The sequence below is a fragment of the Thamnophis elegans genome, chromosome 2 (genome assembly GCF_009769535.1).
Source record: "Thamnophis elegans isolate rThaEle1 chromosome 2, rThaEle1.pri, whole genome shotgun sequence".
Lineage (NCBI taxonomy): Eukaryota > Metazoa > Chordata > Lepidosauria > Squamata > Colubridae > Thamnophis > Thamnophis elegans.
In genome coordinates, this window is record NC_045542.1 from 6,573,449 (window position 1) to 6,803,182 (window position 229,734).

At 43.6% G+C, this 229,734-nt stretch overlaps 2 protein-coding genes across 5 annotated transcripts; one reads left to right on the top strand and one right to left on the bottom strand.

The window, feature by feature from the left end:
- Window positions 1–22,461: 22,461 nt before the first annotated feature.
- On the top strand, window positions 22,462–44,858 carry LOC116504057 (dynamin-1-like protein). Of its 2 annotated transcripts, XM_032210882.1 has the most exons (18): window positions 22,462–22,539; window positions 22,719–22,862; window positions 24,263–24,413; window positions 25,985–26,031; window positions 29,471–29,542; window positions 29,639–29,725; window positions 31,129–31,291; window positions 32,312–32,432; window positions 32,594–32,725; window positions 36,275–36,481; window positions 36,584–36,704; window positions 38,613–38,768; window positions 39,976–40,065; window positions 41,225–41,323; window positions 41,414–41,557; window positions 42,107–42,216; window positions 43,047–43,206; window positions 43,978–44,858. In XM_032210882.1, exons 1-18 carry the CDS (start codon window positions 22,480–22,482, stop codon window positions 44,032–44,034), a joined length of 2,121 nt encoding a protein of 706 aa, XP_032066773.1. In that variant the 5' UTR covers window positions 22,462–22,479; the 3' UTR covers window positions 44,035–44,858. The 2 variants fall into 2 exon arrangements, with proteins under 2 accessions (XP_032066773.1, XP_032066774.1); XM_032210883.1 differs by lacking the exons at window positions 22,462–22,539; window positions 25,985–26,031 and having other exon boundaries at window positions 22,774–22,862; window positions 24,268–24,413.
- A 4,802-nt stretch (window positions 44,859–49,660) lies between these two features.
- On the bottom strand, window positions 49,661–165,750 carry IQSEC2 (IQ motif and Sec7 domain ArfGEF 2). Of its 3 annotated transcripts, none has more exons than XM_032210055.1 (14): window positions 165,542–165,750; window positions 79,910–80,192; window positions 76,312–76,710; window positions 70,919–71,799; window positions 67,498–67,659; window positions 64,778–64,900; window positions 59,959–60,125; window positions 57,240–57,379; window positions 57,000–57,125; window positions 55,694–55,793; window positions 54,681–54,842; window positions 53,970–54,143; window positions 52,452–52,501; window positions 49,661–52,090 (listed from the first exon to the last, which is right to left on the bottom strand). In XM_032210055.1, the coding sequence occupies exons 1-14, from the start codon at window positions 165,553–165,555 to the stop codon at window positions 51,035–51,037; spliced, it is 3,837 nt and encodes a 1,278-aa protein (XP_032065946.1). In that variant the 5' UTR covers window positions 165,556–165,750; the 3' UTR covers window positions 49,661–51,034. The 3 variants fall into 3 exon arrangements, 2 of the variants coding, with proteins under 2 accessions (XP_032065946.1, XP_032065947.1); XR_004254721.1 differs by having other exon boundaries at window positions 52,071–52,090; window positions 53,161–54,143; XM_032210056.1 differs by lacking the exon at window positions 49,661–52,090 and having other exon boundaries at window positions 52,410–53,255.
- Window positions 165,751–229,734: the final 63,984 nt, after the last annotated feature.

Below are 229,734 nucleotides of genomic sequence, written 5' to 3' on the forward strand. Positions count from 1 at the left end.
GCCTTTTCAAACACACACACACACACACACACACACACACAGAGCTAGATAAAGGTATATAAGCCCAGCTTCACTGATTACAAGTTTGAAAAGGCAACGTGGCTCCACCTGCAATCAAAGGCTCGGATTGGAAGACAGCAGGGGAATGGGGGGGGGTATGGCAGAGGAGCCATATATGGAAAATATATCCAATCCAACTTCTGTGTTTGTGTTTGTTTGAGAGTGACTAAGTGAGTGAGAGAGGGATTCAACTTCTCTGTGTGCGTGTGTCTGTTTGAGAGAGGGGGAAGGGAGGGAGAGAGGGAGGAAGGAGGGGGAGGGAGAAGAAAAAGAATGAAGGAAAATTTATTTCGCAAAGGAGAAACACAAATGCTGTTGCTTTAAATCGGAACTGAGCATGCCTGGCTGTGGAATTCTGGGAGTTGAAATCCAGAAGTCTAAAAATAATTGTGTCAGTGCCTCACCAGCCATAAACCTCACTGCACGTCACTGATTTTAACCTGATATTGTACTAGCAGGAAACATTCAAAGTTAATAATAAACCTAAAGCAATCAACCAATCAACCAGATTACATTTAGATGACTGAAATCTTCTCTTTTCTAAAATGATATTTTCATTGCTCTGACCAGGATTGTCCTTTTTGATAGGAAATTAGATAAATAGGGCAGATTTGGCAACTGATCTCCTACAAATAAAATCTGATAACAAGTCAATATCCCTGGACAAATTGTAGATTAAGTTTGGATTGGAGGCAGGTAGCAAAGCAAGGGAGGTGGGGAAAATGGGAATGATGATGTTATTGTTTGTCCTTGATACTCTGACCTTTTGCAAAACTGCATCTGAAGGGACTGAGCCAGAGCTAGAGACAGAGCAATAGCAATAGCAATAGCAATAGCAATAGCAGTTAGACTTATATACCGCTTCATAGGGCTTTCAGCCCTCTCTAAGCGGTTTACAGAGTCAGCATATCGCCCCCACAGTCTGGGTCCTCATTTCACCCACCTCGGAAGGATGGAAGGCTGAGTCAACCTTGAGCCGGTGAGATTTGAACCGCCGAACTGCAGATAACAGTCAGCTGAAGTGGCTGCAGTACTGCACCCTAACCACTGCGCCACCTCGGCTGAGATGGCAGGGCTTCCTCAGAATAACTCTTCTAGACCAAATGGCCACCCTAGGCCAACTGTTCTATGTTCCCAAAGTGGTCAGCCAAAAGAGAACAACAAACAATGTGGACTCCTATTATAAAGTAATAAGGTTCCACCACAAATGCGCGAATGAAAAAAGCCCGCCTGACTAAACCACGGTGACAAAACCGCACCGACAAAACCGCACGACGAATGAGCGACGAATGAGCCCTGAAGCGCGCCGACAACAGCGCGCCGACAGAAGCGCGCTGTAACCTAACCCTAAACCTAACCCTAAACCTAACCCTAACCCTAACCCTAAACCTAACCCTAAACCTGACCCTAAACCTTACCTTAACTTAAATCGCGCTTCTGTCAGCGCGCTGTTGTTGGCGCACTGTTGTCGATGCGCTTTTGACATCGCGGTTTTAGCGCCGCGGTTTTGTCGGCGCGCTTATGACGTTCGCGCTTTTGTCGGGTCACGCAGTAATAATACTGTAGATTGAATCAAATCTCTGCTATGGTTATATAGACCAGCATACAGTTGAAACTCGAAAAATTAGAATATCGTGCAAAAGTTCATTTATTTCAGTAATGCAACTTAAAAGGTGAAACTAATATATGAGATAAGACTCATTGCATAAGAGATAGACTACATTACATGCAAAGCAAGGTAGTTCAAGCCGTGATTTGTCATAATTGTGATGATTATGGCGTACAGCTCACGAAAACCCCAAATCCACCATCTCAGAAAATTAGAATATTACATGCAATCAATAAAACAAGGATTGTACATAGAACAATATCGGACCTCTGAAAAGTATAGGCATGCATAGGTACTCAGTCCTTGGTTTGGGCCCCTTTTGCAGCAATTACTGCCTCAATGCGGCGTGGCGTGGAAGCTATCAGCCTGTGGCACTGCTGAGGTGTTATGAAAGAACAGGATGCTTCAATAGCGGCCTTCAGCTCTTCTGCATTGTTTGGTCTCATGTCTCTCATCTTTCTCTTGGCAATGCCCCATAGATTCTCTATGGGGTTCAGGTCAGGCGATTTTGCTGGCCAATCAAGCACAGTAATCCCACAGTTATTGAACCAGGTTTTGGTGTTTTTGGCAGTGTGGGCAGGTGCCAAGTCCTGCTGGAAAATGAAGTCAGCATCCCCATAAAGCTCGTCAGTGGAAGGAAGCATGAAGTGCTCCAAAATCTCCTGGTAGACGGCTGAGTTGACCCTGGACTTAATGAAGCACAGTGGACCAACACCAGCAGATGACATGACTCCCCAAATCAACACAGACTGTGGAAACTTCACACTGGACTTCAAGCATCTTGCAGTGTGTGCCTCTCCATCCTTCCTCCATACTCTGGGTCCTTGGTTTCCAAATGAGATGCAAAAGTTGCTCTCATCAGAAAAGAAGGCTTTGGACTACTGAGCAACAGACCAGGTCTGTTTTTCTTTAGCCCAGGTAAGACGCTTCTGATGTTGTTTGTTGTTCAGGAGCGGCTTGACAAGAGGAATACGACATTTGAAGCCCATGTCCAGGATCCGTCGGTGTGTGGTGGCTCTTGATGCACTGACTCCAGCCTCAGTCCACTCCTTGTGAAAGTCCCCAACACTTTTGAATGGCCTTTTCCTGACAATCCTCTCCAGGCTGCGGTCATCCCTGCTGCTTGTGCACCTTTTTCTTCCACACTTTCCCCTTCCACATAACTTTCGATTAACGTGCTTTGATACAGCACTTTGGGAACATCCAACTTCTTTCGCAATTACCTTTCGAGGCTTTCCCTCCTTATGGAGGGTGTCAATGATGGTTTTCTGCACAACTGTCAGATCAGCAGTCTTTCCCGTGATTGTGATTCCTACTGAACCAGACTGAGAGACCATTTAAAGGCTCAGGTACCCTTTGCAGGTGTTATGGCTTAATTAGCTGATTAGAGTGGGATACTTTGAACCTAGAATATTGCACCTTTTCACAATATTCTAATTTTCTGTGTAAACCAATTGATTCCTGATTTTAAAACAAAAATGGTCACAAAGGTAAAATAACAGGTAAACCCATAGTATCTTTTTCCAGTCACTTGCAAAATCATTTCCTTATGCCTTCAAGCACTTTCACTGAGAGTAAAGATTTTGGATGTTTGTTCAAGGTTTTCCTGCTGCCCTCCCCAGTTTTTGTTCTCCTTGACAAAGTCTAATATTTCTTATCTCCTAATATTTGATTTCCACATAATGGGACTAATGTTAACAACAATTTAAGTCAGGTTTATTGCAGTGCATAGATTAAGTCCAGCCTGGTTTGAGGGAAAAGAGACCAAAACTGGGAGAGGTTGGTATCTCATTCAATTGCTGTGTCCTCATAAAAATTATGATCCACAATTATTCCTTGTTCATACATAATTCGCCTTATAATATTGTATATATTAATATTAGTATTCAGACATTCTTATAAGTTCACTTGAATTGGAAAAAAAAAACCATTTGCCTAGGATCACAGAATCAAATAATTAGAAGAAGCTATGAGGTGATTGAATCCAGCCAAAACAGGATACAATACTCTAGATTCATGTGGCACGACAAAACCGCGGTCCACTAAAGCGCGCCCGATTAAAGCGCGTACCTGACGTCATCAGCAGCGCGACAAATACGACTGCGGAGAAAAAAGGGCGCTTTAAAAAGTGCTTTTAAAGCAAGCCGATTCACGTTAAGGTAAGGGTTAGGTTTAGGGTTAGGGTTAGGGTTAGGTTAAGGGTTAGGGTTAGGTTTAGGGTTAGGTTAAGGGTTAGCGTTAGGTTTAGCGTTAGGTTAAGGGTTAAGTTTAGGGTTAAGTTTAGGGTTAGGTTTAGGGTTAGGTTAAGGGTTAGGTTTAGGGTTAGGTTTAGGGTTAGGTTTCGGGGGGGTTAGGTTTAGGTTTACGCGTTAATTTTAGCTTTACCGCTCACAGCGTGCTTTTTTCGTCGCGCTGTGATGACGTCAGGTACGCGGTTTCGTCGAGCGCGCTTTAGTCGACCGCGGTTTTGTGGTGGAACCTAGATTCATTCAGACAGAAAACAGAGAAATTATGTCCGGTTATTCTATTCAGGCAATTAAAAATTGCGTCTGGGGCCACTTTGCAATCAACTATCCTTTCCCCAACTCTCAAATACTATTACAAAGCCAAGTGTCTCCTCCCCCAGTTTATATGTGCATTTGATTTTGGTAAATAACTCTGCAGTAGCTTCTATTAAAATTCAGTTACTTCCAGCCCATTTCTCCAACCAATCATGATGTTTCTATTTATGTCTTGTAGGACATTGGCTATTCCATCCAACTTTATCTGAAAATTTGATAAGTTTTCTCTTCCTTTCCTTCACCCAAATAATTAACATTAATAATTAACAATTTTCCCCTTAGTTCTAGATTGCTTTTCTCCTTGATTAGTTTCCATCCATTGCTTCTTGTCTTGCCTCCTGGTGCTTTGAAAATAAGTTGACCCCTCATCTTTGTGGCAACCCCTCAGATATTGGAACGCTGCTATCTTGTCACCCCTAGTCCTTCTTTTCACTATAAACATATCTAATTCCTCTAACTGTTCTTCATATGTTTTAGCCTCCGTCCCCCTAATGATCTTTGTTACTCTTCTCTGCACTCTTTCTAAAGTCTCAACATCATTTTTATATTGTGGTGACCATAACTGGATACAGTATTCCAAGTGTGATCTTATTAATGTTTTATAAAGTGCTACTAATACTTCATTAGTATTCACTCACGCTCTCGTCACCTCAAGACTAGACTACTGTAATGCGCTCTACATGGGGCTGACCCTGAAAAGCGTTCAGAGACTACAACTGGTCCAGAACGCAGCCGCACGAGCGATATTGGGTGTACCAAGATACACCCACGTTACACCTATCCTCCGCGAGCTGCACTGGCTTCCTATTGGTCTCCGAATGCGATTCAGGGTGCTGGTTATTACCTTTAAAGCCCTACATGGCTTAGGACCTGGATGCCTGCGAGACCGCCTACTGCCGCATACCTCCCAACGGCCGGTAATATCGTACAGGGCGGGCCTCCTTCAGGTGCCGTCAGCCAGGCAATGTCGGCTGGCGGCTCCTCAGAGGAGGGCCTTCTCTGTAGCCACTCCGACCCTATGGAACGAACTACCCCAAGAGATCCGGACCCTCCCCACTCTCATGGCCTTCCGAAAAGCTGTCAAAACCTGGCTATTCCGACAGGCCTGGGGCTGTTGACCTCATTACTGAGGTCCAGCCCCGATCAGATTGGGTGCATGGTGATTTTTAAACTGTTGTCTTTGTCTTTTTTAATTCTTTATTTATTTATTTTTTGATAATTCACTTCTGTAAGCCGCCCGGAGTCCTCCGGGATTGGGCGGCCTACAAATCCATTAAATACAATACAATACAATACAATACATATTATCTTGATTCTATACCTCTGTTAATGCAGTGTTAAGTTTGCATTGCCTTTTTGCCTACTACCAAAAAATTAATAAAAGTGCTGGAGAGTAAAAGACTCAGGAGTGACCTTTGCAGAACCTCACTTGAAATCTCTCTCTGATTTTGTAAGAACCAGAGATAAATAAATTTCAGTACTATGTACTAAAGTACTGTGGCAGCTATGAATCTACATGTCTTGCTATTCAGTTCACAACAATCTTTAGTCAATGTTCTCAGTTATAACTATCCTTCTCCATTCCTTTCTCACTTGTTTGTTCTAGTGTTATATCATCCATAGCTGTGGTCAATAGATTTTTCATTTTTTCACCTAAAAGTTTACAAACTCCTTCCTTCAAACTCCTTGTGCCATTTCTGGATTTTCAAGTCTTCAGATTTTCCCATAAGGTTTCTTGATATGTCAGATAGTGGAAGATATGAGTTTATTACAGGAAAAACCAGAAAATCAGATTTTTTTCCCCCTTGAATACGTGAAACCGTAAAAGGAATGATGGAAGATACAGTGCTCCAAATGGAAGAACACAGCATACTACTGAAGTCGGGCAGTAAATATCTGATTTGTAGTGGCATTTTTGTAATAAAAATGCATCTGTTCCTTCCAAACTCTATTCTTAAATGAAAAAAAAAAGTCAATTATTTTAGCTTTGCCGATCTTGGAGACATCACTTCATATATTCTTAACTTAAATAACATCCTTCCAAGACACAACTAGCCTGCCTCTCTCTGCCTTAATTAAAACTCAACTTCTTTCGGCAAATTCAGGAACTGACAAAAAGGAGGCTGACCAGTTGGTCACAAAGGCACAAACATAGACAGAATACACTGCAAACTCAATCATAAAGATTGCATCCATGATATTAAACCTGAGTACAAATTCCCCATTAACTTAGAAACAAAGCTTAAAGTGCATAAAAGGATTTATTAAAATGCAGAGAAATATTAGGTAGTACATATGTTTGTGCTTGTGAATGTGCCATCTAAATAATCCTTTTTTAATCCAATTTAAGCAAAATACAATGATTTGTAATGACATCACATACGAATTGCAGTCAAAAAACAGGGTCGTTGCATTCATCTAGGTAGTATTCAGCTTCTTTATGTGGTATCTTGTCCAAAGCTTTCTGTTCACTTAGAGCACTTTTAATCATAGCATATAAAGTGCATAACGAAGCCCAAATTATTCAAGAGGTACAAACTGTACAGAATTGAAATGAGCCTGTAACCTTAGAGTTAAAAACTTATGATTATAAAATAATTGATTATCCTTTATTTTTTTATTGTTTTCCTTTTTTCTTCCTTTCACTTCTCTTTGATTTCTCTTTCTTTCCATTTACTTATTTTATATTAGTTTGTATTAGTTTTTGTTTTATATATAATCATGTGTGTGTGTAGGTGTATATAAATCTGCTACAGCCCGCCCTGAGAGTCAACAATTATATCTGCCTTACCTGAAGACAAACTTGGTCTACCAAATGATTCAAATTTCAGTAGATTTTCTAACTGGAAAAAAAAAAACAGGCATAGAACAAAAAAAACAAGCAGCTGCAATGAATAAATCTGTGAAACAACCCCCCCTCCCCGCCCCTCTGATTCAAATAGTGTCACATGGCCCTCAATATCCATTACTCGATCCATACCTGGAAGTGTTTTAACAAAAATTCAGTTCCCCACCTGTAATTTAGTCTTTATAGAGTTTTGATCATAAAATAATAAACCATATTTTCTAAATTTATTTCCAAAGCAAATCTATCACTACTATTAAATAATGCACTATGCAATTTGTACATTGACTATTTATAATTCTCAGAATGTTCATCATTATATACAGTAGTTGCCTTTGTTAATGTGCTGGTTACTAAATCCCCTCAATATTTAATTTCGAACGATATCCATTTCTTTAAATATATGATGTGCACAAGACTGCTATTCTTCTGTTGACTTGGATTAGTTTCCTGTCCACAGTCCCTTTTGAATGTTTTTGGTTCAATCATATTGGTAGCTTTCTTTCACAGAGAGAATGGCTAAGCCATAGTGCTATACTAGAAACATTTTATTTTAAACCCATTAGAGAAAGAAAAGAAAACCGTAACAAAAAATAAATAAATGATTGATTAGACTGATGTCCCGTGATGTGTATGTTTCTGGATGTCTGCTACCTTCATTACCCTTCCTGATTCCTCTCTCATTCTTGTGAGGATTCTCCTGATCAAAGCAATTCTGCGCCACCTCACAGCACCCAGTTTCAGAGCTGCCTACTCAGAAATGACGATGGGAGACTGTGGCTACGCTGGGTGGGGCAATTCATGCCAGAAATGGAACCTCCTGTTTGCTCCTTGGCAACTATGGTTCCTTGGCAACTATGGTTCCTTGTCAACTGTGATAAGATGAATGGGTAAACCTTCATTGATATCTGTTGCGGTACTGGATGTTGGAAGTTCCCTAGTAGTGGTCTCTAAAGGTGGCAAAGGCTTCGATGGCAATATACTTGTTTGTGTGACAAAAATTGGTTGAGCTGTGAAAGGCAGCTGTTTGGTGAAAGATTTCCCACGGGTTTCATACCCGACAGCTGTAGGTGTTACAGGCTGTGACTCTCTAGTGTTCCAGAAGGGCTGTTTCGTTCTGGACATTTCAAAACTTTCTTCGGTTGTAGAAGAGATTACAGATTGAGACTGGGGTGCTTCTGTGGATATCGCAGATAAAAGCTTGCTAAGTTTGGAAGAGGTTTTAGACGATACTTTTGTAATCGTTGTAGAGGTCCTTTGGGTGACCAACATTGTTACAGGTGATGCCTGTTCAGTTCTGGCTTCTACATTCTCAGTTTGGGGGAGGACCTGCCTTGATGATGTCGATGTTTTGTTATCGTGGGATTCTGTAAGAGGTACATCATTGGCCGCTGGCAGTGATACGGTTATTTGAGAAATTGGGGCTGCTGTTGATACTTGCTGAGTTGCTGACGGCGTCTTGTTCATTGTTTCGGATATGATCGATACACCTGAAGTACCCGGAGATAATTCTTGCTGAAGAGGATTTTCTAGGGATCCCTCCTGCCTTAGCCATTTTAGGTGGGTTAAAAGCTTGGCAGCCAAAATAGGACCAGAACAGTTGTGCAAACTTTGGCTCACAATGCCCATCACTTCCCAATTTGATGTACCTGGGTCATTGCACACCACTGGAGTACCTACAGGCACCTACAGGAGAAGAAGAAAGAAGGCATGAAAATCAACTAGGCAACAAAAAGAGACTAAAATACTGGGTGATTTTTTTGCTGGTGAATTGGCTATGCAGTTGAAATTTTTAATCACCGACACTGTTATAAAGGGCTGGGTTCAGCCAACACAACCAGACTTCTGACACATCCAATGAGTTTTAAAAATAGATTTTCTTGGTTAGCAAATCCAAATTATTCCAGCAACACTAAACACTAAAAGCACAGAAACTATTCTGAAACAGATCGAAAAGGCTTTACCCCTGCTTTGAAACGGTAGCGTTCAGGTTTTAATTATGTAGTTAAATAAGACAGCCTTGGAAGGGTCATTATTTCAATGGCCTTCATAGCCATGAGTTCAGAGGTGGGTTCCTACCAGTTCGCACCTATTCGGTAGAACCGGTTCGTCAAATCTACCGAACCGGTTAGAAGAGATTCCACCAGTGGACCCGGAAAGCAGGCCACACCTACAGAAGCGGTTCCAAAACATTTTGAAACCCACCACTGGTCCTTGGATATGATTATTATACACTATCATGCTCCTATTTATAAAACTCAGTGCCTCTGTGAAAGGGAAGGATGACTACTGCGTTTGTGGTACAATCAGAACATTGCGTGTGTTGAAGTTGTTTTAACGCAAACCAAAGATGCCTTTTAAAAAACAAGTTTACATCCTATTCTTATGCATGCCAGTGCTGTGTGTGAGGTAATTGAAGGTGGTTCTGACAAGTGTCCGTCGGCATCTTCATATCCGGTCACATGGGCGGCAAGCCACTCCCATCCAGTCACATGGGTGGCAAGCCACTCCCACAAAGGAGGCCACACCCACAGAGTAGGTTCGAACAATTTTTGAAACCCACCACTGGTCCTTGGATATGATTATTCTACACTATCATGCTCCTATTTATAAAACTCAGGGCCTCTGTGAAAGGGAAGGATGACTACTGCGTTTGTGGTGCAATCAGAACATTGCGTGTGTTGAAGTTGTTTTAATGCAAACCAAAGATGCCTTTTAAAAAAACAAGTTTGCATCATATTCTTATGCATGCCAGTGCTGTGTGAGAGGTAATTTAAGGTGGTTCTGACAAGTGTCGGCGGCATCTTCATATCCGGTCACATGGGTGGCAAGCCACTCCCATCCGGTCACATGGGCGGCAAGCCACTCCCACAAAGGAGGCCACACCCACAGAGTAGGTTCGAACAATTTTTGAAACCCACCACTGCATGAGTTAAAATGGTCAAGGAAAGCATAGTAAAAAAATTTCTTCATCCATAGATTTGACCCCGAATCCATTTATATAGATTACCTTGCAATCTGCATCCATAGGAGGTATTTTTCTTTCAACGCACAAGTTCCGTTGATTTGTAGATCCAGGCCAGTGTTTAGAACACTCTAAGACACTCAGACTCTCCACAGAGGTGATCTTTACCAACAACTTTGTGGTTTCTATAGAAAGGGAGAAAAGATCCTCAGCTACGTGAACTGTTATGCTATGTCAAGGTTTCCTGCAGTGCTTCTTTTCTCTTAATATGTTCATGACGGTTCCACCACAAAACCGCGGACGACAAAATCGCGCTCGACGAAAGCGCGTACGTGACATCATCACAGCGCGACGAAAACATCGCGCTGTGATCGATAAATGTCAAAATAAAGCGAAAACCTTACCCTAACCCCCCCAAACCTAACCCTAAACCTAACCCTAAACCTAACCCTAAATCTAACCCTAAACCTAACCCTTAACCTAACGCTAAACCTAATGCTAACCCTTAACCTAACGCTAAACGTAACCCTAACGCTCTAAACCTAACCCTAACCCTTAACCTAACCCTTACCTTTATGTGAATCGGCTTGCTTTAATTTTATTTTTATTTCAATTTTTAATTTTTTTCGTCACGCTGTGATGACGTCAAATGCGCGCTTTCGTCGAGCGCGCTTTTGTGGACCGCGGTTTTGACGGGTCACGTTTCATGACTATATATGTGCAATATTATACTTTAAATATTGGTACTCTTTATTATTTTTTTAAATTATCCAATTCTAAGAAAGCTGCTTATCCTTTTTTCTGGTTTTTGCCCCATATTTTCAAATACTTCCAAAGCAGCAAGAATAAACAATTCCCTAAAAATAATATCGATTGCATGTCAAATACTAGGTGCCATGCTTATCCAATAATTCTTTACAGTTGTGCCAAATGCACCAGTGACGTGCACTCAGGGGAGGCAGGGCAGGCAGAGCCTCACCACTGTCATCATGAAAAGAAAAAAAAATGTAAGAAAAAGGCAAGAGCTGAGGTCAGGCTGAGCTAGTTGCTCCCAGAGTCACCATGGATGACTCTGCTTAACTGTTTAAAAAATCCTCTAGAAAAGCGCCCTCTACAGGAGGAGGCAGGAGAACGACGTGCCTCATCTAGTCTGACTTTAGGCGTTTTATGATCACTCGAGCAGAGTTAAGCAAGGGTTAAAAGCTGAAAAATTCCTGACGTAGGTGAGGCACGTCATTCTCCTATCTCTTTAAATCGGAACTGAGCATGCCTGGCTGTGGAATTCTGGGAGTTGAAGTCCACAAGTCTAAAACAATTTGTGTCAGTGCCTCGCCAGCCATAAACCTCACCGCACGTGACTGAAATGCACTAAATTCTACCTTTAGTTAGCTGGTTTTTTTTAAATCTGTACTTGTAGCATTGATCCCAATACATTTTTCTGATATCCCAAAACCCAAATGGAAGGCTCCCAAACTCACCATTAGTACTTTGTTCCAAAATCATGCATTCCTCTGTTTTGTCATAAGGTTTTTGTTCTTTGGGGATACAAGCTGGCCACATGTCTTGCCTTCTCAAATCAGCTGGCTGGCCAAGTAAGATGAGTCCCATGTCATTATTGGGTGCTGTATTCCAAGAACTGAAGCCCCGATGTAGCAGAAATTGGCTCACTGTATTGGTGGAGAAACGCCCATGTGATCCAGTCAACTCTACTTGGCTCGGATTCCTACAAGACATACATAGCATGAACTAATCAAGGGAGATGATCCTGGTGGCAGGACTTCCCCATAACCTGGAAGTTGCTTGGTATTATATTTCTCCATATGCCAATCATTCCTAGAAGGAAAACTTGTTCCAATTTCTTCCATTACTCACATCATTAGGAAGCAGTTGGCTGCCGTCAAGATCCACCAACTGCTCAGGATAATTCCTTGGCATCTCCTGCCATTGCCATAGATGTTCACAAGCCATGGTACTTCTGAGCTGTTACTATGTTCATCTTTGTCTGATTTGATTTGCAAATGCTGAAGATCACAAACTGTAGGAGACCAGTAGGATATTTTAGAAAACCCTAATCTATACATTTTATCTGTGCAATATAACATACACCTCAGTGTTGGTAAGCTGTAGTTCTGGTCACATTAGTGAATAATCTCTTCATTAGTGAAGAGATTATTCACTCACCAATATCCAAGACAATTAAAGGAATAAATAACAAAGCTTCATATAATTCTTTAACAAAATGTAAGAAAATCAAAATAAGCAATCGGTGAAGAACTTTTGGAGGTTAGCGATTTTGAACAAATAACCATTACATTTTTATTTATATAGATATTATATAGATATTAATAGAGGTGGATAAGAATAAAAAAAGAAGCTGAAAAGAAAACTTGCAATAATTGGGGGGAGGGGGTTTCAAGAAATGGTAGGCATCAAATGAAGATGAATTGCTTGGATTTTAGTTGAAACATCTGACTGGTCTACATTTATTCCTTGCTAAGCAATTAACATGCTGCAAGGAGGTGAGATTGAAGAATGGTTAACATCTGGCAAAACCTTCCTATAATGAAAGATCCAGCAAAAAGGATAGCATCAGACAAACTACAGGCCAATTATCTGCTTACCAACAACTTTCAAGTCCTTAACTGATGTTGTCCCTGTTGGAGTTCAACAGCACCTAGTTGAAAACAAGTTCTTTCCACCTGACTAGAAAGGAAGCCACTCAAATAGCGGAGGAACAAAACATCAACTCCTAATTGACAAGATGATTCTGGAAAACTGCAAGAGAAGGAAGACCAACTTGAACGTAGTGAGGATTAATAACAGATGTCAGTAGAAATATCAGAGGTTTTGTGCAAAGATCAGTGGCACGATGGAAGACATTGATGAATGGTGGTAGACTGGGAGATGTTAATATCAAAAGAGGAAACTTTCAAGGAGATTTGCTATCACCTCTACTATTTGTCATTGCACCGATTCCTCTGTCAATCACCCCGAATAATCACTACAAATACATGATCATTCTTGAAATTGACAATATCAAGCACACTGAAGTCAAGAAGAAGATTAGAAGTGAATACATCAAAAGAATGAAGATCTTAAGGTCCAAGCTCAGTGGAGAAAATCGTGGCACGACAAAACCGCGCTCCACTAAACCGCACCCGATTAAACCGCATCGCTGACGTCATCAGCAGGGTGACAACAGCGACCACGGAGAAAAAAGGGCACTTTAAATAGTGCTTTGAAAGCAAGCCGATTCACGTTAAGGTAAGGGTTAGGTTTAGGGTTAGGTTTAGGGTTAGGTTTAGGGTTAGGTTAAGGGTTAGGTTAAGCGTTAGGGTTAGGGTTAGGGTTAGGTTTAGGGTTAGGTTAAGCGTTAGGGTTAGGTTTAGGGTTAGGTTAAGGGTTAGCGTTAGGTTTAGCGTTAGGTTAAGGGTTAGGTTTAGGGTTAGGTTTAGGATTAGGTTTAGGGGGGTTAGGTTTAGGTTTAGGGGTTAATTTTAGCTTTCGCGTTCGCAGCGTGCTTTTTTCGTCGCACTGTGATGACGTCAGCTATGCGGTTTCGTCGAGCGCGCTTTAGTCGAACGCAGTTTTGTGGTGGAACCGAGAAAATACCATCAAGGCAGAGCCAGACAATTCCAGTCATTACATTCATAGCTGTAATAGTGGACTGGGCTCAAGCAGAACGAAAAGCTGTGGATAAGACCAAAAAATAATGACAATGAATCATGCTCTTCATCCCCCCCTCCCCCGAGTGATGTTGACAGACTCTACTTACCAAGGAAAACAGGTGGGATGTTTCAAGTACAGGAGTTGATTGAAGAGGAAAAAAGAGGGCATTGGAAAAATATTTGAAAAACAGTGAAGAAAATGTACTGAAGCTGGTATACCAGTGTTTCTCAACCTTGTCAACTTGAAGATGTCTGGACTTCAACTCCCAGAATTCCCCAGCCAGCTGGCTGGGGAATTCTGGGAATTGAAGTCCAGACATCTTCAAGTTGACAAGGTTGAGAAACACTGTGGTATACCATGAAGACTTACTGAGTACTTAAGTGTTAGGTGTTTTGGTTTATTTAAGATGGTTAGTTTACTTTTTCAGACATAAGTCTATTGAAAAACTACCTACATCAACCGATAGCTTCACTATCAGTACCAAACTAACAACCCAACCTCCTATAAGAGAAACTGTCTCCAATGCACAAACACATTGCAGCAACACTGAACATCAGAAAATAGAATCAGAACATCTATACAAGGTTTTCCAACAAAATGGATACCCACGCAACTTTATGAAAACGTCTCAGTCTACCATAGCTCAATTAATACGAGCTGTGAAAAAGATAACAGTATCATATATCAAAAAATATCTCAGAAACTACCATGAGACCATTATAACCACATGGCATTGCTGTAGCACACAAACTAACTAAAGCTCTCCAAAGCGTCCTAAGTAAACTAAAAGACACAGCAGCCTCAGAAGAAGAAAAAAACAGGAGTTATCTATAACATAGAGGGTAAGGACTGTAACACCTACTGTGTAGGACAAACAAGCAGAAGACTAGCAGAACACCTCCTTGAACACCACCTAGTAGTCAAGACATGATGAAAACTTCTTAATTTCACAACCCATGGATAGACTCAACCATAGTTTCAACTGGGAAACTGTAAGCAACCTAGATCCATCCATCCCAAAACATCAGAGAATTCTTGGGGGCCTGGCACGCAGAGAAATCAGCCATCAACAGGCACAGAGATCAACAACATTTACATACCCCTCAAGAGTCAGTCAAAAAACCCAAAAGGAAACGGAAAAAACCAAACACCTTCTCACCAGCAATCAACACCCATATGAGCCGAGAATAACCCCAAGATTAATATCTAGACCAGGGGTGTCAATCTCGATTTAATTGAGAACCACATCAGAATTGTGTTTGACCTCGGGGGATTGTGGTCATGTGGCCAGCTTGATGTTACTCATCAAGGCTCCGTTTTCTGCAGTGAAAGTCCCTTGCAGCCCTCTGACAGCGAAAACAGAGTGGGGAGGGGGGCATGCGCAGCCTGTCCGGCAGAGGTGGGTTCCTACCAGTTCGCACCTATTCGGTAGAACCGGTTCGTCAAATCTACCGAACCGGTTAGAAGAGGTTCCACCAGTGGACCCGGAAAGCAGGCCACACCTACAGAAGAGGTTCCAAAATTTTTGGAAACCCACCACTGGTCCTTGGATATGATTATTCTACACTATCAGGCTCCTATTTATAAAACTCAGTGTCTCTGTGAAAGGTAAGGATGACTACTGCGTTTGTGGTGCAATCAGAACATTGTGTGTGTTGAAGTTGTTTTAACGCAAACCAAACATGCCTTTTGAAAAACAAGTTTACATCATATTCTTATGCATGCCAGTGCTGTGTGTGAGGCAATTTAAGGTGGTTCTGAGAAGTGTCGTCGGCATCTTCATATCCGGTCACATGGGTAGCAAGCCACTCCCATCCGGTCACATGGGTGGCAAGCCACCCCCACAAAGGAGGCCACACCCACAAAGTAGGTTCGAACAATTTTTGAAACCCACCACTGCTGTCCGGCTTTGTTTTTGGTCACGACTACCTCTTGCAGCCCATTGCGAGTGAAAACAGAGCTTGGGGAGGCGGCCCGCAGCCTGCCCGGGCTCCTTTTCACTGACAGAGGGACCACGGGCCAGTCCATCATTGTTTTCAGGGAGGGCCTGTGGGCCAGATGTACCTCACAGGCCTTGAGTTTGACACCCCTGACCTAGACCAATGATCAAGAAGTAAACAATACCCCAATCAAGGAATACCAACACAAACACGTCTACACTAAGCAACAACCTAATCAAGGAACACTAAGAACACTCTCACCAATACAGACAAGGCAGTTATGAACTGAGTCCTTGACATATGACAACAATTGAATCCAAAATTTCTGTTGCTAAGCAAAGCACTAGCTAAACAAATTGTATCCCATTTTATGACCTTTTTTGTCACATTTCTTAAGTAATCACTGCAGTTAATAAGCAAATCATGCATTCATAAAGCGAATCTGGCTTTTCCCATTGACTTTGCTCTAGTTCAGTGTTTCTCAACCTTGTCAACTTGAAGATGTCTGGACTTCAACTCCCAGAATTCCCCAGCCAGCAAATTCTGGGAGTTGAAGTACAGACATCTTCAAGTTGACAACGTTGAGAAACGCTGCTCTAGTTCCTAGAGAGGGGAGGGCTCATGATTTAATCAGGGCATCGGTCTTGGAGGCTGGCTGGGAAGATTACAAATGGTGATCATATGACCTGGGGCAGTGTAACTGTCATAAATGCATGCAAGTTGCTAAGCACCCAAATGTTGATTGCGTGACCATGGGAATGCTGCAACAGTCATAAGTGTGAAAAATGATCATGTCACTTTTTCAATGCTCTTGTAACTTTGAACACCCACCAAACAAATGGTTGTAAGTCAAAGATTTCCTGTAGAATACAAAAATAAGAGCAAACCCCACTTCCTTTTCAAACAGACAAGCACCTGCCACATGACATCTGAGTCTTAACAATTGTTGATAAGACAGACAAAAGAACCATCGTGGCAAAATAAAGCAGAGATAGGATCACTAATAATAGACCCCTTTGGGTGTAATCCCAAAAGATCTGGAGCACCATTTGAACACCATTGGCATTAATAAAATCACTGTGATCAATTGCCAAAGGCAGCTTAACATAGAACAGCTTACATCCTACAATGATATCTTTTAACACCATGAAACAATATCTGCCTATCCTAGATCCTTGGGAAGCACTTGATAGGTGGATAAAAATGCCAAATCCAGTCTAAATATCAGACTGACTATGCAATCATTTCATTTATTATATTTATATGCTGCCCTTTTCCCCCGAAGGGGACTCAATGAACCATTATAATAAATCTAATAAATTATAAATATCTCACAGGGTGACTCATTATTACCTAATTTAGTAGTCTCACTTTCAGTGATTTTGAAGAAATATTGAATACCAAACAGCAAATAATAATAATAATAGTAATCTAACAAACTCTCTCATTTGTTTTATATGAATGATCAGAAGCTTCAATTTGATTAGAAAATCAAATTGAAATCTAGTAATTGACAAACATTAATTATTTTAAACACAGATATAGCAATGCAATTTGACCTAGGGAAATGTGTTGTTGTAATAATAAATTGGGGTAAAATCACAAACAATAACGGAATTGAAATGTTGAATGCCCAAATTAGGATAAAGCCTACAGTATCTGGGCATCTTACAGTTGGATAGTATCAAGCATGGAGAAATTAAAATGTGATCACTGAAGAATAGATCCAAAGAGTGAGGTATTGTTTGGCTAAACCTGGACTATACCTATGATATGATACACTGCTGCAAATATTAAGTGGACTCAAGCTGAACTGGACCAAAAAAACAAGAAAACGGATGACTATTCACTATGCATTACATCCTATGATGATAGTAATAAATTATACCTCTCCCACAGAAACAGGGGTAAAGGTTTACTTCAAGTCAAATAAATAGCCAGAGATGGAAAGCATCCCTGGCTTATTACATAAGACAACCAAAAACAAGCATTGATGCAATTTAAATTTTTTTGAATGTGCAGGAAACAAAATATGAATATCAAAATAATGTAATTAAAACAAGAACAGAATGCTGGCAAGGAAAAGCAATATATGCTCAATTTTTACAAAAGAGTGAGGAGAAAGTAGATAAAGCTAATACCTAGCAATGGCATGGGCTTACAAGTGGAATATTAAAAAAAGAAACTGAAGGCTTTATTTTACCTGCTCAAAAGCAAGCTATTCAAACTAATGCAAACAAGGCCAAAATTGAAATATCATCAAATGATTCAAAGTGCAGATTGTGCACAGAGGTAAGAAACAGGAGATCATATACCGTATATACTCGAGTATAGGCCGACCCGAATATAAGCCGAGGCACCTAATTTTACCACAAAAACCTGGAAAAGTTATTGACTCGAGTATAAGCCTAGGATGGGAAATGCAGCAGCTACCGGTAAATTTCAAAAATAAAAATAGATACCAATAATGTTTTTGAATATTTATTTCCTCCCCTGGAGTGGGGAGGAATTGGGGATTTTGCAGTATCCTACCCCTGGAGTGGGGAGGATTTGGGGGATTTCATAGTATCCTTCCCCTGGAGTGGGGAGGAAATGTAGATTTCATAGTATCCTTCCCCTGGAGTGGGGAGGATTTGGGGGATTTCATAGTATCCTTCCCCTGGCAGGCTAGGAAATGGAATGAACGAGGGGGCAGGCAGGGGAGGGAAACGAAACGAATAAGTGGCCAGGCAGGCTAGGAAACGGAATGAATGAGCGGGCGGGCGGGCAGGCGAGGAAACAGTCCAGCGGATGGAGCAGAAGCAGCCCCGGGGCTCCGCTGCCGCACCCCGCATTTTTCTGGACGGGGTCTCGCAGGAAGGAATCCCCTCCTCCTCCAACAGGCAACAGCACTGCCGGATCCAGTTGTAGACTCGAGTATAAGCCGAGCCGGCTTTTTTCAGCCCAAAAAGTGGGCTGAAAAACTCGGCTTATACTCGAGTATATACGGTACTTAACTCATGCAAGAAGTTTGCACAAACTGATTATAAACAACAGAGTCACCAAAATGATTAGCTGGAACATCTGTAAAAAATATCATGTGCCAGTACTGTTCTAAAAAATCATGGGAAGATTGAGTTTAAAAGTAGTAATAAACGAGCAGGTATAAATATTGTGGAATTTCTGAACACTGATAATACAGATTTAACTGTTAAAAAAGAAGAAAGTCTGGATACTTGGTATGGCAATAATAGATAATAGAATTAAACACAAAGAATTAGAAAGGATCAGAAAATATCAAGATCTGAACATCAAAATTGAAACATCGTGGCATAATTTACAATGTTGAGTATATAATAATATAGTTCAAATTTCTAAATAATATATTGTTTCTTGAGTCTTCCAAGTTAAATATATCACTTGTTAAAAAAATATGAATATTGAGGTGGCATAGACCTCTCAGTCCTCCCAAAGAGGGAACATGACTCAAGTTTACTACATTGGCATGTTGTTGCTTACAGTGGGAAGAGGAAGACAGAAGTAGCTGGAAGATAACATACAGGCTGAATAGATGCCCCATCTTGATTTCTGTAGCTAAGGCTACTGCGAGAGAATCTGGGACATCTAGGATGGAACTTTTGAGCTCACAAAAGGCTAATTTGTGACCTCAGCTACATAAAGCTCTAATGTCATGGAAAAAAAGTCTCTAGTATTACCAACTCTTCTGGTAATCATTAGTCCTAAACTATCATAGTTGGTGTCTCATATTCACACTCTTAAATGCAGTGGATATGACACCATATATGATGAATTATTTCCTTATTGAAAGCAAGGATTTTTTTTTAAAATGCAGGCAGTGTAATACACATTCTCCCCAACACCGTTTGCACCATTTGAAAGTGCAAATCACTGATTTTCTTTTTTTCCCAGCACCTGTTCAGATATGGCCAACTTTCCAATTATAAACATGGGGGGGAAAGGCACCCCTACCACCATTTGAATTAGAAAGGGGCTCACATATGCTGGACCATAACCGTTGTAGTTAAACCGTGACTTTTCAAATAAACATTAGATGGATGCATCTTAGCATGCTAGGCCATTAATCCTAGATATGACGTCACACCTATCCTCCGCGAGCTGCACTGGCTACCCATTAGTCTCCGAATCCGCTTCAAGGTGCTGGTCGCTACCTATAAAGCCCTACATGGCATCGGACCTGGGTACCTGAGAGACCGCCTCCTGCCAATTACCTCCCATAGATCGATCAGATCTCACAGATTAGGTCTCCTCCGGATTCCATCCTCCAGCCAATGTCGTCTGGCGACCCCCCGGGGAGAGCCTTCTCTGTTGCAGCTCCAGCCCTCTGGAACGACCTCACCGTGGAGATCCGGACCCTTACTACCCTCCTGGCCTTCCGCAAAGCCACCAAGTCCTGGCTGCTCCAGCAGGCCGGGGGGCTTGTGAAACACCCAGCCCCACGGAAATTGTGAATGTTGCGTCTTTTTTTTAAAGTGTTGTCTTGTCTATTTATCCCCTTTCCCTTGTCTGTTGTGAGCCGCCCGGAGTCCTCCGGGAGTGGGCGGCATACAAGACAAATAAAATGAAATGAAATGAATGATATCAAGTCACAGTGATGGAATTTAAACAATCTGCTAAAATAGCAATAGCAAATATACTGCTTCATAGTGCTTTACATTGCACCCCCTCTAAGTAGTTTACAGTCAGCATATTGCCCCTGTTGCAGAAAATGACAGGCTTTAGACTTCTCAGGATACAGGAAAAGTTTATTTGGCAGCCAGGTTCAGAAAGCCAGCCCATGGCTTAGCATTGCAAGTTCTGAACAACCTTCATTATTGAAGCACGCGTTCTTATACATTCTCAAAGGCAGCGTAACACGGAAACACTTAATTCATTTCTTAGTGGTTACCTTGAAGAGAAAACCTTATAAGGAGATGGGGTCTTACTTCTCCTTCTGTTATGGAGTATGTGTCATTAACAAACTTTAATTGAACCTTGGACTTTTGACATAGGTTTTGACATAGGGGCAGCAGCTTAGAACATCTTGTGGTTAGGCACTGGCTTCCTGTTCTTCTGTAAGCTGTAACCTGCAACTCTGCCTATGTGGCTTTAATATAGAAGTAAAGGGGCTCTGAGAGGCTGTCCAGCCTGACCCAGTAGGTTTCACACTTAATGTCCAAATCTAACTTTACGTCCTACTTTACCCCCAACAATCTGGGTCCTCATTTTACTGACCTCTAACTGAAGGATAGAAGGCTGAGTCAACCTTGGGCCCTTGAGAATCAAAAATAAACCAAACAGGTTATGTTTATAAATGTATAAAATCATATAACTTTATATGACTTTGTGCAATGATTAAACTTGCCCGGATCTTCAAAATCTTCATTGTTTTACTATAGTGGAATTTTGGTTCCACTGGAATTTGGTTTCATTGTTAATCCATATTGAAGTAGGGTATATTGGAGCAAATATTAGTGCCATACCAAAAAACGTGGGCAAGAAAAGCTAAAGGACTTGTCCATTTTGTCACCAGGAGTCAATAAAAACTCGAATGGACAAAAAAAAGGAATGCAGATTTCAGGCTTCCTTTTGTATCTAATTTACAAGTCTTCCCGGAGGCAGAGCTGCGAGATGCGTTGGACTACGATCCCCATAATTCCTAACCAGCACCCACCAATATATTAGTCTCTAGCCCAACGAAAGTAATCAAATAAGTTTTTTTTATTAGGAATTATGTCGGTGAAATACAAAAAAGAAATCCAGTATTTAATACTACATATAATTAACAGCGGCAAGGATTGCCTTTGCCCAGAAATGGAAAAACAAATTAATCCCAAGCGAAGATGAAATAATAAGAAAGATTATGGACTGTGTCAAAATGGATAAACTAACTCAGTGTTTCTCAACCTTGGTAACTTGAAGATGTCCGGACTTCAACTCCCAGAATTCCCCAGCCAGCATTCGCATTCGCTGGCTGGGGAATTCTGGGAGTTGAAGTCCGGACATCTTCAAGTTGCCAAGGTTGAGAAACACTGAACTAAACTAACTAAAGAAATCCAGGGAAAGGAAGAATCAGAATTCTACCAGATATGGGATAAATGGTATAGGTGGATGGAGGAAAGAAACAAGAATCAATGAAGGAATATAACAAAACTCAAAAAATAGTAGTTATGAGTAAAATAAGAGGGTTAAGAATGGCGAAATCCAAATGAAATACAATAGAAGGGGAAATAATATAAGGTGAGCGGTATCGATTGATGATTGCTATTATAAAGAACAGGACGTTCCTGTTCGCACTGTATTGTATAAATGTGGTGCACGTCTAATTTGTGTGTGTGTGTATTTTACATGTTTGCAGTTTGTTAATAAAAATCTTTATTAAAAAAGAAAGTAATCAAATAAAAACAATCATTTTTCAGTGTTTTAATTTAAAAAATACAAGGGGGGCGACGAACAAAACAGAGGCTGCTGGAAGCCGCCATCAGTTTAACGGCCGTTCCGAGAAGGTTTTTTCGCTAGTCGCCATTTTACCCCCCCAAAAAAGGAATCTTGGCTGTTGCTATGGTTTCGGTTGCTAAGACCTTCCTATCTCTTGCAACTTTCTCTCTATGGTCGTGTATTTGAAAAGCTTTCAAAGACGGGGGAGCCTGATTTGCTCCCGATTTGGCCCAATGAAAATATAAACCTCGCCCTGGGGGGGAAAGAAAAAATATGTTTATTCTCCAATAGAGCTGAAGGCTTACGTGATGGACAGACGGAAAAACCTATAGAAATCCAGGAGGCCGGAGACCTGGAGCAACACAGCTTAGGGAAGGAGGCGGGGAAATCGGGGGATGTTTCCTGATGGCGGCGTGAATGGAGCTGCATCCGGATTCGGAGTTAATAGCCCGGAGGTGAGTTATCGGATGCTCGGTTCCGTTATTGGGGCTGAATTATCGGGGAAACGGCTCAGGCCTTTACTCGGAGAAGTGGGCCGGCGTGCTCTTTGGAGGGGAGGGGAGAAAACAAGGCTCCATGGTGGCAGGGGGCTTCCCCTTTGCCTTCTGGCTAACCGTCCTCTATTACTTTCCAGGGAATAAGAGCCCCCTTTGCACGAGCTGCGGCCGTCGTCGTTATGGAGACTCTCATCCCTGTGATCAATAAGCTGCAGGAGATTTTCAACACGGTGGGAGCCGAAATCATACAGCTGCCCCAAATCGTGGTAGTTGGCTCTCAGGTGAGGTCCTGCCTCTATTTAGGCTTACTCCAAGCCCGGCTTGTATTAGCAATACCGCTTAGATTTATATGTACCACTTTACAGCCCCTCTCTAAGTGGTTTACAGAGTCAGCCTATTTGCCCCCAACAATCTGGGTTCCTCATTTTACCCACCTCGGAAGGATGGAAGGCTGAGTCAACCTCGGTCAGGATTGAACTGCTGGCAGTGGGCAGAATTAGCCTGGAATACCACATTCGAACCACTGTGCCACCAGAAAGGAGAATGAGAAAGGGAATTGAGAAAAGGGGAGGGGAAAGAAGGAAGGAAGGCCAATAGCACTTAGATTTATATACTGCTTCACAATGCTTTACAGCCCTCTCTAAGTGGTTTACAGAGTCAGCCTATTGCCCCCAACAATCTGGGTCCTCATTTTACCCATCTCGGAAGGATGGAAGGATGAGTCAACCTTCAGCCTGGTGAGATTCAAACTGCCAAATTGCTGGCAGTCAGCAGAAGTATCCTGCAGTATTAGCAATACCGCTTAGATTTATATACCACTTTACAGCCCTCTCTAAGCGGTTTACAGAGTCAGCCTATTTTCCCCAACAATCTGGGTCCTCATTTTACCCACCTGGGAAGGATGGAAGGCTGAGTCAACCTTGAGCCTGGTGAGATTCGAACTGCCAAATTGCTGGCAGCCAGCAGCCAGCAGAAGTATCCTGCAGTATTAGCAATACCACTTAGATTTATATACCACTTTATAGCCCTCTCTAAGCGGTTTACAGAGTCAGTCTATTTTCCCCAACAATCTGGGTCCTCATTTTACCCACCTGGGAAGGATGGAAGGCTGAGTCAACCTTGAGCCTGGTGAGATTCGAACTGCCAAATTGCTGGCAGCCGGCAGTCAGCAGAAGTATCCTGCAGTATTAGCAATACCACTTAGATTTATATACCACTTTACAGCCCTCTCTAAGTGGTTTACAGAGTCAGCCTATTACCCCCAATAATCTGGGTCCTCTTTTTACCCACCTTGGAAGGATGGGAAGCTGAGTCAACCTTGAGCCTGGTGAGATTCGAACTGCCAAATTGCCGGCAGTCAGCAGAAGTATCCTGCAGTACTGCACTCTAACCACTGCACCACATCGGCTCTTAGTAGGACAAATGTTGGTTAAACCAGCGAGTAAAACTTTTTGTCAGCTAAGCAAATTTCAATTTAAAGGTAAAGTGGAAGCTGAAAATATCACCTGCCCTATTAACAGGCAAGTTTGAGAGGATCTTAAGAGAATGAATTTGTGAGTAAACAAGGAGGTAAATCGAAATGAGATGCTGTAACCATGTTAGTAATATGTTCTTCTAAACTTTTACACAGGTAAGAAACTACCTTTTCTGTTTCTACCTGTAATGCTATTTATTTCCACAGAGTAGTGGGAAGAGCTCAGTGCTAGAGAGCATTGTCGGTCGGGATTTCTTGCCGCGTGGCTCTGGAATTGTCACACGGCGGCCCCTGGTCTTGCAGCTGGTCCATGTGCCAACCCTGGCGGAGAGGAGGCAGAAAGGAGGTGGAGAAAATGGTAAGGGAAAAGTTACTTCTCTTAGTGACAAAGTAAAACAGAGATGTGAGCATCAGAATGTTACCTCTGATCCAGAAATGGAATATGATTACCTAGAAGGGCTGGCTTCCAATACTTAAGAGTGTGTAAATCACATCATTGGTTGACTGAAAAGATTGACCACCAGAACCAGAGGTTCTGTCTTCCCAGCTTTCGTGCTAGGGCCCATCTTCATGGAACTTCTCTGTAGTAGTTATAGCATCTTCTCCTGCTAGAGAGAAGTTTCCTGAAGATGGACTCCAGCACGAGTCTAAAAACTCAGAAGAAGAAACCTCGGGTCCCAGTAACCGACCCAGATTGGATCCTGCAACATTATCCTGGGACAGGTATATTCACTTTCATTTGTGAAAAAGGTTGAGTTAGAATGAGTTAACTTTGTCATCTCAAGAGCTATATTGGCTGGAAAGTCCCGCATAGTATTGCAGAGTACTGAATGAGTATTTGTGTGTCTGGAATGTGCCTGATCTCATCGTGCTGCTGCTATGATTTATACCTGCATTAGGCTTTGCAGTGCAAGTACAGAATCGTGACATTTACATGCCCTGGGTGTGCCTATATCAGTGTTTCTCAACCTTGGCAACTTGAAGATGTCCGGACTTCAACTCCCAGAATTCCCCAGCCAGCATTCGCTGGCTGGGGAATTCTGGGAGTTGAAGTCCGGACATCTTCAAGTTGCCAAGGTTGAGAAACACTGGCCTATATCCTTGTTTTGGTGTTACTGCAATTTGCTGCAGATGTTGCTGAATGACATCAGTGGACAGGCCTAAGTCATTCCTCTTCCCATATCCTTTTCTTCAGAGGAATGAGGCCGATATAAAGATTCTCCATCCCCAGTGAACATTAGTAATCCCAAACAGTCCCTATGCATGATGACAAACAAGAATTGAGCAGGAAGCAACTTGTAGAAATTATTTCATTGGGTTCAGGCTAAAAGGCTGGTGCCGCCTGATTCTGACTATACCACCTAAATTCATTGTCTGGGAATAATGGGCGAAGTGTTGTTGCCTCATATGGAAAGAGTACGTTTGGTAAAAATGTAAGTTTTTGCATCAATAGCAATAGCAGTTCGACTTATATACCGCTTCATAGGGCTTTCAGCCCTCTCTAAGCGGTTTACAGAGTCAGCACATCGCCCCCACAGTCTGGGTCCTCATTTCACCCACCTCGGAAGGATGGAAGGCTGAGTCAACCCTGAGCCGGTGAGATTAGAACCGCTGAACTGCAGATAACAGTCAGCTGAAGTGGCCTGCAGTACTGCACCCTAACCACTGCGCCACCTCGGCTCTGATCAGTGAGCTGTCGTTTTTTCCCACTGGTTCAACTGCACTAGTTATTTTATCTGACATTTGTGACGGAAGCAAATTCAAACGGCAACAGACAGCATAGGAAAATGGTTACAAGCGTCAAGAGTACAGCTAGGGAGACGCAAGTTCAGATCCTCGCTTAGTCACAAAGTAAACTTGACAAAGTAAAAATGGTGCCGGAAAGATTCTCATCAGTCTTTTATTTTATTTTGTTTTTTTCGTTTGCAGTTGCCCAGACAGAGGAATGGGCCACTTTCCTGCACTGCAAGCACAAGGTAATGAGTGGGTGAGGTAAATGTGAGCCAAGGTGGCGCAGTGGTTAAATGCAGCACTGCAGGCTGACTGCTAGATCAGCAGTTCAGCGGTTCAAATCTCACCGGCTCAGGGTTGACTCAGCCTTCCATCCTTTCCGAGGTGGGTAAAATGAGGACCCGGATTGTTGTTGGGGGCAATATGCTGACTCTGTAAACTGCTTAGAGAGGGCTGAAAGCCCTATGAAGCGGTATATAAGTCTACTGTTATTGCTATTATATTATTGCTATTTATGGTTAGAGTCAGTCCAGGCCATTTGGCAAATTAGGTGGCTGCCTAATAAGGCAAAAAAAGCCTCACTTTAATAGCAATAGCAGTTAGACTTATATACCGCTTCATAGGGCTTTCGGCCCTCTCTAAGCGGTTTACAGAGTCAGCATATCGCCCCCACAGTCTGGGTCCTCATTTCACCCACCTCGGAAGGATGGAAGGCTGAGTCAACCTTGAGCCGGTGAGATTTGAACCGCTGAACTGCAGATAACAGTCAGCTGTAGTGGCCTGCAGTACTGCACCCTAACCACTGCGCCACCTCGGCTCTTAAGGGAACACAGTGACACGTCTTGGGGGGGGAGGTGTGAATAATGGTGTTTGAGACAATTGCTTATCTGTAGCTTGAGGAATCTTAATTGATAGTTCATATGTGCAAATTCATCACGTGTGTCTTAGCATGATGTGTGAACTTAAAATCATTTACTTGTTTTCTTTTTTATTTAAAAGCCTGCAGTTACTGTTATGGGAAAAAGGCTATTGTGGACTTTTTCCCTATATTTCTCCTGTTACTCATGTCCATTCATGGTTTCTAACCATGGATTTTAGGACCCAAAGGTCCTAAATTTTAGGACCCTACCTGGATCGGGAGGCCCTTCAGACAGTCACTCACGCCCTTGTGACCTCAAGACTGGATTATTGTAATGCGCTCTACGTGGGGCTGCCCTTGAAGAGTGTTCGAAGACTCCAATTAGTCCAGAATGCAGCCGCGCGAGCGATTGTGGGGGCACCAAGGTACACCCACGTTACACCTATCCTCCGCGAGCTGCACTGGCTACCTATTAGTCTCCGAATCCGCTTCAAGGTGCTGGTCGCTACCTATAAAGCCCTACATGGCATCGGACCTGGGTACCTGAGAGACCGCCTCCTGCCGATTACCTCTCTCAGACCAATTAGATCGCACAGGTTGGGTCTCCTCCGGATTCCATCTGCCAGCCAATGTCGGCTGGCAACTCCCCGGGGGAGAGCCTTCTCTGTTGCAGCTCCGGCCCTCTGGAATGAGCTCCCTGTTGAGATCCGGACCCTTACTACCCTCCCGGCCTTCCGCAAAGCCACCAAGTCCTGGCTGTTCCAGCAGGCTGGGGGGAGCTGAGAAGCATCTACCTCCATAGAAATTGTGAATGTTGTTTTGTTTTTAATATGTTGTCTTTGTCTCGTTCCCCCCTTTCCCTTGTCTTTTGTGAGCCGCCCGGAGTCCTCCGGGAGTGGGCGGCATACAAGACAAATAAATAAATAAATAAATAAATAAATAAATAAATAAATAAATAAATAAATAAAAGAGGACAAGGACATGTAAGGTTATACTTAGTGATATCACAGTCAGTGATGTTCTCTTAATTCTCTTATATTTTGTCTTATTTTGTACAAAATATTAAGAAAATATCCCAACAGTGGATGCCAGGCAGAAGGAGAGCCCCAAAAGGGGGAGAGAAAAGAGATATTCATTCCAGTCTTTCGCTAAGAATTTATAACGTCAAAAAACTTAATATGTTGGAGAAATGAACTGAAGATAGAGATAATAATACTACGGGCAAATAGAAAGTTCTTCACTTATGAAAGAAAACCAAATCCATAGATGTAGGAGATGATAATGATATTTATGAAAAGGTTCTTACAAAAAAAAACCATTGCTTGGAAACAGAACGTGAGTCAACAGTGTGATGTGGGCTGCTGCAATAGACAAATGCATCTTTTGGATGAATCAACGAGTAATTTCTAAATTACTGGAAATAATGCTTCTCAATTCTGCAGTGGTCAGCTCTTCACCTATTGCATCCAGTGCTGGGCACTATACTTTCAGAAGGTTTCAAAGAAAATGATTGCAGACTAGGTCTGGGATGACCGGGAACTAGAAAATAAATTCTATGGCTGGAGATTCCTCAAAATAATACATTTAAATGATAAGAAGGCAGGTTCTGGTTGAATGTTTTAAAAGAAATATCTCAACCAATTATTTCCCCTTATGTTGAGTGTGTTCAAGTTGTGGCCGAGTACCAATCTGTCTAGCGGGGGATGGTCTTGATAGCCTGACTACCCTCTTCCAATTCTCTGGTACTGAAGAGAGCAGTCAGAAAAGAATTCTGGAAATGAAATCCAATTGTTATCTTTGGATATTTTTTTCTTTTTCATAGAGCTTTCTTTTGACTGCATCACTTAACTTACTCCTGGAGGGGAAAAAGTCTCTTCATATCTTTTTTTTTTTTAAAAAGATGTAAATAAATACATAAAGCATGCAGATACGGATTTATTATCTTCCAGATCTTACAAACCGTGTCATACTGTGCTTAGTGCTCACTTAAGCAAGTTGACTTATTTGGCATGTTGTAACTTATTCCAAAGCTGCTTATGATGTTCATTATAAAGCCATTATTTTCAACAATGTGTGTTAGCGTTCCAAGTATCATGTAGAATTAAATCAGAGTCCAAGGCAAAACGATCCTTAAAGTTCCAATTTAATAAAGCAGACATCTTAGCACATCTGTGTTAATCCCAATTCTGGAAATTACATCACAATCCCACCCAGTTAAAAGTTCATGAACTTGTCCCCACACCCACAATCCATCACATGGTCCAATCTTCTTCCACGCTGGCGTCTCCACCCAGCTGCTTCCGGTCAGGTGTAAAAGTGCGGAGACAAAAGATGACCTTGGTCTTCTAGGAAAGAATGACAACAATACATTCCACAATCCTACTTCTGTCTATTCCCCCCTCCCATCAACTATACTAATGAAACAGCATAATGAAATAAGAGAAAGTGTGGCAGGCCAAAATTCTAAAAGGAATATAATTGCAGGCCTGAGAATGTGTTTATAGGGTGAAAGCACTTTCAAGCCCCCACATCTATTCTGCAGCTGCTGATTGTTGTTTTTGCCAGAAAGTTTGGGCCGTTTTGGCTTTTGCTTTGTATTCAGAGTTATAACATGATGTATCATATTTAAAATGTTTGAGGTGGAGTACTGGAGTGCTCTATTTTTTGGAGGGGGGGGATTCTCCTCTTCCACTGTCTGTTCCCTGCTCCAGTTCTGCCACAAGCAGGCAAGATGGGGAAGAGGATCAATAAGAGAGCAAGTGTCCTTGCACACTCTCCTGCAGCTTGTGATGTTAGAAGCCTTTCTGCTTGTTCTCTTTTCTCAGACTTTTATGGATTTCAATGAGATTCGGCAAGAAATTGAGATTGAAACCGAGCGGATGACGGGGACCAATAAGGTACCAACTCTCTGAGTTCTTCTCTCGTGGTGTGGAGAGTCCATTGGTCCAAATGCCTTTTTTGTGGCTTTCTCTAATACCTTTTCTTGCTTCCAGGGAATCAGTCCAGAAGCCTTGTACCTGAAGATCTATTCACCTCATGTGCTTAACCTGACCCTGGTAGATCTTCCAGGAATCACCAAGGTGAGACCCTTAGAAATGGTGCTGTCTGTCGCCTGTATCTTAAGAGAGACCTAGACGTTATTATTAGTAGGCTTTCGAAAAACCTTTAAAGGCAAAACTTCTTCAGCAATACCTGGCACCAATGTGTACCAAGTGATGGATGGTCTCCTTTCTCCCATCGACCACTTTTTCCTTAGAACCACTCCTTCTAACCATTTAGTCACCTTGGACCAGAAGAAAAGCTGAGTTACAGTGAAGGTGAGCAGAAGATAAAAAGAGTGTAAATGAACAACAGGTGTAGGATTGACTGTTCTTAGCATACCACTATATTAGATTCAGGAAAAAAGTTTCAGTTGAAGGCCTGACCTTTTCACAGGAAAACTCCCCCAAATCCTGTGGCTACAATCGGAAGGTTGTGTGGTTTGGGATAAAGTCTCTCTTACAGGCTGGCATTTTGCGCTTGAGATGACATTAGCCCCCTTTGAATGGGTGATAGAAACAATATTGGCAGCTTTGTTTTAACTAGCACCAGCTTCAATGGAAAGGCGTGTTTACTCAAGGCAGTTTCAGTAGTTGGCATAAATCTGGCCCTGTTCTGGAGCAAAAGAATCCCCTTTTTCTCATTTGCTTATTAGGCATACTAAAAGCCCAAGTGATTGTCTTCAAGTTTCTGCACCTCACCGGTGTACATTTAGGCTTAAAATAAATACGTATTATTTTTCAGTTGAATTCTGCAGGCTACATAAAATAGATCAACATATATGGGATGCTCTTGTTTAATTTGTTTTGCTTATGCTGAGCATGGAGAAGGAGTGAAGAGGTACAAACACCTCTCAGCCTTTTACAATTTGAACACTCCTCGACCTCACATATCTAAATTTACTGTTGCTGCTAAATGAATTCTAAAGCATGTTCTTTTAGTTCCTAGATTGTAGGATAACGTTCTGCAGCCATGAGGACTAGAAACATGTTCTTCCTTTCAGTCCAAATCAATGTTCCTGGATTAGAGAATATGGTCTTCACTGAAGATAATACAGTTAGGAATTGGAAGGGCATATTTCTTAAATACGTGCATCCGGTTTTTTAGGCTGCAGATATGTGAATTCAGGAGTTCTTTTGCATCTCAAACATAGTTCTGTTTTTCTTCCTAGAGTGAGTGATATGAATCAAGAGTCCTTGCTCCCTCTTCTCTGTTCCTCTCTTGGGTGGAAACAGAGCAGTAAACAAGAGTGCTTAGTATGGTGTGATGCAGTTTGTATTGCATTATTAGCCTTCTCAATTCAGAGTAATTGAGTAAGTAAACATAAGGAAGTTTCCTAAGATTGCCCTTTTCTAGTTGCATAGTTTTTTACATTTTGCTGCATGATACTTTAGGCCTCGGGTGACTTATACATCTCTCAAACCCAGTCTTTGCAATATAACAGGTGCCTATTGGAGATCAGCCTCCTGATATTGAGAATCAAGTCCGAGATATGATCTTATCCTACATCTCCAACCCAAACTGCTTAATCCTGGCTGTCACTGCTGCCAATACTGACATGGCTACATCAGAAGCACTCAAACTAGCACGGGATGTTGACCCTGATGGTATGGCTATATTTGTACTTCAGGAGAAGAAATCAGGAAATTAGGATCCTAATAGTCCATATAGCAATAGCAATAGCAGTTAGACTTATATATCGCTTCATAGGACTTTCAGCCCTCTCTAAGCGGTTTACAGAGTCAGCATATCGCCCCCACAGTCTAGGTCCTCATTTCACCCACCTCGGAAGGATGGAAGGCTGAGTCAACCTTGAACCGGTGAGATTAGAACCGCTGAACTGCAGATAGCAGTCAGCTGAAGTGGCCTGCAGTACTGCACCCTAACCACTGCGCCACCTCGGCTCTATGGAGAACCATGGGATGTTATAAAACAGTCCTCTCTTTTTGAAGCTCAGGGAGTCTGATTTAGTAATGCCAGCAGAACATAACATTTATTTTCTCTCTGAATGTTAAGATCCGTTCTTAAATGATGGCTGATCAACAAGAAGGGGAATAAAGCAGATGGGTGACAGAGTGAGCCGAGGAAGCACTTTTCTCCCCTTGTTTATTCCCATTCTGCAAGATCCAACACAATGGACTTGTCCCAGGTTGCATTGGCCAGATAAGGCCACCTGAGTGGCCTAGGAAGCCTGCCTCTCTTTTGTAACAGCCGCCCTGTGGAACACCATGCCTGAAGGCTTCTAATGCTCAGCCTTTTTGGACTTGAAAACCTGGCTTTTTTCCCAGGTTGTGGGATAGAATGGGGAAAACAGGAGCTGGTTCCACCTGGATTAGATTATATCGGTATATTTATAGTGTGTGCTTATTCCTCCTATTGTGATAATCTTGTAGTTTTCTTGGTTTAAAGTACTACAGTTTTGTTTTTAATTTGTACATCAGCCAGAATCTCTCATGAGTTGGGCAATCTTAGCAATTTAAATTATAAATGCATAAATTTGAATGAATGCAAAAGATATGCAGTCTTGGGAGGAGCACACAGGGAATAAAGGGACAGCCTCTGTCATCACCACCACCACCACCCTTTCCCCTTCTGATATCACTAACTGGAGAAGGATTTCTCTGCAGGTCGAAGGACGCTGGCTGTGGTCACCAAGCTAGATCTGATGGATGCTGGGACTGATGCCCTGGATGTACTGATGGGCCGGGTTATTCCTGTCAAGCTAGGCATCATTGGAGTGGTCAACAGGTCAGTGGTGATGCATGCAGGGAACCTAGAGGGGGGCTTCTATTCTAGATGGAGAGGTTGCAAAACTTCTTCCTTGCCAGAGCAGATTGTTGCTTGTGGGTGAATCCCTCAGGGGAAGATTTTGTTAATTTTCTAGGTGGTATTTTTGCTTCCTGTGCTAGGAGCCAACATGATATCAACAGTAACAAGAGCATCAGTGAGTCTCTGCAGGATGAGCAAGGATTCATGCAGAAGAAATACCCTTCACTTGCCAATCGCAATGGCACACGTTATTTGGCCAAAACTCTCAACAGGTGAGAAGGGACTGGGGTTGGTTCGTAATTCATGATTTAATAAATTTATATGCCGCCCAATCCCGTAGGACTCCAGGCATCTTACAAATACAAAGATAAAAGAAAAATAAAAAATAGGGGAAAGATGAGAACAAAATTAAAAGGAACACACCATACACTCGACTTAGCTAGGGGCTGGACCTCCTTCATGGGTCAACAGCCCCAGGCCTGCCGGAACAGCCAGGTTTTGGTGGATTTTCGGAAGGCCGAGAGAGTGGTAAGGGTCCGGATCTCTGCAGGTAGATTGTTCCACAAGGCTGGAGCAGCTACAGAAAAGGCTCTCCCCCGAGGGGCCGCCAGCCGGCATTGTCCAGTCGACGGCACCCGGAGGAAGCCCAGCCTGTGAGTTCTTATCAGCCGTTGGGAGATATGCGGCAGGAGGCGGTCTCGCAGATATCCAGGTCCAAGGCCATGTAGGGCTTTAAAGTAATAACCAGCACCTTGAAGCGCGTCCGGAGACAAATAGGGAGCCAGTGCAGCTCACGGAGGACAGGTGTAACATGGGTGTATCTAGGTACACCCGATATCGCTTGCGCGGCTGCATTCTGGACCAACTGTAGTCGCCGAACACTCTTCAAGGGCAGCCCCATGTAGAGCGGTTAGGGATTGACCAGGAAACCCCAGGTACAATGGGACCCACTGCTTTAGGATGCTTATCCTCTGAGTAGAAAAGAACCACTTCTGTCCTTTACTCTGAAGATGAGAGCCTTAGTGGATTAGACTAGGTCATTTCTGTTCCCTCAGCAACTGAGCAGCAGCGGCATCATTCCTGATTAGACTTCCTAGCAATTGGTACCAAGAGGTTGGTGGCCTGTGACAGTTGTAAGATCTAATCGTCATGATCTAGAGGGCTAAAAGCTTTTTAAAAAAATCTTTTTAAGGTTTTTTTTTAGGGAGGAACACATAGACAGCAACAGCCCTGTGTCTCCGAGACTGACATATTCATTGGGCATAGGATCCGGTGCCCATGAAAATGTTTAGCCCTGCACATGCCAACTTTAAAACAAAATCTCAAGTGTGGAATCCTTAGTGCTCTCTGAGCATGGTTGTTTGCTTGTAGATGTTTTGTTACCCAACTAAGTAACATCAGTGTGAGGGTGTGTTGGGTTTGCTCCCTGTTTATACACAGTATAATGATATATATATATATATATATATATATATATATATATATATATATATATATATATGTGTGTGTGTGTGTGTGTGTGTGTGTGTGTGTGTGTGTGTGTGTGTGTCTCTCTCTCTCTCTCTCTCTCTCTCTCTCTCTCTCTCTCTCTCTCTCTCGTTATTTGGGTTTTCTCCCGCGTAAAATTGGAGGTGTCTTGGTGACATTTCAACGAAGTCTCATTCGTCATCTTCAGGCTTCATGTGCACATATATATAAAAACACATATATATAAAACACACACACACACACCACACCACACACACACACACACACACACACACACACACACACACACACATATATATATATATATATATATATATATATATATATATATATATATATATATATAATTATACTGTGTATAAACAGGGAGCAAACCCAACACACCCTCACACTGATGTTACCTAGTTGGGTAACAAAACATCTACAAGCAAACAACCATGCTCAGAGAGCACTAAGGATTACACACACACACATATATATATATATATATGTTTTTTTATTTGTGCTGATAAATAAATAAAGGGAGACTAGTATAGATCTATTTCAAGCTATTTCGCTCTCATCAGCTAGCCATACCCTTACTGGGATTTGAACCTGGGCTATTTTACATACTAGGCAGACTTCTTAGCCATTAGGCCACAGGCTCTTATCCGTTATCAGCGAAGCCAGGGTGAAAGGTATCTATTAGATTTTTTACAACCCCTGGTAAGCCCCAATTATGGGAGGAAGCTAACTGCTTCCATCATCTGTCTATCGGCTCGTCACAAGAGTCCATCACGACAGAAAAAAATCTATATATATAACTATATATATATAACTATATATATATAACTATATATAACTATAACTATATATAACTATATATAACTATATATAACTATATATAACTATATATAACTATATATAACTATATATAACTATATATAACTATATATAACTATATATAACTATATATAACTATATATAACTATATATATATATATGCCACATTTATATGCCGCCCAATCCCGAAGGACTCCGGGCGGCTTACAAAAATAAAGAGGAAAAAAAAACACATAACGAAACACATAACGAAAGAAACAGTTTAAAACAGCAACACCTCATATATTCATTCTAATCGGGGCTGGACCTCAACAATGCGGTCAACAGCCCCAGGCCTGCTGGAACAGCCAAGTTTTTACAGCTTTCCTGAAGGCCATGAGAGTGGGTATGGTCCGGATCCCTGGGGGTAGCTGATTCCAAAGAGTCAGAGCAGCCACAGAAAAGGGTCTCCTCCGAGGACCCGCCAGCCGACACTGTCTGGCTGACGGCATCTGAAGGAGGCCCAATCTGTGGGATCTTACTGGCCGCTGGGAGGTATGTGGCAGTAGGCGGTCTCGAAGGTATATACGGTATATGTACACCAGTGTTTATATTTACATCAGTGTTGGTGGAAATGTACTTTTCTCCTTGGCAATTTCTTGATTAGGGTATTGTTTTCTGCTTGATTGGTTGTCTGGTGGTAACTCCTGCTTATCTGGGTGAGAAAACCACACTGCTATCCACATGGGTAAGGCAAGCTACCACATAGAAACAGGGAGCAAACCACATAATCATCAGCATTGATGATGATGACTAGTTGGGTAACGAGAGGTCTGCAAGCAAATAACCAAGCTCATAGAGCACCAAGGACTCTGCAGTTCAACCCTGAGCTACATTTACGCTTAAAGTTAAAACTTCAACTAGCATTAAAATCACAAAGTGGGAGCTAGGAATTGTAAGAGGTATTCTAGGCAGAAATTCTGGGTATTCGTTTGAAGCCAGGAATTGTGCCCGAGCTCCTCCTTATCTTGCCACAGCATTTGTGCATGAAAGGAGAACCCCGCAGAAGTCTTTTCAACCTGAATTGAAACTTTCCAGAATACCATCCTTCCTGTTCCTAAAATCATGAAACCGCTCAGCAGGAGAATACAAGTACAGCATAACAAATAGAAAGTCGGAATTGACTCAGGCACCCCTCTCCCCCCCAATTAAATCTTGTTTAGCTAGGAAGATTTGGCTCAAATGAGTCTTCTTTCGGTCCCCAGAATGTTGGCCCGTTTTACCTAGTACTGTCCTCTCCAACACTTTCTGTTGGTCATTTGGAATCCTTCCTGAGAGTAGGATGCTTTCCTTAAAACAGTGTTTCTCAACCTTGGCTACTTGAAGATGTCTGGACTTCAACTCCCAGAATTCCCCAGCCAGCGAATGCTGGCTGGGGGATTCTGGGAGTTGAAGTCCAGACATCTTCAAGTGGCCAAGGTTGAGAAACACTGCCTTAAAAGCCCAGGCTGACGCCCTTCCACCTTTCCCAGGCTGCTGATGCACCATATCCGCGACTGCCTGCCTGAACTGAAGACGCGAGTGAATGTGCTCACAGCTCAGTACCAATCGGTGCTACAGAGCTATGGGCAGCCCATCGAAGACAAGAATGCCACTTTGCTTCAGATCATCACCAAGTTTGCCACCGAGTATTGCAACACTATTGAGGGTACAGCACGCAACATTGAGACCTCCGAGTTGTGAGTGAAGCCTTCTAGTGAACGATGTGGCAATGGAGCTGGATGTGGGATAAACAAGCTGGCAGTGGGATGCTGGGGCTGATCTGCTTCTCTGCTGGGCAGGTGCGGTGGTGCCCGGATGTGCTACATTTTCCACGAAACCTTTGGACGCACTCTGGAGTCCATTGATCCGCTGGCCGGACTCACGATGCTGGATATTTTGACAGCCATTAGAAATGCCACAGTAAGTTCATATGATCCTCCAATGCAAGGCTGCCTTATCCATTATCTTTTGCTTTCATCCCATGTTCTCTTTTTCCAGTTGTACAAGTATATCGCACAAGGAAAGATTATAGTGTTGGGAATTCACCTAAAATTTTGCTGCTCCTATAATTTTAGAAGCGGGATGGATACAAGGCCAAGCTTCCTTCCACTGCCAACTACAGTAATGAGTAATGAGATCTTGGCTTGAAGCATTGTAAGAATTAAGAGTGATTGCCTATCCTGCAGAAAGCCTGACATTCAGTTGCAGTTGCTGCAGGCAAACGGTTCATTCATGAGGCCAGAAGGACAAAATATTCCCAAAGTTTACATGCTTTGATAGATTCCTGTGGCTATTAGCATTTGTAGTTCCCAAGCAAATACCCAAGCTATTAAAACAAGTGAGCCAATAGGAGGATGGATCTTGTCTCCTGCTTCAGCTGAGGAGCTGAGGTGGCGCAGTGGTTAAATGCAGCACTGCAGGCTACTTCAGCTGACTGCAGTTCGGCTGTTCAAATTTCACCGGCTCAGGGTTGACTCAGCCTTCCATCCTTCCGAGGTGGGTAAAATGAGGACCCAGATTGTTGTTGGGGGCAATATGCTGACTCTGTAAACCGCTTAGAGAGGGCTGAAAGCCCTATGAAGCAGTATATAAATCTAACTGCTATTGCTATAACTGCTATTGCTATTCAATAACAATAGAGGACTGGTAGAGGATTAACAGAGTTGGAAGGAACCTTAGGGGTCTTTTAGTCCAAATTTCTGTTCAAGCAAGAAGCTATATGCCATTCTGGACAAATGGCTGTCCAATCACTTAAGAAGTTCCAGTGATGGAGCACCCACAACTTCTGGAGGTAAGCCACCCCACTAGCAAATTGTTCTGCCAGGAAATTGTTCCTTATTTCTAGGTTGGTTCATCATCCAGTTTCATGCGTCATCCAGTTTTTTAATGCTAGATGTTTTGGAATACCAGAAGGAGGAGGGTAGGGGGAGTGAGTCTGTCTGCCCCACCTTAGAAGGAGGACAGAAGAAGACAACCACTCTATGCTTTCTTGGCATATTTAATTTCCCAAGATGTCCAGTTCTATATTAAGTCCCTTTTTTGCTTCTACATTGAGTGTCAAGAGCTAGCCTTTCTCACGCAAGTCATCTTCTGTACTTTTGGTACAGTATCAATTTATTCTCCTGAAACCACTGTGCTGTCTAAATTATAGAAACCATCACTGCTTAAAGGTCATTTTGTTGACTGGGCAATGCTAAACTTCGGCCCTGTCACATTGAGGCAGGAACAAAATGCACGCGAAAGTTAGCAACACTGGAAGTGTGTATTTGAAGTTACACCGAGTTTGGGGACACAGAGCTACTTAGAACTTCAACTGACCCTCGAGTCCTTCCAGCATGGGATTTTTTTCCTGCCACCAGTTTTTGAAGATGCTTCTCTAGTAGCAGTCCAATAAGTATCAAGTTCGCCGCTTTATTCCTACTTTGAGGACTAGTTATTATTATTATTTTTTTTTTTTTTAAGAAAAAAGTTTCTTAACGCAGATCTTCTGAAAGTAAAAAAAGAAAAAAAAAACCCTCACCAGGTAGAACGCTTTCGCTTCGTCTTTTCCTTCGGGAGCCGTCTCCGACTATGCCAGCCTGGGGGCTGTCTGTTTGTCTTCGGTTGGAAGCACTACCCTTGGGTCAATCAGGGACTTTGCGGTGTCCCTGTGACACCCTGTGATTGGCTTCCCTGTCACCGTCTCTTCGGGACGGTTTAGGTCCTACCGGACCATCCAAGGACAAAAGTTTCATCGGCAGGCTCGGACTGTCGGGTCCGCGCGATGTGTCGTCGCGACGTTGGCTCCTCCCTCCAACCATTGAAGATGCTTCTCCATCTCTCTGGCAGGGTCCCCGCCCAGCTCTTTTTGTTCCCGAGGTCTCTTTTGAGTTGCTGGTGAAACGGCAAATCAAGCGACTGGAGGAACCAAGCCTTCGCTGCGTGGAGCTCGTGCACGAGGAGTTGCAGCGCATCATCCAACACTGTTCCACCTACAACACACAGGTACCGTCTCGCTGGGCCTATGATACACCAAGCCTCCATCCCCAGAAAAAGGAAAGGGCTCTCGAGTGGGTTCTGGACCAACATTCCCATGCATGTGAACTCCCAAGGGGGCTGGTTTTTATTTATTTATTTTTTATTTATTTATTTGTCTTGTATGCCGCCCACTCCCGGAGGACTCCGGGCGGCTCACAAAAGACAAGGGAAAGGGGGGAACGAGACAAAGACAACATATTAAAAACAAAACCAACATTCACAATTTCTGTGGAGGTAGATGCTTCTCAGCTCCCCCCAGCCTGCTGGAACAGCCAGGACTTGGTGGCTTTGCGGAAGGCCGGGAGGGTAGTAAGGGTCCGGATCTCAACAGGGAGCTCATTACAGAGGGCCGGAGCTGCAACAGAGAAGGCCCTCCCCCGGGGAGTCACCAGCCGACATTGGCTGGCAGATGGAATCCGGAGGTTGTCATCTTTCCAAATGCCCAACTATTAACAGATGTTTTAAGATAGTATCCTTCAGTGAGGAAAAGTTCCAATATACAAATGATCCTTAACTTAGGACCACAGTTGTACCCAAAGTTTTTGTTGCTAAGTGAGACAGTTGTTAAGGGAGTTTTGTCCCACTTTACAACCTTGACACAATTGATAAGTGAATTACTGCGGTTATTAAGTTTTTGGTTGAGCCCAGCTTCCCCTTTGACTTTGCTTGTCGAAAGGTGGTCTCACCTGACCCCAGGACACTGCAACCATCCTAAATACGAGTCAGTTTCCAGGCATCTGAATCACGATCACATGGCCATGGGGATGCTGTCGTGGTTGTAAGTGTGAAAAATGCTGGTGACATTTTTCTGTGTTGTTGTAACTTCAAATGGCCATTAAGCAAATGGTTGTAAATTGAGGACTACCATATTCAGTTGGTCTTACAAGTTAAGTAGGAAAACATGTTAACGTAAATAGATAAATGAAAATTTCCATCAGAGTTGTGTGTGTATGTATGTATATCACGATCAAAGACAAGACAAATAAAATAAAATAAATAAATATATGTATATACAAACTTACATTTCACACACACACACACACACACACACACACACACATACATACAGACGGGGGGGCAATGACAGAGACACAGACAGAGACAAACGGGGAGGGGGGTTCTCCAAGGAATTTTTTTTATACGTATGCAAAACAATAACGAAACAAATCTTTAGGAGTTGCTGCGTTTCCCCAAGTTGCACGAGGCCATTGTGGAGGTGGTGACAGGAGTCCTTCGCCGGAGGCTGCCCATCACCAATGAGATGGTAACAGCGCCTTTTTTTTTTTTGCTATGAATAAAAGTATGAAATGGTCCTTGCTGCTGCTCTGCACATTTCTTCCAGAGGTTTTGAAGCTGGTGGGGGCATATCTGGAATTGAATTGAATTGAATTTATTGCATTTATATGCCGCCCTTTTCCCCGAAGGGGACTCAGGGCGGCTCACAGTCCAAGTCAGGGAAGGGGGTACAAATAAGGGATAAAAAAGATGAACAGAACAATACACAATTTAAAAGCACACAACAACCATACCATTCGAGGGGGGGGGGCAAAAGCTCTTTAGCCCCAGGCCTGTTGGAACAGCCAGGTTTTAAGGGCTGGAGGGTGGTGAGGGTTCGAATCTCCACGGGGAGCTCGTTCTGGAGGATCGGAGCAGCCACAGAGAAGGCTCTCCTCCAGGTAGTCGCCAGTCGGCATTGGCCGGCGGATGGAATTCGGAGGAGGCCTAATCTGTGGGATCTGATCGGTCTATTGGAGGAAATTGGCAATTTAGAGTATGTAGGATAGACAGACAGACAGACATCAGCTGTGGTGGTAGACATGACCAGTCTGAAACCACAACACAGCAAAGTAATAAAGTTGCACATTATTGCTGCCTCTACCTATTTCCTACTATGAGCCCAGATTGTTTTCTAACATTTCAGCTGATGTCTGGGGAGCTGAGTGTACTACCAAATGACATATTTGAGCCAAGGTGGCGCAATGGTTAGGGTGCAGTACTGCAGGCCACTTCAGCTGACTGTTAACTGCAGTTCGGCTGTTCAAATCTCACCGGCTCAGGGTTGACTCAGCTTTCCATCCTTCCGAGGTGGGTAAAATGAGGACCCAGACTGTGGGGGCGATATGCTGACTCTGTAAACCGCTTAGAGAGGGCTGAAAGCCGTATGAAGCGGTATATAAGTCTAACTGCTATTGCTATATTGGGTTATTCCCCGCTGGGAATAGGGCGGCATATAAATAAAACGAAACCTAAATAAATAAAATGAAACCTTATTTCTATTTTTATGAACTATTCTGGGCTCCTTATGAGGCCTTGGAAATACACATGGTACTTAAGGCTGATGTTTTGTTTCAGAGATCTTGGGCACTACTGATCTTGGATTATTGAGCCCAGATACCCTAGGCCTAATAATGCCTCTCTCCTAGGTGCATAACCTGGTTGCCATTGAGCTGGCCTACATCAATACCAAGCACCCTGACTTTATAGACACAGCACTGGTCTCTGCCTCAGTGAGCAGTTCCAAGGTAAACATTTCACGGATGCCCTTTCCCCCGTCCTTAATGTCTACCCTTTGTCTTAACTTGCAGCTTATTCTGGCATTTCTTCCAATCTAGAGTGACACTGCCATAGATGGAACCTGGCGATGGAAAAGCGAGAAAGCAGACGAATCTGGCATTGATGATAGGCCTAAAGGATCCTCCCACTCTTTGGTTTATTCTAGCCCCAGCCGATCCCATGAAGTCAACCTACTGGACACGGTCAGCTGGGATAAACCTGGGAGGAATGGGGCGGGAGAAAGCAGGTGGGCTGGCTAGAGCTTAAGCTACTTTTAGGAGCAAAGAATGTTGCTAGGAGTTGCAATGCAGAAGCATGAGGATGAATTGGAAGAATTGCATTAGAGCAGTGGTTCCCAAACTTGGCAACTTTAAGACTCTGCTGGCTGGAGAATTCTGGGAGTTGAAGTCCACAAGTCTTAAAGTTGCCAAGTTTGGGAACCACTGCATTAGAGGTACATGATCTTGCCTTTAGGTCATTGCTTTTTGCCCCTATAACGTAGACAACTTTGGTTTCTGGCAGGATGGGTTACTGCAAAAGGGGTACATCAGAATAACAGAATTGGAAGAGGGACCTTGGAGGTCTTCTAGTCCAACCCCCTGTTCAAGAGGAGACCATATACCATGTTGTGGAATAGATATTTATTATCATCTCAGCCAAGGGTGTAGAATCTTGAGTAGCTGCTCTCTCAGCTAAACGGCTGTTGCATTTGGTGAACACTGCTCATGGCCATTTCCTCCGCCTGTCCTTAGCCCATGCCAGCAACCCGGAAGTTAAGCCAGCGTGAACAACGAGACTGTGAGGTAATCCGGAGGCTTATTAAGTCCTACTTCCTCATTGTGCGCAAAAGCATCCAGGATAGGTAAGTGGGTTAACAGGAAAATTACAGTAAGCATTAGTGACAGCTGTGGCATCTGGATTTAGTTATTCCTTCAGAAATGGATATTCTGCTAGTGGGGGTTTGAGAATAGCAATAGCAGTTAGACTTATATACCGCTTCATAGGGCTTTCAGCCCTCTCTAAGCGGTTTACAGAGTCAGCATATTGCCCCCAACAACAATCCGGGTCCTCATTTCACCCACCTCGGAAGGATGGAAGGCTGAGTCAACCTTGAGCCTGGTGGGATTTGAACAGCCGAACTGCAGAACTGCAGTCAGCTGAAGTAGCCTGCAGTGCTGCATTTAACCACTGCGCCACCTCGGCTCTTAATAAGCAGTGACTAACCTAACAAATACGAACAAGTTGATTTTATGCAATTCCTTATAGAAAAGTTAAGACTTTAGCCATTTTTGAATGAGAGGACAGCCTTTCTTCCTCAATCCAACCCCTTAAAGGTTGTTTGGGGATTTGGGAAACTGCTGTCCCCAAACTTCTTGGTCAGATTCTGACAAATTTTCTGCAATGCCAGACATTTTAACATGTTTGGTTTCTTGTTGCTATAATCAGAATACTTTATCTTCTGCGAGCACATCAATTTCCACATGTAGTTCAAAGAATTTTGAATAACAAAGCATACCTTGAGAATACTACAGATGGAGATTATCTAAGCCAAAAGTGCTATATTAATCTATTTCTGCTAGCAATAGGAAAGATGAAATTATACTTAAAACAATAACCGTCAATAAAAAAATTGGGGGCTTTTCTTTTTAAGAACCTGTGTCCAAATCAATTTATCTGCTTTTCATCCTGTAGTGTACCCAAAACTGTGATGCACTTCCTTGTGAACTACGTCAAGGACCATCTCCAGAGTGAACTTGTGGGCCAGCTGTATAAGTCCCAGCTTCTAGACACACTCCTAACAGAGTCCGAGGACATGGCTCAGCAGCGTAACGAGGCTGCCAATATGCTCAAGGTGATGGGAGGGCAGGGTTGGTAGAGGTCAGCTCTGGTTCAACGATGGCCAAAGAGAAACCTGCTTCTGGCTCACCTGGAGCAGAACCAGTTTGCTGCTTTAAATCCTCCCTCAAACTGGAAGCAGCAAAAATTCTTTCCCTAGAGGCTGAAAATGGCCGTGTTCCAATCTTTTAAAAGCCTTAAGTGCTTTCTCCACCTTGGCTCCCTCGTGTGTTACCTAGCTTCAGTTCTGAGACAAGGGGTGTTAAGGTTGGGAAAGGCTGGCCAAGATCCCAGGATCTGTTCCAAGTTTTTTTTTCAAATCAGTGACAAACCACCCACTTTTCAGATAGCTAGTGGACAAGTATTTTAGCTTTGTGCATATAGTGCATTAATTTTCAGTCTCACGCTAACAGTGGTGGGTTGCAGGTGGTACACCCCGGTACGCGCGTACTGGTGCCTGCCGGAAGCAGCAGCCACCGTACCAGAATGGTGCTTTGGAGGGCCCGCCCGCCCTCTTTCCTTACCTGTATTTGAAGGAAATGGGCCATCTGTGTATGTGCAGCGTACAGCACCTGCACAATGCTCTGCCGAGCAGCTGGAGCGTCGCAAGCAGTGGGTGTGCATGCATGCGCAGTGCGTGTCCCCGTGGTGCATGCCTGGCTCCCGTTGCAGCATACCTGTTGCAACGGGAACCGAAACCCACCTCTGCACACTAATGAATCTATTCCTTTCCCTATGCTGGTTAGTTGTCGTGTCTGAATCCTCAGCCAGGTCTTCTCTTTCGTAGGCATTACAGAAAGCCAGCCAAACAATATCAGAGATCCGAGAGACTCAACTCTGGTGAGATGCATCCAAAGCTTCGGAAGATTCCATGTTGCAAGAACGTTACTCACCCAGAACCGTGCACGTGTTCAGCTCTTGACTCCCATCTGAATCTTTTACCGTTTCCCAAATGGGGAAGAAATTGTGTCCTCAGTGATCAGGGTCTAGTTTAGAACAAGAGTACGTCCCTATTTTAACTGTGTTGAAGTGTCCGTGGTGCACGGATTGCATATTGGAGCCGGCATATGGTGGCTCTCCCTTGCTACCTCATCCGTCTTCCATATTTTTCCAGTTTCGCTAGATTCACCGGTATTAAATTCCTGTTTTGATCGTCAAGCTTGCAGCAGTGAGTACTTGCTGAGTTTGGCCAGTCTTTATTTATGCAGATTTAATATCGCTCTAAATTCTATGTATTTCCTGAACATGGTGCATTTGGTACATGTAATGAAATGAAACCCCTTGTCTGTGTTTGCTTAACTGTTAGGAACACACTGCTCTGTGTTTGGCCTTGTAAATTGCCTTTTATTCTCGTAACTGCTGTACAGCTGAAAAGAGGAGCCTCTTGATGGATTAAAAATGCCTGCGTAACCTTGAATAAGTGAAGTGCTGCCTGCCACTTGGCTAGAGGGATTCATCTACTCTGGCCCAAACAAGGAGCTGATAATGCTGGATCTCACACTGGACTGTGCTTTCACAACACATTTTACCCAGGAGTCATGTGCAATAGTGTCACGTGGGAGCCTTCACCTGTTCCTGGAGGCGTGAGGGGTAGGGGTGGAAATCTGAGCCAAGCAGGGACCAGGGTTGACCTGCAAATTTTCATGAAATAAACTCTGGAAGATTGTATACAGTTGGTGTGTTGTTTTCTTTAAAGGGAATAATTATAAGTTCCTATTAGGGTGCCATCCAAAAATACAAAGTGCTTATGCTGGGCTTGAATTCTACATCGCGGAAGAAGGGACTAGAGAGCAAAAGGATTTGAATCTCTTACAAAATGGATTTTTTAAATACTGTTGTAGGAGGAATAGAAATCAAAACATGTATCTGGGGAATCTAAATCAATTTGATTGACGTGGGTTGAGTTTTCCTTACACAAGCTGTCCAGGGATAAGTCATAACTAAAGGAGAATATTTGTAGCTCGAGGTTGAAACGAGGAGTGATAACCTGATGGTCTGGCTCATACATCATGCAAAATGTCTTTTCAACATTCAGCAGTTAGTTCAAATTAGTGTGCAAAAATTCTGTGGCACGTGGGGGCTGGGGTTGCTGCTTTACGTGGTGTGGTGACACGTGCTTTTTCTTTGTTATCCCTTGAGCTTAAAAGGATGCTTAACTGACACGAGTTACACAAGCAAGTCCCCCCCCCCAATATTTTTCTGCTAGTTGGATGGATGAGTGGAAACTTGTTTACAGCACCTTCTGTAAACAGGTGGCTTGGCACTTTTGCCCTGCTGGATGGCAGCCATTTCTGCTTGTAGGTGTACCTTCATTCCCAAAAGATAGGACTGGGCTTAGAAAAGCTGCTGTCAGGCCTGCAATTATATTCCTTTTAGACTTTTGGCCTGCCACACTTTCTCATTTCATTATGCTGTTTCATTAGTATAGTTGATGGGATGGGGGAATAGACAGGAGTAGGATTGTGGAATGTATTGTTGACATTCTTTACTAGAAGCCAAGGTCATCTTTTGTCTCCGTACTTTTACACCTGACCAGAAGCAGCTGGGTGGAGATGCCAGCGTGGAAGAAGAAGATTGGATCATGTGATGGATTGTGGGTGTGGGGACAAGATCATGAACTTTTAACTGGGTGGAATTCTGATGAAATTTCCACATTTGGGATTCCACAGCAATGTGCTAATCTGCTTTATTAAATTGGAACTTTAAGGATCGTTTTGCCTTGGACTCTGATTTAATTCTACATGATACTTGGAACGCTGACAGCTGCACATGAAAGAATTGTTGTGAGGGGGATCCATTGATAGGCGCTGCTCCCCTAACAGCCTGACTGGGTGCAGCTTATAGGTTAGGTGGAAAACGCTACTAAAAACAAGCTCACATCTCGCATCCTGAAGGCTGGGAGGTCTGTTGAATCAAGCTTCATACACACTGTCAACTTGCTACATGAAAAAACTACCTTGTTTCAACAGTTCAGAAAGAACCTGGTTTCTGTGGTAGAATCTGAGCTCTTTTCAATACCAAATCCCTCTACAACTTCATCATCATATATTGTGAAAGAATTCCAAATCCCATCTGCCCGTATTCATCAATTATAGGCATGTACTGTAGGAATGCATACTAATACCCCAGGTTACCAAATGTTAATCATGATTTTGACAGATAATCAATGTTTCATCTAGTGCATGATACTTCCTTCTATTTGTACATACGTTCAAATTCGGGGTTGTGTATCTCTTAATAGAAGCCTTGAAAACCATCATTAGGGCTGATAACTTCCCAGAGGCTGCAGTTTAAATACTTCTGTGATAAATGGTAGATAAAATTAAAGCTTATTTGTAATTGAGCAAAGTACCCTTACTGTCTAATTGATCCAGTCCATAGCTACTCATCCAAGCAATATGATCCCTTTAATTCAATCAGGAATCTTATCCCATTTGATATCTGAATCCCAATTCACAGGAACAGAGTTTTGTGTATTGATGTTCACACAAAGGAAGAATATATACAGCTGTAACTCTTCTAATGGATTTTATAGGCACACTAATGTGTGGCAAAGGAGGAACAATATAAAGTGAACCAGATTTCATAGAAATTGGTTTCAAATTAAAAGCTGGGCAAATAACACACGAGACAACCCAATTTTTTTCACACAGCAATGACATTTGATCAATTTATGAAGCATCAAATATACATTTTCATATATACAAAGTGGAACTGACTGGGCGGTGGGGAGAAGGAAAGGAAACAAAAAATACAGTCAATCTGAGAGAAAGGGGCAGAGGGGAAGCCCCATGCTATAGAAAATACATGGGCTGGAGACCACCCCCGCCCCCCTCATAAAGGCTGGTATTTATAATATATATTATATACATGGAAATCTGTACAGCAACAAACCCGACACAGGAAGTGCAGTGCAGGGCGAGGACAAAGTGCATGCTCGGGGGTGGGGCACAGGGTGGGAAGACCTGACGTGGGGGTGTGATGTGGGGGAGAGGAGGAACCCAGGACTTTGCAAGGTGGCACACGCAGGTGCCACCCGCGAGATTCCTGGCTTCCCTTCTCAAGGCTGTGGAGCATAACTGGTTGGCAGAGGGCAATGAAGCCTAGCGCTTCAAACTGTGGGAATCGAGAAACCCGTAAGCCTCCCGAGACCCTCTACCATTAGCTCCTCTTCTTATTAGTCTTCCCCCTTTTCCTCAAAAGAGTGAGAGAAATCTCACCTCTCACTCTGCTGGCTCCACTTAAGATTTCTGTAAGTTGAGCAGGGCGCTTTGAGCAGTGCCTATAAAAGCCACAACAAGCCATTGCGCCAAGCTTCTCCCTGACATTCTCTGCATCACTGGCTGAGCAATAATCTTCCTACCTCTGACTGGGGAAGATGGCAGTGGTAATTCAGAGAATCAAGAGCGCAGCGGGTGCGGCCGGCTGGATGAAATACTTTTTTTTAGCTTGGGCAACCTCTGAGGCTAACCTAACTTTCTGCAGCCAGTAGAGGTAACTTTCAGAGGTGGCTAGTCTGCATTTCGAATGGGTCACTGCTCTACTTTCCTTTTCTAAGCTAGGGGAAAAAAAATAAGTGTGCTTCTTCTTATTATTAGAAATTTGGGGAGCACCTCTCTGCATTTCATTAAAATAATTTCTTCCATCCAAAATCCATAGCATCTCCTTAAAAATATAAAAACAGGCACTGTTAATTCAGGCATTACTTTCTGAAATGATATTGTTTAATCCAGCCTTTTCTCTCTGTCCAAAGCTAAAGCAAGAAGACTTAAGGAGGAGGCCCACCTCTAACTACTAGGCAAGGTAGGCGAGTGGCAGGACAACGTAGCACCTCGAGGGAAGGAAGAAGCTGAGGTCTGGATGTGCCCCATAAGCTTGATTTGGGACAGCGGAAACTGGATGCCATCTTTTTCTGGAAACACAGCGGATGCACAGGGATTAAAGTGCATCTAATTTCCCAAAGGAACTAATTGGGAGAGAATCCTACTCTACCTCCCCATTAGCAGGAGTTAATGCACTGACTGGATGAAAAAAAAAAAACAATTTAGGAGAGAAGAGAGTAGTTTACACTCCACTCTCCAATTCAATTAGGGACGGGTTCATAAAGCCCAAAAATATATAGACGTCTGTATCTTTTAAAAATAGATTCAGTGCAAACCCCAGAGCAGGGGTGAGGAGAAGAAGGGAGTTAAAAATAGCCCTTTATGAATAAGAACCGAGAGGGCAGGACACTTGTCCCTTCCCATGTCCCAAACTTTTCCATACTTTGGAAGGCGCATACTGAGGTGGCGCAGTGGTTAAATGCAGCACTGCAGGCTACTTCAGCTGACTGCAGTTCTGCAGTTCGGCTGTTCAAATCTCACCGGCTGAAGGTTGACTCAGCCTTCCATCCTTCCGAGGTGGGTAAAATGAGGACCCGGATTGTTGTTGGGGGCAATATGCTGACTCTGTAAACCGCTTAGAGAGGGCTGAAAGCCCTATGAAGCGGTATATAAGTCTACTGCTATTGCTATTGCGATTGTCTCTTCCCCACAGATCCTTCACATCTCCCATCCGAGTGTCTCTTTCCTTTCTCTGCTTGAAACAGCAGAAACTCACAAACTACAAAGACCGCCTCTCTTCATCCACTCCCCAAAAGAGCAGAGGGCTCATCCGCTCCACATGCTGCAGGTGACTGACAGACGTTATCTTTCTCTCTATAGAGCAAATCAACAGGTAAGACAGCTTTCAAGAGGTTGAGCCTATATTCTAAAACAGTGGTCTCCAACCTTGGCGATGTTTAAGACCTGTGGACTTCAACTCCCAGAGTTCCTCAGCCAGCAAAGCTGGCTGAGGAACTCTGGGAGTTGAAGTCCACAAGTCTTAAACGTTGCCAAGGTTGGAGACCACTGTTCTAAAACACAAAGCAGTTGTCTAGAAATTGGTGACACTACGAGGGCAAATTGAGGGAAGACCGCATTGAAAGTTTCTGGGGCACCAAAACACCGAACCATCTTTGAGGAGCAACCTGCGGAAGGGGCATGCTGATACCCACAGTGCTGAAGGAATGAGTAGGTAGGTGTAGATATTTTTTCCCCCAGATGTAACAAAGCATCTGCCTGAGGTTTTCGGTGGTAATGAAACCATCCCCCTTGATAGAGACAGGAAGGCACACTCCCATCAGCACTAATATCAAAGTGAGAAGTTACTCAGCAACAACAGTCGCTTAACACCACAGCCAAGTGTACGAAAGTGGGTTTTAAATAAAACTGCTTATATTGTCAAGTCATGGCAATAAAGAACATTTTGGATGAAAAGGGGCAGCATGAGCTTTTCCTTGCTTGTTGTATTCTACGAGAAGTGGCTACTTTCCCCCAAATAAACACAGATCATTGGGGAAAATGGAGGCTTACGAGCAGTGGTGGGTTTCAAAAAAATGTTGGAACCTCTTCTGTAGGTGTGGCCTGCTTTCCGGGTCCACTGGTGGAACCTCTTCTAACCGGTTCGGTAGATTTGACGAACCGGTTCTACCGAATAGGTGCGAACTGGTAGGAACCCACTTCTGCTTACGAGGAGTTGCAAGGAAAAATGACAGAAGGGCCAAACTCCTGGTCCCTGCTGTAATTCTTCTGCACACACAAATTCTGTGCCACTTGGCAGAATTTGGCAATGAACAAAACATTTTGTGTTAGCCCCAAAACTTCATCTATGGTCTCTAAAACTCTGTTCCATTTTCTGCATTTACAGGTCTGTTTGCCATGAGGAAAAGTGATTTCAGGGTCCACAGGGGACCATTAAAAAGTGGGTTAATCAGACTGAAAACACATTCTTTTGGGGTAAATCAGAAAGAAATGAGATTCTTCTTCAGTCATTCTTCTGAGTAAAAATTACCACTAGAAAGTAGGATTCATAAATGCCATTTGCAGTTTAAACATGATACACAGAAGGCAGCCACAGGGACTATTTGCTACCTGCTAAAAAAATTTAAATAGGTTTTTTGTTTTTTTAATCAGCAAATTCTGGGGCCAATGAGAGAGAGAGTCTGGGCAGAAGAAAATGCAAAGTCCTTTGTACAGCTTCCTCTGCACATTAAAACCACCACATTGGGCATAATTGCATGGGAGACTAGCAGGTATCCCACACACAGCAGATAGTATGATTACCTCTGCCCATTTATGACAATGGGAGCATCTATCAAAATCATATGACTTATTTATTCCTTCCTTCCTTCCTTCCTTCCTTCCGTCCTTCCCTTCCTTCCTTCCTTCTTTTCCTTCCTTCCTTCCTTCCTTCCTTCCTTCCTTCCTTCCTTCCTTCCCCATCACGAAGTGATTCTGCTAGAAAAGAATTTGCTGCCCGCAAAACACACAAATGTTACTAAAAGTTGGGATAATAAAATTTTACCTGTTTGGCCATATTCCTAAGACAACCCAAGCAGACCCTTGCTTCCCCCAATACTGCAGCTTATACTTCTGCCATCCGCGATCACCACAAAACTACCATGCTGTCCACAGATGCTCAGAAAAAGATGGTAGGAGCGGGGACAGATGCCCCACGAGGAAGGGAAAAGAGGCAGAGCTCCCCAAAGCAAAGCCCATGTGAAGCTGTACCCCCCTCCGGCCACGCACGGCGTTGCAGCTCCAGGTTTTCTTCCTTTCCAAGGGATGCCCTCTCTCAGTTCTGATCCTAGGAAAAAGAGGGATGGGATGTGGAGTGGGGAGGAGGAAAGGGAATGGCCATAAAATCTAGACACCCTCCTGACCTCCGTCCTTCCCCATCACTTCAGCTGGAACAGAGGAGGCCCCAAGCTCTGCTATTTATACATTGATAGATCTGCTATCAGTTCCATTGTGGGGGGCAGCTATTCACACAACGGTGCTGATTCTGTTGACCGGCTTCGGCTTGGGATTTGGGGGCCCTTGAGCGGGCATGGGTGGAGGACCCCCCGGGTGCATGGGCATGTGCTGGGCCAGAGGGGACGTCGGAGCAGCCGGAGAGTGGGGGCTGAGAGGCGTATGGGGCGATGGAGGGGGAAGAGGCGGGTAAGAAGGATGCGGAGGAATGGGAGAATGAGGCGGGGGCATTGGGGGTTGGCTGTGGTGTGGCGGAGGATGGCCATGATGCCCGGGATATGGCCCCATGCCGGAGGGTGGCGGAGGCCGCTGTAGGAGCTGCGCGGGATGATGGCTGAAAATAAAGTGCTTTGGGGCCTGCGGCCTATGCAGCGTGTGCTGCCCACTGAGCCCCGGCTGATGCAGCTGCTGGGGGTACGTGTGGGCCAGGGCGTGCTGCGGGGCAGGGCTGTAGAGGGGCAGCGGCGAGATGGGCTGGCGCCCATGAGGGAAGGGAGGGTGCTGGGAAGCAGCCGCCGCCGCCATTTGGAAGCGCTTCTGCGGCCCGGGCCGACCGAGAGTGTAGTGGTGGTGGGGTTGCGGGGTAGGGAAAGCGGGCACTGCCTGCTTCTGAGGGGGAGCTGATAGAGGAGGCTGCTGGGAATGGTGGTAGCGCTGAATCTGAGGTGGCAGAGGGTTGGAGGGCAGGGCCAGAGGTGGGGGTGGGGGTGCTGGTTGCTGAGGGGGAGGGGGCTGCTGCGGGTAGGGGGGAGGGGGCTGGGCAGAGGGGCTATGGCAGTACTGGGCGTGGAGCGCCTGCAGCTTAGTCTGGTTGCCATCAGGGAGGGAGGGGTGGCTGTGATGCGGGTGGTGCTGGGGCAGATGATGGTGAGATGAAGAAGCCGAAGAGGAGGATGCCGAGGCCTGGCTGAGGGGTGTCTGGAAAGGGCCCTTCCCACGCTTGCTGCCAAACAGGGAGCCCAGGAAGGAGGACGAATTCGAGGGGGGCCGAGGCTGGGGCTTGTATTCCTCTGGAGGAGGTGGTGGTGGCGCCCTCTGATGGGGATGTGGGCTGCTAATGATAGACCCCTGGAGGACACAAGGGATGAGGGTGGAAAGGCAGAAGAAAGAGGAAGAGAAGGGGGAGAGAGAGACGGGGCATTAAACAACCGGTGTCTATAATAAGCCTAAGGCCAACAGTTCTGGACTTCCCTAGATTTGCTCAGGGAAGCTTGGCTCAAATTAAAAGTAAAAAAAAAAAGTTCTGGGACAGGAAGTCAAGGCTCCCAAGGGAAGGGAAGGACTCACATGCTCCCTGCGCAGGTGGACAGAAAGGAAGAGGCAGAAGATGCAAGGCAGAAAGCGGGAGGAGGACAGAGGGAGCCCACCTGCATCCCTCTCCTCCCTCCTCCAAAACCATCCTGGACTGGTTTTCCTCTAGCCCACTTACTTCAATTGTGCTGTCCAAGGATCCCACGCTGTTACGGCGGCCGCGCTTGCCTGCAACAGAGCAGGGATTAGCGAGACCTGAACTTCACCCTTCCCCGTCGCGCCAACCCTCCAATTTTGAAGGAAAGGGGAAGAAAGTCTCCCCCACCATCCCATCCCATCCCACCAAAGCAGAGCAGCAGAGCAAAGGCAGAGTTAGCAGAAGAAAAGAGGGAAACAGAGTGTCTTGCGCTTGTTCACCTCCTTTTCGTACAGAGCAGGCCTCTTCCACTGCAGTAAAACTACTTGGGTTGGGATACGCAAATATCGTGCACCCATCACCCCCGAACCTCCGCACTCCTCGTGAGACTCAAAGAGTGCAACCACATTTCTTCCTCGCTCAAAGTTTGGAAGAGAGAAAGAGATCCATCCATCCATCGGTTCACCAGCTATTTGATAAATTCTTAACATTCCAAAATCCTGGGGATTTCTTATTCCTGATTCCTTATTCCAGTTTTATGGAAGAGAATTAAATGGTGGAAACCTTTTTCCAGGCATAAAGGATGTTTTTTTTTTTTTTTTTAAACCAGGAGAGGGAGCCACAACAATTATGTTTTGGGGATAAACTGATTTCTGGGATGGGATTAAGTTAAAGTTTGAATGGAGCTGGTTTTTTTTTTTTTTAAGAGAGCTGTGACAGAGCCAGTTTTAACAAATTCAAGTGCTAAAACCTTTTCCTTGGCTGCCTTGCTCCAGCTTAAAGGTGGTGATGGGTGCTCCATCTTGCAAAACTCCCCTCATGCAAAATCTTCCTGCAAGTAGAAACCTAGGAAGCCAAGGGAGAAAGGTTCAGTCTGAATTTCTCCCTATTTTTTTCTTTTTTTTACTTGCAGGGATTTCTCTTGTTCATAAAGAGAGCATCTGAAGTAAACAACAAGGCGGCCAATCAACAGCCAGGATCCCACCAAAGCCCACAGCTGCTACCAAAACCTGGTGGCACAAATAACACACCATTTTGAGGTAGCGTATGTATATTCATAGTTAGCTACAAAAGAGGCTTTTTTATAGTGTTAAAACATTAAGAACACCTTTAAATCCCTCTCTGCCAATCCCGGAAAAAAATCAAAAAAAGAAATCTCAAGTCTGTTGATTTAGCTAAGAGCCATAGATCTGCTCACTGTGGCCCTTGGCTTCCCCAAAACAGTTGTCCGCACTCAATCTAAAACCTGAAGGAAGACAGTCTAGGAATTGTCCCGGAAGGTTCTGACAAATGCACATATGGGCTCAAATTCTGGAACCCAGAACCTGGATACCAGAAGGGCCAACTAAGCATTTCCACCTGCATTTCTAGAGAGGCCTCCAAGGACACTGATGATGTCATCTGCTACATTCATTCCGTGGAATCTGGTGATAGGTTCTCCTCAGCATAAATGGAGAAATTCTGGCTCTTTCCTGGTCTTCATCCCAGCCCTGAGCCTCCCACGGTCTCTTCTCCGAGAGCCATAGGGAGAACCTAGAGTCCTGAACCCTTGTCCCTCACCAGCATCAGAGAGGTCACGCAGGGAACTGTTGAGGGCACTTCTCTTCAGGCCCTCTCCCATCGTATAGGCGTCTTCTAGGCTGCTCCGGGTCAGGGTCCCGTTCACGGTGTCCTTGGGCCCGGAAGCGGGAGAGGCGTTGGGGCGCATTACTCCTTTCTGCTTCTCAAGCTCCGCTGTGATGGAAGAATAAGACAGAAGCAGACGGGTTATTTAGCAATAGCAGTAGCAGTTAGACTTATATACCGCTTCATGGGGCTTTCAGCCCTCTCTAAGCGGTTTACAGAGTCAGCATATCGCCCCCACAATCCGGGTCCTCATTTTACCCACCTCGGAAGAATGGAAGGCTGAGTCAACCTTGAGCCGGTGAGATTTGAACAGCTGAACTGCAGAACTGCAGTCAGCTGAAGTAGCCTGCAGTGCTGCACTTAACCACTGCGCCACCTCGGCTCTATTGCAGTTCCTAGGATAGTGCCTCAGTCTTGAATGACAGAACGGCCCCCTTTCTGATTAACAGTGATGCAGTCCAAAGACTACAGTAGAGAAGTACCATGAATATTTGTGAAATATCGTCCCACATGGAAGGGCAGTGACTTCTTCTTATAGGAAGCCTATGCAATATTCCCACCTCACTTCTAAGCTTTCAAGCACGTTCCCATTTTCAATGGTATCCCTGGCAATAACAATCTGGGCCACCGCAGTTCCTCACTCACATTCCACACGGTATTTCTCCATCTCTTGCACTTCGGCGATGGATTCCCGCAGATCACTTGTGAAACGCAGTCGATCCTGCAGGCTGGGGGCATTGAAGATGATCAGGACTTTTCGTTCCCCACCGGGGACAGCTGAGAGTAGTTTAATCCCATACTGGTAATCTGGTTGGAAGAAAGTTCAGATGCTGGGTGACGATGAGCCCATTGCAAGGCAAGGACGGCAATCACGAAATGGGGCCAGAGGGATGGGTTATTCCTGAAGGCCAGCCCAAGAATGAAGGATAGAAGGATAATTAAGCAAAGAATTATCCTTCCATCAAGATTAAGATTTAGTTTATTTGTATGCCGCCCTTCTCCGGGAGGGACTCAGGGCGGCGAACAACTCAAAAAGGGGGAAAGGGGACATAAACACAATACATGTAATTAAAATACACAAGAATCATACAGTCATACAAGTCGGGAGGGTAGGGGAACTCATCAACCCCAGGCCTGCCGGCACAGCCAGGTTTTGACGGCTTTCCGGAAGACCTGGAGAGAGGTGAGGGTCCGAATCTCCGCGGGGAGTTCATTCCAAAGGGCCGGAGCTGCTACAGAGAAGGCCCTCCCCCGGGTGGTAGCCAGGTGGCATTGGCTGGTGGACGGAACCCGGAGGAGGCCGACCCTGTGTGATCTGACGGGTCAAAGAACAAAGGCTCTCCAGAATCTGGCTCACAGCTGGGAAGATAAACCCAGTGCCTCCCCCAGCTGGAGAATTTCAGGCTAGTTTGGGTGACATTCTCTGGAAAGCCCAGGGCAAGAAATTCTGGGTAGGTAGGGGATCCAATGAATCTGTTGTTGCTGTAGTAGGCACTGAAGGGCTAACAGGTCTTCTTTAAAGGGGACTTTAAGGATCATGACGGGGAGAAGGAGGAGGATTATAATTGGAGCAGATAGTAATGTATCATGGGAGTCTGAGCCCCATCGAGAGATGACTAGAAGGCCTCTCTGCTGGGAATTCAGGCAGGGACACTCACAGGAATTCTGAAAGAGCTGTAGCTGCATCTCAACAAGTGGGAAGCTCTGGCGGAAACTGTAAGTCACAAGGATCTTCTTCTTCTGGAAAATCTTTGTCACCTAAACATCATTGGCCACAAAGGGTTGAGGAGGGGGAAAAGAGGATCAATAGGTAGGAAAGAGAACCATGAGTCAACCACCACGCTTCATTTTCGAATCTAGGGCACATTGAAAAAATAACATGTACAGCATATACATTTATGTAATACTAAAGTACAATGGAATCTCCTTTCATGTGGCTGGGCACAATTGACTCCAGCAACTTTTTTTTTTAAGTGTCACATTAGTCAGTCCAGTATTTCCATCTCACATTAGTCATAAACTATACAAAATGAGGATCTAATTCATCACACATTTTTACAGGAAAATGGGATGTTGCTCCATGGTGGAAGCTCTCGTTGATATCTCTCTCAGACACAGCCTTGAAATTCTAGCTTTTAAATTACTTTTTTAAAAAAATAATAATTTCACAACACTATAGCAATAGCAGTTAGACTAATATACCGCTTCATAGGGCTTTCAGCCCTCTCTAAGCGGTTTTACAGAGTCAGCATATCGCCCCCACAGTCTGGGTCCTCTCTTCTTTATAAGAGTTATAACTACAATTATAATAGCAATAGCAATAGCAGTTAGACTTATATACCGCTTCATATGGCTTTCAGCCCTCTCTAAGCGGTTTTACAGAGTCAGCATATCGCCCCCACAGTCTGGGTCCTCATTTCACCCACCTCGGAAGGATGGAAGGCTGAGTCAACCTTGAGCCGGTGAGATTAGAACTGCTGAACTGCAGATAACAGTCAGCTGAAGTGGCCTGCAGTACTGCACCCTAACCACTGCGCCACCTTGGCTCTTAATGATGGTACTACCAATCAAAGGGGTGTGATTTTTTTTTAAAGTTTCATTTATATATTTATTTTTTTCTCCTCAAAGGGTCCCTTTCCTTCCCAGGACGCAGTTTTACCAGAAAGCCTATTTCCATTCATGCTAATCCATCAATCTATCTCCAGCATTGAAATACTCTCCGTAGCTCCCCTGTGACGTTGGCTCAACTCGGAAGGCAAAACAGAAAAAGAGACCCAGGATGTGGCAAGCCAGCAAATTGGCCCTACTTGATAGAAACAGAGCCTTTTCTAGGCCCCTTTGCTTCTCGACAATGCCCATCTTCTTCCAAGACTTTCATCACCTGGGCTTTTCAGAGGCTTTGCATGAGAAGATGGAAACATTCCCAACTCTCTCTCTCTCCCCAAAGAAGCTGAGTTCTCTCACCACTAAGAGGTCATTGAAGAGGAAGACTTCCCTCTGGTGCAGGCCAAGCCTCTGGGGCCGGTTGGGGTCGGGGACCTCATACAGCTGACAACAGCACACCAGGCGCCTATGGGGCAGAGAGAGAACCTGGTGGGATAGAGAGGAAGAACATGCTGGGAGCAGATCTGGAAAATAAGTGATTGGGAAGGCTCTCTTTGCAAACCACAGTCAACCACCCCCTTGAAGACAGCTTCCACTCACCGGCTTTTTGCCCACAATCATGCGCTCAACGGCCTGGACCTGAGAAACGTGATCATCGTTGGTGCGCAGTTCTCGACTCTGAATCCGCTGGTAAATCCCTACTAAGAGGTCACGGGGGATGTCCTCCCCATTATCAACCCCTGGCAAAGAAACCAAGAGGGGGAGTCAACAGAGAACAAACAGGCCAAATTTAGTCTGACTAATACAGTGGTGGGATTCAGCCAGTTCGCACCTATTCGGGAGAACCAGTTGTTAACTTTCTAAATAGTTCAGAGAACCGATTGTTGGAAGAAATCTCCTTTTGTTTTTTCCCACTTTACAGGGCTAATCCTGTAGGAAGGAAACATTCTGGTGTTGTTTGTAGCCTCATCTTTATTGCCCTGCTTACAGAAACTGCCTCTCCGGTTAACCCTTATGACATTGTAACAGCTAAGGCGAAGCGCCCATCGATCTGAGTGACGTTGAGTTGGCCACGCCCACCCAGTCACATGACCACCGAGCCCCACCTACCCAGATGGTCATTAGGGCAGAGAACTGATTATTAAATTATTTGAATCCCACCACTGGACTAATAATACCGTAACAACACATATAGTATGTTTTAGGCCTTGTAAGCCAGTCACAGCCTTATGCCTCAGCCTAACTTAAAAAAATGAGTTTTGCAATAAATTCATTCAGATTCCTGGCAAGAGTTATCTCACAGGTTCTGGGCAGCATATCACTAGGGAGGGAGCGGGGGGGGGGGGAGGGAAGGGGAGCAACAATTGCCATGAAGAAAATGAAAATGAGGGACCAGTGCAATAAGTGTCGGTTTTACATCATTTACCTCAACCCTACCCAGTGCAGAGGTGGGTTCCTACCAGTTCGCACCTATTCGGTAGAACCGGTTCATCAAATCTACCGAACCGGTTAGACCAGTGGACCCGGAAAGCAGGCCACACCTACAGAAGCGGTTCCAAAAATTTTTGAAACCCACCATTGGTCCTTGGATAGGATTATTCTACACTATCATGCTCCTATTTAGAAAACTCAGTGCCTCTGTGAAAGGTAAGGATGACTACTGCGTTTGTGGTGCAATCAGGACATTGCGTGTGTTGAAGTTGTTTTAACGCAAACCAAAGATGCCTTTTCAAAAACAAGTTTATATCATATTCTTATGCATGCCAGTGCTGTGTGTGAGGTGATTTAAGGTGGTTCTGACAAGTGTCGTCGGCATCTTCATATCCGGTCACATGGGCGGCAAGCCACTCCCATCCGGTCACATGGGTGGCAAGACACTCCCACAAAGGAGGCCACACCCACAGAGTAGGTTCGAACAATTTTTGAAACCCACCACTGGCCACCAGTGGCACCTTAGATTGACAAAAAAGATGTTCTCTCACCACACAAAAACTGTTCAGATAAATCCACATATCATTTTCAAAGCCTACAACAGCTCTGACAAGCTAGTATAATTCCCATATTGGGAACTGTGAGAATATATACTCCATCAAAGAGCCTAAGATAAATTTCAGGAATTACACCCAAGGCCCCTATTGACTATTGATTCTTTCTTTGCTTTCTTTGTTCTATATCTAGTTGCAGGTTTTTTTGTCATTTTTTTTCACCAGTTCCTTCTCCTATTCTTCAGCCACTGCCACATCCACTATCTATTCTTTTTTGTCTTTCTTATCAACGTTAAGTCTGGGGTGTTATGGGGCAGGGGCCTATCTGTTTGAATTCTAAAGTCCCAGAGTACTTTAGCTTCTTCATTTTCTATTATTTTCACTATTTTATGGTTTTTGCTTGCAGGCAAAGTGGTATTCCTTGGAGACATTCCAATGCACCACTGCTGCTACCTTCTCATGCTGTTGTTTATAGCCAGTCTGTGTGCTCTTCTTGCAGCAGTTAACTCTTCAACATCATTGGCATTGACAAAATCACCATCAGTCAATTGCAAGAGACAGCTTCTCTCGGAATAGCTTACATCCGTTTACACCAGTGGTTCCCAAACTTGGCAACTTGTGGACTTGTGGACTTCAACTCCCACAGAACTAGTTTATAGTTTATAGTTTAATAAACTTTGTATGCTGCCCACTCCCTTGGGACTCTGGGTGGCTCACAGCAAGACAAAAGAAACATTTACAATTTAAAATAAAAATACAAATATTAAAATTCCACATCATCCATTCCATCTAAGCGGGGCTGGATATCCATCAACAGCCCCAGGCCTGCCGGAAAAACCAGGTCTTGACGGCTTTACGGAAGGCCGGGAGAGTGGTAAGAGTCTGGATCTCTACGGGAAGATTGTTCCACAGGGCTGGCGCAGCAACAGAGAAGTTGACGGCACCCGGAAGAGGCCCAACATGTGCGATCTTGTTGGTCGTTGGGAGGTAAGTGGCAGGAGGCGGTCTCTCAGGTAGCCAGGTCCTAAACCATGTAGGGCTATAAAAGTAACGACTAGCACCTTGAAGCGTGTTCGGAGACCAATAGGGAGCCAGTGCAGCTCGCGGAGGATGGGTGTAACATGGGTGTATCTAGATACACCCCATATCGCTCACGCGGCTGCATTCTGGACCAACTGTAGTCTTCGAACACTCTTCAGGGGCAGCTACATATAAATAGTGCCTGAAGAGAGCAGAGAATGACATATATACCACGTAGGAATTGAAAGAAAAACAAAGAAGCAACAGCGCCAAAGATGTTGGGAGTTCCAGAAAAAAAGAGGATTCTTGCTTACCTCGTAGGTTTTTGATGAAGTCATCCAGCTTCATCTTCCTCTCTGCTTTGACGCTGGGGCTGTACATGTCCGTGTTGAGAAGGATGATGGCAAAAGCCAAGATGAAGATGGTGTCAGGGTTCCGAAACTGGCGCACCAATGGGGCATTGCATACACAGTAGCGCTGGCTGGAAGAAACAGGGTTGAGGTTACGACAAAGAGCCGAGGTGGCGCAGTGGTTAGGGTGCAGTACTGCAGGCCACTTCAGCTGACTGTTATCTGCAGTTCAGCGGTTCAAATCTCACCAGCTCAGGGTTGACTCAGCCTTCCATCCTTCCGAGGGGGGTGAAATGAGGACCCAGACTGTGGGGCGATATGCTGACTCTGTAAACCGCTTAGAGAGGGCTGAAAGCCCTATGAAGCGGTATATAAGTCTAACTGCTATTGCTATATTGCTATAAAGGGGCAAACAATTCAGAAGGAAACAAATAACACACTTCTCAGTTCTCATGAACTGTACATTGGGCTCAAGACATATAACCAGCATGAAAAAAAAATTATTGGTGAGATACTAGCTGAACCTCTAAATCAGGGGTAGTCAACCTTTTTATACCTACCGCCCACTTTTGTATCTCTTGTTAGTAGTAAAATTTTCTAACCGCCCACCCAGTTCCACCGTAATGGTGATTTATAAAGTAGGGGAGTCAATTAAATTTAAAAAAAGAAAGTGCTTCAGTATCAGACAAAACCCCTACCGCCCCCCATGAAAGCTGGAACGCCCACAAGTGGGCGGTAGGGACCAGGTTGACCACCACTGCTGTAAATAAATCTTTTAGCCATCAATTTGCAGGTAATATATAAAGATATGGGCATATTAACCTATTTATCAGTTTTACCATACAAAATCCATCTCTGTAATGTTAATTGGCTGAAAGTTTAGATCATGAATCTTTGGATTAATCTGATTAATACAGCCTTACGAACTGATTCATGCATCGTTGTATTCAAATATCAATTGGTAATTTATTTATTAAATGTATATGCCACCCATCTCACATTTCGGGGAAACTCTGAGTGGCTTATTCCTGGATTAATCTAAGTCTTTGTTTAGTTGACAGACTTGGTTAATATTCAGAATACATTATGTCAATATTGAAGCCATGGATCTCCCTCCGAACAGCAGGAGTAAATGAAAAAATGAGTATTTTTGTATCTATAAACTAAAAAGTCTTTTTTTTTTCTGGACTCACTTGGACCAAAATGCAGGACATCAATGGAAGGAAATATTTTACTGAGGAAAATTCTAAATTATTTTCCCCATTTTACAATAAATAAAATGTTGAACTCCCCACTAATAGCCTTATACATCAGTTCCAATTCCATATAATGCATTTTTATACTCTTCCCGTTGTATAAGGAGGCACTTTAAAAAGAAGGCTAAAAATGAACAGGAACAAAAATATAACAAATGAAACTGTATCTTATTCAGTCTTTAAATTGCCTGAGATTTTCCTTAATGAATTAAATAACTGTTTGCTTTGATAATTTGATAAATTATCTTTGATAATTTGCCTATTTATGTTTTAGAGAATTCCACAATGCTTATGCAAGCAAAACAAAATCAAACTATATCATATCATGCTATAGGAAAAAACATTCCTAATGTCCAATAAAACGATTCCTTCTAGCCGATTTGATGGATGGGTGAAGTCATACCTCCAAATATGGATATTTATCAGGCTTACTCTTCAATTGGGACAGTATTGCCCTAATTAAGTATTTAAGTATTTAATAAATTTATAGGCCGCCCAACGGGCAGCTAATGAAACTACTATAAACTCTGCAGCGATACTTCTTTTGAGATACGGTTTGTGAATTCAGATATCATACCAAACCATATCTTTCTCTTAATTATGAATTAGAATTATAATGGTTTAGAATTATAATGTCTGAACAATGTATATGTATTTATATTTATGTGTCTCGTACTAGCAATAGCAATAGCAGTTAGACTTATATACCGCTTCATAGGGCTTTCAGCCTTCTCTAAGCGGTTTACAGAGTCAGCATATCGCCCCCACAGTCCGGGTCCTCATTTCACCCACCTCGGAAGGATGGAAGGCTGAGTCAACCTTGAGCCGGTGAGATTAGAACTGCTGAACTGCAGATAACAGTCAGCTGAAGTGGCCTGCAGTACTGCACCCTAACCACTGCGCCACCTCGGCTCTTCTATGTATAGAATCATAATCACCTTTTAGTTTAAAGTCTTCAATGGCCAACCTTGAAGCATTTAAAGATTGTTCTTCCGCGTATAATTGTTCCCTCCTACCTATTTTAATCTCAGAGTTCCAATGATGAAACATCAGATGCCAGGTAAACCATGCAACCATTAGTTAGAAATGAATACTGACTATCGATGAGATCAAGGAAAATGGAGATTACTAACAATAGATCTGTAACAGATTGTACTTTTACATCTGCAGCAAAGCTCAGTTTGATTTAACTTAACCAGGAATTCCAGAGTCACTCCAAAACCTGACTTCATATTTTCCACTGAAGGAGGAAATCCTAGTAATATTAAAAATTTAGGCTAGATCAGTGTTTCTCAACCTTGGCAACTTGAAGATGTCCGGACTTCAACTCCCAGAATTCCCCAGCCAGCATCGCTGGCTGGGGAATTCTAGGAGTTGAAGTCCGGACATCTTCAAGTTGCCCAGGTTGAGAAACACTGGGCTAGATTTTGTGAAGGTGTTTCACTAACTACGAACGCAAGGCAATTAAGACAAATGAGGAGGGAGGGACTGGTCCATAGATAGGAAGCTCACCTTGGCAAGGCTATTAGCAGTATTTAGGGAGTTAAGCTCCATTTCTGAACATTCTTCCCCATGTGAACTACACCTCTTTACTCTGGCTGTCTCTCTTGATCTCTGCTTCTTAAAGTGAGTTTTCCAGTCCTGCAATTATTTCATAAAAGTGCAGCTGGTGGTAGCAAAAGAATTAAAGCATGCTATGGTGTTCTTAAAAGACTACCCTTTGCACCTTAAGCCTGACAAATTACTTCACTTGTTCAAGATGAATGGCTGGAACTCTTACCACACACTGGCCTGTGGTGCATTGTCTTTCTCTACAATGGAAAAAAGACTGCATTTTCTTTTAATGCGTGCATCTTTTCAGTGTGGGAGAGGATGGCTTTGTCAGGCTTATACATTCCCATTCCCATTCAGCCAAGGTGGCACAGTGGTTAGAGTGCTGTACTGCAGCCACTTCAGCTGACTGTTATGTGCAGTTCGGCGGTTCAAATCTCACCGGCTCAGGGTTGACTCAGCCTTCCATCCTTCCGAGGTGGGTAAAATGAGGACCCAGACTGTGGGGGCGATATGCTGACTCTGTAAACCGCTTAGAGAGGGCTGAAAGCCCTATGAAGCGGTATATAAGTCTAACTGCTATTGCTATTCTACTCTGGTAAATGGACTGAGTGGATGAGACTTATGCCAGTGGACACAGGTAGGCAGGCAGATTAGACACACTGCAATACGTTTTATACACTGCACACCTAGGAGACTTGCTCCAATGTTTTACTGCCTCCAAAACCTATGCACAAGAATCAATACGCAAATATTCCCTTTGATTAGCAAACCATCATCTTTAGCCAGCCTGATATTGCAGAGAACCAATTAGCAGAATATACCAACAGGCTAGTATAACCTCAACAGGAAATCCTACAGGAATCATAGTTGAAGAACGAAATTTCATCCAAGGTATTGGAATTAAAACTTCCACTAGTCATATCCAGCATAGCAATAGCAATAGCAGTTAGACTTATATGCCGCTTCATAGGGCTTTCAGCCCTCTCTAAGCGGTTTACAGAGTCAGCATATTGCCCCCAACAACAATCCGGGTCCTCATTTTACCCACCTCAGAAGGATGGAAGGCTGAGTCAACCCTGAGCCGATGAGATTTGAACAGCCGAACTGCAGAACTGCAGTCAGCTGAAATAGCCTGCAGTACTGCACTCTAACCACTGCGCCACCTTGGCTCAGCATCATGAATGTTTGCTAGGTAGGACAAATAACCAAACATACATGCTGATATTATGCAAGTAATATAAATTAGGTAGTAGCATCAGATGTTGGGACACATAATCATGGCATTTACGTGATGCTACCCTCACGTGTGCTATCTTGAGGATATGTTTTGTTTCAGGCGCTGCTGTCCACCATGGAAGTGGGTAATACAAGTTCACAGGGATTCTGGGAAAGAGCTATATGTTTCTTATTGCCTGTTGTCTGTTTTCTAAAATAGTCTCTCCTCCCATACTTCCAAATGCTATAAAGGAAACTATGGGGAAATAGGTTTCCACCACAAAATTGCGGTTGACTAAAGCGCGCTCGACAAAACCGCATACCTGACGTCATCACAGCGCGACGAAAAAAGCATGCTGTGAGCGGTAAAGCTAAAATTAACGCGTAAACCTAAACCTAACCCCCCCAAACCTAACCCTAAACCTAACCCTTAACCTAACCCTAAACCTAACCGTTAATGTAACGCTAACCCTAACCCTAACGCTTAACCTAACCCTAAACCTAACCCTAACGCTTAACCTAACCCTAAACCTAACCCTAAAGCTTAACCTAACCCTAACCCTTAACCTAACCCTAAACCTAACCCTTACCTTAACGTGAATCGGCTTGCTTTAAAAGCGCTTTTTAAAGCGCCCTTTTTTCTCCGCGGTCGTTGTTGTCGCGCTGCTGATAACGTCAGCGACGCGCTTTAATCGGGCGCGCTTTAGTGGACCGCAGTTTTGTCGTGCCACGGGGAAATAGTTCCACCTTCAACGTACCTGAAGGCCTCGATGAGACGTTCCACTTTCTGGGCCTCCCCTTGCACCCGAATGTGTGACTGGAACTTTCTCAGGGCATCATCCAGGTCCATGCTGGAGAAGTCCATCTCATCTACAACACAACTACGAAAGCAGAGAAAACACAGGGAAGGAAAAGAGACATATTGGTTCAGTATGAATAAGGTGGAGCACCAGGAGACTGTCAGCTCATATCCCGCCTAAGACACAAATGACCTTGAGTTAGTCACTCTCTCAGCCTTAGGAAGGAGGCAATGAAACACCACTTCCAAAAAACACCTTGCCAAGAAAACTGTAGGGGCTTGTCCAGGCGGTGTCTACAATTCATTCATTTCATTCATTTATTATATTTATATGCTGCCCTTTTCCCCCGAAGGGGACTCAGGGCGGCTAACAAATCAAATCTGGGAAGGGGGGGTACAGACCAAAAAATAAAAAAACAAACATGACAATACATAATTTAAAACACACAACAGTCATACCATTCGAGACGGGGGGCAACAGCTCTTTAGCCCCAGGCCTGTCGGAACAGCCAGGTTTTAAGGGCTTTGCGGAAGGCCTGGAGGGTGGTGAGGGTTCGAATCTCCACGGGGAGTTCGTTCCAGAGGGTCGGAGCAGCCACAGAGAAGGCTCTCCTCCGGGTAGTCGCCAGTCGACACTGGCCGGCGGATGGAATTCGGAGGAGGCCTAATCTGTGGGATCTAATCGGTCTAGTGGAGGTAATTGGTGATTTGAATGATTTGAAGGCACACACAAACACAAATGTATAATAAGAATACTCCTTTCTCTGTCCATCTTCATTTCCAAGCAGTTTCAGTTTTATTAAACTTGTATGCCGCTCTATTCCCAAAGGGACTCAGGGCAGCTAACAAACCGATAGGGAAAGGGGGCAATACAAAAAGACAAACAAGACAACAACAAAATACAAAAAAACAGATTAAAAAACTCCTCAACAGTCACAACAAATTCGAGTGGGACTGGGAACTCATCAGCCCCAGGCCTGCCGGAACAGCCAGGTCTTGACGGCTTTGCGGAAAGCCTGAAGGGTGGTGAGGGCCCGAATCTCCACGGGGAGATTCCAAGCCCGTATACTTCCTTTAAAACGCTCACATAAACAGCAAGGCCTAATTTGGAGGAACTCTCAGAAAATCCTTCACAATTTTTAAGAGCGGATGTACGAAAGAAAATAGCGGATCACGTTATTTAAGTATTTTTTCTCAGCACAAAATGCATTACATCCCAAATTAGTAGCTGAGCCTTTTAGAAAGAGAAATCCCGCAATGCCCCCCCAAGCAAGATCACTTGTCTGTACAGTAGGAATTCAGACTTCTTTGATGATGTTTGAATGGTTGCTTTCTTGTAAAATTTGTTCATTTCTCTCTTCAAAACAGACATCTTCTAAAAATATCTAAGAATCAGTAATATGTCTTTCTTTTCTAAAGGTCAGTTTTTAATCTAATCTAAAGTCATGTTCTACAAATGTTCTCTCGTCTTCAATAGTGCAACGTATTTTATTTATATAGTATTTCTTCTAAATATTCAAAAGACAGGACATGGCTGGATTTTAGCTGTAATTTGGCTGACAAATAAGTCAAAAAGTTTGTTCATTCATAAAGCTAAACCAGTATCCATGGCTAAAAAGCCACAATCACATACTGTGCAAAGCTAAGATGAAAGAAACCGTGTCTTGATTTAATCCAATGTATTAACCCATGTATCTCCTCAGTATTTTTCACAAACCTGTAACATGAATTACTACTATGAACTCCATACTATATGGTGGGTGAAGCTGAACAAACACTGGAGCTTCTCTAAGGTAAGATCTGAATTAGAAGGTTACTCTCTAGTAATTCATCTTTTTAATCCATGAATTCCCAGGTCTGGGCTCCCACTCAATCCTGGAGGTCACTGAATGGCTTTCGGTCACCTTGGGGAGCTGTTTTGTGGAGATAAAAATAAGGCGAGAATCCCAAATAAACCACCATGGACTCCTAGCGGAAAGTTACAACATAAATCCAATGAACAGAGCATATAAATAATAGAACATAAGTCCACTCTTTGCATTCTCCTATAAACATTAAAAAGAAGCAAGTTATAGCTTTACATAAGGCTTAGGGATAGGGTTAGAGGTGGGTTCCTACCAGTTCGCACCTATTCGGTAGAACCGGTTCGTCAAATCTACCGAACCAGTTAGAAGAGGTTCCACCAGTGGACCCGGAAAGCAGGCCACACCTACAGAAGAGGTTCCAAAAATTTTTGAAATCCACCACTGGTCCTTGGATGTGATTATTCTACACTGTCATGCTCATATTTATAAAACTCAGGGCCTCTGTGAAAGGTAAGGATGACTACTGCGTTTGTGGTACAATCAGAACATTGCGTGTGTTGAAGTTGTTTTAACGCAAACCAAAGATGCCTTTTAAAAAACAAGTTTACATCCTATTCTTATGCATGCCAGTGCTGTGGGTGAGGTAATTTAAGGTGGTTCTGACAAGTGTCGTTCGGCATCTTCATATCTGGTCACATGGGCGACAAGCCACTCCCATCCAGTCACATGGGCGGCAAGCCACTCCCACAAAGGAGGCCACACCCACAGAGTAGGTTCGAACAATTTTTGAAACCCACCACTGGCTTAGGGATAGGGTGGACTGCAAAAGGCAAAATTATGACAATGGGAAGGAAAAATGTATAGATCTCCTTACTCGAGTACATCTCGGTTGAATTGTTTCTGCCGGTTGCCAAGAAATTCTCCAATCATCTGCCGGCTTAGCCCCTTCCGCTCCAGGATAAACCGGGCCACGCCCACTGGCGTATCCGACAAGAAGCCTCTCTCGATTAAATACTGGATCCCCTTTTCTGGTTTCCTGCCAATGGGATGAGAAGAAACCTGTATTCATGCTTGCTTGAAATCGTTTTTGTCTCCCTCTTTTATTAGACAAGAAAACACTGACTCTTTTCCAAATAAGGTTCTGTTTCCAAAAAAGCACTCTATCTTTGTCTCTTCTGTACATTAAAATTCTAGATATTCATTATGAAAGTGTCCTGAATGCCCAACCTGATACAGCTTGTGTCATTTTTCACAAAAGAAAGCTAATGGAAGTGCCCTTAGTTATGCAACGTTTAGTTATATTTATTGCAGTTTGCTAAACATTGTAGAGAGTTAATGGGTTTGCATTCATTTTCATCCCTTCCCTGAATTCCATCAGTCACATTATCGGATCCAAGGCTGAACTAGATTTAATATGTGATAATGTAGAATCAGATATTCCTCCTTTAAAGCAGCAACAAAGCAGAAAGGCCCACCAAGCTGATATATGAGGTTTGATTGCCATAATTGGCCACAGATTGATGAGCCTCAGGTGTGCTTACTTACACAAGGTATAACTAAGAGCTGAGGAGAAGGTGCAGATGAGCTGAGAATAAGTCATACCATTTACACCTACTGCCTTCCAGATGCTGCTGCTAGCCAGGTGGTTGGAGAATATGGGATCTAAAATCCAGAATATATGGAGGTCACCAAGTTGCCTCCACTGACTTGGGCCAAAGAGAAGAATGTTAATATTCCAAATAAATGGACTGTTCAAATAGCTAGATCAGTGTTTCTCAACCTTGGCGACTTTAAATCCTGTAGACTTCAACTCCCAGAATCCCCCAGCCAGCATAGCTGGCTGGGGAATTCTGGGAGTTGAAGTCCACAGGACTTAAAGTCGCCAAGGTTGAGAAACACTGAGCTAGATAGATAGGGTGATGATATTTTTTTTTAGTATAATTAATGATGTCACTTGAGAAAGTAGGGCCATTCTTCAAAAAAAAAAAACCTTTTCCACTTGGGGTGAGAGATTGCTTTTCTAAAGATTTAAATAGTAAGGAAGGAAAGACTAGAAGTATTTTTGCCATATTTTTGCCACTGAATATTCACAGTGTGATCCTATAGAAAAGGAGAGGGGAGGCTTGGGAAAAATGGAATTTTTGGGGGGTGGGTGGGCAAGTTGTTCATGCTTGCTTTAGCAAAAACGTTGATCTGATATCTGGAATCCTCAATAACTTGGCTGATGAGGACCACTGAAGGGGGCAGAAATATTCAACATCTTTTTAAAGTCTATTCTTCCGGAAGTGAATTCTGCCTCCTACACCTAGCTCCTTTTCAGCCACAAGGTGTCAGGCAACACCCTTTTCATTCTCTGTTTCTCCAAAACAATGCTTGAGGTTGTTTTAAAAGAGGGGATTGGGGGGGGGGCAGGGGCAGGCAAGGAATTTCTGGATCCACAAGAAAATAAGTGGAAAGCAGTCAAGCGTCACCAAGCCGTATCTTATCAGATTCTTTATCTGATTGCCCAGAACGCAATATTTTAAGGGACAAAAATGAGGCATTGAATTAAAGGTGTCCTAGGGATTGCACGTCCAACTCAATGCTGTTAAACCTTCCAACTCCAAAACAGAGAACATAATTCTCTGAGCTGAAAGAGGTAGCAACAGGAGGCAGTGAGCTTAAGATTTGTGCTCATGATTGCGGGTTTTAGAGCAGAGAACTTCCCCAAAGAGTGTTGTCCACATCTATTAATCTGCGTATAAGTCTTGGGGAGGTTTGGTTTTCCTGCCTTTGGTACCAAACGGCCCTATCATGGACCAGACTACTTCCTCAATTTGCCAGATTGAAGGAGGCGCACACAGAAATAAATGCTCAAGGATCGCCTCCAGGAGGAAGGGCGCAGAGATCTCCTACCCTGGCACATTGCCCCAGGCTTCAACGTGAGTCATGATCCCAGCTGGTTAATATGATGTGACGGCTGCTTCCCAGCCCCCCACAAGAGCCTGCTTCCTGCCATGCTGTCTGGCTCAGGAGCAATTAAAGCTCTAAGAACCAGAGGAAGCTAGAAACCGAAGCCTTCCGCCATCTCTTTTGCTTTGACCTAAAGACCTGATAGACACCATAGGGAGCAACGGCCCAAATTGAGAGGTTGGAAAAAAGCCAAGTCAAAGGGGCACAGAAAGGTATTAGGTGAGATCTCCACCTTCAGACTGGCAATGATCCTGTCCTTTAAAAAAAATAAAACTCTCCCATCATCATTTATTTCACACCATCAGGCTGGAAAAAATTCACTTGCTTAAGTTGGGTATATCGGGCACAGGGGCACAACCCGTGTTATTTATTTTTATTAAGGTAGCAAAAGGCAGCAGTAGAAATGGGTAAAGAGGAGCTATATACTCTATTTAGGATTAAGATCTCATGTCTCAAACTTTGGGGACGAGAGAAGCTAACTCACAACTATGTTAGAAGGAAAGGGAATCAGATTTTGGGAACCCAGAATTTCAATTAAAATTAAAATCCAGTGGCTAAAATAACCCTCCTTCAGACTGTCTACTGGGTGACTCTAGGAAACCCTTCAGAAACAGAAGGCTGCATGTGTGAAGAATAAAAATTCTTGCCCAACATATACTGTGGGCACCGTGTTTTCAAGGACTGTCATAAAATATGCCAATTTTACCAGCAGACGTTATTCTATAATATGACCTGTTTATTTCTTGTAGGCCGTATTTCATCCAGAAGATGCCCAGACCACTAAAATCTGCTCTTTGTGCGCTACTCAAACACTCCATTGGTGATCCAGACTGTAGAAAGTACAGATTCTTCCCCATATTGCCTATATTTTGGAGAGCGGTTTGGAAGTTACAATAGGCGGAAGGACCTCGGTCAAATGGCCTTTCTCCAAAGAGAATGCCATAGCGATTCTATAAGGCAGTTGGACATGGGGATATATCCAATGCATCCTTGGAGATAAAGACTGGGTTTGCATCAGGGAGATCCAAATTCAAGTCTTCCCTTGACCCTTGAGCTCACTGGCCACAGGAGATGAAATTAGCCATATATGCAGCATGTCGTTTGGAGCCCTCAGAGAAAAGATGAGAGATATAAGTAGAAAAAAAAAAGGGAAAAAACATTCAAAGCTGACCCAGCACCTCTGTTCTCAAGTCAAGAAATCACTCACAATCACCCACGCTCCCATGCTAAATCCAACTGGATCAGGCCTGTAAAGCCAGGCCAGCCCTGGATCCTAACCCAGCCTTCTGCTGAACATGCTTAATCCAGTTCCCCCCATGGCGCTCTGACAACACTAGTCATACTTGTTGAAAAGGTTGAGGCCGATGCGGTACTGGCGGCGCTGCACCACGTCGTTGTTGAAGGCAGGAGAATCCCAGCTGTGCCGCGTCTCCCGCTGGTAGGTCTGCTTGCAGGGGCCCCCAACGGTCGTGGCGGTGGCTGGGGCAGGTGGAGGTGGGTCGCGCAGGCTGTCCCGTGAGGAGGATCCTGAGCTGCAGTTGATGGTCTCGTTGGAGTTGGTGGTGCTGTTGAGGCTGTCGTTGTCGCCATCGGAGTTGTCCGGCGGAGGAGGTGGAGGCAGGCGACTTGGGGCCTGAGGGGGTGGGATGGGCAAAGGTGGAGGAGGCTGGCTTTTCTCAGGGTGATAATGACGGTGTGGGTGTGGGGAGCGTGCAGGCCCTCCAGGATGTTTGAGGGTGCCATGGGGGCTGCAGCCATCTTGCTCATACATGAGCCCCCGATTGACTGAACCCCGATCAGAACGGTCGCTCAGATCCACTGAGCTGTCACTGGGAGGCTCAATTGTGAGCAAGGGCAAGTGAGCGCCCCGAAGGCGGTAGTCCCGGCATTCCAGGCAAGGTGTGCTGCGCCGGCTCCCGCCCCCATTCTCCCGGCTGTCCTCCCGCTGGGGCGCCCCCCAGTACTCCGGCCGTGGGGGTGGTGGGAGGGGCACTCCCGGAGCAGGCTCTGGGGGCTCAGTGCTGGGGGGGCACTCCAGAGAGAGGGGTGACGTGGGAGCGCCTTCGTCCAGATAGAGTGTGACATCACTGAATGAAGTGGCAGCACTGTCACCCTGCTGCTCCTTGGATTCACTTTTTTCCAAAGTGGGGCCAACAGGTCCTCCCTCCTGGCCAAGTGGGTGGCAGTTTAAGGCTTCATCAATCGATTCCGCCAAAGACTTCACCTGTGGAGAAGCAGAGAAGGAGATCAGCCAGGGCAGATTCTCTTTGACACTATAGTGCTGCAGGGGAATGACTTAGGAGACAGGAGGAAGAGCCACAGACTGGACAACAGTCAGATAAGACACAGCTGAGTTTGCAGAAGACATGTGGACATAGCAAACATCTCAGAAGGCACCCCCCCCCCTAATTTCTTTTGACTAAGAAAGAAAGGGAGGTGGGGTGGGGAGGAATCAGTGGTGGGATTCAAATAATTTAACAACCGGTTCTCTGCCCTAATGACCAGCAGGGTAGGTGGGGCTTGGTGGTCATGTGACTGGGTAGGCGTGGCCAACTCAACATCACTCAGGTCGATGGGCGCTTTGTCTTAGCTGTTACAAAGGAATAAGGGTTAACCAGAGAGGCAGTTTCTGTAAGCAGGTCAACAAAGATTAGGCTAGAAACAACACCAGAATGTTTCCTTCCTGCCTTCCTTACAGGATTAGCCTTGGAGAGTGGAAAAAAACAAAATGAGATTTCTTCCAACAACCGGTTCTCCGAACTGCTTAGAAAGTTACCAACCAGTTCTCCCGAATAGGTGCGAACCGGCTGAATCTCACCACTGGGAGGAATGTACTTTCAGATTTGCAAGATTCTGTTAAAGATAGAACTAACACTTTGAGGTGCGCTTCTTAACCGGACTACAAGGGCTCAATGCATATTGTGAGAAAGAAACAGGGGGAAACAACCCTCTGCTAATTAAATCAATCCTGCACCTTATTTTAATTAATGAACTCCCGTTTGAATGATCTTTTATGGAACATATGGTGCTGCAACAGTGAGAAGATAAAGTAAGTTATCAAATCCGAAAAGCAGAATTGTTATAGTATCAAGCTCATTATAGTATCGATGCACCAAATTGAAATCTGTGAACACCAGTGATCCAAAGGATGATTTCTAGGCAAGATGTTTTATTCACACTAAGCTCCTTCAGCACTGCTGTAAAATTGTTTTTCTTCCATTAACTGGAAAAACAAAAACGAAAAAGGATTCCATACAAGGTTTTCTTATAACCTATCCTATTTACAAGGATGCCTTATGACATTTCCTTCTATGCTATTTGGTGGGGGAGTCATCTGCAGTGTAATATCTACTAGTGCTGCTGCTTTAGATGATTACTGTATTTTTCAGAGTATAAGACGCACCCTTTTTCCTCAAAAAAGAGGCTGAAAATCTGGGTGCATCTTATACATTGAATACAGCATTTTTTTGCCTCCCGAAGCCCCGTGCCCTTCTCCAAAATGGCCATGCATACCCTTTATGGAGGCTTTCAGAGAGCTCCTGGGGGCTGGGGAGGGCAGAAACTAGCAGAAATGGGCCGTTTTTGCCCCCCCAGCCCCCAGCAGCACTCTATAAGCCTCCATAAGGCTATGCATATAATTTTTTTGACAGAAAACGGGCCGTTTTTTGCTCGTTTTTGCCCACCCCCACCCCACCCCCAGGAGCACTCTGCAAGCCCCTCCCCCAAGGCTATTCATGCCTTTTATTTTGAAAAAAAACGGGCCCGTTTTCGCGAAAAACGGGCAGTTTTGGGGAGGTTTGCAGAGTGCAAACACTTTTTTTTCCCGTTCTGAAAGCTCTTTAGTTAGAGTGATTGCTGAGAATTACATTGATCAAGTGCTGTGCCAACAGAAACAAGTCTTAGGTGCTGCAGGTTGTCAGCGATTTCCTTCTCCAGCACATGGATAAATACACTTGGAAAATCTACCTACCTACCTACCTACTCTCTCTCTCCCTACCTACCTACTGTATTTCTCTCTCTCTCTCCCTATCTACCTACCTACTCTCTCTCCCTACCTACCTACTGTATTTCTCTCTCTCTCCCTCTCTCTCTCCCCCTCTACCTACCTACCTACCTACCTACCTACTCTCTCTCCCTACCTACCTACTGTATTTCTCTCCCTCTCCCTCTATCTATCTACCTACCTACTCTCTCTCCCTACCTACCTACTGTATTTCTCTCTCTCCCTCTCTCTCTCCCCCTCTATCTACCTACCTACTCTCTCTCTCCCTACCTACCTACCGTATTTCTCTCTCTCTCCCTCGCTTTGTCTCTCTCTCTCTCTCTTTCCCTCTATCTACCTACCTACTTTTTTTAAAATTTGCCTCTTCAAAACCTTGGTGCGTCTTATACTCTGAAAAATACAGTAAGTCTGTGAAACTCAATGGCAACCCATGAGAAAGAAGCTAATGTGGAGCCCTTTTAAGTTTCATTACATAATAAGATGAAGTGAGAATGGAAATATTTTCCATTCAGATATTCAGAAACATAAAGGGCACCTTTGAATTTACCTGATCTTACTTATTTGGTACACAGTATTACAGGCTTGAGAACAGTCTATGACTTGGAGTGAGTAGAGACTGTTTCCAGATCAGTAGGTTACCATAAAGTAGTGGTTATGCATTATATGAGAAGTCCCTTTTGCAGGAGAAACATCAGGCCCCATCATCATCTCTTTGTTGTCTTGTCAGAAATGTTGTCTATCGTATTACTTATTTGCCAAGGCTAAAGATTAATGCTTTTTAAATGAGGCTCAAGAGGCTGTTTTCTGTACCAAGGAATCCTTAGACGCACTTGCACAGATATTAGCCCTACTTCGTCTGGGCTGCAAAATCCAGACAACCCCTGGATATAAGTCTTCCTTCCCGTTTAAAGTTTATCTGGGTTTCTGCAACCCAAAAATGGTACAAAAAGCCCTGGGCAGAGCATGAAGAGGTTCTAAGAGGTTCTAACATGGTGAAACCACAAAAACAAACACTAACGGTAATAAAAAAGAGCCGAAGTGGCGCAGTGGTTAAATGCAGCACTGCAGGCTACTTCAGCTGACTGCAGTTCTGCAGTTCGGCTGTTCAAATCTCACCGGCTCAAGGTTGACTCAGCCTTCCATCCTTCCGAGGTGGGTGAAATGAGGACCCGGACTGTGGGGGCAATATGCTGACTCTGTAAACCGCTTAGAGAGGGCTGAAAGCCCTATGAAGCGGTATATAAGTCTAACTGCTATTGCTATTGCTATAAAAGGAACTCAGATTATTAACTGTTCTGTAAACATAATTTTAATAATACCAAAGTGTGTTAATTGTTTGATGCTGACTTGGTTGGTTATCCCTGTACTTTTGCATGCCACAAGAGAAATACGGCGTGGAGTATCTACTGTGTATAAATTAGTTGTGATTTCTAGGAGGAGTCAGTAAAATAGGATTTCAGAGTAGAGGTGAAATTCCAACGAGGGATTTGCTAAGTCATGACCCATTTTTCGTAGCTTGTCTCTGTGTATACTAAACAATTATTCCTGCTGCTAATAAGAGCTAAGCATTATGATTGTAACATTTCAACCAACAAACCAGGGAGCCTTGGCATTGTGCTCATTAGTTTTCCAACTTTTTTTTTCATTTTTTTTTCTTTGAAAAAGGCTTACAAAGTAAACAAAAAACAACAACCCACTACAACTAAAAACTCAAGTAATATCAAGGCAAAAAAATCAAGCATGCTTCATCTTACAATGCAATCCCAAATGGGATTATCTTTTCTAAAACGGCTCATCCTGATTAGGGACAGAAGATTTGTGAGGACACAAGCTTCCCTTCGCTTGCCCTGTAGGGTTATAAGGAAATGAATTCTTGCTGCTTTGCCTGGGGGGGGGGAGGGGGGTGAAGTGGAGTTGCAAAAACAAATTGTATTGTATTGTATTGTATTTATTAGATTTATAGGCCGCCCAATCCCGGAGGACTCCGGGCGGCTTACAAAGAAGAAAAAAAGAAAAGCAAAATAAAACATAGTTAAAAAATTCCCAACACGCATACATTCAATCGGGGCTGGACCTTAACAATAAGGTCAACAGCTCCAGGCCTGCCGGAAAAGCCAGGTTTTAACAGCTTTTCTGAAGGCCATGAGAGTGGGTAAGGTCCGGACCTCTGGGGGTAGCTGATTCCACAGGGTCAGAGCAGCCACAGAGAAGGATCTCCTCCGGGGGCCCGCCAGCCGACATTGCCCGGCTGACGGCATCCTAAGGGAGGCCCACTCTGTGGGATCATATCGGCCGTTGGGAGTTATGTGGCAGTAGGCGGTCTTGCAAATACGCTGCTCCTGAGCCATGTAGGGCTTTAAAGGGAATGACCCATGAAAATATTGGCTTCTGCCAGCTTCAACTGACCCTACTTTGAAGTGGAAACCTGGACTATGATGAAATCCTCTGCCTCTCTTCTACGTAGATGAAAAAAAAAGACTAGATGCAGCATAAGGAGAAGGTTCTTCCAGCTAGAAATGAGACCCACAGGCAGGAGGTCCCCCGTCTATGCATTGACTTTGCTCGGGGGGCAGCAGAAGATACTTTGATACGGTAGCAGAGAAACAATGAGGTTTTGGGAAGGGTTGAGAAGCATCAGAGGATATAATCAAGATGGAGAACACATTTGGGCAAAGATGATTTCTTTCAGCATTTCAAGGAAAGCTACCTAGAAATGTGCAGTTTGGGCCTTACCTGCTTGGAGAAGGAATCCTCCAGCTCCGTGATGTCATTGCAGAAGCCTCCAGAAGAGGAATGCAGGGAGCTGCCATCCAAGCCGGTCCGGCATGAGCCGCTGTAGGGAAGGCCGTGATCCAGGAGGTGAGGTCGAGCAGTAACCATGGAGCCCTCATCCAGAGAGGCAGGTTTACCTTCAAAGTAAGGGGCATTCTGGGCCTTGTCATATTCCTCAAACGAATATTGCATCCGCATGTTGGACAGGATGATGCGCCGCGACATACGGCTCTCCGACGCCGAACTTCTTAGGCGCTCAAACTTTTTGTTCATGCGGTATTGGCGGAAGGCGGTTTGAATTGTACGAGCTGCCCGCCGGCTCAAGAAATAGCCCCCATACTTCCGCTCCAGCATCTCCACCTGCGATGGGTATCAAGAGAGAGGAGGGATTTGGAAAAGACAAGAGGGTGATGAGTAAGGAGAATAGGAAAATCGAAACATGAAGCTAAGAACAAGCCAATCACCCCCCCCCCCCAAAAAAAATAAACAGTGGGTTCTGAGCTAGATATCTCACTGGGTTTTCTCAGAGGAAAAGGAACCACAGGATATTGTCAATTTCTTCCCAAGAAATACATGAAGCAAGCTCAAACTGAAGCAGCCTATTTTCAGGGCCGGATTTTCCTGTGACCCGTCAAAACCGCGCTCGACTAAGCCGCGCCCGATTAAACCGCGTCGCTGACGTCATCAACAGGGTGACAACAGCCAGTGCGGAGAAAGAAGGGCGCTTTAAATAGCGCTTTGAAAGCAAGCCGATTCAACTTAAGGTAAGGGTTAGGTTTAGGGTTAGCTTTAGGGTTAGGGTTAGGTTTAGGTTTAGGGTTAGGTTAAGGGTTAGGTTTAGGGTTAGGTTAAGGGTTAGGTTTAGGGTTAGGCTTAGGATTAGGTGGGTTAGGTTTAGGTTTAGGGGTTAATTTTAGGTTTAGCGTTTACAGCGTGCTTCTGTCTCCGCGCTGTTGTCGCCCTGTTGATGACGTCAGCTATGCGGTTTCGTCGAGCGCGGTTTAGTCAAACACGGTTTTGTGGTGGAACCGGATTTTCCTATAGGCTAACTAGGCTTCAGCCTAGGGCCTCAAGATCAAGAGGGGCCTACATTCAAATTGTTAGTAAAATTAAAATTACACTATTCTAAAAACAGTGAACACTAAAACACTGAACCGAAAATAAGGAGAAATTCTACGCATATGACTAAGAAACAAACATAAAAATGTATTGGTTAAGATCATTCCAGCGTCGCGGCAGTTGGGGAGCCCGCCCACGTTCCCGGCACCGGCGGTCGGGGGAGAGGCGCGGGCGCTCCCAGTAGCCGCCCCGTCGACGTGGAGCCCACCAGCGGCCAGGCAGGTGAGGGCGAGGGGGCCGAGCCGGGCAGCTGAGTGCAGCAGGGGAGGCGGCTGGCCTCGCTGCCTTTGCCGCCGAGCAGAGCTGCCCTCCGTCGGGAGGCCAGCTATATATATTGATATATATTTATATAGATCACAGTAATGATGTATTTTATTGTCTCTCGTGTAATTTACAAACTTAAAAATGGGAGGTGAAAGGGCCTCATAAGTGGAATAGCCTAGGGCCTCTTTTCATCTAAATCCGGCCCTGCCTATTTTAGTGCAATCTATGCTGGCTCTTGGCAATTATGTCTTCAGACAGGTTTTCCCATCACTTGTTATTTAAATGGAGGTGCTGGGGATGGACCTACAGCAGTGCTTCTTAACCTGGACAAGTATTATATATTATGATGCATAATATTATACATCAATACTAGAGCACATGTTTTGCACATGGAAAGCCTGGGTTTCTCAGCCTTGGCAAATGTCTACGTAGAGTCTCAGTCATCCATCCAGGTTCATTGCTTGTCCCAAAGCTGCTTTTTCAAGAGGCAACTGGACCTTCTGGTTTCTTTTCTTTGAAGACGTTTTGCTTCTCAGCCGAGAAGCTTCTTCAGCTCTGGGACCAGAGGTGGGTTCCTACCAGTTTGCACCTATTCGGTAGAACCGGTTCGTCAAATCTACCGAACCGGTTAGAAGAGGTTCCACCAGTGGACCCGGAAAGCAGGCCACACCTACAGAAGAGGTTCCAAAAATTTTTGAAACCCACCACTGGTCCTTGGATATGATTATTCTACACTATCATGCTCATATTTATAAAACTCAGTGCCTCTGTGAAAGGTAAGGATGACTACTGCGTTTGTGGTGCAATCAGAACATTGCGTGTGTTGAAGTTGTTTTAATGCAAACCAAAGATGCCTTTTAAAAAACAAGTTTACATCATATTCTTATGGATGCCAGTGCTGTGTGTGAGGTCATTTAAGGTGGTTCTGACAAGTGTCGTCGGCATCTTCATATCCGGTCACATGGGCGGCAAGCCACTCCCATCCGGTCACATGGGCGGCAAGCCACTCCCATCCGGTCACATGGGCGGCAAGCCACTACCATCCGGTCACATGGGCAGCAAGCCACTCCCACAAAGGAAGCCACACCCACAGAGTAGGTTCGAACAATTTTTGAAACCCACCACTGTCTGGGATATTTTCAAAGAAAAACCAGAAAGTCCAGTTGCCTCTGGAAAAAAACACCTTTGGGTCAGCCTTAGCAACTTTTAAGATGTCTGGACTTCCAACTTGCTGGCTGAGGAATTCTGGGAGTTGAAGTCCAGACATTTTGAAGTTGCCAAAGTTGAGAAACATTGACCTACAGATCTTTCCGGTGCAAAGGATATGCTCTAGTATTAAACAGTCTCTCTTTGGATTTCTGCCTTTGTCTGTGCTTCCAATGTACAGATATTGGCTCTCTCAATCTTTTAAAGGGTTTTTGTGGGGCCAGGTTTTCCTGGCTCAATCTACAAAATCTTTTACTGCAACCTTCAGACAAATCAGGTGCTTAACTCCCAAAATGCCCCACAATAATTGTTGTGGCCCAGCAGGAGCCGTTGGAGCTGCCACCAGACTCCGACAGGGAGGGGCCCTATGAGTCGGCTCTGGAGGACCCTGGACAGGGTTCTGACTCTGAGCAGGGTGCAGAGAGGCTGATTAGCCACTAGGAGGCGCCTGAGCCTTGGACCAGTGGGGAGGAGACAAGGGAGTGTGATCCTGAAGTCCTGCATTGGAGCAGTGGGGAGGAGCCAAGGGAATTGTTCCTGGATGCCCGGCAACACCGGGCAGATCGACGTAGAGAGCAGCTACGCAGTTACCAAAGATAATTGGACCCAGATGATTGTAATTAGGCTCCTCTCAAGATAGTATTTAAAGAGAGACTGGGAGGAGCCTGGTTTTACAAGATTCAACATCATTCCTAACGCTGGAGAAGCTGTTATCTGTCGAAGTCTGAGTTGCTGCCAAGGTTCTTATCTGTTTGTTATGCTTGGCTTTCAGCCACCGAGGTTTTGGTTTCTTGCTAATAAAGTGCTGTGACATTCCAGTTAAGCTTGTCTCGGCATTCGTTACTGGATGGAGGAGGGGGTCAGAACAAATAAGGCTGGCTCACTGGACTTCAAGGGAGCCACAGGATTTTATTCCTGCACATCAGGAACCCCAGAAGCAAGGGGTTCAGCACAATCTACGACCTGGTACCTTTTTGTCTTGAAGATCCGTTGAGAGCTCATAGCTGTCTGACAGTGCTGATCGTTTGTTATCCTCCTCTTCCTGCTTCCTCAGCGCCACGCTGGCTGGCTGTAGCCGAGCTCGCTGGGCCCACGGAAGCCCCGGTGATGGAGCGTGACAGACAGAAGAGGAGGACGATGGCACTAAATCGTAGTGCTCAACCTTAGTTACTTCGGGGACGCATCGGTATGGTTGACTGCCCAGATTGTCCACTATGGTTCCTGCCTCGCTTCCCGGAGGGTCTCCTTCCACACTGCAAGAAAGAGAAAAAAGGCTAAATGAATGCGGATGAACAACAGTTTTTTTAAAAAATCATAAGAGATTAAGTATGTACCAACACCATTTTGAACTCAGAACACTCCTCATGATGCCTGAAACCAGCCGTTTTGCATTTGCAGGCACTTCCTTCTCAGAATGGTGGTTTCATGGAACATTTTGCACGCCCTTAGCATCAACCCACCAATACTTTACTATTGTATACTATTTATTGTACCTTTACATCATATGTCATATTATAGCAGTGTCTCTCAACCGTGGCAACTTTAAATCCTGTGGACTTCAACTCCCAGAATCCCCCAGCCAGCTGGCTGGGGAATTCTGGGAGTTGAAGTCCACAGAACTTAAAGTCGCCAAGTGTCAGGTGCTCTTTCATTTAATAATCAGGAAAGAAACCACTCAACTCCCATGCTTAGAATTAAGTGTACTTTTACTAATTACAAACGATGAGTAGCAAAGCAAAGCTGAGTCTGAGTAAATTGGCGCGAAAGCAATAGATATCATGTATAATTCAATCCCCTCCCCTTGGCACCCCATTTCATAGTCCAATAATAATTCACCCAACCATCAGGTGGGAGATGTCTTCAAAAAGCATCATCAGGGTGGAATGCTGGACGGTTGGCCTTGGCGGGAAACTCCCCACTTCCACATGCGCAGATAGTTAGTCAAGGCAGCTCCTAATAACATAATGATTCCCCTCCCAAATACCATGCCCCCCCTCCCCGTTTCAATGGCAGCCGAAAAGCAGCAGCAAAGCAGAGGCTGACACCAAGGTTGAGAAACACTGTATTATAGGCTGGCTTCAGCCATGGAGAACTACAATTAATCTGTTGCACAAATTATTTCATTTGAGTGAATCTCCTGATTCTTCACAAGTCCCTCCTTACAGGTAGTCCTTACTTACTGACTGTTCTCATTCACCAACTGTTCATAGTTATGATGATGCTGAAGAAGTAGGTTTACAATCAGTCTCCAAACTTGCAATATTCCAAAAAATCATGGATTCTGGGAGCTTTGCATTTAGAATATATTTATGATCGTTGTAGTGTCTTTTGGGCCATTAAGCACTGTGATCGCTATTTATGACCTTCACTGCCAGCTTCCGACAAATAAAGTCAGTGGGGAAGCCAGCGGGAAGTCATAAGTTACGGTCGCACGATGTTGTGCTTAATGGTATGTGGTGCTTTCAGTTAATGTTCTAAGTCCAGCGTAGTCACATGTTTCACTTAGCAACCGCATTGCTTAGCGATGGATCTGTCAGTCCCAATTGTGATCAGTAAGTGAGGACTGTCTGTAATCACAATAATTCTGGATTAACTTTTTCCCAGCAACATTTTGTTATCATTCTCCTGACCTAAGAAATAGACTCTGAAGCTTCTATTAGCCCCATTTGAACAGCATGTATTTCCTGAATGTAGAACAGGAGATGGAGGTGGGAGGAGGCTGATAAATCAGAGGAATAACCTGAAGGTAAGGGTTAACATCTTGATCCAATCGACTACAAAAGTTTTGCATTTGTTTTTCTTTTTTAGGAGAAGCAATTCCTTGTGCCCTATAAAACTCCTGCTGGAGTAGGTCACCTATCTTTGTAAAAATCCAGAGGATGTTCCTTGTTTCTCTCAGCCCACGCCAGTTGTCACCGTGGCACGACAAAACCGCGGTCCACTAAAGCGCACCCAATTAAAGCGTGTCGCTGACGTCATCAGCAGCGCGATAACAGCGACCGCGGAGAAAAAAGGGCGCTTTAAAAAGCGCTTTGAAAGCAAGCCGATTCACGTTAAGGTAAGGGTTAGGGTTAGGGTTAGGTTAAGGGTTAGGTTTAGGGTTAGGTTAAGCGTTAGGGTTAGGTTAAGGGTTAGCGTTAGGTTTAGGGTTAGGTTAAGGGTTAGGTTTAGGGTTAGGTTAAGCGTTAGGGTTAGGTTAAGGGTTAGCGTTAGGTTTAGGGTTAGGTTAAGGGTTAGGTTTAGGGTTAGGTTTAGGTTTCGGGGGGTTAGAGCAATAATAATAATAATAATAATAATAATAATAATAATAATAAATAGAGTTAGGTTTAGGGGTTAATTTTAGCTTTAGTGCTCACAGCATGCTTTTTTCGTCGCACTATGATGACGTCAGGTACGCGGTTTCGTCAAGCGCGCTTTAGTCGAACACGGTTTTGTGGTGGAACCGTCTTGCCTGGGTTCTCCTAGGAGGACCTTTCCTAATGCTATCTCTGAAGACTACTGTCACCTTCCCATCAGAATGGAACTTTGGTAAAAACAAAAAAAATTCAGGAGAGTTGCAATTGGATGACAATATAGCTGACCAAAGACAAAGGGAATTCTATCCAACACATCCACATCCAGCTGTGTGCATCAAATAACATATGCAGCAACATCACACGGCAAACTCTACTCCTTTTGTAGCGTGTCATGACATCACACGCATATGCATTGAGGAGCAGAACTTATGACAATCATGGAAAAACATTTCATCATTTCGATGCAAACTCTGGACTTTATCTGGATATCTCTAAATGCACCAAGAGGGAACTATGTTCAACTTTTGCATCATAATTTTGACTTAAACAAGTCCAGGCTCCTCTGAACCGATGCATTCTTAAGCACAGTAAGCATGCATGCATGCATAGGAGCCGAGGTGGCGCAGTGGTTAGGCTACAGTACTGCAGGCCACTTCAGCTGACTGTTATCTGCAGTTCAGCGGTTCAAATCTCACCGGCTCAGGGTTGACTCAGCCTTCCATCCTTTCCGAGGTGGGTAAAATGAGGACCCGGATTGTTGTTGGGGGCAATGTGCTGACTCTGTAAACCGCTTAGAGAGGGCTGAAAGGCCTATGAAGCGGTATATAAGTCTAACTGCTATTGCTATTGCTATCTGGTCTAGATAACCATACCTGGTTTAATAGATTCAATTATACCTTTCTAAAACTTCTGCGCGGCTTGAAATCCAAACAGAGAAACAAAGCTCCCTTAACATGTTTGTAAATAAAATACTTACATTGGTGCTAAGGGAACTCTAGGCAAGATGGTTGCCTAGGGACAAACAGTTATCCGGCAAGGGATGAATTCTGACAAGATGTGAATGTGAGGTTTCCTGCATGCAGAGGTCCAGAGAGACCTAGTCATGGCACTGGGTATTTGCCAACGCCCTTATTTTGTAGTCTCAGGCAAACTCTCAAAAGCAGATGATTGAGACTGAACTTTTACTGCCATAGAAAACCGATAGATCAGAAGAGCCGAGGTGGCGCAGTGGTTAGAGTGCAGCACTGCAGGCTACTTCAGCTGACTGCAGTTCTGCAGTTCGGCTGTTCAAATCTCACCGGCTCAAGGTTGACTCAGCCTTCCATCCTTCCGAGGTGGGTGAAATGAGGACCCAGACTTTGGGGGCGATATGCTGACTCTGTAAACCGCTTAGAGAGGACTGAAAGCCCTATGAAGCGGTATATAAGTCTAACTGCTATTGCTATTGCTAAGTTATTAAGGCCTGCTTCAGGTTTAACCAAACCACGAAGAGATACTCACTTTGTTGGGTAGGATAAATTTACACTAGAATCATACCCATCCCTGTTTGGCCACAACCCAAATGTATTCTATCATCATCATCATCATCATCATCATCCACAAGGAATCCAACTCTCAATAGGAAAAATGTCCCCTCAACAGTCACATATGCAAGATGGACAGCTGTACAAACTAAATAACAAATACATCCTAGAAAATATCAATTGGGCTGTTCCCCACAAGGGTGGCCAAATAATCTGGTTTGCCATCCCTAAGGGATTTGTTTCGTATTTACATTAAATGTATTAACAACCATGGAAAGAAGTGATAAAGTTGTTAACCATTGTCAGAACATACAATTGGACTAGATAGGTCAGAGGGACTGATCCAGGAATCTCCAGGAGGTTGCATATATATTCTTGTTCTTAAAAAGTAAAATACAGATACAAAGGAATTTTAAAATGTGGAGGTTCTAGTTTTCCAGTACATCATAAATTAGCTGTAAATAACTTATCATACCAAATCACTATTACATTAAGTTCGAAGATAAAAATTAACACCAACAACCATGATCAATGCAGTGTAACTTACCAAGTAAATTATAAATTATAATTTTGCAGTTTATAAAATTCAATCCATATTACTAACAGTCTGTTCTGATTTTAAATAAACTTGTAAAACTGAATTATAGATTGCTTACATTTTGGATGTGGTTCAAATCCCTAAATTAAATCGTAGTTTAGGAATGGTTTCCAGTTGAGTTGAATTCCAGGGCAGATTTACAAAGTTATTAGAATCATCAAAGCTTATTTTTACAGCTTTGGTTAGCCATTTTTCCACGGAGGGGATCAAATATCATTTTCAGTAAAAAGCTTATAATATTCTTGTTATAGTTAGTATTTACAGAGATAATTCAGTAAAATTACTGAATTACTTGTATTACTGATTTACTTGTATTACTGAATACAAGATGCTGAGCTTGTAGATCAGAAGGCCGGCAGTTCAGCGGTTCGAATCCCTAGTGCCATCTAACGGAGTGAGCTCCCATTACTTGACCCAGCTTCTGCCAACCTAGCAGTTCGAAAGCACGTTAAAAAAGGTAGAAAAATAGGAACCATCTTTGGTGGGAAGATAACAGTGTTCGGTGCGCCTTCAGCGTTTAGTCATGCTAGCCATCTGACCACGGAGATGTCTTCGGACGGCGTTGGTTCTTCGGCTTAGAAACAGAGATGAGCACTGCCCCCTAGAGTCGGGAATGACTAGCACACATGTGCGGGGGAACCATTACCTTTACCTTTAAAGTTTAGTCAGCATATTGCAAGTTGAAACGAAAGTTGAACTTTGTTTTTATGCTCTTCCCACCTTCTAGAAGAATGGTCAAAGGCCAATGTCTGATTGTTTTTCATTCTAACTGATGCACAATAAAAGGAGTGTAAGCAATTCTACTTTGCCATGAAAGTTGCACCTGCTCAAATCCCTAATTTTTCATAACAATTATACAGCCAGTGAAAAATCCCTTTCCTTTCTTTTTCCTTTTGCAAATTCATTCTGTTTCTAAATGCCCTTGAAAAGCTGAGTTCTTCTAATTAGAAGTATAACATTGGCACTTTATCATCATTAGACCAAAGTGCTTTTTCTACTTTCAGGCCAACAATACCTAGATTCTCCTATGCAGATCTTTCAGAAAATATATGAGGGTGTAGAGGACTTCCACTATGCTTTGTCTCAGATTGAGATGATGGTCTGCAGAGGCCCTGGCTGGACAGGAGACATTGTTGGAGTACATTCAGCCAACTGAATTAGATGTCTGCATCATTCCTACTACTTTCCAATCTATCAATCTAAACAATATCTAAAATAGATCATTCAAAGAAGCTGTCTTTACTAGCCACAATATAATGCCGATGTCAGCCTCTGCTTCACTTGCTTGTTTTCGGCTGTCATGGCAACAGGGGGAGGGCATGGTATTTGGGATGGGAATAACTGGTACAGGAGGATTAGTCAAAAAGGAAGTTTTGTTCTCACCATCTTCTGCGCATGCTGAAGGCCGATGTTTGGACCTGGTCAAGGCCAACTGTCCTGCATACCAACCTGATGATGCTTCTTGGAGATGCTACCCACATGACCCCTAAGGGAGTTGCAGATTGGGCAATGGGGTGGGGGTCGTTGGAGGGAGGGGGTTGGGCAAATGTTTGATATGTATGATTTCCGTGACCCGTCAAATGCGCGCCCGACAACAGCGCGCCGACAATACCGCGGCGAGAAAACCGCGAGGTCAAAAGCGCTCCCACAAAAGAGTGCCGACAAAACCGCACCCACAAAAGCGCGATTAGGGTTAAGATAAGAGTTAGGTTTAGGGTTAGGCTTATTACGTTATTACGTTGTTTTCATGTTGTTTCTTAATGGCGCGCTTTCGTTGGCGCGCATTTGTCGGCGCCCTTCTGTGGGAGCGATTTCGACCTCGCGGTTTTCTCGCCGTGGTTTTCTCGGCGCGCTTTTGTCGGGCGTGCATTTGTCGGTGAACCATGATTTCGCGCTTTTCTGCCTCAGACCTTGCTTTACTTCGCTGCTATCTATTCATAACCAGTAAAAGTACTTTTAATTCCACCAACATGAAGTTGAGAGGTTTCTTTCTTGGTTACTGAGGGACCAGTACTGCAGGCCACTTCAGCTGACTGCTATCTGCAGTTCGGCGGTTCAAATCTCACCAGCTCAAGGTTGACTCAGCCTTCCATCCTTCTGAGGTGGGTGAAATGAGGACCCGGACTGTGGGGGCGATATGCTGACTCTGTAAACCGCTTAGAGAGGGCTGAAAGCCCTATGAAGCGGTATATAAGTCTAACTGCTATTGCTCTTGCTAACTCAAGGAGAGAGAAATATTCAAATTTATATGATATAGAATAGCTTGAATAGTCAAAACTGAGAGATAAATTGAACACTCTTTCCACCTAGTAAACAAAAAATAAGATGAACAGATGCAAAACAGGATGGAAGATACTTGGCTTGGCAACAGTATTTGTGGAACAGGTTCTGTGCATGGAAGGTAGCTACAAACTGAACATGATTCGGAAGTGTGATGTGGCTGCAAAAAAGGCAAATGAAATCTTAAGACTGTGTCAAAGGAGCCGTATTTTCCAAATTACATGAAGTAACAGCTTCACATTATTCCACAATGGACAAGATCCCATTTTAAATACAGTGTCCAGTTTTGGATAGTCAACTTTAAGAAAGATTCAGAAAACCGGAACAGGGTCAGATAAGAGAAATAAAAATTAACAGGGAATTAGAAATTAAACTCAGTAAAGACAGATTAAACAAACTGGGCAAGGGGGGGGGTTGATTTGATGGCATCTTTAAGTAAGAGCCGAGGTGGCGCAGTGGTTAGGGTGCAGTACTGCAGGCCACTTCAGCTGACTGTTATCTGCAGTTCAGCGGTTCTAATCTCACCGGCTCAAGGTTGACTCAGCCTTCCATCCTTCCGAGGTGGGTAAAATGAGGACCCGATTGTTGTTGGGGGTGATATGCTGACTCTGTAAACGGCTTAGAGAGGGCTGAAAGCCCTATGAAGTGGTATATAAGTCTAACTGCTATTGCTATTGTTAAGTAAGACGGTTTATTCTACAGTGTCAGTAGAAAACACAGAACAATGGGTTTGACTTACTGAGCATTCCATTTGGGTGTTCAGAAAAACTCCTCAGCTATTAAGAACATTTTTAAAAAATTTTTTTAATTTTTGAATAAAACAAACAGGCAAAACACAACAAAAACCACAAAAATATATTCCATTACAAATTGTAAAAAGTGTGTCAATTGGTTACAAAGAGCTTTCGTGCATCCCTTCCACAGTCAATTCATATCAAGTTATATATTTTAAATCAAACATGTTTACATGTATTACTATCATCATACCTCAATCTTCATATGGACTATCATTGTTTTTATGTCCCTTTATATAAAATATTCCAAAATTTAACACAAAACCACATAATGGCACTCTGTTATCTATTTTCAATATCATCCAGCAACTGTCAGCCTCTGCTTTGCTGCTGCTTCGGCTGCCATTGCAACGGGAAGGGGGGGCATGGTATTTGGGAGGGGAATCATTATGTGCTGGAGGAAGATTCTAGACGCTGTCCTGACCATCTCATTGCGCATGTGGAGGAAGGGAGTTTCCCGCCAAGGTTAACTGTCCGGCATTCCATCCTGGTGATGCCTTTTGAAGTTATCTCCCACCTGACAGTTGGGTGCATTATAATTGGACTATGGACTGGGGTGCTAAGGGGAGGGGGTTGAATTATACATCATATTATTCGCTTTCGCGCCTAATTAACCAGATTCAGCTTAGCTTTGCTAGTGTCCGTTTATAATTAGTAAAAGTACACTTGATTTCAACCAAATGGAGTTGAGTGGTTTCTTCCCTGATTACTAAATGAAGTCGAGCTGACAGCAACATTACATCTTTATAACACTTTCTAAATAAAAATTAATTATGTTTAATAACAAAGTTTCTAAACCTTTCTTTTTTTTTATTAAAAAGTTTTAATAATTTTTACAATCGTATACCTTCTATAAAGAACATTTTGAAAGTGGAACCCATTAACTAAGAAAGTGTTGGTCTCTCTTTTAATAGATGTATTCAAACATAGGCTAGACATCCAGTTGTCAGTGGTGCTCTAATTTGGATTCCATAGTTAAAGATGATGGCCATAATGTCTCCTTAATACTTTATGATTCTATGCTGCCTTCTTCTCTAGCTAAAGTTTTAAAATTGCCTTCCTGTCTCAGATCGGACCAAGAACGTGCCATGCAAGAATCAAGATCTTGTATTTGCCTTGGTATCCGGTCCTGAGTCAAGGCTGATCTGGTGATCAACCTGGGTACTAATCTGGGCCTTGCATTCTTGCTTTAAAAAAAAAAAAAAAAAAAAAAGATGTTATTGAAATTTTCAAGTATAAGAGTAAAAATTAATACAAACTAAAATAAAGTAAGAAGGAAAAAAAGAAAAACCAGAAGAAAAATAGAAAAAAATACCAAGAAACGGCTTCCAATCTTCTTTACAGGAACCAGAGTATAAGCACAGGTAGTCCTCAACTTACGACCATTTGTTTAGTGATCGTTTGAAGTTACAATGGCACTGAAAAAAGTGACATGATCGTTTTGATTGTTGCAGCATCACCCTGGTCATGTGATCAAAATTTAGACAAGTGGTCTGTTATCAACTTGGCAACTGGCACATATGTCACGGTGACCCTCTGACAAGCAAACTCAAATGGGGAAGTCAGATTCACTTAACAACTCAGTTACCGACTTAATACCAGCAGTGATTCACTTAAAAACTGTGGTAAGGAAGCTCATAAAACGGGGCAAAATTCTTAACAACTGTCTTGCTTAACAACAGAAATGTTGGGATCAATTTTGGTTGTAAGTCAAAGATTACCTATATAACTGTTCTGTCCCCCCTTCACCGCTCGTTAAACAGACGACAGGCAGACAAATTTAAAAGGAACTCTCTTTATCAGTTCTCGGTTCAGACTGGCTGCGAGCCCAAAAATGACATAAATAAAGTCTCTGGCCAGATAACAGAATGAAAAACAAATCTTTCTTACGGCAACACAAGTTGAACAAAACGAAAGCAAAGCACTTCTTCCAAAGTCTCTACGAATCAGGGTTACAGAAAAACAAAGCACTTATCCAAGTGTATCTTACATAAACCACGACCAATGATCAAAACATGTTGAACGAACCAAGGAACGTTGACTCCTGCAACTAGGGCGTGGCACCATCCGTCCTTTTATCCTCAGAATATGCCCCTAACGAGCCCCAGCTGCATAATTAATCTTGCATCCTGAAAAGACTCACAGAAGACTGCTGCTGAGTCACAACATATAACTATTTGTTGATTAACCTTGCTTTCTAAAGTTATATTGTGACTCATCTTTCTATCATCTGCTTTATCTAATAAACAAAATCATAGATCACAACTTTTTTCCTACTCAAGGAAAAACTCCACAAGAAGTTTCCAATCAGCAACAAACATCAATGTTGTCTTTTCTCTAGTTTGACAGATCAATGTGGCCACCCCAGTAAGTTACATTTTGCATTGTTGCTTGCCCACAATGTGCAAGTCACCAGTTTGGGCTAATTTTCTTCTTCTTACAATTATATAATGAGGCAACTTTGAGCTACTTGAAAGGCGGCTGTAGCAAAATTTAACAAAATAAAATTAGGACAATCTGGATCTCAGAGAAACTCTTATATGATAATTCAATGAGAAAAACAGATTGTGCTCACTCAACACAACTGATCAAGTTATTTTTCCTCCGCTCTGTATCAGTAGCATACAACTAGATGACTCAGTTAGACATTAGTTGGCCATTTTTTAAAAAAAAGGAGTCTGGGAATTCTACATCTCTTTTTAAATTCCACACTATCAAGATATCAATGCTTAAATCCAAATTGGGTTGTTTATCAAAATAAACAGCAAATAAATAAATGATACACTGAAGAAACAGAAGTTAGAGAAAGTCACAGGATGCATGCTAAATTGACAACACCAGTATTAAACCTATAGACTGCTACCAGAAGACCAACAGTAATTGTATTTAAAGTATAATTTATCATGTTAGAATCTTTAAAATTAGATAACTGTTTAACCAGCAATTATATCATTAAACTAAAATCATCCCAAGCAGACAAGAAAGGGACCAATTCATTATGCATTCAATAGATTTTGATGGAATGGAAATGAACTCCCCCACAATGGACTACAATTTGGACTACATGACTGTTCAAAAGAAAAGGATGATCAAGTTAGCATTCTAGTGAAAATTGTAAAGGAAAACAACATACTGTGCTGTTTTGAAGAGAAAAATGCAATTATATCAAAGGCAAGTTCTGTATATCTCATCCAATTAAGCATTCTTATATACAAATAAGATGCTTTTTACTTTTTATCAACACAGCAACTGTTTTGCAATGAAACATATTTGAGTACAATATACAATTACATTTTATAAGATGAACATCTCTGAAAAAGGTAGTCTAATAAAACCAGGTCCATCAAGAAACTGAAGCAACACAGGAAACATATTATTTAAAACACAGATTTATAAACACACATAATTCAGCATGGAGATTACGAAAGAAAATATACACAGATAAACTGAAATATCAGAGATGAAGAAAAAAAATACCGCTATGGAAATCGAAATACAGTCCATTATCCCAGCATATTTACTCAGTCCTGACAAAGCACCAATGCCCAAATACTTGGTGACACTTCTTGAAACCAAGGATCAAATTGAGCCCCATTTGTAATTTTTTTTCATCAGCTGAAAAAGCCACTTTGGTATTTGAGACAGCTGCAAGTTCAAATCCTGACAAGGCCCTATTCTCCCTTCACTTGGTCAACCCTGGAACAGTTGTTTCTTCTGCCTCAACACACCTTCCAACAGTCTCAATACATTCAAGCCACATTCTTTTCTATCAAGTTCCTGGCAATGTCCCAGTCCTTTAAATACCCTTACTCCTCTCCCCCCTCTCAAGGTTTCATGGAGAAGCAGTGTCCCTTGATTTCCTGCCTCCAAATGTTATGGGGCTGAGAGACAGCAGTTGCTACAGCCCACCCCAGAGGTAGTTGCATCTTGCACAGGATTGAAATTTCAGATGGCCAGCTTCCAAGCATGAGTTCCCTTGGAGCCAAGATGAAATGTTTGGGGCCACGTGTCAAGCTGTTTTCCTTATTTTATTACTGGTGACAAAGAGGGGAGACCAGGAGACATTTTGGCACTCAAATGGTCCCAGAGATCCTTGAAGCTCTGGATTCACCTGCTGGTGGAACAGCATATTGAAGATTGCAACCTCTCATATGTCCCGTCCTTTTCCAAAACACAAAGACTTCCAAACACAGTCTCAGTTGTTTTTGGCAGTCTTTGAAAGAAGACTTTCAAAGACTTTGCTCTGCATGAGGAATTTATGCTATTCCCCTCTCTCCCCATAACATCATAGAGCTTCTGTGGACCTTCAGCAGCTGAACCATTCAACTTCTAGCTCAGCTGGAGCACAGGAGGAACCAGAAGAATAACTTTGCAGCCGTAACTCTTGAGCTAGATTTGGGGAACACAGTTTCCCATTGGTAGGAATTTTTTCCTTGTTACACTTCTCAGCTCTTCACCTCCATAATCGCCAAAAATGCCAGAATGACCTGGCACTTTGCTACCAATTAATTGTCACAAACCGTGCAGAAGTGTCTCTGTTTCTTCTTAGCAAACAAGTGTGGATAAGGGTGGGACATTGGCTGAACGTTCATGTTTGTGGGTTGTTTTTGGCTAACTGCAGGATCCAATGGTCAGCTCATTGTGAATTCTTTGCATGGGGAAGTGATGTAAAAAGTCAAACATTGGTCAATGGGAGGAATAAGCATATACCACAATTTAGAAAGTCAAACAAAGAAGGGACATGTCAAACATTAGACCACTGTTGTTTTATATAGGAAGGTAAATATTGCTGGTTAACAAAGCATTCATTTTTTTATATTGGGTCTCTTAGCAGAGAGATGCCAACTAGTGCCAAGCAATATTTTTTTCCTATAAGTTTTCCTACTTCTTGAACCCTTTGCAAGGAAATTTGTTTTTAGCGTTTGATTTAAAAAGTCAATGAAATTCTCATAGATGGGATGAGAATGTGTAGCTGATATCACTGTAGTTACTTATTTACAAATTGGTCAAAAGGAATATATAAGCATTCATGTAAATAATATCTCCAGTAATCTGCAGTAATCTGACAAATCTTTTTTTAATATCATGAAGGAAATTTCCCCACTGGTGTTTTCCCCCCCAGTATCACTGTCAACCCTAATAGGGAAAGCTGATGTTGAAAAATTAGAGAAAGTTTTCAAATTTTCTGCTCTTATAATTGATGGAGAATTTTGAAGAGTCTTTTGAGCCTACCCTATGATGTCAACAACATCTCAAACAAGTTGACTTTGATCATATTTTTCCAAGGAAATGTTACAATTTACTTTACTGGAAAAATGTAATATGCCAGCAACCGAAGCTTCTTGTTGCAACAGGCAAAGTAGCTACTTCAAAACAATTCTTAGGAAAAAAACCTCTTAATTCTCAAGAAGGGGAGAATAAAAGACTATCCAATTTATGCCATTCTACAGAAAATATTTTTTCTTTCCCATTAACAATCCTCAAAGGAAGAAAAAGGCAGATTAGTTGCAAAATATTTTTTAATAGGCATACTGCACTGGAAGCCTTTAGCCTTGATATAAATATAAATGCTAAAAGGAATAGAAGTAAACAACTAACTTAAAACAAACCAGAATAAATATATATGCACTTTTACAAGGATATTTCAACTTCCAAGATGTTATCATTGTGCAGAATGATATTAGCCTTTCCATTTATAAAACCATACAAACTCCTTTTACATTTGGAATTGGCTTTTAGAAAAATCACTCTCAACTGACTGGGAATGTGGCTAGATGTAAAGAATAAAGAGACAATAAAGGGAACCAATAAATAGCTAGAAGATATAGGAGAACTGAAACGCTCAATTTCTTTCTTTTTTCTTTTTTTTTAGAAAATTTTATTAATTTCATATATACATTCACAATTATATGATCTCATAACTGTTATTAATAATATGTATTTATAACAATTTCCCCCCCTACAGTTGACAATATACTTGAAATTGCTTTCTTACCATCCCATAACTCCATGTTATCTTACAACATTCCTACTTCTTCTTCTTTCCTTCCCTCCTTTCTTCCCTCCTACTCTCCTTCCTTCTCTCCTTCCTTCCCTCTTCCCTCCCCCCTTTCTTCTCTCCTTCTCTCCTCAATTTCAAAGCGGTTGATTGACTTGACTCCAGGTAATGGCCTTTATGCCATTTTCTTACCAGGGTCATGGAACTGGTTTGGTCTTTTGTGCTTCCCAATCTAACCAGCATTCCTGGAACTGCCCCGTAGTTCTCCATCAATTAGTCCTCAGGGCTGACACTTCTTAGCTTTTGAAAACACCCGAGGTCAGATAAATTATGTCCCTTTTGAGGTATAGATAGTCCTCAATTTACAACCGTTTGAAGTTGCAATGTCACTGGAAAAAAGTGACTGACAACTGGTCCTTGCATTTACAACAATTGTAGCATTCCCACAATCAGATGGTTAAAATTTAGAAGCTTGCACACAGCATGCTTTTGTGATGGTAGCAGGCTCTTGGTGTGTGTGTGTGTGTGTGTGTGTGTGTCACATGCTCACCTTTTGCAATTTTTCCAGTCAGCTTCAGACAAGCAAAATGAACAAGGGAATCCAGATCTGTTTACTGCCTAATTCACCTAACAACTGCAATGATTTGCTTAACAGGCATGGCAAAACGGTTAGAAAATTGGGTGCAACTCACAACATTTCTCTTGCTTAGCAATGGAAATTCTGATCCCAATTTTTGTTGTAAGTTGAGGACCACTTGTAATGCTTCATTAATTTGATAGTCACAGTTTTAAAAAGGTTTCCACAGTTAGGCAGTTGTGTGTACAGGCACTATTATAAAATAGGCACAATTCTTTATCTTGCATCTGGAGATTATTCTTCTTCTAACAGAGATGCCTTTCATGATGACAAAATACTTACCATCTAAAAGCAAAATTGTGTTGCCTATGTATAAATCTATGTAATCTTAACGGATTAATCCTGATTACATTAAGTTCATATGATCAGTTGACTGAATGACTTCCAATTTTGGCCTATGATGCTAATTGGTGTTTTTTTTCCCTTAAACTGAAATCTATTTGGTGGGATTTGTTCTACAACAATGAGCATCTATTCTTTGAAAAAGAAAAAAAAGAAAGCATATCCCCAGATGTGAATCTGAATCTGGGCTAGAACAGACACAGAAACAAACAAGCAAATAAATAAATCCTGCTAGTTAAACAGATGAGACACAGAATAACTCTCTCCCTCTCCCGTCAGGTCCATATTTCAGCTGGGTAAATTTGGGACATCCAGACCTATCAGGTTAAGCCTTCCTAACCAAAGAGTTGCCTGGTGTCCAGCAAGATTCCCCTCCTGGAAATTTGTTTGTTTGTTTGTTTATTATATTTATATGCCGCCCTTTTCCCCCCGAAGGGGACTCAGGGCGGCTCACAACTCAAACCAGGGAAGGGGGATACAGACGAAGATTAAAGACAACACATAACAATGCATAATTTAAAACACGACTATGGGCTATGCGGAAGGCCTGGAGGGTGGTGAGGGTTCGAATCTCCACGGGGAGCTCGTTCCAGAGGGTCGGAGCAGCCACAGAGAAGGCTCTCCTCCGGGTAGTCGCCAGTCGACACTGGCCGGCGGATGGAATTCGGAGGAGGCCTAATCTGTGGGATCTAATCGGTCTAGCGGAGGTAGTTGGCAGCAGGCGGTCTCTCAAGTACCCAGGTCCAATACCATGAAATACCTTCTGAGAAGGAAAGTACACAAATCCAGTAAAGTTAACATTGGTGGGTTTTTTTTTTTTTGTAATAATAGCTATGTATTTTGGTTGTTTCCTCAATCAGCATAATATAATAACGAGCTTAATAGATCTTTATAACCTTCACAATGCCTTTTGCTTTAAAAATACCAACAGAATACTGACACCTCACTGATCTCAGTAGGAGTGTGTTGAGCCCATAGTTTCACTGAATTAACTCAACCGCCTATATTCATGTAACACTATGCACCATAAATTAATTGTAAAGGTTGAGGCGACCCAATACACCGAGCCAGAAATTAGCCAAGCGCGTTGTACAAAGCCAGTCTTAATAGCAGGTTCAGGACTACAGGCAGGCAAAGCAATCCTAAAGGAAGGTGTAATTAGAAAGCTTGGCCAGGTCATGCTTTTCGAAGTCAGAGCCCGGTAGATATTCATTGTTTTAGAATTCCAATCCCACAAAACCAGTAGGAAATTTCAGACAAGATACATTATATTCGCAGCAAGCTAGCCTAATTACAGGAACAGATGTGGGGGCTTATTGATGGAACAGAGGAAACTCGCCCATAAAAATACCTTGGTGTAGGATCTATTCCTGGCAGGAAACTACTGGTAATAAATGTGTGTTTGCAAAGTTTTCTTTCTATGAGCAGAGCCTACATTGCTGAAGCTGACATGCACTCAACATAAGTGGAACGTTGTTATAAATCATTACTTGATAAGTCAGCTAAACTTTTTTTAAAAAGTAAAATAACTTTTTTTTTGAGTATTTATTAATATTTGTATGCCGCCCTTTTCCCTGGGGGGACTCAGGGCGGCTCACAGTTCAGGGGGCGGGGAAGACAAACCAAGTTACATGTAGGACAATACATCATTAAAAGGCACAACATTCATACTATTCGGGTACAGTGAAGGTCTTAGCCCCAGGCCTGTCGGGACAGCCAGATTTTAAGGGCTATGTGGAAGGTCTGGAGGGTGGTGAGGGTACGAATCTCCACGGGGAGTTCGTTCCATAGGGTCGGAGCTGCCACAGAGAAGGCTCTCCTCCGCGTGGTCGCCAGTCGACATTGACTGGCTGATGGAACTCGGAGGAGGCCTAATCTGTGGGATCTAATTGGTCGAGTGGAGGTAATTGGCAGTAGGCGGTCTCTCAAGTTGTACTACCTTGGTCAATCTTCCTGTTTTCAACCTCAACTTTTGATCCTCCTGCCTTGTTTATTCAGGAGGATCAAAACAAGTTTAATACTTTATTTCTCTTCTGATAGTTACATGCAACATATAATATTGATTCGCACCATTCCTAACAGACAAAAAAGCTCTCCCCCATATGTGTATATTTATATCTATTACTTTGGGCACTCATTTCAACGGAAAGAAAGCCTTGCAAACTGCAGAAAATGACTATTTTGTATTATTACCTATCTTATTTTGCAATATTTACCACTTTGCTTCATTTGATTACTTTTCATAAAGAGACATAATCAGGTGAGGGTACTGAAGATTACTACTAGCAAAGAAGGAGAGAAGAAAGGAGGGAAGGAAGGAGGGAAGGAGAGAAGGAGAGAAGAAAGGAGGGAAGGAAGGAGGGAATGTAGGAGAGAAGGAAGGGGGGAAGGAAGGAGGAAAGGAAGGGGGAAAGGAAGGAGAGAAGGAGAAAAGAAAGGAGGGAAGGAGGGAAGGGGAAGGAGGGAGGGAAGGAAGGAGGGAAGGAAGGGGTGTAGGAGAGAAGAAACGAGGGAAGGAAAGAGGGAGGGAGGGAAGAAGTAGGACCGTTGTAAGATAAGATGGATCTATGGGATGTTAAGAAAGCAATCTTCAAGTATATTGTCAACTGTAGGGAAAAATTGTTATAAATACATATTATTAATAACAGTTATGAGATCATATAAGTGTGAATGTATATATGAAATTGATAAAATAAAATATAAAAATAAAAAAGATGTATATTTAGCAAACATTCCTCACATGACAAGTCAGATCACAGCTGTCTCTCATTGTCCCTTTTTCTTTTATGGATGTTAGGATTCTTAGAGACCTTCATCCAATATCAATCCCAGAACTTTTTATTTGAATCTCTTCCTAATCAAGCCGGTCATATATAAATTTTCCATCTTAAATATTAGAATTTAAAAGAGGAAGTGAAGGAAGAAAGCTGAATGTGGATGGGACCAATTGTAGGGCTGCTGAGGCAATAGGAATACCAGATGTTTGGCACATTAATCCATCCCCCTGCATAGTCCATTTCTGGGACTCTTGTAAATTCTGAAATCCAAAGTACAGAATAATTTGTCCATATAGTAAAAAAAAAATGACTAAGTGAAGCTGAATCCAACCTTTTGTACAGAAGATATAAAGTGGAAGTCCTTGCATACAGACCAAGGACCTCAAAAAATAAAGAAGCTAGAGATGGATCTAGGGCTTGCCTTTTTGTAAGGGTAAAGGAAGCAGAATTCTTGGAGATTCTCCATTTTGAGCCATTCAAGTTGGAAGAGATTATATTCAATGAAATATTATTTACAAGGGGGGGAGGACGGTTTACAGAGAATGCAAAAAAAAAAAAAAAGGAATGGTTATGTAGTTAGTGGGTATTGGCAGGGGGGTCGTACAGATAAGTTTCTTGGCAGGGTCTGTTCTGGGGAGGCAAACAGATGAAGGAATAAGTATGCGACTATTAGCAGAACAGCATCATCAGCCCCATAAAGGGTGAATTTGGAATGTCTGGTGAGAAATCCAAGAATGTGATTATAAATTGTGACTACTAGCAGAACAGCATCATCAGGCCCATAAAGGGTGAATTTGGAATGTCTGCTGAGAAATCCAAGAATGCGGATTATAAATAAACTCAGAAAATTCACCCCCAAGAAGGCAGTGCATTCTACGGGAAATATTAAACAGGTTATTACATTTTTTCCAAAGTGAGTGCAGGAGGCGAAAGGGAAACAAGGCATCTACAGGTATCTTGCTGAAAGAAGATAAAAGAATGATCTCCTGGGCATTTGGGGATTCCTGGTGGCTGGTGAGGTGACCAAGGGAACAATTGTTAACAAATTGGGCAGCGGGAAAGAGTTTCTCTGGGATTATTTCAAATTTTCAAACAGGAAAGGGGGGGGGATGAGAAGAGAAGGGGCAGCGAGGGATCTGCCCAAGCGAAGCTGCAGGAGAACCAATAATTATCCAGGGAAGAGGAAACCTATCGGGAAGGGAGGGGGGAGAGAGCGGTGTTTCCTGCGGGAGAGAGCCGCTATTTTGCGGTCTGCAGCTCGGAGGCGTTCTCCGGCTGGCCCTTGGCTTCCCGGGTCTTGGGCTGCGGGCAGGAGCGGAGGCTGTTCCAAGTGGCCGAAGCAAGGGAACGAAGGCGCGATGGGGCTTTGGCGGCGTAGGAAGGGGACGGGGACGACTTGCAAGGGAAGGGGGCGCACTCACCAGTGCAGGAATTTGTGCTGCAGCTGTCCCGGGGGGCGACGCTCGGACGAGCATTGTAGGCACCACATGGCCGCTTGCGCTCTGCAGCCCGGGATTGCCGCCGCCAGGGACTAGGTGAGGACGGGTGGAGGAGGATCCAGATTGGGTCTCAGCCACGGCGGCGGCCGCTCCGTGCCCCGAAGCTGCCCAACCGCTGCTTGGCCTTCGCCATCCTCCGCGGAAAGCAAAGGAGGAGCCGGGGACGCCGTACGGCCCGCCCTTCGACGGAGATGCCCCCTCCTCCCTGGCCATTGTTAGTATAGCCCTCCAAGGCTTTCCCCCACCCACCCCACCCTCCGCGCCGGCCCACCTTCCCTGCCTCGCAGCTCTCCACCGGGACGCCCGGATGCTGCTGGGGATCCCGATGCCCGCCACGCCGTCGCCGTCGGGGTGCTGTTGCTGCATGGCTGCGATGGGAGCAGAAGCGGGCGGCGGGTGTTCCTCCAGAGATGCCTTCGCCGCAGCTGCCAGGGCTGTGCCCCACCTCGTCTCCAAAGAGATCCCTGCGTCGGGATTGCTGTTGTGCGCCTGGTTTCTGGAGACTCTGCTCAAATCCGGGCTTCCAAGAACAGCCTCCCCCCCCCAAAGCTGCCTGGCTAACTCGCAACCTCTCTTCCCGACAGCTGGATGGCCGTGTGGCTTTTTTAGCGGCGCTACTTTAAACGTTTCGTTTCCCACGTGCTGGGAGGCCAGGCGTGTCTCTCTCTCTCTCTCTCCCCCTCGTCAACTTCCCCCAGTCCAGAAATACAGACTTCTCCTACCTCCTTCTATCCAGAGCTGTGTCAGTGGAGGAGTGTGATTCAATGACTAAAGGGTGGCTGCCGGCCAAGATTTCCTAGATGCCTTTCCAAAATTCAAAAAGCTTTAGATCAGGAAAAGCAGCGAAGAAGGTAGAGCAAGGGAACCAAGATCCATGAATCCCACCCCAAACTCTGGAAGAATCAGGCCAGGGAGAGGAGATGAAGAAACAGAGATTGATTTGATTTAAGGAGCACATTCCTCTGCTAGGAGTTCTCTTGCGCTAGCCTGAGATTTTACAAAAGCATCCCTATGGACTGGCACATCTCCTGTTCACAAGTAGGTTTGTTCAGGAATGTGCGCCCTATGCTCACATTTGTAATTAGAAGTAGATGACAGCTGATTTCCTTGCTTGGGTGCCATGAAGTTTCGGGACCTCAGAGACCCCAGTTTGCCCCAACGCGGATATCTTTGTTTCAGAGGAAGATGGCATGCAAGAATGGCAATTCTCCTTTACCAGTCCTCAAAGAAAATCCTCTATTTCTAACAGGCAGCATTTTTAATAAGGCGGTGCCATCCTCTATTTGATGGCACTTTATTTTCATTAGATGGACAAATTATTATTATTTTTTGTGCCCTCAAGTCACTCTTGTCTCCTGGCAACTGTTTGGACGAGTCCCTGCATTTTTCTTGGCAAGATTGCAGAAATTATTTGCTCTTCCCTGCTTCAGAGAGAGAGGGACTGGCCTGAAGTCACCCAGCTGGCTTTCTGTCTAAGCTGAGATCAAAACTCATCATCTTATGGTTTCTAGCCTGATGCCTTACTCACTATACCAAACTGGCTCTCAGTTTGGAGTGAAGGATAAGATTAATATATATTTTAGGACAAATCCAAGAGTAGTAGGACGGAACAAGGGATATTGTGATGGCTTTTCTCTTTTATTAAGAAAAATCAAAGTGATAAATGATTTTCCAATTCTCCTATCCTGTACATGATCTAAACCAAGGGGATTTGGTTCAGTGTTCTCTCAAAGTTTGCAAGTAGATCACTAGCAAATCTCCATCTCTCTCCCTGCCCCCCAACACACACTTTAGACTTGCCAAGTAGAAAAACAAACACATCCATCCCTAAGAGCTAAATTGCTTTTTGAGAAAACCAAATCGAATAAGAATCTTACGCTAGCAAGAGGAGTCATAATCCAATGAAAAATTTTTCTAATAATCTGTGTTACGATTGCAATGCAGACAGATTTTTTTCTTCATTGCTGAGAAGATTAGGAGGGGGAGAATCCTCCAATGACATTCCTTTTCCCCCCCCAGCAACTGGCCCCAAGACAAAATATAATAAAATAAAAATGTCCAGTGAACAATCCTTTTTCTGTTGGGTGGTTAAACCCATCCAAGTTATTTAGTTTACCTTTCTAGCACTGTAATTCAAAAGTTACCCAACACAATATTTTATTATTATGCCATTGTTAGCACATCCTCCATGAACAAATTCAACTTTAAATGTTCTAATTTGCACTAAAATATTGGGCTGACTTAATGTTCAACATTCCTTTGAAAAAATACCATATTATGTAGCCTTTCTGATAAAAACAAAAAGCAAAATAAAATCCTGAAATCAGACTCATTCACGTGGTGTAATTCTATATGGCACTGGAGGGTTAAAAGGCAGTACAGTAATCACCATGAGAAGCACACTAGAGCTGAGGTGGTGCAGTGGTTAGAGTGCAGTACTGCAGCCACTTCAGCTGACTGCTAAGCTGCAGTTTGGCGGTTCAAATCTCACCGGCTCAGGGTTGACTCAGCCTTCCATCCTTCCGAGGTGGGTGAAATGAGGACCCAGACTGTGGGGGCGATATGCTGACTCTGTAAACCGCTTAGAGAGGGCTGAAAGCCCTATGAAGCGGTATATAAGCCTAACTGCTATTGCTATTGCTACTATTGCATCATAGAGGAAAAAATGGTTCCTGTTTGTATGATTAAATTCATAATGATTAAATGCAATCACATATCCAACAATGAGCTGGATGACCTGGAACTGATAGCCTGCACAGCAATAACACTGTGATACACTTGAGAAATAGGATAATGGAAGATTTTTTTTAAAAAAAGTGGTAAGATCAAGCTGTTTAGTTCTTAAGGATAAAGTAAGCATAACATAGATCAGGTGCTATCAAAGTTAATGGCTATGTAAGAAAATTTATCTCAATAAGTGGTTGATTTTGGGGAAAAAAACAAAGACAAAATCAGGCTTGACTGAAATTTTTATAGAAGACGACAAGGAGATGGGAGTGAAGGTTCCTTCTCGGATCTTGTGTCTTAGTTTCTGAATGTTTCGTTACCAGGATAGGTAACATCTTCAGCAGAATTTAGGGGATGGCAGTTTCAGGGTTCTTCAGTTTATGAGGGCATTGTGTGGTCAGAAGGTCTTGTGATGGGTCAGGTGTAAGTCATCCGAGGGAGTCTCGTGATGGGGAGGTTACATCAGGTGAAAGTCATTGGGAGGTGATGTGCTGGTTGGCGGGGGCTTTTGTGGGTTGGTTGAGGGTCGGTGCTGTCTCTGTGCATTTTGATTCTGAGGGGTTCGTAGGCTGGTGGTAGGTTAATGTGTCTGTTGATGGAATTGCTTCTGGAAGGCCAGGCGGTAGCATGGCCGATGGTTTTTGGATTGCTCCAATCGAACTGGTGCTGTTTGGTGTTGGTGTTGGTCAGAGGTGGGTTCCTACCAGTTCGCACCTATTCGGTAGAACCGGTTCGTCAAATCTACCGAACCGGTTAGAAGAGGTTCCACCAGTGGACCCGGAAAGCAGGCCACACCTACAGAAGAGGTTCCAAAATTATTTGAAACCCACCACTGGTCCTTGGATATGATTATTCTACACTATCATGCTCCTGTTTATAAAACTCGGTGCCTCTGTGAAAGGTAAGGATGATTACTGCGCTTGTGGTGCAATCAGAACATTGCGTGTGTTGAAGTTGTTTTAACGCAAACCAAAGATGCCATTTAAAAAACAACTTTGCATCCTATTCTTATGCATGCCAGTGCTGTGTGTGAAGTAATTTAAGGTGGTTCTGACAAGTGTCGTCGGCATCTTCATATCCGGTCACACGGGCGGCAAGCCACTCCCATCCGGTCACATGGGTGGCAAGCCACTCCCACAAAGGAGGCCACACCCACAGAGTAGGTTTGAACAATTTGTGAAACCCACCACAGTGGTGTGGGTACAGATTAAGGATTTGGGATCGTGGCGTTTGACTGCCAGCCGGTGTTCATGGATCCCGATTTTTAATTCACGTGAAGTTTGTCCCAAGTAGAATTGGTTGCAAATTGTTACAGTTGATTTTGTAGATTACATTGTTTTTTTTCATCCTTCCGTATCTTGTCTTTGGTTTTGGATAATTCCTGGTGGAATGTGGCTGTGGGTTTGTGGGCTATGGAATGAACCTTCACTCTCAATCCAACACCCGAGCTACAGATATTTGCAAAACTACAAGGAGATGTTAGAGCTATACACCAGACAGATAAAAGGTACGGTAAGTACGGTAGGCACTGATAATTAGCTACTTCCATATGGTTCCACCACAAATCCGCGAAGCCCTTATCTGCGGAGACATAAGCGCGAAGACTAATTCGCGCCGTTCGAAGCGCTAAGGAAAAACGCGACCCTACCGCGATGACATAATCGCGGAGGGTAAATCCTCGCATTCCCAAGCACTCAGTACCCTAAACCTAACCCTAACCCTTAAACCTAAACCTAACCCTAAACCTAACCCTAAACTTAACCCTAAACCTAACCCTAAACCTAAACCTAACCCTAAAACAAACCCTAAAACAAACCCCTAAACCTAATCCTAACCCTTACCTTAATTTAAATCGGCTTTCTGCCGCGGCGCCATTTTAAAACGCCCTTCTGTTGCCGCGCTGTTGTCGCGGCGGTGATGACGCGCGGTGATGACGTTGCGGCTTTAGCGACGTGATTTTATCACCGCTATTTTGACGAGCGCGGTTTTGTCGTGCCACGCTTCCATATCATCCCCAAGAAAATTAAACAATTTGATCCTGGTAGCCGCAGTATTCAAGTTTGGGTCAAGAGAGTCTTTTAAGCAGAAATTTCCAATAAGCTCAAAAGAATATTTTTCTATTTCAAAGAGGAAGCTACTAAAAAAGAAGTTGACAAGGAAAAAGCTATATTTGTAGTTTATCCACAGCAAAAGGAGCTGAATTCAAATTTACACAACTGGTTACAACAAAATTTGTTCCGGTATAAAGAAATTACCAACAGGCTGAAAAATTTCCACATAAGGAAAGTCTGAATTATTTTTATCTTAGTAAAAAGGTAAAAGCAGAAGTGCTGCAGAAGCTCGGAACATGAAGCAAGTAAAGGAAATTCAATGCATAATCATGTTCTGGAATTCTTTACAAACACACATATAGTGATGGTCTCCAGTGGTTTGGACAAATGCATAGAAATGAAATGGCCAATAGTAATGATGGCTATATATTGTCTCCAGCATCAGAAGGGGAAGACAGGCCTCAATATCAGTTTTCAGAGAACACAAGAGGAAGGGAACTTGGGAATGTGTACTTGGGAACATGGTACTCCACTGTGGGAAGCTATCATCCAGCCCTCTCCCAGAAAAATGAAATATCCTAGGAAATATTGAAAAGGCAGAATATTTCTCTGGATGTGAAAAGGAAGAAACATGCTTTAAAAGACAGAATAGTTGCCTGTAGCTTCCTGCCCATTCCCACTTTGTCAATAGGCCATTGAGAAGGCCAGGCTGGCCCACTTTACATAATAAAGACTTCTCCACTGCAGCCCCAGGGGGGAGGGGAGTAAAGGCATGATAATGTTGGAACTTTACTCAACTGACCACAAGGCATCTGAGAACTCATCACAGCCTAGAGAGGAGCCACTGCACGGCCCCATGGGAGTCTGACAACCAATCAGAATACATTTCTTACACAGGAACAGGAAGCAGAGAGGTGGGACTAAACAGGGTATAAAAAGCCGAGCAAGCCCCTCCCTCAGCCCTTCTCTTCTTCTCCACCAACATTGAAGCATGTGATCACCTTTTCTGTTCAGGGCTCAAGCCATGAGATCCTGTCCGTCATTAAACCATCTTTCCAAGCAGCCTCCATGTCTCCAGTGTCTTTTTCCCCACTTGGAGCCGAACCCAGAAGGACGTTTCTTTCATCACCACTGCACAACTTCAGATGCAGCATAATATTTTATTTATTTATTTTATTCTATCAATTTTAGGTACTACCCATCTCATTCACAGAGTGACACTGGGGTTCCATTAACACTCTTTTTACACTCTTACATTCATATTTACTTTTTAAATTAAATTTGTTATTACTGAGCATTCCAGTAGACTTTGGATGGCTCATAAAATCCATCACATACAGCAAGGGTATCAAGCTCACATTGTCACAGTGGCGTCATGTAATAAATATATTGGGATATTTTTCCCATTTGCTAAACTGGGCATGGATTTGGCCAGCGCGTGACACATCTGGCCTGCTGCCCGGGGATTTGACAGCCCTGACATACAGTAACAATTACAAATATTAACAAAATAAGGTAGCCCAGACTAAAAAAAAAATCCCCAAAGACAAGAGTCCTTTACACCACTCATGTTGCTGTAATTGGTTCCACCACAAATCCGCGAAGCCCTTATCCGCGGAGACATAAGCGCGAAGATTAATTCGCGCCGTTCAAAGCGCTAAGGAAAAACGCGACCCTACCGCGATGACATAATCGCGGAGGGCAAATCCGCACATTCCCAAGCACTCAGTACCCTAACCCTAACCCTAACCCTAACCCTAAACCTAACCCTAAACCTAACCCTAAACCTAACCCCTAAACCTAATCCTAAACCTAACCCCTAAACCTAACCCTAACCCTAACCCTAACCCTAACCCTAAACCTAACCCTAAACCTAACCCCTAAACCTAATCCTAACCCTTACCTTAATGGAAATCGGCTTTCTGCCGCGGCGCCGTTTTAAAGCGCCCTTCTGTTGCTGCGCTGTTGTCGCAGCGGTGATGACGCGCGATGATGACGTCGCGGCTTTAGTGACGCGCTTATGTCTCCGCGGATAAGGGCTTCGCGGTTTTGTCGTGCCACGGCTGTAATTTTGAACTATCTGTAGCTTACAGATGGCTGAGTGCGGCTCCATTTAGAAAGCACTGCAAGAGTTTAATGAGGAGGTGACCAGGCCTGAGTGACCATCTTCAAAGTGTCCTGATTGAGCAAAGGGCACATCTGTCACACAAGATGAACCTGTGAAAAGGTGCTCCTGGCCACAGCTATTACTCTCTCTCTTTGATAATTATTTAGTTTTATACAAAAATGTTACTTTTGCTAACAAATCTACACCTAGGCTATTATCTTCACCCCATCCACTTTAAGAATGCCTATATATTTTACTTTTGAGGAAATATTCATAGAATTGCATTTTAATTTGTTTAACATCACAAATTCTTCGGCCCTTGGGGTAGAGCAGGCTGTAATAGCAGTTAGCAATAGCAGTTAGACTTATATACCGCTTCATAGGGCTTTCAGCCCTCTCTAAGCGGTTTACAGAGTCAGCATATCGCCCCCAACAACAATCTGGGTCCTCATTTCACCCACCTCGGAAGGATGGAAGGCTGAGTCAACCCTGAGCCGGTGAGATTTGAACTGCCGAACTGCCGATAACAGTCGGCTGAAGTGGCTGCAGTACTGCACTCTAACCACTGCGCCACCTCGGCTCATATGCGCCACCTCGGCTCATATAATAAATCCAGGCACATATAAATATACACATGCAAAAATTTAAACAACCCTCAGCACAAAATCCATGCCTATCATGATATAATACACTCAAAAGCTGTACACAAAAGCTGTACAAAAGCTGTATAAGAAATGCCTGTCTGATCCTTCACATATATGCGAACAGTGGAAGAAACACCTATTTATTGCTATCATGTCATTCTTCTCTCATTTCACATGAGCCCTGCACAAACCTTTTTTTTTAAAAAAAAACCTGGCAATGATCCCCCCTTTTCTTTCTGAACTACAGTTTCCCACCCCTCTTACATCAAATAAGAGAGAGCAACGCCAGAGTTAGAAAATTATTGATGAGGCAGAGCAGGTCTCTGAGATGGTTGCCATAGGGACGAAGGGAAGTGTGAGATGCTGCGTTGCTATGGATCTTGCAAGAGGGAGGATGGGTACCAGCTTCACCATAGTCATTCAACAGCACGGGGAGCTGGGTGGAGACACCCAAAGACTAGCAAAGAAAGTGTGAACAGCCGCTGTTTGCAGGGGACATGGCTCTAAGGTCTAAGATACGGACTAAGACAGGACATGCCTAGCTCCACGCCTGAAAGAGATATAAGATGAGGAATGGAAATTCACTCTCTGCAGTTGGCGTTTCTAAAATCTAAAAGAAGTGGAGGTCTTTGCCAGTTGCGATGCGCAGCAAAGGGATGGAAAGCCTTGGAACCGGACTTCCAGGCTGAATCTTGAGGAAGAGCTGGGGCAAAGGGAAGCAAGGAAGCCTCGCTTTGGATTATGAAGTTTGCAAGTGGAAGGAAGTGGTCTTTTATATATCTCAGCAAAAGCCCAAGTGATCATAGGGCTGGTGACAATAAGGAGGAAACTTTGGAAACCGAGCCTCACGCTTTTAATTCCTGTTATCAGGTATTACCCGTGTCGTCGATTCTACCTCCCAAATAGCAGCACCTCTAAATAGACGACTATTTTTGGGCCGCCATAACTGCATTGTTGTATGTCTGCCTATCGTCATGGCAACGCCTCCAAAATAGATACTTCGGGAAAGGAGAGAAAGAAAAAGGGGTATCAACCTGTTCAGTAAATAAATCTTTTCTCCCCGTCATTGTAAATGCTCCTAGGCCAAATGTAATCTCCACTGCTTTGTACGAGTCACATTGCCTCTACGAAAGCACACATGTTGAGAACAGTTGGTCTTTGGTGTGTCTGCAGACTCACACACACACACACAAACACACACACACACAGACACAGAACTGCTAAAGCAAATACTGACACACATACACCAGCATAGAGGGAAATGCAGATGCTTCCTTACCAGACGCATGAATACATACAAATTTATTAACATGGACATTCTGCTATAATAGGTGAAACAATGAAAGACACACATTGTTTAAAGAGAGTCGTGCTGTGCCAGTGGTGGGTTTCAAAAATTGTTCGAACCTACTCTGTGGGTGTGGCCTCCTTTGTGGGAGTGGCTTGCCGCCCATGTGACCGGATGGGAGTGGCTTGCCGCCCGTGTGACCGGATATGAAGATGCCGACGACACTTGTCAGAACCACCTTAAATTGCATCACAGAAAGCACTGGCGTGCATAAGAATATGATGCAAACTTGTTTTTTAAAAGGCATCTTTGGTTTGCGTTAAAACAACTTCAACACACGCAATGTTCTGATTGCACCACAAACGCAGTAGTCATCCTTCCCTTTCACAGAGGCACTGAGTTTTATAAATAGGAGCATGATAGTGTAGAATAATCATATCCAAGGACCAGGGGTGGGTTTCAAAAAAGTTTGGGAACCTCTTCTGTAGGTGTGGCCTGCTTTCCAGGTCCACTGGTGGAACCTCTTCTAACCGGTTCGGTAGATTTGACGAACCGGTTCTAACAAATAGGTGCGAACTGGTAGGAACCCACCTCTGGCGCTGTCATACCAGCATAAGACAAGAAGGACTCACATGCACAAGATACAAGGCCAAAATCTATATATACCAAAAGCTTTTTCTTTAATAAAGTACATCAGTGTTCAACGTAACCTCACCTGACATTAGGACAATTAATGACAACTAATAAATAAATAAAGTCATTAACCGTCATTAAGCATTAACTAGCTCTGAACATTAGGGACAGAACAAACAGGAGGAGACACTGCTTTCATGGCCCCCTTTGGGGCTTCCTGAAATCACCTATCTGATGCTGCTGAAAATGAGGCATTGAACTACTACACCAGTGTTTCTCAACCTTGGCGACTTTAAGTCCTGTGGACTTCAATTCCCAGAATCCCCCAGCCAGCTGGCTGAGGGATTTTGGGAGTTGAAGTCCACAGGACTTAAAGTCGCCAAGGTTGAGAAACACTGTACTAGGCAGACCATGCAGTGCAATGTAACACAACTAATAACACTTAGCAGTGAACAATTACCTAGGAATTGAAAGTGCTTTGCAAACTTTATTTATACAACGGTCTTGAAAGACACACCAAGGCTAATCTTAGTGTCCTGTTTTATAGATACAGGTAGTCCTCCACTTACAACAGCTCCACTTACAAGAGATCGTTCAAGTCACAATAACACTGAAAAAGTGACTTGCCACCATTCGTCACCCTTACAACTACTGCAGCATCCCCATGGTCACGTGATCAAAATTCGGACACAGCATGTGTTTATGTCACATGATCACCTTTCTGAGACCTTCTGACGAGCAAAGTTATTGGGATATAACTTTGAATATGAAGCCATGTTCGTTTAGCAACCATGTTAGTAACTTAACAAAACTGCAGTGATTCGCTTAGCAACTGTGGCAAGAAAGGTTGTAAAACAGGGCAAAACTCACTTCACAACTGTCTCTTTTAGCAACAGAAACTTTGGGATCATTTGTGGTCATATATCGAGGACTATCTGTAGTATACACTGAGGTCGTGAGTCTAATACTTCTAAACTGACCTAAGACCAGTTTAAATTCAGAGCCACGATAAGAACTCAGCTGAAGACTTTAGGAATTACAGCTCTTTCTCATGTTGTAGCAATAGCAATAGCAGTTAGACTTATATACCGCTTCATAGGGCTTTCAGCCCTCTCTAAGCGGTTTACAGAGTCAGCATATTGCCCTCAACAGAGTCAACCCTGAGCCGGTGAGATTTGAACAGCCGAACTGCAGAACTGCAGTCAGCTGAAGTAGCCTGCAGTGCTGCATTTAACCACTGCGCCACTTCAACTCTGTTGTGTCAGCTCTCAAATAACTGAAGTCCATCCATCCATCCAAAGCAGAACTGCTAGTGATGTACCTTACCGGAAAACACCCACTCTCTCCAACATTCATCATCAAAAGCAGATGGGTCTCAGCCTGAATGCATGACACAATTTAAACCCATTTACAGTCTAGAAATAGTGCTGTTCTTCAAATCTGTTTGCAGGATGTAAAACCTGATGCATATAAGTGTCCTTCCTGCCAGCCAAGGTGTGGGGGGGGGGGGGGGAAGGAAAGCTGATAAATCTGCTAAGAGTTCCCTGCTCCAAATGTACAATATTGAGCCAAAACATCTCAACACAAGATCAGACAATTGCTGTTGTCTTGTTTAACCCTTGTGTTCAGGAGAACTCACCTCTGGAACTAAGATTCTGTGAAGTCCTTCATCTGGGACCTCAAACTATTTCAGTAATTTTTGGAAACAGAAAATCAGCCTTTTGGCTAAGATTAAGTGTGTAGTGCATAGAATAAAATGGAACTGATTAAAGAAGAATATTTAATGTTTTTCTTCCCAGCTCACGCTGAAGTTGGCTGACCACTATGTTTAAGATCCAAATAAGTGAAAAAGGAAGAAAAGGAAATGCTAGGTTAATAATGCTAGTCTCTCTCTCTCTCTCTCTCTCCCCTTCCTCTCCCTCTCTCACAGAGACCCCTATAGTAAGCCAAACTCAGGACCTTATTCTGCTTACTCAGTCGAAGCCTCTCTGTCATGATACACAATAGACAGTAGCTGCAGATGAGCCCTCAAAGGAGAATCAAAGCAGGCTGGGTGGTCTTGTGATTCTCGGATACTAAAGCAGAAGGTTGCGTGTTGGTGGCTTCAAGATATTCCTGCTAGGCCTATTTGGGCAAGGGAAACTTGGCTTCAGCCTGACATCTATTGGTTAAGCGAATTCCTGCTAAATGCACCTGACCTAACCAGAGAAAGGGGTAAGTTCATTTGTGCCAGTCAATAGCTAAGGAGGGAGCCCCCCCCCCAACCACACATGCCCGTGCTTCTACACCCAGCTTACAAAGGGCATGTAGTCAGGCACGCTGTCTATAATTTCTTCTATACAAATGCTGCACGCTTAATTAAATTCATATTGACTGTGTTTGCATAACACACTTAACCCGGTTCTTGAGCTGATTCCCTCCTCTGCCTTTATATACCACGCACAGAGTAAGAAACTAAAACAAATCGAATGAGTTGGGGCTCACCCAACACGCAGCGCCACAAAAAGCCAAGCCAAACTACTAATTCTGCCTGCATAGTAGACAAATTTCACTGGTATTATAAATGACCAAGCATAGCTAGCCATGCAATTGTCTCAAAATGGTCCTAATATTGTATTTACCTCAAAGGGAGACTGCTTTGAAAGTAAGACGCTGATCCTTCCACCCATTGATGATTAGAGAGGAAAAAGACACCACTTTATGCCCTTTGCAGTATTCTCAGTGAATCTAAGATAATCCTCCCATTTAAAGTTAAAGGGGAGGGGAGACTGCCTTCTTTTCAGATAAATCCAGCGTTTGCTTTGGCTAAAGAAAGAAAAATCTGACTTACGTTCTCTCTGTCACTAGAATTTACTCTTCTCTGACAGCAAGAAATACAATCCAGGTTCGTTTGCTTTTGGCCATAAGCAGAGTGACCATCAGAAATAAAAAGTCCTTTTAGGCTTACATCTGATTCAGGAGATAAACCTGTGCCTGACTCGCTTAGCTTTCGAGGATAACATGAGATTATCAAACAGAATGCTCTCTCATACAAAAGCCAATTACACAGAAACCTGCAGATAGAAACTTGGCATCTAAAGGAACAGAGTTTCATTCTCACTTTCTCTCCAGGATGTCTAGTTTCTCCATGCTGTTGAACGGAGGAGCATTCCATCCCGGGAAGTCCCAGCCACAGGTTAAACGGTCTTTCTCCAGGAAGTGTGCTAGATGGAAAAATACAGGATACTTGCCAGCCAAGCCAAAACTGAAGAAGGGCACCCCACTTTGAAAGCAGAGCAGGTGGCTAGCTTAGCTAAAGTGCTAAAGATGTAACCTTTAACCTAACACCTTTGGCTCAGTGCAACTGCCAATGTAATAAACCGTGCACGTTTAAAATGAAACAGGTCATTTGTGGCTGATGTTTGCTATGATAACATGGCCTTCACCCTCTCATTTGTTATTGATGCCATCTGATATACGTATAAAAGAAGATTATACATCCCCAATGTTTAACCAGGTATTGTTCCATCCGACAGCCGAAAGTATGTTCTTGAAGGAAAAATCTGGAAAAATAAGGGAACTACAATTCGCGATGCTTTACTTCTCCCTCGGTGGCTAACACTGCCATTATTATTGCGTTTTAGCCTTTTACAGCAGCCTGACGTGGAGCAATTTAGCCAGTGAAGCATTTCCTGCCACTTCCTTCTGTGTCAGGAGAAATGTCAATTTGCTATATATTTGTGTTGCAGAGACACTAGTGACAGAAGCATATATTTTTTTAGGCAGCGTATTCCTAAGTCTGGGAATGGAATGGTAACTAATAAATTAAGTAAGATTGATGGGCTGGAAATTAAAAAGACCGAGTGTTGATTTACATAACACGTTAAATGTGGGTGGTAAGTTTATGGAACCCTGAGAAAATTGGATTAATTGAGTAAAGCAGGCACAAGCATACAAATACAGGGCTGGGTTTATACAACAGGCTTCACCAGGTCAGTTAAATTAATTGCTACACGAACTACTAAGAAACTGTCCTTTAATGGTAGGGGTGGAGTGAAGGTTTACTTCATATGTGGCACAAATCCAATGTGGGAAGTTATCATCCAGGCCTCTCCCAGAAAAAAAAATGAAATATCCTAGGAAATATGGAAAAGGAAGAATATTTCTCTGGATGTGAAAAGAAGCATGTTTTAAAAGACAGAATAGTTGCCTGTAGCTCCTGCCTACCCACACTTAGTCAATAGGCCCATTGAGATGGCCAGGCTAGCCCACTTTACATAATAAAGACTTCACCAGCAGCTACAGAAAGGCATGATAATATACTCAACTGACCACAAGGCATCTGAGAACTCATCACAGTGTAGAGAGTAGCCCCCTGCATGGCACCATGGGAGTCTGACAACCAATCAGAATACATTTCTTACACAGGAACAGGAAACAGAGAGGTGGGACTAAACAGGGTATAAAAAGCCTAGCAAGCCCCTCCCTCAGCCATTCTCTTCTTCTCCATCGACATTGAAGCATGTGATCACCTTTTTCTGTTCAGGGCTCAAGCCACGTGGTCCTGTCCACCAATAAACCATCTTTCCAAGCAGCCTCCATGTCTCCAGTGTCTTTTTCCCCACTTGGAGCTGAACCCAGAAGGACATTTCTTTTAACACCAGCCTGTTAAATTCCTCGTTGGATGCCTTGTTTGATCCCCCCAAATGTGGATTCAATAACAAAATGTGAATTAACCTGAATCTAGCTGAAAAGTTTTATATATAAAGCCACGTAATAGGGCTAGGAAAAGAGCCTTGATCCTATGTAAACCATTAGTTACAGTCTGGAGAATGGGTTCTCTGTAAATACGTAAGTAACTCCAGATGGCATCCAGGAAATTCTGTTAAATTGAAAAATATATATATTTCATTTAAGCTGAATTAAATCTGAAATCAGATTTACTCTCTAGAGCAAAATCACCAAAATCCCTTGAGATTTGGCTTCTCATTAGATTTAACACATTTTAAAAAAGATTGGATGGGTACTTGGGCTGTTACATAAGATTACACACCCGGTGTAATCTAATCAGGAGTTAACTCCATTTTATGTGCAAATTCAACCAATTTTGATTTATCCAATAAGCTCTTGACTACAAAAAAACAGTAACTCCAGGTACTTACAATTAAGTTCTACTAGCATACATTTGTCTAACAATTTGTACACCATCTTACTGCCCAAATATTTTTAAAGGAAGGAGATTGCTGAGAGGAATTAGGGCTATTAGAAGGAAGACAAACAGATTTGTAGAGGGAACAATGGGCAGTTGGGGAAAACAGAAAAACATCCTTGCAATCTACCAAAGGATGTTTACATGCTATTTTAAGCCATGCAATATGGGTTTTAATTGAATAAAACAATTATCTGGTTTTGTGTCATATGAAGCCACCACCCAAAATTTACAGATTAATCCGCCATTATACTATGATTTAGCTACTATATGTAAATCCATTGTGTCACTCTTTCCAATCCCCCCCCCCCCCCAATATCTCCTTTTATGAACTAGGAATGAATTAAAGGGGCAGGGAGCATTCAGTCTATCTGCATAATCTATATTCAGATTCATAGGAAAAGTCTAATGCTCCACTACCAGCTTTTAACTCTCTAAGAGAACAAGAAACATGTATTTTAGCTCCTCTTGAAAAGCATTGCTGGGTCCTGACTCAGCCTTCTGAACTTGGATCAGATAGTTTCAGTTGTTCTGGCCGTGGTTTGTCCTAAAAACAGTAACTGTTTCCTGCACATTTTTGTCTAACACCAACATCGTACTTGTAAAAAGTTGTCACATAGGCACAACCTCTGTTAATGACAGAGGAGGTAAACCGCTTCATTCCAAGTTGTCATTTGTTCATTAAAGTATTCTAGTAATCCCCACTCCATCCCAAACCAACCGCATCAGTTTATCCTTCTCACCTTTACCTGGTAAAGGAAAATAGCTTTGTTGCAATTTTCAGGACAGCATGGCGAAGTGGTCGTCTCCAGCTGGGACCTCACCGAGATGAAGCTGATTAGTCTACTCTTTATCTAAGCACTTCCTCTTTCCAGTTCCTCTCCAGTTACACTCTAGTCACTCGGTTTCCTTGGCCACAGATAACCATCACATTGCTTAATAAGACATCACATTATTACATACAGTCAGGAGAAGCAGTATACAGCTCTCTCCTTTGACTACCTCCGTCAGCCAGTCACAATGGAAAACTACAACGAAGATGGAAAGACCAAGTGGTCCCGGTAACCCACAATTAATAGATCAGAAGCATGCACCACACGCGGTTCTCCTGCATCGCTCTCCTTCATTTAACCTGTAAAGCTACAGAAAACATCTCTACTTGATGTTGAAGGATAAGCCAAGTCTCTTTTGTCCTCTGGTGGTCTATTGCTTTTCATGGTACGCAAATCAACATCTCACTTTTTCACCCGGCAAGAGATGGTTTCAAAAATGACCCAAGCGTCAGTGAAACACCCTAGGAGTGCCCTCAGCACGGGCCAGCATAGCTTGAAGAACCGGTAGACATCGAGATCTGTCACCTGCCTATGTACATTCCTGTCATAACAAAGAAGGAAACTCTATGTCCCCCCAGGCGGTTCCTCTCTTTCTGAGTCATCATTTCCTCCCCAGCAACTAGACAAAGCTTGTCCACTTCATTTCCATGTTTAGCTTATCCTTGTTTCACACCCTTCATGCTTATTAGACAGGCAGCTTGCCACTCAGGGAATGAAGCTGTGTACTTGTGTTCTTCTCCCTTGGGTTCAATACTAATGTTCCATTTTCTTCAATAGCAAACTGCAGAAATTCCAGGCCAGCTGGGTCCATCCAATGATTAATGTCACCACTCTCTTATTATCCTTTACATACCTCTAAATCTACATGTTGAAAAAGCTCTCTACTGGTAGTCCTCACTTATAACCATTTAGTGACTGTTTAATTAAATTGGAAGAAATTTAAAATTTAATTAAATTGGAAGAGCCGAGGTGGCGCAGTGGTTAGGGTGCAGTACTGCAGGCCACTTCAGCTGACTGTTATCTGCAGCTCGGCGGTTCTAATCTCACCGGCTCAAGGTTGACTCAGCCTTCCATCCTTCCGAGGTGGGTGAAATGAGGACCCAGACTGTGGGGGCGATATGCTGACTCTGTAAACCGCTTAGAGAGGGCTGAAAGCCCTATGAAGCGGTATGTAAGTCTAACTGCTATTGCTATTCAACAGCATTGAAAAAACCTGACTTATATCCAGACTTACAATCATTGCAGCATACATGCCAATGGTCATATGAACAAATTTGGGCACAGAGCAACTGGCATGTATTTAGGATGATTTCAATAACCCGGGGTCACATGATCGCTACTTGCCTCTTCCCAGCCAGCTTCTGACACGCAAAATCAATGGGTGAAGCTGTATGTGATTTGTGATTTGCTTAAGAACTGTGGCCAAAAAAAATATATCATAAAATTTAAGTGTGATTCACTTAACAACTGCCATGGTTAGCAATAGAAATTCAGGTCTCAACTGTAGTTGTAAGATGAATACCTGTATATTTGATTCATAATAAATTTAAACCACAGCATTGTCATGGGATACAGGTTTAACTTTGAACTGAACAATGATCCCATATTGGCTGGGCTTCAGGTTTCTTACTTAAATCTCAGTTTCCTAATCTTGTGCAATGGGAAAAGTAAAAAGACACAAGGGGTACAATGGTATCATGTGACACTGGAAATATGACTGATGGGACAACAATGTCCCATCTCAACAACTTGAGAGACCGCCTGCTGCCAATTACCTCCCACAGACCCATTAGATCTCACAGGGTTGGCCTCCTCCGGGTTCCATCTACTAGCCAATGCCATCTGGCTGCTACCCGGGGGAGGGCCTTCTCTGTGGCAGCTCCGGCCCTCTGGAATGAACTCCCCGCAGGGATCCGGACCCTCACCTCTCTCCAGGCCTTCCGAAAAGCCGTCAAAACCTGGCTTTGCCGGCAGGCCTGGGGGTGATGAGTTCCCTCCCCTCTCGACTTGTATGGTTGTGTGACTCTTGCTTATTTTAATTAACTGTATTTCGTTTTATGTTCCCCTTTTTCCCCTTTTGAATTGTTCGCCGCCCTGAGTCCTCCCGGAGAAGGGCGGCATACAAATAATAAAATTCAATTCAATTCAAATTCAAATGTGCAATAAGCCCATCACAGACCTAAGGATGTTAAATATGTGCCAAATAATGCTGAAATACCACATTTAGACAAAACAGAAACAGCAGTGAGGAAATGTTCCAACTAAATTTCCAATTTAATTCCTCTAATCCATTGATATTTTACCACTGCTCTTCATAAAAAAAGACCTTTTTCATTTCATTAAACTGAGTGATTTTTTTTCTTCCCTGATGAGTCAGTCTGAAATTCTGGATATGCTCTGAGAAGGATAAATAGTTTAGGATAGTCGCTGAGTTGCAGACTGAAGGACATTTTTCCATGCTGTGAAAGAGAAAAGTTTCCCATCCCACCTCAATCCAAGATGCAGAGGAACAGATTTTGGCTGAGTTGCCCCTATCAGCCTGCAGGGTTCTTTCAATACAATACAATACAATAGCAGAGTTGGAAGGGACCTTGGAGGTCTTCTAGTCCAACCCCCTGCCTAGGCAGGAAACCCTATACCGTTTCAGACAAATGGCTATCCAGCATCTTCTTGAAGACTTCCAGTGTTGTGGCATTCACAACTTCTGGAGTCAACTTCTGTTCCACTGATTAATTGTTCTAACTGTCGGGAAATTTCTCCTCAGTTCAAAGTTGCTTCTCTCCTTGATTAGTTTCCACCCATTGCTTCTTGTTCTACCCTCAGGTCCCTTGGAGAATAGTTTGACTCCCTCTTCTTTGTGGCAACCCCTGAGATATTGGAAGACTGCTATTATGTCTCCCCTAGTCCTTCTTTCTATTAAACTAGACATACCCAGTTCCTGCAACCGTTCTTCATATGTTTTAGCCACCAGTCACCTAATCCTCTTTGTTGCTCTTCTCTGCACTCTTTCTAGAGTCTCCACATCTTTTCTACATCGTGGTGACCAAAACTCAATGCAGTATTCCAAGTGTGGCCTTACCAAGGCATTATAAAGTGGTATTAACACTTCGTTTTCGTTTCGTTTTCCTTTATTTGTATGCCGCCCTTTTCCCTGGGGGGACTCAGGGCGGCTCACAATTCAAAAAGGGAGGGGGGGAAGACAAACAGTATTCCAATATGGAAACAATACAACATATTAAAAGAGAGCACAACAGTCACACAATTCGGGTGGGGTTGGAATCTTAACCCCAGGCCAGCCGGGACAGCCAGATCTTCAAAGCGGCGCGGAAGGATTGGAGGGTGGTGAGGGTCCGAATCTCCACGGGGAGTTCGTTCCAGAGGGTCGGAGCAGCCACCGAGAAGGCTCTCCTCCAGGTAGTTGCCAGTTTGCACTGGCTAGTAGATGGAATTCGGAGGAGGCCTAATCGATGCGATCGTATCGGTCTAGTGGAGGTAATTGGTAACTTCATGTGATCTTGATTCTATCCCTCTGTTTATGCAGCCTAGAACTGCGTTGGCTTTTTTGGCAGCAGCTGCACACGGCTGGCTCCTATTTAAGTGGTTGTCCACTAGGATTCCAAGATCCCTCTCACAGTTACTACTATTGAGCAAGGTACCACCTATACTGTACCTGTGCATTTCGTTTTTCTTGCCTAAATGTAGAATCTTACTCTTTTCACCATTGAATTCCATTTTATTAGATAGTGCCCAATGTTCAAGTTTCGAGAGTATCAGTTCCTCCCTAAATGTCTGGGCACAGCTAGACTCTCTCTCCAGAACTTCCAACCCCACGCAAGTGAACAGCAACAGTTGTTCTAAGTGAAAATTGCCAGTGGAGCAAGGGAGTTGAGTTCCCGTGTGCACTCAGATGCCCCCCCCCCCAAGCAATTCGGAATTACACGATTCCCTGAATCCTTGTAAGCAGCTTTCAGGATCCTCCTCATGTTAAAATAATGTATTCATAATCAAAACAAGAGACCCAGCCACGTTGAAATCATCCCCTCCCTCCCTCAAGGGACCTTTTTTATTTTGGGTGATCTAATGTTATACGGATTTTTGAACCCACGATAACAAGAGCAAAGGGTCTTTAAGATTAACGCTTTCATTGAAGCATAGGCAGCTGTGGATTGACGCAGCCAAGTTCTTCAGATGCATAGAGAGCCCTCGTGATGTACAGTAAAAGGAATGATGATGAATCATTATACAGTAAATGTTTATCAAGCCCTAATTCTACACAGAGAGATTGTGATTTCAGTGTTTATCTAGTGTCAAAAAGAAACTCAAGGAGCCAAATACACTTTATGGAGGTTTAGGGGATAAGTGGATCTCTGCATGGAATACGTTTCCAGGGTGATATCCCACAAGGATTCCACTAAAGGGCAAACCATACTGATATGGCTCTTTAACTCAGTTACCCCTGTTGTTTAGGGAAAAAAAGGGTAATTGTTTTTAGTAGCAAATGGTGTCTGTCTGTCTATCGGTCTGTCTAGTTTGTTGCTAACTTGTTTTGTCTATCTCAGTGTTTCTCAACCTTGGCCACTTGAAGATGTCTGGATTTCAACTCCCAGAATTCCCCAGCCAGCATTCGCTGGCTGGGGAATTCTGGGAGTTGAAGTCCAGACATCTTCAAGTGGCCAAGGTTGAGAAACACTGGTCTATCTCATTCTATTCTATTCTGTCAGTTGATAGAATCAGGGGTGGGTTGCTAATCCCGTTCCAACCGGTTCGGTTGGAACGGGGCCGGCGGCATCCTCGTGCACGCGCGCAGTTCACGCATGCGTCTTAGCGCCTGCGCAATGCTCCGGCTGCTCGTGGAGATTCGCGCAGGTGCTGTATGTGCCATGCTCCTGCGTGGAAGCGCAGAAGCTTTCAAAGACCGGTAAGGAGCGCGGGCGGGCGGGTGGGCCCTTCGCCGTTCCCGGAAGTTACTTACTTCTGGGTTCGCCGACCAACCGGTTCGCGGGGACCGCCGCGAACCGGTTGAAACCCACCCCTGGATAGAATAGATCTCACAAGTGTGTGCAATGGCTGGAAAAGAAGTATATGGGGACTCCAGGAGTTAATGCATACAGGGTAAGCTGGAGGGGGGAATTCTGCTATCCTATATCTGGCTTTTGGTGCTAAAAAAATGACTTTGTCTAATAGAATCATGCTTAAACCTACAGATCTGCTGTCAGAGAAACTAATGTGGTACTACTTCCTGAGACAAGTTTTGCCTTGGCTACAAACTCACAAGGTGGCTCACACCTAACCTTTGTGCTCTCTGTAGTACTGAGATTATGACGGGGATTGTTCTAATTGCTATCCAAAGATGACTGAGATAACATAGATGAAACTGCTTGGAACAGCCAATAAAGTTGTGAATTCTTGCCAGTGTTATTGTCGGTGATACCTGGCAGCATGGAGACACACACACAAACACACCAGACCTGCTAGCGTGTTTGACCAAGTAATAAATAGGATAGGTTTCCCACAAGCATTAAGTAGATTGACTACAACGCCTGGTAACAATGACAAAATGCATAGCTTTTCTCTCCACTTCACAGCTGCCTGGATTTGAACCGTGGGAGATTTTCTTTTTCTCCTTCCTTTTCTTGCTGTGAATTGTTCTCCCTGCTAAACATGCAAATAAGCCTCTGAGATGGCAGGGGGGGGGGGAGTGGGGGCTAGAACATTTCCATATGGTCATATGCTACAAAGGCACTGCTAGCTCTCTGGAGCAGAAAATAATTGGTATATGAAACATTTTCCCTGTGAGCACATGGCTCAGGTACAGAGTTAAAGCATATTCATGAAAACATCATATCTGCTTCTAAAAATACTGGGGTTTTTTTCCCCCCAAGAAAGAAATCAACTGATTGACAGGCACTCAATGAAGTTGGACACAAATAATATGTTTATTTCAAAACTAGCTTTGCAAGGCCCCATCTCCGGTTCTACAAATATTGTTAATGATCTTTAATTAGACATTATGCTTATCAAACGACAATGTAATATACATCTATCAAGTGATATGGTTATTGGGAGCTGTATTCCAGCAAATGTGGAAGGTAATGGGTTAGGTTAGGATTGCTCTAGATCGGCCTAAGAATAGAGCCCAGGCTAGGCGGGAGGGTGGAGACGTGACTTCAGGTTCTGCACTCGGTAATGATTGCTCCATAGAGCAAGACGCAGCCATCTGTAAATTAGGATTTCAGGCCAAACTGCTAAAGCTTCATGGATCTGGTCCCCAGATTTAAAAACAAAACAAAACATGGAGGATATACATCAGTGGCGGGTTTCAAAAATTGTTCGAACCTACTCTGTGGGTGTGGCCTCCTTTGTGGGAGTGGCTTGCCGCCCATGTGACGGGGTGGGAGTGGCTTGCCGCCCATGTGACGGGGTGGGAGTGGCTTGCCGCCCATGTGACCGGATATGAAGATGCCGACGACACTTGTCAGAACCACCTTAAATTGCATCACACGCAGCACTGGCATGCATAAGAATATGATGTAAACTTGTTTTTTAAAAGGCATCTTTGGTTTGCGTTAAAACAACTTCAACACACACAATGTTCTGATTGCGCCACAAACACAGTAGTCATCCTTACCTTTCACAGAGGCACTGAGTTTTATAAATATGAGCATGATAGTGTAGAATAATCGTATCCAAGGACCAGTGGTGGGTTTCAAAAATTTTTGGAACCTCTTCTGTAGGTGTGGCCTGCTTCCCGGGTCCACTGGTGGAACCTCTTCTAACCGGTTCGGTAGATTTGACGAACCGGTTCTACCGAATAGGTGTGAACTGGTAGGAACCCATCTCTGATATACATAATTGTTCTTAAATCTCTTGCAGATTTATGGATAATACACCTGACATCCAACTTACCTAAATATGAGCCAATTATTGCTAAAAAGCAAGCACCTCAAAACTAAATATTTATATATGGTAATTGCCAGGTAATTGAAGAGTATTTTTAACGTTTTCACTGATTGTTTATTGCCTTATGAGTTCAAATCAAAAGGTTGTTAATACCTTGAATTGCCAAGGCTGAAATTACTGGTTCAGTTCACTGAACTGAAATATGTTTTATTCTGTTTTGAGAATATACGCAACTCCACCTATAACTGCTTGCGAATCATGATTTAAACATAGGCAGTCTGCATACAGCAATGCAAATAATTCATTTTTTCATATATATTTTTATTATTATCGAGTGCCCAGAGTCATTGAGAGTCCGGTGGCAAACAAATACGATAAATTATTAAATTTGTTTTATTGAGTTTCAGTCTTATGAGAGTTGCTGCCAAGAAACGGGCTGCCCTATAAATAATAAATAAATAAAGGAGCCAAGGTGGCGCAGTGGTTAGGGTGGAGTACTGCAGGCCACTTCAGCTGACTGCTATCTGCAGTTCAGCGGTTCTAATCTCATTGGCTCAGGGTTGACTCAGCCTTCCATCCTTCCGAGGTGGGTGAAATGAGGACCCGGATTGTTGGGGGCAATATGCTGACTCTGTAAACCGCTTAGAGAGGGCTGAAAGCCCTATGAAGCGGTATATAAGTCTAACTGCTATAATAATAAATAAATAATAATGAAACTGTGCACAGCTCTGTGTGTGGTGAAACATATTTGTATAGGGTGGCATTGAGGAGGAGGAGGAGGAATACTTCTCACAGGATTGTAACATTTGGAGAAGAGACCCCCAAATGCCGAATGTCTGTGCCTTTCTATAGTTATAAATGGTACCCAATTCTGGTTTTCTCAAACAAAATACAGAGCAGGGGGTCTGCTCCTTTAATAATCCTTATTTCAAAGTATTCAACAGAAAACAATGATAGTTCCGCAGAACTTTTTCTGGCCATGTCTGGGGCATATGGATGGGCAAGCCCAGAACTACAATTTCACCTTTACTTTTTCCTTCTCCTTATGGATGTGTGAAGCATACATTGATATAGCAATAGCAATAGCAGTTAGACTTATATACCGCTTCATAGGGCTTTCAGCCCTCTCTAAGCGGTTTACAGAGTCAGCATATTGCCCCCAACAACAATCCGGGTCCTCATTTTACCCACCTCGGAAGGATGGAAGGCTGAGTCAACCTTGAGCCGGTGAGATTTGAACAGCCGAACTGCAGAATTGCAGTCAGCTGAAGTAGTCTGCAGTGCTGCATTTAACCACTGTGCCACCTCGGCTCTACTATCCTCCTATGTCCAAGATCATATGCACTCACCTATGCCGGAAGAGGGGAAAGGTGCCTGTACATGATTGAACATCTCCTGTGCAAACAAGCATGCATGCCTCTCCTTACTGTCTCAGTGGCACTGATTTCCTTCTCAGTGGGAATCATTCCATAAAGAACCACCAGGCAGTGGATTAAAATGCAAGTGGGCCTGGATCTTTCTAATCTGGTCATACTTAAACCATTGGAAATAATATAAGAACATGGGACTCCATTATGACATTTTCTGCAGCCCAAATTTCAGTTTAGTTCTCCATACTATCCCTGGAAGTACAGGAAGTCCTTGACTTATCACTGGTCACTTAGCAGCCATCCAAAGTTATGAAGGACCCTCCAAAAGGTACTGATGGCACAATGGTTAAAGTGCAGGCAAACTCTGCCCACAGCTTGGAGTTCAATCCTGACAGGCTCAAGGTTGACTCAGCCTTCTAACTTTCCGGAGTTGATATAATAAGGAAGCAGATTGTTGGAGGCAATATGCTGACATTGAAAACCACCCAGAGAGTGCTGTAAAACACTATGGAGCGGTATAGAAATTTAAGTGCTATTCCTATTGCAATAATCCAATTCCAAAGTTTGACTGACTACCCCTCCTCACCATCATGTGACTGCATTTCAAGTGCTCAGCAACTGGCCTGCGTTTATGGCCATTTGCAATATCCCACAGTCATGTGACTGCCATTTACAAGCATTTACTTTCAGTTTTCAGCAAAAATGCCTCCTAGCAAACAATGATTGTACTTACAACGGCTGCAAAAATAAGATTGCAAAATTAAGTCAGTCACATGGATGACCCGCTTGATGACGGTCACAACTTACAGTGATATGTCAAGGACTACCTCGTATGTGTATTGGTATGCATAGCAAACTTTCCTATTCTCATTAAGAACAGAAGGGAATTAGGAGTATTTTATTTCTAAAAAGTAGTGCATTAGCAAAGAATGTAATTCTCCAATATCCCCAATTTCATTTTCCAGTGTTATCACCAGTGACGTGCGGTGAGGTTTATGGCTGGTGAGGCAGCAAATTTTTTAGAATTCCACAGCCAGGCATGCTCAGTTCCAATTTAAAACGACAGCATTTGTTTTTCTCCTTTGCTAAATAAGTTTCCTTCTTTCTTTTTCTTCTCCCTTCCCCTACTTCCTCCCTCTCTCCCGCCCTCCCCCCTCTCTCAAACACACACATACACACACAAAGTTGCACCAGGAGGATGAAATTTGAATTCCTCCCCCTCCCTCCGACCCACATGTACCTTTTCCAGCTGTTTCAGAGAGGATTTCAATTCTGTTCTTGCCTATCATCATGAAAAGAAAAAAAAATGTAAAAGGAAAAAGGCAAGAGCTGAGGTCAGGCTGGGCTAGTTGCTGCCAGAGTCACAATGGATGACTCTGCTTAACTGTTTAAAAAAGCCTCTAAAAAATCACCCTCTACAGGAGGAGGCAGGAGAACGACGTGCCTCATCTACGTCAGGAATTTTTCGGCTTTTAACCCTTCCTTAACTGTGCTCGAGTGATCATAAAAAGTCAGACTAGATGAGGCACGTCGTTCTCCTGCCTCCTCCTGTAGAGGGCGCTTTTTAGAGGCTTTTTTAAACAGTTAAGCAGAGTCATCCATGGTGACTCTGGCAGCAACTAGCTCAGCCTGACCTCAGCTCTTGCCTTTTTCCTTTTACATTTTTTTTCATGACAGTGCTGAGGCTCTGCCTCCCCTGACTGCACGTCTCTGGTTATCACCTAGTTTGTTTCGTGGCGTTTTTATGCTTAAAATAAAAAACTTGAGAGAAGAGGAGCACATGGCGCTAACCAAGGATGAGGAAATAGATGTAGAGCACAGGAGAAAGGACATTATTCATGCATTTGTTTTAATGCTGTGGTAAGTTATAATGTAGTGATTAGATCCAGGATAACCTCTGAGTCCAGAACATATATTAAATTGCAGTTTTAGGGGATTATCTAAACTATAATTTGTAACCATGCTTAATAGTAAGCTTACCCACCCAAACCATATAGCATGCCATTCAAATACTAATGGGGATGAATATTAATCCCTGGTTAACTTTGCCTTCCAATTCCTGAAAGAGTGATGTGCAACAGCTGGCCTGCTATAGTGGTTCGAGTGTTTGCACTAGGATTGGGATTTACCTTCAAATCCCCCATCAGCTATAGAAACTCAGCCCCCTCTGCCTACCTCCAATAGCTGCTGCTATCTATAAAAATGGGAGGAGAGTGTGCTAGCTGGACTCCTTCTGGCTCTTGAGTTCCCAGTTGAAAAGCAGGATATAAATCATAAATAAATAAATATAGAGAAGAGCTACCAGAGATGGATTGCAAAACTCTGGATGACCGAAGAATCAGAGTATCTCTTTGCTGCCATCTACTGGCTTTCCAGATTTTTGCAAACCAGATCTTATAGCCCTGTGTGATTGGATCAGTCATATGTTTCTGCTACTATATTCTCTGTCTCTGTCTCTCTGTCTCTCTGTCTCTGTCTCTCTCTCTTTGTGTGTGTGCAATCTAACTGACAGTTAGAGCGGCTAACATAGGAACAAACAATGAAGGCCACTATAACATTGTCTTTGTAACATGTAGAAATGTCTACACAGGAAATGTTTGCCAACCATAAGCATGACAGGACAGGAGCTAAAATGGAGGGTAACCAGGGTACTGTGGCAGCTGCCGGAGCAGCAGCATCTGATTCATCAGTCAAAGTTAAATACCATATTATTTGGAGTATAAGACGCACCGAAGTATAAGATGCACCAAGGTTTTGAAGAGGCAATTTTTTTAAAAAAAAGTAGGTAGGTAGATAGAGGGATAGAGAGGGGGAGAAAGAGAGAGAAATATGGTAGGTAGGGAGAGAGAGAGTAGGTAGGTAGGTAGGTAAAGAAATAGAGAGAGGGAGAGAGAAATAGAGAGATGGAGAAATACAATAGGTAGGTAGGTAGGGAGCGAGAGAGAGTGTGTAGATAGGTAGGTAGGTAGAGGGATAGAGAAAGAGAAATAGAAAGAGAGAGAGAGAAATACAGTAAGGGAGAGAGAGAGTAGGTAGGTAAGTAGATGTTTCCAGGAGTTTTTATCCATGTGCTGGAGAAGGAAATTGCTGACAATCTGCAGCACCTAAGACTTTGTTTCTGCTGGCCCAGCACTTGATCAATGTAATTTTCATCAATCAGTTAAAGAGTTCTGTGAAAGGAAAAAAATTTTTTTTGCATTCTGCAAACCTCCCCAAAACAGCCTGTTTTCCATGAAAACGGTCGTGATTTTTTAAAGGCATGAATAGCCTTGGGGGGGGGGGGCTTGCAGAGTGCTCCTGGGGGGGTGCGGGCCCGTTTTTTGTCAAAAAAATTGCATGCATAATCTTATGGAGGCTTATCGAGTGCTGCTGGGGGCTGGAGGGGCAAAAAACAGCCCGTTTTTTGCTCATTTCTGCCCTCCCCAGCCCACAGAAGCTCTCTGAAAGCCTCCGTAAGGGTATGCACAGCCATTTTGGAGAAGGGGGGGGGTCTTCAGGAGGCAAAAAATGCTGTATTTGATGTATAAGATGCACCAAGATTTTCAGCCTCTTTTTTGAGGAAAAAGATACATCTTATACTCCGAAAAATACGGTCGCCTATCAGTGATTAATGCCAAACATAAATATTATGAACAGGCTATCAGGGAGCCCTGCCACCTCTCTGAATCTGCTAATACATGCGTAACTGATGTGGCTCCTACTATCAAGGATAATGCAGGGCCTCTGGCCATGAAGTAAGATACTCTATCTTAATTCCACTTATTAGTAGTATGATAGTCACTCAATGCACACCACGTCAGAATTTATCCTGCACTCTAAATGCCAAGTAGTAAGTTCAGGTCAGTGGTGGGTTTCAAAAATTGTTGGAACCTACTCTGTGGGTGTGGCCTCCTTTGTGGGAGTGGCTTGCCACCCATGTGACCGGATATGAAATTATGAATTAGTACTTAGGTCAGTCCAAGTAGCTATTCAGAAACTCTGGCATTGAAGCATGCAAGTCTTAAAGCTGTCAAGTTACAAGATCCTTGCACCCCTAACCCTTTAGGAAAAAAAACTAGGGGTCTTCAAACCTAACAGCTTTAAGACTTGTGGACTTCAACTCCCAGAATTCCTCCTCCAGTCACGTTGGCTCAGGAACTCTGGCACTGAAGCATGCAAGTCTTAAAGCTGTCAAGTTACAAGATCCTTGCATCTCTAACCCTTTAGCAGTGGTGGGTTTCAAAATTTTTGGCACCTCTTCTGTAGGTGTGGCCTGCTTTCCGGGTCCACTGGTGGAACCTCTTCTAACCGGTTCGGTAGATTTGACGAACCGGTTCTACCGAATAGGTGCGAACTGGTAGGAACCCACTTCTGGTTCAGGTAGAAAAACTTGGTAATTGTATTAAGAAGGCAAATGTTCCATTGTGAGAAAAAGCAACCTTGCTTCTCTTTAGTTAAGAATGACAATCACTTGATGCGGTCAAACACAATAAATGAGGAAGCAAGGAGGTTCAAATGACTACAGGGTGTTGGTTGATTTCATGCTAATGCTTCACAAGAATGTGAACTATTAACTAATTGGTGGTGTCAACGGACTTTTCATCAGCAAGTTAATGGAATTTAAGATTTATTTATTTATTGCACAAAGAGGCTGATAAGATGCATGACCCCACCCTCAGCTCAGCCGGTCATCTCCTACAGATGTGAAATTAATTTGTTTCAACATTGCCTCCAAAATCCTCATCTGTGAATTATGATGTTGAAAATTTCGCTGGATATTCTTAAAGCATCTGCCAATTTCTCTCTAAATATTTGACTGGATCAGTGTGCCTGTGTTATTTTATTTTGATATTAAATATTTGACAGTTGACATTTTAATAAAACTGACATGCAACAGTATTTCCTATCCGGGAAGCAACAGCTGAAGAGATTTCACACTGGATGCCTTCTGGAAACCAAAATAAACAAACAAATGATGCCAAAGATTTTTACCACCAAGATTTAAAATCAAGTATTTCAGACAGTGGTTCTAAAAGTATAATTGCTATCAAAATGATAAAAAAAATTACATATTCTGAATAGTGATGACTTCAGAAACCTCAGCATTCTCACAAAGGAAGTTGTGAACTGTTAGTATTTGCATTTGAATTGTTAAATGTTCTCACAAGTTCTCAAGTAAGAATATTGAAATCTTTCATCATTTGGCGATTTTGTGAGATTTCTGCCGTTTTATAATACTATAATTTATTTTATTCTGAGACATTGCAACTTGCATTTAGGAGTGTGATAGATGCATTATCATTTGCAGGCCTCCCAAAGGCCTTGAAGTCCTCTGCCCTGTCTCCTGGGCATTGGGCCACTGTTTCATACGTTCTTCTCATTTGGAGAATGTGGACATGTTGGAAATTTTGCCTCAGTTTTACTGCATTTTGTTTCGGTGGGTTATTTGTATTTTTATATTTGGGATTATTTTTATTTCATGCTTTTAATCACTCAGAGCTGCAGTTCACAAGTTGAGCAGTCATACAAATCACTTGGCGCAATCAATCAATCAATCAATCAATCAAACAAACAAACAAACTTTTGAACTAACCAATACCTTATTCACTAGCTGTGGATCAACAGATCATATAATGTACATGTCTAGTCTTTGTTTATTAATTTTAAAATTCTCTGTACTCCACTTTTGTTCTGTTTTTGAATATGTTTAGATCTTGAGAGTCCTAATTTGGCTTTTACTAAAGCCGTAGGACATTGTGCTAATTTTAATCTCATAAAAGCTTCCATGGGGACTCTCATGTGTAAAACTGAAGCGCAAATGCATTGTGCAAACATGGATAATAAAAAGATGTTTGGGTTCTATGAGGGTGCCCACATCATCGCTCAAAGTCACAATGGTAATGACCGGCTTCATGCACAAGGAATCAGCTAAAAATCTCCAACTCAAATAAGGCAGGTAGATTTTCAGAGAAAGCTCTTGTAAAAAAAAAAAGAAGCTAAAAAATAAGAATTAATTGGTAAACAATTAATTTCCACATGGACGGATTCAGCTCGTGATAAAATCAAATAAATCAAAGCTTTGAACTGAGTGGGGGAGACCTACTTTGTACCGCACAAGGCAGTTTGAAGTTCCCAGCACAGACGCCGTTCTGCTTTGGGCTGGCCCCCCTCTCTCTGCAGTCACAAAAGCTGCAAAAATCGAAGGGCATTTGCCAGCAAAACAATTCTTCTTCCCTTCTTGCCTGAAGGATAAGAAAACCTGTTAAGACGTCAGATGGATGATCATCTAAACAGGTACGTAACCAGGAATTCGGGGACAGCTAATTTTTAAGCTGCCACCATCAGCAGGCTCCTCCCAGGAAGTCCGATAGCAATTCTTATTGCAGTTGATTAAGGCCACATTTCATTGTTGAACTAATTTTGTCAATGTGAGAATGCAGTTCACTCTTATACTCATCAGAGTTCAAACCAGTAGTGAAATTCATTTTTTTTTACTATCAGTTCTGTGGGCGTGGCTTGGTGGGCATGGCAGGGGTTGGATACTGCAAAATCTCCATTCCCATCCCACTCTGGGGCCAGCCAGAGGTGGTATTTGCCGATTCTCCGAACTACTCAAAATTTCCGCTACCGGTTCTCCAAAACCTGTCAGAACCTACTGAATTTCACCTCTGGTTCAAACCCACTCTTCCTTCTTCTCTTTCAAATTACCTAATGGGCTATAAGCCAAGTGTCGTTCATTACTGCCCTGAAAACTAATGGTTCTTGATTTATTATTCACAGGGAAAGTCTGCTACACCACAATATTCCATTTCTGATTTATGTGAACAGGGAACATAGGAAAAAGGAAGGTGGTTACAGATTTGACAGCCCTTGGAGTTAAATAAAGCCACAAAGGCACTTTTTGTACAGAAGGAAAAATTTTGATATGCTGAACTCACTATGAAAACTTAAAAACAAAAAAAAAGATGCACATGCCAAAATCCCCCTTCCATTTTTTTTTTAAATATGTGACTCATAGCTTCAGTTACAATGGTTTATCAAAGACCCAAACTGGAATTTATTCAAAACAAAACTGGAGGTTCTTTAACAAAATAGAAAGTAAAAGTCCTGTCTCGGTGTTCTCAAAAGCAGTTCTAGAGCTGTCTAGAGTTTACAGGTCTAAATTCCAGTTCCACCCACCCTAACTTTCCGTCATCTCCATAATGGAGCAGCAGGAGTACAATTTTCCAATAATATTCACATGTGTCCTTCTGTCTATCCGAATGTACAGTTCCTAAACTGGCCCCAGTTTAATAGCTATTCAAAATGGAAATCAGAATTCAGATTTTGCTGCCATCTGGTGTCAAGAATATTATAGAAGTATATATGTTGATAACAATATGCACTAAAAGCATAATTGAATAAGTATAGCAGACAATCTAGCCTTCAATTGGAGGCCCAGATGGCAGCAAATCTGAAGAATGCAAGATTAGATTTATATAGTATTTCCAGAGAATTAAGATACCAAATGAAAGTAGGGGGGCGTGAGGGAGCCTTCTCCTCTTTTTTAAATTCCTCAGTAGATCCAGTGCCATCAACAGATGCAGCTTAGCAAGGATTTGCCATGTGGCACAGAAAAGTGCAGTTGAATTTCTGACTATGATGTAGTAATCATAGCCATTGGAAATCTGTCCCCACCATGAATCTACAACAACCAGAAAGTCTTCAGCTGCAGGATTGTCACCTCACTTTGGAAAAAAAGAGTGGAGGAGGCTTATTAGTCGACATTTACATTGATTAATATATATGAATATCAGTGGTGGGTTTCAAAAATTGTCTGAACCTACTCTGTGGGTGTGGCCTCCTTTGTGGGAGTGGCTTACCACCCATGTGACCAGATGGGAGTGGCTTGCCGCCCATTTGACCGGATATGAAGATGCCGACGACACTTGTCAGAACCACCTTAAATTACTTCACACACAGCACTGGCATGCATAAGAATATGATGCAAACTTGTTTTTTAAAAGGCATCTTTGCTTTGCGTTAAAACAACTTCAACACACGCAATGTTCTGATTGCACCACAAACGCAGTAGTCATCCTTACCTTTCACAGAAGCACTGAGTTTTATAAATATGAGCATGATAGTGTAGAATAATCATATCCAAGGACCAGTGGTGGTTTCAAAAAAGTTTGGAACCTCTTCTGTAGGTGTGGCCTGCTTTCCGGGTCCACTGGTAGAACCTCTTCTAACCGGTTCGGTAGATTTGACGAACCGGTTCTACCGAATAGGTGCGAACTGGTAGGAACCCACCTCTGATGCATATGTAAACCTACCACGCTGCTTAATGCCAAGTGTTGAGCTAATCGGAGGCTGGGGGGATGCAAAAATAAAAATAAAAAGTCCCAACATGGGTGAAAATATGCCTATTTTTCAAAATGCTGTAGCATTTCAGGAGTTGATCCTTCCTACATCTCCATAAAACTGTAGCAGCATCTGCTCATCCTCAGAGGACCTCTGTGTTTTACCATCAAACAGTCCTGGAGGGAAAGTTCAAGAACATTCAGTTCCAGCCCATGCTCAGACAGAGCAACTGAAACAGTTTTTGCCTGCCTCGTTGTATTACCCCATCTATTATTCTTGATAGTCTGGTTTGCTATTTCCCCTCTCCTCTCCCCCTTACTCCTGTGTTCTGACCCCCTCCTCCGTCCAATAACGAAAACCGAGACATGCTTAATGAGAATGTCCTTTAATAACAAGACCAGACTCTCGGTGGCTGAAAGCCAAGTAAACAAACAGATAAGGACCTTGGCAGCAATTCAGACAAACTCTGGCAGCAATCCAGCCTGCCAAGTTTGTTTCTCTTTAGTCAAAGCGTTGACTTCTGCAAAAAGGGCGTGGCACAAGCAGTCTGTTTTATAGTCTGGAGAGGAGCCTAATGACCATCAGCTGAGCATAATTACCTCCTGTAATTACGTAGTTGTTCTTGACGCCGAGTAGCTCTTCGACGGCGTGCATCCCGGAACAACTCACTGTTGGTTTCTGGATCACTCTCCCTTGTCTCCTCCCCACTGATCCAAGGCTCAGGCGCCACCTGGTGGCCAACCAGTCTCTCTGCGCCCTGCTCAGAGTCGGAACCCTGTCCAGGGTCCTCCACATCCTCCAGAACCGACTCATAGGGCCCCTCGCTGTCGGAATCTGGTGGCAGCTCCAACGGCTCCTGCTGGGCCACAACACTCCTGTCTGAGTATCCGGGCACGAGTTCATTTTGTTGATTCTTTGATTCCTGTCACCATGTTAAATTTACATCTCATTTCAGTTAATTTTATTGTTGGTTTCTGATCCTTGGGTCATAACAAATCCTCCTCCTCCTCCTCATCATCATCATTATCATCAAAGTTGCTGAGGATGAGAAGCACTGCCATAGAGGATTGGGGAAGAGAATGTTTAATGGATTAATCATAACTAAAAGTAGCCCAAGGAACAGTGAAAATGCAGCATTACTTGTATCAGGGAAAGGATCTCCACTGGAACTGGGCCCAGCTAAAAAGGAAGGTTACTTAGCTCCAGGGAACAGTTTTCACACATGTGTGGGGTGGGTGCTAAAAATGTCTGGGAGTTGCTAGGAAAGTAATCCATGATCCCCATCATACCACCCAGTTTCCTTCACTTCCTTCCAGCCAGAAATATGTTGAATAGCCTGCCTTCCCTTACTTCTTCTTTGATACTGGCAAAGGCTAGAAAACAAGCCTGCATTCCAAAGTCATCACCTTTGACGTATTTGGGGGGAAAGTCTGATCATATCACTGTGAAGCATTACAAGGGATCTCAGCAGCAGAGAAAACAAGAGGGACATATTTGCTTTATTACCCTGGGAGTAAGGCTACTGGCTACTTATCTTCTCTCCCACTATGTATGTTCCCCACGTGTGGGATTCAAATAATTTAACAACCGGTTCTCTGCCTTAATGACCATCTGGGTAGGCGTGGCTCGGTGGTCATGTGACTGGGTGGGCATGGCCAACTCAATGTCACTCAGCTTGATGGGTGCCTCGTCTTAGCTGCTACAATGTCATAAGGGTTAACCGGAGAGGCAGTTTCTGTAAGCAGGTCAATAAAGATTAGGCTAGAAACAACACCAGAATGTTTCCTTCCTGCCTTCCTTACAGGATTAGTCCTGTAAAGTGGGGGGAAAAAACAAAATGAGATTTCTTCCAACAACCGGTTCTCCGAACTGCTTAGAAAGTTAACAACCGGTTCTCCCGAATAGGTGCGAGCTGGCTGAATCCCACGACTGATGTTCCCTCCTAGAGTGGAGACATGTTTCAAATGCTGGGATCAAAAAGCAACAGAGAAACATGCCAAAAGTGCCAGGTAAATCAGCTCTGCCCTGCTCATGTATGGCTTGTTTTGCTGGTCTGTGCCACGCAACGGTCGTGGCCACCAATCCTGAGGCTGAGCTCATAGTTGGTTCTTTTGCACAAATGTCCAATTTTCTTTCTTTGGTGCTTCCATCTCGAATCCACAACGTGATACAAACTACGAAGGCAATGCAGTTGTCAGCCTCTGCTTTGCTGCTGCTTCGGCTGCCATTGAAACGGGGAGGGGGGGCATGGTATTTGGGAGGGGTTTACTAATTGTGCTGGAGGAAGATTCTGGAGTTCTGCTGCCTGTCGGACTGCGCATGCGGAGGAGGTTCCCGCCAAGGCCAAACGGCACCGACATTCCATCTCGGTGATGCCTTTCGAAGTTATCTCACACCTGACACTTGGGAGAATTATGATTGGACTGCCACTGGGATGCCAAGGGGTGGGGAATGGGTTATTTTATATATCACTCGCTTTCGCACCTAAATAATCAGTCTTCGCTTTGCTACGCTTCTAATCATTTATAATTAGTAAAAGTACACTTGATTTCTATCAATGGAGTCTCGTGGTTTTCTTTCCTAATTACTCAATGAAGAGGTGCTGACAGCAGTCAAACAAATAATGGAGAGCTAAAGTAGCCGTTCCCAACCTGTATTCTCCAGGTTCTCCTGTTCTTTTCCGTTAAACCCTTGGATCTCATCCCCTGTCCTCTGCAGCCAATGTGACAATGATAGGAGAACGGAGGCCCAGATATGTAAAGATCACAAGTGTAGAGAAGACTGTAGAGAGCTTAACGTCCCACTGATTTACCTACAGACTTGGTATTGCCAAATAATTTCAGCACCGAACTCGATGGGCTGAGTTTTCCTTAGGTCAGTTGATCCAAAACTACTTATCCAGTGAAATGGGGAATTTAAGAATTCCTACCTCCTTAATTTATCTCATTCTCAAAAGCCGTTGCTATGCCTATGAGGCAGTGGTGGGCTTCAAATTTTTTTAGAACCTATTCTGTAGGTGTGGCCTGTTTTGTGGGAGTGGTTTGGTGGTCATGTGACCGGGTGGGCATGGCCAACTTGGAAAATGTGGTGGAACTCACTTAACAATGCTCTTGCTTAGCAACCAAAATTTTGGGCTCAATTGTGATCATAGGTTCTCTTTCTTTTTCCTTCTCTCTCTCTCTCTCTTTCCTTCCTTCCTTTTGTCTCTCTCTCCCTCTTTCTTTCTTCTCTCTCTCCCACTTCCTTTTTCTTTTTTTTCCTCTTTCTATCTTTGTCTCTCTTTTTTCTCTCCCTCTCCCTCCATTCCTTCCTTCCTTTGTGTGTGTATCTCTTCCTTTCCTGTGTGTATCTCTCTCCCCCTTCCTTCCTTCCTTCCTTCCTTCCTTCCTTCCTTCTTCCTTCCTCCCTTCCTTCCTTCCTTCCTTTTGGAACACGAACCGGTTCCGACGTACTGGTGCGAACCGGGAGAAACCCACCCCTGCTATGAGGACACAATTAGAGAGAAGTTGAGGGCCAAATTGGTATCCCATAAAAAAAGACGTCCCAGGGTGTAAAAGCTGAAAATTGTCAGACTGCAAAGAGCTAATTATAGCTGTACACCACAAGTGAGATCCAGCAAGAGAGTTTATTTCATTTGTATGCCGCCCTTTTCCCTGAAGGGACTCAAGATTCCGCAATAAATACATTACACTGGCTTAGATGGGTCTTTTTATGATATAGTGTATCTTAGCTTTAGCCTTTCCCATGCACCTTCTTAAACTATGGCTACGATAACCAAGGAAAGCACCAATGCTCCACTAAGCACTGGATGATTTCCAATTGCACGGGGCGATTTGCAGTCAGAAGAGAATTCTTCTGCACAGCGAAGTGATGAGGGCTTAACGGATTCTGATGCTTTGCTTTAACCAGTAGTTCTACATCACTGCATTTCACCCTTTTGTTGAAATGCAATTTCTTTGTTAATTTCCAAGCATGTCTTTTCCAGATATGCTTCACATCAAATAGCTACTCCTCTTCGCTACATGGCCATTAGAAATGAAAAGTCAAAGTTATATATATATATATTGGACAAGCTGAACATATAAAAAATGTATTTGTCACAGCTTTTTCCTATCCAGTGCTTTCAGTTATGCCCAAATTTGGAGTGTCAGGGTTCCCAGGCAGCATTGCTGGAAGTCTCAGGCAAAACAGACCCAGATAATGAACTGGAAAAGATCTGGGATTCCTATCTAAATCCTCATAGAACAGTATCTCCAATGTGCATTGGATCAATAGCAAACAGATTGTCCTCAACCAGACCTCAAGTATCACTTCTGGGCTAGGGAGAAACAGAAATGTACTGTATAATTCCTGTCTCCTTCTTCAGTAACAGCCTGCAGTGGAAACAATGAGATATATTTGTTTTGTGAAGGCTTGTCTCTCTGCAAGTCACTGGTTTTAAACATCTAACAAAGAGGGACTGGTCAATGCAGGCCTATGTGCCTTTGTTGGTAATCTTCCTTTTTACATATGACCTAGGCATTCAGACCATTTTGCTACAATATTAGACAAAGGAAAAGAAAATGTTCAAAATGTTTAAGCAGAGAAACGTTCGGAGAGAACTATTAGGAAGTTACTGACTGCACCCTAATTTGGGCAAAGAAAACAGTGCTATAGAAAGGGAAAGTCAGCAGGACAAAAATAAAACAAAATTGCGGGGGGGGGAGGAAACCACTTCCTTTGCTGATACCATTCACTCTTCTAAAGCAGACGTAAAGTGAGATTTGGACATTAAGTGTGAAACCTACTGGGTCAGGCTGGACAGCCTCTTAGAACCCCTTTACTTCTATATTAAAAGCCACATAGACAGAGTTGGAGCTTGCAAAGGAAACAGGAAGCCAGTGCCTAACCTCAAGATGTCTCTATGTCAAAACCTATGTCAAAAGTCCAAGGTTCAATTAAAGTTCGTTAATGACACGTACTCCATAAACAAAAGGAGGAGTAAGACTCCATCTCCTTATCGTGGCACGACAAAACCGCGAAGCCCTTATCCGCGGAAACATAAGCGCGTCGCTAAAGCCACAACGTCATCACCGCGCGTCATCACCGCTGCGACAACAGCACGGCAACAGAAGGGCGCTTTAAAACGGCGCCGCGGCAGAAAGCCGACTTCAATTAAGGTAAGGGTTAGGATTAGGTTCAGGGGTTTGTTTTAGGGTTAGGTTTAGGGTTGGGTTTAGGGTTAGGTTTAGGGTTAGGTTTAGGGTTAGGTTTAGGGTTAGGTTTAGGGTACTGAGTGCTTGGGAATGCGCGGATTTGCCCTCCGCAATTATGTCATCGCGGTAGGATCGCGTTTTTCCTTAGCGCTTCGAACGGCGCGAATTAGTCTTCACGCTTATGTCTCCGCGGATAAGGGCTTCGCGGATTTGTGGTGGAACCTCTCCTTATAAGGCTTTCTCCTCAAGGTAACCACTAAGAAATGTGTTAAGTATTTCCGTGTTGCAATGCTTTTGAGAATGAAGGTTGTTCAGAACTTGCAATGCTAAGCCATGGGCTGGCTTTCTGAATCTGGCTGCCAAATAAACTTTTCCTGTATCCTGAGAAGTCTAAAGCCTGTCATTTTCTGCAACACTTCCTCCGCCTTTCGGACTTCCAATAGCCTAGACCCACCCAGGGATTCAAGAGCCATCTAGTTCCCATTTGATTCCTTTGGTTTTCAAAGAATGTGAGAACCAACAGAAGAAGTGAGAAGAGCCAGAAGTCATCAGAGAAGTCCATGTAATTGTTGTTGTCTTTATTGTTTAGTTCAGAGAAGACAAGATTCTTTTTCATTTATTGACTGAAATTGTTGGATACACAAGAGCATTTGTTATAAAGACGTTTATTTACATGGATGGTTCGGAGGGGACATGGAGCAATGGGCTTCCTGAAGCAGCACGCATTGATATGGCACAGCCCATATTTGGCAGGAACTGGAATAGCTGAGCGAAGAAGGAACCAGAGAATGGCCCCCAAGGATGTATCCAAGCCATGCGATCCTAACAAATTCCACAATGGAAAGAAAGGGCTTCTCTCTCCAGCCTCTCCGCCCCCCCGCCCCCGAAGCATTGATCTGTAATGCTCTGTCTGCACACACACAGATGCACATTTTCATGATTGGCTATTCAGTGAGTAAGACAAGGGCTGGCCAAGACCAGCTGAAAACTTGACATGTAATCTTTATGTCTGCTTCTTGTGAGACAGCCCTTTCTCGGTGCGCAAAGCACACTTGCAATTGTGCATCCTGGGATAATGCAAAGTCTCATACAACACACTGAAGGTCCAATAGGGACTAGAAACTTACTCATTTTGCATACCTCCCTAGACGAGGGTCAGAGGAACAAGAATAGGCAGGTTATTACATAGAACAATAAGGTATTACATACCTTTTTTTCATACCTATAAGCTAACATAGAACTTATTTTGCACTTATTTTGCACGCTCAGAACGTACGTTTTTATTTATTTATTTATTTATTTTGCATACCTGAATGGACAGTTTGTTTATTTCACACAGCTGCTATATGGAAAGTCAAGCTTTCAATTACATAAAAGTGAGAGGAGAGATGACACTGTTTATACAATTTATAGTAATATCCAGTATCATCTTTTTGAGGCAGAGGAAAAAATGGGAGAAAAAGATTTGAGAAATCTGCCAGACGCAGAGTTGGACAATAGTGTCTGTGTGTGTTGTATGGCTTACTAGAATTCAGTATTTGTGGAATCCTGAGAATCTGAACTTTCATTAAAAACAATAACAAGCAAACAAGCACCTAGCCCTCATGGTTACGGGGAATTGATCTGAAAACCTACTGACCAAACGTGTAGCAGAGTCAGAATGGAATCTCGGCACAGAAAATTCTAATTCCAGCCTGTCTCTTCTACAAATACGTTATATTATCTGGTAAACGGTCTTCCTCAGGCCTGAATTTTTTGTATATAGGAAAACAATTGCACAGCAGCTGCTAGTCCTCATTACTTTCTTATTAACATTGGTCACAGTTTCCCCCCTACCTGAGATGGCATCAATTCTCTCAGACATTCCCCACCCTTGATCAAGTCATTGGTGCTGCTTAAAGGGAGGAGATGGGGAAATGGAAGGTGATGTTGATAATTCATGGGTCTTTTTAAATAAAATATTACTGGGCATAAACAAGTAGGTGACAGTCACCTAATCCTAACATCACAATAATGTGGGACTCAGTCCATGATAGAAAGTTGATGCAGGAATAAGGCTCCCAATATTTAAACTAAGACTGGGCGATCCAGATTGGCTCATAAGATTGGATACTTACCATAGCCATTTTAACCTTTGCAAATGACATTTTCTCCACTAAATTCATTAAAGCATAAGGCTAGAGCCCCCCACCCACCAGTGGTGGGTTTCAAAAAATTTTCGAACCTACTCTGTGGGTGTGGCCTCCTTTGTGGGAGTGGCTTGCCGGCCATGTGACCTGGTGGGAGTGGCTTGCCGGCCATGTGTATTCTTTCTCTCTCTCTCTCTCTCTCCCTCTCTCTCTCTCTCCTTCCTTTTGTCTCTCTGTCCCTTTTTCCTTTTTTTCTTTCATCTCTCTCTCTCACTTTTTCTTTCCTTTTTCCTTTTTTACTTTATTTCTTTCTTCTTTTCTTTTTGTTTCTCTTTCTCTGTGTGAGTCTGTTGGTCTGTGTGTGTGTGTGTATGTATGTGTGTGTGAGAGAGAGAGTGGTAGGTTTCAAAAAATTTTGGAACCTCTTCTGTAGGTGTGGCCTGCTTTCTGGTGGAACCTCTTCTAACCGGTTCGGTAGATTTGACGAACCGGTTCTATCGAACTGGTGCGAACTGGTAGGAACCCACCTCTGCCACCCACCCATCTTAATCAGGTTATGAAACAAGCGTAAATTCTTTGAAAGGGTCATTTTTAAGGTCAATGCAGTAATAATATTTAGCCATGGCTAAGATCTCCCGAGGGGGGAAATTGAGGGCGGGGGGCTCTTAGCCTACTGTTGATTATTAAATGACAGCTAATATATCAGGATGGTAGGATTACACTAGCAGGAAGAAAATGTATCACATTTTCCAGAATGCATCTGGGAAAAGGCACAGACATTATAGAGCCAAAAAGCGGTAAAACAGGCCAATACACTTCCAATCTGTAAATTTTAAGTTAGGCTATTCCAATCACAACAGATTCCAAACCAGAATCCGAGTCAGTGAGGGAAACAGCATGGAAGCATGTATCCACAATATCATATAATAGACTTCTATATGAAACCAAGCAAAGATCATGTTTTCCTTGTGGAAGATCTGCTATGCCTCTAGCAGATTCCTGATCCCTTGACATCTCTCCTTGTCGCTGGACTCTGCCCAGGAGCACTGAGATGGAAATGCAATGCTGGCAAGGGATTCACCAAGATCTCTCTTCCCCACAGGTGCTGTAGCAGCAACCTGCAGTCCCAACCATCAAGATCTGACTGGAAAAGATGTTGCCGTGATAACACTCGGCATCTACCTGTTCAAATAACACTCCCATATTAACTCTTGTAATAGGTCACATCGCTTTCAGCCTGGAAGTAGCACCTGGCTGAAAAATGTCAATCCCATGCCCAGCCTTTCCCCACTTGGTTTTCTCCAGGTTTATTTGGACTACAGTTCTCACCATCCCCAAATGCCATGCCTATGCCACGAGAAGGGGTTAGGTATTATAGGGCATTTCATCCGGTGGGTCCCAAGCTGTGGTGGGATTCAAATAATTTAACAACCGGTTCTCTGCCCTAATGACCAGCTGGGTAGGTGGGGCTCGGTGGTCATGTGACTGGGTGGGCGTGGCCAACTCAACGTCACTCAGGTCGATGGGCGCTTCACCTTAACTGTTACAGTGGTAGTAAGAGTTAACCAGAGAGGCATCTTCTGTAAGCAGGGCAATCAAAATTAGGCTAGAAACACCACCAGAATGTTTCCTTCCTGCCTTCCTTACAGGATTAGCCCTGTAAAATGGGGAAAAAACAAAAGAAGATTTCTTCCAAAAACCGGTTCTCCGAACTGCTTAGAAAGTTAACAACCGGTTCTCCCGAATAGTTGCGAGCTGGCTGAATCCCACCACTGGCCCCAAGTAGAACCTTTGTAGAAAGAAACGGCATAGATAATTGCTGACTTTAAAGAGGTTGTTCCAAAGACACTTTACCAAAAGACAACTGGTCTTTCTTGGGGGTTTTTTTTCCCTTGAAAACATTTTCCTTTTTTATCCAAGCTTCTTGCCCACATTAGGGTGCAGAAGCTTCTTGGATGAGAAGCAAAATGTTTTCAAGGGAAAAAACAACAACAAGAAATTCCAGTTGCCTTTTGGAAAAGCACTTTTGGGACAACCATGACCTAGATGATTGAGAATCTCCATAGACCTTTTAAAGATGTCATTTTTCTCAACTATTTAGGTCATAGATAAGTTCATATGTATCAGTCTGGTTTATGTGAAGTTGAAATGTATAGCCCAAATGCACCTCGTGATATCTACTGAGCCTTCCCAACCTGGGGCCCTTCCAGAGTGTCTATGAGTATAGGAATTCCAGGAGCCGACACTCCAGGATAGCTAGTGAACACAGCAGTAGATTGAAATAGATTTTCCATCCTTGATACCCCAGATCTTCCTAATTGAAGGCAGATATGAAACCTTCTGCAAGCAAGCATGCCATTTATGGTTCCACCACAAATGCGCGTACGAGAAAAGCGCGTGTGACTAAAGCGCGGTGACAAAACCACGCCGTCAAAACCGCAGAGACGAATGAGCGCTGAAGCGCGCCGACAACAGCGCGCCGACAGAAGCGCGCTGTAACATAACCCTAACCCTAAACCTAAACCTAACCCTAAACCTAACCCTAAACCTAACCCTAAACCTAACCCTAAACCTAACCCTAAACCTAACCCTAAACCTTACCTTAACTTAAATCGCGCTTCTGTCGGCGCGCTGTTGTCGGCGCGCTGTTGTCGGCGCGCTTTTAACATCGCGGTTATGTCGTGCCACGCCATTTATCACTGATCTAAGCCCATATCCCAATTCCTGCTCTGCATCCCTTTAACATTATTTCCCAAGGAAAATACAGAAAGGCTAGTTTTGTAGAGAATTCCAGATTCCTCAATCTCTCATTGATCGGGTTTGTCTCTAACCCCCCTTCAGCTGGAACACAGCTTTCCTGTGGGCCTTCGCAAATATAATCTTGCATAGTCAATTCTACATCGCAGAGTTTTCACTTTTATGTGTTTACAACTTGAGGAAGAAGCAGGCATTTTTTTTAATCATACTGGATTACAAATCAAAACATATGTTCAACAAAAAAAAATATCTCCATTTTGGTATCATCCCACATGCTTTCCTCCTCCTCCCTCCACTTATCCGCTCTTTCTTCCAGCGAATCCATAGGCTGCCTGAATAAGAATGCAGCAACCTTTGTGTAATGCCAACGCAGGTGACTGTACAGATACAACAGTAGATATGCACAATCCATGGCATAAAAGCATAGAGTCTCCGTACTGCACAGCCTGCAAAATCCTCTGAAGGTTTGGGATCCAGGATTCCTAACTCACACACAGTCTGCGATGCTGGAGCAGTTTGCTTGATTAAGTAGAGAATTGGTGCCTCCAGGTGCTTCCTGGAGAGATGGAGATTAAGTCCTAGAGCCCAAGGAAGGAAGGGTGCTGAAAGGTAATAGTCCTGCAGGAAAGAGGCTGGTTTACTGTTTGGGCAGAGTCCCATAAGGAACAAGCAATTGAAGCTGCTTCCAGAGAGTTCCTTTTTTTTGGTTGACTTCAATGTTCTTTTGGGCAGCATCCTGAAAGCAAGGAAGGCTGACGACAGAGCAGCAAAAGACAGGAAAAGTGCATGTAAGGGGAGCCCCCCCTCTAAGGGCCAGTGCAAGATCTGCAGAAGGGAAACGGTTGTTGCTCGGAGTCACACTTATCCTCCCATCCTCAACGAGGTGGGGATGGCAATAAAGCAAGAATGGAAGGGGTAAGATTTAAGGCTTATATGCGTCTGCATAGAAACGTATGTAAACTGATTAGAGCAAGAGACTAAAGTATACTAGGCAGAGTCTGTTCCAAAGACCGAGGGCCATCCCGTACATTATGTGGCAGTAAAAATAGGCTTGCCACCCGACAGCCTTTCCCAAATCTCTGATTACATGTGTGCCTGTCCAATCAATGCATATCAGCCATCACGGAATTAGCTCTTTGCCATTTTCAATGCACACCAGAGAACCATAATGTGTGAACGGCCCTAGGAAAGGCTGACAAAGCATGCAAGCGATGAAACAGAGGTGTACTCTAAAGGATAGCAATAGCAATAGCAATAGCAGTTAGACTTATATACCGCTTCATAGGGCTTTCAGCCCACTCTAAGCGGTTTACAGAGTCAGCATATCGCCCCCAACAGTCCGGGTCCTCATTTCACCCACCTCGGAAGGATGGAAGGCTGAGTCAACCTTGAGCCGGTGAGATTAGAACCGCTGAACTGCAGATAGCAGTCAGCTGAAGTGGCCTGCAGTACTGCACCGGGATGCAATGGAGAGTGAAGACTTGATCTCTTTCACGAGTACTGTAAATCAGGACACGCCCTTAAGTATAAATACGGTCAGGGTTGGGCCTTGAATTTTTCTCTCTCTTTGTAAACAAGAATTTTCCAGCAATAGATTTAATGCAAAAATATATATTTATTAGGAAACGGATTAGCTTTTTATCATATGTCTTCAAAACTGAAAAGGAACAAAAGTCCATTCAAGATGTAGTTCCAGACTGATATGTCGAATGAAATTCTAACCAGGATTGACTTGAATTTGGCCTTGCTACTATCTAGTTGTTTCCAAACCAGCCATAGTCCCTCAGGTAGGAGCATAGCTATGGTTTATTATCCCATGAACCTATGAATTGGCTTGGAAACGCAATTCCTGAGAGCATGTAGAGAGCACCCTTTCTTGCTATTGAGTCACTAAGGCCTCTCGTCACAAGTGGGTATGGTAGACAACATTTTATCATGGCCTCAACCAGGGGTGGGTTTCTCGCCCTGTTCCAACCGGTTCGGTTGGAACGGGGCCGGTGGCGTCCTCGTGCATGCGCGCAGCGCACGCATGCGTACTAGCATTTGTGCGATGCTCCAGCTGCTCCTGGAGGATCGCGCAGGCGCTGTATGCGTCCTGCGCATGCGTGGAAGCGCAGAACTCGTCAAAACAGAGTAAGGAACGCGGGCGGGCGGGTGGACACTTCGCCGTTCCCGGAAGTTACTTACTTCCAGGTTCGCCGACCAACCAGTTCGCGGGGACTGCCGTGAACAGGTTGAACCCCCCCCCCTGGCCTCAACCCATTGCTCTTAAAGATAGCATTTTCTCCCATAAAGTCTAAAGCTTCATTAGCTTGGGGGTTAGCTGCCATTAGTGGGAGCAGCACACTGACAGCCTAACATTTTTGAACTTATGAAATGGACATCAAGCATAACATCAGGAAGGGTTAAGCCCAAGCATGTTCTTTTTTCAAGCAAATGAGAAACAACTCATGAGAAATGGCGGAAGCAAGGCTGAGCCAAAAAAAGAGATGAAAAGTCAACGGTTGAAGTTGAAGAGCGAAGGAAGGTAAGCATGAGGGGCAGGATTTTGTCCAACAATAGAGGCTACCACATCTGGGCTATAAATGGAGGATGACCACTGGACAGATGGAAAGAAGCACAGGAAATTCTCTCTCTGGCGCCATCTCCTGAGAAGTCTGGATTTTTGCAATCCAAGCATGCTAGCCTTAAGTTTAATTTCAACATCATTTTTTTTCACTGGGAGCTGCCCAGAGTCGGATAGAACATAAGACAGCTGTATAAATGTTTTAAATAAATAAATAAAGTAAGCAGGCTTCTTGCCTCATTTGTACTAGCAAGACTCCTATGCTTTTAACAAGCAGCCTGATATGAAAACTGGATTCATATACTGCACTAAGCCTTGGCTTTTTAAACCATGGTCTGTGGCTTAAGCAACAGTTTTTTTTAAAAATACAATTTCATCATAGCTTTTCATTCTTAAAACTCCAGAGCAGACAACTGGCTGTGTCAGCACAACTTGCTATGCAATAAAATGTGCTTTTTCCACCAGAGTGTTTGTGTTCACCCAACCTGATAAGCCACATCCAAACAAATCACTCTCTGTGTTAGTGCAGTGTATGAAAGCTTCTATCAGAAGATTTTTTTTATGACATGAAAACAAAGCGACAGGAAAAGCCAAACATTGCCTGATTCAATTGTGTATCTGAGCATCAGGCAGCTATGAAGGGAAGAGTTGGGCCAGTAAACAGTCAGCAAATTTAATGATATAAAATTACAAAATAAACAATCTGTAAATGATTAGCCCGAAGGAGAATGGAAAATTGTGTCTAATGGCTCTAAATTAAACGTTAAAACAAAAATGGGGCAGGAAATACATGAAAATAGTCTTCAAATAAATAATCTTTGTTGCTTCTGTTGGCCATCCTATGATTATCCAAGAAAGAAATGAAGGACATTTCATTTCATACCGCTGTGAGAAAGTAATTTAAAAAAAAAACATTATCTTAACTCGTGACCCGACAATTGCGCGATAGACATATGCGCGCCGACAAAATAGCGCCGATTAAAACGCGACGTCAAAATCGCGCCGTCAAATTCGCGACGATAAATTCGCGACGACAAAAGCGCGATGACAAGCACAATAAAATCGAAAAAAATCACTGTTAGGTTTAGGGTTAGGGTTACTCACTGGCACGAGTTTGTCATCGCGCATTTGTCAGCGCGCATTTGTCGAAAACCAATTAGCGATTTTGACGGCGCTCATTTAGGTTCCACCACAAAACCGCGGTAGAATAAAGCGCGCTCGACAAAAGCGCGTACGTGACGTCATCACAGCGCGATGAAAACATCGCGCTGTGAGCGGTAAATTTAAAATTAAAGCGAAAACCTTACCCTAACCCTCCCAAACCTAACCCTAAACCTAACCCTTAACCTAACGCTAAACCTAACGCTAACCCTTAACCTAACGCTAAACCTAACGCTAACCCTTAACCTAACCCTAAACCTAACTCTAACGCTTAACGTAACCCTAAACCTAAACCTAACCCTTAACCTAACCCTAACCCTAACCCTAACCCTTACCTTTATGTGAATTGGCTTGCTTTAATTTTATTTTAATTTTAATTTAATTTATTTTTAATTTTTTTCGTAGCGCTGCTGATGACGTCACGTACGCGCTTTAATCGGGCGCGCTTTAGTGGACCGCGGTTTTGACGGGTCACGCTCATTTATCCGTCGCGGTTTTGTCGGCGCGCATATGTCTATTGCGCATTTGTCGGTGAACCCTCTTAACTTTCTGCACAGAAAAGACAGGAGGAAGTCAAAAGAAGGGGAGGAGGGGGAGGAAACTGTGGCATCCCAAGAGCCAAAATTGTGGAGTGAGGCAAGAGACAGGAGCTGCCTAAGGCACGAGATGAGACCAAGGCATAGGAGCAAAAGCTGGATGAAGACAACTGACTGATGTTCACTCTCGCTTGATCTATGCAGGAGGAGGCAAGGGGTGTCTTTGGAACAGTCTCTCCAGGGAGCCATGGGGGAGGGCGGGTGAAGCTGGTGTGGTAAAGTTTCAGGGCCCAAGTTGGAAGTGCAAGGCATGGAAGGGGGATGGCTGTGCCCCCTCCAGGTTACCTAGAGGAGGGGCTGCTGCATTCAGAGGCAGGGCAACAAAACTGGTGGACGTCCTCAGCCTCGTCATCATCCCTAGAAAAGTGGGGAAGGGACAGACAAACAGACAGAGATGGATTAACACCCCGAGGACACACCCGCCATGATTAGGGGAAGGGGCAAATGGGGTGATGGTTGAAATGGAGATGGAAATGTAATGAAGCTGCAAGAAGGAACAAGGGGATGGTGCAAGGGAACTTAACACTTTTGATTTTTCAATGTCTTCTACACACAAACACTTTTTGGGGTTGCCAAACCATACTCCACAGAACCTCTTTTAGATCTTCAGCTTAGCAAACCTCCCCTAAAAGCTACAGAAACAGACAGGATTACGTGTTCTGCTGCTTATTCCCAGATTCATCACCACTTTTTTCTCACTTTTGCTGCAAAAGAACTGGAAGTGCTGTTTTGCGTGACTACAAAGAGGATACTCGGACTAGAGTAGGAGGATCTGTAAAGATCTAACAGTGGAAGGAATTGGAATAGTTCTGTGCGATCAAACTGAGGGTTATGAGGGTTATAAGATGGCAAGGAAAAACGGCCTTGCTTTGGTTCTGTCCTTCCAGGAACAGCTCAGACCTGCCCCTTAAAGAGGTCAACAGGAAGTTTTCCAAGCACAGAAATAAGCATTTAAAAACAAACCAACGTCTGAACATGCGCAGCTGTTACAAAGGCAAACATCCTAGAATATGTGGCCATTTTAAACTAACAAGGTGTTCAACTGCCAAGCCATTGCCTATAAATCTACCAAGTCCCTTGTGTAACAAAAGAGGTATATTCAGTTCCCCCACTCTTTATCTTCATCCTGCAAAAATGAGCAGGAGTTCAAAACCCAGCTGCTAGTGAAGCCAAAAGACAGGGCTGGGGAGAAACCCATTTCAATGTTTAGCAATATAGATCAGAGTTTCCACCTGGGTATTTTATTCTACAATATAACACACTGTTTCTTTGCCCAATACATCTGAGTTTGCTTTCTTCCTCTTTTCTTTCTTTTTTTTTGCATTCATCTTTTAACTATTAACGCAAAGCCACCAAGTCCTGGCTGTTCCAGCAGGCTGGGGGGGGCTGAGAAGCATCTACCTCCACGGAATTTGTGAATGTTGGTTTTGTTTTTAATATGTTGTCTTTGTCTCGTTCCCCCCTTTCCCTTGTCTTTTGTGAGCCGCCCGGAGTTCTCCGGGAGTGGGCGGCATACAAGACAAATAAACAAACAAACAAACAAATAAACAAATAAATAAATAAACGCACATGGAAACATAATTCAATTCAATTCAATTCAATTTATTAGATTTATAGGCCACCCAATCCCAGAGGTCTCCGGGCAGCTTACACAGAACAAGAAAAATTAAAAATTAAAAAAAAATTAAAAAATTAAAAATTCTCCAACACGTATTCATTCTGATTGGGGCTGGACCCTACATAATAAGGTCAACAGCCCCAGGCCTGCCGCAACAGGTCTTAACAGCTTTTCTGAAGGCCATGAGGATGGGTGAGGTCCGGACCTCTGGGGGTAGCTGATTCCACAGGGTCAGAGCAGCCACAGAGAAGGCTCTCCTCCGGGGGCCCGCCAGCCGACACTGTCCGGCTGACGGCGTCCTAAGGAGGCCCACCCTGTGGGATCTTATCGGCCATTGGGAGGTATGTGGCAGTAGGCGGTCTCGCAAATACGCTGGTCCTGAGCCATGTAGGGCTTTAAAGGTAATGACCAACACCTTGAATTGCATCCGGAGACCAATTGGCAGCCAATGCAGCTCGCGGAGGATAGGTATAATATGTGTGTATCTCGGTACACCCAATATCGCTCGCGCAGCTTCATTCTGGACTAGCTGTAGTCTCCGAACGCTTTTCAGGGGTAGCCCCATGTAACACCTGATTTATGTGCCAGATCATTACTTCAGTTAGCACTGAGGTCTCCCATCCACCTGCTGTTCACAAGAGCACAGACAGTAAAACACTCAGTAGGGTTATTTTATTTCTTAATTTCTGTGAACCTTTTTCTTTTTTCCCCTGCATAAAATAGCAGCGGTTTTGCTGCAGTTCTTGTAGTCTGTGTGTTTATCCACTTTCACTTGAGATTACTGCATTTCTAGACAGAAATCCTTAGGATCTTATCTTTAAATTTGCCTTCCATTATCTATATTACATGGGTTTCATCACATTTATATTAGTTTTATTCTGTTTTATATGCAATCCTGACTCTCTGTTGCACAAAGGAAACTAAAAATACACTGGCATTATTTACTTTTTGGCGATGTAAAGCAGAGGTGGGTTCCTACCAGTTCGCACCTGTTCGGTAGAACCGGTTTGTCAAATCTACCGAACCGGTTAGAAGAGGTTCCACCAGTGGACCCGGAAAGCAGGCCACACCTACAGAAGCGGTTCCAAAACATTTTGAAACCCACCACTGATGTAAAAGAACATACCACTCGGTGGGAATGGAAGGATCAGGTTCAGCGCTTGTTATGTAACCTCGTCCAGTCAATTTCAAGAACATTAGCAGAATTATACGACCCTCAGTTCTCTCATAACATAATGGCCATTTCCACTTCTCTTCTTCTACTTTTGGCCACAACAATGCAAATGTTTGCAGATGCCAACAGATCTTGCTTGGTACTTGTGTAATTGGATATGTTAGATACCAGAAACATTGGTAATGGTTTACACCAAGGTCCTCTGTTCCGCCGGGAACAGAGATTCAATCTGATTGGTCGAAGGGTCTGACAGCTCCCTATAAAAGGGCTGTTGTCAGAATGAATCTTTGCTGGATTGTACATAGTTGACTTGTGCTAATAAAGAGCTGTTTGTTACTCTGAAGCCTGAGTGTGCCTTCATTCACCCAATTCAACAGGATAAATAAATCCAAACACATTCCCATGTTGTGACTGTGCTACACAAGTCTGGGTTCAAAAGAAATAAGACTGGAAATAGCTGTGGATGGAACATGGCATGAAATAGAAGACTTAGCTTCATAGCAATAGCAGTTAGCAATAGCAGTTAGACTTATATACCGCTTCATAGGGCTTTCAGCCCTCTCTAAGCGGTTTACAGAGTCAGCATATCGCCCCCAACAACAATCTGGGTCCTCATTTTACCCACCTCGGAAGGATGGAGGGCTGAGTCAACCCTGAGCCGGTGAGATTTGAACCGCTGAACTGCTGAACTAGCAGTCAGCTGAAGTGGCCTGCAGTACTGCACTCTAACCACTGCGCCACCTCGGCTCTTCATAAATGTGTACAGCCAATCACTCAGGGACATTGTGCAGTTGCCTTGTCCTGCTCCTTTACTGTAATTCTTGGAGAGCTATCAATGCCTAACTTGAGTGTTACTCAACCTTGCCAACTTTAAGTCAGGATGCTGCTGGGGAATTCTGGGAGCTGATGTTCACCTGTCTTGAAATTGTCAAGGCTGAGAAACACTGGCCTACAGAATTCATATTGGAACCCACTAGCACAGGGGTGACAAACTCAATTTCATTGAGGACCGCATCAGGGTTGTGTTTGACCTTGGAGGCCAGGTGGGTGTGGCCAGGATGGGCATGGCCAGCTCAACCTCACTCGTGTTGGGGAGGCTGCAACCTTCTGCCAGCGAAAACGGAGCTCAGGAAGGCCACACGTGGGCATCCCAAGCTCCATTTTCACTAGCAGTGGGTTGCAGAAGACCATTGCAGCCTCCCGATCTCTGTTTTCACTGGCAGAGAGGCACTGCGGGCTGGTCCTTCGCTGTTTCCAGGTAAGCACCCCACGTGCTGGATCTGCCCTGTGGGCCTTGAGTTTGACAGCATTAGCAAGTGGATAGCCTGAGTGTGCCTTCATTCACCCGGTTCAACACTGGCAACGAAGGTGGGATTGGAAGGCAATTAGGCAGACAAAAAGAACACGACAATCCAGCAAGTCAATCCAGCCCGGAGCACGGCGCGACATCGAGCAGCCATCTTTGAGCGGAAAATTCAAATGCGCTCAGGAACACAAGATGACAACGCATGCCACACCGACTCTGTACAGCCCAGCCACCGAACACTGGGAATCCTACATGATGAGGTTTGATTGCTTCCTTGAAGCCAATGACCTCATGGGCCTTTCTGAAGGCTGGAAAAAGAATATGTTCCTGAGCTACTGCAGACCAGAGATGTTCGAGACGGCGAAGGATTTGTCCAAGCCAACGCCACTGCAATTGGTCATTTGGTCGGTTCTACAACAGACACTGAGAACACACTACGCTCCCAGACCGTCTAAATACATCCAGAGGCACGAATTCAACATCCGTAACCAAAAAGAAGGGGAATCCATCAACGAATACGTTGCGGCGCTCAGAAAGGCCGCAGCGCACTGCGAGTTTAGAGATCTTGATGAACTACTACTTGACCGCGTCATATGCAGTGTTCGGGACATTGGCCTGCAGAGGAGATTATTAGCAAAAGCTAATCTTACTCTCCAAATTGTCCTAGATGAAGCCAGGGCTACTGAGTCTTCAATTAAATCAACGGAAACCAGAGGTGGGTTCCTACCAGTTCACACCTATTCGGTAGAACCGGTTCATCAAATCTACCGAACCGGTTAGAAGAGGTTCCACCAGTGGACCCGGAAAGCAGGCCACACCTACAGAAGAGGTTCCAAAAATTTTTGAAACCCACCCCTGGTCCTTGGATATGATTATTCTACACTATCATGCTCCTATTTATAAAACTCAGTGCCTCTGTGAAAGGTAAGGATGGCTACTGAGTTTGTGGTGCAATCAGAACATTGCGTGTGTTGAAGTTGTTTTAACACAAACCAAAGATGCCTTTTAAAAAACAAGTTTACCTCAATTCTTATGCATGCCAGTGCTGTGTGTGAGGTAATTCAAGGTGGTTCTGACAAGTGTCCGTCGGCATCTTCATATCCGGTCACATGGGTGGCAAGCCACTCCCATCCGGTCACATGGGCGGCAAGCCACTCCCACAAAGGAGGCCACACCCACAGAGTAGGTTCGAACAATTTTTGAAACCCACCACTGACAGAAACCCTGCAGCACCCAAATAATACAAAGAGTGCCCAGAAGAGCGCAGGCATGCATCGCGAGGCCACAGAGCCTGAAGGCTCAGAGAACGAAGATGACAGCTACCGCATGCATAGTGATCGCACCAAGCTGGCATGAAAATTTGAACTGCCTTTCCCGCCTTGCGCTGGCTGTGAAGGAAACCACCTTAGAACACATTGCCGTTTCCGTGATGCCAGCTGTCAACGCTGCAAACGCAAGGGGCGCATCGCCAAGGTCTGCAGAAGCGATCGCCCCGCTACCTTGGAGCCCAGGTGGGCGTGGCCGGGATGAACATGGCCAGCTCGACCTCACTCATGTCGGGGATGCTGCAATGGCCTCCTGCAACCTTCTGCCAGCGAAAACGGAGCTCAGGAAGGCCACACATGAGCATCCCAAGCTCCATTTTCACTAGCAGTGGGTTGCAGAAGACCATTGCAGCCTCCCGATCTCGGTTTTCACTGGTAGAGAGGCACTGCGGGCTGGTCCTTCGCTGTTTCCAGGTAAGCACCCCGCATGCTGGATCTGGCCCGTGGGACTTGAGTTTGACAGCACTAGCAAGTGGATATCCTCTCTAGGAGTAAGTATAAAAAGTAGAGATTTTTTGTCTTGAAGAGCTAATTCTTCAAATAACGCCTCCTTTTCACTCACTTCAGGAAATCTGTCTGTCTCCCTCAAATTTTACACAGATTCTATACAGACATTCAGGATGCCATACATATATTACACAGACATTACACAGCCTGCATATAGACATTTGCTACTCACCACTTTTCAGTTCTTAGGAAGAGAATGCCTGGTTACTAATTGATATACGGTTTTGGTTTTAGAGAAAAAGTGTTAAAGACTTCCCCATGGAAAGAGAATTAAAAACATTAAGGATGCATCACAGAAACACTTAATCATAAGAATGAGGGTCCTTAAACCCTTGTTTAATTGGGATTAGAGAATCATTGGGGCTGTCTTTTTGACACATGACGTTACTGTCCTCCTCATTTATCATCTTCAGAAGGAAGCCCAAAGCACTTGTCCTGATAGTTTTCCTACAGATGCCCAATAATTTGTTTCCTTTCTGCTGCCTTTAATGGCCTCCCTGTAAGCATCATCTCCAATGATTTTCAGTGACTCTCCTCCAGGGCTTTAGCTAAAAAGGGCCCTTTTCACCGCCGCTCTCTGAAGCCCTCTTAACTGAAATCTTTAGGAACTCAAACTTGCTCATTTCTTTATTTCTTTGCACTTTTTGTTATGGTAAGCTTTCCTGAATTGATAAAATGTAGATAATCACTAAATGATAGAATAAGTGGATTCTTCTGTATTGCTTTGCTGCCACCTGAATCAGGTAGGCTGGCTACTTGTTCCCCTCTGGGAAACCTGCTCCTCTCTAGAATTGCCTTGTGACCCAAAAGAAAGGAAGGCATGTAATCCTATATAGAAAATGAGCTCCACATTTGAAAATGCAGTTAAGCTAAGTGCCTTTTTTTTTTTAAATGGTCAAGCACTGTTTATGGAAACGGAAAGAACAGTACAATTGCCTTTCGCTCAAAGAAATTCTAGTACTTTTCTCTCTCTTTTCACATAAGGGTACAGATACGCTCATACAAATAGGCTTTTTTTGGAGTGGGGGAGGAAATAGCAAAAGGATTGACTTTTCCAAGCCATACTGTCATATTTATGGCACATGAGCGATGAGCAAGAGCATTTACAGAAAAAAAAATAGCAATTCTGTAAGAGTAGTTAGAAAGGTTTCTGCTGAAATTATGCAACTTGCTGCTGATCATCTGTGCCATGTGCTATTCCTTCCCTGGTTATGTTTCACTATAGGACAACATTGTCCACCATGGCTAAATTGCATGAATATATTTCAACTTAGGTTTTGGTGGTTTGTAGGCTACTCAGAGCCTATGGGAATTGAGTAGTACAGGTAGTCCTCTTTCAGTGACCGTTGGCAGTAACAATGGTGATGAAAAACTGACTTTACAACTAACCTTTCCATTTATGACCTTTGCAAGTTTGTAAAAGAAAGCTGAAATAAGACGATACGTAAATAAATAAGCAAGCAAGCATAGGGGCAGTTTGACTTGGTGACTGCTTCGTTTAACAACCAAGTTGTCAATCCCAGCTGGGGTTGCTAAACAAGGACAACTTGTATGGAAGCCCCAATCAATCGATCCATATGTAAACAGAGAAGTAGTCCGTAGGACAGTCTGCAGCATAGATAGAGGTGTGAGACAAGGCCTGCCAGGGGTGGCCTTCAAAAATTTCAGCAAGGATGATCCACGTCGCGATGTCACAACGTGCGGTCTCGATACTCCGAGACCGCTGTTGACATTCCTTCCACGGCCAGCTCAAGCCCGCGAGTACCGGGAAATTTATCTGGTTATGTTGCAGGCCCACAGCGAGCTCCGAGTGAACCAGCTCTAGAAGCTCCAGCCGCGGCCTGTGAAAGGTTCCAGGAGCTTCCACCAAGCGGAGCTGCGGAGCAAACAGGTCCGTCCGACCTGTCCAAGGAAACCCTTCCTACTGAACTGCGCAGGTCAGGCAGAGGTACCCAAAAGCCCGCCTCCCTGCGTGACTACGTAACAAGTAGGATTGTTCCATCCAAGAGGGGAGGGGTGTTAGATACTTGTTCTAACTACAATGGTTTCCACCAAGGTCCTCTGTTCCGGTGGGAACAGAGGTTTAATCCTATTGGTTGAAGGGTCTGACAGCTCCGTATAAAAGGGCTGCTGTCAGTCTCAACCTCCGCTGGATTGTTCTCACTTGTTGTACTTAATAGAGAGCTGTTGTTACCGTTAAGCCTGTGTGTGCCTATCCATTACCCAATCTAAAAGTCATGAAGCTGTGATTCAGAAGTACCAAAATCTTACAACTCTTGAAAAACTCACTGACTTTTCTTCCTTTATCATGGCATGAGCCTTTGTAGATTGGAGTCTAGCTTATTAAACCGTTTAGTAAGTTAGAGTCCAAGAACATTGTAGGAATAATATTCTAAATATTCAATAAATATTCTAAAAGGTTAGAAAATATTCCCAAGAATTCGACGAAATGGGATGTGATCCAAAGCTCGTTTCATAGTGAACACGCTAGTGTCGTAAGAAAAGCTATGCCAGTTGTACAAACAAACTTAAGTAACAGTTCATGTCTCTAAAGACTATTACGGTCTTGAGAGACCGCCTACTGCCAATTACCTCCACGCAACCCATTAGATCTCATCGACTAGGCCTCCTCCGAGTTCCATCTGCCGGCCAATGCCGACTGGCCACCACGCGGAGGAGAGCCTTCTCGGTGGCAGCCCCGACCCTATGGAACGATCTCCCTGTGGAGATTCGTACCCTCACCACCCTCCAGACCTTCCGCGCAGCCCTCAGAATCTGGCTATCCCGTCAGGCCTGGGGCTAAGACTATAATCCCGCCCGAATGGTACGAATGTTGTGTTTTTACTTATGTATTGTCTTATATGTTAAAAGTTTGTTTCCCCCCCCCTTTTTTTTGGTTGTGAGCTGCCCTGAGTCCCCCCAGGGAAAAGGGCGGCATATAAATAAACTTACAAATACAAATACAAATACTGCATAGAAAAGTAGGAATACGTTTTAAATATACACATAAATGCTCACATATAAGCATACTTGCATGCCAAGAAAAAGACAAAAAATAATCAAAATTAGCAAGGCCTCCATGCTGAAATCCAGTGTCAAAATGCACTTATTGATACACAGATATTCTCGTCATGTGATGGTCCCTTAATCATGCTGCTACAGTTCCTATCTGAGACACGATGCATATTCTTACAAGCCTCACAAGCCTCCTATGTTCATAGCCACAATTTCTACCTGAACAGAAAATCGCAGGATCTCAGAAACTTACACTAAAATGATTTTTCTTGCCTAACCTAGGCAGAAGAGGGGGAGAGTGGGGAGAATGAAGCAGCTGTTGGTGCATGTAGCGTAATTGAAATCAACATATGGGGGCAGCAGGAATAGGGGAAGAGTGAGCTGTGACAGGGGTTAGGTATAAAAATGTTGTGATCATGGAGAAAATGAAATCCAGAATTCCCTTATGCTGGCAAAAAGCCTCCTCTTTTCATCAAGCTGGCATCAGGAATTGGCATCTGCCAAGGGAATGCCCATAGCAGAGCCCTGCCTTTATAGCTGCAGCTATTGTTACTGCCTGCCTCAAGACTTGACTACTGTAACGCGCTCTACATGGGGCTGCCCCTGAAAAGTGTTCGGAGACTACAATTGGTCCAGAATGCAGCCGCGCGAGCGATACTGGGTGTATCGAGATACACCCATGTTACACCTATCCTCCGCGAGCTGCACTGACTCCCTATCGGTCTCCGAACGCGCTTCAAGGTGCTGGTTATCACTTTTAAGGCCCTACATGGCCTAGGACCCAGATAACTGCGAGACAGTCTTCTGCCACATACCTCCCTTAGACCAATAAGATCGCACAGGATGGGCCTTTTCCGGGTGCCGTCAAACGTACAATGTCGGCTGGCGACTCCTCGGGGAAGGGCCTTCTCTGGAGCTGCTCTGACCCTATGGAACGATCTACTCCCAGAGATCCGGACCCTTCCCACTTTCTCGGCCTTCCGAAAGGCCACTAAAACCTGGCTATTCCGGCAGGCCTTGGGCTGTTGACCCCATGAATGAGGTCCAGCCCCGCCTAGATTGAGTGCATGATGTATTTTTTTTAATCTGCTCTTCTTCTCTATTTTTAATTTTATCCTTTTTTAGAGTTGTTTCTGTAAGCCACCCGGAGTCCTTCGGGATTGGGCGGCACATAAATTCATTAAATTTGAAATTTGAATAAGCAGCAGCTTCTCCTTATTTTGCCCTTCCCCTTTGGAAGGTTCATGGATTGGGCCAAGGAACCAGGAGCAAGAAAATAGACAGCAATAGTGAAAAGTAGGAAAGAAGGCAACTTTCTGAAAATATCCCATCCAGGACCCACCTAAATGTGGATTGGCAGAGGTCCCTACCTAAAGCTGTCATGGAACTCCAGAATCCTGGTGGCTGTGGAATTCTGGAATCCTGACCTGGAGGGGGCGGTTCAGAATTGCTTGCCAAGAGTGAGGCGTGACTCGACAAAAGCGCGAACGTCATAAGCGCGCCGACAACACTGCGGCGCTAAAACCGCGATGTCAAAAGCGCACTGACAACAGCGCGCCGACAACAGCAGGCTGACAGAAGCGCGATTTAATTTAAGGTAAGGTTTATGGTTAGGTTTAGGGTTAGGTTTAGGGTTAGGGTTAGGTTTAGGGTTAGGTTTAGGGTTAGGTTTAGGGTTCCGTTACAGCGCGCTTCTGTCGGCGCGCTTTTGTCGGCGCGCTTTAGGGCTAATTAGTCGCTCATTCGTCGCGCGGTTTTCTCACCGCGCTTTAGTCACCGCGGTTTAGTCAGGCGTGCTTTTGTTGTGCGCGCATTTGTGGTGGAACCAGAGTGAGGAAGATCCCAGAAACACCAAGCTTTTCAGTGCTGTCAAGTCTCCTTCCCTCCTTGGGCTGCAGGCTGTGAATGATGGAAATGGTAGACCAACACATTTCCTCTGCCAGAAGGCATTTTCCGCTCCACCCCACCACTGCCTCAAAAACCTTCTAAGGGATGCTGGATTTGTGGATCAGGTGGCATGTCAAGATATGACGATGGCTTTGAGTGAGGACGTTGGGTGGGTGGGTGGGTGGGGGGTTCTCAGTGGCTTACCTGCAGCCTGTGTGCCTGGCAGGGGAAGCTAGTTGCGAGTGGAGAAGCGACTGGGCAGAGCAGCAGTACTGGTGCAGAGTGGGACACGTGGACGACCTATAGAAGGCAGCAGAGACGGAGCAACAGAGAGAGAGACAGAAAAAGAGAGAAAGATAAGAGGGTTGGATGGAAGGAGGGGAGATAAAGGGAGGAGTTGATATATGTATGAGGATAGATGAAAGGTACGTGCCAAAATGGAGAGGAAGAAAGAGGGGGAAGGAAAAGAGAAGAAAAAAAACACGAAGTCAAGAAAAAGAAGGACAGCACTGAACAAACAGAAAAAAAACAAAACATAGCAATGCCCCCAAGCCAAACGAAGAGACTCAGCCACACACCGGGCCAGGGAAGGAAGGAAGAGAGGAAGAAAGGAAGAGAAAAAGAGAGAAAACAGACAGAGGCAGTTCCCAGGGACAAGGATGTGAGGCCAAAAAAATGCCACAGGAGCTAGGAACAAAAAGGAGTTACTAAAGCAGACCAGCCCAGCCCAGAATCATTACGGTGGCCAAGAACACGAAGAAGCAGAACAGTGAGCCACAGGCTGAGAGGCAATCTAAAACATGGACCACATTCAAGAACTGAGCTGCTGAGGTTGTGTCCTTCATGGTATTGGACCTGGGTACTTGAGAGACCGCCTGCTGCCAATTACCTCCAATAGACCGATCAGATCCCACACATTAGGCCTCCTCCGAATTCCATCCGCTGCCAGCGTCGACTGGCAACTACCCGGAGGAGAGCCTTCTCTGTGGCTGCTCTGACCCTCTGGAACGAGCTCCCCGTGGAGATTCGAACCCTCACCACCCTCCAGGCCTTCCGCAAAGCCCTTAAAACCTGGCTGTTCCGACAGGCCTGGGGCTAAAGAATTGTTGCCCCCGTCTCAAATTGGTATGACTGTTGTGTTTTAATCATGCATTGTTTTTATGTCGTTTTAAATTCTTGTTTGTATCCCCCTTCCCTGGTTGAGTTGTGAGCCGCCCTGAGTCCCCTTCGGGGGAAAAGGGCAGCATATAAATAAAATCAACATTCAACAACATTCAACATTCAGTCCTTAAAGCCCTAATTAAATGAAAATTGTGGTACAGTGCTAGTAAAATACATAAATTCTAAAACGTACAACTCAACCTGAATGAAATATATATATGTAATGATCGTGGAAGAAACGCACGAAATGTACCTGTAACCAATTGACACACTTTCTACAAGATGTAATGAAAGGTGATTCTTTTTTTTCTGTGTGTTCTTCTTTAATAAAAACAATAAAAACTTTTTTAAAAAAAGAACTGAGCTACTCATTCCACAGGAAGAGTCAAGAAACCAGCTAAAAAGTAGCAGAGTTGGATGTTGTTCACACACACACACACACACACACACACACACACACACACACCAGAATATGATGGGAGGGGGAGAACCCTTGGTCCTCTGTCAGCTTCCTACACAAATTGATCAATTGACCAAGCAGTTAGGGGGGGAAATAGCAATAGCGATAGCAGTTAGACTTATATACCGCTTCATAGGGCTTTCAGCCCTCTCTAAGCGGTTTACAGAGTCAGCATATCGCCCCCAACAACAATCCGGGTCCTCATTTTACCCACCTCGGAAGGATGGAAGGCTGAGTCAACCATGAGCCGATGAGATTAGAACCGCTGAACTGCAGATAACAGTCAGCTGAAGTGCCCTGTAGTACTGCACCCTAACCACTGCGCCACCTCGGCTCTTAAAAAAACCAGGATAGTCTGCCACAGAGGGAATCTTCTGGCCCCTCCCTTCGATTCTGCCTTTCCAGCTCAGCCAATGACTATCTGTCCCAAAATACCTTCCCTCTTTTCCAGAAAGGTACAGGATGCTTCTTATTTTTTTTATTGAAAATTTTGAAAAAAAAAACTTTTACAAATATTTACCTCCCTCCTCCTCCCCTCCCCACCCAACCACCCCCCAACCACCCCCCCAAGCTTCCCAGAACCAATACAGGGTATAAATCTTTAACAAAGATATTCTAAGATAAACTTTAAAAAATAGCAATAGTTAGACTTATATACCGCTTCATAGGGCTTTCAGCCCTCTCTAAGCGGTTTACAGAGTCAGCATATCGCCCCCAACAACAATCCGGGTTCTCATTTTACCCACCTCGGAAGGAGGGAAGGCTGAGTCAACCCTGAGCCGGTGAGATTTGAACAGCCGAACTGCTGAACTGCAGTCAGCTGAAGTAGCCTGCCATGCTGCATTTAACCACTGCGCCACCTCGGCTCATTAAAAAGGCTCATAAAAAGTTAGTATCATCGTTCATTTGAGCTTTAACTCCTCTTTGCTAGGCTAGCTCTAAACAGATTATATCATTCCTTGTTTCTTCAGTCATAAACTATCTGGAGTTTCTTAGTCCCATATTTATTTTGAGTAGAGTCAATCCATCTTCTCCACTCCAGTTTATATCTCTCGTTTGAGTAATCCTTGAGATATGCTGATATTTTAGCCATCACTGCTAGGTTTGTTACTTTCAATGTCCATTCTTGAGTAGTAGGCAATATACTGAACTCTTTTTCAGGGTTTGCACAATTCACTGAGCTTTAAGCTGACTTTAAGCTGAATGAGCCTCACAAGACATTCTCAACCACACACACACACTCACACAAACCTTACCAAGGTTAATATTCTCCTAGAGTGACAAGTGGGAGCAAAATTGATAAAATTAGTTAATCTTTAACTAATCGGATTATGTAAATACAATCTTTAAGTAATAAAAGGTGATAAGCATAATACAAATTATATATATCATATTCTTAGCAGATAGCTTTTCTTTTCTTTTTTTAATAAAAAATTGTGCCCTCTGTTTCTATTAAAGTTCATTTGGAAAGTATTGTCTGCCACCCAGTGTCCAAAATCAAATGATTTTGAACCTATATAGCAGATTTAGGAAAGAATTGATCAACACTTAACAATTTATGTTTGATGTAATTGCTTAAACCAAGTGTTGACACATGAAAATAGACTGTTGTTACTCTTATATATACAAAAATGTGACATCATACCTCCCAGTTCTTTAGCTAGTATTGGCCTTCTGATACCTTCCCAATAACCTAGAAAGTTGTAATATGTCAATACAATATATCTGCAGATATAAGCAGTGTGTCCTTTTCTAATTGACAGATGGAATTTTTATCAAAGCATGATTTCTAAGTGTCCGTGGCACGACAAAACCGCGCTCGACTAAGCCGTGCCCGATTAAACCACGTCGCTGACGTCATCAACAGGGCGACAACAGCGAGCGCGGAGAAAGAAGGGCGCTTTAAATAGCGCTTTGAAAGCAAGCCGATTCAACTTAAGGTAAGGGTTAGCTTTAGGGTTAGCTTTAGGGTTAGCTTTAGGGTTAGGTTAAGGGTTAGGGTTAGGGTTAGGTTAAGCATTAGGGTTAGGTTTAGGGTTAGGTTAAGGGTTAGGATTAGGTTTAGGGTTAGGTTAAGGGTTAGGTTTAGGGTTAGGGTTAGGGTTAGGATTAGGATTAGGTTTAGGGGGGTTAGGTTTAGGTGTTAATTTTAGGTTTAGCATTTACAGCGTGCTTCTGTCTCTGTGCTGTTGTCGCGCTGTTGATGACATCAGCTACGCGGTTTCGTCAAGTGCGGTTTAGTTGAACGCGGTTTTGTGGTGGAACCCTAAGTGTCACCCAAGTTTTTTGGGGGACTGACACTCAATATGCTGATAGCCATTGATAGCCTTTTAAAGATCTTAATACTTATATTATATCTTATATCTCTCATTTGAGTGATCCTTGAGATATGCTGATATTTTAGCCATCTCTGCTAGGTTTGTGACTTTTAATGTCCATTCCTGAATAGTAGGCAAATCTTCCTTCTTCCAGTATTGCGCCACCAACAGTCTTGCTGCCATTATTAAATGCTTCTTATTTTGAAGGCTCAAGATGGGAACAAGGACTGGGGCATCCAATGGAAGGGGGAAAGGAAAGCATATACATGTAGCTGAAGACTCGGGGTTTATACTTTCACGGCTATAGAAACAGTGTTTCTCAACCTTGGCAACTTGAAGATGTCCGGACTTCAACTCCCAGAATTCCCAAGCCAGTGAATGCTGGCTGGGGAATTCTGGGAGTTGAAGTCCGGACATCTTCAAGTTGCCAAGGTTGAGAAACACTGCTATAGAAGGTTGAAAGAAAAGGCCTGCTGAAAAGAAAGCCAAAGAAGTGGGAGACCAGCAACTTTTGGACTAACCCCCCAAAATACCACACCCCTGCAAGTCAAGAAAAATACACTGGGGAGGATTACAGTCTAGCCCCACCAGGGCCCCAGAGTGAGAGAGAGAGTGAGGAACACCACAACCACAAAGATCCTAGGACTTCTCAGTCACGTACAATGAGATAACCAGCATAGGGAAAGGAGAAAACAATGACTTGAGGATCATGCATTTGCAAATGCAGCCGCGCGAGCGATTGTGGGTGCACCCCGGTACACCCACGTTACACCCATCCTCCGCGAGCTGCACTGGCTACCTATTGGTCTCCGGATACGCTTCAGGGTGCTAGTTATTAGTTATAAAGCCCTACATGGTATTGGACCTGGGTACTTGAGAGACCGCCTTCTGCCGATTACCTCCCACAGACTCATTCGATCCCACAGATTAGGCCTCCTCCGTATTCCATCTGCCGGCCAATGTCGGCTGGCGACTACTCGGAGGAGGGCCTTCTCTGTGGCTGCTCCGGCCCTTTGGAACGAGCTCCCCGTGGAGATTCGGACCCCTCTCCACCCTTTGGGCCTTCCGGACGGCCGTGAAGACCTGGCTGTCCCAGCAAGCCTGGGGTTGAGTCCCCCCCCCCCTACTCGAATTTGCTGTGTCTCTTGTGCTTTTAAATTGTTCGTATTGTCTGATTGTTTTTGTCTTACTTTTTGTAATTTCCCCTCCCTTGGCTTTTGTTCAGCCGCCCTGAACGGAGAATAGGGCAGCCTACAAATTGAATAAACTCCAAACTCCAAATCCTTCCCCACCCTAGTTTGGGGGAGAAGGAGCAGAGGGGGCAAAAAAGAGATTAAGGTAAGCCCCATCAAAGGCTTTTCATTCCAGCTGCCAAAGATACAGAAAGTTTCTTCCGCCGTACTTAGCCCAGGGATTTCATCCGCGCGTAGGTCCAGAACCTATTTTTAACCATAAAACTTAAGAGGTGTGTGTGTGTGTGTATCCACCTATTTATTAAGATCAAGTACTGTTTTTTTCAATCTCACTCCGCTTGCAGTCCCTGCTGCCAAATAAACAAGCAAACAAATCAATCTTAAAGTGGGTGAGATGGGGAGGAGGTAAATTCCAGATGGGAATAACACTCATTTGCTACGGCTCTCATTCAATTACGGAGCGCGGAATGAAAAAGGGCTGCAAATGGCAAAAGCAGCGACAGGAGAGATTCCATGCCCAGCGCAGCTTTATTTCCTTCCATATAAGGACCGGCTTGTTTTCGTTGTTGTGGGGAAATCTCATTTGGAACAATCGAGGCTACGCCACCCACAGCACCATTGAGCAGATAGGCCCCCGCCTTCCCCTAGCATAAGTATTGGGCCATTGCAAAAAGAAAACAGAAGTGCCAGGTGCAGAATGCTACCACCAAGTACACCAAGTAGCCGAGGTGGCGCAGTGGTTAAATGCAGCACTGCAGGCTACTTCAGCTGACTGCAGTTCTGCAGTTCGGCTGTTCAAATCTCACCGGCTCAGGGTTGACTCAGCCTTCCATCCTTCCGAGGTGGGTGAAATGAGGACCCGGATGGTTGTTGGGGGCAATATGCTGACTCTGTTAACCGCTTAGAGAGGGCTGAAAGCCCTATGAAGCGGTATATAAGTCTAACTGCTATTGCTATTGCTACCTTAACAGTTCTGGGTACATTCCATAACAGGAGGCAAAGCTAGCAGGTGGGATGTGCGCACCAAATCCCTCGCTTTAAATTAAAGGATACAGAAGTGAAAAATACTACTTTTCCAGATGGGCTGGGATATCTATGCTGCCCCAACTCCCATAAGGCTGCAAGTCCTATTATTTCTGATTATTAACCAGGTGTGTGTGTGTGTGTGTGTGTGTAAAATTCCCTTCTCACCCCCACCCCACCCTGTGGGTGGCATTTGTCTTCCTCAGTCCAGGATCCTCTACCAAAGGCCTGGGAGTTTAAGGTTTCTGCACATCATTAGCTGTTCCTAGCACTACACCAGAGGTGGGTTCCTACCAGTTTGCACCTATTTGGTAGAACCGGTTCATCAAATCTACCGAACCGGTTAGAAGAGGTTCCACCAGCGGACCCGGAAAGCAGGCCACACCTTCCAAAAAATTTTGAAACCCACCACTGACACACACACACACAGACACACAGACTGACAGAGAGAGAAAGAGAAAGAAAGGAAGAAAAAAAGAAAAAAGGAAAAAAGAAAGAAAAGTGAGAGATGAAAGAAAAAAAGGGAAAAGGGATAGAGAGACAAAAGGAAGGAAAAAGAGAGAGAGAGAAAAAACACATGGCCGGCAAGCCACTCCCACCAGGTCACATGGCCATCAAGCCACTCCCACAAAGGAGGCCACACCCACAGAGTAGGTTCGAAAATGTTTTGAAACCCACCACTGCACTATACTCTTCTGGAGAGAAAGGTCTGATGTTGTTCCTGGGATCTATTGGAGGTCATTCTCCCAGCTGAGGAGTCCCAGTCCTATGACTGGGATTATTTTGGTCTTTATTTCCTCTCTAGTTCTTCAGGCCCTGGGACTTCCCCAACTTTCTCATACTCCTTTTGCCTGCTGTTATTGGCACTTGGTACCGTTATATCGATCACCACCTTATAGCAATAGCAATAGCAGTTAGACATATACCGCTTCATAGGGCTTTCAGCCCCCTCTAAGCGGTTTACAGAGTCAGCATATCGCCCCCACAGTCTGGGTCCTCATTTCACCCACCTCGGAAGGATGGAAGGCTGAGTCAACCTTGAGCTGGTGAGATTAGAACTGCTGAACTGCAAATAACAGTCAGCTGAAGTGGCCTGCAGTACTGCACCCTAACCACTGCACCACCTCGGCTCTTCATCACCATGATGTCTGGTTGATTGGGTAGTATCTGCAAGTCCATCTGGATCTGGAAGTCCCACAGGGTCTTAGCCTATTTATTCACCATGACCTTCTATGGAATCTCCTATCTGGTATGGGAAGATCTACCCCATACACTGTGCAGATGTTCCTGTATTCAAAGCCAGCTGCTTGGTTGTGTCGTTCAGAGGATGCTATTGCTGCCTGCATCTTATTATGTTGAGCTGTCTCAGAGGCTTCTCCTCATAGTCTACACCAGTGGTCTCCAACCTTGACAACTTTAAGACCTGTGGACTTCAACTCCCAGAGTTCCTCAGCCAGCTTTGGCGGCTGAGGAACTCTGGGAGTTGAAGTCCACAGGTCTTAAAGTTGCCAAGGTTGGAGACCACTGGTCTACACTATATAATGTGGTAGAGATGTTTTTCTATGGATCTGGCACAGCACCTGTTCCTGTGCTGCTGTGATCAGTGCTTGATCATTATCCTAGTCCCTAATTCTTATTCCCAAGAGCAGCTGAGCAGATGCTACGAGTTGAAGCAAGGTCTCCAAAACATGGATTTTTATATCGTAGCCCTTTGTACGTGATCAAAATCTAGAAGCACCCTCGATTCCAGCTGATTCTCTTTTTTTTCTCTTCCCCCAATTCAACCCACTTTTTTGCTACTCCACTGTTACTCAAAGTATTCTCAAATGGCTCTCTCCCCCATTTCTTTTTCCTTCTGACCTCAGACCTCTCTTCCGTTCCATTGCAGGCTCTGCAGAGTACAGAGCTGTAAACATGTTTGGCTTCCTTATTACAACAATGCGCACACATCACTGAATTTACTAAAAAAAATGATTTGCTGATGCAATTCATAAAGGGCAGCATGAAAAGGCAAGAATGGGGAAATGAATGCTGGGAGAGCTCAGTATGAAAATACGGCTCTTAAAAAGATAAAAAGTAAGATCAAAATATATTTCAATCACACAATTAGAGCCGTAGTGTCTCTTGAAAGATGTGATCTGAAACCTAAGAATAATAATAGGATCATTGAAAAAGGCTTCGTTCCCAATATTTAGGCCCTGTATTCAGTGCCGGATTTAGATGAAAAGGGGCCCTAGGCTATTCCACTTTCACCTCCCATTTTTAAGTTTGTAAATTACATGAGAGACAATAAAATACATCATTACTGTGATATATATCAATATATATCAATATATATAGCTGGCCTCCCGACGGAGGGCGGCTCTGCTCTGCCGCAAAGGCAGCGAGGCCAGCCGCCTCCCCTGCTGCGCTCAGCTGCCCGGCTCGGCCCCCTCGCCCTCACCTGCCTGGCCGCTGGTGGGCTCCGCATCAACGGGGCGGCTACTGGGAGCGGCCGCGCCTCTCGCCCGACCGCCGGTGCCGGGAACGTGTGCGGGCTCCCCAACTGCCGCGGCGCTGGAACGATCTTAACCAATACATTTTTATGTTTGTTTATTAGTCATATGCGTAGAATTTCTCCTTATTTTCGGTTCAGTGTTTTAGTGTTCACTGTTTTTAGAAGAGTGTAATTTTAATTTTGCTAACAATTTGAATGTAGGCCCCTCTTGATCTTGAGGCCCTAGGCTGAAGCCTAGTTAGCCTATAGGAAAATCCGGCACTGCCCGTATTCTGTAAGAGTGCCAGTCCTTTCCCCATATCCATTTGACATATTTTGCTCTAACAAGCTCGGGTTATTCAGAGAATCTGACATTTCTTCCAATCTCCATTTCCTCCCCTCCCCCCAGCTTTTCCCTACAAAGGAAATATTCCTTGCAGGCACAGCGAAGAAGAAATTGATTGGCGACTTCCTGCAGCAATGTTTCACCTTTTCCTCCCACCAAGTCGAGATGACAGCTAACAACTTTCCACCTCTGCCTTTGGATCTCTGTAATTCCTTTACACATTCCTCAAAAGATTATAAAACCAGAGAGCAAGTTTCTGACTAGTTCAGCATTAACTTATTCCGTGTTGGCTGAGTACATCTACTCATTTAAAGGAAAGGAACACCTCCCCAGCAGGATCTGAACAAAGTCCCCCTCTAATGTAGGACAGGAACCCAGCCTTCAACAGTCGCCAGCGAACACCCATCAACAATTGGCCACTGCTTTGCCAATGGCTCCTCCCCACCTTTTGATAGTGGCTCTTCCTGACTGGCGACGCTGTTCTCTATAACATTGCCCCTGATCGATCGGCAGCTGCCTTCAAGTTGCTTATATCCCACTATGCCCATCCCTACCAGGGGAAACAGTAAAGGATTCACTCACAGTTCAGACTCCATAACTTTTCTGCGGTCTCCTTCTGCACTTCTTTGTACGTATCTTCTTCCTGCAAACGTTCCTTCCTTTTCACCCTTGACCCACCCGCTTCTTCGGAGCAAGGGGGATCCGAGGAGCCTAGGAAAGTGGCTTAAGTCATCCCTCTTTGGAGGATGCAAGGCACAGAAACACACGCAGGGTGTAACTCTCTTCTCTTCTCTCCCACCCCATCAGCTGATCACTTTAGACAGAAGTAGAGGGCTGGGACAAAAGGACCAGGCAGGGAGTACCTCTGAATTAACATGTTAAATGCTGGCTTTTTTTTTGTCTCTAAGCGTTTAGAGAGAAGCTATGAACCGCACGAGAGGAAGGATCCTTCCTTTCTTGGGACGGAAGACTAACATCTTGCTACTTCTCTTTCCATAACTTCAAAATAACATTAAATGATTTGAGAATGTGGTTTTTCAACACAGGTATGCACAGCAATCTGAAGAGAAGGCACAGAAAAATCGATAACACGCAAAGCCAGTGGAAAATAGAAAAGAAAGAAGATAAAAGCACACAGAAAGAGAAAATATGGGCATGGAAACTAGTTCCATCATTCTCCCCCCCCCACACACACACACAAATTAGAGTGAAGCTTAATGAAATATAATGCATCCTTCATAAATTAAATAATCCAAAATTTCAGTACTTTCCCCAGCCTACAGCTATTCTTCTTACAGATATTTAGCATATGAAAATAAGGACTCTTAAATGACCATGTGTATATAGGTATGCTTACCGTTACTATTTCTACTTCAATAATTAATTTCATCCCCAAATGAAAATTCTGCCATTTCTTTTTTTTTTTTTAAGGTTTTTTATTAGTCTACACAAGGCATCTGGCAATGTTCAACATTCTGGAAATTAAAGGTAAACCATTACATTACCGTTGAATATATTTGAAATCAATCAAACACTAGAGCCTATTAAGAAAAAAGGTTAGAACTTCTAGACCGCAGCGATATGTAGACTATGTTGCATAACAAACAGGATTACCTCTCAAGTAGCCTTCTCTGAGGTCCCCTTAAAATAGATACAACATGAAAAGTTACTAATGGAACTACAAACACAGGGGAAGAGAATGACAGTTCCATTGCGTAGATAGATTGGGTTGTAAACATTCAGAAGCGCTCTAAACAGGAAATAATTTAAAGTACAAAAGTGGAAATAAAATCAGAGGTTCTTGGCTTGGCGATTTAGATCATGGGTAGACAAGCCTAAAGCTTGTTGTAATTCTGCCATTTCTGAGACAGTGTAAGATCTACAAATGCAATTGAATCTAGATATTCCCCCACTCCAAAACCTAGAATCATCCATTGATTTTTAAGAAAGTGGTCTGCAGAAATTAGCAGGTAATTTCCTATTTGTTCATTTATTTCCCACCTTTTTATTATTTTAATAAATAACTCGAGGCGACCAACATACCTAATACTTTTCCCAACCTCCTGTTATCACCACAACAACAATCCTGTGAGGTAAATTGGGCTAAAAGAGAGTGACTGGCTCAAAAACTGGCTAAGGAGAGACTAGAACTCACAATCTCCAAGTCAGTGTTTCTCAACCTTGGCAACTTGAAGATGTCCGGACTTCAACTCCCAGAATTCTCCAGGTCAGTGTTTCTCAACCTTGGCAACTTGAAGATGTTCGGACTTCAACTCCTAGAATTCCCCAGCCAGCGAATGCTGGCTGGGGAATTCTGGGAGTTGAAGTCCAGACATCTTCAAGTTGCCAAGGTTGAGAAAAACTGCTCCAGGTTCTAAACTGGAGTGGAAGTGAATAAAATGAATGTCAAATCTAGCAGTTTTTAAAGTTACATGATCCTAGAAAGGGTAAAAAAGTTGTTAATTCTTCTGCCTCTCCATAAGCAGATTTATAATTGTTCAAGAATCCCTAAAAATTCAGGTTTTTCTGGTCACTGTATTCTATAATTTAGTGGGTCTTTACATTAAAAAAAAAAAAAAAGACTACCATTTAACTTAGCAAAGAAATTTCTAACTCTCTGCTGCCACCGATTGATTTTCCAGGTTTTGGCATCCCAGATACACCAACTGTATGACAGATTCTCGCTGGTAGTCAATGCAGCACAGCTATCCCCAATCCAATGCAACCAGGATTGTCTGAAGATCAGTGGGTTGGGAAAGGCTAGTACAGTTGTTCTTGAGCTCCAGAGAAAGCAGGCTGGCTATAACATAGTTTCCTGTGTGTATTAACTCAAATTTTAGTTTAATGGATATTAACGCATACTTGCAAATACTGCAATTTTCTCATACAGGATCTGCTTGCAAAGATGCTTTCTGGTTTGCAAGAAAAAGGAAATACTTTTGAGAATCATTTTTCGAATTCCTTTGACAGTCTGTAACAGATGACAAACACACCACGAATCCAAGCATAAAATGAACACACGGAGAGGTTTTCTTCACTAGAGGCTATTTGAGGACGGAGGGGGGAAAGGAAACGAAGATGCTCTTGGAATTTCATGTTTGTGAATTCCAATATGAACTGATCAACTATCGTAGATCAGAATCTAGTTATTACTGCTGGTTGCATTTTCCCAGAGGTTATAATAATGCTCACAGATTGTTCCTTTCTCCACAATCACTAGCATATTCGTGAAATAAAGCGTGGGGAAGGGGAGCCCTCTGAATTTGTTGAACACTGAATTGTTATCATTTAATGCAACTTGCTCATTAGGACTTGGATAGATGGATGGACGGATGAGAGCCTTTGATCGCAATTCTTTTCCTGTTGGATGTCCAGTAAATGGATCAGGACTACATTCCCCAGCATGTCTGAAATTTCAACACCATCTGGAAACATCAGGTGGAGGAAAACTATTGTAAAATCTATCCCAAATAACAGATAAAACAAAATGCTAGACTTTTAAGAAGGCAGTGCCATCAAGGTATTTTATGGCATAGGCATCATAAAACAAATCTGCAAATGAAATTTGCTTGAGTCAGTTCTAGGTTTGTGTCCCTTGGAAAAAGTCCTTCTTTTGAGGAGTGTTTTCCAGAGGGAAGCTTTCATTGTACAGAATACCCCAACACTGAAATGCTTTGAACATTTCTTTTCTACCTTTAATGTAAACAATGAGAACCTTCAGCCAAATATTAAGAGCAAACTTGAAAAGCATGGCCCATCTTTGGAACGCAAGATGTTTGGGGTTCAGTTCTTTTTAGGACAGTGATATTACTCACACTTGAAGGAATTCATCTCCGTTGCTGTTCTGCGGCACTGAATGGGTGCATCTTCCACTCAGACATAGTAAAACTGAAGCTCTTACTGTTTTTTCCACAATTCTTCCCGTCTCGAGCAATAATAAAAAAGAACTCAGCTAACCTCCCTTTATTACAGCTGATAATCCTGGTTTCCTAGCTACAGTACAAAATAAAGACTTTTCCCCCCAAGGGAAGTCAACCTCCTTGCTACAAAACAAAAGCTATTCATATGATGTATCCAGACCAGCTTGGTTCCAGATATTCCAACAAAGGAATATGAAGCAAGGCCTCCTTTACTTGGAAGTAATCATGTTGTTCAGCATTTGTAGCCTGTGCAGGAGGAGCAGCTGACACTCTTTGGTTTATCAAAGTTGAATTTTAAAAAAAAAATTCATTGTAGATTTTAAATTATGGCCAGAGTCCCTCTGGATAGGATGGAGAGATTTAGATTTAGATTTATTAACATTTGTATGCCGTCCACTCCCTTGGGACTCTGGGCGGCTTACAGACAAGACAAGAAATATATATTAAAAAATTTAAAATAAGGATACAAGTATTAAAATTTCAACAACATGCATACAGTTGGAGTGGGGCTGGATACTAATCAACAGCCCCAGGCGTGCCGGAACAGCCAGGTCTTAGTGGCTTTACGGAAGGCCAGAAGAGTGGTAAGGGTCTGGATCTCTACGGGAAGATCGTTCCATAGGGCCCAAGCAGCTACAGAGAAGGCCCTCCCCCGGGGAGCCGCCAACCGACATTGACCGGCCGACGGCACCCGGAGGAGGCCCAATCTGTGTGATCTTATTGGTCGTTGGGAGGTAAATGGCAGGAGGCGGTCTCTCAGGTAGCCAGGTCCTAAACCATGTAGGGCTTTAAAAGTAACGACTAGCACCTTGAAGCGCGTCCGGAGACCAATGGGGAGCCAGTGCAGCTCGCGGAGGATAGGTGTAACATGGGTGTATCTAGGTACACCCAATATCGCTCGCGAGAGAGGACACACTTGTTACAAGAATCCATCTTCAGCAGTTCCAGCAACTTATTCGCGAATTCCCCAGCCAGCCAGAATTCCCCAGCCAGCATTCGCTGGCTGGGGAATTCTGGGAGTTGAAGTCCGGACATCTTCAAGTTGCCAAGGTTGAGAAACACACCAGTATAATAAAACATGAACATTTTTGCTTTATGCCAGATGCAATTTTTAGTATCAATAATCTTTGGTATTCAGATTTATTCTATTGAACCCTCTAAGTCATTTATGCAGATTTCTGGGTCTTTTTTCCTGCACTGTTTTCTTCCAGGAGTTCAGTAAATGTGTCTTTCATACCCATTTAGCTCGGGGATGGGTAATAAAGCTGGCGTAATAGTTATGCTGATTTCTTGTGTATTTGTATTTCAACTGTATATGTGTATGTTGTTTTTATAGTTTTTTTGTTTTTGTTTTAATGGGTTTCTTTTTACATTGTTAACCGCCCAGAGTCATGAATTTGAGATGTGGAGGCTTATAAATTGAATAAATGGATGAAAAAATAAATGATCTTACATTAACCCTCTTCTTGTCCTCATATTTGGGTGACATCAGAAATGAAAGTTAAGGACAAGAATTCTACTGCAGAATTTGGATAATAACTGCAGTTAAGGCATTCCACTTTAATTACAGTGTAAACACAGCCAAGAAGCGGCACTCAGTTGCTCCTCCCTTCTGAATAATTCTATTAGTCCATCCTTCTCACTTATGACCAATGAAGAGTCACAAGTTGGCATTTCTAGAAATTTGCTTTTCGTATTTCCCAGGTACTGCTGCCCTCTGGTGACAGAGCAACATCACTGCTTAGAAAAAGGCACGAGAAATAAATCTAATTTTGTAAAATAACTACAAGGAGTATGGCTAGCTGATGAGAGCTAAATAGCTTGAATTAGATCTATACCAGTCTGCCTTTATTTCTTTGTCAGTAAAACAAAAATTCAATACAAAAATAGTTTGACACGAAAGCAACTACCTGCGAAGGCTCCTGGATCGGGGCTAAAAGGCAAAAATGGAAGCAGTATGCTCCATCCCATAATTGGGTAGACCAGGTTGCCCTGACCCCCCCCAAAAAAACCCACACTTTACAAGGAAGAAGAAAAATAAAATCAGATCTAATATGCAAGCAGAAAGTGTTAGTGCAGTTTTGATGCATTTCTGCAGCTTTGTAGGAATATAATTAGCTGCCAAAGTTGGCTGGGATCGGGACGCATTCAAACGGAATAATATCAATTTTTCCCTCTTCTCCACATGCAAAATTGATTATCTTCAAAGTAATTACAATAAATATGCATCTAAAACAAGTTCACATTTGTATATAGCAAATCGTGCTACCCATATGTCTGTTGGTTCTTAAAATGTTTTGATATAACCAAATGGCTACAACAACTACGTAATATCATTCTCCTTCTGGAAGCTTCTTCAGGATATACTTCCTATGATTTGTCATAGTTACAGTTTGTCTTAATTACAGTTACAAGATATCCTTTACAAGCAGACCATATTTGTTAAATAACTGCAGGGGGAAGAGTATGCACAAAGTTGAAAAATTAGGAAGTTGCCTAATTCATGCTGCTTCATAAGTAAATTGTCAAGGTGAAAATTAAACTAGGGATAGTGTTGACTTACAATACAATATATTGTGCATACATAGCAAAACATATTTGCCTCCTAAATTGCTCCCATCCTCCAAATCATCTTTTTCTCCGATCTAGAAGGTTGGAATCACACTTATATTTTGTTTAGGATGCATTTTGGCACTGATCAGCATTAAAACATCTAAATTACAGCAAGTATCTGTAACCAGAAGAGATGAATAAGTTTACCCTGTGGTTGTTTATTTGTGAGCACAAGCATAACTTAGTGGAAATAAAGATAGATTTTGCTTTAAATTAAGGTTAACTTAATAATGGCTTATTGAATAAGCTACAATGGCTGAGTTTACACGTAATACTAAGCCACAGATATAGTAGTGTCTTAAAGTCTCTCTCTCTCTCTCTCTCTCGCTCTCTCTCTCTCTCTCTCTCTCTCTCTCTCTCTCTCTCTCCCTCCCTCCCTCCCTCCCTCCCCTCCCCCCTCTCTCTCTCTCTCTCTCTCTCTCAAGGTTATTATACTTACTCAGAAGTAAGTCTTATATTCAGCAAAACCTAACACCATTGGCACCATGGCACCACTGGTCTAATGTGATATACTAAGCCAGAATAACCTTGGAGCTTAATATATGTACACATTATAACCAATTCTGTTGTAACCAATTTTGTTGTAACCAATTTCATTGTATTTAAGTACAATGACAGTAAAGATTAAACTTATTACAATCCCAGATTTCTGCCTTAGAGCATGATGTTTGTCTGTGTTTGCAGAAACCCATATTCCTTAACTTCCCCTATCATTTTTTTTTCTTCCTTCTCTCTTTACACATACATACTAACCAGGGGTGGGTTGATGCCGGCGTTACTGCTGGTTTGCTGTGTGCGCGCACACACAGTTGCTTGTAAAATGTTCTGCGCATGTGCAAAACATTGCAAAAGGACCAAAAACCATGCTGGCAACACCAGCGGCGACCGGGAAATCAGTTCGGAGGTGTGGCCAACCTGGGTCACTGCCGGTTCTGCGACCCAGATTGTATTGTATTTAATGAATTTATAGGCCACCCAATCCCGGAGGACTCTGGACGGCTTACAGAAAAGTGAACTATAAAAAATAAAAAAGACAAAGAAAAGAGATTAAAACCTCACCATGCACCCAATCTGGTCGGGGCTGGACCTCAGTAATGAGGTCAACAGCCCCAGGCCTGCCGGAATAGCCAGGTTTTGACAGCCTTTCGGAAGGCCATGAGAGTGGGTAGGGTCCGGATCTCTAGGGGTAGTTCATTTCATAGGGTCGGAGCGGCTACAGAGAAGGCCCTCCTCCAGGGAGCCGCCAGCTGACATTACCTGGCTGACGGCACCCGAAGGAGGCCTGCCCTGTGCACTCTTACCGGCCGTTGGGAGGTATGCGGCAGTAGGCGGTCTCGCAGGTAGCCAAGTCCTAACCCATGTAGGGCTTTAAAGGTAATGACCAGCACCTTGAATCGTGTTCGGAGACCAATAGGAAGCCAGTGCAGCTCGTGGAGGATAGGTGTAACGTGGGTGTATCTTGGTATACCCAGTATCGCTCATGCGGCTGCGTTCTGGACTAATTGTAGTCTCCGGAAGCTTTTCAGGGGCAGCCCCATGTAGAGCACATTACAGTAGTCTAGTCTTGAGAATGAACAAACCACTACTGGTTCACCCTGAACTAATGCGAACCGGCAGCAACTCACCTCTGACATTAACAACATAGATCAAGACACAATACCCCATGATTATTACACTGTATTTCCCAGATATGCTGCATTTTTATTTGCTCGTGCAAATCTTTCAGGGATGCGTTATTAACATAAGAATGTTACACACAGATTTGCTATAATTACTATAAGGCTCGCTATAATTACATTTGTCTCTCTTCCCTTCCTAATTTTAGCCTCACAACAATCCTTTGAAGTAGGTTAAATTGAGAAACCTTGTATTTAATGGTACTCTAAAGCAGGAACGAAGAAAAAGTAGCTTTGTTCCAAGGAAACAGCTATCTTACATTTGCATTTCAAGATATGGTGGTGCAAATCTATGTAATTTTTAAAAAAGCATGAAATGTTAAATACTGGATTTAATTTTGTAGTTTTTTTTTTTAATGATGCCCCTCAGTGGTGGGTTTCAAAAATTTTTCGAACCTACTCTGTGGGTGTGGCCTCCTTTGTGGGAGTGGCTTGCCGGCCATGTGACCTGGTGGGAGTGGCTTGCCGGCCATGTTTTCTCTCTCTCTCTCTCTCTCTCTCCTTCCTTTTATCTCTCTGTCCCTTTTTCCTTTTTTTCTTTCATCTCTCTCTCACTTTTTCTTTCTTTTTTCTTTTTTTATTTATTTATTTCTTCCTTTCTTTCTCTTTCTCTCTCTGTGTGAGTCTGTGTGTGTGTGTGTGTGTGCGAGAGAGAGAGAGAGAGAGAGAGAGAGCGGGAGAGAGAGGGAGAGAGAGAGGGGGGGGTGGTTTCAAAAATTTTGGAAGCTCTTCTGTAGGAGTGGCCTGCTTTCCGGGTTCACTGGTGGAACCTCTTCTAACCGGTTCGGTAGATTTGACAAACCGTTTCTACCAAACTGGTGCGAACTGGTAGGAACCCACCTCTGATGCCCCTGCCTCAGAGTATACTTAGGGTTACAAGTAGAGCTACTTACACCTGCTATTACTTTGATGCTGTTGCTCCTTTTGGCAATGGCATTTTAGACAGCTCCACTAGTTGCTTCATCTCATTTTATTGTAGCGCTTTAATGACTGAAATCGTCTTTTCTTGCAATGCAACTATTAAAAGCCTAGGAGTTTACTTCAGGATAGCAAGCAAGAAAAATTCCATGAGAATCGCTGCTGGAGGGAATTAACTGGCATGGCCTCTAGTGAGCTTTTACAACAGAGTTACAGGTGATGATGATATGTTAAAGCCAGGACAGCCATATGGCTGCGCTCACTGAGCACCACAGGCCATTAGATTTGCCCTTTATTATTTTGGAAATGAGCCTAGACACTCCTTTAAAAAGGCAGAGGTGGAATGGCTTAAACAGGAAAGAAAAGCAGCCTCTATTAAGAAACAGTGAAGTTGAAGTTATTGCGTGATTTCAGATGTCTGGGAAGGAATGTCTTCCCCTAATGTTGCAATGACCACTGTTCTGACCCCCCCCCTCCTCCGTCCAGGAACGAAAGCCGAAACCAACGTAAATGAGAATGTTTCTTTTAATCAATCCAGACTCTCGTTGGCCGCAAGCCACATAAACAAGGAGATAAGCACTCTGGCAGCAAGTCCTACAAAACTTGGCAGCAATGTAAACAAACTCTGGCAGCAATCCAGCCTGCCAGGTTTGTTTCTTGTTCATCCTTAACGTTGACTTCTGCAAAAAGGGCGTGGCACCAGCAGTCTCTTTTATAATCAGGAGAGGATCTTAATAAGCATCAGCTGAGCGTAATCATCTGGTATAATTACGCAGTTGTTCTTGACGCAGAGTAGCCCTTCGAGGGCGTGCATCCCAAAACAACTCACAAGTGTTTTCCGGATCACTCCCTCTGATCCAAGGCTCCGGCGCCACCTGGTGGCCAACCAGTCTCTCCTCGCCCTGCTCGGAGTTGGCACCCTGTCCAGGGTCCTCCACCTCCTCCAGGGCCGACTCATAAGACCCCTCGCTGTCGGAGTCTGGCGGCTCCTGCCAGGCCACAACAGACCACATATTGGTTAATAGTTAAATATCTATGGACAGGTGGAACACTCAGTATTTATCTTTCAAAGCTTTTGCCTTCCGATTATAACAGTGGCTGTAGAGATTCTCAGTCATCCAAGATCATGGTTGTCCCAAAGGTGTTTTTTCGGGAGGCAACTGGACTTTCTTGTTTTTTCTTTGAAGACATTTCACTTCTCATTCCAAGAAGCTTCTTCAGTTCTGACAGGATAGTGGGGAATGGAAGGATTTATATTCCTCACAGACAGCTGGTCATTTAGCAATAACAATAGTTAGGCTTATATACCGCTTCATAGGGCTTTCAGCCCTCTCTAAGCGGTTTACAGAGTCAGCATATTGCCCCCAACAACAATCTGGGTCCTCATTTTACCCACCTCGGAAGGATGGAAGGCTGAGTCAACCTTGAGCCTGGTGGGATTTGAACAGCCGAACTGCTGAACTGCAGTGCTGCATTTAACCACTGCGCCACCTCGGCTCATAATTTGCATCCTTTTAGACATTCCCCACTATCCAGTCAGAGCTGAAGAAGCTTCTTGGATGAGAATCGAAACGTCCTCAAAGAAAAAAAAACAAGGAAGTCCAGTTGCCTCCTGAAAAAGCACCTTTGGGCTATTATAACAGCGGTTTCAGTATTCCTGTTTTCAACTGTAATATCAGATATCTGCTACAGTTGTATACTAAATGCAAGTATATTGGAAATACACTTGGGAGGTCAAGCTAGAAAGTTGCTACTTGGCACCCTTCCTGCCATTTTAAAACAAGGATTATTACAAATTTCCCATTAGGACTAAGGACAAATTTTAATTTCTCACCCAATAATGTCCAAATACATTTAATCTTCTTGTGTTCTTAAAATATCATTGTATTATTGCTATAACTGGAACCAAATATTTCCCAGGATGTAAAGAGCGCTGAACCCACTAATTTTTAACACTTAAAAATATTGGGGGGAAATGGAATAGTTACTCTTAATTGCTTGATCATTAATATACTTTCAAAGGTTTTAAAAGAAATATAACTTATCCCCAAACAGCTGAAAGGCAGTATACAATTAAGTGTTTCAGTTATGTTCCCTGCTTGAGCTAAATGCTTTAACAGCCTCTAAAACGCCAGCAATTTTGAGAGAATTGGAACAGATTTTATAGAGGCTAAACTATTATTACCAGCAAATAATATTTTTTTTTTTACAAAACAAATTTGGCAGAAGAAATTAGAGACAGAGCTTTGAAATATTCTATATTACAAAACGTTTATTCTTAGGCTTTAAGGAAAGTTAAGTATTCTTCTTATGACTAAAAATTAGGCTAATTCAATAACAGCAACAACAGCAACAAACCCCACTAGATATTTTTTAAAAGGTTGACTAACATCCTTCCTTTTTGGAGATTTAATTAATTTGAAGGTATGCATGTATGTACTTGTATGCATATAGTTTGGTTGTGCTCACTGGTGATTGCTTTTTGGTTAGATATAATCAGTGTGGTAATTAAGATTCTTGGGCCGAAGCAAAGTTTTATATGGCAGATGTTAACATGCTGTTAAATTATATTCCCCAAATCTGGAATGTGTTCATTTGTGAAGAACTCTGGATTCATAGTGTCGAGACTGTAGAATATAAGGGGATTGTATGTTCTTAGAAGGAAAAATACATTTTGTACCAGACTATGAGGTTTGATTTAATGACATTTATCACTTCTCAGCAATTGAATTGTTGAGACTGTCCATAGGGGGAAAAAAGGATGGATAAATATACTTCTGTATGATCAAGGCTCAATTTTTCATTTAAAACCTGAGTTGTAGTGATTTACCTAAGGATATCATAATTATTTTTGTACTGTCAGAGACAGTCTTTATTGAAAGAAACCTTTATTGAAAGAAATCTTTATTGTTTCTTCCCCCCCCCAACCTTAAAACATTCACAATTTTTAAAATGTATATTACTTAGCTTTTATATATATACTTTGTTTTGTGCTGATGGAATTTATAAGTTTAGTATTTTTCTTTCTGCATTTCCTTTGTAGTTTCACTGGAAGTTATATAATTTTTTTTTTAAAAAACCAAGTAAATCTTTTAAAAGCCTCATCTGCAATTACCACTGTTACAACTTATTTCTACAGCACTTCAAATCAATTCATGCTCTGCATGGAAGAAAAAGACAACTCTTTATTCCAAATTTTATAATTCAGACAGAGAAGGGTTAAAAAACAGATGTGCTGCGCACTGCCAGGATAGTTATTTGCTGCCCTGATGAGAAGAGGGGGATAATGTTTTTGAGGACATTGATTAGCTGATAAATACTAAATAGTATATACCCCTGGTGGTGAATCTATGGCGCGTGTGCCGGAAGTAGCACACAGAGCCATCCTGCGCGGGACGCACAGCCTCGCTGGCTCCACTTCCATGTTCCTGTGCACACACACACACACACATGCCAGTCAGCTGGCCTTCGCACGCATAGGAGCACCGAAACCCAGAAGAGCAGCGTTCCAGAGTGCATGAGTGTGCCGGCACCTGAACTTCCAGGTTTCCTTCACGCTCATGGGCAACGGCCAGCTGTTTGTCAGGCACACATATGTGCTGGAAACCAGAAGTTTGGTCGCTGGCGCATGCATGCGTATCAGAACACTGCTCTTCCGGGTTTCTGTGCTCCCGCGTGTGCGAAAGCCAGCGAGGCAATGTGGTCCAGGCGAGATGGTTTTGCGTACCATTTCTGGCAAACAGGTTGGCGTGTGGTGACGTAAAAGGTTAGCCATCACTGGCATACAGGTGAAACTTGAAAAATTAGAATATCGTGCAAAAGTTCATTTATTTCAGTAATGCAACTTAAAAGGTGAAACTAATATATGAGATAAGACTCATTGCATAAGAGATAGACTACATTACATGCAAAGCAAGATAGTTCAAGCCATGATTTGTCCTGGCCAGATAATTGGTACAAGATGGTACTATACTTCTGTAGCTAATTTTTTTTCTTATGGCCATTGCAGCCGCACAGAACTTTGCCACTGCAGACGTGGTAACCAGGTTAGTGTCCTGGAGGAGGAAGCCTAGATGAAAATGGTCTGCCCTCCCTGGCAATCTCTCTAATAAGGGGAGAATATGTGCAGACCTACAAGCTCTGTATAGCTCGCAGTGTAATAGAACATGTGAATTATCTTCCACTTCTCCTTTACCACATATACAAACCCGTTCTGCTATTGGTATTCTCTTATACCTGCCCTGGAGGAGTGCTGAGGGAAGAATGTTAAATCTGGCTCTGAAGAAAGCTATTCTTTGTTTTGGGGAGATCAGGTCATTTAGATATCTTGCCGATTCCCACACACCCTGTTTGATTCTGTCCCTACTGTGGAGAGGCAACCTATTTAGTTCTTCTTGGAACTCCATGTCCCTCATTCTATTGATTACTACTTGCTTTGCTTGCTCAAAGCCTAGGGACATTAAGAATAATGGTGAGAGCCCATAAGAGCCCAGCTTGTGATCAATTGCCTGTTTCCAGGGGGAAGGGAAATTGTCAGTCAACACTAGTGGAGACAGTCCCTCTGGGAAGAAATGCATTTTAAGCCAATAAATGATCATCATCTTCTGACAAGCAAAATCAATGGGGACTTAACCATGTTAGTAACGTAAGAACTGCAGTGATTCACTTAATAAATGTGCCAAGAAATGTTGTAAAATGGGGCAAAACTCACTTAATAAACTTCTCACTTAGCAACATAAACTTTGAGCTCAATTATGGTCGTAAGTCAAGGACTACCTGTATTTGCATTGGATTTCTAATTTCCAATTGACCTCACATGGGCTAAGACAGGGAGAGCCAAAGAACCAGATGTGGCCCAGGGGCCCAAAAAATGCCGTGTAAGCTGATCATATGCATCAAAGGAAAATGCTATTGATGACTTCAACAGGAAGAGTTGGCTTTATATTGATTTAAACAGGAAAACTTGTTTATTTTTTGGAACCGGAACCAGCATAAGATTACTGGAATCCTGCTTTGCTCAAATCAAAGAGGTTGCCAAAATAAACAACAGGTGAGTAAAGAATCCAGAAGAAAAATAGAAAAAACAAGCTATGTAATCTTTATTTACTGAGTATCAATTTGCTTTAGGCTTGATAGGCATACGCTGTAATCAAAATGCACAACAGGAAGGTATTTGTAGGCTTGAAAATCCCAAGGTTTATATAAAACTTCCTCTAGGTTTTGAAAATGAAAGATGGATTGCGGAAACAATGAAAGTATTAGAGGAGGACTAAGCAGACTCATGGGGACCCTCTGATTAAATGTTTTGTGGGAGGGACACAGAGAACTGGCAGGAAGGAACAGCAGAAATTGGAAGAAGATATGGCTGGCCGGCCTCATGTGTGGGACAATTCCATGCTGCAACATTTTAGTGAATGGAACAACTCCCACCTGTATAATTTATAAGGCAATGGGTGGGACTTCATAAACACAGCAAGAATTCTAAGTGGAAATGTTTTGCTTCCATTCAGACATTCCAAAATGGCTAGCTGATGGTATTGATTTTAGCTCTCCCTTGCTTCCCCAAGTCAATTTCAAGTTCCTCCATCTGGAAAAATTTCGCTGGGCAAATGCCTACCCATAAGAGCAACTTTCATTTCATATATAGATCAGGAAAGTGTCTCTCCGCAGTTAAGTTGGTATGTCTTTTTGTATTTTTTCTGTTTTGGATTTCAGGGGCTTGTTTTGTGCAAGACTATTGTGCAATTTAGACCGGCTTTGAATAGAGCTTCTTAGCTCAGGCACAATTAGAATGTATAACCATAACGCATATCATGGAATTCGTGGTTATTTTTGCTCCGGCAAATGGACAAATTTAGAGCAAACATTTGATTGGTAATACTGCTTGAATATAAGACTATTTAATTCTTTTTTTCTCATTCAGTTACGATTGATTGGTTGGTTTGCTTTATTTACACCAGTTTATTCTGCATTTTTTCTACATATTTCTATGCTTTTAACTTTAAGTTCATGTTTTCATATTTTTTGCCCTTTTCCCTTCATTTTTATGTTCTCCTCTTTCTAAAAGCTAATTAGTATTGCTTGATTCTCATATTTCTTTGTACAGAATTACCTGTCTACAAAGGATTTATAATCCATAGATCCTATGTAGAAAATAAAACTTACTCACTCTTTTCCATTCAGTGTATTCCCATTTATGATGATCATATTTGTTTGACTATATTTCTCTTTATATAGCCCGAATGGCTCTGTGTTGAACAAGAGGAATTAGTTGGTCTGTAGAAACCTCAAGGCTTGTCAGAGTAGGAAAATAGTACTTCAACCAAAGAAATCGAAAAGGTAGAGTGCTAAAGCAAATGAATAAGAACAGGATGCTGAATTGCTAACACAATATAGAACAAAAATCAAAATAACCTCTAATTCCATGAGGATTTACTAATGAGTTTGTGCATAATTTAATACTGTATTTTGCAGAAAGTGGTTTATTTACTGGCTCATTCACCAACTACATTTATTAGTCAGTTTTTCACAAATGATTGAAGCATTGTACAACCACTGTAAGGTAACAAATTACAAACCAAAGCCGAGCAATATCATAATCAAACCATCTCAATTAAAGAATATATTTAATACCCCTACCTCCACCCTCCCCAGCAATGTTGATGCCTAAAATCTTGTCAAAGTCTGCCAACTTTCTAAATCCAAAAAGAAGACTTAAGAAAGAGCTTTCCAAAGTGATGGTCCAACATTTCATATTGATTGCCTCCCCCCTCCCGATTTTATAGATAAATCTGTGATGAAGTAACACGTTTGACCATATTAACTGCTAAGTTGATATTTATACAAACACACATCACACATCACACCTACATACAAGTATTTATGCATCTTGCAGCCTCTTCTGCTCTCTGTAGCTAGCCTGCGGTCCTGAAGCATCATATTAGATTTCAATTTCTAGTCTGATTAAACCAGAGGGTAACTTCTTGTCCTTCACTTCAGTCAATAATGTATCCTTGGCCTTTCCTGATGTACAAGCTGCATGCTCAGAATGAAGAGCTGGAACTTTGGGGAGTGGAAAAACAAGAAACCCACTTTATCCAATGAGAAATATCATTAATGGTATCCACTGAAGACTTTTTAAGCAGAAATACATGGAAAGGAGACATATGCACATTGACCAAACCTTACCATTTTGAAACTTATTTAATAAAATCATGTGTCACTCTAGTTCAATCTTCTGTGTGAAAAAAATAAATCTTAACATGTCAATTAGGCTAACAATATCTTAAGTACATCCTTCTCATCACATAGTAAGATTTTTGTTTTCTAACTCTCTTTTTTTCTTTAGATGCATGAACAGATAGATGCACAAGTCCACAGAATAACGCTGAAGCAAAAAAAAAATGGTGTCCAAGACTCAAGAAGCAATGGAAAATTGGGCTGTGGTAAGATCTCCTTTGAAGTAGAGTACAGTTCGTTTCTGAGCCTTACAATTCAGACAGGATCCTGATCAATGGAAAAGTTTCAGAGAAGAGTCGCACGGAGGATAAATGTCTAGAAGACAAATCGCACAAGGAAAACTTGGAGGAAACTGGCTGTTTTGCCCAGTAGAAAGGTTAGAGGGGGGGTTGGTCGAAAGTTTTGAGGGTATAGAAGAACATCACGCAGAAGAGAAAAGCTGTTCTCACAGGATCCACTAAGGACAGGATAGGACACAAAGCAACAGCTTAAGTGTGTCCCAACGGATGCTGACTTGTGAGCCCGACTGCTATGGCCTTTATTGAATGGCCTTGGGTAAGTCACTCTCTGCCAGCCTCAGTTCCCCATCTGTAAAATGAGAACAGCAATGATCTTGTTGTGAGGGTAAATCCAAAGAAGGTCAAGTGTTCTGCAAATTATATTGTTCTAAGCTGTGTACATAATTATTACTTCCTAATATTCTTCCCCTTTTTTCCCATTGTGATCTATTGTGCATTAACCAAAGGGACCCAGGATAGAGGTAGAATTAAGGGGAGGGGAAAATTTGATGAAATAGAGGCGTGACCCATCAAAACTGCGCTCGACTAAACCACGCCCGATTAAACCGCGTCGCTGACGTCATCAACAGGGCGACAACAGCCAGCGCGGAGAAAGAAGGGCGCTTTAAATAGCGCTTTGAAAGCAAATCGATTCAACTTAAGGTAAGGGTTAGGTTTAGGGTTAGGTTTAGGATTAGGTTAAGGGTTAGGGTTAGGTTAAGGGTTAGGTTAAGGGTTAGGTTTAGGGTTAAGGGTTAGGTTAAGGGTTAGGATTAGGTTTAGGATTAGGTTTAGGGTTAGGTTTAGGGTTAGGTTAAGGGTTAGGTTTAGGGTTAGGTTTAGGATTAGGTTTAGGGGGGTTAGGTTTAGGTTTAGGAGTTAATTTTAGGGTTTACAGCGTGCTTCTACTCCGCGCTGTTGTCGCCCTGTTGATGACGTCAGCGACGCGGTTTAGTCGGGCGCGGTTTAGTCGAGCGCAGTTTTGTGGGTGAACCAAATAGAGGAGGGTAGTGGGTTGGGCTATAATAAGCACTTCTCTTTACTCCCAAATCCATCTCCTTCTGTCAACATATACTATTTATTATTTTTTCTTATATTCTGTTCTATAACTAGAGCGCTTGGGGCAGCATACAAATCTGTTAAAACATGAAAGATAAAGCGCACAGATGACGAAGAAAAAAAACCCACAATAACAAGAACAAAAATCAGCAGCAGAAATGACAGTCACAAGCAACATACACAACAAAATCACAGTAAAATCAGCAGCATCAGGTTCTAACAGCTGTAGGAGTGTTTTCTAAGCAATTTATGTCTTCGTGCTTGGCTTCTACCTGTGCCTATACTCATAAATGCATAAGGATAGTCATGGATTCATAAGCACACATGGATGCAAATGATGAATTGCTTGTGAATTTCATTTAAAAAGTCCTTTTAAGAATAAAAATAAGTCACAAAATTAAAAGAACATTAGAAAAGCAGCCAGAATAGTTTCAGTGTTTCAGAGCATCCGGCGACTTCAGCTAGTCCAGAATGCGGCCGCGCGAGCGATTATGGGTGCACCTCGGTTCACCCACATAACACCTATCCTCCGCGAGCTGCACTGGCTACCTGTTGGTCTCCGGGTACGCTTCAAGGTGCTACTTACCACCCATAAAGCCCTTCATGGTAGTGGATCTGGGTACTTGAGAGACCGCCTCCTGCCAATTACCTCCTCGCGACCAATTCGATCACACAGATTAGGCCTCCTCCGAATCCCATCTGCCAGTCAGTGTCGACTGGCGACTACACGGAGGAGAGCCTTCTCGGTAGTAGCTCCGACCCTGTGGAACGATCTCCCCGTGGAGATCTGTACCCTCACCACCCTCCAGACCTTCCGCACAGCCCTTAAGATCTGGCTATCCCATCAGGCCTGGGGTTAGATTGTAATCCATCCCCACCCGAATGAATGAATGTTGTGTTTTATTTTAATTATGTATTGTTATATGTTTTTACTGTTTGTGCTCCCCCCCCCTATGGATTGTAAGCCGCCCTGAGTCCCCCCAGGGAAAAGGGCGGCCTATAAATAAACTTTCCTATTCCTATTCCTATTCCTATTAAAAGAGTGGTTCCCAAACTTGGAAACTTTAAGACTTGTGGACTTCAACTCCCAGAATTCTCCAGCTCTGGAGAAGTTGCCAAGTTTGGGAACCACTGCATTAAAACAAAGAGATTCTCAAGAGTAGAAATGCAGAGAATGCAACTGTTTCAACCTCAAGCCCACTCAGGGATAGTTTACCTTCTTATCATGGCAAGTGGTTCCAGAATCACAAAAAATTGTTTGCTTGTAGCCATGTTCTCCAAGTCTCTAGGGAGCTTCTTCCTAACTGAAGTCTGCCTCCAGGGGCCCTGGCATCTTCCCCATTGATCAGCTTCCCCAACCTGATACCCGCCCCCCACCCACCCAAGTCCCGGTATGTTGAGATATTGGTCATCTTGATTGTGAATTTGAGGAGTTGCTGTCCCAATGCATTTGGAGGGCGTGGATTGGGGAAGGCTGGGGAGGGAAATTTCCCTAACTTTGTAATACACGTAATTTATAATAAAAGTGAATTTGATAACTAGACAGATAATTTGGGTATTAAAGTTTCTTTACCACGTGGAATGGGAAAAAGGAATAATTACCCTTAAGATTAGTTGTTCTGTTTGCTTCACCTAACTAAAACAAATGAAAAAAGGATATTGGTACCAATACCCCCTGTGGGGAGGTAAATTAGTAATGAATGTCATGTCTCTATTTTGGGAGATGGTGTACGAGGTTTACATAACACAGGAAGGGGGCCTACATGACACAGGAAGGCCAGGTACTTTGGGGTGATCGATACGTTGGCTAAAAGTATAAAAGACTGTAAACAACTGCCCTTCGCGGTTCAGATTTTGCTTGACCAATCGCTATTGAACCTTTGCGCAAATAAACCTCTCCCTCTGACAAAGAGCTGGTCTTGTCTCATTTTCTGCTACAATAGTAAATGCTGCATTACGAAAAAAACGTTTTGGAGGTCTTGGGATGTCAGAAAGCCTTGCCTTGCTGTGCTGTTCATCATTGTTCTTGGGTGATCTGTATCCCATCAATTTCCAGACATACTCATTTCAATAGCAATAGCAATAGCAGTTAGACTTATATACTGCTTCATAGGGCTTTCAGCCCTCTCTAAGCGGTTTACAGAGTCAGCATATTGCCCCCAACAACAATCCAGGTCCTCATTTTACCCACTTCGGAAGGATGGAAGGCTGAGTCAACCCTGAGCCGGTGAGATTTGAACAGCCGAACTGCAGAACTGCAGTCAGCTGAAGTAGCCTGCAGTGCTGCATTTAACCACTGCGCCACCTCGGCCTCTAAGGTGCATTTCAAGGTGTCCTGGGAATGTCAAGAAGTGAACTAGTCTCCAGGCAAACCACACAAACTCAAGGCAGAGGTCAAAAGGCCAGTAAGGGGGATAAGCAAGACTATCCACTATCCACTAATCAGCCTAAACTGCACAAGAATCCCTTTCCCACTTTTAAAAATAATGGAGGATCCCCAAAGAGCTTTTGCTTGTAGGGATTATATCAGGGGTGGGTTTCTCGCCCCGTTCCAACCGGTTCGGTTGGAACGGGGCCGGCGGCGTCCTCGTGCACGCGCACGGTGCACGCATGTGTACTAGCGTCTGCGTGACGCTCCGGCTGCTCCTGGACGATCGCGCAGGCGCTGTATGCATCCTGCACATGCGTGGAAGCGCAGAACTCGTCAAAACCGGGTAAGGACCGCGGGCGGGCGGGCGCACCCTTCGCTGTTCCTGGAAGTTACTTACTTCCGGGTTCGGTGACCAACCGGTTCGCAGGGACCGCCGCGAACCGGTTGAAACCCACCCCTGGATTATATTTATTGATATTTACCATATAAACATTAAAATCGATGCCTTTACTACAGCTACTGCTTCTCGCAATTGTTTGGTATGATTTTAATATTGGATTATTTTTCAATATAGGCTGGCAAATAATTTTGAGGGTCTTGGGGGAGCCCCCCCCCTCCAGAAGTCCAAAGACCACACTTTAAGAAACACTGCATTAACCCATGCATTTAGTTAACCAACCACACTGACTAGCTTGCACAATGCACTCCGTCTAAAGAAGCAAACTATGGTACACTACTATTTAATGGATGGCCCGGAAAATATGCAAAATGAAACATGAGGCATCTGAAGCCTCAGACCTCTTGTTTAAAAGTTGTGCCAAAATCAGTATTATTTCCTGTCTTTTGGAAGTAGGAAGTGTTTAAACCAGAGGTGGGTTCCTACCAGTTCGCATCTATTCGGTAGAACCGGTTCGTCAAATCTACCGAACCAGTTAGAAGAGGTTCCACCAGTGGACCCGGAAAGCAGGCCACACCTACAGAAGAGGTTCCAAAAAGTTTTGAAACCACCACTGGTGGGTGTGTAACAGGGGTGGGTTTCAACCGGTTCGCGGCGGTCCCTGCGAACCGGTTGGTCACCGAACCCGGAAGTAAGTAACTTCCGGGAACGGCGAAGGGTGCGCCCGCCCGCCCGCGGTCCTTACCCGGTTTTGACTAGTTCTGCGCTTCCACGCATGCGCAGGACGCATACAGCGCCTGCGCGATCGTCCAGGAGCAGCTGGAGTGTCGCGCAGACGCTAGTACGCATGCGTGCACCACACACGTGCACGAGGACGCCGCCGGCCCCGTTCCAACCAAACCAGTTGGAACGGGGCGAGAAACCCACCCCTGGTGTGTAATGTCCCGCAGTTATCTACGCATTAATAATGATCTGGTAATATTTCCTTATACATTTTAGGGACCTTTCCTTACATAATTGGTGTTTTCTTTCATACTTTTGGATTTCTAATTTCTGTTTCCATTAGTTGGCAATTGCTAAAACCAATCCCACATGAAAAAGTATTCAAAGCCTTCTTGATTTTAATTGTCAATTTATTTATTCCTGCACATTGTAATATTTATTCATTTACATATCTCTGTTTTTCCACTGTTGTGTAAACACAATTCCAGCAGCTGCTAACATGTGTAAAATTAGATATATATTATACTCCCTTTCAAATAGCCAACAAAATATTTCTGGTTTTCATTCCATATCTTGCTTTACGATTGCTTCCAACCACTAACTTCTGAATAGCTACTTGGACCAACCTAAGTACTAATTCATAATTTCATATCCTGTTACAGGGGTGGCAAGCCACTCCCATCCGGTCACATGGGCAGCAAGCCACTCCCATCCGGTCACACGGGTGGCAAGCCACTCCCACAAAGGAGGCCACACCCACAGAGTAGGTTCCAACAATTTTTGAAACCCACCACTGGTTTAAACCCATCCCCCCCCATCCATACCTGCATAGTCTCGTCTCCAGACACTGGGATAAGAAGGAGCTATGGTGGCGCAGTGGTTAAAGTGCAGTATTGCAGGCTGACTCTGCCCACAGCCTGAAGTTCGATTCCGACGGGATTCAAAGTTGACCCATCCTTCCATCCTTCTGAGGTCGGTAAAATAAGGACCCAGATTGTTGAGGGGGGGGATATGCTCACATTTGTAAACTTCTAAGAAAGTGCTGTAAAGCACTATGAAGCGGTATATAAGTCTAAGCATTATTGCTATTCCAATAAATGGCAATATTTCTTGGGCAGCCTGGGGTTGAGATCAGTTTATCGATGACTCTGGATCCTAAACTGAGCAATGATCTCACCCATATAAACATTAAATAGAAACATTAAATAGAAGTGGTGAGCTTATCAAGCTTGATAAGTGAGGGGTCACAGGTTCAGCCTCTCTCCCCCATTAATACCAAAGGAACAAACAACAGAGAGAAAAACGTAGAACCACGTGTATTCCCAATTCTTGTAATCAGTCCAGAAGGATGTCATGATTGATGGTATCAAAAACTGCTGAGAGATCAAAGAGAACCACTGTCCTTGTCCAGGTTCCACAGAGGTCATTAACAAATATAACCAGTGCTGCTTCCATACTGTGTCCAGGTCTGAAATCCAACTGAAATGGGCCCAAAGTATCTGTTTCCCCAAGGAACTCTGCAGCCCAACCACTTTTTCAACAAACTTCCATAAAAACTTCCAACAAACTTGGAGATTGGATGAAAGTTGTTGGAAACAGGTGATTTAATATCTAAGGAATAATCAGAAACAGAAGTCTGTCTCCATTCCTCACTCAAAGAGGGATGCCCTAAATTTGATGCATTTAGAGGCTAGATACCCAGCACAGAAATCTGTTGGCATAACATTATTTCCTTGCTTTAATTTAAAAAAAAAACCATGAGAAAGTCAACATTAGGTTTAGAATGTCCTCGGCTATTAATTCCCTTACTTTTTAAGTACACGGCGCTTTGTAAGTGAGCAGCAAACTATATGGTTGTTACTTAGCAACCCGAGCTAGCTTTTGAAAAGTTGTTGGTGGATAAATAGCGTGGTCTTTCATGCCTCTGCATGTACATGTGTGCACAAGAAAAAGCATGTGCCTCTTTCATGAGCTAGGCTTCTGGGTCAGGAATGCCTCAAAGACCCTACTGGATCCACTCAAGATGAAATTCTTCTGCATAAACCAGACTAACATAAATGAAAGCTGCACATCCATGATGTATGCACTCATTATGCAAGGATAAAATATGCATGTGGGAAGGAAACAGTGAGTGAAATACATGGCATTTATAGACTATTACCTAGACAATATCTGTGGGTGTGAAACTGACATAGTACAATGCAAAAGGCACAGCCATAATAGGACTAGCCTGTGTAGCTAACCACAGCTACTTTAATATGTTGCTAATCAAATAAAATGTTTTTAATATCAAAAAGCAGTGTGAAAAAGTAAACAGCACAAATCTAAATACGCTCACAGATTATCAGTAAAAATGGCTTCACTAAGCATCCAAAAAACCAAACCAATGTTAGGCAACTTGCATTGTGCAGAATGCCATCACTGAAAAGATTAGCCAATTTTTAAAGTCCTTCTCAGATAGTTAATACTGTAATTTACAGGACTGATACGAATTAGAAATATATTAAAGTATGAGGGCCCAACCGCATTTTGCTTATGCTTAAAGGTCAATTGTAACTTGGGTTATTTTTTGCTCCAAAGTGCCATTTCATTGTAACATTAGCCAGAAGTGTCTGCAAATTCCCTTTTTTTTCATAGAAGAAAATATTTTACATGCCAAAAACCAAATCCACCCACTTAAAAAAAAACAGACACCCACTCCCACCATCTCACAACTGCTTCAACTGAGCTGCTTCAACTGCAGTTCACGGCTACCAACCCACTGCCCATCCTATACAAAGTTATCCAACTGAACCTCCATTCAGTCTTTCTTCGTCTTCCCTCTCATGCAGGGACAAATGCCCCTCTTACCTTCAAACATGGTAAAATCTAGTTTGCAATCATGGTTGCATAATAAACCAGATATGCTAAAAATAATTTAAGCAATCCAGATTTCATTGTAGAAATATGAGCCTAGAATCTCTTTGGTGGGGAGGGGGGAGCAGCTTATATAGTCTCATGCTACAGCATCCCATGCTATCCCTCATACTCAACCTGTCTTCCAAGACAAGATTTAGATGCCATTTTTATTACGGACAATACTTATTATGTTCAAAACTGCAACTCCAGTAAATCTATTCAGGCGAGTAATTTAGGATTGTAAATGATAACATTGATGCTGCCTTGTTTTCTTAGAGCAGATTTAGGACTTAAGAGCAATTTGTTCAACTTTGGATTAAGAATAAAGCACAATTAATTAAAGCTTTCTGATATAGCCATGCAGAGTACAGGAAATGAGGAAGTTCTTGAAACTGATGCTAGTTTATTTAATACTAAACTGAAGTTTAATGTTACATCCTAACAAGACTGACTTTCCTGTCTAAAAGAACCACGTTTTTTAAACATTAAAGGACGCAAAAGATCATCTGCAGTATTTTTTTATTTGATTATCTGCTCTATGTCTACCAAACAGCATAACCAGTTACATGGAACAACGCTCTCTTACCCAGTGCTTACCAATCTTATTCCTGTAAAGATCTGGGACTAGTAGAGACTTGGGGGGGGGGGGCAGCATAGGTCAGTGATGGCGAACCTTTTGGGCACCAAGTGCCACACTCTGGAAAAGCCGAACGTCCGGGTTCTAGCATGCCTGCGCGCCCAAGAATCGGCTGGCCGGCGTGCATGCAGAAGCCTGCTTTTGGCACTGCTGTGCGTGTGAAGGCTTCGTGCTCCAGAAAGGCCGAACGCATACCCGATAATCAGCTGGCCAGTGTGCATGTGCACACTGGTTTTCAGTGCTGTCACATGCGCCAAGGACAGCTGATTGTCGCCTGTGCATACATGTCAGAAACCTGGAAGACAAACAGGCGAGGCCCTGCGTGCCCGGCAACATGGCTTCGAGTACCACTTTGGCCATGCGTGCCACAGGTTCGCCATCACAGGTATAGAGTCAAGATTAGGAGCATCTTCTAGATAGCTAAAGTTTCTGGAATGAAAGTGGCCAGGTTAATCATCTTTGCTTAAACATCATGTGTAATTTGGCTCTTAATGATCTTAATGAATGGCTGTCCAAATTTTTGGAACCTCTTCTGTAGGTGTGGCCTGCTTTCCGGGTCCACTGGTGGAACCTCTTCTAACCGGTTCGGTAGATTTGACGAACCGGTTCTACCGAACAGGTGCGAACTGGTAGGAACCCACCTCTGGCCATAACTCTATGCTGCATGTGGGCACAAACACAATGGAGATCTTCAAATTGGGAAAGGGTGTCTTTTATTTGATCAGTCAGTTTTAAAATTTATTTTCCAAGGGGGAACTCGGGGAAGTTCATCCATTTCGGGGTTTTATGTGGCACACAAGATCAATTTTATTATTTTACGGGCAAGGGAGCAATTATGAAAACTCACTGATACCTATGGCTTGAAGCTCGCGTTATTTTATTGTATGAATGCATAAACAGAGGATTTACGCACATAGTATGAATACTTGGCGTGTTTTTCTTTCAGCATAGCTCCAAGCAGTGCAGCAGTTTAGGTCACAGAGACCCAGATGCGTCAAAGCTCTGGGATGGTGTCCAACGATAAGAAAAGAACCCCCCTCAATAATAGGAACATTTAGGGAGCTTCTCGACTACAGACTCATCTGATCGGTGTGCGCACGCACGCACACATCATGTTTTACTCTCTGAGTATATATTTATTTTGTTGAGGCGGTTACTTGCAAGAGGAGCAATTCTATGGAAGGAAGAGGAAAGTGGAACAAAGAAACCAACACAGCCTGAAGGAGCGTCTGTGTTTCCTCTATTTTGGGGGACATTTGAAGGTGGGGGAGGAAATCCCTCCACTCCTTTAAACAGGAGGAGAAAATAAATGCACCCCCATCAATGGAAATGTAATAAAAATAAGAGAACAACTTTGACTGAGTTAACTTTAACTCTGAGGCCGATTGGACACCTGATCCGGAGCATGTTAGCAGACAGGACAGCCTTCAGTCTTAAAGCCAAGGTGGCGCAGTGGTTAGGGTGCAGTACTGCAGGCCACTTTAGCTGACTGTGATTTGCAGTTCAGCGGTTCAAATCTCACTGGCTCAAGGTCGACTCAGCCTTCCATCCTTCCGAGATGGGTGAAATGAGGACCCGGACTGTGGGGGCAAGTTGCTGACTCAATTTGCTAAAAAAAATTGTAAACCGCTTAGAGAGGGCTGAAAGCCCTATGAAGCGGTATATAAGTCTAATAAATAAATAGATAGATAGATAGATAGATAGATAGATAGATAGATAGATAGATAGATAGATAGATAAGCCCTACCTACACTATCTCTTAGCTCGCCTGCAGTGTGCCCTTTTATCATCTCCTCCAACAACGCAGAGTCCTGGCTACAGATTTTCTGCAGTCTTTCGAAGGAAAGCAACAAGGATTCTCCCTGCCGAAGAATCTATCCTGTCATAGGATCTGAAAAATTTCCTGCCTCCTAGGACACCCTCTTCAGAAACACAATAATATTGCTGCATCTTGCATCTAACACGATCCGTGTTGTGTTTTGGTTTGAGTCTGCTGTGCTCCGTAAAGATTATAATCTTTAGCTTTTGCGCCTGTGTCTCATTCATTAGCTGACAGCCTTGTATTGCCAGAAGAACAAAACATCCCTCCCAACAACGGCTTTTGATAGCAGCCAAGTCAACTGCTTACCATTTGGCAGTTAAAACTTGAGCTTGCAGTCCCCCAAACACAGAGCCTCTTTTTATGACACAGTGGTTGCTAAAGGTCCAAGGGGTTGCTAAAAGGAGGAGAAGTTAAGCGGGACAAAATGAAAAATGAGAAGTCAATTTATCATTTTTGAAAGCCCAAGTGGGTCCAAGTGGAACACAGGAAAGAGTAACCCTTTAAAAAGTGAAAGCATCAGTCCTCTTTAGCATACAACAGCCCAACTAGACAAAGACATGAAAGAATCTGATTTAGCAATCAAAAGCAAATACTGCACTGTTTGGGGGCTATTGCATACTGAAGAGGCCGTGACCCGACAAAAGGGCGAACGTCAAAACCGCGCCCGACTAAACAGCGTCGCTGACATCATCAACGCGGCGACAACAGCCAGCGCGGAGAAAGAAGGGCGCTTTACAATAGCACGTTGAAAGAAAGCCGATTGAACTTAAGGTAAGGGTTAGGTTTAGGGTTAGGTTTAGGGTTAGGTTAAGGGTTAGGTTAAGGGTTAGGTTTAGGGTTAGGTTTAGGGTTAGGGTTAGGTTAAGGGTTAGGTTTAGGGTTAGGTTAAGGGTTAGGTTTAGGGTTAGGTTTAGGATTAGGCTAAGGGTTAGGGTTAGGGTTAGGGTTAGGGTTAGGGTTAGGGTTAGGGTTAGTTTAAGGGTTAGGTTTAGGGTTAGGTTAAGGGTTAGGTTAAGGGTTAGGTTTAGGGTTAGGTTTAGGGTTAGGGGTTAAGTTTAGGTTTAGGGTTACTTTTACAGCGCGTTTCTGTCTCCGCGCTGTTGTTGCCCTGTTGATGATGTCAGCGACGCGGTTTAGTCGGGCGCGGTTTTGTCGTTTGCCCTTTTGTCGGTGAACCGAAGAGGCTGCATTAGTATACACCCTTGAACTGAAATTACTGCTATATCCTTAAAGCTCATCTGCTATGGCGTTTATAAACTGGGGGATAACTCCTTGCTTAAAAAATAAAGGTAGGAAAGATAATGAAAATTCCTTAATTTACATCTTAATATGACTTGACTCCATTTACCCATTCTAAACTATTACGTAAAATCTGGCACCCTATTCTTCAATTTTCACAGTTCTCCAAATGATATTTCATACTGCATTACATTACACTGTATGGTATTATTACATTTCTGTAAAAACAGAGCAATGTTGTAATTCTGTGATTTCCCCCTGCCCATCTATTTAGCAAAATAGGAAAAATTGCATACTGAAACATTATTTTTTTTATAAAAAAATGCTTGTTTAAAACAAAATAAGCACATACATTTAGGAAAGCTATCAAAAGAAGTGTTCATTTTGTGAGCTCATGAAAATGCAAGCAAATCTTTATGCAAAAAGAGCATTTACAAACTAATATAAAAATAGAAAAGAGTAAATTTGTCTTCGTTAAAATGTTAATGTTCTAAAACAGATTCATTTTTCAAAAGGAAAGAGGTGAATCACACAAAGACCATTTATATCAACTGTCAATTCTGAATACCTAGTATATTAATGTTAGTTGACAAAGTATGAATATATGTACTATTTATCCTGGGCAATTTATTCTCTCCTCTCGGTTCATCAAGCCAGTTTAGAATGAAATGCTTCCCTTTGTCTTCAATCCACATCCTGTTACGTTATTTTATAATAATGTAGATGCAATTGATCTAACATAGCTAACATATCTTTTTCAATTTGTTTTTTGGGGGGGAAAAAAGAAAGGAAGTTTATTGGTATTTCTCTGGAAGCTAAATTCTGTAACATCAAATATTATGCCAAGTGCCATACTATAAAGAAAACGTTTTACAGGGGAATCAGAATTTTTAAAAAAAATAATAATATGCACCTTGTAAAAGTAAAATGATTTGACAATACTTCTCATAGTCTATTAACCATGACTTGAAGATACCCACCAACTATTTTGAGACTGGTAAACCTCTATTTGAAAATTGTTTAACTAACCAGAGCATGGTAGACAATTGTAGCCAATTTTCTACCTTAGTGATTGGTTAGTTATACAATTTTGAAGCAGGAAGGACTTCTCTCAGCGACAGGTAAAAGTTACTCTCTGCTTCATTACACACTACTCTTCACCTACTGACTTATAAGGTGGGCTTTTTGGACAAAGCTTTCCCAAGAGATTGACACACTTAAACTCAAAAATAGCCTGACAGACCCATGACTGAGGCAGAGATCCTCTGGATCAACAATCACTCATCCATGCAACCTAAAAATAGCTAAAAGTTTCTTCCCAAGCCCATCCTACCTTACTTACTTATTGCAAGGGTCGTTAAGAGTTAGGTGGCATACAAATTTAATTTAGTACCTTATTAGGATCGGTTGTACAGTCAGCCAGATGTTTAGACTGGGTTTTGTACTTTTGTCCACCTGTCGAGCCCTCTCCAAGGAGATGGAATAGGCAGATGTTGTTGTTTGACGGTGTTAAAGATATCGTCACAAGACGTAAGCTGTTCCAAGTAACGTCACCTTTTTCAATTGGCTGGTGGTGATATTGTCAATGCTGAAGGTGTTCAAGTGGTGCTCCAGATGTTTTGGGATTGTACCTGAGATGCCTATTATTACTGGTACTATGCTTTCTTTTGCCACAATTATTCTACTTATTTACAGGTCTTTGTATTTTGTGATCTTCCTCCAGTTCTTTTTTATCTCTTCTATTGGCTCCAGGTACCGCAATATTCACTATGCAGATTTTTTTGTTTTCTAAAGACTTAACATTATAGGAATTGCTCAGAGAAAATTTCCCAATTCTGCAGAAAAGCTGTGGTGTAACATTTATGGATCATTTCTGAGTATGTCTGCACAAAACTCCCACCCGAACTATGTGTCTCTGTAGCAGAGGTGGGTTCCTACCAGTTCGCACCTATTCAGTAGAACCGGTTCGTCAAATCTACCGAACCGGTTTGAAGAGATTCCGCCAGTGGACCTGGAAAGCAGGACACACCTACAGAAGAGGTTCCCAAACTTTTTTGAAACCCACCACTGGTCCTTGGATATGATTATTCTACACTATCATGCTCCTATTTATAAAACTCGGTGCCTCTGTGAAAGGTAAGGATGACTACTGCGTTTGTGGTGCAATCAGAACATTGCGTGTGTTGAAGTTGTTTTAACGCAAACCAAAGATGCCTTTTAAAAAACACAAGTTTACATCCTATTCTTATGCATGCCAGTGCTGTGTGGGAGGTAATTTAAGGTGGTTCTGACAAGTGTCGTCGGCATCTTCATATCCGGTCACATGGGTGGCAAGCCACTCCCATTCAGTCACATGGGCGACAAGCCACTCCCACAAAGGAGGTCACACCCACAGAGTAGGTTCGAACAATTTTTGAAACCCACCACTGACTATGACCCTCCACAAGCACCTTCATAACAACATGGCGTCTTTTCATGTAACAACAGCCACAAGTGCGGAGACGGCTTTTTAAAAGTCAAATATGAATGAGCATTAGCCAACACAAGAAGCCTCTCCTCCATGACCCACCCCCTCTCCCCCTGCTCATAAGTTTCCTATCTTCTTCCATAACACCTGCTTAAGTGTTGGATGTTTCAGCCCCTTGCGCGCACACACACAGGCTGTGCAGGAAAAGGGAGCCCCTAGGCCCTTTGTTTCCCCTGATTACACCCTTTCCCTCCATTTCTCCATGACTCATGCTCCAGCTACTAATTAAAACCAGGAAACAAGCTGGGGGAGCAGTTAGGATTATTTTAGAAACCATGCTGACTTTGGAGGGCACCAGCCTCTCGTCACCATAGAAACAAGGGCTTAAAAAAAAATACGTTTCCCACCCTTGTCTGCATTTCCCCAGTGTATTTGCTCCCTGTCCTAGGAATCTTCCCGATTTATCCCACTTATCCCACTTTCTGAAAAGTCTCTTCTGAAGAGAACATATTTGCTCCTTACTAGAACAGCTTTATGAGTTGGGGTTCTGGTAACACACATTCCCTTAAACTAGGTGACTTGAATAAGACTGAGTGGCTTTGGATGTTGCCCCCGAAGGAGTGTTTAGACAGTCCATCCTTAACCCTGGGGGGAGAAAATTTACGCCCCTCAGAGAGGGCTCGCAATTTGGGAGTCCTCCTGGATTCGCAGCTGAAATTGGAGCATCATCTGTCAGCTGTGACCAGGGGGGCCTTTGCCCAAGTTCGTCTGGTGCACCAATTGTGGCCCTATTTGGACCGGGTTGCGCTTCTAACGGTCACTCATGCCCTTGTCACCTCGAGGCTGGATTATTGTAACACACTCTACATGGGGCTACCTCAATTCAAGGTGTTGGTTATTACCTTTAAAGCCCTACATGGCTTAGGGCCAGGATACCTTCAAGACCGCCTGCTGACACATACCTCCCAGTGGCCAGTAAGATTCCATAGATTGGGCCTCCTTCAGATGCCGTCGGCCAAACAATGTCGGCTGGCGGGCCCTCGGAGGAGAGCCTTCTTGGTGGCTGCTCCGACTCTTTGGAACCAACTCCCCCCGGAAATCCGGACCATACCCACTCTGATGGCCTTCAGGAAAGCCGTAAAAACTTGGCTGTTCCGGCAGGCCTGGGGCTGTTGACCTCACTGTTGAGGTCTGGCCCTGACTAGAATGAATGTATGAGGGGTGCCTGTTTTAAATTGTTTTGTCGTCATGTGTTTTTTATATTTCTTGTAAGCCGCCCGGAGTCCTTTAGGATTGGGCGGCATTTAAAAACTCCAAATAAATAAATAAATAAATTAACGATACAGACTGAGATCCTGATTCAGTGTCTCTGCCCTGGAAGGACTCTACGAGAGCTGGGTAGCTTGCTGCCTTCAAATCCCCTTCTGACAGAGGTGGGTTCCTACCAGTTCGCACCTATTCGGTAGAACCGGTTCGTCAAATCTACCGAACCGGTTAGAGGAGGTTCCACCAGTGGACTCGGAAAGCAGGCCACACCTACAGAAGAGGTTCCAAAATTTTTTGAAACCCACCACTGGTCCTTGGATATGATTATTCTACACTATTATGCTCATATTTATAAAACTCAGTGCCTCTGTGAAAGGTAAGGACGACTACTGCGTTTGTGGTGCAATCAGAACATTGCGTGTGTTGAAGTGGTTTTAACGCAAACCAAAGATGCCTTTTAAAAAACAAGTTTACATCCTATTCTTATGCAGGCCAGTGCTGTGTGTGAGGTAATTTAAGGTGGTTCTGACAAGTGTCATCGGCATCTTCATATCCGGTCACATGGGTGGCAAGCCACTCCCATCAGGTCACATGGGCGGCAAGCCACTCCCACAAAGGAGGCCACACCCACAGAGTAGGTTCGGACAATTTTTCGCCACTGCCTTCTGAACACCAACACCCCCAAGTCTTTTTGCCATGATTGCTAAAAAACAACAGCGGGAAGTGGGAAGTGATAAAAATGATGTTGCAAAACTGCAAAAAAAAACCACAGTTAAAAAAAAAGCAAAAAATGCAAATTCCTCCAAGAACCATGTCTGCCCATTGTGACCTTTATAACCCCAATTGTTTTCACTAAAACAGTATGGCATACATATGGCCTGTGATCCTCCACAGCAGTGTTTCTCAAACTTGACAGCTTTAAGCTATATGGACTTCAACTCCCAGAATTCCCCAGCCAGCATCCTTCACCATTGACACAAATGAATAGGACTGCTGGCAGTAAAATAATTTGGCGATGGGGGCGGGGGTTCCACATATTCTCTCTCCAGTGTATACACAAGCGGCGTGCATGGAATAATTCCCAAATACCGTAATGAAAAGTGCAGAACATACATGCCCTTCACCTAAACATTGTTTATTTTCAAACTGATAAAAAGAATTCTAGAGACCCAGAAAATCTCTGGAGCTGGATCCAAAAATCTGCAGGAAGATTACAGTATTTACTATAAGAACCCACTTTGATGGCAACCTTTCCTTAAACTGCTAAGTGATTTTGTTCAATTCAGATGTTCTATTCAATTCACCATCATCACTAATAATTTCCATCCCAAAAGTAAAAGACCGTAATTCATTTATAATACAGTATTGTATACTAACAACGAGACTATACCCTCAAGATTGGAGAAAGATTATTATTTGGACCCCTTTCATTCAGGTTTCAGCTCCGAATAGGGGACAGAAATAGCATTGGTGGATGGTCTCTGGGGAAGCTGGAAGGATGTGGTGTATCCATCCTTGCTCTTCTTGCCCTCTTCCCAGCTTTCAATACCATCAACCATCGTATCTTTTGGGCCATCTTAGGGAGATGGGGAGCATAGTATGGTGTTCTGACCCCCTCCTCCATTCAGTAACGAAAGCCGAGACAAGCTTAACTGGAATGTACTTTAATAGCAAGAAACCAACATCTCGGTGGCTGAAAGCCAAGCAAACAAACAGATAAGGACCTTGGCAGCAACTCAGACAAACCTTGGCAGCAATCCAGCCTGCCAAGTTAGTTACAACAGTTCTCTTAGGTCAATGCGGTGACTTCTGCAAAAGGGGCGTGTGCACAAGCAGTCTTTTTTATAGTCTGGAGAGGAGCCTAATGACCACCAGCTGAGTGCAATTACCTCCTGTACTTGCATAATTGTTCCTGGTGCCTAGTAGCTCTTCGATGGCGTGCATCCAGGAACAACTCACTGCTGGCTTCTGGATCACTCTCTCTTGTCTCCTCCCCACTGGTCCAAGGCTCAGGCGCCACCTAGTGGCCAACCAGTCTATCTGCGCCCTGCTCGGAGTCGGAACCCTGTCCAGGGTCCTCCACATCCTCCAGAGCCGATTCATAGAGCCCCTCGCTGTCGGAGTCTGGTGGCAGCTCCAACGGGTTCTGCTGGGCCGCAACAGTATGGGCTAGTTCACCTCCTTCCTCCAAGACTAGTCCCAATAGGTGTTGATGGGGGGGATGGGTCCAACCCACACCCTTTCTTTGTGGGCTGCTGCAGGACTTGGTGCTCTCTCCAGTTACTTTTAACAGCTACATGAAACCTCTGGGTGAAATCATCCATCATCATAGGATGAAATATCATCAGTGTGCTGATTTCACCAGTTTAAACATCTCCATCCCAGGTGAAGTTAGTGATGCTGTGGACACTTTCTCATGGTGCCTGGAGAATGTGAGGGTCTGAATGGGGAACAGGCTTCAGTTGAGCCCTGGTCAGATAGAGTCGCTGTGGGTGGAGGAGTATCTGGGAGTTCGTCATCTTTGGTTCTGAATTAGGATGCACTATCCCAGACAGACCCACTGCATTATCTGTGGGTCCTTCCGGACTCACAAATCCTGTTCAAGGAGCAGGTGGCAGTCGTCACTAGGAGAGCCTTTGCTCAATTTAGTTTGTGTATCATTTATGCCACTTCCTGGATAGGGAGGCCTTTCACTCACTCATTCATGTCTTGGTCATTTCCCGTATGGACTATTGCAATGTGCACTACACGCGGCTACTCTTGAAAAGTATCCGGAATCTTTAACTGGTACAGTATGCACCCACGTGAGCAATTTTGGGTGATGAAAATACAGAGCATGCAACATCTCTGCTGCGCAAGCTGTATTAAATGCCAGTCTCCTTCCGGGTCCAATTCAAGGTGTTTAAAGTCCTATATGGCATGGAGCCAGGCTACTTGCAGAACAGTCTTCTCCCCATTACACTGACTCATCCCACCTGGTCAGGGAAAGAAGACATATTGTGCATTCTGCTGGTTAAAGAATTTCAACTGGCGAGGTTGCACCTGTTCTATGGAATATTCTCCAGCATGCAATCTTAGGGTTGGTTAATGCCTTAATGCCCCCCCCCACACACACACACACTCCATCAGGGTGGAAACTTCTATGTTCTCTTTGTTTTCTCTTGACTGATACTACAGGAACTTGCAGCTGGCTGTTTACATGACTGTCTCCTGAATTTTTATCAGGCGTAGAACGGTTACACCTATATGGGCTGGAGGCGAAGACCTCTAGGATTGGTTTAAGATGGAGTTGACCACCTTAAGCTGAGAAGGAGGGAGGAGGAGCCAACGTTGTGACGATATGGATGTGCGGTCTCGATGCTCCGAGACCGCAGCCGATACTTTTGCCACTGGGTGGTCCAATTGGACCTAAACTGCCCCGCAGAGATGGTGAACAGGAAGAATATGTCTTGCTGATCTCAGGGACATCGCAAAGTCCCTGATCGATGGAAGAGAAGTTCTTCAAACCGGCGACAAAAAATCCAGCCAGGGCTGATGAAGTCGGGGCGGCTCCAAAATGGAAGGATATAGAAAGCGAAAGTGTTTCCAGCTGGTGAGGAATTTTTACCGTTTTAAAAAGAGACTGCCTATAAAAAACTTAAAATTAATTTAAACTGGAGAACAGAAGAAATAAGCGACGGAATTAAATTTGGAATGGTTTTGGACAGTGGGTTATCTTACTTTTTAAATGCTATCTTCATGGATGGAATTTATGCAAGTCTTTTAAAATGAATGGATTAAGTTTTCTTCTTCTATTTTTTTCTTTTTTATTATTCTTTTTAACATATGGACTAAAATTCTCCTCTTTCGTTACTGTGAGTGTTCTTCTAACTCACTCAAGAATCTGACTCTTTTTTTAAAATTTGAAATACAAAAAAGATACAAAAAGAAACAAAGAAAATTGCAACAATAACACTGCTACTCGGAGGCTGGAAGGTTTGTGTATTGGAAACGAAACACTCTTGTTTTTCTCACTGATTATCCTGGTTTGGCACTCCAACGTCTTGCTGCTTGTTTATAGAGCGTGATAAGAAGAAAAGCATACAGATGTCCCTTTGAAGTATATCTTTAACCAGAGAAAAGTAAAAATAAAACGTTATTGTGAATCTATGTTTAATCTTATTAACCTTCCAAGCTAGAGCAGCAGTGTTTGTTACCTGGAGAAAATGGCACAATTTCAACAGCAGAAAGAAACCTTGTCTGCAAAATATATTCTCAGAAACACAGAAATTATCAAATACATATGAGAGGATAGAGAAGAAGCTGGAAGACTTAGAGCATCTAAGAGCAAAATATGATGAAGAAGTTGAGGAGCTTTATCAAGTGGAAAAAGTGGTGGCTAAAACCCTAAAAATCGAAGAGGAAAATGAATATAAAGAAATTAAATTTGCTGATATTTACAGTGATTGGTTTGTCTCTGAAAAGGGAAAGAGTGAAATACTGAAAGAGGAACTAAATGGAGGGGAAATCTACCCCAGATGGCAAGATACAGAAGAAGAAAAAACAAAAGAATTTATGGATTTATGGATGCCTTGAATCATACCTCTTGCATTGGGAATTTTGTTCGTGCCTGTTTGGTGACGATAACTTATTAGGATCTGTTTGGTGTGTGGCAAAACCTGGCCTTTCAACAAAATCCCAGCTGCCAACCCTCTTTCCTTAGAAGACCCCATTAAGTGGAGTCTCCATGGATAAGATGCCTCAGCTCCTTTGAAGGCCTAAGCTTCCTACCAATGCCTCTGAGGAGCCTGTCCTGATGCTGGTGGCTTTTTGACAGATAGGCAAGAGCTGGAAAGAGACAACTTTCCTAACACAGGAAAGTGGAGCAGAGTTAGTACAGGAGACAAGCAGCAGGAGGCATTCATTGCCCTAACAGCCTTGTGCTGCTGGGTGATCCATGGCCTTTCAAACCCCAGCATGGAATCTTCTGCCACCCTGCTAGGCAGCTGGCAACCCGCAATCACAGCTAATTGGCCTCAACGCAGGTACCTGATTCAATCTCGCCTCCTTATTCATGGAGCCGACCAAGGAGGTGTTCACTGAAGACTGGGGGTGGGAAGAGACACGAGCTGGGGAGGCAGTCAGATAAAGGTCCTTTGATAGTGTGCAGAGAATCACGGTGGTAGTGAGGTTAAGAAATAGCAATAAGCACAGCACTTCAATCCCCCTCAAAGGTCAGTTGTTCTTCAGAAGCCTTAGCATTGAGAGGCTTTCTACTACCACGATATGCCTGCCGGTCCTGAACTGAACAAAAGGGAGCTGGCAAACGAGGGAGAATGAATCAATCTGTCCTTTATTCAACCAGTTCATTTAGGAGTTCCGCAGTTCCTTCCTCTGAAATATTGCAGGGATATTATCTGTTCCAGTCTTTTGTCCATAAGAGCAGGAGCAGTTAATGATCTCCTAGGCTGCCTCGCGCCACGGCTCTGCGTTCCTTGCCAGGAGCAGCTGCATTTCAACGCGGAGCTGCCAGTGCCCGATCCAAGCGGCTGCCCACACGGATCGAGGTGGTTGGTCTTTGCTACCTAAGCAAGAAACGTGGTGCTTGCCATGGAAACAGCTGTTAGAAAGCTGCTGCTGTGTATGTTTCTGTTGCTATGGCAATGTTTCCTGGCAGCAGCCCTGTACATTGTCACTCCCCCTCCTCCAAACTGTCATCTCCCTGCACCCCCTCATCCATCCCAGCAAATTCCTAGCAACCTGCCGCTACATTAGCCTCGTGGCTGGCTTGCCCAAGCACTCACTTGGCAACCTCAGCCGCGCACTCCACGGAGGGAGTGACCTGGAGTTCTTGGCTCCCTCTTCTCGCTAAGTTCTAACCTTGCAGCTCCCAGAGTTGGGGATAAAAGTCCAGGGAGGGCATATGCAGCCCGTGGGGTGGAGGGGAGGGCTGTCTAACTTGTGACAGGGACCTACCTCTCTCTCCCCAGCAGCTCTAGGCTTGTCTCCCAGCTTAGCTACAACATATGAAGGCGGCACTTTGGGTCTCTGCATTTGTAGCACCAGATGGGATGGGACGATGACTGCAAGCAGCTCTCTCCCCTCCTCCACCTGACATCACAGGAATGTTATGTAAATGGGGGGGGGGAGTTGTCACTATTTCTTTCTCTCTGCACATACAGTGGCATTGAAGACAGGAGGACAGAACTTGCTGGGAGTGCGGGGGGGGGGAATGTTGCACAACAAAACCTAGGAGAGATGGCTCAACCATACATTGGGTCTGATTCAGTGACGTGCAGTGAGGTTTATGGCTGGCGAGGCAGTCCTCTCCCCCGACACCCCACTGGCTAAAGCACTTTCTTTCGCCCGTCTGTGCTTGTGGCGGAGCTCAGGCAGGCGAAAGAAAGTGCTTTAGTCATTGGGGTGTCGCGGGAGAGGAGAGAATGCCTGAGCATTGCATTTATTAAAGAAAAAAGAAAAAAAGGAAATTTGAAGGAAAAGAGGGAGTGTGGGGTGGGGGTGGGGCAGGGGTGGGTTTCAACCGGTTCGCGGCGGTCCCTGCGAACCGGTTGGTTGCCGAACCCGGAAGTAAGTAACTTCCGGGAACGGCGAAGGGCGCTTACCCGGTTTTGATGAGTTCTGCGCTTCCACGCATGCGCAGGACGCATACAGCGCCTGCGCGATCGTCCAGGAGCAGCTGGAGCGTCGCGCAGACGCTAGTACGCATGCGTGCACCGCGCGCGTGCACGAGGACGCCGCCGGCCCCGTTCCAACCGAACCGGTTGGAACAGGGCGAGAAACCCACCCCTGGGGTGGGGGCATCAGAAACGGAGAAAGAGAGGAGGAAGAGTGAGCGCGACGCTGCAGCTTTAAACAGAATGACAGAGTTGAAGCCTCTAAAAAATGCGCCCTCTACTATGAGACAGGAGAACTGCGTGCCTCAACTACTTCGGGATTTTTTTGGCTTTTAACCCTCGCTTAACTCTGCTCGAGCGCCTAAAAAGTCAGACTAGATGAGGCATGCAGTTCTCCTGCCTCATGGTAGAGGGCGCTTTTTTAGAGGCTTTTTTAAACAGGCAGTCATTCACGGTGTGGCAGCAGCTAGCTAGCCTAACCTCAGCACTCGCCTTTTCCCGTTTACATTTTTTTCCCTTTTCATGATTGACAGTGGTGAGGCTGTGCCTCCCCTGCCTCCCCTGACTGCACGTCACTGGTCTGATTATAAATTTCGCCTTTCCCTCTCCCTTTAACCAGCAGGACTGGCTTCAGATTCCTGGGAACAATGAGAAACAAATCAGATCTTGAGTTTTGCAGGCCAACAGCCTTGTAAAACACAAACTCTGGTCCAACCATCCAGAGACACTGCTATTTGCTCCTGAAGGGATACAGCCTACTCAATGCCTAAAACTCTCTCAGTGTTTTCACAACCTACATCTTTGACGTGGTTCCCAATAGTGAGAGATTTAGGAAGGTGGGCAGTCAAATTGAAGGAGAGTTTGACATGAACAACCAAGAAACAGGTGTGCAGTCTGTTGATAGGACATTTAAGAGCCCTGGCGGCACAGCGGTTAGAACGCTGTCCACTGCCAGGAGTTCAATTCTCACCAGGTCAAGGTTGACTCAGCCTTTCGTCCTTCCGAGGTTGGTAAAATAAGGACCCGGATTGTTAGGGGCAACAGGCTGACTCTATAAACCACTCAGAGAGTGCTGTAAAGCAGGGGTTCCCAACCCTCAGGCCACAGTCCACTACCAGACTGTGGCCTGTTCGGAACCAGGCCCCGCAGGCAGGCCAGTGTGTGTGAGAATCTCCCCTTGCACGAACGGTAGCCATCTGTTATTTCCTTTGTGCGAGTGGTAGCCACGTGCGCTCACATGCAAAGCTCCCTTTATGCAAGCAGTGGGAGCATGCGCCATGCCCCTCACAGAAATGGAGTTGGTTGCACATGCCTGCCTATTACTCATAAGAAACTATCCCCCCTCTCCCCCCTCCCACCCCCAGCCAGGCTACTAAGCCAAAAAGGTTGGGGACTGCTTCTGTAAAGCACTGTGGAGCAGTATGTAAGTCTAAGTGCCATTACTATTTCACCCAGATGGCCAGAAAAGATTTTTAAAAGCATTCCTAGAAACTCCACCTTAACAAACTCACGAACAGATGAGTCTTGGAAATATTTCCAATACTTACACCAGTGGTGGGTTTCAAAAATTGTTCAAACCTACTCTGTGGGTGTGGCCTCCTTTATGGGAGTGGCTTGCCACCCATGTGACCGGATATGAAGATGCCGACGACACTTGTCAGAACTACCTTAAATTACCTCACACACAGCACTGGCATGCATAAGAATAGGATGTAAACTTGTTTTTTAAAAGGCATCTTTGGTTTGCGTTAAAACAACTTCAACACACGCAATGTTCTGATTGCACCACAAACGCAGTAGTCGTCCTTCCCTTTCACAGAGGCCCTGAGTTTTATAAATATGAGCATGATAGTGTAGAATAATCCTATCCAAGGACCAGTGGTGGGTTTCAAAAATTTTTGGAACCTCTTCTGTAGGTGTGGCCTGCTTTCCGGGTCCACTGGCGGAATCTCTTCGAACCGGTTCGGTAGATTTGACGAACCGGTTCTACTGAATAGGTGCGGACTGGTAGGAACCCACCTCTGACTTACACCTAATACTAGTATTTAAAGTGCTTTTCTCTAGTCGCTGTAATTCTTGCTTTCTTGATCTTGTCCATCTCTGTGGGACTTGAAACCAGTAAGGAGAGGCATTGTAACCGCTGCTTCTAGTATTTGCCGAATGCTGACGCAGAAACATTCAAGGCATACGGATTCCTCTTTCCCTAACTCGTTGTACTGGGTTTCGACCTTGAGGCCCCACGGATCTCCTAAGAGAGATGCTTATGCTGCTGTAAACTCACATTACACAGCAATGTTCCCATTACACACCATTGTGGCACAAAATGCTACCTTTGTTTTTCTAGCAGTCTCATCGGAAAGAACACAAGCTAGACACACTTGATCACACTCCTCTAGAGTACACGTCATGCTACTGTACCAGAGGTGGGTTCCTACCAGTTCGCACCAATCGGTAGAACCGGTTCATCAAATCTACCGAACCGGTTAGAAGAGGTTCCACCAGTGGACCCGGAAAGCAGGCCACACCTACAGAAGAGGTGCCAAAAATTTTTGAAACCCACCACTGGTCCTTGGATAGGATTATTCTACACTATCATGCTCCTATTTATAAGACTCAGTGCCTCTGTGAAAGGTAAGGATGACTACTGCGTTTGTGGTGCAATCAGGACATTGCGTGTGTTGAAGTTGTTTTAACGCAAACCAAAGATGCCTTTTAAAAAACAAGTTTGCATCCTATTCTTATGCATGCCAGTGCTGTGTGTGAGGTAATTTAAGGTGGTTCTGACAAGTGTCGTCGGCATCTTCATATCCGGTCACATGGGCGGCAAGCCACTCCCATCCGGTCACATGGGTGGCAAGCCACTCCCACAAAGGAGGCCGCACCCACAGAGTAGGTTCGAACAATTTTTGAAACCCACCACTGGACTGTACCCTATTACTGCCATGATGTAATCATTCTGCCCCAAAGCATCACATTTCTGCTCCAATGTTTTTATTAGTAAGGAAGGTTCTTGCCTTTCCACGTGAAATATATGGAAGCAGGCCTGCTATGAGGCAAGGATCAGACAACTACCTTAGGCAGCTGAATATTAGCTTCAGTTAAACCTGGCCAAACAGGAAACAGATAGCTGTAACCTACTCTATATGTTTATATTCTGGAATAGCCATATAAATAAGCCTAGTTGACAGGATCTGTGCAAGGATACTATAGTATTCCACTTCCTAAACTCATGGTTTCTTGCTGTTTCTTTAGAAACTGTCAGATCTGTAGAACCCATAAACAGCCAGAAAAAATTGATGCAACGGTGAGGAATAATGGAAGCAAAAGTAGGAGGATAAAATGTGGCTTGTAATTAGCAAAGTGTTTATAGAGAAAGATGAAGCAGAACGACACTCCCTTGGGCTTCAACTGTTGCTGCAGGGTGGTGAAGTCCCATCCAGCACCAAATTTAGAAAGGACTTTTTGTTTCCTTAGAAAGGCCCTGCCTAGCAACTCCAGTAGCTGGCACTGATTCACTTACTGTTGGAAGAGGAAATATGCTAGCTGTTTGCTTCTCCAATGGCAAATTCCCTAAGAGGGGATCAAAGTGTCCCCTCGGCTTACCTGTGCCCACTTTATGGCTGAAGGCAGGGTTAGAGGAAGCAGTGCTAGAGAAATGATTCTCAAACTGGGCTCTTCAGCAAGTCATTTATTTATTTTATTATTATTATTTATTAATATAATTTATAGGCCGCCCAATCCCGAAGGACTCCGGGCAGCTTACAAAAAGAAAGAAGAAGAAGAATAAAAGAAAAGACAGATTTAAATCACCACACATGCATTCATTCTGATCAGGGCTGGACCTCAGCAATGAGGTCAACAGCCCCAGGCCTGCTGGAATAGCCAGGTTTTAACGGCTTTCCTGTAGGCCATGAGAGTGGGTAAGGTCCAGATTTCTGGGGGTAGTTCATTCCAAAGGGTCGGAGCAGCCATAGAGAAGACTCTCCTCCGGGGAGCCGCCAGCCGACATTGTCTGGCTGACGGCATCTGAAGGAGGCCCAATCTGTGGGATCTCACCGGCCGCAGGGAGGTATGTGGCAGTAGGCAGTCTCGCAGGTATGCTGGCCCTAAGCTATGTAGGGCTTTAAAGGTAATAACCAGCACCTTGAATTGCGTCCGGAGACCAATTGGTAGCCAGTACAGCTCGTGGAGGACAGGTGTAACGTGAGTGTACCTCGGTACACCCAATATCACTCGTGCAGCTGCATTCTGGACTAGCTGCAGTCTCCGAACGGTTTTCAAGGGTAGCTCCATGTAGAGCGCGTTGCAGTAATCTAGCCTTGAGGTGACAAGGGCTTGAGTGACTTCCTGGAGGTCCTATGTGGAATGAAAGGATGGCAACTTCTGCTTCTCCTCAGCCTCACTTCTCTTTCAGCCTCTGATTGAGGTGCAAAAAGTGTGAATCACTAACATTCCTTGTAGGGACCCACAAATTCCCTTGGCTTGCATAAATCCAAGAATATTGCTCCTGGGTTCTGGGGTTTGTTTTTTTTTAAAAAAAACATTTGGGGGTTTCCAGATATTTTAAAGGATTCACTCATCCCTTTCAACTCCTGTAGCCCTTTTCCCATATAAGCCTGGGCTTCATTCATTTTTAGAGTGCAGCCTTTCACATGTATGAACTAAAAGTTCGAAGGGTTTCAGAATATTGTAGTACAGTGGTACCTCGGCACTTGTTGTTAATAGGTTCCGGGAGGTGAAACGATTACCAAAAACGATGAGTACCACATTTTTCCCATAAGGAATCATCTCAAGACAACAGACACTGACAGGTTCAAGCTTGTGCATTGAGCACCAAACAAACAACGAGTTCTGGGACGAAATTTTCAAGTCAGAATGAGTCTAGTACCAAATTCAATGAATTTCAAACCAGTCGAGTACGGAGGAACCATTGTATATAAGCAGTCCACCTTCTCTTAAGCAGTCTGAGCAGGGAAATAGAGATGTTACTATTATGTCTTGTCTTCATATACAGGGTTTTATTATTTCTACCTCCCTTTTTGGAGGTGGGGAAGTTTCTCTACTTTTATACCTTGTGTAACCTGTTTATTTTTATGCTGTGTGGAAAAGTCTGATGATCAATATAACTAAGAATTTGAATGTATTCTTAGAAAATAAAATAGAAGATGGCTGGTACACAATTCATTTAGCAACCCCTTGAAATTGCAACAAAACTGAAAAAGTCATAGTCCTAGCACTTACAACATCATCAGAGGTGTCTTTATGGTCACGTGATCCAAATTTCGGTGGTAGGCAACCAGCCTGTATTTATGACTATGAGTCCTAGAATCATGAGATGCACCTCCCCAGCTGGCTTCCACCAAGGTCAATGAGTGGGTGCAGATTCGCTTAACAACTGGAGCAATTTGCTTAAAAGCTGTAGTGAAAAAAGGTTGTAAAATCAAATGTGACTTACTTAACAACCATCTTGGTTAGCGATGGAAATTCTAGTCCTATACACCGAAGGGAGGAGTAGAGGGATAGAAGAAAGAGGGGTAGAGAGGGTGGGAGAGAGGATGGGAGGGAGGGTGAGAAGGAAGGGAGGGAGTGTATTGGGAGAGCGGTGTGGTAGAGGGGGAGGGGAAGTAGGGTAGAGGGGAATGTTGGAGGGAAGATGGAAAGTTGGAGGGGGGCAAAAGAAAGGGTGTATGGAGGGTCGAAGAGGTACATTGGGTTTCTATTTTGGGGGGTATTGTTGACAAGAGGAATGGCTGTGTTATTGTTTAATGTTATATGGCCCCGGTTATGCACAGTATATATGTGACTGTACGAAATGAAAATGGAAAATAAAAACACATTTACAACAACAACAACAAAAAGAAATTCTAGTCCTAATTGTGGTCATAAATGAAGGACTACCTGTAGAGGGATGCTTTGCGAATGGCCATAATCGTGATATGTGAGTTCTCATAAGATGCCCATCGAATTCCCAATGAGCCCAGTGGTCCAAAAGGTTTGAGAACCATCTCTTCTAAAGTCTGGAAACTCAGTCTTATTAAAACCTGGATACATTTAGCTTGAAAAGAGAAACTGGAAAGCAGTTAGGGGAACCATCTGCCATACAGAAGAGGGAGCAGATTTGTTCTATATTCTCCAAAAGACATGGTTTGAATCAAGAGATTGATACAGCAAAGCAGACTTCCACAACCTAGTAATCTCCCAACAGGTGGAGACTGAAAGTTTTAGCATTTCAATCCTAGATTTTCTAGCTAGGAACTTCTGCAGACTACTGTATTACAAAAGGGATTAGAAGAAACTTTCCTAATCACAGTAATTTTCTGTCATCAGAAGTATTTAAAACATAGCTTGGCTGGACTTCACTGAATTATCTTCAAGTTATCCTCTAAGTTAAAAAAATTTTTAAATCTATGGTTTGGATGAGCACAGACATTATATTTTAGCACATTTATCTGCTGAAGAAGAGACACCACTATAAAAAAAATATGCAAAGGAGCTTTCGTTTTCAAATTCTATGTCTGGAAAAGAAAAAAATAATACAGATTCTGCAAATCCACAATGCAACTTGGCACAGTGATTACTGGCTGACTCCACACAATATTACCATGACATCTCTCTCAGTCCCACTCCTGATGCAAGAGCAGTTGCCCTAAAATAGATAGGTTTTACGATGAAAAAATGTAGAATTAATGAACAATCCCCTGAGAATTCTGTCTTGCTCAGAGCCCTCTGGAATTTAGAGGCATGGAAAGATCAGTAATACATAAAATAAATTTCTTGTGCACCTGCCATATTGCAATATTCCCTTATTTGGGACCTTCCAGATGTTTGGACCTCCAAATTCTAACATCCCTGATCTGAATTCCAATTGGGGAAGGCTACCTTATTCAAAGGAAGTACAGCTGGGCCAGCTGCAACCGCAATAACACAACAGTGACATCAAAACAACCACAGATGCATAAGATCATTGCAGAAATGATCTGTGCGTATTTGCATAATGACACAAGTACGTAACTTGCTTCATTTGTGCCATGACTTTATGATGCACGTGTTGTTATTTTTCTCTGTTAACTCTTTCAGGTGCCTGCAACTGATGCTTGTGCAGAATTTTTCCATCGGTTCTGCTGGATATTAATAAGTAATGTTGACAATGAGTCCCCTTTGGCTTTCTTTAGCTCAAAAACTGCAATGCCTTTAGGTAAAGCCCTAGAAGAAAAGATCTCACTGAATGGCTTTCAGAGCGTGAAAGAGAAAATGAGCTGGGTGCCACAATTTTTATGCTATCAGCAAAAATCCTCTTAGTACATTTAGACAAGTTGCGATCAGCACAGAGGGTCTGCGTTGCATTACAAGTGTAAAGCACACAAAATCAGCACGCCTGTCGCAGGGAAAAGCCTCCATCTGGAATAAGAGAAGATGTCATCATTCCAGATGAGCTAGCAAAAAATGTACCGCCAGCTCAGCAGGAGCACAACTATTGTTGCATTTTCTTAAACACAGCTATTCAACCTCTTTGAAAAGCCCTGACTAAACCCCAAAGGGCTGCATTCACACAATACATTTAACTTGATGGCTGAATTTACCCATTTTGGGGGGGGGGGTGTACGATGCATTGTACCATGAATACAGAGCTGAATTCACTAAAGTCTCTAAGCCAACGTTTCTCAATCTTGACCACGTGAAGTCCACCCATCTTCAAGTTGTCAAGGTTGAGAAACACTGCTCTAAGCTATAAAATATTAACCAGATTTAATGCGAATTAAAAGAACACAAGCTGTGTGAATGGCCCCATTAGGTTTGTAAGTGATCTCATTAGGTTTATTTATTTATTTATTTGTTTGTTTGTTTATTTATTTATTTGTCTTGTATGCCGCCCATTCCCGGAGGACTCCAGGCGGCTCACAGAAGACAAGGGAAAGGGGGGAACAAGACAAAGACAACATATTAAAAACAAAACCAACATTCACAATTTCTGTGGAGGTAGATGCTTCTCAGCTCCCCCCAGCCTGCTGGAACAGCCAGGACTTGGTGGCTTTGCGGAAGGCCGGGAGGGTAGTAAGGGTCCGGATCTCAACAGGGAGCTCGTTCCAGGTTTGCTATCAGAACAGAGCCAATTTGTACCGGTATCAGTTTCATGCCACTTTTAATTCTCATGGCTTCCTGGGAAAGGCAATTTGGGAAAGATGTTAGCCAAGATGTCTGATCTAGCCCCCTGTCTCCTATTCCTTACAATAATAGGTTATTCAAACACTCTGAATCCTTATTAATCAAGGTTCAGGAAAAAGTTCCCCATTTCCAAAATATGAGTGAAAATCACAGAATTGTGGCTATATAATCAGTGGGGGTGTATCTGTGGGTGTATATGCATGTGTACCCACACACACACAGACACACACACACACACACACAGACACAGACACAGACACACAGACACATGACTATGAACAGCAAAGGGAAGAATCGTGAAGCCTATTTTAGAAGATCACTTCTAACTAATATAAGCGACTCATCATCATCCAGCAACTAAAATTATCAACACTGAACAGTACCATGCAAAGTCCATAACATTTATTTATTTATTTATTATTAAAATGTATATGCCGCCCAATCCCGAAGGACTCCGGGCAGCTTACACACATACACGCGCACACACACACATTATCCCGAGGGACTATTCTCTTTTTTTTCAGCACTAGTCAACAAAATAGCTCTTACGAAACGAAACCACAGCTGGGAAAATATAAACATAACCTGAAAGCCACAGGGATAATGTTACCGAAATCCTTTACAGTACAAAAGAATTCTGCATTGTTAAAAATGCAAACAATGGGGAGAAGTTAAAAATATGTTGTGGAATGCCAATCCTTCATGTTTTGCTACCTTTCTAGCCTCCCTCATTATCTTAAGTTACAGTATACTTCTTAGTCACAGCCAACGGTCCTGCTCTTTGTGAGGTTGTGCCACATTCTGGTATAGATTTAAGCGGAGAAGAAAGAAGCAATCCCAAAGACAATGAAACTTGATTGGTGCGGGTTTTTTTTTAATTAATTATAGCTGTCGCGGTGACTAAAACCAAGCAAATAAGCAAATATAAGGTAGCAGCCTTCCATTCTAACAGTTAGACTGCAACATCCATCCATTCCCACTGAGCTCTGCCAATGTCTGAAATGAGTGAGGACAATGGGCCTTGAAGGTCACCACATCTGGAGCAGAAGATACCATGCTGTGAAACACTGCACCAGTTAAATGAATAGACCTGACCTAGATTCAGTTCCAAATTCAGCCACGTACTGTAGGTTCACTAGGTGGCCTGGTGTCTACCTGTCTGTCTAATCTAGTGTACACAACTATTGTGAGGCCTAAATGCGTGGGAATTTCTATTTACTGCAGCATTACCTTACATGGAAAAAGAACAGGCTAGAAACGTAACAGAAAACTAGTCACTTCTAAGTGGGAATATGCTACAATACTAGACAACACAGTATCAACAATAGAGACCTCCAAATTTCTAGGTTCTATCATATCTCAAGACTTAAAATGGAAATAGCAATAGCAGTTAGACTTATATACCGCTTCATAAGGCTTTCAGCCCTCTCTAAGCGGTTTACAGAGTCAGCATATTGCCCCCAACAACAATCCGGGTCCTCATTTTACCCACCTCGGAAGGATGGAAGGCTGAGTCAACCCTGAGCCGGTGAGATTTGAACCGCTGAACTGCAGCTAACAGTCAGCTGAAGTGGCTGCAGTACTGCACTCTAACCACTGCGCCACTTCGGCTCAAACCTAACATCAAAAACGTCATCAAAAAAGCACAACAAATAATGTTTTTTCCTGCGCCAACTCAGGAAGCTCAAACTTCCCAAGGAGCTGTTGATTCTGTTCTACAGAGGAATTGTTGAGTCTGTCATCTGCACCTCCATAACTGTCTGGTTTGGTTCTGCAACCCAACAAGACAGACACGGACTTCAGAGGGTAATCAGAACTGCAGAAAAAAACCACACAATTATGTCCAACCTGCCTTCCGTTGAGGACCTGTAGACTGCACGAGTCAAAGAGGGCCGTGAAAATATTTACAGACCCCTCGCATCCTGGACATAAATTGTGTCAACTCCTACCCTCAAAACGACGCTATAGAGCAACTGCACACCAAGACAACTAGATACAAGGACAGTTTTTCCCCGAATGCCACCATTCTGCTAAACAAATATTTCCCTCACCACTGTTATTCACTAAGGCTGCGTTACTATTACTATAGTCGTCTCATCGTTCCTATCACCATCTCCTCCCACTTATGACTGCACGACTGTAACTTTGTTGCTTGTATCCTTACGGTTTATAGCAATAGCAATAGCAGTTAGACTTATTATACCGCTTCATAGGGCTTTCAGCCCTCTCTAAGCGGTTACAGAGTCAGCATATTGCCCCCAACAAACAATCCGGGTCCTCATTTCACCCCACCTCGGAAGGATGGAAGGCTGAGTCGACCTTGAGCCGGTGAGATTTGAACAGCTGAACTGCAGATAATAGTCAGCTGAAGTGGCCTGCAGTACTGCACCCTAACCACTGCGCCACCTCGGCTCATTGATGAATGTATCTTGTCTTTTGTGTACACTGAGAGCATAGGCACCAAAGACAAATTCTTTGTGTGTCCACTCACACTTGGCCAATAAAGAATTCTATTTTATTCTAGTTATTCTACTCTTTTACTCCTTTCCTTGGCTCTAAGGCAGCTGTAACTTTCTCCCAATCAACACATCCAGAACAATAGCCATTCTCATTTGCATAATCTTGGCATCCAGGACTGAAAATACCTTTATTGCCTTTCTGTTCATGGCTGCAAACAAAATGTCCCACTAATAGGTGAAATAACAAATAATTTGTTGCATGAAACTCAAGGCTGCCACCTCATTTTGTGTAATGCGAAAGCAGACCTCGCCAGTGGGCAGCAGAAGGACTACCCGCAGAGATCCGGACCTACCCACTCTCATGGCCTTCCGAAAAGCTATTAAACCTGGCTATTCCGGCAGGCCTGGGGCTGTTGACCTCTTGACCGAGGTCCAGCCCCGCTTAGACTGGGTGCATGATGTGTTTCTTTTAATCTGTTCTCTTCTGTTTTGTCTTTTTAACCTTTTTCTTAAAATTTTATTTCTGTAAGCCGCCCGGAGTCCTTCGGGATTGGGCGGCCTATAAATTTAATAAAAGAAATAGAAATAGAAGGGGCTCAAATAGACAATTCCTGTCCATCTCCCTTCCTTTCTCAGTGCTTCTGTTTGGTCCCCTCTTCGTTTCACCTTGGGCTGGACTGTATGCACAGAACAAAGCCCAGATTGATCCATCTGGCCCAGCTCTGCTGCAGCGGCTTTGCTGCCCACCATTTTAAGTTCAAATCCAAATTGATATGTATCTGGGTTGGATTTATTCTGATGTACAGCCAGATGACGCGGCTACGGCAAATATAGGTAAGCCTTATGTGCGTATTTCAGGGGAGTAAAAAGACGTCTTGGGATTTCAGCTTGATTCCTGATGTCTGATATGGACATATCTATACAGTGTTTTTGACAGCAGTAGGCAAATGACTTGTCATTGCCTCCTTCTAGATGTGTTACTGATGTGTTCACAATCTAGCCTTCAGCCTGGTATTTACCTTAGGCGCCCATTCAAGTGTTAACCAGACCTGCAACATGGAAAAGTCACATTGAAGGATCACAAAATCCTGACATGTACCATGTTCTCCTCAATTTTTCTGTGCTAGTTGCTTACTTGACCTGCAGAAACAGGTCAATGTCAAGCATTTGACAAGCTGTAATATATAGTTACTGTTTACCGGGGTGACTCATAGTGTTGCAGTCAAGACAGCATATTAGCAGAAATATCCATCAATCTTGGCTCAAGTCCTCCTTGTCTTTTATTTTCACTGTTCCACTCCTCCTCCTTTTTCCATGCATGGCTATGTTTCTGCAACACCCTGAACCAATAAACTAGCCAATCACATTTTAATGTGATTGGCAAATAATCCCACATGAGATTAGTTTATGGTTCAATGTAGCCTAGAAAATTGGGGTCACTGAGAAAACCGTGCTTAACACCTATCATATGAAAGCAGCCATAACATTTCTTTCAAATCTAAGCTTTTTGGCAAAAACCATATTTAAGTTTGTTTCCGGTGTATAGCATGGAATCGGTACTTGATGAATATTTATTACCAACTAACGAATAACCGCAGGAACCTGCTTAGGCAGCTGCCAGGACTCAACACTGACTAGAAGGCACACAAAAAATGTATATACACTCATTATAAAGTTGATGAGCAACTTTACCCGTAGGTAAAATATCTACATTCTGAGACTATAGGAATTTAATTTAACCAAAGTATATTTATTTTCATCTCTTATTGCACCCCATCCCAACTAAACTTCCCTTTCCCATTTGCCGTACATCTTCCTATTTTTTGCACTGTTATCACAGTGTGTGTTCAATAAAATTCACAACAAAAAAGCCCTAAACTCAGATTTACCCAAGGAAGAGTACCAATATCACATAGGTTCTGAGAAGAATGCAGGCAACAGAGAATTGGGAGAGGAGAAGAGTGGGGAAAGATAAGCTAATTTCAAGAACTTATAAGAAAGGGGGTAAAAATAGCAAAATAATGTTTTCTTCAAAAAATGCAACTGACCTGACAGTTCTTGAATTTTCCCCATCCGACCTGCAAAACAAGGAGACAAAGAAAGTCAGAGTAAAGTTAAGGGTCAAGTTCAGCAAGTGATGGTAGTGGTTTGGGCAGAGGTGGGTTCCTACCAGTTCGCACCTATTCAGTAGAACCGGTTCGTCAAATCTACCGAACCGGTTAGAAGAGGTTCCACCAGTGGACCCGGGAAAGCAGGCCACACCTACAGAAGAGGTTCCAAAAGTTTTTTGAAACCCACCACTGGTCCTTGGATATAATTATTCTACACTATCATGCTCATATTTATAAAACTCAGTGCCTCTGTGAAAGGTAAGGATGACTACTGCGTTTGTGGTGCAATCAGAACATTGCGTGTGTTGAAGTGTTTTAACGCAAACCAAAGATGCCTTTTAAGAAACAGTTTACATCATATTCTATGCATGCCAGTGCTGTGTGTGAGGTCATTTAAGGTGGTTCTGACAAGTGTCCGTCGGCATCTTCATATCCGGTCACATGGGCGGCAAGCCACTCCCATCCGGTCACATGGGTGTCAAGCCACTCCCACAAAGGAGGCCACACCCACAGAGTAGGTTTCGAACAATTTTTGAAACCCAATTGTTTGGACAACAATGTTTTAGCACTAGGGTGACCTTGGCTGGTTTCAAACGACAATTAAGATAGGAATAAAAGCAAAGAAAACAAAAAGCAAATGTCCAAAATAATGGCTTGGTTTTAAGTTGAACCAGCTGTTTAATAATATTTTGTTGGGAACAGCTGAAAAAAAACCCAATATATTTGTCGTGTAGCACATCAAAAATGACTCAAAAGTAAAGACTCTTTTTGTGTGAAATCTTTCATATTTCCCCCATCCCAAACAGAAATTTCTTTTGCCCGGGGGGCGGGGGGGACAGTGAACTTCCTGCTTTGCTCACTAATTGCAATGTAATTTCCCTGGTGACCTGGAAACACTAAAAAAGCAAAATAAAATTATCAGTTGAAAATCTTTTGAAGGAAACCTCATACCTTTGCCTACCAAAATAAAAGACATAAGTGAAAAGGAATAACTTCAAAGTGTTGTTTCAAAAATGAACTTATAAATGTCTAGCAGACACTTATTTTATAATAAGTGAGATTTGTAGTCATCAGGTCATTCAAGTGCTTTTTCCAAAAGGCAACTGGACTTAAGTTTTTTTGCGGAGGGGAACTATTTACTTATTGTATTTTAGTTTGTATTTTAGTTTGTCACTCATGTACAAGATGACAGGAATAAGAATAAACATGAATAAGAACACAGGAACTGGGAACAAATAAATGGGAACAGCACAGTGGTGGGATTCAAATAATTTAACAACCGGTTCTCTGCCCTAATGACCAGCAGGGTAGGCGGGGCTCGGTGGTCATGTGACTGGGTGGGCGTGGCCAACTCAACATCGCTCCGTTGATGGGTGCTTCACCTTAGCTGTTGCAATGTCATAAGGGTTAACCAGAGAGGCAGTTTCTGTAAGCAGGTCAATAAAGATTAGGCTAGAAACAACACCAGAATGTTTCCTTCCTGCCTCCCTTACAGGATTAGCCCTGTAAAGTGGGGAAAAAACAAAAGGAGATTTCTTCCAACAATCAGTTCTCTGAACTACTTAGAAGGTTACCAACCGGTTCTCCCGAATAGGTGCGAACTGGCTGAATCCCACCACTGGAACATAGGACAGGGATATTAGGCACGCTGGTGATCTTGTGCATGCCCCTATGCCCCTATTTTCCTTGAAGAAGTTTCACTTCTCACACAAGAAGCTTCTTCAGTTCTCCTTTTGCTTCTTGGATGCTTCGTGTCTTCAAGGAAAAAAACAAACAAATCCAGTTGCCTTTTGAAAAAACACACCATTATTTATGTGCCAGGGATAGAGACGGCCAGTGTTTTTGTGACAAAAGCTGATTGATTATTTTTTCAGAAGTCGGAAGGCTCCAGTGGGTGAAGTGATGTTAGCTGCCTTTATTGGGCCTATGAGCAGAGTGTAAACCTTTGAAACAAATGTGAATGAGACTACTGAAATGTCCTTCTTTTTTTCCTGATTTGGGGCATTCGTTTATTATTTTTATTCATGTATTTATTTAACCCTATTTTGATACTTGAGCTTGATTGAATACCTGATACCTTGATACCTGTTGAGCTTGATTGAACTTCAGCCTCATTATAACTGAGTGCATGTTGTGTTTTTCTGCTTTAAATTGTATTGTTTTTGTGTTTTTAATCTTTTAATTGTTTTATGTAAGCCGCCCAGAGTCCTTCGGGATTGGGCGGCATACAAATCTATTAAAATTCAAATTCAATTCAATACTTAGCACTAGCTTCTATCAGCATCCTTTCTCAAAAGGATAGAAATCCAAGCTGACTACCAGAAACTGGAGTTGAAAGGAGGCTGAGGATTGCAAAAAGGGGATTCTTGGACATGTGCGCCCATCCCTTGTGGTTCTATGTATATAAACACTGGACTGCAAAACCAGCTATTTTTTAAGCCCATATGCTCCAGTATTAATCAAAAATGCTTAACCCCAATAAAATTCAATTGCCAAGCATTTCAAGGCCACACCCCCTCATCCCACAGCCTTCTGTTTAACATCACTCAGTGAACCAATCAGCTTCTTGTCCTTAACCGATTTCTTGTAACTGCCTGTATGTATCTGATGTGTTTTAATGAGCGAACTGACAGAAATTATTGCCACGCGGATTTTTGCTATTGATCTAGGAGGTGGGGAAAACCAGCACCCAGAAAAAATTAAGATGACACCATTGCACATGACTCCAGGAAATAGCAAACTCTGAATAAAAAGCTCTTTCCCAGGAAAACAGGCAATTCCCCCCCCCACACACACAAAAAAAACATTTTTGAATAAAACCTTTTTTAATACTAACATGATTCACCTATTAAACAAAAGAAGCCTCCTATTTCTAAAGTTTGGATTTTAATAAACTTAAAATAAGCCATATAAGTGCACCATACATCCCTGATATCTTTGCATTAAAAACACTGTAAGAAGGGAATCGGCTTACTTATTATTCCTGCTGAACAAAAGGGTTACTTACATACTTTTTCCTGGCGTTCAAAGAAAGACTAGCAAAGTAACTCTCACTTCGAAAAGAAAGAACATGGATAGTAACTGGAAGGCCTAATGTCTACATCAGTGGTGGGATACGACTGGTACACCCCAGTACAGGTGTACTGGTGCCTGGTGGGAGCACCAGGTACCGTTTCAGTATGGTGCTACAGAGGGGCCCCGCCCTCCCGCTCTCCTTACCTCTATTTGAGCCGACTGGGGCATTTGTGCATCACGCACGGGACATATGGTGCTTGCACAACGCTCTGCCGAGTAGCTGGAGCATCACAGTCAGTTGGTACGCATGTGCAGTGTACCAGTTGCAAAGGGAACCGGAACCCACCACTGCTCTACGCTATCATTGGTGTGGTGGGTAGTGAAGAGCCTCTGATGTCCACATCACATAAAGGTCTAGAGCAGGAGTGTCAAACTCAAGGCCTGAGGCCAGTGATGGGATTCAAATAATTTAACAACGGTTCTCTGCCCTAATGACTATCTGGGTAGGTGGGGCTCGGTGGTCATGTGACTAGGTGGGCTTGGCCAACTCCAAGGTCACTCAGGTCGATGGGCGCTTCGCTTAGCTGTGACATTGTAATAAGGGTTAACCAGAGAGGCAGTTTCTGTAAGCAGGGCAACAAAGATTAGGCTAGAAACAACACCAGAATGTTCCTTCCTGCCTTCCTTACAGGATTAAGCCCTGTAAAATGGGGAAAAACAAAAGGAGATTTCTTCCAACAATCGGTTCTCTGAACTACTACTTAATCAACTACTTAGAAAGTTACCAACCGGTTCTCCCGAATAGGTGCGAACCGGCTGAATCCCACCACTGCCTGAGGCCCAGATCTGGCCCGTGGGGTGTTTAAATCTGGTCCGCGGGCTGCCCTAGAAACAGCAAAGGACCGGTCCATGGTTCCTCTGCCAATGAAAATGGAGCTCATGAGGGTTGCTCTGTTTTTGGATGAGATGGCCTCCTGCTGCCCTCTGCCAGAGAAAATGGAGCTTGGGGAGAGGGGTGCACGCCCAAGCTCCATTTTCTCTGGCAGAGGGCAGCAAGAGGCTGTCATGGCTGAAAACGGAGCTCCAGAGCCCATTTTCGCTGGCAGAGTGCTCAGGCCACCACAGAGGCCCGCAACACAAGTGACGTCAAGCTGAGCATGCCCCCCCTGCCCTCCCAATGTGAAACACAACTCTCATGCAGCCCTCGATGAAATTGAGTTTGATACCCCTAGTCTAGAGAACCTCCAAATTGTGGTTTTTCAAAATATTCCTCTTGCCAATGCCACACACACACACTTGGCTTTGGACAATAGTGTGGGAAGCTATGATGAGATGATTAAGGTAACATCATACAATCGTGACTGAGAACAGAACTTAAAGAAGGTGCATGGAATACCCAAAATACATTAGTAAGTTAACGAATGCATTTTTCCAGTGGCGGTCACTCCCTTCAAAATGGCGGTTGCAACCGGGTGATTAATTCCCTTGCCTTTTAATATGTGTGCAATGCATGCAACTCAAATTGCAAAGGGGCTCCTACAGGGAAGGACTTTGATTGGCCAGTCAGGCCCACCATTTTGAAGCCAGTGACTATCACTGAGGATGTCTCTGCTCCTTCCCTCCCCACAGACATTTGCAATAGTACAAATCTAATATTATGTCCTGTAAAGGTTTACTATGATACATAATCAGCAGCCTAGCATAGTTTGAGTCGAGGTGGCGCAGTGGTTAAATGCAGCACTGCAGGCTACTTCAGCTGACTGTAGTTCTGCAGTTCAACTGTTCAAATCTCACCGGCTCAGGGTTGACTCAGCCTTCCATCCTTCCGAGGTGGGTAAAATGAGGACCCGGATTGTTGTTGGGGGCAATATGCTGACTCTGTAAACCGCTTGAGAGGGCTGAAAGCCCTATGAAGCGGTATATAAGTCTAACTGCTATTGCTATAGCAGGAAAGGAAAGTTTCAGAAACGTGCCACACCAATTTGGGACACCTCCCTTTTTCTTCTCCTCTAAGCAGGACTGAGTAAGAGGGTTTTTTTTCTACTTCATTGTTCCTGGAGACTGTATTCCTCCTTCCCCACTAAATTAGAATTACTAAATTTAGGCTGCTGCAAATCTAAAAGAACCTCTAGATGGCAGCAAAGAGGTGCAAATGAAACAATCTTTACTGCTACCTAGTGGACATTTCTGGTAGCCCTATCTAACCTAAATTCATCCAAACTAGCACATTTTCGCTTAAAATCACTGAAGTTACTGGTTCTTCAGACTCTGCATATAAATAAAAACAACAGCTCACAAGAGCAAGCCTAGCTGTGAGATAGGAACAACATATGGGGACTCCCCCAGAAATTATCTTAGGGACTATTTCTATGCAAATGGGAAATTTTAAAAAAAATGAATCTTCTTGAACAAACTATGTTATATAATCTTTCCCCACATCATTTGATATCTCATTATTTGTAAGCTCATCACATACCTAAGTAATTGCTGGCGGGGGGAAGGGTGCAGGGCAGTGATGGGTTGCTCATCCCGTTCCAACCGGTATGGTTGGAACGGGGCCGCCGGTGTCCTCGTGCACGCGCGCAGTTCACACATGCGGCTTAGTGCCTGCGCAATGCTCCAGCTGCTCGCGGAGAATCACGCAGGCGCTGTATGTGCCATGCACCTGCGTGGAAGCACAGAAGCTTTCAAAGACTGGTAAGGAGCGCGGGCGGGGGGCCTTTAGGCGTTCTCGGAAGTTACTTACTTCTGGGTTCACCGACCAACCGGTCCGTGCGGACCGCCACGGACCGGTTGAAACCCACCCCTGGTGCAGGGGGAAAAATAAGCCTTGAGTTATAACTCTACCAGCATTAAGTCAAGCCAAGAGAACAGAGTGTGCAACTGGGACAATGGTTTGCTATCAAACTCACCCTTACCGAAGGATCACCTACATATAAGGAAAACAAAGCAAACTATACAACTGTTTTCAACAATGGAGCAACTGATCCAATGGGGACGGGACAAAAAGCAATGAGGTTACACTACAGATGTTGATTTATACTAAGCAGGAGCAAAACCTTCTTAACTAGCCGGAGCTGTTGAGCAATGGATCAAAAGACTCATTTCTCCACCCGACTCCCTCAAAGCCTGCAACGAAAGTCTATTGGGAAAGAGCTTCCTAGAAAGAGAAAGTGGCTGCTAAAATAATTAAAGCATGTAGTCTAGATATGTCCCTCAGGAGCTCAAGATTTAATTTCCTGTAGCTTGCAAATTCTCTCAGAGGGGCTTAGTTAGAAATATGCACTAGAATGGTGCTATGCACTACGGAAAAAAATAACTGATTTGAGAAAATATCAGGATATCCTAAACAGGGAAGCTTCTGGTTCTGATCTTTCATACATCAGACAAGGAAAGACTGTATTGTTATAGCAGAATCACGAATGAAAGAAAAACGGTTGGCTTCACACGTCAAACAAAGCCAGCAAAGAGATACAACATTGTGTGAACCAAAATGCAATTAGGCAAAGCACAGTTTGCAGTCAACCTCACTGGCATTTAAGGCTGCTTAAGGGCCCAAATGTGGAATATAGGAGTTACATGTGAGAGTAAGCCCATTGTCTTTAAAAGTGTGAAGAGTCAGTTGTTTTCCACATATATGTGGATCAAGAATTGATTTCCATGTGGGTTTCAATTTTTTTAGAACCTCTTCTGTAGGTGTGGCCTGCTTTGTGGGAGTGGCTTGCCAGACATGTGACTGGGTGGGCGTGACCAACTTGTAAAATGTGATGAAACTCACTTAACAACACTCTTGCTTAGCAACCAAAATGTTGGCTCAGAAACTCTGGCATTTGAAGCATGCAAGTCTTAAAGCTGTCAAGTTACAAGACCCTTGCACCCCTAACCCTTTAGAGAAAAAAAACCCAGGGGTGTTCAAACTTGACAGCTTTAAGATTTGTGGACTTCAACTCCCAGAATTCCTCCTCTCGCTCTTCATCTTGATGATGTGCAGGCGGGCGGGGGGGGGGAGGGAGCTGGAACCGGTTCTAAACGGCACCTTAGATTTGTGGAACCTCTTCTACTGTATAGAAGCTGTTAGAACTGGCAGGAACCCATCCCTGATGTGAAGGAACCCAAGTCTGACTTTTAAACCAAACACAACCTCAACACTTCTTAGGATTTATCTTAGGATTTTATCTGTTCTTCTTTGGGTGAAGGCCTAGCTTATCCAAGTTCTTAAAATATCAGAGGATATTTACATTTCGTTGCAGGCTAGTTTAAAGAAATCATACCAAACCTCTCAAAAATGTGAACCAATTTAGCCATGAGCAAAACCAAGCTGTGGCTCAGAAGTAATTTGTTTTGAAAGCTTTTTAGTGCCAGGGCTGTGAGAATGAGGTTTAACTTCCAACAGAGAAATCTCTCTGCATAAGTCTGCCTTTACTGTATATACTCGAGTATAAGCCTAGTTTTTCAGCCCACTTTTTGGGCTGAAAAAAGCCGCCTCGGCTTATACTCGAGTCAGTGAAAAATTTGCCCGAAATGGAGGAGAAAAGGGGCGGGGCCATGCCGCTGGGTGACACTCGTGAATGGCCCAGTGCCCCTGTGAGTTTCCCCCCTCTGTGTCAGTTTGCCGCGCAGCGCGCACCGCACCATCCCCCTCCTCACGTTCTAATGTAATGCAGGGCTGTCTTACGATTCCCCTTCCTCCCCCTCCTGCCGCTCTGCAACGATGTCCCACCTCCTCCTTGTTATGGCAAGCAGCCACATAGCGATGTCCCACCTCCTGGTACAGTGATCCAATGATAGGAATCACTGTGCCGTGTGTCATAGGAGGCGGGACATCGCTCCCGCGGCTGCACGGGACATCATCATCACAGCGGGACATCAGCATCATGAGGTGAGTGAAGTATTTCATTGAATACACCGCTAGTTTACTGTTTTTCTTTGAAATAAATATTCAAAAACATTATTGGTATCTATTTTTATTTTTGAAATTTACCGGTAGCTGCTGCATTTCCCACCCTAGGCTACTCGAGTCAATAACTTTTCCAGTTTTTTGTGGTAAAATTAGGTGCCTCGGCTTATATTCGGTCGGCCTATACTCGAGTATATACGGTATATGGCTGGGGCTCTGAAAAACATTTTCCAGAGCGTTAGGAGTTTTTGAGGGAAGCGTGATAGTCACCTAGACCCATTTTAGAAAGTGAGTAATATATTCAACACGTCTTCAGCTAAGCATATATGCCTAATAAATTTGTGCTCTCCATCTCAGCTATCTCAAAAAGCACCATTCCTTAAAAACGGGACACCAAATACCATCACTCCACTGAGACTTATCAAAGACATTTAAAGTGAAGAAAATTATCTGAAAATCCCACCTCCAGAGGGGAGGGAGGATTTGGGTTCCCCACTCTGCAACAGGAGGCTATGGATCAGGGGCCACATGTTTACAAAAGCTGCCTCAACTCTCTTGGGAACACAGCTAGACAATGTGTGACTTACACAGCCAGGTGAAAAATCATTTCCCCCCAGCCTAAGATAATTACTTTTCCATGGTACAGGCACATGGAAACAGAAGAGCTGGCAAGCACCAGTCAGCCTCTGGGTTTCTCAATGAAACCCAAACTAGGAAAAAAACAAGTCTCCACCTGGTAGCTTGGGGGGGGGGGGGAGGGCAAGGGGGGGGCTATCAGGCCAAAGTCCAAAAAGAAGAACGCAAAAGTTGACGCATGAGTTATTTTTGTCCCACTGCAGGTTTTAACTGTAGATTAGCTTATAGAGCCCGAAAACGAACACAAATAAAATGACGTTATGTGTCTTTGATTGCCTTTCTCCCCTGTCTTCCTTCCTTCCTTCTTTCCTTCCTTCTTCCTTCCTTCTTCCTCCTTCCTTCCTTCCTTCCTTCCTTCCTAGGCTGATTCTAATCTTTGCCCCGTAGCATTTCCACTGCCAAAGAACAGAAATCAGCCCTGCTTATCAGCCCCTTCCTGCCCTTTGAGGTAGGGAAAGTTTAGCTTTTTTTTTTTTTGGAATTTCATAGATGCTTTTGACAAATTTCAATTCATTTCCTGCTATGGTGCAATTCACAGGGATTACACCCGCTCACTCCAACCTGGACCCTTCTAAACACCTCAAATTGCAACCCCCATCATCCCAAACCAACAGAGGTCAGCAACCATCACAGATGGAACCTACCAGATGGGGTGCTTTTAGATTGCGTGAATTAAAAAAAAATCCCAGAATAAATAAATATGGAATCCTAAAGGCAACTTTGGATTTACTATGCCAAGATATCCCCAGGGTGGCTCATCCCTCATTATTTTTTGCTCTCTGCGCGTGGAACTGACATGTTCAGAAGAAGATTTTATAGTTCAGAAGATCAATGTTGCAATCTCTCTTGGGAATCTCCGGATGACAGTTCTCAGTAACAGGGTTCTTGATGGGACCCGAGCCATTCTGTCTGGGAGCAAAAATTCAGTTAACGGAAGCAAGTTTTACTTTCCCTGTCCTCCACAGGACAGGATAGGCTTCATTTATAGAAGCAGCCCCTGGATGATCACGCCGAGTCTCTGGCCCCAAACGCACTGATTGCAGGAATGCAGCAGGCTGATTTCCTGAGAACAGGTGCTACTGTGGCAGCAGGAAGCAGTTCTCATTGAACCCCAACTAACTGGCACACACTCACTATCCTGGAGCATGCTAGCAGCACCATGCTGCCAGCTTTCTGCCTCTGAATAAGAGCCGGGCAACCTGTCCACTGCCGTGAACTCAACTGCCCCTTCCTGACTTGGTTCGTGCCCAACCGGCCTTGCCGTTTGCCCACAGCTTTAGGAGTGATGCCTAAGAAATCGGACGGAATTTTCGGATGCTGTAGCGCTGCTGCAAAGGGTACATGAGATTCTGGTCTGTACATCCCCAAGGGCTATGTTGACTTCCGCTCTGCAGGCCAATTTTTAAGCCAGACACTGATCTCTGCTAGGAAATCTTTCGGGAGAAAATTGGCAAAACAAACCAGGGAGAGGAGGAGAAAATAAGAAGAGACAGCGTGGATCAAGTATAAATCTTCATAATCAACTTACCTGTGCCCACTTCGAAGAAAACAGCGCTACCGTCCCTCCTCTGTGCGTGTCTGTGTGTGCGCGCACACGCGCTATAAGGGAAGGGTGATTCAATTGAGCTCTTCAGTCTGGCCAGAGCTGATGACATTTGAAACAGCCCCAGGAAGCAAGATCAGCATTCAGATGTGAATAAACTGGGGTTTCCTGGCAACCTTCCAAACTAAGTCTCGGAGTGGGAGTGACTTCTTTTATTTATTTTTTTAAAAAAAGAAACTCAAAACAATTGCACAGAGCCCACCAGTTGGTGAGCCAGCTGCCTGATCTGAGGCAATGTTTTTTTTTTTTTTTTAAATCACACACTCCCTTAAAAATTACAACTTTAGCCATCGCTCCTAACGCTGTCAGTCCCAGATCTAAAGCTGCCCAAATTAGCCCAGATCTCATCTCAAGTCATTTGCCTTAATTAATTGGTCTTTTCCTTGATGTAAACCTGGATTGAGGCCAGCAATTCCTAAAGGATAAATTCCCCTAGGCTTATTTATCTTAATCCACCATGCCCACTTCCTCTAAAATTTAGGCTAAATGAAGGTTAGTTTTAATAGTGAAGCCAGGAAGGACACATCTTGACATTCTCATCCTTTTCTTATAACAGACACATTTTGTCATTTGACGTTTACATGCTAAAAACAATCCTCAGCAGTTTCATCTTTCTCAATTAATTGTTCTTTATTGTGGCTAAAATTCCAGCTGAAGTTTTGGTTGAGTGCCAGAATTACAATGTGGATTATCAAAGAAGAAAAACATAGCTATTTTGTCATTCTAGATTATACACATTCATACTTACACAGGTGACCTGAAGAGAAAGGGGTTAGACTCAAAACATATTGTACCCTGAGAAAGTTTAGAAAATTCACCTTCATTCTCTCTATATAAATTCATTTGCAGCTGATTTCAGAGGAGTTGCTGTTTTTTTCTTAGTTTAATAGTGAAGCCAAAGAAGGGGTCAGTCAGGGCCAAAGTGATGTGGCCATAGATGCTAGAGGAGCACTGAAGCTCCTACTCCTTGGCTTCTACTCTCTGTTGCAGCTGTATACTCACTCCTAAAACAGGGTGTCCTGAGACCCTTTAAAAGGCCCTAAACAGGGGCCCCAGTGATATGCCATACGCTCTGATGTTTGTAATGTGACAGAAAGGGGAAGAAATAGCTACAGAGAAAGGTAATCACATCAACTGTATTTAATTAATGACATTTCATTAAATTCCCATTACTTGCATCAAAATCTAGATTTTCTCTTGGCTCCCTTTTCTGAGATACAGGCCAAGTGTGACCTTTGATGTGGACAAAGTTGTGCTGCCGAATTATTTCACTCACTTCTCAAGGTTTTAACACCAAAACCAGGTGTTTAAACCAGGTGCTACCTAAACCACTCAGTTTAGGTAAGTGACAGGGGCAGGCATGGGGGAGGGGCAGGGTGGGTTCCGGTAGCCACTACTATCAGTTTGTTTGTAGGTGCGCTCCTGTGCGGTCTTGATGCGCGCTGAGCACGCATGCGCAGTGCAATAAAAATTGCTCTGCATATGCGCAGAAACAAAAACCAAGATAGCAGTGCATATGGTGCAAAAAGGCGAACGACAAAACTGGCCCGACTAAACCACGTCGCTGACGTCATCAACAGGGCGACAACAGCGTGGAGACAGAAGCAAGCTGTAAACTCTAAACCTAAACTTAACCCCTAACCCTAAACCTAACCCTAACCCTAAACCTAACCCTAAACCTAATCCTAAACTTAACCCTAAACCTAACCCTAACCCTAACCCTTAACCTAACCCTAAAGCTAACCCTAACCTAGCCCTTACCTTAAGTTAAATCGGCTTTCTTTCTCCGCACTATTTAAAGCGCCCTTCTTTCTCCGCGCTGGCTGTTGTCGCCGCGTTGATGACGTCAGCGACACGGTTTAGTTGGCGCGGTTTTGTCGTTCGCCCTTTTGTCGGGTCACGTGGTGCCGCCTGGAGAACCGGTTTGGGGGCGTGGCAGGCCTGGGTTGCTGCCGGCTCCAGCGACCAAAGCTGCCAAACCACTACCGGTTCGGCTGAACCGGACTGAACCGGTAGGAACCCACCACTGGGGGGGAGGGGTAAAAAGTTGGCAGCTATGCATTTGAACCCCTCCCCCTTCTTACATGAAGCACACATGCCACACACCACAAAATGGGAGGGGTTTCAATCATGGTCTGTAAAGGAACACAGGCGTTGTACACGTGGAAGGGATGAAGAAGAGAAAAGATAACTTGGTCCTGAGAAAGGGAAAAGCTGTGAGAAACAAATGCAAAATTATCCCACCCTGAATTTGCTTTGGTATAAGATGAGACAGTGACAGACTTCGCTGCTCCTGCACCTCACTGCAATGAAGAGCATTGCTGGAGTAGCTGTCATGCCTGTTTCTCGACCCGGCTGATAGAAAAGGGCTGATAGGTTGCTATCTTGACTGCTTCATCCTCCCTAGGTGGGATGTCCCTTGCAAGTGAAATCAAGGGAAAGTCAATGGTACCAGCATGACCTTTAGCTCAGGCAGCAAATCGTGATGGGCCAAATTGATAGCCGAGAGAGCTCCCCTTCCCCAATTCAGAATCTGTAATGTAAAATAATAATGGCTAAACTCTTGTTTAAATTCAGCTGGAACTTTCGCTTTCATTCATTCATTTTCATCTTCACAAGTTCTGCAGGCTTTTTATAAAGCATTAAAGGACAAGATGTGCCAGGTGTGCCAACACTTAAACCAATCAAAGTCATGACACTGTTTTTCTAAAGGCTTCTTCCATTCTCTCTGTACACACTTGTGCAGGGCGGGACCTGTACGTCGTGGCACGACATAACCATGGTAGACTAAAGCGCGCTGACAACACCGCGGCGCTAAAACCGCGATGTCAAAAGCGCGCCCACAACAGCGCGCCCACAACAGCGCGCCGACAGAAGCGCGATTTAACTTAAGGTAAGGTTTAGGGTTAGGTTTAGGGTTAGGTTTAGGGTAGGTTTAGCGTTAGGTTTAGCGTTAGGTTTAGCGTTATTTTTAGGGTTATGTTACAGCGCGCTTCTGTCGGCGCGCTGTTGTCGCGCGGTTTTGACTGTGCGGTTTTGTCACCGTACTTTAGTCACACGCGCTTTAGTCTACCGCGGTTTTGTGGTGGAACCCCTGTACATTCCTTGAGCTGTTGCATGCAGGGGAGAAGGAAGGGATGCCACATACAATGTTGCTGCAGATAATCTCTGCTAAATGCAAGGCTTATATAGGTGGCCTAAGTCCTTGTGTCAGTTCTTCTCTACAGCACGTCCTGCCTTGCCAGGAGCTGTGCCAAGCATATTATGGCCCTCTCCTGATGCAGCTCAGTGCCCCCCTTGCTGTCCCTGTCATGGCCAGCCAGCCGTCTGCACGGAGATGCCCTAATTGAAATGACAGGCAGGCTGATTCAAGAAGCAGCCCTATACAGCAGCAGGAGAGGAATGGGGCTGGGTGGGGGGACGGACTTTGTTGGGAAAACAAAATAGCAACAAGCCTCACACCAATGGCCTGGGCAAGAAAACCACAGCACTATTTAGATTATTGCTTTCTGTGGAAGGAGTGCTAGATCCTGCCATCAACACAGAATTACAAAACCCAACAAATCATTTTAAGGCTAAGCAGGCTGCATGAACTAATGAAGGTTCCCTGCTACTGGAAGTTTTTAAATAATTATGCAGCCACACCTTTGTAAACAAAGCTGATATGACAGGATGAAATATATGGCAAATAAAGCTTAATTCATGTATTGCATTAAGACAAAACTAACCCATCTGGAGATTGGTAACTCATGCG

Coding starts and splice junctions, on each gene's coding strand:
- LOC116504057 (XM_032210882.1), top strand. CDS start 22,480: ATGTTTCCTGATGGCGGCGTGAATGGAGCTGCATCCGGATTCGGAGTT. Junction 22,540..22,718: donor TCGGAGTTAATAGCCCGGAG/GTGAGTTATCGG, acceptor ATTACTTTCCAG/GGAATAAGAGCCCCCTTTGC. Junction 22,863..24,262: donor TCGTGGTAGTTGGCTCTCAG/GTGAGGTCCTGC, acceptor TTATTTCCACAG/AGTAGTGGGAAGAGCTCAGT.
- IQSEC2 (XM_032210055.1), bottom strand. Junction 57,380..59,958: donor CTTCATCAAAAACCTACGAG/GTAAGCAAGAAT, acceptor TTTCTTTGCCAG/GGGTTGATAATGGGGAGGAC. Junction 52,502..53,969: donor GCGTGACCTCTCTGATGCTG/GTGAGGGACAAG, acceptor GCTCTGTTGCAG/GCAAGCGCGGCCGCCGTAAC.